General features: G+C 44.7%; 9 protein-coding genes and 2 long non-coding RNA genes across 29 annotated transcripts in view; 7 read left to right on the top strand and 4 right to left on the bottom strand.

Annotated features, from left to right (window-relative positions):
• Window positions 1-12116, top strand: part of COPZ2 (COPI coat complex subunit zeta 2) — a 15978-nt gene extending 3862 nt beyond the window's left edge. Inside the window, exons 3-11 of one of the 6 annotated variants that reach the window (XR_014150408.1) lie at window positions 731-812; window positions 2582-2673; window positions 3165-3220; window positions 4393-4470; window positions 5272-5323; window positions 5463-5514; window positions 8715-8753; window positions 9646-9756; window positions 12052-12116. Coding sequence is in view for 2 of the 6 variants with exons in the window: in XM_081836181.1 (XP_081692307.1) it covers window positions 731-812; window positions 2582-2673; window positions 3165-3220; window positions 4393-4470; window positions 5272-5323; window positions 8715-8753; window positions 12052-12099 (447 nt within the window). In the remaining 4 variants the exon portion in view is untranslated. Of the gene's footprint in view, window positions 1-730; window positions 813-2581; window positions 2674-3164; window positions 3221-4392; window positions 4471-5271; window positions 5324-5462; window positions 5591-8714; window positions 8754-9645; window positions 9757-12051 lie in introns of all 6 variants that reach the window. The other 5 variants (XR_014150409.1, XR_014150407.1, XR_014150410.1 and 2 more) reach the window with 5 other exon arrangements.
• Window positions 12117-12920: 804 nt separating this feature from the next.
• Window positions 12921-29644, bottom strand: LOC309327105. Its single transcript, XR_014150411.1, has 3 exons — window positions 28111-29644; window positions 15725-15787; window positions 12921-15198 (listed from the first exon to the last, which is right to left on the bottom strand). It is a non-coding gene; the product is annotated as an uncharacterized lncRNA (long non-coding RNA).
• A 34573-nt stretch (window positions 29645-64217) lies between these two features.
• CDK5RAP3 (CDK5 regulatory subunit associated protein 3) lies at window positions 64218-84807 on the bottom strand. 5 transcript variants are annotated; one of them, XM_081837941.1, is made up of 15 exons: window positions 83981-84021; window positions 83520-83550; window positions 83265-83310; window positions 82937-83068; window positions 82576-82676; window positions 81510-81558; window positions 80048-80226; window positions 77720-77856; window positions 74363-74507; window positions 73588-73719; window positions 72321-72402; window positions 69533-69621; window positions 67953-68158; window positions 66357-66528; window positions 64218-64511 (listed from the first exon to the last, which is right to left on the bottom strand). In XM_081837941.1, exons 1-15 carry the CDS (start codon window positions 84004-84006, stop codon window positions 64446-64448), a joined length of 1593 nt encoding a protein of 530 aa, XP_081694067.1. In that variant the 5' UTR covers window positions 84007-84021; the 3' UTR covers window positions 64218-64445. The 5 variants fall into 5 exon arrangements, with proteins under 5 accessions (XP_081694067.1, XP_081694068.1, XP_081694069.1 ...); XM_081837942.1 differs by lacking the exons at window positions 83520-83550; window positions 83981-84021 and adding an exon at window positions 84673-84807; XM_081837943.1 differs by lacking the exons at window positions 83520-83550; window positions 83981-84021 and adding an exon at window positions 84472-84627.
• A 133-nt stretch (window positions 84808-84940) lies between these two features.
• On the top strand, window positions 84941-87606 carry LOC309328347. The gene is made up of 2 exons (XR_014150802.1): window positions 84941-85040; window positions 87274-87606. It is a non-coding gene; the product is annotated as an uncharacterized lncRNA (long non-coding RNA).
• A 3626-nt stretch (window positions 87607-91232) lies between these two features.
• PRR15L (proline rich 15 like) lies at window positions 91233-100183 on the top strand. Its single transcript, XM_081836180.1, has 2 exons — window positions 91233-92245; window positions 99588-100183. The coding sequence occupies exon 2, from the start codon at window positions 99608-99610 to the stop codon at window positions 99929-99931; it is 324 nt and encodes a 107-aa protein (XP_081692306.1). The 5' UTR covers window positions 91233-92245; window positions 99588-99607; the 3' UTR covers window positions 99932-100183.
• Window positions 100184-109458: 9275 nt separating this feature from the next.
• On the bottom strand, window positions 109459-117667 carry PNPO (pyridoxamine 5'-phosphate oxidase). Its single transcript, XM_081836483.1, has 7 exons — window positions 117483-117667; window positions 116249-116373; window positions 116033-116132; window positions 115256-115309; window positions 113977-114105; window positions 112519-112589; window positions 109459-112159 (listed from the first exon to the last, which is right to left on the bottom strand). Exons 1-7 carry the CDS (start codon window positions 117606-117608, stop codon window positions 111994-111996), a joined length of 771 nt encoding a protein of 256 aa, XP_081692609.1. The 5' UTR covers window positions 117609-117667; the 3' UTR covers window positions 109459-111993.
• A 1708-nt stretch (window positions 117668-119375) lies between these two features.
• LOC309328209 (uncharacterized protein) lies at window positions 119376-129401 on the top strand. 2 transcript variants are annotated; one of them, XM_081838258.1, is made up of 5 exons: window positions 119376-119474; window positions 121316-121589; window positions 123611-123898; window positions 124420-124581; window positions 129185-129401. In XM_081838258.1, the coding sequence occupies exons 2-5, from the start codon at window positions 121478-121480 to the stop codon at window positions 129304-129306; spliced, it is 684 nt and encodes a 227-aa protein (XP_081694384.1). In that variant the 5' UTR covers window positions 119376-119474; window positions 121316-121477; the 3' UTR covers window positions 129307-129401. The 2 variants fall into 2 exon arrangements, with proteins under 2 accessions (XP_081694384.1, XP_081694385.1); XM_081838259.1 differs by lacking the exon at window positions 119376-119474 and adding an exon at window positions 120352-120431.
• A 2505-nt stretch (window positions 129402-131906) lies between these two features.
• On the top strand, window positions 131907-142537 carry LOC309328073 (uncharacterized protein). 2 transcript variants are annotated; one of them, XM_081837976.1, is made up of 7 exons: window positions 131907-132126; window positions 133965-134176; window positions 134763-135412; window positions 136889-136959; window positions 137885-138124; window positions 140177-140423; window positions 141661-142537. In XM_081837976.1, the coding sequence occupies exons 2-7, from the start codon at window positions 134061-134063 to the stop codon at window positions 141822-141824; spliced, it is 1488 nt and encodes a 495-aa protein (XP_081694102.1). In that variant the 5' UTR covers window positions 131907-132126; window positions 133965-134060; the 3' UTR covers window positions 141825-142537. The 2 variants fall into 2 exon arrangements, with proteins under 2 accessions (XP_081694102.1, XP_081694103.1); XM_081837977.1 differs by lacking the exon at window positions 131907-132126 and adding an exon at window positions 132159-132244.
• A 1-nt stretch (window position 142538) lies between these two features.
• Window positions 142539-158683, bottom strand: SP2 (Sp2 transcription factor). 2 transcript variants are annotated; one of them, XM_081837881.1, is made up of 7 exons: window positions 158553-158683; window positions 152667-152743; window positions 149460-150434; window positions 148070-148385; window positions 146850-147024; window positions 146360-146553; window positions 142539-145084 (listed from the first exon to the last, which is right to left on the bottom strand). In XM_081837881.1, the coding sequence occupies exons 2-7, from the start codon at window positions 152727-152729 to the stop codon at window positions 144984-144986; spliced, it is 1824 nt and encodes a 607-aa protein (XP_081694007.1). In that variant the 5' UTR covers window positions 152730-152743; window positions 158553-158683; the 3' UTR covers window positions 142539-144983. The 2 variants fall into 2 exon arrangements, with proteins under 2 accessions (XP_081694007.1, XP_081694008.1); XM_081837882.1 differs by lacking the exon at window positions 158553-158683 and adding an exon at window positions 157596-158326.
• A 441-nt stretch (window positions 158684-159124) lies between these two features.
• SP6 (Sp6 transcription factor) lies at window positions 159125-255666 on the top strand. 3 transcript variants are annotated; one of them, XM_081838136.1, is made up of 5 exons: window positions 159125-159487; window positions 160881-160959; window positions 223746-223896; window positions 224164-224294; window positions 251581-255666. In XM_081838136.1, exon 5 carries the CDS (start codon window positions 251617-251619, stop codon window positions 252718-252720), a length of 1104 nt encoding a protein of 367 aa, XP_081694262.1. In that variant the 5' UTR covers window positions 159125-159487; window positions 160881-160959; window positions 223746-223896; window positions 224164-224294; window positions 251581-251616; the 3' UTR covers window positions 252721-255666. The 3 variants fall into 3 exon arrangements, with proteins under 3 accessions (XP_081694262.1, XP_081694263.1, XP_081694261.1); XM_081838137.1 differs by having other exon boundaries at window positions 159125-159491; XM_081838135.1 differs by lacking the exons at window positions 159125-159487; window positions 160881-160959; window positions 223746-223896 and having other exon boundaries at window positions 224105-224294.
• Window positions 255667-262423: 6757 nt separating this feature from the next.
• SCRN2 (secernin 2) lies at window positions 262424-285555 on the top strand. 5 transcript variants are annotated; one of them, XM_081838019.1, is made up of 8 exons: window positions 262424-262469; window positions 276406-276584; window positions 277906-278087; window positions 279617-279816; window positions 280660-280875; window positions 282863-283028; window positions 284167-284347; window positions 285285-285555. In XM_081838019.1, the coding sequence occupies exons 1-8, from the start codon at window positions 262439-262441 to the stop codon at window positions 285444-285446; spliced, it is 1317 nt and encodes a 438-aa protein (XP_081694145.1). In that variant the 5' UTR covers window positions 262424-262438; the 3' UTR covers window positions 285447-285555. The 5 variants fall into 5 exon arrangements, with proteins under 5 accessions (XP_081694145.1, XP_081694144.1, XP_081694147.1 ...); XM_081838018.1 differs by lacking the exon at window positions 262424-262469 and adding an exon at window positions 275117-275268 and having other exon boundaries at window positions 276410-276584; XM_081838020.1 differs by lacking the exon at window positions 262424-262469 and adding an exon at window positions 275133-275268.
• The last annotated feature ends 622 nt before the right edge of the window (window positions 285556-286177 follow it).

Below are 286177 nucleotides of genomic sequence, written 5' to 3'. Positions count from 1 at the left end.
CACTAAGGGCCACATGTTCCCCATGCCTAATGTACACATTACTCATTCTTGAGAGAGAAACCATAGAGTGCAGGAGCGAGAGCATGAAAGACTGTTAAAACTGTTGAGAGAGAAAGCAGAGTATGAAGGCTAGAGTGGCAAGAGATCCATGACCAGTCTCTCTCTCGCTCTCTCTCACCTTCACTCCCTCTCCCTCCAACCCAGAGATAAAGGGAAGATTCCAGAGGTGGGAGCTTCCAAGAAATTTGAGGGCCCAACTCTGATGTAGTCCAACATTTTGTTTACACCAACAGCCAGCCAAGTGTTTCTGAGCGCTCACAGGTGGGCCAAGAAGTTAATAGCATCCCCTTGTTTATTCCTAGCATTTGGTGCTTGGAGACAGATTGTCTCTGAATATGGAAGTTCCATTTAGCTATCATGCCTGATAGCTATTGCTATATCTATTGCTCAGGAGCACTGTTCTCTAACAGGCTTTTACCAATTTTCACATTGAGGGGATTTTCATTTTCAGTGAACATGAATGTTGTGGGATCTCCAGCTCCCATCAATCCTAGCCAGCACATCCAGTGATCATGGATGTTGGAATTTGTACTCCAGTAACAGCTGGAAGACCACAGGTTCCCAATCCCTGCTCTAAAGTCTGGATAGAGGTGATTCTTATTTGTTAGCCATTCCCTACTCCTATGCTGCCTCATCCTTATTTTGAGCCTCTTGTTCTGGCTGTCCACAGTATTATGATGACACCTTTCCATCTATGAAGGAACAGAAGAGTTTCGAAAGGAATGTCTTCAACAAGACCCACAAGACTGACAGTGAGTATGTGGCCATTAAAGTATAGACAAACAACCAGCAGCTTCTAGTACCACCAAGTACTCAACCATAAATTTCCTTGGCTCTTCTCCTTCCCTTGAGAAACAGAGACCATATCTGCACTGTACATTTAACGCAGTATCATGTCACTTTAAACAGGCCCCCAAAAGAATTCTGGGAAGTGTAGTTTGTTAAATGGGCTGAGAGTTGTTATAAAGGTAAAGGGACCCCTGACCATTATGTCCAGTCGTGGCCGACTCTGGGGTTGCAGTGCTCATCTTCCTTTATTGGCCAAGGGAGCTGGCGTACAGCTTCCGGGTCATGTGGCCAGCATGACTAAGCCACTTCTGGCGAACCAGAGCAGTGCACGGAAACGCCATTTACCTTCCCGCTGGAGCGGTACCTATTTATCTACTTGCACTCTGACATGCTTTCAAACTGCTAGGTTGGCAGGAGCAGAGACCGAGCAACGGGAGCTCACCCCGCAGGGGATGCGGGGATTCGAACCGCCAACCTTCTGATCGGCAAGTCCTAGGCTCAGTGGTTTAACCAACAGCACCACCTGCGTCCCTGAGAGTTGTTAGAAGACTCCTATTCCCTTCATGGAGCTACAGTTCCCAAAGTGGTTTAACAATCAGTCTTTCTTATTAGGGAACTCTGGGAACTATAGCTCTGTGAGGGGAATAGGGGACTCTCCATACCCTTTAAAATATTACAGCTCCCAGGATATGTTGAGAAAAGCCATGACTGTTTAAAGTGGTATGATATTGCTTTAAATGTATACTGCAGGTGGGACCAGAAATATTTCCGTCAACCAATAGTGAAAAGAGACACTTGGAGTGACAAAGGGACAGGTGATGGCAATGTGGAGTGGTCCAGCAACTGGCCTAAGTGATGGAGAGAGATCAAGAGGAGGACACATTGCAGAAGGTTTTTTCTGCACCACGGAGGAGGAGGAGGAGGAGGAGGAGGAGGAGGAGGAGGAGGAGGAGTATGGGGTGAATTTGGCCTGCACACCTAAAGCAAATTTAGTTGCTGGTTAGGAGACATATTTACCCCAAGACAAATCCACTCCACTGGTTTGCATTTCACATAGGTACTCCTGTAGAAATGTTAGCCATTATCTGGAGAGGAATAAGCAGTCTTTAAAAAATAAAATAAAAACCTGCCACTTAGAAGATGTTATGCCAAGCACAGATCTTGTATGCTCTAACTGTTAGAAACCTGTGTGTGTTGGACAAGGTGTTTGCCTTATCTGCAGTCGGACGTTGGTGGGCCTCCTTTTGGTCCCTAACTCTGCCATGCCACACTGTTCTGGGTGCAGTCAAGAGAAAACCCCTTCAGCTCTGGGACAGCCTGGCACATGCTTTTAAAGGTAAACAAGCTCCATCTCAGTCAGATGGAGCCCATCACAAAAGACCTGGCTGACTCAGATTCCATCCATTTACAACTGCAGCATGGGTAGAATTAAGTTGTTAGAAATCATAAAAAATAAATCAGAAATAAGGTCACCAGTCCACAAGCAAATGAGGCAGGGCCTGATAGAGTTGTAAGGTTCTCGAAGGTGGGATAGCTCAGTTGGTAGAGCATTAGACTCTTAATCTCACGGTTGTGGGTTTGTGCCCCACACTGAGCGAAAGATTCCTGCATTTTAACATTGGGGGTTAGACTAGATGCCCCTCGTGGTCCCTTCCAACAATACAATTCTATGATTCTAAGAGCTTTCCCGCTTCTCTCTCTAAACATCATTTCTCTTTCTTGTTTTCCTCAGGTGAGATTGCTTTTTTGGAAGGTCTGACTATTGTCTATAAAAGCAGCATTGATCTTTTCTTTTATGTAGTGGGAAGCCCCCATGAGAATGAGGTAAATACTTTTTTTTTTAGCCAGCAGGTAAATGAGCTAAATAGTGACTTATGTAGCCTTAAGTGATATCCTGTACTTCTTATTTTGTGGTTTCATTGCCTTTCATTTCTGTTCCTCCCCCTCCCCAAATGTTGAACGGAAAACAGTTATAGGTAGAAACCACGAGGAGAAGGGTTCTAATTAAACTTACACATGACTTTACGAATGGACAGGACTCTGAGTAAAGATTGCACAAAGTCATCACATTGCCTAGTAATAGTGCTATGTTACATGTTGTGTAGAATCACCGTTTGCTTCTGTTCTCAGCTAATTTCAGAAAAACAAAGCTACTTCAAAGCTTTGGGGCCCCTATGTGGAAACAACCTATGTCCTGGCTGCTCTGTATGTTTCCTAGTAGATGGTCAGGGAGAAATACAGTACATGTTTAAAAGATCACTTGATTTTGTTTTTGTTGACGTGAGTCTTCCTTTCTTGGCCCCACTTTTTAATAGCTGATGTTGATGTCCGTTCTCACCTGTCTCTTTGAATCTCTCAACCATATGCTGCGGTGAGTATCATCATTAATCCCAGTGGAAATCATTGAGATTCTCACAAAGTGGAGGGGATGAAATAAATAATCGCTCTGACCTGTTGCCCAAAGATAGTATGTGTGGCCATGTGCTTGTAATCCAGATCATAGGTAAAGGTAAAGGGACCCCTGACCATTAGGTCCAGTCATGACCGACTCTGGGGTTGCGGCGCTCATCTCGCTTTATTGGCCGAGGGAGCCGGCATACAGCTTCCGGGTCATGTGGCCAGCATGACTAAGCCGCTTCTGGCGAACCAGAGCAGCGCACGGAAATGCCATTTACCTTCCCGCCGGAGTGGTACCTATTTATCTACTTGCACTTTGACATGCTTTCGAACTGCTAGGTTGGCAGGAGCAGGGACTGAGTAACAGGAGCTCACCCCATCGCGGGGATTCAAACCGCTGACCTTCTGATCGGCAAGTCCTAGGCTCTGTGTTTTAACCCACAGAGCCACCAGCGTCCCCAATCCAGATCATAGTTTGGTACAAAACAGAGGATGGGCGTATTGTAGAGAAGTGTAGGTGTAGAGCAAAGAACATAAGATGGCTCGAAGCAAGTGAAGCTGCATGCTACAGGGAATGGCAAAACACTGAGAATTTCTCAGTGGATTGTGTCTATTGCAATAGCAGATTAACAGTATCTCCAAGCCCAAAGTATCTTCTGCTATCCAGAAAAGCTTTTATTCCCCTTGAGTTATAGGGTATTTTAATGGACTGTCTCCTCAAATACCAAGAAACTGATAGCAAGAATCTGCATCTGTGACTGTTTTCTAGGTGCCCTGTTATCAAATGTGAAGTTAGTGACAATGAAGGAGAGAGCCTTTTCAGTAGTGGCACCCTGCCCATGGAATGCTGACCTTAAGGAGGCTTGCGTACCATCCATTTTGCTATCATTTGGGCAGCACTCCTTTTTATTGTCCGAATACAACAAGAAGCTCTGCCCCTTTGCAGAACTCTCACCATCCTGGTTGTTCTCCTTCTGGCACACTCCAGTTTGTCAAGGTCCTCCTTTAAAATATGGCACCCAAAACTGGACACAGTTCCCCAGATGTGGCTTGACCAGCACAGAAATGACTCCTAAACTAGTTTAAATCTAGTAGTGTAGATATGTTCCTGGTGCTCATAGTTGCCTTGTGTTGTCTTGTATCTAGAAAGAATGTGGAGAAGCGAACCCTGATGGAAAACATGGATGGGGTGTTCCTTGTGGTGGATGAGATCGTTGATGGCGGGTGAGATCATGTGGAAGGGGAGAAAAGGGAAATGAATTAATTTGGCAGATCTCAGCAAGCTGGCTCGTGTCACCTTGTTTTAAATCTGGAGTTAAAAGGATCTGCCATAGCTCATCCAACTCACTGAGATTCAAACACTAGCTGAGTACCTAAATCACATTAAGGAATCCAGTTAAAATGTAAACACAAGTAACAAAATGTGAGCTCAATTAATTCATGTTTTACAAACAACCCATTAGATGTGTTTTCTCCTACTTTTTGAACTAGTAAGAGACTCGCAATTAAAGGTAATTTCTCCTTTTCAAAAGGCAGAATTGCAGTTGATGCATTGCTCCATTGCTTGAGGGAAATGAAATGAAAAAGGTTTCACAAAATACCAGGAGGAAGGGAGGAACTTTGTGGGAGTTACTACTTTTGTTTTTAAAGGCTCTCATAAATGTTCTTATACTTCCATGGTGCAGCTTAGGGAGAGATCAGATATAAAATGAGAACAGGGCTTTAGAAAACAGCAGCACATAAAATAAATGTCGCCAAATGGCACAAGGAATGCCATGGTCCTGTTCATCACTGACAACAGCCAGTAAGCTGCAGCCACAATTGCACAAACTGTTTCTTAAAAGAAATGCAGTGTGTGGCAACAAAACGTTGCATTTGGATCAGTAGTGTAAAGTGCTTTAGAATCGCTTCCCCAAATTCTTCTGGATTCCTCGCAACAGCTGCATAACAACTGCATAGTTCTTGCCAGAGACACAGATCAAAATCTCCCTTCCCAAGATGTTTCATTTCTCTTCTCCATTTTAGTGTGATTTTGGAAAGTGATGCCCAGCAAGTCATCCAGAAGCTGAATTTTAGGGTAAGTGGTCCGGTCCTTCCTTCCTTCCTTCCTTCCTTCCTTCCTTCCTTCCTTCCTTCCTTCCTTCCTTCCTGTAAATATTCTCTCATCTCTGCACTTTATTCCCTTGCTCATCTCCCTGAACCTCTTTCCACCTCAGACGATCCCGGAACCTGCAGCTTATGGCTTTGTTCTCTTTGATTACATCACGGGTAACTCCGAATACAATGAAATTTTGCCCGAGAGGCTCTACAAATAGCGAACTGTTCTTGCAAACAGGATCCAGGAGTAAGACTTGACTTCCTTCTAAGCACGTCGCTCTAATGCAGCATGGCAGCTGGCTGGGTTAAAATCATCCTGCTTCCTTTATCCCCCATTCCAAATCGTCTGCAGAGATTTTCTCTCTCCTTTCTACCTGTCTGGCTTTTCCCACACCTCTAGACCCTTTTGGGGGCTGTGGCTAAAACTAGCTTGTGTGCATGTAGGAATGGAGGGGGGCACAATTTCAAGAAAGCAAAAAAAGCCCAGATACTGTAAAGCCCTAGACATTTTGATCTCATGGTACCATTTAGGCCAGAACCTGTGTAAAGCCAGCACTCGCGCATCTCTGGCCAGCTTGTATCGAGTGGCTGTTGTTATAAACACACACACACACAATGGTTCTATGAGATTGTATGTTGTTGGCAGAAAGGAGGTGGCTGGGTAAAGAAGCAGGAAGCAAAGGTAGCCAAGGAGATGCAAAAGAGACTGAATCTGCTATAGGGCACAAACAAAACCTTTGTATTACCAGTGGTTGGTTGCTTCCTTGCCTCCCAGGAATGCAACTTTTTATTATATTTATTTTACAAGAGGATTTCTGAACTGCCAATTCGTTAAAAAAAAAGAGTATACAGTAAAATCATTAAAACATAAAATTTCAAAGTAAATTAAGAAACGACCAACACTGCATCAAATTAATTCTCTAAAGAGGCTTGTGGAAAGAGAAATGTCTCCAGCAGGCAGCAGGACAATAGGATTGTGGGTGCCTTCCATTGCAGACATGGCAAACTTTTTGCAATTAAGGGAAGAGAAAATGGTACAATTTTATTGCATTTTATGTAAGTGTCCTGCTGCGAAGGGGTTGCTCCTGTCTTTCATCCCATGAGGATGCGGGTGGAGGGATGCTATAATTAAAGCTAAATAAATGATTTTTAATAAGTGGCCAGAGGGGTAGCCTATATTTGTATAGGATGAGTCAGCCGCAATACACATGCAGCATGTGTGTGCCTGGTATGATGTGGTATGTGTGAGCTTCTAAGCATGCTGTGTCAACAGCAGTATTAAACTATGTTCCCACTTCATCAGAATATGCACAAACTCCCCCCATATTTGGGTTTCCTTTTCAAGTGTGGTTTTTTTTTTTTTAAGGAGGACATGAGCTTGCTGCATGGACAACTCTTTGAGTGTAACAATGCTCTCGATGTTAAATATTGCTGCTATTCCTATGGTTTTGCTCCTGTGATGGGAAAGAGGATTGGGAGAGGAGATGTAATATCAGTAGCCTGGCTTCCAAGCCTTAAGGGCTCTTGCAGAACTATCTCTGCATGTGTTGTACCCACCTCCAGAAGCTATGGGGGTGATTCTGTTTACGGCCTGCTTCACACAGGAGCCTGGTGGTGAAAAGCTCCTGAGTGACTGTGGCTGGTAACAGACCCAAGAACAGCTAAAGGAATTAGGCACAGGAGGAGCCAAGTCAGAGGAATGGTCCATTTAGTTCAGCGTTGTCCACAGTGCGTGGTTGCATATCTCCCATGGTGTCAGACAGAATCTTTACCTAGGGATGCTGGGACAGTGAATAGGGTCTTGCACCGAGTTAAAAGCCACCTCTTCCTACCCTCTCTCAGTGCCACCATTGCCACCACTTGCCTGCTGGCTGAGGCATCGATGGAGGGAGAATAATCAAGCAGGAAGCAATGAGGTCCAATGTACACCGCTTTAGCTGCACATTGAATTTTATTTGCCATGTTACCCTATTGGCCCGAATATAAGCCACACCCGCAAATAAGCCACACCTTAAAAATTTGGCAGCTTGGGGGAGGATTGGGAGCCGTGGACAGGATGGGTGCCCGTGCTCTCGGGCTGCTTCCTCGGCGGGGGGAGGGGGGGTGAGCCACACTGCTTTGCCAGCAGCATAAGGTTGCAAATATAAGCCACACTTTAACGTTTCACGATTTGAACTTGGAAAAAAATGTGGCTTATATTCAGGCCAATACGGTATTGTCCATTTGGAAAAGACCTTTTGGGATTCTTCACGGTCTGTCTAATTGGAATTTTCCCATCTTGAATAATTTGAAGTTGTCTGAAAATTTTGCACTACCTCACGGCTTCCTTCCACCTCCAGATCATTTATGAGTGTTAAAACACCGCTATTCCCAATGCAATGTGAAGATTCCCTCCCATGTGAAAAGTAGCCATTTATTACTTCCACCTTCTCCTTGTTCTTTAATCCACTACTGACCTGTCAAAGGACCTGTCCTATTATCTGGTGACCACTAAGGACCAATCTAGACGAAGAAACCATTCACAGAATTATCAGCTGTGCGAATGGCTTTTAAAAAACAAACTGCAGGCTCATGAGGCCTGATCTAGATCAGGAATCTGGTGTGGGAATTTGGGAGGGGGGCTGCACTTGCTGTTGTTATGGAAGAAAAGCTCCCATTCATGCTCCCTTCCCATTCACTACAAAGAGCAGGCATTTGATCTGGATTGGGACTGCAGAAGGGGGGAAAGGGTTAAAGCCTACCTTAACACCCACCCCCACACCCCTGCCAGGAGCCTAATCCAGATTGTGGGGGAGTGGGCTTTTTTAAAAGTCATGCACACCATTGATAATTCTCTGAATTGTGTTGCATCCAGTTTGTCCGTAAATTTAGTTAGGATACAATCCCATGGTCCCTGCAAAGTCATCCTAGGGGCCGTAGGATAGAACAAAACAAATCCCTCTTTCTGCCTGCAAAGAAGGAGATCTGCCCTCACAAGCCTCCCAGTTACAGGTGCAGAAACTTTGCAGCCCTTGTTGCTCTGCTGTCAGAGGTAACAGCAAAGGGGGGCAGGTAGAGTGAAAAACACTATACTTTGCCCCCTCAAGCCATCACCTACCCACCTTTTGTCCTGGCCAGTGCAAGACCGGATGAGTTTTTCCCCATCTCGGTTTCTGAATTAGTTCTTCAAGAGATCTCCCTGAAAAAAGCTGCCTGGGTTGGCCTGGGTGTATCTCTCCCAACATTTTATTCTTAAATTTTGTCATAATGGTCTTTAGCTGCTCAATTTCTTGCATGTGGTATATTTAAAGGAAATGTCATTGTTTGTGTCTTCAGGATTTTGCTCTTCAGATCCCCTTAAATTTCCTCACCTTTCCCCTGCCTGTTTTTAGGTGGATGACAGCTCTTTATCTGAACACAGTGTCACTCAGGTGAGTCTACTCTGGAGTTTCTCTTACGTGCAGGTACCCTGCTCTCAGCTGGCGGTGTCGTCGTGCGGATTAGTTAGACAAGTGGGATCCGCAACAGAATGTTGCAGTGCAGAGTGCAGCGCTTCAGGATTCCAGCTACTCCCTGCTCCATCCCAACTTCCTCCTTGTTTTCCCTTCCTCCCCCAACAAAAACTTAAGTGTGCTCAGTGTCTAGAAATTGTTCTAAGATCGTTTTGTGGGGACCCCTCTTTGGTTCCAACCCCCAAGGTTTTTCTGTGTTTCTGAAAATATTTGGGTATCCCCAAGCCTGCCTATACCTATCCTCTCGTGCATGGGCAGTGTATTTTGACTATATAAGGATTTGCACTCAGATAATGAGTTTGTTAGTAGCATGTTAGATGTGTGCCATCTTACATGCTACTAACAGTTATGGATATTGTCTGTGTGGTACACAATATTTTCCCACAGACATGCATGCCCTCTCCCCCAGCGAAGCATATCCTTGCCTTTGCAAACATGCAATTAAAACTCTGCTGGGGAAATTTCTGCTGGGAGAGCTTCAGTACCCAGTCTGCCCGGAAGCAGCTTTTCTTTCTTAAAATTGGCATTGGGACTCTACCTCATGTGTTTGCACAGAGTGCTTGCATGACATCAGCATGTGGCCATAGAGGTGTGTATGTGAGAGAGGGAGGGGAGAGTGTGTACAGGATACAGAGCACAAAGTGAGAGACTGCGCTGTTTTCTCTTCCCACAAACCGGAAAGCAGCTTCCTGAAACCAGACCCTGTTCAGCCAAACAAGAGGCTGAAAAATGTTGGTAATATTGGCAGCGATTCTGCTCCACCTCCCCTAAGGTTTCTTATCCCCCCATCTCACTAGCTATCTCCTTACAGGCCGTCTTCTCCAAGTTAATCCTGATGGCATAGACCAAGAGGACAGGGGGTGGGTCCCTGGCAGGTCTTCTAACACCGTACTAACTGCCTCTTCTTATCTGCTGCCTTAGAGTAAGTAGTTGGCAACATAAACCCCTCGAGTCTGCGCTGCTGCTTTCGCCTGTGAAAATATATCCCATTTTAACCCAGTTGCTCCGATCCATAGAACAAGAACCATTGCCTAAAAAACGACCTGCGTAATCAATGCTCGAATATCCCAATGAGTTGACGTTCGCAGTTCTGCGGACCAGGAGACAGGTCCTCAAAACTGGGGTGGGAAGGGGGAGATAGAAGAGCGTGGTATAATGTTTGAGCCTACTCACTGTTTGAATGTTACTTTTTCGTGGCTGCTCTTGCCAATTCTAACTGATATGCGGCTATTTCCTTCAGCATTTTTTTACATCTCCCAATTCTCTGTGGCATATTAGGGGTATACTCAATTTTGTCAATTTAATTTTTTCACGGTGAAAGAGTCTTGGTGGGAATTTTCACTTGCTTAACTATTCCACACGCTGCTCATTGCCTGTTTGAACTTGCTTGTTTTCCTTGTCTGTAGCTTTTGACACCAGCCAACCAAGGATCGCATAGGTAGTGTGAGGCCATCAGGTTTCATGCAGGAATGGCTGCATGACAGCTTCACAAAGCCAAATCAGAATGAAGGCAGAGAGTTCTGCTTTCACTCTGAATAGGCTCCCTGATGATACTGTATAGGCCATCAGATTATGCTAAGTGATGATACTAAGCAAGAATGAACGGCGATGCTTTCTGCCTTCACTCCGAATGAGAGATCATTTTGGCTGTGTTTTGCAGTCCCTCCTGAAAAATTGTCGAAATGGGAGAATACAATTTGTAGCTTGACAACTTTTTTGTGTGAAATATGCCTCTACCATCTTACAACATACATGTACCCTACAGATCTATATGGGCTTTATCTAGTTTGACAATCGTGGGTTGTAGTTTGATTCGAATGCTAAGAATTCTTCATTAGAGATTTGCAGCTTTCTGCACAGGACTACATCCCCCAAGATTCCTTAGAACGAGGGAATGAATATTAAGACAGTTTAAATCTGTATTAGCCTATAGGGCACACTTGCAGTCAGCTGCACCATTTTGCATAACTAGCTCCGTGGGGCCACATGTTGCCTAGCAACTGCAAGCACACTTCTCATAGATCTAGCGTCATACCTGGGGAGAAAGTCGAGGAGGGGGTCAGGGGAGAGGGGCTGGCACTAAGGGACACATTACAGTGAGGGACAGAGGACATGCTGGGGCCCAATATCCCCTTTGTCCACAATGGGGAAACTAAAGGGCATCACACATAAATGCTTGGCATATCTCTATATGCACCAATGTTTGCTTAAACATTGTGATCAGATTACTGTGGACATGATAGTTCATCTTTTTTAAACAGAGGGAGAACTCAGATAGAGTTGGGAAGTCCTTAGCATCCAGTTGCCCGGGCCACCACAAACTTTTGTGTCTGTCCTAGAGCCTGATTTTGCATTCACTGATCACCCCTTCTTCATCTAAAAGACACACCTGCCCCCTGGTGTTCAGCTAGTTAGGTTGAGACCCTCCCCAAGATTTGATTCCTTTAGAATGTTCATCTGGATTTAGCTCCCAGAGCTGCTTTTTTTTTTTTTTAATGGCAGCGGCAGATGTGACACCAGACTAACAAACATCAGCATGCCTCTTGAGTACGTGAAGAGTGCCTTTTCCATGGCTTTGTATAACTGCAATTGGCAGCTGCATATTCAGGACTGGAGGAAGATCTTCCACGTCAAGAGAAATGACTCCCAGTAGGAATGGGGAATTGGACTCCAACTCCCACCAGCCCCAGCCAGTGTGGCCAACACAAAGCAAGTTGCAGTCCAACAACACCTGAAGGGCCACATGTTTTCCTGATTTACAGGGTGGTTTGAACCACAGCATCTGCTGGTTGTCTTGCATCTACATTGTGCATCTTGTTGACCGGGATTATTAGAACACATGTTCCACAATGCATGGCTTTCTGTTTGAGAGATGCTGTGTTTTGGGTGATTTGGGTAGGGGATGTGTTTTGAGGGTGGTAGTGCTGGGTGGTCCTGCCTCATAGGGTCACATTTGGTCCGGTGATCTTTTGGCTCCTGTGAATTTATTTCTGGGCTTGCTCTTTGTTAACCATCTCCCAAGATAAGCTTGTAAAGATGCAAAGAAATGCAAACAACAGATCCCTTTAGTTTCAACTTCAGAATGGCTAATTGTATTGCCCCAATGCAGGGCCTACAGATTCCCCATCCCTTTGGCCTAGCCTGTTTGGAAAACACTGGAGACAGAAGCAATTAATTGTTCTCATTTTCTCTCTCTTCCCCCCCAACTTGTTCATAGGTTCTGCAGTCTGCCAAAGAACAAATTAAGTGGTCCTTATTAAAATAAAGTCACCCACAGCAAAAGACACGGCGTTGGAGAGTTTTGTTTTTACACTTTCTCACATTGCTCTGTTCTTGTGAGCCCTTCCCATTTGCCCCAAAGGATGAGGATGGAACCTTTCAGTGGGTACAAGTTGGTTGGTGACTCTGACAAGTGGAGACAATGCTAATTTCCCAGGGACTCATCTGTGTAACTTTGGAGGGCTGGGGAAAGTGTGTGTATATATTAAAAGTGTTGTAAACAAAGTAATAGAATAATCTATTACGGCCCTTCCCATTTTTGGACTACAACTCCAATAATTCCTGCTAATTGGCAGTTCTGCCTAACAACTGCATTACTGGAATAAATGAAATGGCGTGGTAAGCCTGAAAAGTCAAATCAGGCTGATCCATCTAAGTAATATTTCAGAGGTGCAGTTTTAATTTAATTTTTTTGCTCTGGTTCCTTCACAATTGCTGCAAATAGCCCACTCTAAACTTCCCTTGCCTGACCTCTTCTGGGATATAATGACATTGCAGTCCCGAGATAATAATATCCTTTCTCAGTGTCTCCCATTTGTTAAACGTGACAGTAAAACCTTTGCTTGCAGTAAAGACTTGCTTATTGTTCTGAAGAAAATGGACAATTGGGCAATGGCAACTGTCCCTCCTCCTCGACCCCCCCAAGCACAGTTGCCAACTTGCATTCAATAGAGAAGTGTGATGCAGAAGCCATGGCAATGGGTCCTGGCACTAAGCTATTTTGTGGTAGAAGGTTGGCCATGGGACCTTGGTCTTCCAATTTACTACCTTGCTAAAGTGGTTTACTGACAAAACTGGTTGCTTTCCTACCTACCAGGTGCAGCCATTGCAGTATTGGTGGTGGTGGTTGTTTTATAATGAGCCTGTTTCTGTGCATCAAGAGCCAGCCCAAGCTCCCGGATCTGCTCAGAAACTTCCAGTTAAAATCCTCAAGGAGTCAGTCCAATGCAAATGGCACCCCAAACAGAAACACATGCTGTGCACAAAGGCATAATCCCACAGAAAGTTCTCTGCAAACCCCATTGAAATGAATTGTCCAGGAGGTTGGCACCTCTGTGGAGCTGCTCTAGGAGAACCTCCTGAAGGACTTGAGTCCCATGGAGTGACTCTTGTCTCTCCAACCCTTCTCACTCAGCGACAATCATTTGGGGTGGCCGCCTCACCTTGCCTATCAAAGTTGGGCTGCCTTTAGTACACAAACAGGCTCCATACTTCCTTCATGTCTGCTGCAAAGCGATATTCTTGCACTGCTCCTGTAGACTACAGTGGGGTTTGCAGAATTGTGCTTGTTCAGTCTCCTCTGCCTTTCCCAGCTCCGACACCCAAATCGCCAACCATTAAGACATAACAGTGTTCACATCCTGCCGACTCCACTTTGACTCTTCTCTGGATCTTGTCGCTTAGTACGACGAACCCAACTAGGCCTGCTCTCCACACCCAAGCCTATGCATGCTCCTTAATGGTCTGTGCACTGTGTGCCTTGCACAGCTCAGTGGAAGAACACAGGCTTCCTCCACGTTCATCTCAGGCATATACAGGTAGGGATGGGCGAGAATCCCGTCTGAAACCCTGCAAAGCCACTGCAGTGTAGATGGTAACAATATTGAGTTAAGCGGTCTGCTTCCAATTTTCATGTGTTTCACTCTACCAAAGCGCCAAAAACGCCATTCACAAGGGAACGTGGAACGCTGCCTTATGCTGAATGAGACAATTGTAGCTTCACTAACAATGACTGTCAACAGCTCTCCAGGGTTTCAATTAGGGGGTCTTTCTCAGCACCGCTGGAATACACCTGAGAAGGCCCTCTTCCTCACAGCCAGGCATAACACATCAGTCTCCAAATATTTATTGCACACACAGGTTGATGCAGCACTGAGAGCCAGTGTGGTTAACTGACCCTCGGCCTAGGGCCTCGGTTCGAATCCCCACTCAGCCGTGAAGCTCTCTAGATGACCTTGGGCCAATCGCTGCCTTATGGACAGGGTTTTGAGGATTTAATGAGGAGCAGGGGGAACCAAATGTATGCCGCTTTGGAGGAAAAAAGTGGGATGTAAATGCAATCAGTAAATGAATAAAATAAGGGTGGAGGTGATTCCTCCTTTGTTCAATTCCTATGTGTGTCAGGGCACTGGATCAGGGCCAGGTGACAGCCCTAACCTGGTCTTCCCATTGCTTTGCACATCAGACCATTGGATTGGGTTCTGAGGTTGAACAGAGCAGTAGTCTTCATTCTCCCCAAACAGCAGGGAATTGTAAGTGAAATCACTGTACCATCTCTCGCCCTGCCACGACAGAGCCTGGTTTGGGAAAGGTTAATAAGTCATCCATAAATGACTCCCCAGCTACAGGCCATATGATGCATTTTATTGTACTTAAATATTTTTCTTTCAGGGGCCGCCTTACGTGCAGCTTGCTGCGTGGAGCCAAAGTTTGTTGTTTTTGCAGCAAGATTTGGCCTTGCTCCTTTATTTATAGCATGGGTGGGCGAGGATGGGGTGGGGGAATGGGAGGACATAGCATTTGTTTCACATTAGGACCAAAGCGAGCGCTCGCAGCCTAGCAGATGAGGAAACTTCCTTCTGCATGACTACATGGCCAATGTATGTAAATACACCAGAAAAGGGAGGGGGGCGCGTGGGTCAACAGGCGCCAGAGAACTGTTTTGATTTGAAAATCACAGGGAACTGAAACACGTCCATTAAAAAGACACAGAGGGAGGAAAGGATGTAAAATTCTGAATCTGCATTTCTAACATCTGGAGATTGTAACAAAATCAGGTGCTAGGACAAAAACCTTTCTGGAAGGCACGTTCCCTCAGCCCAGGTGTGCAAAAATGATGGCGAAGCAATATGCTCTGAATCGGTGTTTCTCAAACAGCAGCCCAGGATGTGGGCTCATTTTCAGGTGGGCTTCACTATTATGGCCTGCCAGTTCATCCTGCCTTGCCTGTCCCAACCTTCTACCTGTGCTGTAGCCTTTGGGCCCAACCAAGGTTTGCATCTACAACTACTTAAATGCTGAGTAAAGTTTGCCGGAAGACAGCGATTGCAGGCTGGGGTGGCAGGTGGACAGGAGATCATCCCTCCTGTGATGGGAAAGGGCCAGAGGAGGTGTTGAAGGAAATCGCAAAGTGATTGATGTTAGATATTAGAAATATATTTATTATTGATAGTAAACAAACAGGGAATAGAAATGAATGGGTAAGAAAGAAAAGGTATTCTAGGAAAAGTAACTGAATGCAAAAGGACAGGAGAGGAAAGATGAAATAAACCAGTGGGTTTTTTGCGGTGCAGGGGGGATAGAGTACAATTTGCATGTGACAAGAGTGGGAGAAGAAATCACAGAAGACAGGTAAAATATTTTTAAGAGATGTGGGGATGGGAAGGGAAAAAATATAAAACAAAAAGGCTTTTCCACTTAAAGCAAATCAGCTTAAAATGGAGAGGCTGAGTCACAACACCTCAAGAGCAAATGCCTGTTTGAGGAAACTTGAGGAAAGCTGAGCTGTGGAACTCCTTGCCACAAGGGAAATTGTCCTGGCAAAAGAACAAAGCAATTTCCAAGGATGGATTAGATATCGGTAGAAAGAGAAGTCGGTAAAAGCCATCTACCTCCATCTAACACTATTTTGTGACTGACAGGCCCCAGCAAATTCCAGTCCTCTCAAGTGGATCCTGAGGGCAGAAAGTTTGAGAATCGCTGCTCTGATTTATATGCTCTTCTACAACTAAATTAAACTTTTGAAGCATTAAAAAAAAGAGGTGAATTTGATTACAGCTGCTTTCAAGAGGACTTGTGCATCATGCTAGAAAGCGGAGTTGCTTTCACCGGTAATTTTAGACAATGGACTTAATGGTCTTACAGGGCGGAGGCTCTTTTAATGTGTACTGTTTTGCTTGCTTAGAAAACATGGTCAGCCAGGCCTGTTTATTCTGTTTGGTGGGGCCCTGGGCTTCTGCTCCTACAGCAACAGCACCACTGCTAAGAAGGAAGAAAACAGGGTGGGAAGGATATACTGTATTAGGATTAAGAGAGGGCGAAAAAACAAAGTTGGGGTAAACAGCATCAAAAAAGGCAGGAAAGGAATGAACTGGTGCAACTGTGGATTGTGAAGCCATGGTGGTGCAAACCCTATTAGCAATAGGTGTATCTGAAGAAGTGTGCATGCACACGAAAGCTCATACCTAGAACTAACTTAGTTGGTCTTTAAGGTGCTACTGGAAGGAATTTTTTGTTTTGCCTATTAGCAATAGTTTGCTGGAGTCCAATCACGATCCTCCCCCATTGCCCTTGGTGTGCAATGGCATCCTGAGTGACAGACAAGGTTGCCTGATTCAGCTGTATGAAATTTATCCTATGGAAAGCAAAGGTCCTTAGCACCCTCTCCTGGCCTGCTGCTTCTTCCACCACCCTCTCCCTCTTTAGAAACACAAATATGTCCCTGGGATCAGGAAGCGTATTTGTGGTCCTGCATCGCCACCTACTGGCAAACATTGGTCATGTCGTTTCACATTTGATCCACACAAAATCCCAACAGTTTCTTTTTTTTCATGCATACCAACAGTTTCTCCTCAGATGGGTTCAGGCTGTGTTAAGCCCCTGGATTTGGGTTTTCACTGCCTAGTGTTTTATCTTTCCTGTTCTGAACTGGGATGCTTTTATGTTGCTATCTTAGGAGGTTGTGTGTTGCACACGTATTAATGGAGCATGTCAATAGCATAGTGTATCTGAGCATGTGCAGAGTGCATTCAGCTCACCTCCAAGAAACCTTAACTGGCTTCTGCACATCTGGGATGAAGGGCTTAGTGCTCCCATGTCAGAGATAATGGCATCCAAGCAGGTTTTGGCCTTCTCTTTCAGGGAATTAACCAAAGGGTTTTAAACACCAAGACACCTGTCACTGCTGCTTATAATATGATCATGCATGGTGCTATATGAGGAAGGAAAACACTGGGTAAACTGCTGAGCAGTGAGATGGGATTCCCGGTCTTTGGTACTGCCCTTAGAAAAAACGTATTGGTCAGGCTTTCTATGCCCTGTCCTGTTTTCTTCCACATAATTGGTAGCGGGGTGATTCCCTAGAAGACCAGAAAGCTGAAATTTATAGTGCAATACTCAGAGGCTCTTAATCTCAGGGTTGTGGGTTTGAGCCCTGTATTCCTGTATTGCAGGGGGTTGGATTAGATAACCCTCATGGTCCTTTCCAACTCTACACTTCCATGATTACCAGATACGAAATGCAGATGTTATCAGCCACTTTGTAAAGGCTTTTTTTTTTTTGCCATGAAGAGCTGGATACAACTCCCTAAATAAATAAAATAAAATCATAATAGCAGAGAGCAGCAGACAGCAAGCCCAAGCTCACTTTCCACAGACTGTAGCTGTGTGGGCTCCCCCTCCTCATCACTAGGGGGGCCAAATGCAGACGAGGACTGGGCTCCCTCACCTTGAAGAGGGGATTCCATTAGGTTTAGCTCATCAGGCCCGGAACAGAGCTGGAAGTTTGTCAAATTTGCAGCAGTAATCTATAGCTTGCTTGTAAGAAAACGTCAGAGAAAACACTTGGGCTCTGATCCAGCCAAGGTAGCAGGTATACCGAACAGGCCCAGCTAGGGCCTGGCATAAGAAATCTAAAAGGTCCCTCTTCTTCCTTGGGTACAATTACCAATTACCAAGATGTCCTCTGGTAGAAGCCTCATGGAAATGAAGAGAAGTCTTTTGCACAGCTCCCATCTATTTCAACAGGGCTTCCTGATGGAATTGTGCATTGTGGATCAGATCTCTTTGCTTCCATGGGCAGAGAGCATCCAAGCTGCATGCCTCATCTTCCCTCATAACTGTGCTGGCCTCTTGTGCAGCAACACTTTAGGATGGGCTGAAATTCAGCGGCAGAGCATGCAGAAAGGCCCAGGTACAACCCCCAGCATCTCCAGGTAGGGCTGGGAACGTCCCTTGCCTGAAACCCCCAAGAGCTGCTTCCAGTTCAGTGCAGGCAATATTCAGCTAGATATCGGTCTGACACAGAATAAGGCAGCTTCCTAACACTTCCCACTCCTTGGATCAGCAGCGATGGGTATGCAGACATCCGCTGCTGGCACAAGACGGGCAACACCCACCAGCGTACTGACACACACATAAATGCACCACTTTGGCATGTGCACCAAGTCTGGGCAATAGGCACACTGAGAGATGCAAATAGGCCCAATGTTATCCCGGTGAATTTCATGTCTGAGTGGGGATTTGTTTTTGTGTTGTATTGTATTGTTTTTATTCTTTGTAGTGTTTAAATTGTTAATAAATATTATTTTTTAAAAAATGAGTGGGGAATTTTTTAAAAAATGAGGAACGGCTAAGGGAGCTGGGCATGTTTAGCCTGGAGAAGAGGAGGTTAAGGGGTGATATGATAGCCATGTTCAAATATATAAAAGGATGTCACATAGAGGAGGGAGAAAGGTTGTTTTCTGCTGCTCCAGAGAAGCGGACATGGAGCAATGGTTCCAAACTACAAGAAAAAAGATTCCACCTAAACATTAGGAAGAACTTCCTGACAGTAAGAGCTGTTCGACAGTGGAATTTGCTGCCAAGGAGTGTGGTGGAGTCTCCTTCGTTGGAGGTCTTTAAGCAGAGGCTTGACAACCATATGTCAGGAGTGCTCTGATGGTGTTTCCTGCTTGGCAGGGGGTTGGACTCGATGGCCCTTGTGGTCTCTTCCAACTCTATGATTCTATGATTCTATCATTTGAACCCTGGTTTTCTTAGTCCAACATTCTTACCACTACACCACACTGGTTTCCATCAGATATCTAGGGAGACGGTCAGCACCCATGGGTGTAGCCAGGATTTTTGTTAGTGGGGACAGGCTTTTGTTAGGGGGGGGTCAGAACCGCAGATTTGTATTGATTTTGATTGATTTAGGGGGGCAGCTGCCCCCTGCCCACCCTGGCTATGCCCATGCCAGCACCCTAAGACACTTACAGAACACAAACCCAGCTCTGTCCCCCTCAGCCTCTTTCTCAGTTGTGGCTTTGCTTTAATATACAAACCTAGTTTACACTTCTCTCTGGCTGTGGGTGAGATAAGGATGAGTCAACCACCACTTAGCCTTCTTGGACCATCTTAGCTCCTGTGGAGGCACATCACCTGAACATTACTGGTTAACAAACCATGCTTAAACCAAAAACCACCAAGCCTAAGAAGTTTCCCCAGGTATTGCCTCAGGACAACCCACACTCAGACCCCCTTGCGGCAGAAATCTGATAGAAACTCCTCACAACAGTCTGCCTTTCTTCCATGGCATTCAAGGCACTATTTATGGTTCTCCAGGCAGTCTCTCATCCAGCCACATTGACCAGACTCAGAGACATAGCTGTCAATGTTTCCCTTTTTTTAAAAGGGAAATTCACTTATTCCAAATAGGATTTTCCCTTTTAAAAGGGTGAAAGTTGACAGCTATGCTCAGAGCAGCTTAGCTTCGCTGTGCATGTTATAATTCTCTTTTGAATATCTGAATCTACCGTAAAAGAAAAGCTGTTCTGCTTTAAAATAATAATTTTTAAAACCTCAGAATATTTCCCCTGCAGGTCACTTGCACGCATACTGCTTCTTATTATTCAGCTAGTGCAGAATGGTATGTCATAACACTCAAAACCAGTTCCTGATGTTGGAAAAATGAACCTTTGTGCTGGACACGTTGCTAGGGCATCTCATAGAAGACAATCTCCAGGTGGAGTCAGGTGGCCAAGGCTAAGTGCAAATGTCAGTTCATTATTTATCCTTTGCTTGTTACATTTCATGCACAGGACCTTGCACCTCTGTTTTGAATAAGAATCAATTCAGCCTTGAGGTCATTTGACACTCACCATTTCCCCTGTGGCTAGCAGATAGCATCCTGGTATGGAGCTTTTGAAATTGCAATCCTATACACTCGCTTACCTGGGAGTAAGTCCTTGCCCCACTGAACTTAATGGGCCTTACTTTTCACTAGCAATGTATAGGAGTACACTGAGAATTCCTCTAATTTTGCTCATTAGTAGCAATGTTCACGGGGGGAAAGAATGCAGAATGTTAGGTGCATGAGGACTGTTGATGCTTTGATAGTGAGTGTGAAACGATGGCTAAAGAAGGTTGTGGGGTAAACTATGTGAGTGAAGCTGGATTTGAGCTAGGGCCTCTTTCAGTGCCAGGATTAGGCCTTAGAATGTGCAAAGTAGTCATCATGAGTGCCTTTAAGCATGTGCAGAGTGCATTCTCGGCATTCAGTAGCAGCCACAAACAGCTACCACTCATATCTAGGAATAAAGATACCTGGGTGCTGCCACACAATACATCCTATGATTGTGCATCATTAGGCTACACACACACACTCCCACCAGTGTTGGATTTATGTATAAGCTAAACAAGCTATAGCTTAGGACACCACTCTCTTGGGGGCCCCCCAAAAAATTAAAGAAAAAAAATTTGGGTGTACATTTCCAAAATATAAGATAAAAAACAAATAAAATAAAAGTTACATACAGCAACAGTGTTTTGTGTTGTGTAAGCTCCTATGATGTAAGTAATGGGCCCTGTCTGCTAGCCTGCTCCCTAAAATATCACTGGTTTGCTCATTTCTATATATAGGGTGCCTATATATAGAAATATATATAGTCTCTCTCTCTCTCTCTCTCTCTCTCTCTCTCTCTCTCATAAAATGTTGTTGACAAAGGACAGCTGGACATATAAAGGGACCCATTACCTTCAGTAGCTTAGGACCTCATCAAACCTAAATCCGGCCCTGACTCCCACCCTCTTCTTTTAGACATTAAGCACTGGGAAGGGGATCCTAATGCTGTAGAGCAGGCATAGGCAAACTCAGCCTTCCAGATGTTTTGGGACTACAATTCCCATCATCCCTAATCACTGGTCCTGCTAGCTAGGGATCATGGGAGTTGTAGGCCCAAAAACATCTGGAGGGCTAAGTTTGCCTATGCCTGCTGTAGAGAGAACCAGATTGGTTATCCGAGTCCTGGGTCTTTTGTGCTGACCCTTCCCTTTTCAACAATTCAAGCCCCCTGCTTACAGGGCAGTTGGGCACATTGCAAAGCACACTATACCACATATTGGGCCCAGAAAATCCTGTTGGCACTCCATGGATCAGAATATGCCCTGGCAAGAGTCAGAGTTTGCTTCCCCCCAAAAAAAACACACACACCACCCTCTGCCTAAATCTATACATATAAATTAGCACATGCAAATGTTATGACTCAAGTCTTTTAAGTGTTTAGCAACACCCTAAGAACCTCTGACAGCCGATATGTACCTGCAATTAAAATGACCCTTGCCACTACCAGAGAAACAGGGTGGTAGTCAACGCTAGACCTACTCATTGAAGTTAATGGGCACAACTAATATAAGCTCATTAATTTAAGTGGGTCACCCACAGCCCCAGATTGCCTGCCCACTGCAAGGCCACCTCAATTTATTACAAATCTGAGATAAAAGAAATACAGTCGTACTTTGGAAGTCGAATGGAATCCGTTCTGGAAGTCTGTTCGACTTCCAAAACGTTCGGAAACCAAGGCACGGCTTCTGATTGGCTGCAGGAAGCTCCGTCGGACGTTTGGCTTCCAAAAATAGTTCGCAAACTGGAACAGTCACTTCTGGGTTTGTGGTGTTTGGGAACCAAAACATCTGAGAACTAAGCTGTTCGAAAACCAAGGTATGGCTGTACCTTCTGTGTACTTCTCAATAAGATTATTTGTGGCATCTATATGTCTTGTTCATGTATTTCCGCCCCAATAATTTTTTTAAAAAAAAAAATTCTCCCACTACACAAATTTAGGACTCCATAGTGTGTTGCAGTCATGAGTCTCAAAAGAGCATGTGGTAGTTAATTCCGGACTCTGCAGCAGATAGTGTATAATATGCAGTGAAAAACTCACAAAAATATATTTCAGTTCTGGACAAACTCTTTCGGAAACTCATGCCCACATAAGAGGTCAGAAGAATAAAGCATATTTCCATCAACCCAAAATTCCTACCTTAATCAAATAAACAGTTTTAATTACTCCCCCAGCCAGATACTGGAACAGCGACCTACAGTGGCTGATTGGGCAATTACAAGTTACTGCTGTCAAACATATTTAACTGTGTGAATGTAAAAAAAAAAAAAGGGGGGAGATTGTTGAGACTGTCAGAATTCAGTGGAAAAATAATTGCTAGACAATTACTAGAAGAGGCATTGACAGGATTCACTGAGGAATGCTGACAAGCTTCAATTTCTGACATTTATACTGTGATTTACAAAAACTACTGGTTCCTTACTACAACTTCAATCCAGTTTTTAAAAATCTGTACAATAGGCATGCACCCCACTCAAAATGCACAGCACCCTCACTAATTAAATCATCACATCACAACTACCAAATATTGGATGATAGATTGATTAATCTTTTTTTTTAAAAAAAATGAAGGCTCAATCAGTGCCATGTTTCTTCATTTCAGGAGTTCTGGGTACAACCTACAATCTATATAGCACCTAGTACAGCATCATTTGCATTTCTGCTACATTCTGCCATGTTAAGGCTACCTAAAAGCTGTCTGTATGGCTTCAATATCAGCCAACTCACACACACACGATTTACAATCTAACCTAATTATGAGTTCTGGAGAACTTGAATGCTTGCACACTATTTTGTGACATCTTGGATGGCCTAGTAAAGGTATGTGCATTTTGGAACTAAATAGTTAAATTCTCTTCCTCACCCGGAAGATAAGGAAAAGCATCACACATTTATTTCCTCTGCAACCTCTTTTGTATTAAGATAGAACTGAGCTGTGTTGGGGGGAGGGGCTCCTTCGCTCTCTGTTGAACCTTGTATCCGAAAACTTGGAATTATATTTGAAATCCATACCCCACCTAAATTTAATAAGCTGAAATCCCCAAGAACCATATTTTTCAAACTTTGAGTCAAACACCTGGCTTCTGAGATTATATTAAACTGTTTAATTGTATCAATGGAGATATTTTAAATTTTGCTTTTATCCTTTAGAAGGTTGTTTTGAATTTTGAAGCAGAAAATCCTTCATTTTTAATCAACTTTAAAAAATAAATAAATCCCTAAATATTAGGCTGTAGCAATTTTTAGGGGGGGGGAAATCTCATAAATGATTTCCCTATGCAACACAACACCACTCCCTCCTATTAAATTTGTTCCTATTAAAATTTGAATTGCAGATCATATCTAGTTTAGTTCTCTTTAAAATACATAACATTTGAGAATATAGACATATGTTTATATGTATATACTGCCCTTTTATCAAAAGATTCTCAAGACAAATCATCATCATCACGGCATAAAAATAAATAACAGCTAGGCACATATCTGACAAAATTTAAAATTCAGATTTTGAAGTCTTCTGATTTCCCAGTACCTACTTGCAGGCATGAAATCTCAAAATCTGAATGAGAAAGTGTATGTGTTTCTTGGTGGTTTTTTAAACAAACCAATAAATAAAATCTGAACATAAACTTTGTTCGTTTTAGCAGTTCCAGGAACAGAAGAATCAAATAACGGCGAATTAATTCTCATCAGCCTCTGTTTTTATAGTTTCTATCCTGAACACAAGCCTATGCCATTGGCTGACAGTCAACAGGGCACCTTCTCACGGATTGGTCCTTAGTATTGACAGTGATGGATGGACTTATCAAGGATTGGCTAGCATCACAGCTGGGCTGCTCCTGCTGAAGGAGGACTTTATGATTAATTAAGCAGTTCAGTCCCTTGAGGAAACCAAGAGCCTCATCAGTGGGTTTCCCTTCCTCCCTTCCCCCAGTTTCAAATGCTTGTTCACAAAACGAGGAAACATAAATGGTATTATATCAGTGGACTGAGTTCTCCAAAGAATACGGGGGGGGGGGGTTGCCCTCTTGCCCCCTTCTTGTCTCCTATATCTGTGCAAAGCAAATTAGCCTTCACCAGTTCTCATCCCCAGTGATCTCTTCCTATTTTCCCCTACCACTTCAAATCTCTTTTGTTTCCCAGCCATTGTTAAAATGCACACTCCAGTCCAGAAAACCCAGAAAACTTCTGCGGAAACAGGTTTCTGCAGTCAGATCTGCTATTCTAGGTGTGCGCAAAGCAAGGGATATGGTATTTCCTGCAGTCCACATGAGAGTGAAGCTCAGTTTAACACTGTAAGAAGTACTGATAACTGGGCCTGCTCAGAACTTTTAACCCTAATTACTGAGACGTAGACATCAGTTGCATTGCATGAAGGACTTTGAGCACTTCAACATCTATATAAAAGATGGTGATTGCTGATTAAGATGAGGTTTGTTTTTAGAGCATCAATGAAATCTTGAAAGGTGCTCCTTGTACTGTGTACATTCACTCCCTTTCTGCCTCCGGTAAAGAGGTTTGGCAGGTTTTTGTATTTCAAAAACCTAAACCCGATTGATCAAAGGGAACACTAAGTGAAATGTGTCTCAAATCACTTAAAACTATTGTCTAACTTCAGCTTAAGATAATTTCTTTAACTTCCAGTGGTGTGAGAAAAGCATTTCTTCGTTCCCATTGTCACCTCTGATCAAACAGGTTCAGCACATTTTTGAAACAATACGAAAACCTTCTCAGCAGATGAGAAAGTGAGATGAGAGTTGCTAGCTTTTTTGAGTCTGCAGGCTTGACACCTCCCCACACAACCAAACACGCAAAACAACCTATTATATTGCTTACAATAGAATGCTTCTTTCAGACCTAATTACAGCAGAGCAAGGGGACTCAGCAGTCACATGTGCCAAATCGGCAACAACGCAAACAACTTCCAGTTGCATCAAAAGAGCTCTGCTCTGCTTTCAGCTGGATTCTGCATATAGGGTTGCCCCATTCCCCCCAACCCCCAGCTGTGTTCCTAGCCTTTCCCTTAACAGTAGACTGTCATACAGAAATTACACAAGGGAAGTTTTGACTGGCATGGGAGGTAAGAGGTGGGAAATAGGTCTGCCTGCCAGGGACAAACTGACAGCCACATCTACAGCCACTTAATAGCACCTTCTTCTTCCATTTAAATCCACACATTCCAGAGTTGAGTCCTGGTTTATATTCCAAGTTTAGTGTTTCCCCAACGGGCGGGCTGGGGGATAAAATGCCCTTTACTTTGCCAAACATTTGCAGCCGCAACTCCAGGAGTTTGATGGTTTTCACCAGGAGAGGGAGCTCGAAGACAGCTGCTTTTGGACTGAGCTTCCCTATCCCCAAAACACTCACAATGAAAAGGAGGGGGGCATAGAAATATTGGAGCTTCTCTCCCAATATTCTCTTTGGAACTTTAGTATCTGCAAAGGGGGTGGGGGATTTCGATTCAGGTCATGACAGGAGCAAAGGGTTAAATCCATACCCAGTGTGGGACGGGGCTCTTCGTGGCTGCTGTTTACTTTAAACGAAAAAGGCAGGGAAGCACTTTGCACAATAATGACACATCTAGTTGGACATCTGCTGGAAAGTTCTCCTGTGCAATTCTGATTGAAATGAATGGGACCTGTGAAAGAGCCAAGTAACAGGCCCTGGCAGGCAAGGATGGTGAATGTGGGGGATTTGATTCTGTTTCCAGTTTAATGATAAGTTATCCAATTCACACTTCTTGAACCAATACACAGACCAAAACACAATTCTCCTTTGAAACTCATACTTCTGCTGATGTTGCAATGGGGTTCTCCAGCCATACAATGTGTATAAAATCCACATTTTAGAAGACAGTGAGCTTAAAAATACATATACTCCTGAAAGCAGCATACAATTATGCATTATATTAGGGATAAAGGTAAAGGGACCCCTGACCATTAGGTCCAGTCATGACCGACTCTGGGGGTGCTGTGCTCATCTCGCTTTATTGGCCAAGGGAGCTGGCGTACAGCTTCCGGGTCATGTGGCCAGCATGACTAAGCCGCTTCTGGCGAACCAGAGCAGTGCATGGAAACGCCGTTTACCTTCCCGCTGGAGTGGTACCTATTTATCTACTTGCCCCTTTGGTGTGCTTTCGAACTACTTTCCTGCTTGGCAGGGGGTTGGACTCGATGGCCCTTGTGGTCTCTTCCAACTCTATGATTCTATGATTCTACTAGGTTGACAGGAGCAGGGAGCAAGCAACGGGAGCTCACCCCGTCACGGGGATTCGAACCGCCGACCTTTCGATCAGCAAGTCCTAGGCTCTGTGGTTTAACCCACAGCGCCACCCGAACTGCTTACAAAACTCTGTGTATTGGCCCAAACTGCATACAAACATGTTTACATTAGGAGAAATTCGCACTAAAATGCTGATGAATTTTTCACAAGGATTTTTCTAAAAGTGCAGATTGCTGAGACAATGTAGAGAACTGAAGATTTGCACAATGAGAAACGGAGAGAACCCAAACTGACAGATGTGCCCATACCTACTGCCTGCTTTGTCAAAACAAAAGGTGGAGAAAAAGGGATTCTCAAGAACAACAATTTTTTTAAAAATAAATCATACTGCAGCAGGACGATTAATAATAATGGGTCTTATTATAAACACATATTGCTGGGTATCTTGCAGTAGGATGAACTGGCCAGTGGGTGGTAGTAGGTTTGGTCTTGCACTTGTGCTTTTAACAGCAACTTGATCTCCAGAAAACAGCCAGTGAACATTTTCAATGAACGGAGATAAACAGTGTCATGCAATGGCAGTTGCTAAAGAGACCAGAGAAGGGGCTGCCTAAAATAAGTTGGCAACTGTGTTGTACAGTGATACCAAATATATATAGATATTCCCAAGACCCACGCAGGTTCAAATATAAAAAATGTCATCTAGTAAACTGTATGATTGTAGGGGGTTGTGGCTGTGGCTGTGGCTGTAGTTTTTAAAAATTACCATCTCTTTGTTAAAAACTGGGGCAAGTTAAGAATGGTGGAGGATCTCAGCAGGTGCCACTGTTGAAATGCCAAGTTCTTATTGCTCAGGCAAACTGTTCCTTTTCTGCAATGATTCAGCTTAGAAGCTGTTATGCAAAGAAACCCCAACCAATTGTGTGTCAATGATAGGGGAACCTATCTGATGCTGTCATCTAATCTTGGTTCTCCCATAGTTCTTCTGTCTCTTTTCAAACTGCATAATATCTCAATTGTAATAGAATCATGTTTTAAAAATCTATCAGTAGTAGTCTTTCCCAGACATTTCCATAACTGCAACAGCGAAATTAGCATCTGGGGGGGGGGGTTTAAAACTCAGCAAAATGTCTGGGTTTTTGCAAACAGAACCAGGAAGCTCCACAATTTTTTTTGTTTGGATTTTTACTTCTTTAAATATAGCAACCCTAAACAGTAGCACAAGCTCTGCAAGTGTAGTTTGCCTTAGCACTAGTCTTCAGCTTTTTTGATGAGGTTGGTTTGCTCAATAATGCAATAGGTGGGTGAAGACACACACAGCTATTTCAGGACATGTCCACTGTCACCTTTTGGGTTGGCACCATTTTATCAGCATGGTTTTGTTTTTAGAGTGCATTGCAGCAACCCAGCCTTGACCACACAAACAACATGTGAAGGCTGTTGGCTTCATACCCTGAAGGGTCTTCTGAAAATGGCTGGTCAAACGCAATAGAAACATGATTCTGGACAAGATACACCATTTGTCAGATCCAGTAGGGCTTTTCTTAAGTTTTCAAGTTTGTAGATAGAAATGAAATATGCTACACTTTCTGCCTGTTTGCTCACGTGAGATTCCCAATGCATATGCTATTAAGTCCATTACAGTGGTACCTCGGGTTACCATACATACACTTCGGGTTACATACGCTTCAGGTTACAGACTCTGCTAACCCAGAAATAGTGCTTCAGGTTAAGAACTTTGCTTCAGGATGAGAACTGAAATCATGCTCTGGCGGCACAGCAGCAGCAGGAGGCCCCATTAGCTAAAGTGGTGCTTCAGGTTAAGAACAGTTTCAGGTTAAGTACGGACCTCCGGAACGAATTAAGTACTTAACCCGAGGTACCACTGTACTTACTGGAGGTGTTGTGCTGTTTTGGGACCCACAGTCTTGACTGGCTACTGATTTGGATGGCAGGTGCCGTCAGATGCTCTCTGAACAGAAAAGTGGTATACAGCAAATAAATAGTAAATTTGCAGAACTAGGCCAGTAGTGTAACTTGGGGTGGGGGGAGAGACTTAACCTGGGTGGAAAATGGTAATCAAGAATAATGCAAGATACACCATCAGGAAGAACTTTCTAGTGGTAAGAGCTGTTTGATGGTGGAACAAGCTACCTCAGAAGGTGGTGGACTCTCCTTCATTGGAAGTTTTAAAACAAAGCTTAAATGACCATCTGTCAGAGATTGTTTAGCTGTGACTCCTGCACTGTAGGAGATTGCACTAGATGACCATTAGGATCCATTTCTGATTCTACAGACAATTTTAAAATTAGCGGAGTGCTTTCTTTTTCATCCGTAAGGATTCAACCTTTTTTAAAAAACCAAACAAACAGTTATCAGTTTGCTCAGGGGTTTATTAAGAGCAGCAGCAAGTTGGGTGGATTGACTTGTTTCAGGTTTTCACTGCCTTGGTTCTCATGACCTAATATAGTAGAGAACATTCAAGTACTGAATTATGATGGTAGGAGAGGAGAAAAATGGAAGACTTGTGAGTTTGGCCAACTGTTGCTGCTTGGACAGTACAGGTGTCCCCACACGAGACTAGAATGCCTGTACATGCAAAAGCTGTACAAATATTAAAAAACAATAAATGGTAAATTGTAGAACTTTGAGGCATGCTAGGTCAACTCGTCTTGCAGCAACCAATTTTTCTGCACCACTGTATATTTCTAGGGCTGTACTGGGTCTTGTACCCCTCTAGAAACTAGAGTGAAAAAATATGCTTAACTAACAAGAGTATGGGGAAAAGCTTCTGTCATTGCTATCTGGAAGTTCCTTACGTGGGATACACAAAGGCCTTCTCTAAGCAGGGACTTCAAATGAGGCATCTGTCAGCAATGCTTAAGAGACTTCCCATATAAAAAGCATGCAAAGAACAAAGCCAGTAGAGGAGCAGGGGCCAGAAACCCGAGGGCAATCTCTGCATTGCTGAACCTTTCTGCTGCCAGCACTGTAACCCAATATGTGTGCCTCATCCTTGCATCTTATCCTGTCGTGCCCTGAGAGCAAGTCCCTCACTCTTTCCTCGACCTCCGTCTGACAAGCTGACAAAGACAGAGCTACAGTCAATGGACTCTGGAAAAGGCTGTACAAAAGGCCCATCAGGTCCGTGGGAGACCAAAGGGGGCCTTGGTGCGGCTACTCCTTCTGTCATGGATGGGGACATCACGTTGACAGGCCCCTTAAAACATAATATAGCAGCTTCCTGTGCCCGGCCTGGCTTCACTCTATATGCCACCTTGAGGTAACAGAATGTGTTCTCAGAGGAGGGTATCTTAGGACCTGAGAATAACAATGAAGGAAAAGCCTCTTACTGTATTCAGGAATCTGATTAATTTCATACCCTCAAACATTTCTCCAATGAAAATAGGGACATCCTATTCAATTATTCTTATTAGTGCTATTTTCGAGAAAAAGAGGTGTCGGAACTCACCATGAATGCCTCAATGTTCTCTTATAATGGCAATGGCACCCACCTGAGAGATGCCGGAACGGAGTTCTGGTGAGTTCCAGCTGAAAAAAAGTCGTTATTATTATTATTATTATTATTATTATTATTATTATTATTAATTCCCCCCCACCTGACTGGGTTACCCCAGCCACTCTGGGCAACTTCCAACATATGTAAAAACATAAGAAAGCATTAAACATTAAACAACTTCCCTATAAAGGGCTGCCTTCAGATGTCTTCTAAAGGTTGTTTAGGTACTTGTCTCCTTGGCTCAAGGGTTGCATAACTCTATACCCTCCAGCATTTCTCCAATGAAAATAGGTACGTCCTAAGGAAAGGCGGGACATTAAGGGATCAAATCAGAAACTGGGACAGCTTCTGTAAATCCGGGACTATCCCTGGAAAATAGGGATACATAGAGGGTCTGTAATTTCCAGCAGTAGTTAATAAGCAACAACAGGATGGAAGATGGTTCTTCCAAGTTGTCTAGAACTCAGGCATCGCTTGTAGTAATTCTGCAGTGTTTGTCTCCATTTATCTGAGGCAGGCTGTATCAGAGGTCCAGAGCGGACTAGGCCACTTTAGAGCCCCTAGCCATGATAAAAAAGAAAACATGGCTACGTAGAAAAACAAAACAAGGCACCAGAAAAAGAGCCAGCTGTTTGTTTATCTAAGCAGCTGATCTGTGAGGATGCGTTCATCATGGTCTAATCTTGTGCCTTCAGAATCAAATTACATTTTTGCTGAAACTCCATGGTAGGGGGTGGCCATGTACCCTATTTAACACAGCACAGTCCTCTATTTCAAGGGATATCAGAGAACTCTTCCCCATTTCCATGAGTCCTCTGGTTGAAGGTCTATCTGATCTAAGAACTAGGAATGGAGAGCAGGGGCCTCAAAGTTGCCAATCAGTAGAGCATAATTACAGCAATTATTTCTAAATTTGCATCAATACATGTGAATTAGCATATGCGAATAAGTGCTGCTTTTGCCCTATTTTTTAAAGGAGGGGAGGTGAGTGTTGATCCATTAAGTGACCTCCCCTAAAGGCCATACCAGCAGTAAACTGAGTGATGGACATTCTATGAAGTATTGATTTTAAAGCTAGGAAACAAAACCTCTGTGTAAAGAGGTAGTTTACCTTTGTATACCAGATGCTAAGGGCAAACAACATGAACAGACCATCATTTTTCTACCATGGCTATGAGCATCCAGAGGCACCCAGCTATCTTGTGGTGGAAACAGAAGGCAGAATTAGAGATCCTGACAGACCTAGCAAAACAATTTTCATGTACTTTGATTCTGTTGGATCAAAACTGGACGAAACGAGAAGTTAAAGTGGGGCTAAATGCATGGGCTTTATCTTCTACAGTTTGCTTCCCGCCCCTTTCAACTGCAAATGGAAACTCAAGAGAGGCCCTTAGCAATGTCTCCTAATGAATGCTTGCTCTACGTATATGCATTCTGATCATGGGGGCATGAGGGAGGCAGAGATGTTGGTGTGCGGCTCTCCGGAGGGGATGAACAGGGGGGATTTGATTATAGCCCAGACCGTATGGCGAGGGCTGCTGAGATGGAGATAATCACTGAGCCAGCGAGACGAGGCACAACGCTGACAACAGGCGGTCTCAGTAGTCGCTATGGCAACCGAGGCCTACTGGGCCACTCCAGCCTCAGCCTGGCTCTGTTTCTGCAGCCTAACATCTGCTTTCTCAAGGGCTGCTGGGAGTTGGCGGGGGTGGCAGCGAGGGGAAAAACGGGCAAGCATTTCACTTTCGGAAAGGGGGGGGGGGAGAGGAAATCCAGAGGAGAAACAAATTAGGACAAGCATCCAATAAAAGGAAGGGAAATGTATTTATTAACACTAGGGAGAGGTTGTTCCACCAGCTGCTTTGATTGATGGGCCGGACTCCATGTTGTCAGATTCCCCCTCCCCCCACTTTTTGTTTTTTGTCTGGTGGAGGGTTGGGGTTGGGGGGGGAGAGAGAGAGAGGAAAGAGAAAGCGTAGCAAAGCACTGGGTCTGTTTATGCAAGCAGAACGCTTCTTCCCACCCCACCCCTCCACATTTCCTCGAGCTGCCACACTTGATTGATAGTTTAGACAACAATTGGATGGCGCAAGAGACCGGTTGCCTTATCCGGAGCATCTTCAGCCAGCCCTCAACGCACTCAGACAGCAGAGAGTAAAAGAAATTATTATGGAGCACGGCGGCTGAGCAGGGAGGAGAAGCAATTAAAGAACAATTATTGTGCAGTGGTGCCGTGTCTACCTACTGCTTACCTGAGCAGCTTTGATGGGAAGGGAGGGAGTTGTGGGGAAAACACACTTGCTGTCCCAGGAAGAGTCAGTCTCTGGTCTTTGCTTGTGAGAGATCAGGGTCAAGGTGATAGAATGGGGGAAACTACACCACCACCCCTCTTGATATATAGAGTAATTTGGAATATGCTATCCCATCCCTCCCACCCGACAGCCATTAACGATATTTAACAAAAAATGCTTCCACACAGATGTACTGGATAACTAAGAATCTCATCTTTCTTTTTTAAAAAATAAAGTTTCTAGCCCTCAGCGCTGTGTAGATATGTAATTTCAGCAAGGCTCAAATTGATCCCCCCCACCAGGGAAAAGCAACTTCAGCATGAGCAGACATGGGGAGAGGGAGTGGTAAAAATAGGCGCTCAACTCTTTTCTACCCACCATGTATTTCCTCCAAATTGACTCCCTGCCACTTCCCCTTTGCAGGATTCCAAAACACATATTTTGAGAGGCCTTGTGTGAAATCTGTACAGGGGACGGCTGGTCTGAAATCTCTGGGAAAAAAGGATTGATGGTTACTGGAGTCTAATTAAGGGCAGGAGTTCAGGCTCTGAATTTATATTCATAGTCACAGCATAACCCCAGAAGATGAAGTTCTCATAGTGATCAGCCACATGCCAAGGGAAAGCCGGCAAGCAGGACATAAGCACAATAGTATTCTCCTCAAATACTATTGGTAAATGTATGCAGCTATCAAGACTAGCAGCCGTTGATTCTTATCTACCCCTCCCCTTTAAAGCCATCCAAGTTTATGTCCAATACTACTTCCTGTGGCATAATTTAACTATGTGCTATACCAGGGATGGGGGCAGTTTTGGTCAAGTGGGCCAGATCTTTATCTCCTTCATCAGATGATTGACAGGACAGTGGTTCCACTCATCTGTAAAAAGTTGGCCTGCATGGAGGGGGGAGGGGGAGGAGAGGGGGGAGGGGGATGGGGAGAGGGAGAGGGAGAGGGAGAGGGAGGGAAGGAGAGAGAGAGAGAGAGAGAGAGAGAGAGAGAGAGAGAGAGAGAGAGACCAAGTAGGATTGAACTCCTCATGCACCAGCTGATGTCTGGGGAGTTCAATCCTGCTTTCCTCAGAGTTTGGGTGCACAAGAGAGCTCCCTGCAGGGAACGTTGCACACCCAAACCAAGGAGGACTGAACTCCCCACAAGTTAAATCCTGCTTTCTGCCGCACTTCTATTGGCCCCACACCTGATGTTACAGATGATGTTGGATGTGAGGCACGTGGGCATGATTTGGAGAAAATGGCCTGGCTGGAAGTCCCACACCCCTGTGTGACATGAAGAAGTACTTACTTTTCTCTCTGCTGAACTTTTCATTTTTCAGCTTCATTGGAAAGCCCTGGGTTCTAGTATTATGATAGACAGACAGACAGACAGACAGACAGACAGACAGGATGACTTACCAGTCACTCTAAACATGTGACATGTCCTGGGTTTGGGGTGTAAAAATGGTGTCAGGGAGGAATTTTGCCAAAAAGCAGTGGAACCAGCTGCAAAAGCTTAAAATTACTATGGGGGGGAGGTCCCCCCTAAAAAAAGCTCAACAACTTTGTGAGTGTCAGGAATTTTACTTTTTAAATATGACAACTCTATGTTTCTTCTTTTTTACACTAGAAGTGTCACTTTTTACACTAGAAGAGAGTGATGCCCAGAGTATGAATCTTGCAATATTTATAGATGCTTAAGGAAATATACTATAGGCCTCACCACTCAGAGCTGCCAGTTCCCCTTTCTGCAAAATGGTACTAAAATTACCCACAATTCTCTGCAAAGCAGATTCTCAAACTTAGAAGAGGAAATGTTAGTGTTTAGTTTAGTTTAGTTTAGTTTAGTTTAGTTTAGTTTAGTTTAGTTTAGTTTAGTTTAGTTTAGTTTAGTTTAGTTTAGCAAGGCTGAAGTCACTAGCAAATGCAGGACTTTTGTAGGAACTGGCAACCATTCTCAAGTATGGCTGTCTATATACCATACATTTAGAGCCTATCCCTCCCACCTCCCAAAGAATCCTGGGAGATGTAGTTTATCTCTCATTGGGCTGCAGTTCCCAGCAAACTTAACAAACTGCAGTTCCCAGTACTCTTTTTTTTGCAGGGGATGTACTTAAAATGTGCTTTTAATGTATGGTGAGTACCTAGTCACTTCTGAAAACAATCTCAATGAAGATTGTGAGGAAGGAGACATACAGTGAAATAGCCCTGCTTCTGTAATGTGTGAACAATCTGCTTACGAGTAAAAGTTGTCATCCTTCATCAGGGCTGGCCTGAGACATTTTCGCATGTGAGGCAAACCACAAAATGCCTTCCTCCACCAGGGAGGAAGGAGTGAATGAAGATCAACACCAGGAACAAGGGGGAATAAAGATCTACAATAGGATCTGCCACTCCTGTGGCTCCTGCTGCCTGAGGTGGGTAGGCCGTCCCTATCCTTCACCAACAGAGGTATTTGTGCTCCTGCTAACTAACTTCTCTCTCAATGACAAAAATACAGGAGCTGAGGTGTGTTAATGTCTTGTTACATTTAATAATCTGTTTGTGTGAACATGAGTCTTAAGTTTACATATTGGTGGGACAACCTGCCTCTTCTCACTCCCTATCCACTTAAATAAGTAATTGGGAAGAGGGAAGAGCTAAATTTGCACCAGAAGATGCTCTCTAAAGTATTTGACTTCCCTTGTTTGTATACATCTTGTAATACATTTGTCCCAAGGTGCACAGGGGCATCTGTCATGCAGTTAAGATGGTTTAACAGAGATATTTAGAGACCTTTAAGCAGCTGCACTGTATATGCTTAAGAAAGCAAAGGCAAAGTAAATGTTATCAAGGGGGCAAGATGAGAGGCAATTGGAATAAACCAATGAAACGGGGTGGGAGAAAGCAAGTTTCCTCCCCATAAATAGAGACGCGGAGGAATCGTTGTGCCTGCTCTTCAGCTTTGGCAGCTAGATACTGGCAACTTGTTTCAAAGCAATAAAATAATACTTGGAAAATGAATAATATAATAGATGGAAACTATTTGTGAAATCTCTCCATTCTGATAGTTTTAAGTATTAAAATAACAGCCACATTATTTTTTAAACTTTATATTTATTGTTTACAACCATATATAATCATGGAATCATTAATAGACCAATCTCCAGTGTATTTGGTCTAGTTCAGGGGTCAGCAACCCACGGCTCCGGAGCCGCATGTGGCTCTTTTACACCTTTGCCGCGGCTCCGGGGCGGATACTAGCGAGGGGAGGAGGCGCGTTGTGCGCCCCAACACTCCCCACTGTGGCGGGCACTGTACTGGCTGTGACGTCGCATGGGGGCGGTGCGTGCATTAGTCACGCACTGTCCCGACGTCACCTTCCCGCCCGCCCGCTACATTGAAAGGGGGCATGTATGCTGGTCACTGTTTTGAAGGGGAGTGAAGAACACACACACCAAAAAAGGTAACTTGTTAATTTAATGTTTATTTCTATGAGGAGGAGTAATTCTGAGGGGTCAAACAAAGAAATAATAAAAAAGTGACAAAAAGGTTATTTTTATAATGACGAGTTTTGCGGCTCCCAGTTTTTTTTTCTTCGGAAACGGGTCCAAGTGGCTCTTTTTGTCTTAAAGGTTGCAGACCCCTGGTCTAGTTCATGGGTAGGCAAACTAAGACCCAGGGGCCAGATCTGGCCCATTTGCTTTCTGAATCTGGCCTGCAGACAGTCTGGGAATCAGCATGTTTTCACATGAGTAGAATGTGTCCTTTTATTTTAAATACATCTCTGGGTTACTTGTGGGGCCTGCCTGGTATTTTTACATGAGTAGAATGTGTGCTTTTTATTTAAAATGCATCTCTGGGTTATTTGTGGGGCATAGGAATTTGTTCATTCCCCCCCCCAAAAAAATATATAGTCTGGCCCCCCACAAGGTCTGAGGGACAGTGGACCAGCCCACTGCTGAAAAAGTTTGCTGACCCCTGGCTCTAGTTGGACACTGCTGTATTCTTGTCTCCCCCCTGTGTCTTCCATCAACATATTTCCCACAACTACAGGACTAAGAAGGAAGCATTGCCCTTCTCAACCTCTCCCCCCCCCCCCCGTTGTGGACATTTATGCAAAATTATTACTGTTATTGCACTCATGCTGTGTGTGTCTATGTAATAGATTGCTTGTTTTACCTACTTCAGAACTCTTTATGGCTCACCAGTATCTGGCAGAGGTCTTTCCAAACTGCCATATGTAAGATCTTTAAGTGGGAGGTGGAAGGAAATGCATAGGTGTAGCCAGGGTTTATGTTGGGGGGGGGGAGGAGGACAACACCCATTAGACACCCACCCTCTGTCTGGCAGATTCAGAATGAAATGTCTCAACAATAGTTGTTGTTCAGAAAAATCTGTACAATTTCTACTTTTAGTCAAGTATTTTTATTTATTTACAGCTGTCCCCCCCCCCCCGGTTGCCCCCTGGCTACACACATGTGCCTAGTCTTCAACCATTTCAGCACACCCACCTTTAACCCAATTAGGCATTTTGTGGACCCATTTATTAATTTTAACTATCTATTTGTATGGTGGTAGTGCTGCTGTTGCAATCTGTTTTAGATCAGACCTGAAGACCAGTGATGTAGAGCATAGTATTACCACACAGTTATGGCCACTTCCCCAAAGAAGGAAGGTTTGGTGGCCCACCTTGAACAGATTTCCATACATGGATCTATACAATATCCCCAAGCATTTCAAGCATGTGCAGTGCATAACATTCTGGTGATGTGCCAGACCTGTGGCTCAGACCTGAATGATGCAGCAGTGTAGCATTCTGAATACAGAAGCGTACAGAATGGTGTAAACATAGGGTGGGTGGAAATGTGCCATCATTGCTAATAACGTTACTAAAGGTAAAGGTAAAGGGACCCCTGACCATTAGGTCCAGTCGTGACCAACTCTGGGGTTGCGGCGCTCATCTCGCTTTATTGGCCAAGGGAGCTGGTGTACAGCTTCTTAGTCGTGTGGTCAGCATGACTAAGCCGCTTCTGGCAAACCAGAGCAGCACACGGAAACGCCGTTTACCTTCCCGCTGGAGCGGTACCTATTTATCTATTTGCACTTTGACGTGCTTTCGAACTGCTAGGTTGGCAGGAGCAGGGGACCGAGCAACAGGAACTCACCCCATTGCGGGGATTCGAACCGCCGACCTTCTGATCGGCAAGTCTTAGGCTCTGTGGCTTAACCCATAGCGCCACCCGCGTCCCTTTAGTTACTAGTACTGTGCAATAGGGTCCCATGACCCTGACACAATCACGTCCCATAGTTTATGCAATATCAGTGAAACTTTATAAGAAAACATCTGGATTTGTTGCAGCAAGCCAGCACTGAATGCATTTTTAAAAGATCATATGAAAAGTCATTGAGGTCCCATATATCATACCCTCCAACAGCTCTCCAATGAAAATAGGGACGTCCCATTCCATAATGATAACTTTACTATTTATACCCCACACATCTTATTGGGTTTGCCCCAGCCACTCCGGGCAGCTTCCAACATATATAAAAACATAATAAAACATTAAATATTTTTAAAAATCCCTAGAGAGGATTCAGGTGGCTCAGGGGTTGGATAACTCCATACCCTCCAACATTTCTCCAGTGAAAATAGGGACATCCTAAGGAAAAGTAAAACATTATGGGATCAAATCAGAAACTATGATGGCTTCTCTAAATCAGGGACGTCCCTGGGAAATAGGGACACTTGGAGGGTCTGATATATCACTTTTTTATTGGAAGTAGAATCAAGTTTCCAACTTGGCAGCAACATAACAGTCTATAAGGTTTGGCCATGATCATTTAATAGCTCATCTGCTCATGCGTTAAATGCAAAGCTAAACATTGGCCTTAAAAAAACCAGCTAGTAATTATGAAAGGTCACAACCAAGCAATACCCATTATTAGGAACTAAATAATCCAAGACAAAATATACTTGCGTAGAACACACGTCCTTAGACAAAGATGGAGAAGCAATATACACCTTTCAGTCACCCATACCATGTCAGAGGGAGGGACAAAAGTGGATACTACTTTTGTGGACTATTGAATTGAACACCCAGATGGCTAGAATGAAGGTGGACCCTGAGCCCATTGTGCTCTGCTCTGTTTAGGCAGCTAATTGTGTGAAATTGTTGTCGGGAATGCAATTAGAGGGCAGTGCATGTTCCTTGGCAGGCCTCAACCAAATGGAAGGCCTTAATTGGTAATTTAATTGCTTCCTAGCAGGTGAAGTTTTCCTCTCCTCTGGGGCTGGCATTGTGTATAGCAACCCCTCTAAATAATCAAAGCAGAGCCCATTCTTGTTAGCACTGAAAGGAAGAGAAAGTGCTTAATTGTATTTTCCTTTTACACTGTGTACACATCAGGATGTTAATATGCACATGGGGTGCACAGATTTGATTTAAGGATTTGGGGGGAATTATTTGGACACAGCATTTTCCTTTTCCTTTTTCCTTTTATCCTGTACCTGCAAGGGCCAATCTGATTTTGGTTTTTACTACTGCTGTTTTGTGCAAAAGCAGTTACTACGGAAGTGTATTCAGCAGCAACTGGTAGAGACAGGCAGACTGCATCCTTTCCTTGGAGCTGATGGCTAGATTGTGTTCTGGCAATGAGCAGGTGGAAGTAAGGGTTTCAGTGTCTCCACACTTGGTTAACGTGTGATTCTATTTTGGATGTTTCCCGCTTACAGCATCATCTGCAGATCAGGAAAATCAAAATTAAATAGGGGGGGGGGGAGTGTGGGCTGCCACTTGGATTAGGATGGACAGTGTGAAAAACTTGCACACATGGGATGCATCAAATCAACTTTGAACTATGTGCGCACACAATTTTTCCAGTTCCTTAAGATTGTTTGAAAACAGTTGTAAGAAGCTTCAGATCTACTATCAGAGCAAACATTGTAAACTTTACAAAAACACTGTAAAGTAAATCAGTCTTATTCTCGTCACCAGAAGGGGTTGAGAGATAGTGGTTTAATTAAGGTCAAGAGAGACAGACAAGATCTGATCTGAGAGACAATAATATCTGGACTGTGCTTTGACCATGTCTAGTGAGAGTGACAGACCCTATATTTACTGTTGAATTCCCTGCACTTTTGCAATCTGGTAACATGCTTGTTCATCACCAGATGATCACAAGAAGCTCTCACAGATTTGGAAGAAGAGTATCCATTGAGGTCCTCCTGACATATACCCACACTCCTTTCTTGCTGTTAAATAAATTAAGTACTACTGGCATCTACACCCCTTCAACCAATATTGCCAAGAACAAACCTTTGGATCCTGAGAAATTACTCTTCCCTGCTGAGCTATACTCAGCAACCAACTTTGGAGAGGCCTTGATCTGAACCAGAGGGACTTGCTAGGATTTAGGCTTGGAAGCTGCTTCCAGTTGACAGTATACAACCCTGAAAAATCCTAAAAGTATTTAAAGAGTGCTTCTTTACATGTGAAAAGTACCTTCCCCCCACTATTTAATAACCACCATCACTGTTCAGACTTCTAGGATTGTAAAGAAGGACTTCCAGGGCAGAGGGCACAATTTCCAGACACTCTTGATTCCTAGGCATATTCTAGTTTTAAAAGACAGGTTGGCACAGCAGGACACCAAGTAAGACACTGTCTGGGCAGGAACAAACTCCCTACCACTATCAGGTGCCTAGCTTCTTTCATTCCCCCCACCCCAATCCAATGCAGGGCATTCTTCCCATCCATCATCTGTCACTGCGAGTCGGATGTCCCGAGATCGATCAGCCATCCGTCCCTGCTGCCCTTTAACGAGATCTCTGTTCACGAGGGTCAGATATTTTGGTTTATCAGGAAGCCACAGCAGCGGCTTGCTGATAACAGGCTGTTGTTGAGCACACAACTACACAATTCAGCTCCTCCAGGACAAAAAAAAAAAAAGCAAAGGGAGGGTTACAGAGAGGAACGGCAGGGTGTCTTAGGGTAGGGAGAGAGCCAGAGAAGCAGCTTCCATTTATTGCACAGGCCGCTGTCCATTCAATGATGTTTTTGTGCAGGAGGAGACCTTTCTAGGGGATTAGGCTGAGAGCTGCCTCCCACTCTGCTGCCCCTAACGGTGCCTCATGAGAGGGCACCTCTTTATGATAGGAACAACTGAATAATAACCACGGTTTTGGCAGAGTACAGAGTTTGTGATGGGCCAGAGGAGAAGAGAGAAGCAGCCTCTTTAAGGCAGGGGTTGCAAATGTCTACATTATTGTTCAGACAGTGGTCTGTGTATCAACTGTAATGTGATGTGATGCTTGTAGACATAAGCTAAGAGCTAGGAATCCATGGTTCTAATCTCAGTCAGGGGTGACACCACTGGGTGTCAGCAAGCCACTCTCTCACTGCCACCTTTTGGGCGCAAGAGTGTTCGCTCACATCTGGATGACTCAGTTAAGTCATGTGAGGTGATACTATTATTTATGAAACTTCATAGTCACTTGTTACCTAAAATGTCTCCAAGGGACTTACATTTAAAAGCAAAAATGCATTACTGTGGTACCTCAGAAGTTGAGTGGAATCCGTTCCGGAAGTCCGTTCGACTTCCAAAACGTTTGGAAACTAAAGCCTGGCTTCCAATTGGCTGCAGGAAACTCCTGCAGCCAATCGGAAGCCGCATCTGATGTTTGGGTTCCAAAGAACTTTTGCAAACCGGAACACTCACTTCTGGGTTTGCGGCATTTGGGAGCCAAAATGTTCGATTCCCAAGGCGTTCGGGATCCAAGGTACGACTGTACATCATAGGGGGTAAGAAAAAAATCATATAAAGCATTTAATGTTTTCATACCACATACCCCAAACAGCCCCCCGTATAAGCTTCCAAGAGCAAAAGCAGAGGAGGAGGCGGGCAACTGCGAAAGAGACGGGCATGGCAGGGGGCAATGGCAAAGGGAGCATTCAATCATGGAGGAGGAGGTGGGTGGGTGAGGAGGAGGCAAATGGGGGCAGAAAAAGCCACATCTGCTGCCTGAAGGCAACTGCCTCTCCTCGCCTCTGCACAGAGGGCCTGTAGGGAAGGAGAAAGTCTATCAGATATTTGGGGCCTGAGTAAAGCAAGGAACGTGGCCATCCTAGAAAGGACACCAGCTATATCACAGTATCTGTAGCTCAGTGGCACAACATGTACTTTGCATGCAGAAGGTTCCAGGTTTAATCCCCAGCATCTCAAGGTATGTTGGGGAATGTCCTCTGCCTGGGGAGCTGCTGCCAGACAGTGCAATGATCTGACTCACCTATGTTAGCTTCCTATATTGTTCCAATGGAGCCTCGTGTAAACAGAGTGGCAAAAGAGGAGATTGATCCCTTTGGGAGGGGGCCAGTGCCAAGTGGTGAGAAATGTTGCCTCCGCTTCCTAGGCTATTCCCGCTGAAGAAGACCCCAAGACACATTGAGGGTTTGGACTGTTCATCATCCAGCTAAGGGACCAAAAACCTACTCCTTGTAAGGGAAGGGGGGGGATACCCATTCCCAAGAGGGGATGCAGACAGCTCAACCTCTCCCAGCTCGTCCGAGGGGGAGTTTTTGCTTTGCTGGGCGGCGATCTTCTCCATTAGCTCCTCAATCTTGCGAAGATAATGCATTGCCGGCATGCGGCTGTGCGGTTCATTTGGGAAAAGAACCGGGGGGGGGGGCACACGGGGGGGGGAGAGAAGCTGAGAAATGAGGATGAAATGCTGGGTGCATAGCCGAATGCAAATGAAGAGCACCAAGAGAGCATCAGACCCAGCTGTGGAGAAGCGGAAGAGCAAGACGAGTTTCCTCGTCGTGAGGCCTGCAAAAAGAAGGCTGAGTGCGTATGGAAGCAAAACCAGCGGGCTCAGCCCCAAAGAGTCTACAAAACCCTCTCCCCTGTTGGCCATACCTTTTCAGATTTGTCTTGAGAGCCTTTTGCATTGCCAAATTCTGGGCTTCTTCCTTGCACTGAAAAGCAGTTAAAAAGTATGGTATTGGGTAGCAATGGTGACAGAGCAACAGATAGGGAGGTAGATTATTTAAACTCAACTTTTCTTTACAATGCAATTGCAATTTATAAATGATTTATTATTTATTGCGTTGCTACCCCCATCATTTTCTCCAAGGAGCTCAAGGTAGTGTACAGTGGGCCTCCACTTCTAATCCCCACAACAACCCTATGAGGTAGGTTAGGCTGAGAGGCAGTGACAGGCCCAAAGTAGCTTTGTGACCAAGTGTGGATTTGAACTGGTCCTAGTCCAACACTCAAACCACTACACCACACTGGTTCTCATATATATATATATATGTAATTGGACTTAATTACTCTTACAGTTCTTAGCAACCCTACCCTCCGTTTTACCCTGCAGGATACCCTTGAGAAACTCACAAGTAAGTGAGCATGATGGAGATAAACATCCATTGTCTGCCCCAAGAACTGTTAATCAAAGGTAGTCTGTCTCTGAACATGGAGGTTCTGTTCTTAGTTATCTGGACTAGCAGCCAGTCTCTTATGAAATTATCTAATGCTTAAAGGGGGGGGGGATCCATCTATGACAATGGCCGCAACTTGTTTACAATGGCCATGTTGTTTACTGAATGGGCAAGTCTTCTATGCAAACAGCCATTTCTCTTTCCCAGAGCCTTGTCCCTGAGCCCAGAACGGATGTCTGATTAGAGCAAGCTGGGGGAGGTGCTTATTTTATTGTTCTGTCATTATGACCCTGTAACATCTGAAATTATGCTAATAGCGATTGGCATTAGAGGTTGATATTTCATGAGCTATCAGATCTCATGGATGCAGCTCAGACAGTTATATTAATAACAGAACCAAACAGCATTCTAATAAAATACTTCTCTCCTCGCCTCCAAGTCCCCAGTTACAATTTTGATGAATAGAGGATATATATAGTCAGGTTTGTGCCTGTAGAGTATATTATGCAAGTAGATAATAATTAGCATTAATTAGGTGAGGTGGGGGAAGGGAGAGAGAGAGAGAGAGAGAGAGAGAGAGAGAGAGAGAGAGAGAACAAAACTGCCATCATTATAGATGGATGGATGGACAAACACACAGATACACTCTCACACAGTGTGAGAATAGACATATATGAGAATGGGCGGAAGGATGGCTAGAAAGAAGGAAAAGAACAGAAAGAGAAATAAGGATGGGTGAATGACGAGCATGACAAATGGACAGATGTAGATAAGGATAAATGAAGGATCGAGAGATACGAAGGCAGAATGATGAGGAGCATATAGATAGCAGTAACATAAGGAAAAGAAGAAATAGGCAGATAGATAAGAGGGAGAGATAAAGCGGCTGTGAGATGGAATAGATAGAAGCGTAGGAAGAACAGGAATTAAGAAGAGAGAAGGAGAAGGAGGGACCACAAATCAGGATTAGTCACGCACAGATTCCTTTTATACATAAAGGGAAATAAAGAATGAATGGACAAAGATGATGGGTTGCCCACTGTGAGACTGTTAGATGAAGGGCAGGATAAAAGTATATGCTAAGTAATTAAGTGGGTAGATAAGGGGAGGGGGAAATAGCAGATTTCATGCGTATTTTGATGTACACACGACAAAAGGAAAAGAGGCAGGCTATGAATGGCAAGGAAGGATAGGAAATGAGGAAAGAAGGAAGGAACCTTTTCAGAAAATATGAAGAGAGGAAAAGATAGGCAGATAGATAGAGAATGAGATACGAATGGAAAGTTAGCTAAGATTGGACGTCAGGCAGAGGCCCTGAGCTGTCACCCAGCGATCTTCTCAACCTACGCCAATGTACAAAGAGCCTTTTAATTCCCTATTACCACACAACACACACAACTCCACCCCCACCCCCGTTCCTTTTCTGATTGTCATTTTTCTCCCTGTCAGTCGCAGGGCTGGCTGACCCTTGTCGGGAAAAGCCCTGACCCTTTGCCCCCCCCCTCCTCAGAGGTCGCCGCCTGACCTCAGGACTCAAGGAAGAGGCCCAGGTGGAGCAGCTGCAGCACCTCAGGGGCTGGCAGTGGCGGCGCAGGGTCACTGGGGGTGGCACGCGGGGCTGTGTGAAATTTCCTCTTCCCTGTCCCTTTCGCAAGCCCAGCAGCTGGGGCTGCATTAGTTCCACTGCATGTGAGGAGAAAGGGCCTATTATAGATAGGGATGAAATAGTCTTCTAGATTCATGCCCCCTTGGGGTTGCCATGGAGACCAGGAGGCTCTCTCCGGGCTCCGCGAAAGGGATTGGGAAGGGGGATGAGAAGCTAACAATGAAGGCCGCTCTGTTCTTTGCCCTTTCCAGCACCTTCCAAGGCACAATCCAAGCTAGATGCATTGGTCAGCCTTTACTATCTGTTAGAAGCAGCAAAGTCCTGGGCTGGGATTTGTATCCCGTCTTCTGATATTTGACAAAACTTGCCATGTGGCCGAGCGAGATACTTCCATGAGGTCTAGCAGCATGTACCATCATCGATCCCTAACTACACTATAGTGCCCTGAATTTGCAAATGACCACTGACTTACCCTGGGATTTAACATTGGTGGTAGTCATTTGGTGTTACATCTCTAATTGTTTATAGTTTTTTCCCCTGGGGGAAGGACTGAGAGAGAACGTTTGGGTGGCTTGGGGAGTAAAGCAGCTATATCGCCACATCTGTCTTTCAGGGCAGAAATAGTTATTATCATTTAACTTGCTATTTCCCCCTTCTTCCGATGAACTCAAGGCAGTGGGCATGGTTACCTCATTCCAAACTGATCCTCACTAACGTCTTTGTGAGGTAAATTAAGATGAGATTAGGGCTGGGGAAGAAATTTGATTCAGGTCACATTTAAAGGTGAACTTATCGAATTAATATTTTCCAAAGCAATATGTAACCCATCACACAGCTATCATTTGAAAGCTGCACTTACCTAATTTTTCCAGTACAGTTCTCCAGCCAAGTGATGGGTTGCAAAAATGCACATACTACGGTAAAGTGTACATATAAATGCATATGTTAGTGAAAATAACACACAAGAATACATTCCGTTAGGGAATGTTCCTTTGCAGAAATCTGTATGTTAGGCAAAAATGCATATAAAAATGTATATATAGTGGTACCTTGGGTTACATACGCTTCAGGTTACAGACTCCGCTAACCCAGAAATAATACCTCGAGTTAAGAACTTTGCTTCAGGATGAGAACAGAAATTGTGCTCCGGAGGCATGGCAGCAGCAGGAGGCCCCATTAGCTAAAGTGGTGCTTCAGGTTAAGAACAGTTTCAGGTTAAGAACGGACCTCCGGAACGAATTAAGTACGTAACCAGAGGTACCACTGTAGTAGGAGAAAGTCACCCAAAGATGTTCATGAATTTTCAGTAAAAATAATAATAATTGCAAACTGATGTAGAAAGTGATGCGGAGAGCTGAACTTAAAACTGGAAAAATGAGAAATGGACACATTCATCCACCCATCACTAGCTGAGATATACAGTGGTACCTCAGGTTAAGTACTTATTTCGTTCCAGAGGTCTGTACTTAACCTAAAACTGTTGTTAACCTGAAGCACTATTTCTGGGTTAGCGGAGTCTGTAACCTGAAGCATATGTAACCTGAAGCGTATGTAACCCGAGGTACCACTGTAACGGCTTCCTCAAGGACACCCAGAGACCATCATGGCTAAGTGGGAATTTGAACCCAGGCCTCCCCAGTTCTAGCCCTGCATGCTACCCACTGAACTATAGTGGTTCTCAAATAGTTTTTTTGGGGGGGCCTTTCAAATGTGGTACTTTTCTTTCCCAGTACAGTGGTACCTCAGGTTAAGAACTTAATTCGTTCTGGAGGTCCGTTCTTAACCTGGAACTGTTCTTAACCTGAGGTACCACTTTAGCTAATGGGGCCTCCCGCTGCCACGCGATTTCTGTTCTCATCCTGAAGCAAAGTTCTTAACCCGAGGTACTATTTCTGGTTAGCGGAGTCTGTAACCTGAAGCGTCTGTAACCCAAGGTACCACTGTATATCCTTACTTTTCAACAGTTTGTGGTGGTGGTAAAGGAGAAAGGAACTGTGGTAGTTTACTCCCTGATAAAGGAAAATATGAAAATTTCAGACATGGACCGCTATGCCACTAAACTTTGTAAGGGATATGAATGCTTCAGTTTGAAAAGGTTGCTGTGAATGCACGCCAGACGCAGAGGCGAAGTTAGCTGCTCTGGCACCTGGAGTGGTGCACATGCTGTACACCCAGGCACGGGGCTAGTCGCCCCATAGGGGCGGGGCGAGCGTCTCAGGGGGGCGCCACCCACAGTAAGCGGCAAGCGTCCCAGGGCGGCGGGGCGGTGATGTCAGCCCTCCTCAGGGATGACACCTGAGGTGGGCCGCACCCACAGCACCCCCTTCCTCCGCCATTGCCCAGACGTTGGCCATCTATCCATTTTTATCTCCCACACCCAGTACTAACATTTCAGACCGTCTTTAACCAGCCAAAATAGCATCAGTTTATAGGAAACTCCAAGTTCAGGTAAAAATGGCAGAAACACAACAAGCAATCTCTTTCTGTAAGGCAAACTAGGAGAACAGTCTTCTTAAACTATCTTGATATCTGTTTGTGTCGTGTGTGTGTATCTCAACATTCTACACCAAGGTAACCCTGATTCTGAAACAAGAAAAGCTGGATTTTATTAACTGTATCGATTATGCAAATTAAGCAAATCTGTTTAATTTATTTGGCAGGCTTACTATTCTTCACAATTGATTCCGTTTTTGTGAATTTCAGGAAGACTAGATGCTATGCAAGACATTGTAGCACTGGAAATATTATTCATCAACTCCACTGGTTTATGGGATTTAATTTCACCAGGCATTGCCCATCCACATCCAGAGCTTATCACGACAGCCATAAGGACTAGAAAGTTGCTCAGTAAAATAAAATAAAATAAAAATTCTTAGGTCGCTGAATATTGTATACAATACAACATTCTGTGGCTTGTCTGTGCTCTCGCAGGATCACAGAAGAAAGCTCTGCAGACCTCACATATGCAGCTGTTTTTCAGAGCATGGAATGGGGAATGTATCATTTCAGCCTGCAGGTGAGGGGTTGCATATCTGAATATTAGAAAATAAAATATATTATCCGTGCAGGCTCATTCTTATTAAGGAAGTGAACCTGTGCCTGGGCATCTGAAGGCTTACATAATCACATTCAAACAACAGCAACAGCGTAATAATTCAGTGCATATAAAGTAGTGTGGAAACTGCCATGCTAGAATGCTTCTCCCTGAAATGCTCATTTTCCATGTTCTCTAACCCCAATTGTTTTGTAACCACATAGTGCCAAGGAAAACATACACTACAGTGGTACCTTGGGTTAAGTACTTAATTCGTTCCGGAGGTCCGTTCTTAACCTGAAACTGTTCTTAACCTGAAGCACCATTTTAGCTAATGGGGCCTCCCACTGCTGCTGCGCCGCCAGAGCATAATTCCTGTTCTCATCCTGAAGCAAAGTTCTTAACCCGAGGTAACTATTTCTGGGTCGGCGGAGTCTGTAACCTGAAGCATATGTAACCCGAGGTACCACTGTATGGGGAAGCCTTTTTCAGGCTGAGGTTCTCATTATAATGAATTTTTATTTGTAAAAAAAGTGGAGGTGTATAAAGTCTTTGAAATAGATCATGTTGGTGGAAAGCTGCCTGGGGCTGCATTTCAACAATGGGTGTGAGCAAACCCCAAAGTGGGTGGGGCCACACCCTTAAGGGTAAAGGGACCCCTGACCATTAGGTCCAGTCGTGGCCGACTCTGGGATTGCGGTGCTCATCTCACTTTATTGGCCGAGGGAGCCGGCGTACAGCTTCCGGGTCATGTGGCCTGCATGACTAAGCCGCTTCTGGCGAACCAGAACAGCACACGGAAACGCCGTTTACCTTCCCACTGAAGTGGTACCTATTTATCTACTTGCACTATGACGTGCTTTCAAACTGCTAGGTTGGCAGGAGTAGGGACCGAACAACGGGAGCTCACCCCGTCACGAGGATTCGAACCACCAACCTTCCGATCAGCAAGTCCTAGGCTCTGTGGTTTAACCCACAGCGCCACCCGCGTCCCGGCCAGACCCTTAACACACGCTTAATACACAAATGTAACCACACCACGCCCTTAACACACGCTCCTTACATAGGCAGAAACCATTAACACGCATACACACAACTTTCCACGTTCCAGCAAGTGAATCTGACCCTGGAAACAGCTCCTGTGGTCTCATTTGCTTCCACCTTACCTAAATTCGCAAGTTAAAGCGACAAGAGATTATGCACTGCTCAAATGTTATTTTCAAGGACCAAAAAGCATCGCTAATGGCACTTTTTGTGCAAGGAAACCTTAGCCCCGGCTAGAGAAACCGGAGGCGGCACTGAGCCATCATCCAGATTTGGCACTTGCCCATTTGGCGACAAACTATATCCCTGGCAGCAGGCCAAGACTGGCAGCGGCACCTGCAGCCTCACTCCCCTGCCCCCTGCCAAAATCGCTCGGTATCCAATAGGTATTTATGAGTGTTTTAAGGAGGAGTGACAAGGCCTTTTAATATCCCTGACAGGCTTGGTTGTTTTAATAGATTGGGGAGATGGAGGAGAGGGAGAAGCTGAACTGTCACAGCCGGCTTTCTCTTACAGTTCCCCCAATCGACAATATGACACAATATAAAAGATGGGACACGATCCTTTCTTTTCCTCTTCAGTTTGATGCACTGTCCATCATCTCTCACTGCCACCTCACGTTACCTATCTCCTCTGGGCCAATGAGGGATCCCTAATGTGTTTCCCGCACATGGGTTTTTTCCCCCTAACCACAGCTGAAAATCCTATTACAGAGGGCCGGCGTGTATAGTTGACGAATGGGACATTGGGGATTAATATTTATATCTGTACCTTTCATGTGTTTTACATAATGCAGTGTCAAAAGTTCCCTCAGTGGAACAGTTCGTTTCTGCCTCGTGCCAAAGCTGTCATAGATTCCCCACTCACTTTTCACTCCCCTTGGTGTCAGAAATGTTGGCAGGTTTTGAAAGCGCTGCCAACCATTACGGAGTGACATAACCGTGCTATGCACCATTGCACAGCATAACTCTGGACATCTAACTCGTGTCGATAGTCTGACGGCACTTATGGAAGAAGGGGAAAATCCACTCAGAAGACCTTCTGCGCAAGCCCCGTTGAAACTGATGGGAGCACTTAAAACAAACAAACACAGGTTTGAGGTATTTGTGCAAGAAAACATTTGGTTTGCCCTCAAAGGCCACATCTACATCATCATCACCATCATCATTATTATTGTTATTGTTATTATTTTATTATTTATACCCCACCCATTTGGCTGGGTTTCCACAGCCACTCTGGGCAGCTCACAGCATACCTCAAAACATTTATGATACCACTTTAAACAGCCATGGCTTCCCCCAATGAATTCTGGGAGTTGTGGTTTATGATTGGTTTGAGAGTTGTTCTGCTCCCCTCCCAGAGCTACGATTCCCAGAGCTCTGGGCCTTGTAGTTCTGAGATGGGAACAGGGGGATTCCTAAGAACTCACAGCACCCTTTCACAAACTACAGCTCCCAGGATTCTTTGGGAGAAGTCACGACTGTTTAAAGCAGTATCATAGTACTTTCAAAACAAAACAAATTCCTTCCAGTAGCACCTTAAAGACCAACTAAGTCAGTTCTTGGTATGAGCTTTCGTGTGCATGCACACTTCTTCAGATACACAGATAAGTGTGCATGCACACGAAAGCTCATACCAAGAACTGACTTAGTTGGTCTTTAAGGTGCTACTGGAAGGAATTTGTTTTGTTTTGACTATGGCAGACCAACACGGCTACCTATCTGTAAATAGTACTTTCAGTTTGCATGGTGTGAATGTAGCCAGAGTCCCCAAGGTTTAATTATGATAATAAAACTGGTAAGGCCTGTGACAAGGCTGTACCACTTCGTACGGCAAATGGAGACTCTCTACTCAAAATTTAAATGAAGCAGAAATCAACAAATAAAGAAAATTAACAAAGCTATTTTCCCCCATGTTAATAACAGCAGTGTACTTATTAGTGGTTCAACACACTTTGGGTACGGTAAGTCTTAGCTTTAACCTGTAAGGTAGGTCACTACCATTATCTCCCTATTGCTGATGGAGTTCTGAAACTCAGGCTGTTTTTTGACAGGTGGCTCCTAGTACGTACTAGCCCGTCTTTGCTCTGCTGTTGCAAGCTACAAGTGGAATTGCAATTGACTGTCCACACTACTGGGATAATTAGTGTGGTTTGTGTGAACCCATGTTTAAAGTTTTTGGCTGAGAGCTTAATGTAAGCCAGGGCTCACCTAGCCTCAGCTCTCAAATTTGCTAGAGTTGAAATAAACTTGCTTTCCCCTAAAATATCATCAGAATTACCCTCTGTGCAGCACTGGGCACTGACAACCCACGCTATGCCACTGGATTTGCCTTCCACTGACAACTCTGCATGCTGGAAGTTCACAGGTCCTTGTCAGGATGGGTGCGCATGTTTAAATAAATATACATACTTCTGAATAGTTAGGGACACCCCACCACCACCACCAGTGTAGTAAAATGACAACCTTATTTTTAAGCAGCCTGTTCTGCTTCCAGGCAGGCACTAACCCATCCAGGTTCCTTATTAGAAGTAACAAGTGAGATCTGCAGCTACAGATGCTTTAGGGATTTATTTGGGAATTCTGAAGCAGTTCAGCCAGCTCCACACATCCCAGACTATAATGCAGACAGGAACTCATTACCTTTCAGATGCTGAAGCTCTCTAGATTTTGTGTTTCAGTTTTAAACTTAAAAGGAAGATGCCAAATGTGTGTAAAAAAATGTATTTTAAGATAAAATATGTTTAGAAATTAATATTTTGAATGACAGTGCATACAGATGCACACATAGTATTTAATTACAAATATTGCTACAGATTTAAATAATAATAATAATGTGGAAAATGGAAAGGATTTATAAATGAATGCATGTGAAACTGACAAAGATCAGATACAGAGTCCCTCCAGAAGGGTGGGTGTTTTCAGCAGCATGTAATTGATGCAAAAGCACTGCATTAGTAGTGGTTTTATACTGGACCGTCCACACATCATATGTCTTTATTAATTGTATTCTGACAGTTCCCCAAATGTTATTGCATTATTGTTGTCTGGAGTCGCACCCTTGCAGTGTAGGATGACAACAGTGAGAACAAAAAAAATCTCTTTTTGGTATAAAATGTTACAAAGTATCAGCAGGAAGCAGCGGGACATACAGTGGTACCTCAGGTTACATACGCTTCAGGTTACAGACTCCGCTAATCTAGAAATAGTGCTTCAGGTTAAGAACTTTGCTTCAGGATGAGAACAGAAATCGTGCTCCGGCGGTGCGGCAGCAGCATTAGCTAAAGTGGTGCTTCAGGTTAAGAACAGTTTCAGGTTAAGTACGGACCTCCGGAACGAATTAAGTGTACCACTGTACACTGATCGGAAACAAATCTTCATGTCCACACCGAAACTTTTGCAGGTGTTCACATTATTGAAAGTGGGATTGCATATAAGCGCCACAATACTGTCAGGAGCACAAATCATCATGAATGTGCAATAAAAAGGATGTCTGGATGGGCCTGTAGACTGATCTGTATATCCTTCTGGCAGGAGTGTTCCTGTTCAGGGTTCCTGCCATTCAGTTATGTCCTCTTACAGGACAGAGTGCTCAAGCAGGGCATCCCAATCGCCCACATTTCCTTTTTCCAACTGGCAGTCAACAATCTGTGCTTACTGAGCATGGTCAGTCCTCTTTGGGCTGTTGCTCCCTTGGGGCTGTCGTTGTTGTCAGATTCCTTTTGCACTTCTACAAATCTTGAGGTTCCAAACATGAAGTCTTGAGTATCAGGCGGTGACTTGAATGCAAGGATGGGCATCAGAGGGGCCTCTCACATCTCCTTAAGGACCCTGTTTTTCAAGGGAATCACTTCTCACATTAGGTCACAAGAGAACATTGCCCTTCAAGCTATGTGAAAGCTTGTGAAGCCCTTTCACACATTCAAGTTGCCACTTGAGGACGAAGCCCTCTGTTATGTACTGAAGTTCTCACCCTGGGCCAGCAGGGGGATACTGTAGATAGTTATGCAAATAAGGGATCGAAAGTGACGTTCAGTGATTGGATAGTTTTAGAAATTTGTTACAGTTACGTTGTACTGGAGCTCTATATAAGCAGGCTGACTGAACCCTTCAGTTAGTTCTGTTCTGGCCTGTGAATAAACAAGAGCTGTTTGAAGAATCGCTGTGTCGTCTGATATGTTCACCCACAACTTAACACCCTCAAGAGAGGAACATGCAGGAACCAACGAGCCCATAGCTCCTTCACCACATTGACCCTTGGTGAAAGACCAAATTCTCCACCAGCCAGCGGATCCATACAGCTGGCTTTCCACATTTGGGAGCCAGAAGAGGCAGGCTCTGCCCGTGATCCCCTCACGCCAGACGGTTGTGTGAACACAGGCTCTCGCCAATGGCTGCAAGGTGTTCTGTGTGGTGTGGCATTTGCGGCCTGTGAAGAAAGCGTTAAAGGTGGTGCTTAATTCATCCGTTAATCACAGTTAAGAGGAGTGATGAGTAGCTCTCTGGAGCCTGGGTGTTTCTCCGCAGATTAAACACCAATTTACATAGCGCCTTTATTCATGTTCACCTTCCCCTGCAGTGGCACTGTGTCCTTTCAGACACAGCCAAGCAGAGCTCGCGGGAATGTTTGACAAATGGCTTTGCAGCGCTGGAGTGTGTGGTTTTTTTTCTTCTCCGGGAAGTGGGGGGAGGATGCAGAGGTGTGGACAGTGTACTTGGGAGAAATGGGACGTTTCGGAGACATTTTAATGGATAGCCGAGGTTGGTAAATTGCAGGAGCTCTCCCCCCACCCATGACACGGCTAAGTTATTCTGTATTCAAACAAATTAGTGCTTCATCTCCCATTACAATATAAATAGCATAGGAAACAGAGCCCGCCAACCACTCCCTTGTTTAACAACATTAATGCATAAATGACACGTATGCACAGCTAGAGTTTGGCTCAGGAACTATGAGACAGCAGGAGTGATGGCAATAATACTTTGCATTAGGGCTGGACTTTTACGTGTTCAAAATGCTTTACATACATTATCCAGCTGCAAGCCTTACAACAATCCTGCAAGGCGCATCAACATTGTTGTTCCCCATATTGCAGATGGAGAAGATTGAGGCTGAGGGTGCGTGGCTTGCCTAAGATTGCTAATGGCAGAGGTGAGATTTGAACCAGGGAATTCCTGGTTTGTTGCCGTGAAATCGAAACCCATCCCCCCGTGTTCTCTAACGGCAGAAAAGTACCAGTTTTAATGTATGCGGATGATGCTGTTCTTCTCTCTCAAACCAAAGTGGGCTTGAAACGTGCCTTAGGAAAGTTTAGTGACCAATGTAACACTGAGCTGTTAACAATTAATTTTGCCAAAACCAAAATTGTACATTTTAACCGCTCCTTCAGGAAAGATAATTGGAGCGTAAAGGGAAACGCCATTGAACAGACTAAGATCTTCCAATACCTAGGCATTACCTTCTCTTATAATGCCAACACACCTGACCACATCAGCTATAGCAGCAGGAAGAAGTGCAAATGCCATCCTTAGATTATTCAGAAGGAAAGGAGCTGGCTTCCTCCCGATGGCCCTTAAAGTTTTCCAGGCAAAATCGTTAGCCCAACTCCTGTATGGCTCTCAAATTAGCCCTTCTACCAACCTTAAGACCCTTGAAACAGTACAATCAAAATTCTTAAGATCATTATTTGCTACCCCAAAGTGTACACCTAATGCAGTCTTAAGGCAAGAGGCAGGACTGCCCAGAGTGGAATTAAAAGTCTGGGAGCAAGCAATATCCCTCTGGCTGAAAATCCATTACAATCCTAAGGGACTGTTACCTTACTTCCTGGCCGCAGTTCCCTATCCTCCTTGGCTTATGCAAATAACTAACAAGATCAAACAAATTGGCCTAAACCCTGAAAATCTTCTTATTGGAACTCTGAACAAGGCAAAAGTAATTATCACTCAGAGACTCTACGATGTCAAATTACAACAAGAAGACGCCCTACTCCCGGAGACGTATAGATGTTTAAAAGCTTGGTCTAATTTTGCAGCTGCCCCTTACTTAACTAACATCACTAACGAAGCTTATAGATGGGCTTTCTCCAGAGCCCGCTTTGAGACAATGCCCTCAGCAGTGCTGTACGGCAAATTTACGCGGGTACCAATGCATGCGCGTCTCTGCCCCTGTATGTCTAATAAGGTAGAATCTGTCACTCACATCCTTCTATTTTGCGAATTCTATAGTGAAGAACGAGTTCAACTTATTTTGCCGCTTTTATCAAAATTTATACCCCTTCAACATTATTTGGAATCCTCCCCCGAAATTCTACGAAAATACCTTCTGGAAGATTCCTCAAGCTCAATATCATATGAGGTGGCCAAATTTTGCACTTTAGCAATCAGGAAGCCTAAATCTCTTTTGTTGAATGGCACACTGCGAAGTTCCCTTGTGTAATAATTTTTTTTTCCCTTGATGCTGTTGTTGATTTCCTTTTGTTTGATCTTGTGGTGTTCTGTGTCACTGGCTTTTGCCGCAATAAAACTTGACTTGGTTTGTTGCTGACTCTCTCGCCATTACCCCATGCCAGCAATGCAGTCTGTATTGGCTCTGGGTTCTGAGGGCCCCTGAACGGACAGCTGTCCTTGAATGTGCTCAGCTCCTTCTCAGCACTGCATCTTCACTCCCATTCATTTGCCCTCTCCCTTTGGGACTAAACCACCCAAACAGTAAGAGGGAGAATGGGGCAAGTAGAGGAGGAGATGTTCCTCCTTGCGCTTGTCACTGCCCACATGCTCAGAGAGGATAGGTGAACAGGCAATGAGGAGGTGGAGCAGCAGCAGCAGGGCCAGGGAGCTCCAGGGTTCAACGGTGGACCCTGTATTGGGAGGAGGTGATTGCAGACATGGAGAACTTGATATATTGTTGAACATGACATAGGTTATGGTCTGAGTTGCAGGTCAGGACCATTTCACACATTATGCTGAGGTTCCCCACCTTTACATGCCACATTTTGGAGTATGTACTTAAAAGGTATTGAATAGATAGAAAAAAATATGTTCCAAAGTTACTGTGTTCAGTGGCGGAGCAAGCTGATTGGAGGTCTGGGGTGGCGTGTGTGTCCAGGGGCAGGGCCAGCCACCCTCCTCCCATTCAGCCACCCTACAGCTGGGGGGGGAGGTGTTGGACAGACAATTTGGGGCAGTGTGGAGCCTGCGGGCGCCCAAGCCACCGCATCACTCGCAGGAGAGACATGTGGCTTGGGCACGCTGCAGGCCCCACGGTGAGTGCCGCCTGGCATTTTGTCACCCCCTTCAGTGGTGACACCCAGGGCGGCCTGCCTCCACCACCACACCCCACTTCCTCCGCTCCTGTGTGTGGTAAAAGGTAAAGGGACCCCTGACCATTAGGTCTAGTTGTGACTGACTCTGGGGTTGCGGCGCTCATCTCGCTTTATTGGCCGAGGGAGCCGGCGTACAGCTTCCGGGTCATGTGGCCAGCATGACTAAGCCACTTCTGGCGAAACCAGAGCAGCGCACGGAAACGCCGTTTACCTTCCTGCTGGAGCGGTACCCATTTATCTACTTGCACTGGTTTGCTTTCGAACTGCTAGGTTGGCAGGAGCAGGGACAGAGCAACGGAAGCTCACCCTGTTACGGGGATTCGAACCGCCGACTTTCTGATCGGCAAGTCCTAGGCTCTGTGGTTTAACCCACAGCGCCACCCGCGTCCCCCTGTGTGTGGTAGTCCCCTTTTATTGGGACCAGCCAAAATATCCCAGTCACGAGCAAGCTTTTGACACCTCTGGAGGTCTTCCTCAGCCTGGATATGGAGCAAAACTTTTGTGGAGGTCGGGGGAAGTTTGGGAAAAGCTTGACAAGGTCCAATGCCATCATTTACAAAGGGTGAGGATTCTCTTCCAAGGTTTGTTATACATGTATCTCTGAACCCACATGTGTGTCTACCCAACATAAGAACCTCAGCATACCTTTCTATGAGAAATGGAACCTTTTACATGGAGACAGAAAATGTGTCAGGAAGATTGGTTTATTACAAGGAAAAAGTAAAGAGTGTATCTGCTGCTTAAGTAACAGAGCTGTTATATGTGTGCTGGGCAACAAATAATTACTGATACGTTCATACACTCACCCTAAAGATTTAAAGATCTTAACTTCCCAGAAGCATGGAGTGTGAGAACAACTTGCCTTATGAGACCAACAGAAAATAGGGATAGGAACAAAATTTAAACCTTATCCTGAAGTCTCTAGACTCAAGTCATGATTAAGATCTCTGTGCCTGTGTGAGTTAAGCTTTCCACCCCAAAACTGCCACCTTTTGGTTCTCCAAGTCTTGTGTGATGTGACATCAAATGTTTTATCTGTAGTGGCTAACCTGCAAAGTAGCCCTTTCAACAAAATATGTATAAATCTGAAGACTCAGAAATTGGACAGTAAATAAAAGACCAGCTTTTTTGTTCTGCGAAAATATAAGGCTTTAGGTAGTGCTGTTAGACCAGATTGATGGGTTGGGGGTATCTTTGAGTCCTAGCAGAAGGGTGTCCCAAGGCACATAGGGAAGATTAGTTAATACAAATGAGTCTCCTTTTAATGTACGCAAACTATTTGATTGTACTAAAAGTCAAGGAGTTAAATGAAAGTTGTACGGCAGATGTCTACTCACTGTGTGCATGTTTATAAGCAGACTGGGGGTTCTAATTCATATTAGTGATTCTGAGTACTAGACCAGGGGTACTAATTACTCTAGATTAATTAGTTCAAGAAAAAGAGTGTAATTATTAATAGAATGTAGGGCACAGTGGCTAAGCTGCTGAACGATGTAGCTTACCAACAGCATGTGTCACTTCTATGCTGAAGGAACTGCACTGGCTGCCAGAATGCTACCAGGTCAAGTTTACTGTGAGCATATATAGTCCTAAACATATTGGGACCGGGTTGTGTGAGGGATCACATAACTCCTTACGTAGCTGCCCCATCTCTGTGATAGTCGGTAGTCCCTCCTAACGATACCACATGCTCCTCCATGAAACTGCATGGTCATTAAGAGCTGGGCTTTTAGTGTTGCAGCATTAGCCCTCTGGAACTCTTCTCCTTTTGACATCAGAGGTGCTCTGACAATAATACTAGGTTCCTGACACTTGCTCAATACTCTTTTGTTCAAGCAGGTGTGATTCCAATCATTCATAGTGTTGTTTTCTGTTCCCTGATTATTATTATTTTAAAAATCTTCATTATATTTATGTTTTACCCTTTTATACCTTTGTTGTGAAACAATAAACAGTTTATAAATACACCAAATAAATAAATATCCCCCATTTGCTGAACATATAGATGTGAGAATGCAGTGTGAGATTGCTTGGATACTCAGAAGGCACCACAACTTCTACTCATTCTCTAAATTTTTCCTCTAATCAGTACAGTGGTTAGACCAAGTGCAGTTGACAGCAGTATATACACAGGCATGCCCAGTGGCTTCTTTGTGAAGCTGCCTTTCAAAGGGAGGTTCTCCAAATCCTAAATTGAATAATCTTTCAAAAAGGACGGTCTTGCCTTTATTTATTTACTTACAGTAGTCACAAGTCACTCTGCAGCCTGACAACTTCCAGGTTAACTCCCAACAGTCCCAAAGACAATCTCCAGCTACAAACAAGATAATGGCAAAATAAATCAGGGAGAAGAAACACAAACCAACCACAATGTAAAAACAGTGGAGTCAGGAAAAATGTATGCTAGTTTTGGGTGTCTGGCGTTATGCAGGTGTAATTTGAGCCAGAGGATCAGAAGTTCCATTATGGTGTCATCCACAATGCGTGTGAAACCCAAACAATGGGAGGAGGAGGAGGAGGAGGAGGAGGAGGAGGAGGAGAAGAAGAAGAAGAAGAAGAAGAAGAAGAAGAAGAAGAAGAAGAAGAAGAAGAAGAAGAAGAAGAAGAAGAAGAAATAATAATTATTTATATCCCGCCCATCTGGCTGGGTTTCCCCAGCCACTCTGGGCGGCTCCCAACAAAATATTAAAATACAATAGTCTGTTAAACATTAAAAGCTTCCCTAAGTAGCAAAATTGTGATAATTTGTGACACAGAAGGGGATGTTTGATTCCTTTTCTCTGTAGCAGCTCCCACTCATTACACTGAGACTGTCAGCTCCTAGGGAACAGCAGCCTGTCTTTCCCCCCTTATGAAACACTGTCAAACGTCATGTTCACTGGTAACTGTATAAATAGCATCTGAAATGTGATGCCACACTTTTGAGGGTTGGCTTAGCATAGTGACTAAAATATACACTTTGTAAATAGGTTAGGTCACAGTAGGCTTTAGAGTTTTGTAGTATCACAATTGAGACCCACCTGAGGAAGTTTATCGAATGACCACCCAAAATAGCTCAGTACAAGAAGGTTCTGTAGATACAGTGGTACCTCAGGTCAAGTACTTAATTTGTTCCACAGGTCTGTTCTTAACCTGAAACTGTTCTTAACCTGAAGCACCACTTTAGCTAATGGGACCTCCTGCTGCTGCTGCACCGCTGGAGCACGATTTGTGTTCTCATCCTGAAGCAAAGTTCTTAACCTGAAGCACTATTTCCAGGTTAGCAGAGTCTGTAACCTGAAGCGTATGTAACCTGAAGCGTATGTAACCCGAGATACCACTGTAATTGAATGAGCTGCTCCCAGAGATTGACATTTTAACTGTCATCACCTCAAGTCCTTCTGTACTCCACAGTTCAGAAGAGTCTGCCATACATGCCTCAAGTATACCTATCAGATCTTTGCTTGTTTGTTTTTCAAATTGATTTTTATTAAAGTTTTCACAATACAATAAAGTAATCTCTAGAACAAATAGAATTGAAAAGGCAAGAAAGAGATAACAAGGAAAGAAAGAATGAAAAAGGGAGAAAGGGGAGAGAACAAAGATATAAAGATAAAGAAGAATAAAAAAACTTCCGGTTCTCCCGTCTGTAGGATACATTAGAAAATGACTATTTATGGCACTCAGTCCATGTTAGTATCTATCTCCTCCACTTTCTGTTAAACCATATATATTTTTACTCAAAAGTCTCATTCATTTCTTCTTCCCACAAAACTGTATGCATTTGTAGGCCACTTTTGAAGGTATGTCTGTGTGTACTGTATATAAACCTGCAGGCAGAGCATGTGTCGCTTCCTTAATCTTTGTGCAGAACTCAGAAAACTGTTAGGTACTTTATGGTGACTATATCTGGTTCAAGACTTCCTCTACTAAAAATTTAGCCACTTAATCACCTCCACTTTCTGGGTATAGCAGTGACCCCCACGGGCTCTATTCAGTTGGAGAGGGCACTTAGGAGCAATTCTGTTTACAACCTGGAAAGCAGTTTCTGAACGCCATAAAGGGAACAGGCACGTCAACAGGAACTCCTGCTATATGGGCAGGAAACTTGACCCTTAGGAATCCATCAGTTTCTGTGGGTCTTGCCACCTTAATTGCTCCACCCCCTCTGCAGAAAGATGCCGCTGTAAGAGATGATAATGGTTACTTGCCTATTGTAAGAATTCCAAGACAATGTACGTGAAGCACTAAAGGTAAAGGGACCCCTGACCATTGGGTCCAGTCGTGGTCGACTCTGGGGTTGCAGCGCTCATCTCGCTTTACTGGCCGAGAGAGCCAGCATACAGCTTCTGGGTCATGTGGCCAGCATGACTAAGCCACTTCTGGTGAACCAGAGCAGCACATGGAAATGCCGTTTACCTTCCCGCCAGAGCGGTACCTATTTATCTACTTGCACTTTGATGTGCTCTCAAACTGCTAGGTTGGCAGGAGCAGGGACCGAACAACGGGAGATCACCCTGTTGCGGGGATTTGAACTGCCGACCTTCTGATCAGCAAATCCTAGGCTCTGTGGTTAAACAGCGCCACCCGCGTCCTTACGTGAAGCACTATGAACATTCTAAAAACACCATGTAAGTGTTAAGCATTTATTATTGCCATATATACTAATAAGTGAACTCAACTATGCACCAGTCCATATGCAGCCAAAACAGCACCATCCACACTCCAGAGGGAGGCAGCAGCAGGTCTGAAGATATCCCAAATTTTGCAAAAGTACTAACAAGTTTTGTGGGCGGGGGAACCTAAGGGGCAGGGAAGTGGAACACTGAAAGAGGATGGAGCATGCTCAGTGGGTGCAGAATGCTTTTTGGGAGCAAAACAGAAAACTGCAAGGGAGGGGATATGGAGTTTCCTGAACAACAGGACTCGACCCTGAACATTTTGTTGCAGACCCTACGTAATAATGATCATTATATGCACCTGCTTCTCCTGCACTCATTTATCACATTGTTACTTAATACTTTCCCTTTACTTTCCCTCTGTTGTAGTTCATTTCTCATTTGACTGTCATAATAAATAAATAGAGTTATAGAGGCATTCCGTTACACTCAAAGGGTATAGAGAGTAGCTAGGCAGCTTCTTGTTGTTGGGGAAACTGGATGTGCACCTAGCCCTGCACACATGGGCCAGAAAATCCTGGTTGTTGTTTTTCCTTTTCCAAAACTGTGAATCTCGCATAGGCTCTAACCTCAAATCTGTACCATGATTTGCTTTCAGAGCCATGCCCGCTTCCTCAGAGAACCCCAAGAACTGTTGTTCTATGACGGTGGAGCTGGAGAATCTCTTAAGAGGTCATAGTCACCAAATAAAATCCACAGGATTATGTGGAGCGTGGGCTGAATCCCAAAGAGATTATGGGGCATGGGTGGGAATACAAAAACAACCAAGGCAATAAATAAACTAACCAGGAGGTGAATCATGAATCATTAAGGGATGGAATATGTCAGCAAGTGCTCCATGGATTTAGAGAGAGGGGATGTCAAAACAGAGTAAGAGAGTAAGAGAATCCCATCATAAGCTTTGGCTCAAAATCTCTCCCAGCCCAGAAGGCACTTGGGTTTGGATGGAAGAAGCCAGACATTCTGAAGATTCCAACTAATGGTCCATGGGAGAAGAGCCCCCATTTGCTCCTTCTCTCTCCACACCCACCCACCCCAGAGATGTCCACCTCTGTAGCCACAAGAGGAAGGAGGGGCAGGAGAGTCCCGCTTGACGTTAATTGATTGGAGCGCCTGTTGGTGCCTTATCTCTCTCCCCTTCTCTGCCGGGTAGCGTGTGTCCGCCAGAGTCCGCGGGGTCGGTGATTAATAGGGCCCATCACTCACTGTCCAGGATGGCTGAAAGGCGGCGTGGGGGGGAGGGGGCGGCCCTCCCCCCGCCGCTGAGATAACAAGCAGCAGGAATAATGAACGCTGTCATTCCACTTTTCATTTTGATGGAAAGTCATTACGAGAGTCAACACCACCGACAAAGAGCAATGAATCAACTGCTCTCCTATGAAATTAAAATCGAATCACCTCCCCCCCCAATCCCAAACCGATCACCCACTCTTTGCTTCCCCCCTCCCCCAAATAAGAGGGATAGAAGGGGTGGTATCCTCTGCCAGGCTAAAAGACAATGGGGGCAGATCCAAGGCCAGACGAGAAACTATCCATTGGCACAACTGCCCACCTCGTCTTTCATCCTTACCTTAGGAATGACTTGATCCAGCCACTTCCTGGATGCCAGCTGTGGGTGGGTGGGTAAGTGGGAGGGACTGGTTTATATTACATATATGTTACTATGCTCTTGTTGTTCAAAGCTGGGTTGCTGGTGGGACCAAATGGAAAAGGGATGCTTACAAAACAAGTTTTGTCCTACTCCTTGTCTGGAGGATATGTCAGGGAAGCATGCAAGGACAGGAGGCATCTCAACAGAAACCTCTTGCCCCAAGGTTGTGGGCAGGCTCTGACTTCCAAAAACATACAGTATGCTGGGTTACCCGAGAGGCGAGGTCCAAGTCCGGTCCGTGGTCAAGGTGCAATGTGGAGGCAGTCCGTAGTGGCTGAAGCTGGGTGCAGGGCAGGGTGAAGTCAGGAACAGGGTGAAGTCAGGAACAGGCATGCAAGCAGGGAGCCAGGGCGGGTCAGGAGCTCAGGCAGGAAAGCAGGACAGGGTTTGGGCAGGAACTAGCAACCAACAATGTTGCTCCCACAACTTGGGACTGGGGCTGGCCGGCTTTTATCTGCCCTGAAGCATAGGGTGGCCCCGATTCTCAGGTGACTCGCCTCTCCTGGCCTGGAGACGAGCACTCCTCCTGAGGGAACTTAGTTCCCTCCGCCTCTCTGCCCTGAGCCTCTACAGCTCAGGAGAGGCTGGAGGATTACCAGACCCAGAGGCAACCTCAGCTTCCTCTGACGGGGCTGAGAGTGGAGCACCTGCAGGCAATGGGTCCTCCATCACCTCAGGAGCCAGAGCAGACTCAGCTGATGCCTGCTCCTGAGAATCCAGCACAGGTGAGGACTCTTCAGGCTCAAGCCCCAGCCCCGGCTCAGCTGGTTCTGGAGGCGGGGAATCCTGTGCAGGCTGGGATCCCTCAGGTTCAGAATCCGAGTCCGAATCCCAGGCCATCACATACAGCAGCCATTCACACATTACATGTTTAGGCGTGCAAACTTTGTAAACGTGTGCTAATGCAACAAACTCAGCAGCCCCACAGAGTGATCTAAGGGGCAGAGCCAGCTGAGTGGCAGATAAGGAGGAACAACTTTCTCGCAGCCGAGGTTGGAGCTACAGTATCAGAAACTACAATACGAAGTGAAATCAGTATCTGTCTGGAGACAAATAGGTCTGTATCATAGCAGGTTTCTTCCCCAAAGAAAGTTTGGAGAGAAGTATCCTAATAAAGCAGACCCTGGGGGGAAACACGGCCCTCCAAGCCTCTCTGGCTGGCCCTCAGGACTCACTCCAGGCCACACACCCTACTGGACCTACTCTGAATCCTCCTCGAGTGTTTTTGCCTGGGTAGAATCTTCCCCCTAACTTTGGTTGTGCCTCTTGCTTTGCTGGACGGAGGGTAAAGAGGCTTGTGTAAGTGGGGAACTGGCCTGCCATGCGCAGGTAAAACTTGTGGGATGTGATCCATGAGAGGCAGTCAAGTACAACATTCCTTGTAATGCTAGAGAAGACATGCAGGGAAATGTTTGGTCCAGCCAGTCGAAACTTCCTGTTCCTCCTGGCTGGATCATCCTTCCTTTTGCATGTGATAGAAGGTGGGCGCGATCTTACCTGTCCAGGTAACAAAAGAATGAGTCACGCAGCACACCTCTCTTTCTTTCACTTCCTTCTTCGTTTGACCAGGTTTTAGCTAGGACTGCTCTGCTAGCTCTCAGCTAGGAGGAGCACTGGAATTAATCCCCCATATGGGGTAGATCCACATGTACATATTTGTAACTAAGTCTGCCTTCAGGAATCCAACTGTGAACTGATGTGAGTAAACTTCTTTTATCATCTTTAAGTAATTTTATGGCGTCTTTATTCTTTTTAAGGGGGATTCAAGGGAACTTACCAGGAACATACAATTCAGTCTGACACAGATTGAATTGTACAATAGTGAGAGGCTCACACGAGCCTGCAACCAGTTATCTGCTGTGTGTGATAAGGAGAATGTAAACTCTGGTAAGTAAAGGAACTTGCTAGCGCAAGTTAGGAAGGATATTAATAAACAATATATCCTCTCCTGCCACCCTGAACGTTCCCACAAAACTTACATCCCCTGCTCCATCTACTCTTGCTAATGCACTGCCTCACCACTGTCATGTCACCCCTGGAAAGTTGCCCAGAAGGGAATGAGGCCCTCAAGCTGAAGGGGGAAAAAAAGGTTCCTCAGCTTTTGTCAGTAGAGCATGAGATTCTTAATCTCAGAGTTGTGGGTTCGAGTGAAAGATTTCTGCACTGCAGGAAGTTGGAATAGATGACTCTCGCGGTCCCTTCCAACTCTACAGTTCAATGAATCCTGTGAAAGGGGCTTGCATCCCAGCAGTGCTGTTTGAGGGACAGTGTGTGCAACTCACCAGCTGCAGTGTCTATCCCAAGGCCAAGCAAAGATCCACAACCGCAGTGCCATGCCCGGGGTTACTGTTACCAGATTAGTGGGTGCAGTTGGTTTCCTTGGGGTGTATGGAAAGGTTTAAGATAGGGTGTGTCTCTGGGGAATCTTGTACCTTCCTTGGCCACCGGAATTACCACCGGAATTGGAATGGAGACAGCAGCTTTATTTATCCATCAGGGATCTGCTAATAAGCATGAAAAGCTCTATGCGGGACAAGTCCAGGAAGCCATCCCAACCAGCCGCCCCTTGCTCCCGGAATCTGAAGACCAATTGGCCTCCCTTCCCTTTGGTTGTGGGTGTGTGGTTGACGCCATCTGCTGCAACCACACAAGGGACATCCAAGGTGTATTTTGCGTGTGGGGAGAAGGAGTCAGACGAAGGCACCCATCAGGTTCACAGGTCGCTCGTTGTACCGTTTAGAGATGTCTGCTTCAATCTGAAAGACAGAATACCCATTGTCAGTGGCCCCCCGAAGCCAAACTGCAGAAAATTATACCAAAAGGAAACACAGCTTTTGTGTGACTGTCCTGTTATTGGAAAATATTAATAAATTGCTGGTGGTGGGAGGTGAGGGTGGGAATCAGTGTGGTGTAGTAGTTAAGAGCGGTAGACTCATAATCTGGTGAACTGGGTTCGCTTCCCTGCTCCTCCACATGCAGCTGCTGGGTGACCTTGGGCCAATCACACTTCTCTGAAGTCTCTCAGCCTCACTCGCCTCACAGAGTGTTTGTTGTGGGGGAGGAAGGGAAAAAGAGATTGTTAGCTGCTTTGAGACTCCTCAGGGTAGTGATAAAGTGGGATATCAAATCCAAGCTACTACTTCTCCTCAGCTTCTGGGATAATCCCAGATATCACCCTTATTAGTTTCAAGTTTATAGCGTAGCTGCAAGTTCTAGAAACTCGTTTTATGTTTTTATCAAAAAAGAAAGAGCAAGAGAGATTTTTAAGAACTGTGCATTGAATGCTGTAATTCCATGCCAGTACTGCAGTTGCACACAGCCATAGAGGGAACGTGGAAGCTATTCCTTGGGCACCTTCACACCTGAGAAAACTGAAGTTGTAGTTTGCACAGATCTTCAAACCCACCAACCCTTCCTGCTTTGATCTATAGAGGGTACGCAGGTACCCAGGCTGGGAGTTACTGATTTACATCTATAGTGGTCCATTTGCCACATTAGACCACATGCTTGTTCCCAGGTGAATGTTCAGGAACCACAAGTCTTTAAAAGCAAGCCGTTAAGTGGGTTGTCCTTCAGCTGAACGTGGCTCCCAGCTTTGGTTGTACTATAGCTGTGTCCCGAAGGGATAATTTGTGCAAAATAAATAAATAAATACATTTTCAGATTTAAAAAAACAGCATGAGAGCTTAAAAGATGTTATCACAGACAGTGATCAAGAGGCGGTAACCAGTTTGATTTGTGCAGCAAAAATAATAGTAGCCAAGAACTGGGGGCGGGGGGGGGGGAGCATGAAAAGATTTAGACTTCGGTGCAAATGAACCACCCTGAGACCTGCGAGTATAGGGCAGTATACAAATTTAAATAGTGGTAGTAATAATGATGATGATGATGATGATGATGATATTAATAATAATACCAACCCATTATAGGAGAATATGAGCAAATCAACCAGATAAATTTATGGAGAAATTTGTATTTTTTCTCAGATCTAACAGTATAGTAAATACAATGGAAATGTACAGTTGTATGTTGATATCCGTTTAGTGCACTTTGTTTAAGTTGGTTATTTTCTTACAACATTGTAAACCTATTGGTTATTGCAGATTTATTGTGAACTTCAATAAAATAATAATACTTTTATATATATATATATATATATATATATATATATATATATATATATTAAAAAACCAGCAGAAGCCTTGCTCCCTCCACCCCCCGTCTTTTGATTCAAACTGAAACCACGTTTTCCTAAGAAAAAGAAACGAACCCTGCGGCTTACATACATGGAGAATGGCATGGATGGAGAAGAGCCTTGTAGACCACTTAAGCCCAACTCCCAGACCACACAAAATCCTACCTGCAGTTCTTCCCTGCAAACTCTGGGTGATATTTGCTCATATTTACCCCACCCTCCACATGCAATCCACTGTGGGTTTGATCTAAGGCAATTTACAACAGCATTGGATCGCACTCGGTCAGCAGGCACCCTGTGTTCTGGTGCCTCTGAAATGGAAGTGGCCTACAGGACTTAGCGCAGCTGGACTTGGAGGTGGGAACCGCCCCGCCCCCCCGCTCTTTGTGCCCTCCATTGCACTCACCAGCTTCTGCAACTCTCTGGTTTTCTCCACAAGAATGTCAAGTTTTGGCTCCAGGCTGGCCTGCTCTTCCAGTGCCTCCTGCCGCTTCTGAACCATCAGATCCTTCTTCAGGAGGAGGAGGTCGGCCTGCTTCAACTTCTGGCGGAGGAGCTCGGTCACGCGGTCCACATATCTGAAGCCCAAGAGAATCCCATGAAAAGCCTTCAAGCAAACTCTTGTCCACTGCAGTCCTCAAGCACTGCACATGTTTTTGTTTTGTTTTAATTGGAATTTTATTTACAACAAAACATAAACCCTCCCACCCACCCCAATACAGAAATCCACCCTCATTAAACGTGAACATAACATGCAGTGAGCATAACATACAACAATACAAACAACCAAATAAAAGACTTCCTTTATCATGTATCTGGCCTCCTTTTTTACTTCTTATAAACTGTTTCCTTTATGCATTATTATTAAGATTTTTCTAATTATAACTTAAGTATCCACAAAGTCTCCTGCAGACATTAATCAAAACAAGTCCAGGTATGTATATATTTTTGGGCACTGTTTTGTGAAGTATTCTCTGCATTTCCCCCATGCTTTTTGAAACTCTTGTCCAGTGTGATCTCTAATTGCCTCTGTTAATCTAGCCAGTTCAATATACTCTAACAGTTTGTCTTGCCATTCCCTTTTTGTTGGCACAGTTTCTTTTTTCCAGTTTTTACCAATTAGGACATGTTGCACATGTTGATCCTACTCAGAGATTCTGGTATCACAGGATTGGCATCGGACTGAAAAGAACATCTGGCTCAACCTCCAACACCAAGCAAGTACATTTACATGAACACTGAGCCCCACTTGACCGAATGGAACTTATTTCCCTTCTAGCATGTTTTCCTCTTTAAAAAGGAGACTCGGGCAAAGTACTGCCTCCAGACTGTGCTTTAGCAGATGAGCAGAAGTGTAAGAAGCCGATTCAAAGGGAAGAGGGTGTGCCACAGTGCAAAGATTCTCACACAAATATAGCGTCTTCTGTTGTCTAAGGTGCGGCACACAGCAAACGCACACAGATAGGAGTGGATCAAGACAGGCTGTTATGCATTTTAGATGCACCAAATCAAAACAATGAAACCTCCCCTCTCCCACCAAAAACGTACAATGAAACCTTCCCCATGAAGGACTTTTAAAAAGACCCACGAGACCATGCAGGTCACAGAAACTCCCGAATGGTTTTTCCCAACAATGTCCAATTCCAACTTTCAACCGTACTACAAAATTGTGCTTTCCCTAAGGCAAGCCCCATACCACTGAAATCCCTGTTCCATGTCTTCCAACCTATCTTTTCCTTGTCGCTCCTCCATTTCAACCCAAGGGGGATTAATCTTGGGCCCTGAACTGGTTTTTCCTTTTTTCCTTTTTTATTTATTGGGTCTTATAAACAAGAATGACGTTATACAAATAACTGGTACAGTTACGGTGAGGACCGGAGACAAAAAGAAATCTGTCTGCTTTACAGCCCGTCAAGGGTAAGAAAGGGTTCCTTGTGTGTGCTACGAAAGGGAGGGTTTGACCCAAGGGGAGGAGTTATGTAGGAAGGAGAAGTTCACCTACCTCGGGGAGGCAAGGATCATGAAAAGATGTTGCATTCTCAAGCTGGTCAACCGGCCAAGAAGACTGTGGATGACTGCAACCATGGCCTCCAATTTCTCTTTGGTCTGGTCTTGCAGAATGGCTGGCGCTAGTTGGAACTGGCTCACAGCTAGGATGTCCGCCTCTTCGCTTGTCTCAGCAATGCGCTGGGAAAGGAATATCTCCAGCTTTTGGTGGGTGAGGGAGGGACAGGAGGAGACATAGGGCAGTGAGAAAGCAGAGCACAAACACTTGCCTGTCAAAAAGCCTTCAATTTCAAAACAAAGACGAAGGCAGTGGGGGTCACAACGGCCGACAGTTCTCAGGGATTCATCTGAACCAAATCCTACTAGGTATCAAAGCTCTTTACAGAGCCAAGGCTCGATTCTGGAATATGTATAGCAATAAAGAAGAACACCTTTGTACATCTACATGACCAATGGATTCAAGTTACAAGAAAGGAGATTCCGACTAAACATCAGGAAGAAACATCAGGAAATAAGAGCTGTTGGACAGTGGAACAAACTCCCTCAGAAGGTGGTGGACTCCTCCTCACTGAAGATTTTTAAGCAGAGATTGGATGGCTTCCTGTCATGGATGCTTTAATCTAAAATTCTACAATCCTATGTGCAGAAAACTACCTTTGTCTTTGAAGGCCAGCTAGCTCCCATTCATTTCCCAGTTTCCAGCTCAGATGGCACCACCCAAGCTTGAGCTCCATGACATCTCATTTTAGAAATTAACCACTTGTGTTTCTTGGGTCTTGTTATCTCTACCCTGCTCCCACCGTGCCAGACAAGTCTTAGAAGTGATGTGCCAGAGGACTGAGATGCACAGTCGTACCTTGGAAGCCAAACGGAATCCTTCCAGGAAGTCTGTCCGACTTCCAAAATGTTCGATAACTAAGGTGTGGCTTCCGATTGGCTGCAGGAGCTTCCTGCACACAATCGTAATCCGCGGAAGCTGTGGTCGGATGTTCGGCTTCCAAAGGACATTCACAAACCGAAACACTCACTTCCGGGTTTGTGGCGCTTGGGAGCCAAAACGTTTTGACTCGCAAGGCATTCGGCTTCCAAAGTACGACTGTATTCAAAATCATATGAGATCGGATGCAGCTGTCCTGCCCTGAACATGGGGCACAACTGATGCCTGAGAGTCACTTGGCAGATAGAGACAGGCTTAAATTTCAGGACCATGGATAACTCCACACAGGCAAATTACCGTATTTGGCCAAACTATCCTTCCTAAGCTTTTCATCTTTCCTGCAGAATGGAGAGCCTTAAAGGGGGAGTCCCATGGCCTGCAACCTAGCTCTGCATCCTCTCTCAGCCAGTCCTGCCTTGTCCATTGCCTGTGCTGGAGAGGGCAAGGTCTCTGGTGTAAAGAGGGCCACTTCTTCAGAGCAATCTGTCTCTAGGCATCCCAGCTTAGGGGGCATCTCCCAGCTGACAGGCCTTTGGCTCAGCACTGGGGTTCAGCACCTCTGGAAGTTGGAGTCAAACAACATCTAAGGTGACAGAGTCTCCCTGGTTTGAGCTTAGCACTGCATAAGCTCTTGTTACCTCCATGAGCTCATCAATGAACTGATTCCTGGTCTCTGGGGTCTCCAGGACGGTGAGAGCATCAGGTCCTTGTGCAATTCCCTCTGGGGCTGGATGCAGAGAACAGAGGGGGAAGAAAAAGAGATTTCATTTATAAATAAATTTCATAGACTTCATTTACAAATGAATATCAAGTTCTAAAGTAACAATTCAGCTTCTCCTTTCCTTTTCTACTCCCACCCTATAGAAATAGAATGGAAAGACCCCATTCTGAAAGTCGGGGCCAAACTTGTTGGGAAACAAGGCTAAAAATCAGATGATGTTACAATTTAATACTGTTCCACACCATCAACAGGATTTGCAAATGGGAAATGCTGCATAGGGAGGGGACCTGGTGCTGGATGCAGAATCCTCCATCCTGAGAATTGCAGCCTTCATCTCAAAACAAAAACACAACCAGCCAGCCAGCCCTTATAGCTACAAAACCCAACTGGAAATTTTGCGAAATGCCTGGTATATCTCAGAAACCACAAGACCAGTGAGATGAGCTAGACTTCAGTAGACCACAGAGTTCTTTCCACTCTCAACAGCTGGGGGGGAAACCAAGAGGAAATGATGCAAGATTAAGCAAATAATACATGCAAATATGCTTAATTCTGCACCATTTGTATAGGTTGCAGAATCTAGCTTTCCTTGGCACAAGAACTAGGTTTAAAATGCAGAACTTTGATTTTGTTAGTTCTTTTGTAACAGGCAATCCCAGGTTGTCATAGGGAAGATGCTCTCCTAAGGGTCCAATTCTTAAGTAACAACGGGGCAGCATTTTATACAGCAGCAAGGATTTCTTCATGTATCAGGGTGAGGCAGCACACCAGTCCTTACTTGCAACAACTGCCATGAACCATCCTCACACCCATGTTCCACAAGTCAGGGGTGCATCTGAAAATTCTGGGCCTGGAAGCATAGGATGTGGAGACTTTTGTCAGCTATCTCCCTTGTTCCCTGCCCCTGCACATCCCAGGACCTACTGGAAAGAGCTGGTGCAGTCTTTACCCGGTCCTGGATAGTGCCCTTAACTCAGACTCAACTTCCAGACTTTGTCCTGAGAAAGTCAGTGCCCTATTTGAAAAGTATTAACTTCCTGGCAAAGTCCTTCGTGATTGCTGCACCAACGCAGAAGGTGAACTGACTTGCCAGTCTTGCCTTTGATTTCCCACCTACAACGGCAGGCAGGAGTGCCAAATGCCAAGCCAACCCAGGCTGCCGTTTCAAGAGGCAAACTATGCAATAGATGCACTTGCAAGTGGGCCTCTGCACTGATTCTTCCTCCCTTGCTATGAGGAATTGCCTCATATAAAACAGAATCCAGCAGCCAGCAGCCAGCAGCCTCCAAGCCTTTCAGCTTTCTCGTTTTAAAATGTCAACTTTTTCTTTTTTCCAATTACTCTTTATTAGTTTTATTTATAACATCCAAACAACACTATACAAAACAAACAAACAAAAACAAAAAAAGAAACAAAACTTCCAACACACACAAAAATTGTTACATATACATAAGATCACTTTCTTCTTTATGTTGTGACTTCCACAACCTCAACATAGGTCCTCTGATTCCTTAGTAACTGCCTATTATATAATGTTTGACTTAGCATGAACTATTTTTTTAAGTGTATATTTCTAACATAAGATATTATATTTCAAGAGTTAATCGAAGCATGTTAAAGATTTCATGCGGGAACAATGTCCTTTCAAATACATTCTGCAAACATCCCATTCCTTGTTAAACTTTCGGTTTGGCTGATTCCTAATTTTCGCTGTCATCTTCGCCAATTCCACATATTCAAATAATTCCATCTGCCATTCTCTTTAGATGGTCAACTTCAATATGCTTGCAAAAGAAAACCTAGTTGCAAACAGTGATGCTGCTGCAGTCCACTATTTGGAGCTAGGACAATGGCCTGCCTGAGAGTATAACGGGTACCAACTAGTAGGTGTCAGGACCGCTAATGCACAGGGAGGGGAACTACTAAGACAAAAAAAGAACAACTGGGAAAAAAGAAATCAAACAAATACAATGAGGAAAGAGTATATTGGGTGAACACAGGCTGGCTTGTGTGCAAGAATCCCACTGCAAGGAGCAGAAAACACATATCCAACAGCGCCCTCTTGTGTATGCTTTGTTCCCCTTTTCCCCCACTCCCTCTGACTCCGGACAAAACAACCTGTTATATTTATTCGCCAAGGAGGAACTGCAGAAGGGAGAGAAACTTAACCCCTCCCACAGCTGCCCTCATGGTTTGCTGTTTTCCCCCTTGCTCACACTTGCTTCCACTTTAGAGAGCAGTTTGGAGGTGGAGGTAGAAACACTTAATATGGACTAGATCAGGCTTCCTCAAACTTGGCCCTCCAGATGTTTTGAGACTACAATTCCCATCATCCCTGACCACTGGTGCTGCTAGCTAGGGATCATGGGAGTTGTAGGCCAAAAACCTCTGGAGTGCCAAGTTTGAGGAAGCCAGGACTAGAGGGTATTTCTAGAGGAGAATCAGTGGGTCAAAGAGCAGGGACTCTGTGCCAAGAGGTGTGGCTTCCAGACAGACCTGATCCCCGGAAACTCTCTTTTTACAAATCAACAAGTGGTACTCGCCACATCCTGCAGGAGTCCTGAGATGGAGTCCACTTTTCCAATTGCCTTATGCAGCTTGTTATCAGACTTTTAGCCTTGTTTCCTGACAAATTTCACCCCAGCCCTTTTTAGCGTGTGTGCATATTCACCTCCTTCCAGAAAGGGGGCGCTAGAGGTGCTTACCCTCACTGCCAGCCTCCAACACCACGATCTGAGCTGCATCATCACTCCCATCTCCCCAGTCTATGGCTGCAGTGCTGCTCTCCTGTAGAAGGGGAATAATTCAGTGACTAGTATCTGCATGGATGCCTGAAGTCAGGACAGTTGTGATCACGATATATGACACTATGTCAAACAGGCAGGCCAAAGTCTTCATCTCTTTCTTTCTCTCTCTCTTTTCCTTTTCCTGTGTGTGTGTGTGTGTGTGTGTGTGTGTGTGTCAGTCAAGTTTCTGGTCCATACATTTGCAAAGGAACACCTTAAAAATATGTTATTGACTTATACAGTAGAACCTCTACTTACAACCGCCTCTACTTGGCCCGATCCAAGTTGCGACCATGGCAAACCCGGAAGTAAATACCAGGTTTGCTGTGATTCATGCACACGCAGAAGCAGCTTCTGCCATTTGTGTATGTGCAGAAGCGGCTGCCGCCGTCTGCACATGCGCAAACGCATGCCATCGCCGAATGCGCCTGCACACAACGGCACTTCTACCAGTGACCCGGATCGACTTACAGACGGACTTCTGGAACTGATTACGTCCATAAGTAGACGTTCCACTGTAATGGTTATAAACTATTGTTGTGAGAGGTCAGTCTGGACGATACCCCGAGTCCCTTCCAGTTTTGGGGACCCTGTATCTGTGAGGGTAGAATGCATAAGAGGAAGATTGCCAAACCAATTCCTCTGTCAAGGAAATGGCTTCGGCTGGCTAGTTAAGTACCACAATTTAGCATATCCAAAGAAGTTGCTCTGTGCCATAGGACAAATGGGTGAGACTTCCCCAACATCCCTCACCTAGTTGCCACTTACGTAGATGAACAATAGTTGTTTTGTGCATGAGTCGAAGCTGGATGCTAGAAAGTTGCAGAGACGGATATATGCCCTGCTCTGTGCTGGACTTTGGGACTCCCACCTTCAAAACCTAAGTTCTATGGGAATGTTAACCCTGCGAGCCCCTCTGTCCTATGCTCAGGTTGTAGAAATGTGTCAATTAAACCATATACCCTAAAGACACCACAGTCTCCACTGACCTTCATTCCAAGGAAACTGAGCCCTGGGTAAAGCGCAGGCACCCGTGAAACCTCTTACCGCTCAAGAGATTGGGGTGACACGTAACAGTATCATAGCGCTGTAGCTGCTCGTCTCCACAGTGCCCTGCACACGTACAATCAAACTGCATGCAAGCGCTGCCTGCATATAGAGGCAGGCAGATATGGTAGACACTCACTTGGGCATCTGACTCCAGAGAAATACCCCAGTCTATCTCCTCACTTCCTTCTCCAACGGAGATCCCATAATCAACCACTTCAGGGGCAGGCGCCGACTCTGCTCCGTCTCCAAAGTCGCCCCAGTCAATCTGCTGACAGAAAACACAATCCTGACTAGGCGGCATTTTGCCTGATCCAACAAAGCAATTCTTGCATTCGTATGCTTCGTCCCAAATTCGTGGGGATAGGCTGACACTATTCCGTAGTCAGAATGCTCCCTACCTAGGCATGTTAGCACTGTATTTTTGCCGTCCTAAGCAAGCAATGGGACGCGGGTGGCGCTGTGGGTTAAACCACAGAGTCTAGAACTTGCCGATCAGAAGGTTGGCAGTTTGAATCCCTGTGACAGGGTGAGCTCCCGTTGCTCGGTCCCTGCTCCTGCCAACCTAGCAGTTCAAAAGCACATCAAAGTCCAAGTAGATAAATAGGTACCGCTCCGGCGGGAAGGTAAACGGCGTTTCCGTGCGCTGCTCTGGTTTGCCAGAAGCGGCTTAGTCATGCTGGCCACATGACCTCGGAAGCTGTACGCTGGCTCCCTTGGCCAATAAAGCGAGATGAGCGCCACAACCCCAGAGTCGGTCACGACTGGACCTAATGGTCAGGGGTCCCTTTACCTTTAAGCAAGCAATGGGTTGGACAAGCCCTCCGTCAATTACCTTTACCCGCTAGCAGAGGGGTACAAATTGTTTACATCCCACTGCATCCACTTTGACTCCCCTCCCCAAATGGACATACCGCATCCTCCTCGACGGCTTCCTTCACTTCCACAGCCTTTGGCCGCTCCACTGCAGTTGGCTTCACCCCTCGCCTCCACTCATACACGGTGGTGTTGCCCAGAGCCTGCACATGTCTCAGTAAGGGGACAACCTGCTCTGCGGAACTGGAAGGCAAGAGATCAGCAAGCAAATGCAGGCAGTCAAGACATCTGTCCCTGGGCTCAAGACTGCCTTATAGTGACTGCAACTTGCTGCAGTTAGCAAATTAAAGAATATCTCTTGATAGAGGTAATTCTCATTTTGCATGGGGGTTATGTTCCAGACCCCTGCGTCCGTCGGCGGAGCACTCGTAAGCCTGCTCCGCCTCTTGTTTGTGACGTCTTTATTATTATTTCTTCCATAATTTTTATTAAATTTTCTGTTTTACGTTTTTGAATACTCATTCAAACAACCTTAAAATATCAATGCCTTCCTTTCTTCTCTTCCCACAGTTCATTTTGCAAAACATAAATCCCTGCATATTTTATATAAACGAAACCACACAGTATTCCATTATTACACCCATCAAAATTTATTTACACTGTTGAATTTATCTTAATGCTGCCCACAGTTTCAAATACACATGTCAGGGAACTGCCATCAGGGCCGGAGGGAGAGAGCAGGCTCCGGAGGGGTTCCAGAGAGCGTCCCGGGATGGGACTTCCGGGTTGGCGCCATCGCCGAATGGCGGACTCCCTCCGAGCTCCGGAGGGAGTCTGCTCGGCAGGGGCTGGGTCCTACCGCACCGGCGATGCGGGGACCCTTAAAAACCACGGCCAGAGGAGGCCGTGGACATGGAGACTCGGCTGGCACCGTTAGCGCCCTCCCGACTCGTGAAGGAGCCTTTTTAAAGGCTCCGGATCGGGTGCCGGGGAGAAGCGTGGTGCTTGAGTTCTCTGCTATCCCTGCCGAGCGCAGCCGCATGCCATCCGGCGGAGAGCGCTGACTTCTTCTATTGAAAATTTGGATCTAAAAGAAGAACCCGTGAGTAATTGGAATATGGACTAAAAAAAGGGGACAAATTTTTAAAATTTGGAGCGAACGGGGGAGGTGGAAAAAAGGAAGTCAGCCCCCCCCCCCGAAATTGTAGAAGAGCCAAAACAAAGGAATGGATAACTAAGATCGAGAGTAACCTTATTTCACCGAATTAGCAACTTCGCGAGGGAAATTTATAAGATTGAGCCGGAGGAGAAAAGTGGAATTTGTATTAAAAAGCAACACCCCCCCCCCCCGGAATCCCTGGAGCGATTCGTGAAAATGCCTGGAGAAGAGTAACGGAGGTTTTGACAGGTTTCGACAGCTGTCAAGGAGCTGTCAAAACGGAAGAATGTAACAGAGACTTGGTTATGGACTTTGCCGGTTACATTTGATATAAGTTGGGTATAAATTGTTTCAAATTGTTCAAATAAGGATAAACAAGCTATTTGCACTGGTGGATGGGCTTTGGAAGGGAACTTTGTTACGGGAATCCATCTAGAGGAGCTGAGGGATATTGCATGTGTTTTTGACAGGAAACTTGTGCAGTTGAATAGAACTTTTAATCTCCTGGGAAACTGCAGAGATGGAACACTATTTTGTCTACAGAGGTCTACACACTACAGGAAACAATGGAACTATCTGTTGGAAAATGAAAGGATCATGATGTAATGTTTTGTTCCTGAACAACAAGCCTCTGCAGGGATATTAGAAACTTTTGGAGAAAGAACATTTCTGTGGGAGAACAGAGAAACAAAAAGGAGGAGAATGGCCGACAAGAATAAGGAAATAACAAGAACTGGACAGAAATGGGAAAGGGGATATTTGGGATATCCAGATTTGACAAGCTTATGGATTTAAAATTGGAGTTTCTACTCCTGGATATAAAAATCTGGATAGAAGAAATGGACCCTCTTCTCGTTAGACTTCTTTTAGGATTGGACATTCGTAATTTAATGATTGGACATTCGCAATTAATAAGACTGGCAAAGAATCAGAGGGATGTGGGTTTAACGCAATGTGGGAACTCCAGGAAGATATTAGAGATGGAGGGCTAGGAGGAACGTAACAGGGAAAAAGGGGAGGGAAAGTTGGAATCCAAAGGTTGTAAAATTATTATTTAATTCTATGATGTTGTCTTTTTTTTTTTTGTATTATGTTTGAAAGGGGGAAACTCGTGGAAGGGAATAGATCGATCTTAGGGGGATGGGAATTATGCTAAACTGGGTAATGGAGGATGATTGCAATTTGGGGATAAGAATTTGTTGAACCTAATTGTTTATTTGCAAGATTTGGAATACATGAGGGGGTGGGGAGGGGAAGTCCTAGTTATTGGAAAAAGTTTATAAATTGGATTTAATTTGTTTTAATTTGGAAAACCTTAATAAAAATTATTTAAAAAAAAAAAAAACAGAGAGCGTCCCGGGATGGGGAGAGGCAGCCCATCTTCTGGGGAAGAGAATCAGCGTAGCACCAGTGGAGAAGGGGGGCAGATGGGGGAATCGGCGAGGCGGTCCTATGACTCCTTGCCAGGGACCAGCGGGGAGAGTAAGGGTCCTCCGCTGCCTACACCCTCCTTGCGCAGAAGGCTTCCGCGCAGGGAGAGTAGGAGGAGACTAGGCGTCAAAGAGCTTCTTTGCTGGAAGAAGTTGAAGAAACGCCCACTGACGGATTCTGCCAGCGATTGAGACAGCCACGGGCGAGTGGCTGTCCGGACAGAAAAGGTTCACTCAGGCAACCCAGCCAGGCGTTGCACCGGTTTACGCACGAGCAACACCTAGAACCATTACAACACACAATCGTTTTTGTGATGTCTTTGTGGCATTTGAGGGCTACTTCCAGGTTCGGTGCCGTGTGCACAATCGTGAGTCATTTGGTTACGCCTAAATCGGTGGCTGCCTATGCTTGCAAACTGAAAGCAGCCCTATATAGAAGATGGTGGCAGAGATCAATTGCTATGGAATCCAGCAAGGTTGCAGATCCCACCCACCTTTGGCTCTGGGCTCTGCCCACTTTGGGCTTTGACCCCACCCACCACAGCCATGTGGCCCATGACCCCTGAGGGAATGCAGCCAGAAGAAAAGTTCTCCCCCACCCCTGCCTGTTACATGTCCTAGATGCTTTGATGTTGCCCTAGTGAGTCACCCCAGTTGGTCCACAGAGCCCAGTGCTGTCTACTGCAACCAGCAGCTGCAATTCAAGGGTTCAGGCAGCACTCCTTCACAATGCTGCATTCTCAGATCCTTCTAAACCAGAGATTCTGGGGACTGCACACCCGTCACACCTACAGGTCCTTTGGCATGCAAAGCAAAGCAAAGCAAAAAAAGGAATTCTAGAACCTTCTCAGCTTACTAGCCCCTACCTGTCGCACACAAACTGCACACAGGCCTGGTATAGGTTGATGGCTTCCAAAAGCCCCTTGGCACCAGCCCCAGTCTCATCAAGCTGTGATGGCAGGTCTTTCACCAAAGCCAGAAGCTCCTGGCGTACGTCGTCCCCCTGAAAACAACAGAGATATAAGACCAGTCAGACACTGTTCAATATGATGGTGTTCTCACAAATCACTGCTGCTGTGAAGGATTGTTTTGCATACATTTAAGCTCCAATTGAATTGACACAGACTATATTTCTATATTTAGGGATGCGGGTGGCGCTGTGGGTTAAACCACAAAAGCCTAGGGCTTGCTGATCAGAAGGTCGGCGGTTCGAATCCCCGCAACGGGGTGAGCTCCTGTTGCTCGGTCCCTGCTCCTGCCAACCTAGCAGTTCAAAAGCACCTCAAAGTGCAAGTAGATAAATAGGTAGCACTCTGGCGGGAAGGTAAACGGCGTTTCCGTGCACTGCTCTGGTTCGCCAGAAGCGGCTTAGTCATGCTGGCCACATGACCCGGAAGCCGTACGCCAGCTCCCTCGGCCAATAAAGTGAGATGAGCACCGCAACTCCAGAGTCAGTCACAACTGGACCTAATGGTCAGGCGTCCCTTTACCTTTACCTATATTTTTGCATCTCATTGCCACTTAAAGTCCAGCCTTTACATTCACCCTTTTCCCTGCCCCACTTTAAACCACTGTGTATCTATAACTGACAACTGAGTATTGCATTCCATTCATCAGATGTAATTTTTTTTAAAAGGGAAAGGACCCCTGGATGGTTAAGTCCAATCAAAGGCGATTATGGGGTGTGGCGCCCATCTCGCTTTCAGGCCAAGGGAGCCGACGTTTGTCCACAGACAGCTTTCCGGGTCATGTGGCCAGCATGAATAAATCACTTCTGGTGCAATGGGACACCGTGATGGAAGTCAGAGTGCATGGAATTGCCTTTAACTTCCTGCCGCAGTGGTACCTATTTATCTACTTGCACCGGGATGCTTTCGAACCACTAGGTTGGCAGGAGCTGGAACAGAACAATGGGAGCTCACTCTGTTGCAGGGATTCGAACCACCGACCTTCTGATCGGCAAGCCCAAGAGGCTTGTATCAGACGTAGTGGGCTCTGGTTCACAAGAGCTTACACCATAATACATTTCTTAGTCTCTATGGTACTACAAGACTTTTTGTTACTCAAGAGAAAGTCTGTCCAAGCCCCCGGAAGGTTTCAGAGCTTTCATCTGAATCTGCCCGCACATTTCCAAATTTTTATCCAAAAAGTATAGAAACTTGCTTTAAAAAAAAAAAGAACTGGAAGTCCAGAATCTCGATAATATGAAGCAAAATAAGGTGAACAACCAGCAGACCAATAAGGCAGGACAATGCAGAGAGGAAAATATATGCTAGATAAGCTGACCATGGCAGTGCTGGGAGAAATTGAAAGACGGTGCTGTTAATCCTTTGAGATTCTGTGCACAGCATAATTCTGCTTGGCCTGGATTGCTGAAAAACAATTTCCTAGCCACCATGGTGGCAAAATATATTTGAAAACAGGCAATGTCTACATGATGCTTCAGCATTTGAGAGCTAGAATTTATATTCCTATATATTACCTATGAATCCCCTCTATTCCTTCTCAATAGGAGTAGAGATACTCAAAGGTTTCTGGAAGTAATGCTCTGTAACCTAGAAGTCATTCTCCTTAAACCTAGATCTGCAGGGTCTTGCAATGGCCACCAAGCAATGAGAAACAGGCACTCAGAAACATAGCCTTCTTTATATCCTTCCATTCTCTGCTAGGGCTGAGAATGGGTTTCAGGCCTAAGGCCTGGTTCAGGTTAAGCCCAGCCTCCCTCTTGCCATCATTTCTCTTCTAACATCTCCAGTTAAAATAGTTTAGGCACTACTAAATCTGAATGAATGAGGCAAATTGAGGAAAGTATCACGGAACAATCACACCTGCACTGATTTTGTTTAGTACTGTTCATTTTCAGTGCAGTATTTGAAGCTCCAAGGCACAGAACGAGTTATTTTGACAGAACGCCTGGACAGCGCTGGCTGCAAAACAGGGCTGGGTTTAACCACAAGCCATTCAGATTGCCAGCCAGGAAATGGCTTGGGGCCACATGTCCACATGTTGAGCTGTGCACCTTAGCAAGGTACTCATCCATGCTGACTCCTGAGGCTGGTCCTGACGACTATCGTTCAGGCAGCAAAAAAGGTTTGAGGGGCACTTCCGTGGCTCTGACCAGGACTGGCATTCTGCCATTAATCACAAAAGCGATTAAGAGTGGTGGGACTTGAGGGGAGAGGCGCGCTCTGTACCGTAATGCCATACTGCTTGCAGGAGCTGTAGAAGCGCTCCCTCGTCTCGGCAGCCGCCAGCTGGCACTCCTCCTCCTTGCGGCTATATTCCTGCTGCAGTTGTTGGCACTTGCTGATCTGCTTCTTGAGCGATGGGATCTCGTAGTTGACATTCCGCACCAGGAGGCTGGCCAGTTCTACTGCAGAAGAAGAAAAGACACCGCAGGTTGAGTGTTACGTGTACATTTTAGCAGATCTAGGGTAGCTCACCACAGCTTAACTCGCACCCTATAAAATCCTGCACCCCATTTGTAACGGACAAGCTTTATCCAGTACATCAGGCTTCAGCAGAGAAGCAGAGCCACTTTCATTTCTGCTGAGATGTCAGCTCCGTCAGGCTTCTCCTGCCATCAAATGCCACCTCACTGCAATCATTACACCAGGCTGTAGCAGGAGGAGGAGGAGAAGGGAATCAGGGCCACTGAGCTAAGAGATCAGCAAGTTTTGGCTCCTCCTCTCCTTGAATGCTTGAAAACCCCTGTGTTGCAACACGATGACCATGTACATACGCAACAAACAATCTTTAAATGAAGCGAGGTACCAGACTTTGTACGATGAAAGACAGCTTGTCTTTCATTGTACAAAATCTGGTTCCTTGCTTCATTTAAAGAGACTAAAGATTTCATTTTGTACTTATTATGGTTTGAAGGGATTCTGTAAAGATTGTCTATTGCGTATGTACGTGGTCATTGTGCTGCCTTTCCATTCCAGCTGGTCATTATTAGAACTAGAGCCCGAGTTTGCTGTTTTCCAAGTCTTCCGAATCTTTTTCATTTCTGTGCTGTGACAAAGAAGGAATGACTCTCCGCATTGTACTTGGCTTGTGAGCCTTCTACGGCCATCTGGCTGTGACACTGTGGAAGGCAGAGTGCTAGGCTAAACGGATCCTTGGTCTGATCCAGGAAGGCAAAGAGGGGGTTCCTGCAGCCTTTCAGAAGTTGCTGGACTACAACTCCTATCATTGCTAACCATTGGCCATGTTGGCTGAGGCTGATGGGAGTTGGAGTCCAGTAACACCTGGAAGGTGCAGGTTCCCCGCACTTGTTATAAAGAGAAGTGGCTACTGGTACTTGCTACTTTCCCGGCAGGAAGACGAAAATAGTAGCACCTCTTAGTGGTGCAGCAATAAAACTGCTAGCATATTTGTAAAGCTAAGCAGGGTCCAATATGGTTTCAAGTTGGATGGGGAACCACATGCTGAGATTCCTGCATTGTAGGGAGTTGGAGTAGAGGACAACTCTACAATTTTATGGTTCTACTTTGAGGATATTTAGTGGTATGAAGAGTTCAAGCACAAAACTGACAAGGACCCTGATCACAGAAAACTGCTCACAGAAATGAGTTATTGCTATTTCTCACACTATGGACACACACTATATCCAGATGGTGTGTGTCTCTGTATCACACATGGAGGTTGTCTTACCCAGGTAGGTGTTATCCTTTTCATACAGCGATATTATTTCTTGCCAGTCCTGGGAAAATGAGACAGAATAAGAGAGGGGGGATGAGTAGGAACTAGGGAATATGTTAATTCTCCATTCTCTCTTTTTTTAATCGTAAATTCAGTTTTCTACATTTCCACATCAGTTTGTGATTCCCACCCCCCAAAAAAGAGGTCCCCATGAAAATTCATCAGCATTTTAGTGTCAATTTCTTCTAATATGCACATTTTTGTAAGCAGACTTATCTAATATGCCCATTTTTACAATGCAGCTTCTCCTAATTCAATGCATTTTGTGTGTTGCTTCCATTAATACATGCATTTATACGCACACTTTACCTGTCAACTCTCATCAGCTCCAGCCAGCATGGTAAAGATCCGTAAACAGACCCCTGTGTCGCAATATAGATTAGCTGAACAATATAACACAACACGATGGCCAATAACAATGGCACTAAACACTATAGACTAATACAAATGATCAGAATTTACAAGCAAAGTCTCTAAATCTTCTTCACCAGTCACGGTAGAATAATTCAAAAGTTCGATATATATAATCTGCCACCAAATTGCCAGAACAGAGTTTCCGGATAACCAATGTGTTTCATTCAATGCTTCATCCGCCAATCTTGATCAATTCTTCATCAGCCAGACTTGTAAGAACAAAACAGATTGGTTATCCAGAAACTCTGTTCCGGCGATTTGGTGACAGATTGTATATACCAAACTTTTGAATTATTCTACTGTGACTGGTGAAGAAGATTCAGAGACTTTGGTTGTAATTTCTGATCATTTGTATCAGAATTTAGTGTTTAGTGCCATTGTTATTGGCCATTGTGTTGTGTTATATTGTTCAGCATGGTAGAGATGACAGGAACTGTAGTCCACCAACATCTGGAGGGTAGCACTAACCCTGGGTCTAGGCTTTCTATCCCCCCCCCTTTCTCCACAGATATCCACACTGCAGAGATTGCCTAGACCCCATAGGAACGGTCCTTGGAAGAGGGGCTAATCAGAGATGTAACTCTTTCCCTCCATGCTCACTCGCCTTCATACGCTGAGAAGAGTAACGGCCAAAGATGTTTTTCGTGGAGGCTTCTGTCCGCTTAAGGATTTCCACAATCTGCTGGCAGTGAAAATAGTGAATATCTGCATTCAGAGAGAGAGAGAGAGGACTGTGAGATTTTGATGAATTATGTCTCTTTTTGTGAGTCTCATCTTCTCCCCCCCCCCCAAAGGCTAGGAAAATCCCAGGCACTTGATGTGCTCAGGGCTGAGAAATCTAAATGAAGAAGAACAACATATCCAGATAGGGCTTGGAATGTTCCCTGTCTAAAACTCTTACTGAGCATATGGTTTTTTCCTATGTTCTGAATTTTTCCCCATGGCTAGCTATCACAAACACTCACAGGAACCAGAGAGAAGCTGCTTGATCTCTTCATTTTCAGGCATGTCTTGCATGGCCAAGACAATCTTCTCTCGGACGGTGCGGACCTGGCCTTGCCATTTCAGGCTACAGTGTCTTCTGTCCACTAGCCAATCTACAGAAGGGAAGCAGCCGCATTAAACACATGAGAGGGCCACTTCCTATCCCAAGAAATCTACTTCACTGTAACGGGCAGGGTTTTAAAATAAATATCCGCCCTTTTAAAAAGTGATCGCCCAGCAACTTTAAGATAGAGCTGCCCTCCATTTCCCCTCCTCTTTTCTTTTTGATATGACTGAGAAGAGACATACCAAGCAGCTTGCTAGTCTGTATGTCAATTGGCAAGTTCTGATAGTCCTGTTGAAAAACAAAGAGAGAGTGAGAAGTCCCAAGGAAAACGAAAGACCAATGAAGTCATCTACTTTATTGACTTGCTGAATTTCTACATAAACACACACACCATCTAGAGACCTGGTTGAAGGTAACAATATAAAAACCAGAGTCCAAAAGCACCAGTATGCAATTAACTTACTAAAACATTATATTGATCTAAAATAAGCATATACCTGCTTAACCCTGGCTCCAGTTATGAAAGAACTTTAAAAAGACAACGGTTGCAATGGTCTACATTATGCATAGGAAGACTGCAATAATTCCTAACTACTTTTAGTAGACTAAGAGACGACAGTGGAACACAGGAATGGATGTGGAACTCCAGGTATGTCATGTACTAATAGTTTAGGGCATAACTGGTCAAAACCAGCAGCTTGAATTGGATCTTCTCCTAACTTTCAGACAAGCAAAGATGCTTCAGACTTTATACAGCCAATGCATTCATAGTGTGTGATTCACATGGAGAACTCTTTAACATTTAGAAAATACTGCCTCAAACACACATGGGACATGTGTGTCCACTGGGAGAACACATCTTGAGACTCTGTCCTGCCATGTGATGTCCAAAATCTTCCTGGCATGTGGAATTCGTTGAGGAATAGCTCCTGGCAGGTGTAAGTTACCCACAACTCACTTCCACAAAGCAGCATGGACCTTCATCTTGGTATGGGGTCATTAGCATCACATTCTCTGATATGCACATGGAATGTTATCATATTGCTGTGGAGGGATAATTAAATTGGGGTGCAGAATGGAATAACGTACAATATAAATAGGGTTAGTACAACAAAACTAAGAAAGCTTTTGATAACTTGTTGGGGTGGTGGTAGGAATGTCTCCCTAATTAGTGACGTCTTTTTTTAAAAAAATGTATTTTTATTAAAGATTTTCTTAGTTTACAAATTAGTGAGGTCTTTTAAATCAGTGGCAGGGGCATAATTTGAGGTAGAGCTCAACTCTGGAGTTGTTTTTAAAGAAGGGGATGCCTCTAAACATGTGTAGAGTCCGGCAGTCTGCACGCACCCAGGGACACTCTTATTTTCCCCAAATGCTAAGAAATTGCACCCAAGATTCCTTGCACGCCTGGGATGAGGAGAAAGGGCTGCTAGGGGAAAGAGATTGTGCCTTTCATATTGGAGACAAGCACCGGGGTGTGGTGGCTGGGTCTGGGAAAAGGGAATTTTCTAAGGATCAAGGAGTCGGGGATACTCTCGCGCGGGAAGGAACCACGGGAGGATCCTGGCAACCACGCGAAGTCGTTGGTCGCTTAGCAACGCCTCCCCCTCCCCTCTCCCCCCGCTTTATTTATGAAATGGTCTTTCCCACCTGCATGGTCTCTACTGCGTCCGACGTGAAAGAGCTACCGGCCCCCCTCTTCGTAACGCCGGCCTTCCGCGCCACCGGCAGCCAATCGGCACGGACGCGGGATTAGGGCTGCCCCGCCGCAGCCAATCAACGACCACCCGTTTTGCGAAACCAAATGAGGGAGCTGTAACAAGGCCACGCACCCGTCTTCCTGATTGGCTGGCGGGAATTTACTAATAAGGAAGAAGGGGAAGTCCGGGAGAGAAAAGGGTCAGTGGCAGCGGCTTGCCAGCAGGTGGCGCTCGAAAGCCGCAGGCTGAGCATCGTGTGTCGGTTTCTGCAGGCGTGCTAAATTAGTACTGACGTGTTCATCCGCGTGGCATATAGAGGTGAATTAAGATCAACCAGATCCCTTCAGCGGAGAGCAAGATCAGCCTTGAAAGGGTTGGATATGGGGTGAAGATTTAAGCCAAACCACAATTAATCCAATTAATAATACTTTTATTCTAGTATCGGCCCTTGAAGCTTAGCAGGCAGAAATTCAGAAGCCAGAGCTTCTCATTCTCCCCGTCCCTTTGCATAAAAATGCAATGATAGGGAAAGATGGTTGCATTTTTGCTTTTTCTTATGCGCTAAAGCCCACCAAGGCTGCCCAGTTCCGTTGTGACATCAGACCAGAACGGCTGTTTGCTACCGATTAACACTGATAGCTGTGAACATGTTAGTGCAAAGTATGGGGAAAATACTGTGCTCTGTTTAAAGTTAAACCATGTGCTTAAAGGTGTGCAAAACACAAAGGGCTCCCTGGATCACATGTACTGCGCGCCATATAAAAGTATTCTTTACAAACAGTTGATAGCACACAGGAGAGTTAAAATAATCGAAAAGTACCAAGTACCAATCCAAATATCACATTCTCACCATTTTTTCCAAATCAGGTGATCACCCTGAAAAACATGGCAGTTGTCTGAATATATTTAAGCCTTAAGTTCTGAAAGGCTACTGCAAATAACACTGTCCTATAAGTGAGTCCTGGAAAAAAATGTTGCAGCGTGTAGTACACCCTGTTCAAAATCCCACTCAGTCCATCATGTCCCCCGCCTCCCTGCCTTCAACAGTCAGTCAGCATTCCTGGACCAGCAGGCATATTCAGTTCTCTTTGGGCCGGTTTACCCCTAGCTTCCCCCAAGCCTGCTGATATCTTCCTCTTTTGGAGGGTGGTGGCATTTGACTACACCAGGCATAGGCAAACTCGGCCGTCCAGATGTTTTGGGACTACAATTCCCATCATCCCTGACCACTAGTCCTGTTAGCTAGGGATCATGGGAGTTGTAGTCCCAAAACATCTGGAGGGCCGAGTTTGCCTATGCCTGGACTACACACACAGCATCACTCACAACATGATCAGAATCAGAAGGAATCTGTAGTCTAAAAAGAAGGTAGCAGACTTTTTCAAAACAGGGCATTACAGTGTGCCTATTAGAACTTGCCAAATCCATTACATATGCTTATTGGCTTAAACCCAGAGAACATTAGTCATGCTTTTGATTAAGCCCCACGTATCAATGGCGCTTAATTGCGACTACATTTCTTTGGAATAAAGGCGGCTTTGTAAGATTCAGGCTGCACTGCTAGTTAGGAATCCCAACCTATTCCTAACCTTAGGCACCTTACCGGTTTTGACAGCCCTCTTAGATACTATTTTTGAAGGCTACAGGGGGGCATGATTTCGATAAAATTGGGAAGGAGATCAAGGGAACTTGTAGCTTTCATTAGGCACCCCACATTTCCTCCCACCACATAATTTGAGCACTGATATAAATTTGATTATTTGCAAGTAGATTCAATTTAGAAGAATTTGCATGAGCATCTACCATTGCTTGGGAGAAAAGCAATGACAAACCTAGACAGCATCTTAAAAAGCAGAGACATCACCTTGCCAACAAAGCTATGGTTTTCCCAGTAGTGATGTACGGAAGTGAGAGCTGGACCATAAAGAAGGCTGATCGCCAAAGAATGGATGCTTTTGAATTCTGGTGCTGGAGGAGACTCTTGAGAGTCCCATGGACTGCAAGAAGATCAAACATGTCCGTTCTTAAGGAAATCGGCCCTGAGTGCTCACTGGAAGGACAGATCCTGAAGCTGAGACTCCAGTACTTTGGCCACCTCATGAGAAGAGAAGACTCCCTGGAAAAGACCCTGATGTTGGGAAAGATGGAGGACACAAGGAGAAGGGGATGACAGAGGACGAGATGGTTGGATAGTGTTCTCGAAGCTACCAGCATGAGTTTGACTAAACTGCGAGAGGCAGTGGAAGACAGAAGTGCCTGGCGTGCTCTGGTCCATGGGGTCACGAAGAGTTGGACACAACTAAATGACTAAACAACAACAACTACCATTGCTAGCACGCATGCACATGCACATGCAGACACGCACACACACACATCCCAGTTTGTTTCTGCTCTACATAGGGTGTCTTCCATTTGTTGGAAGACACCCTATGCCAGTGAGGGTGTTTCCAGATGACCTGTTTACTGAGAATTCACCTTGATTTGTTTGCAGGAAGATTTGACTACACTGGCTTTTTAATGAGCATTCATTCTGATTGTTTGCATTTTGCAGGGAAGTCAAGAGGTCAAAGCAAGTGTTGTCTCGCCTGTTCTAGTGCATCTTCCAGTCACTTTCCTTGTTGCAAAAAGCCCAATCCTTTGGAGAAGCAGATTAGTTGTGCATGACCTCCCAATCAACTCTGCAGTTTGAATTTGCCTGTCTTGTCACTAAATCCCACCCTAAAAATAGTGACAGTCTTGGAGAGAGAATAATTATTTATTCCAATATTGAAATGAAGATTCCTGCTAAGCTGGAGAGGAAATTAGTACCCTCAAAACAAAGACTAGGTTACAGAAATACAGAAGAAAGAAAGAAAGAAAGAAAGAAAGAAAGAAAGAAAGAAAGGTGAAGAACCGGTCTGGCAAGTGGCTGAGCCAAAGCCTAGTTTCACTAATCCTTCAGAAGGAAATAATAGATTCAAAAGGACAATAGTCCAAGCAGGCAAGCAAGAGCTGGAAGCCTTAACTCTTTACTGGCAAAGAAGAGCAGAAAAATGGATGTAAAGAGAAATGTCCACTCCAGTAGCAGCAACTTAGCCCAAGAATATCTACCAGTCAGGAGGACCAAACCCATGTAAAGAGAGTTTTTTAAGAGCTATTTTATTTATCTATTGCATTTATAGCCTGCCTTTCCTTCAAGGGGCCCAAGGTGGTATACATGCATCACCCCATCCCTATTTTGCATCTACAAGCAACCCTGTAAGGTATAGTAGATCAGGCTGAGAAGAGATCCTGACTAGCCCAAAGTCACCTAGTGAGCTTTATGGCCAATTTGAACCCTGCTCTGCTTGTCCTAGTCTGACACTCCTAACCACTACACTTCCTTGGCTCTTTCTATCCTCCACTACCTTTGTTTTATTTCTAACTGGTGATAGGAAAGGACTTGAGCCTGTTTGGAAGTAATACCCTGTTTGGAAGTAATACCTTTTGGGCTGGCTGGTGGGTCTTCCATGGTACACCATAAAGTCACAGAGTCTTAGGTTTACAGGATGGAGACAAAACAATACAAAATTGACCACAAATGTCCCAAACACAATCTGATTGCCAAAATCAGTCCTTGGCATTCTGGAGAGCCCTGGCTCAAATTATTCCAAGGCCACATGCAGTGCTTTTTTCGGGGGGATGGGACACAGGGGTACCCATACCCCTAAACATTTTGTGGATATTAAGTTTGGCCTCATTGAGGGGCAGTATTTCAATATGTCAGAAAATGAGAGTAAACAATTTTTTTAGGGGGAAAAGCACTGGCCATGTGTGTCTGTGTGATGGTAGAAAGAACATTAACTTTGCCTGAAGCCCTTGTGACCCTAAGGAACTGTACTTGCCATGAGAAATGAATGAGGTGAGAGTCATAGACAGCTGTCAATATTCTGTGCTGCCAAGAAGATGCTGGAATTCTATGCCAATTTGCAACCAGAAATGGTGAATTAGACAGGGTGTATTATGCGAGTGTGTATGTGTGTGCACATAATTTATTCTGGTGCTGGAAGTCATGGGGAGAGGTTGCTGAGAGCATGTGGGGGGGGGGTGCACCCACCCATCCACTAGCAATCCCATGAATATTTTTTGAAACGTACATCAAGATGAGCCCTGGGCCTGGCAGATGTTCTCTCTGTGTTGGGGAGACCACTGGGGAGGGCCGTTGTCTTCCCTACAATCAAAAGTTGATGGTGCAATTTTTAGAGACTTAGTGGATCTGATTCTTTTAATCCCCTTATGATATGCGTTTGGTCTAGTTAGGTAATTTTAGGCTCTGGACTAAGTGATCTCTTTCTCTCCCCCACACTCCATACAATTCTTTTGAAACTGAAGTATATTGTTTTGCTTACCGTACTTTGAAATGTATTAAGCCAGCCCTGCTTCATTTGTGGGTCCTCCTTCTCATCATCATCAGGAGTGGGGCCCTGGAAGATATGTTTTGTTTGGGCAAGGCTACACAGATCTGAAGGGACGCGGGTGGCGCCGTGGGTTAAACCACAGAGCCTAGGACTTGCCGATCAGAAGGTCGGTGGTTCGAATCCCCATGACGGGGTGAGCTCCCGTTGCTCGGTCCCTGCTTCTGCCAACCTAGCAGTTCAAAAGCACCTCAAAGTGCAAGTAGATCAATAGGTAAGGTAAACGGCGGGAAGGTAAACGGCGTTTCCATGCGCTGTCCAGGTTCGCCAGAAGCGGCTTAGTCATGCTGGCCACATGACCCAGAAGCTATACGCCGGCTCCCTCGGCCAATAAAGCGAGATGAGCGCCGCAACCCCAGAGTCGACCACAACTGGACCTAATGGTCAGGGGTCCCTTTACCTTTACTTTTTTACACAGATCTGTAATTTTCTGACACATATCTGCATTTAAATTCTGTTGATTTCTTATCTTATATTTTTTATCATCTTAGGGTGCTTCCAGATGACTTGTTTTATTGAGCATTCATCACAATCTGTTTGCCAGGGAGATTAGACGATGCTGGCTGTTTAATGAGCATTCGCTCTGATTTAATTGCAGGGAGGTTAGATGACATTGTGTCAGATGAAGTGTTAATCTCACACTTTCCAGTGCATTTTCCAGTCACTTTCCTTATCGCAAAAAGCCTGATCTTTTGGGGTGGGGGAGCAGGGAGGGAAATGGATTTGTTGTACAGGAGCTCCCAATCATTTCCAATTGCACAACCTGAATTTCCCAGTGTGTTCTTGAATTTCACCTGAAAACAGTGAGTCTGGAAGTGCCTTCCTTATGCCTACTTGTTTTTGAAGTTTATTGATTTTTTTATTATAAAAATTATATTGTGCTATTTTATGTAAACTGATAAAAGAGATTATTATTATGATTACATGGTCTTTACATTTTGTTAGATACATATAATAAATTTTAAAATGATGAAGTCCTGCCCTAACAGTACAACTGATATTTGTATTTATCTAATATAAATATATATTATATGCATTGAAGACATTATATAAATAATAGTTAAGGAGGATTCAAGTTTTGGAAACATGTCATCCTTGCTGGTATGGGTAAGCAGGTTTGTTGTCCTAAAAACAAAACAAAAAACCCCTTCAGCTTGCATTATCTTATGTCACAGAGGCAAAGGGATGAATTGGGGAATGTGGTTCTTTGCCATTCCGGGGTGCCTCTGGTTGGAGACGTTGTCTGGAGGCCAAGAGATGTGGTCTTGAAAGCAACGTAGTAACATGGTGATATTACCCATCCAGTCTTAAAAATGCTGTCGCCTGCTGCAATGCCCTGCGGCCTTTTACATAGGCAAATCAAGTTGGTTTCTATTGAAGGAAAGGGATAGACACAAACAAACCTGACACTGAAAATGGAAAGGGCAGAAATACCTGTGGCAGAGGATTCCAAACTTCCTAGACATTCTACATTTACTCTGGCCAAATTCCACACAAATAGGTTCACAAATAGATTCCCACATTCATGATGTTCACACCCCCCCATCCTTCAGCTTGGACACTGAGGTCCAACGCCGAGGGCCTTCTGGCGGTTCCCTCACTGCGAGAGGTGAGGTTACAGGGAACCAGGCAGAGGGCCTTCTCGCTAGTGGCGCCTGCCCTGTGGCACGCCCTCCAAGCAGATGTCAAGGCAATAAGCAACTATTTTACTTTTAAAAGACATCTGAAGGTGGCCCTGTTTAGGGAAGGTTTTAGTGTTTGATGCTGTACTGTGTTTTTAATATTCAGTTGGAAGCCACCCAGATGGGCGGGGTAAAATAAATAAATAAATAAATAAATAAATAAATAAATAAATAAATAAATAAATGTTATCAGTATCTCTTGGGTGCAGTTTTTTTCAGTGATGTTGGTTCACACATTTGACGGCCAGCAATCAAGTGTCAATATATGAAATTCACAGAATCACAGATTTGTAGAGTTGGAAGAGACCACCGGGGGGGGGGATCTATTTCAACCCCCTGCAATGCAGGAATCTTTGCACCCAACGTGATACTCAAATCCATGACCCCGAAATTAAGAGTCTCATGCTCTACCGACTGAACTATCCCTCAGATGTGCTGGTATATGCACAGGTGAAACAATCCTAATAACTTGGGCACTGTGTCATGAATAAGTAGGGATGGAGAACCTGTAACTCTCAAGATGTTGCTGAACTCCAGCTAGTACGGCCAAAGTCAGGGATAATGGGAGCTATACATCTGACAACACTTGGAAGAACATTGGTTCCTCATCCCTGTGAATGAAGATACTCACAGGTGGTTCCCTTGCTGCAAAATATAATTGTTAGGCACACCTTGATGTTCCAGCCAACATCTCCATTTTACACCCCAGTTATCAGGGTGTGATCTTTGCAAACCCAGTGCCTTACATTCCACTGCATCTCAGCCCCTGTATGTGTATGTATATTATCTATATTGCCTCTGGCCTTTTCAGTCAACAGCATACACCTGAGGAAGTAAGGTGTTTACCTATGAAAGTCTTGCCCCAATAAACTAATCTCTAAAGTGCCACAGGCCTCGTCCTTCTCTCTCTCTCTCTCTCTCTCTCTCTCTCTCTCTCTCTCTCTCCCCTCTTCTTCTCTGCAACAGGCTATCATAATTGCCATTCTGGAATCGAAAGGCCCTGGTGCTCCCCTGGTCTCCTCAGGTGACATCAACAAAGCGGCAGCAAAATGTCTTAGCTTAGATTTCTCTCATCATGAATATTCAGAACTCTCTCAGCTCGGCCTCTCTGTTAGTTCCTGTTTACTTTAGACAGGAGTGGCTGAGTCTCCGGTTAACCTTGACATAGAGAGAGAGAAGGAGAGAGAGAGAAAGGGGCGCAGCACAAACAGGTATGTTGCACCTCAGCACACCTGAGATGTGAGAGCCACTTTGCTACTGGCTGCCAGAGCCAAGGCTGCTTGTTTTGCCACGGAGACCTGCCTCACTGTCAGGACCTCGTCTCATCCCTTCTTCATGTTGGTCTTTTCCCATAACGGCTGAACTTGCTACTCGGTGAGAGACGAAGTTCAGAAGTCCAAGAGAGCAGGTATGTTTGTAATGGCACTGGGGGATGGGGGGGTGAAGGCAGAGGGAAACTTGAATGGCTCGCTGGGACATTGTGCCTCCACAAATGTTTAATTGATTGCCGCAACAGATGGAAAACCAGTGGACTGCAGTGGACGGAGTGCCGAGTCTTGATCTGGGAGACACAGGTTTCTCATCATTGCTAGTTCCTCAACTTTGCTAGGTGATATTGGATGATACAGTTTTTTCAGCCTAATCTACTATGCAGGGTTGTTGTAAAGAAAGCCTGAGATAAGAACAACATAACACCTGTATCTTGCCTTTGAGATAAGACGGGGAAACAAAATATATGACAAAAATGTACACACACAAACATGCAACATTAAACACTACTCATCACCGTGTACATAATTTAAACATAACAGCGAATCGCCTATGATTTAATTAATTTCACATCCAGAAACACCTCTTAGCATTTCCATCTTTCTAAAAGTTCATCTGCACACTGGCCAGTGACTCCTTTCCCCATGTTGCTTTTATATACTAATTTCACATTGACACGATGTTTATCCCTGTTCCTTTAAACTCTTGGGGGAAAAATTAAAAATCACTCAAAATAGCTTTCAGAAGAGGAACTGACAATTTAATAATCTACCATGCAAGGTTGTTGTGAGGGTGGGACCTTTAAGGTGCGTTTGAGATAAAATGGGAAAACAAAAATCAACTACGTAATGGCCTTTTGAATATATTCCACATCAGCAAACCCGGATTAACCCCTGAAGGTACACTTGATAAGAAGGTTCTGTACGGCCAGTCCTGACTCCTTAATATGTATATCAGATGTGCTGGCATACACAATTCCCCTCCCCACTTGTACTCACTCTATGCTTTGCAGTATAGTTATCTTAGGTATACATCTTTAAAATGTGAAGAGGTAAATGGCCCTAAGATCCTTCCCATGCAGTGTTTTTTTTTGGGGGGGGGGGAAGGGTTGTACATTAAAAGCACAGTTGCTGCCCATATGATTTGTGATAGAAATAGCACATTTCTTCACCATTCAAAGTGCCCTCTTTACTGGGGGAAACGCAATTTCCCCTACAGCTCATGCATCCCTTGCTACTGCAACAATTGTGTGAGTCCTGCAGGGTCCAGTAGGACGTTGTTACCTGTGACATAAATGGCAATGAGCACTTCAGCTGCTTCTCTGCTGTCCCAAATGCATGTACTAAGTCGTGAATGTTTTTAGAAAAACACTGGCTGGATCTAGACACATGGAAGAAGTGTTGCAGTTAAACGTGTTGCAAACTTTGTATGAGAAATTGGGTTAGCAAAAACAGGACTCCACAGCACAATCTGGTGTCACAGTGTTAGAATGCTTAACAACACGTATAAAGCACTTTTTCTTTGCCAATGAAGCTGAGTCTACTGTTTCATATGGGGTTGTTGTTTTTTTAATGTATGCAATGTTTTAAAGTTGAATACGCTCTTATAAACCCTTGGCACAGTAGTATACAAGCAAAAGGAAAGCTGGCATTTCTTATGCCTGCAAGTTTTTATTTTATTTTATTACAATATTGTCCACGTCAAAACACCCCTCCCTTGTTACTGTTTCCATGAGATTTTTTTATGTACTGGGTTTTCCACAGAAATCATAAGGTTCTCTCTCCCCTCCTGTCATTTTATCTTCACAACAACCCTGCAAACTAGGTTAGGCAGAGATATTGTGACAGGCCTAAGATCATCCAGTGAGCTTCATGGCTGAATGAGAATTTGAAGCCTGGTCTCTCCAGGTCCTAGTCCAAGTACTCTAACCAGTGCACCATGTTTCTCTCATTTATGAGGTTGGCATTTTGATGCAGGTGACACAGTGAAAGACGTACGTGTCTGTGCAGTACCAATCCCACAATAAACCGACACGTGGAACTACCCAAAGGGCAATTCCAAGGCTGTCTAACTGTCAAACCTCTCCTTACCAAAGAATCGTAGGAACTGTATTTTTGCAAGAAATACTAGGGCTTATAAACAGCAAATTCATGCCATATGGCATGCATAAAACTACAATTTGCATACTACAGGGAAGGCGAAGGCAGTTATGCCGCTAAACCCATTTCAAACAAGTTTCGAGCCACTTTGAAATTTGTAATGTAAATCTGCCCGAAGACAGGTGGTGTGTGCAAAAGATGGACCCCTCCCACTCACTCCTACGCAGCAAGCCATTTCTGGGAGAGCTGGGGTGGTGGTGGAGGGGATGCTTGACCCTCCAGCCCAGCCTTCTCCCGCCTGATAGCTTCTAAATGTTGTTTGACTCCAAATCCCAGGAGCCCCATTCAGCATGGCCAATGGCCAAGGATGATGGGAGTGTTAGTCCAGCAACTTCTGGAGGGCACCTGGTTGAAAAAAACTGTGCTAGCCCCTTTCTCCTCTTCAGAGGGATCTGCCAGTAAACATAGTTGCTCATAAGAGCAAAATGTGGATTTGCACCAACCTGTCTCCCCATTAATTTAGAGGTATTCACATTATGTCCTCCCCATTCCTGCATTGCCCAGCACCTTGCTCCCTTTAAATGTGGGGTTTTTCAACCCTTAGAAAGTCCGAAAAGGCCAGGATCGAAAAACCCCGCATTTACAGGCGGAAAGGTTAGGGACAGCTCTTCGATGGAGAGGAGGCCATTTTCCAATGTGGACAAACCATAAGCTCTTCAGGCATGGGAAAGTCTATGGTTGGTGTTTCAACAGGGAAGCATTTCCCAGATTACCTCAGATATAGCTGCAGAAGACCTTATGCCAACGTGACGTAGTGGAACATGTGGACATTGTTGGGGCTTACTTTGAGAAAGTAGGAAGAGCATAACTTTTCCAGCATGGTGGATCAGTGTGCGTTTACATGTGTGAAGAGCATCATGGGCTGACGAGAGTGCCTGCAGTGGTAACAGAGGTCAGAGATGCCACAAAAATGGCACATCCAATATACTGTCCCCCTTCAAGAGTCCTGTCTGCTTTCAAGGTAGAGCGAGGTAGTAGCAACCATATTAGAAAGCATTGGGTACTCCTATAGGGATTGTTCAGGAGCACTAGCGGAGGAAGAGGAATGTGGGGGGAGCGCACCACCCCCGGCAGCGCAATTCCGGTGGGGTGCCATCACGGCTGCCTCCCCACCTGCCCTGGTACCTCCTTGGGTTGCCTTGGGCAAGATCAAGTGACCAACAAACAAATAAATAATAACATTAATGATTTCAAGCCAACGATGGTCGGTCACTCACTCCTGCAGACCCTTTAAATACTGGGTGTTTGGACTCACACCCTCTGACATGCCTGGGGGGAAACCAGGATGCAAGTCTTTTGGGGCTGTGCTCCCAGGCGAGTCCCGTGACTTGCATGAGAGCATGGCATCCAAAAGCACATGTCTTTCAGAGTTGTGTTCTTGCACAAGCCAAAATGGGGTATACTAGGAGCCAATCAGAAGCAAGGATGGCTTCTGTAATTTCCAAGGTGTCTTGGGAGAGTTGAGGAGTGTGCATCACTGTCTTTAAACTTTCTAGATTCAGAAACGTTCTAGAACCACTTCCGTATGAATATGTCTACTGAGAAAGAGCTGCATGGAAACATTATGTGCCACAGAGAATTCTGGGAGGTTTTCTATGTCTAAGGATGTTTCCAGATTGTCACTGTTTTTTGAATGGGATTCAATCACATACTGGTAAACTCAGGTTGTGCAGTTATAGTTGATTTGGAGGTTTTGCGCAACAAACCTCTTTGCGTTAGCGCAATGTCACATCTAAACTCATCACAAACAAATCAGAATAAATGCTCATCAAGTAGCCACTGCTGTCGAATCTCTCTGCAAACAAATCAGGATGAATGCTCAGCAAACAGATCATCTGGAAGTGCCCTCAGTTCAGGGAGAGTGCTTGTCAGGGTTACTGGGTCCCACCATTGTTTCACATGAATTGAGATTGCACCCCAGAATAGAGGGTTCCCAAAGTGTAGCTTACAGTCCACCATAATTCTACAGCATCTAGCACAGCACCTTATAATTACTAAACAACAGACAGAAAAATCATTAAATGGTTCTCCAGCACCCTCAACCATTTTCTCAAGGCCCGGAGCATTGGGGAGATTTGTGAACCACTGCGTTAGAATAACTCCATACTCCCAGTTATCTATGCTTTGCTGGGGAAATGTAACAACGGAGGGAAAGCTGTATTTCAGGTACTGATCAGTTCAGTATTCCAATTTTTACATCAGTTTGCAAACTTAATAATAATAATTCATCAGTACTTCAATGCAAATATCTCTTAATACACTGTACACACATTTTTATTTGCATTTTTGTCTATTACAGTATACCCATTTGTGAAAAGCATTTTGTGTATTATTTTTACGAATATGTGCATTTATACGCACACTTTACTCTAGTGTGTACATTTTTGTATATGTAACTTGTCTAGAGAACTGCACTGCAAAATTCTGAGAGGTACGATTTTTTGAAAGATGGCTATGTTTTGATTTATGTATTGGTTTGGAAGGTGCAAATTAGGTAAAATTGCCTTTAAATGTGAGCCAAATAGAATTTCTCCCCTGTCCCTACACACACAGACATTGTGTTTGTGTGTGTGTGTGTGTGTGTGTATCTAAGCCCTCATATATTACCCAACCCTTTCTGAAGTGCTCAGAACAGGTTACATTCTACCCTTGAGCTCATTTTGTTCTCATAGCAACAAGGTTAGGTTCGGGGGCTGACTCAAGGCTGGGCCTATTATTAGGCAAAGTGAGGTGGCTATCTCAGGCAGCTGGTTTTAGATGTACTGAAAAGGCAGGAAAATGTTAGCTATTTCATTTATTATTATACTGCCAGTAAGGGGGAGAGGCACCTGTGAAATTTTCTGCCTGATCTAGTCACCAGCATGGAGTACCATCACTTCTCTCTTTTTTGCAGCCATTTTGTGCTGGCACCCACAGCACTTTTATCGGCATATGAGAAGCAGCACCTCCTTTTTATTTATTTACCAAGACATTTATGTAGATGGGGAGAGAAGCAGAGGCACCTTTTGTAACTCTGCGTCAGACAACAGAGGTCACATCCATACACCATATATTTAAAGCACATGGCTTCCCTGAAAGGATCCTGGGAGCTGTAATTTGTTAAGCGTGCTAGGAACTGCAACTCTGTGAGGAGTAAAGTACAGTTCCCAGGATACTTTGTGGGAAGCCATATACTTTAAACGTTTTATATACATTGTGTGGATATGACCATGTACTGTATCTTCTTGGGGCAACCCAGGCAGCTGTGTAGTATAGTGTTTGTAGTTCATAACTCACAACTGGACCATAAGAATCTAGAGTGGGTTACCACTGTGTCAAACCATGTTCTTTCTTCTTTCTTTATAAGGAAATAGATGTCAAGAGAAAAACAGAGTGAGAGAAGATGGGGAAGTGGGTCACAAGGATTAAGATATTAAAGTAAAGGTCAAACCTCGATTTGGACAGGCAGAAGATGAGTTAGAGCACATGCCTTGTGTCCTAGGTCCAATGCACAACATCTCTTTCTCTTTTTTTAAAGGAACAGGTTAACAGGTGATGAGGAAGACCTCTACCTGAGGCCCAGGCAAGCTTGTGACTGTAGCTAATACTGGGATAGATGGACAAACCTGGTAAAAGGTAGCTTCCTATCTACCTATGGCAATGAAGCTTAAGTCACATAGTAGTTGCAGTCCTAGCACAAGAGTGTGGGACCTGCAGTCTTCCAGATGTTGTTGAACTTCAACTCATCAGACCCCGCCAACAACATCTGGAGAGCTACATGTTTCCCAACCCTGGCACTGCTCATCCTTTGTTCCTGCCCAGGGAGGCCCTGCCCCTCAGAGCCAGTGTGTCACACGGGGCTGGGCCTCAGCGGCTGCAGCCTATCCTCCTCTTTGCCCGCTCTCCAGCAGCCGCTATGAGCTGCCCAATGGAGGAGGCTGGCTGTGGCAGCCATGGATAGGCCACTCCCCTCGCAGCTGCTGAAGCCACACCCACCATTGCTCGGAATAAGCGCCAGTTCATCCCTGTCCCCTAGTTCAGCAACGGCAAAACTGGCGGAGGAAATAAGGACATTCTGGGATCAATTCAGAAGCCAGGATGGCTTTCATTATTCTGGGACTGTCCCTGGAAAATCGGGACACTTGGAGGGTATGAGACTGAGCAGGCACACAGATGTCCCCTAGTCTTCACCATGGCAAGATGTACTGTATTTCCAGTCAAACTACAGTTATTCTTTCTAAATTTGCACCTATGGATATAAATTAGCACAATGTAAATTGCATGCAGCTCTGTGCCTTTTTTTATTATTAAAGTAATGGGTTTCCTCCTTTTCAGCTATATGTAAGTGCCCATCCTGCTGAGATGCGGGTGGCGCTGTGGGTTAAACCATAGAGCCTAAGGCTTGCAGATCAGAAGGTCGGCGGTTCAAATCCCCGTGACGGGGCGAGCTCCCGTTGTTCGGTCCCTGCTGCTGGCCACCTAGCAGTTCGAAAGCACATCAAAGTGCAAGTAGATAAATAGGTACCGCTCTGGCGGGAAGGTAAACGGTGTTTCTGTGCGCTGCTCTTGTTTCGCCAGAAGCGGCTTAGTCATGCTGGCCACATGACCCGGAAGCTGTCTGCGGACAAACGCCTGCTCCCTCGGCCTATAGAGCAAGATGAGCGTGCAACCCCAGTCATCTGCGACTGGACCTAACGGTCAGGGGTACCTTTACCGTTAAGTGCCCATTCTGCTGAGCTCACAGGCCAAGGCTCTTGCTGTTAGTGCCTAAGGCCTCGAGGCTTCAGGATAACTATTTGCCTTGTGTAATCTGTTACTAGAAATTGGGATTTTTTTCTGGGGTGCGGCGAACAAAACAAGATTTGGAATTCTAAGGAATTAATCCCTGGCCAGCCTCAGAGGAAAGAACCAGCCCAAGCCACAAAATCCTGCAGATGACCTGTTTTTTGAACATTCATCCTGATTTCTCTGCATAAAGCTTGCCTGGAGGTTAGGCTACATCCAGCCTTCACTGAGCATTTGTTCTGATTTGTTTATGGGGTGGTTATAAAACAAAGAACAATTCACATTCATCCTATTTGCCTGCGGGATGTTTATACATATTCCTGTCAATTGCTCATTCATTTCAAGCTTTTCCTTGCATTTCTCTGTCACTTTCCTAGAAGTGTGTTTCTTTTTTTTTTATGTGGGTTTGTTGCACTAGTGCAACAGAGTACTTTAATCCCCTTCAGTTGTGCAAACCTACATTTTTTTCAGTACACGCTTGAAACTTGCAGGCAAAATGGCTAGCAGTCTGGAGGCACCTCCTGATAATAATAGATCTGCTTTCCCCCCACATTCAAGGGTGTCGATTCCTGGCCACCATGGCGGAAAACAATTATAGCTGGTGGAAGCTGACTTTTCTCCGGAAAAAAAAATCCACCCCCAAAGTATTGTATGAAAGCCCAGATATCTACGATGTCACCAACAATGAGAACCAACAGGAGGGTGTGCTTGCTGACGGGGGAAACAGCGGGAGCAGCGAGCACGAATTCAACGCCCGGCTAGAGAAGATTGTGGACAAGAGCACCAAAGGGAAACACGTCAAAGTCTCTCATTCAGGGCGCTTCAAGGAAAAGAAGAAAGTAAGGGCCACGTTGTCAGAAAACCCCAATTTTTTTGCTGATAGCGAACGGGACGAGAAATAAGGAGGTGGATGAAAGAGAAATGTTCTCTTCACATGCCCTCATTTGAGGATGTTTCTCTGGTCTGAGAGAAGCGTACGACACATGCATTTCAACTCATTTGCAAATGAAGTTTAACGAAGGACCACCTGGGCTTTCGAGATTGGGTCCTGATTTTCACTTGAAAAGAAAAGTTTCAGAAGAAGATGAACTTTATTAATGTTACTAGTCTTTTTTTTAATTTAAGGAATAAAGCTAATAGTATTTAAAATGCAAGACAGGAGAAGCCAGAGGCACAGCAGAGAATGTGTGGTGCAAGTATCATATTCAGAATTGCTTAACCAGTTACCCCTGGATACCATTAGGAACCCTATCATCCCAGTGGTGCTATGAGGGCAAGACTAGGGCTAAGGTTCAGGGCTCCAGTCAGCAAAATTACACACACACACACACACACACACACACACACACACACACACACATTCAGTAGGGCTAGCTTACCATATTTTGAAGTTAAGAGAATACATATTTACTACCTATGGAGGAGAAGTACCATTAAACCATAATGTTTCAAAAATTTCCATAGTGTACCACCATGTGACCCTCATAATTGGGGTGCAAGTCGAGCCAACATGTTTGCCACCCAAGATTAGCATCAACACATGGCATCCTCAGGCAACAGCTGGGACTCCAGCACTCCAGCTGTGCCAATCAGCACTGATGGCTGCCTCAGCCACAGTTTCCTTGGAGGTAGGTTTATCTGGTTGCAGTGGCTCAGTCTGAGAAGCTGCCCACCACTGAAAATTTCCCACAATGCCCCAGAACACTCAGTGTAGTAGAATTTTTTGGGGGGGATCACCAATCTTTTTTGGCCAGCAGACACATTTGGAATTTTGAGGAAGTATCATGGAAACAAGTCACAAAACTAGTGCTATGAGCTATGAGAGCATGGCATGCCCTCCAACATTTCTCCGATGAAAATACGGACGTCCCATTCCATAATGATAATTTTGCTATTTATACTGTGAGGCCTAAAAAAAATTCCCTACGCAAGGAAGCGCTGACTGGACAGCAGGATTTAATCAGCAAATATACCCCCATACATCTTACTGGGTTGCCCCAACCACTATGGGCAGCTTCCAACATACAGTGGTACCTCGGTTTACAAACTTAATCCATTCCTGAAGTCCGTTCTGAAACCAAATCTGTTCTTAAACCGAGGCACGCTTTCCCAAATGAGGCCTCCCGCAGCCAGTGCCCTTCCACTCTTCGGCTTCTGTTTATAGACCGAGGTAAAGTTCACAAACCGTTCGTAAACCGAATAGTTCGTAAACAGGACTGTTCTTAAACCTAAGTACCACTATATATAAAAAGCATAATAAAACATTAAAGAAACTTCCCTTTACAGCATTGCCTTTGGACGGCTCAGGGGTCGGATAACTCCACTGCTTTTTTTCTGGGGGTACGCATACCCCTAAAAATTTGTAAATCTAAGTTTTGCCTCATTTAAGGGCAGTATTTCAATATGAGTAGGAAAATGAGAGTACCCCTAAACATTTTTTTTAAAGGAAAAAAGCACTAGATAACTCCATACCCTCCAACATTTCTCCAATGAAAATAGGGACATTCTAAGGGAAAGTGGGACATTCCAGAATCAAATCAGAAACCAGGACGGCTTCTCTAAATCAGGGACATCCCTGGAAACTAGGGACACTTGGAGGGCCTGGCATGGCATAACATAAAATGGCTGCTGTGGGGGCATGGCATAACAAAATGGCTACCACATCTAAACGAAAGAGACAGGAACACAGAATAGTGTCAGTGTGCCACCACTTCGACTCCCCCTCCCAAATCAAAGAGGGAAAGGGAATGTGCAATTTATGCAGAGAACAAGCAAGTGCAAACAGGAACTGAGTTGCAAGAGCAGTCTTTTTTGCATTGTGGATATGGGGGGTGGGCTCAAATTACTAAGACCTTTCACGGGCACCATAGAAAGTATTGGTGGCCACACTAGAACCTCCAGGCATTGTGGGAAATTTAAATGGTAGGTGGGTTCCTAGGTTAAGCTACTGGTACAATGTAATTTCATTGCTGAGGGGTGGGGAGGTACCTTGCTCAGGGGCTGCTCAGCAATGAAACCAGCCTTGTTGTCACCTCTTGAGGCCAGTGTGCCCTGCTAAAGCTGGAGATTCTAATCTGTCCTTGTATGGTGCCAGCCTCCACAATTGTGACCCACCAAGCTCAACAGACCCACGGGAATGCATTCTGGCGTGTCAGGCATGTGATGAACATCCCACTACGCCTATTTTGCAGTCAGGGGAATGCTGCAAAAACAGGTTTATCGAGGACCACCAGATAAGGCTGGAGGGCTGTGTATTCAGTGATGGGCCACAATTTGTGCAGGTTTGATCCAAGGGATATTCTGGAGTCAGCAATCGATGATGATGGTAATAATAATAATAATAATAATAATAATAATAATAATAGAAACTGAACATGCCCTTGCTCAGAAGCCTTAACTTTCCTCCAAGGGATGAAATATCCAGCTACAATGCGTCACATAAGCCCTACATGAAACCTTTCCCTTTTCCATCTACTCGGACTGCAAAACGGGCATTTCTCTCACCATCATCTGTGACTTTATGTTTTTCCTCCCTCCACTGTGCAGCATTAGGGATGTTTATAGAGAAAAGCGTGCTTTAGCATGGAATTGCAACCCTAGTAACATGCATTTTGTTTTATGACTGATCTATGCAGGGATCAAAAGGTCATTTCTCTCCAGCTCAAACTGAACAGTAAACCTCATGGCAGGGGTGGGGATCCCTCAGGCTTGGGTGCAAAATGTCACCCTCCGGGCCTCTTTATCTCACATTTTGAACTCTCCCCACGTCACACCCCTCTCTGCCCTGGTGACACCCAGCACACCAGCCCTCCTGCTCCACACCCTCTCTGAGTGCCTTTGCCTAACTGGAACGTATCTCCGAACTGTAATAACACCTCTTGCTTGCCTTGATGAAAGAAGAGGAAATGTTTGTGTATATGTGAGTGGAAACCTTTGATCTTTGTGTTGCTGGAATGTAACCTAGAGTACAAAGTGGCCCACCCACTTTTGCCTAAGGCCCCACCCACAAGGTTCTCCTAGCAGTGGTTCTCAACCTGTGGGTCCCCAGATGTTGATGGACTATAACTCTCATCATCCCTGAGCTCTGGCTTTGCTAGCTAGGGGTGATGGGAGTTGTAGTTCAACAACATCTGGGGATCCACAGGTTGAGAAAGGCTGTAAGAGGGAATGTGTCCCTCAGAGCAAAGTAAATTCCTTATCCCTGCCCTCGAGGAATGTCTCACTAGCTTGAGTCGTCAGAAGCTGTTTTTCTTATTTTCTTATTTGTCCACCTGCTTTATATACCACTTTTGGGGGCGCAACTGCTCCTTCAAGGCAGGGTACAAAATTTCAAAAAGTGCATTCATGATAAAAAAATTTTTTAAAAAATGTCCAATTAAAACGACACACTCCTTAAAATTGAACAATAGGAGGTCAAAATGTCAACGGCGATCAATAAAAAAATGAAGTGATTAATAAAAAGTAGATTGGAATAAAAATGGGTTTGTTTCTTAAAAGTTTCCAAAGATGGGATTCTAAGGGAGAGAGTTCCAGAAGAGCAAAGCCTATGACAAAAAGATCCTGCCTCTGGTACCAGCCACTTCTCTGTGCATGTATGTGCAGGACTTGTTTGGGGGATCACAGGGAGAGACTGTTTGGTTCATATTTACTCCATAGCCTGATATCCAAGTTCAAGGGTCCTTGCTCAAAGTGTCACCTAAATGCCAGCAAACATCCAATTCAGTCCAAACCATATTAACTCAGATCCATTACAGTGGAGGGAAGGACTTCTGAAAATGATGGCAACATACATTGAATTCAAGGTTGTCCTTTTCCCACATTCAGTTCAGTTGCCTCCAGTCAGTCCCTGCCAAGGCTGTCTGGCAAGTCAGGTGAACACTTGCTGTGAAGAACTGTATTAATAACTCACCTATCAACCTCAGTTTATACTCATAAAAACCTACTGTTCTGCTGAACTTTGCACACCAGTTTCATTGAACTTCATCACAGTTTGTCTTCCTAATTGGCAAGAATTGCTTGCTGCAAAAAACTTGTCCCCAACCGTTGCCCCAAATATATTGGGTTTCAAAAGGCGAAACTTCCCCCACCCTCACCCATCTCAATAGAAAGCATTAGGCCACATTTGCAACATACATTTAAAGCACTCTGAAACCACTTTAAATAGTCATGGATTCGCCCAAATAATTCTGGGGGCTATCATTTGTTAAAAGTTTTGAGAGTTGTTAGGAAACGCTTAATTACCTTCTAGATCTACAATTCCCAGAGTTCCCTGTGAAGAGGGATTGACTGTTAAACCACACTGGGAATTGTAGTTAATTATAGTGATGAGATTATCTCTGAGCTTACACAGAGTGTCTCCCTAGTAAGTCGTTGCATGCAAACACGGGCCCAGACAGGGTTGTGATCATAACATGAGAAGGAAACAATGTTATGTGATTTAAGGGAAGGGCTGATTTTACATGATTAAGACCTACAGCTAGGTTTTGACTACCTGTTTTGAGCCAATATGTTAGCTGCCTTCTCTCCCCGGCCACCTTTCATATCATCAGCCCCCAGACCTATCTATCCTTAGGAATCCCCATTGCCCCCCAGTTCCTCTTTGTCTTCTTTCTCCCACTGATCTTTCATATTATTTAAAGTGGCCAGACTGTTTTCCACCATTCTATGATATAGCCTTCTCTTTAATTAATTTGTGGTTATTGTGTGACATCACAGGAGCACACCCAATGGCAGGAGTGAGAGATGAGTTGTTTCTATGGTCATCTCATCCTTATACCTTGATCTCCAGAGTGTAGTAGGTCAGTTCATCCTGGGACAAAAGAACTTACTGTGTTCTGTTTTGATAATAGATTCTAAGGACAGTGTCAGCTGCAGGAAATACAATCCCCTTTGGGCAGATTGGAGCATGGTTGTACATCCAAGAATTCAATACAGAGCACGTCCATACAATATAGCCTTTCTTTACGCTGAAATGTCCCCGTTTTATTTCTGTTTAGTTTCAAATATGACCCCACCCAGCTGTGTGTGTGTGTGTGTGCTTCAAACAGGTTCTTTATGAAGCTATTTCTGCTTTAGATGCTACAAAAAGGTCTATTCAGTTGCGTCCAGATGCATCTTCAACCCCCTCCATCTACCTTTATTTCCTCTTTGTGTTAGGGGCACAAAAAATATGAGGAGAAATGAACAGAGAGGTTTTGTCTTATTTACAGCCTTTGTTTATAGGAGAAAGATATTCAACTAACGTATAAGGAAAACTCCCTCAGACCTCCACAGCCAATCAGAGTAGGAGTTACCTCAGCAAATATCATGCTATTCAGACTGGTTGCTAGGCAACACCACCCCAACCAACACCCTCTTGGTTGGCTGGCTAACTGTAAACAGAATTAACCATTCGGTTACTAAATGAATGATCCCTGATGCACTTCCAACAAGAGGTGTGCATGGATACTGCTCTCCCGACAACAGGAATAGCAGCATCAGGGGTACAAGGCACAACTCTGACTGATAAACTCTTCTAGCCCCATATCTCTTTAAGTGGCCATCTCGAAGTGAAAGGCACTCACCTTGTGCTGAGACACACACATCCATCCTTTTTAGAACTGTACATATCTCAGGGAGAAATCCTAACAAGTGAAAATAAGCGCCAGGGCAAGGTCTTGGATTCAAATGAATACTTGAGTCAGTTTAGCTTGGAGTGCAGATCTTCACTGGAGTGTTAACATAATGCTTCATAGCTGAGCACTTGGTAACTACTACAAAATAAGAAACAACTCCTAGGCCAGTCTTCCACAACCTGGCATGCCCTCCTGCCTGGACCTTTTGGACTGCAACTGTATATACTCCATACATTTTCCTCCCAAAGGATCCTGGGAACTGTAATTAAGGATGCTGGGAATCATAGCCCTGTGAGGGATAAACTCCCATTCTCAGGACTCTTTCGAGGTGGGAATGTGCTTTAAAAGTATGTATGCAGCTAAAAACTCCCATCATCCCTTCACATTGGCCATGTTGGCTGGGGCTGATGGGAGTTGTAGGCCAAATTATCTGGAGGTTACCAGTTTGGGGAAGGCAGGACAGTACCTATACATTGGTGCAAACTGAAAATTCTTTACAGAAGGATTTCTTCAAACGTTTTTGACCTCAGAAGCATCCTGAAGCCCTCAAAAACATTAAAAATACAACCCTGCAAACAGAAAGTCAGCAGAGCAGGAAGACAGATCCAGCCCTTTGCCTGCTGTGGTGGATTTCTGTTTAAAGGAAGTTTTAACAGATCACCTACCAGCAATCCAAAGTGTCTTCAGACCATTCTCTCTCTCCTGCACCACTGTTTGCATGTACAGACTAGGGCTTAATAATCAGGCATTTGTGTGTGTTGTGGTATACATCACACTATTGTACACAAGAATATGAGGATCAGGGAAACATTGAAAGTGAGTGTGTTAGCCTGTGCCCTCAACATGACACTGTCTTGCCTAGCAAATGGGTCTACAGTGGTACCTCGTGTTACATATGCTTCAGGTTACAGCGTCCGCTAACCCAGAAATACTGCTTCAGGTTAAGAACTTTGCTTCAGGATGAGAACAGAAATTGTGCTCTGGTGGCGCGGCAGCAGCAGGAGGCCCCATTAGCTAAAGTAGTGCTTCAGGTTAAGAACAGTTTCAGGTTAAGTACAGACCTCCGGAACGAATTAAGTACTTAACCTGAGGTACCACTGTACAGTACTTGGGTGCTCACTCAGTACAGAACCAATACGTTTGTTACTCCATTTGTTTCTTATGCAGTTTGTATTTGGTGTCTGGGGAGAGACAGGGCCCCTTGCTACTGCTTGTCTTCCAGAAGCAGCAGAGAAAGCTTTCTTCCTGGCTCTGAACCACTAGCAGATATTCCCAGACCAAAACGAAGGTATAGTCACAAAGCTTAACAGCTCTTTTTGAATGCAGGCATGAGATGCAAATCCTGGTGGAGAATTAAAATACCCTCTCCTCTGATATTAAGAGGCCCAGCATTTCCTCTTTGCAAATATCTCACTGTGTAGGTTGAAGGAGAGGCCAAGAGTCCTGCAGTTCTGCTCCAGGGTCCCAGCTAAGCAGGAAGCAAAATTAAGAGGCCTCCTCGAAGGCCCACAGGCAAAGGATAATCATCTTTGTGGCACATTTTTACAGTGTACCAGGAACTTTTACAGTGTTCGCCTCAGTTCAACCCTGGGAGGTAGAGGTTAGGCCCAAGGTTGTCTGGCTCAGCAGTAATGTGATGTGGAGTCTCCTACAATCACACCCAGGATAGATTTGAGCATCACATCACTACCCCTTTGCGATTTAATTGGATTCTATAGAGCTCAAGTATTAGCAATGTACTTCAGAGACCACTGACTTTGGCTACATCTCTGTTCACAAAGTGGGCACATGTTTATAATATATTTAACTGGGGGGGGGATCCAGGCACTACATTTTTTCAGGAAGGAGAAAGCAAGACATACATATCAGTGTCCCTTGTAGGTTTACTCAAGAGCAAACCTCATGTAGTTCAATGGGATTTACACCTAAATAAATGTTCCAATAGATGCAACACAATCCTGTCAGAAATATGCAGGATGGCCTGATTGGTCTCTTAAGAGACCAGTTATTACATTTATATCCCACCTTTCCTGCAAAGATCTCAATGGTTCTCCTCTCTCCCAATTTTATCTTTAGAGCAACCTTGTGAGGTAGGCTAGCCCAAGAAATGGTGACTGGCTGAAGGCCATCCAGTGAGCGTCAAGGCTGGGAGGGGATTTGAAGCCTAGTTCTCCAGGCCATAGTTAACAATGTTAAGTACAACAGTACAGTGGTACCTCGGGTTAAGTACTTAATTTGTTCCAGAGGTCTGTTCTTAACCTGAAACTTTTCTTAACCTGAAGCACCACTTTAGCTAATGGGGCCTCCTGCTACCGCCGGAGCACGATTTCTGTTCTCATCCTGAAGCAAAGTTCTTAACCTGAAGCACTATTTCTGGGTTAACGGAGTCTGTTACCTGACACGTATGTAACCTGAAGCGTATGTAACCTGAGGTACCACTGTACATCAATTCTTTTTAAGATGTCACATCACTTTTTAGTAATAAAATACCCTACGTTTCTAAAACTTGATGCACTAAGGTTCAGATTTACTGGAACTCACACCTTCCAACTTGGGACCTCTTCCTTAATTCACAAATGCACAGGCGATCTCTGTGTGTGTGTGTGCACATGGTTTCACACATGATCAGGGACGATGTTCTCGTGTTTATTGCTTTGCATGGTTCAGGATATGCTTCTGATCTCCAGGCACCACAGTGACAACGTGAAGCCTCAGGCTAAAACAAGGAAAGCGAAAGTTGAGGAGCATTCCAGAAACAGGTGTTTCCAGAGGCAAGGCAGAAGGGGGCTCTCCCAGGCTTTAGGGAATCCCATCATCAACCGTGAACTGCTCTGGCAGATCTTAGCCCTCGATTAGCAAGCGAAGGAGCAATGACTGAAAAGGCAAATATGCGCCGGGAGCTGAGAGAGGGCAAAAGGTTATCAGGGATGCAGTTTCACTGGGAGGCAACCCAAGAATGAACAGAGAGCAAACCGATACCTGACTTGGGCTGCACACCAGAGAAAAGCCCACGCTAACTCCCCCTGGTGGAATGTAGAAGAACAGCATGCTTTGGGGAGGGGGGTAGATGACAAGGTAAAACCAGAAGAGAAATCCAGTATTTCCACTTTTCACCGGTTGTGCCTTATGTAATAAGGCCACAAACTCTCACAGGGGTTTCCCTCTGGGATTCCCTCCTTTCAGGCATTCGTCAGCTGAATCCAAACCTCTTTTACCAGTGCTCATAAGAGTTTCTTTGGAGAAGTTTTTAAAGTTGCCAAGATTAAATTGCTTGCTTTTAGCCTGGGGTTAGTTTCAGCATATGATTTTCACCAACCGTAGGCAGTCATCACTTCAGAGTTGTGAAGCATTTACTCCTTAGTGCTTTTTCTTCTCCTAAAGATGTACTGCAAGACAACGGATACAGATTTTCCCTCTGCGTTTATACCTGAAGTCTTTCTCATGAATAAGTATCGGTTTAGGATCAGTTTTCCTTCTCCTACAGTAGATGGGCTAATTTTCCAGCTTGATGAGCCACTTCTGCCCCTCACTAACTCAGCAAGGGCTTGAGACCCAATGGCTACCCTCACCTGGTTTAGCCAGCCAGCCAGTCAACACAATTTCCCAGGGTGTGGCCACTGCCGCACGCTGACAGTTCTAGGAGCCACAGGTGAGAGATGAGGGCAGGGTGGAGACCAAAAATGGGGAAGCTACCCCAGAAGGAGCATGACATGTCCCCCACCAGAGCACGTCTGGAGGCAGGAAAGAAGACACACACACTTTTTGTGGGAGGGAAACAGGACAGAAGTTAATATTAATCCACATTCACCTTCAACTATCATTCACTAGGCTGAACTTTTACTGTCCAGATGTACATAGGCACAGACTCAAAAGTTGGTACACAGCAGCACTTACAGACGCCGGACTGCCCAGACAGAGCAACAACAGGAATTATCAGGACTATATCCAGTACTTTTAAGACTTTCACAAAGAACATTAACAGAGCCACACACACACACACACACACACACCCCAAAGCACATCTCTGACCCATTAGGATCAGTGACTAATGTATTTACTGTTGCACTTTCAGTTTCGTCTATGGAAGAACCACAAAGCGCATGTAAGGTGTCACACTGGGAAATAACACCTCAAGGCAGGAACAGGAGTTCCTCAAAATGAATGTTAGTGAAACGGGGATTTCCTGCCTCTTTCCCACCGTACAGCCCTCTGCTATGGATTAGGGAGGCCTGGCAAAGGGATGTGGAAGGGCTGCAGTTGCAAAAGCTTGCTGGAAATCACCTCCCTCTTTAAATGGAAGATCAACTTTGGACTCAAACTCTTTGATTGTCCTAGGGACCGTCAGGAAAGCATGAAATCTGATATCCAGGTCAGATTTCCACATCCCAAGTATCTCAGGCCTTTTTTGTTTTAAATAGTTCCTAGCTTTTATAGATTGAAGGTCAGAAAATGTGGGGGGGGGCAGTGAAATCAGAAGCAAAAAGGAAGGGAAGACAGAGCAGAACATCCACCTGTCTTCCCCCCCATTAAGCCTTTCTAGTTCATGGGGACATAGGAAACTGCCTTATACAAAGTCAGATCATTAGCCCATCTTCCTCAGTACTGTCCACACTGACTGACAGCAGCTCTCTGCAATTTCAGCCAGACTGAATCTAGAATCTGCATGCAAAGTATATGTGCTACCACAGCCACAGCCCATGGAGCTCCTGAACTTATAGTCCTTGTACACCCTTGGTTGTAATTTTACAAGCACCTAATAAGTGCTGCTCTGTCCCCCTTCCACCACTCCCAGTCCTTGCACCAGAATCCACATATGTGTGCCAATGTTGTTTTACTGCATTTTCTGCACTGGGCACACTGGACTGGATGACCTGGGAGGTCTCTTCCAACTCCATCTTGGTTGCCCATTTAACAGACCTCCCAATTTTCATTTTTGTTGGTTTCAGAATCTGGGTCCTCTTCAACACAGAGCACAAGCCTCTTCTAATCATGCCTGATATAGTGAATTTATAGAAACTGAACTAAGCCTATCTGCTCCATTGTAATGCAGAACCACACAGATATATTTGCTAGCCACAGCATTAAGCCAGTCTGAAAAAGAAGTTGTTTTAAGCTGCTTTTAATATTGTGTTCTAATGTTGTAACTTGCCCGGCGACCTTAGGCTGAAGGGCAGGTAATTAATAATCTCCCACCGGCACCTCTAACTCTGGAAAGTATAGCTTTAGGGGATTGAAAATCCCCAAGGTTTTATGCTTTGGGAGAAATATTAGCTAAATGTGTGAATAGTTTAAAAATATGTAGCGCAGTCATACCCTGAACATAAATATTGTTACCTCCAGGGCCCAAATACATGAGATAAGCAAAAGGAGATTAAACTTTTAGAAGACATCTGAAGGCAGCCCTGTACTGGGAAGTTTTGAATGTTTGATGCTTTATTTATATGTGTTGGAAGTAGCCCAGAATGGTTGTGGCAACCCAGCCAGATGGGCGGTGTGTAAATAATAAAATTATATTATTATTATTATTATTATTATTATTATTATTATTATTATTTGGCAGGTACCTTTTAACAGGGCTCAGAGATCCATGAGGGCCTCGCCCAGGTTCCAACCCAATTACAAGGAAAATTACTGAGGCTAAATAAAGTGCAGACCATGCTTGAGGATATATGTATGCCAACTTATTTCCCTGTTTCCTATGCATCTGTTGTCCAGATCTCATGAGATTGCTAGTCAAACAGGCAACATCCTGAAACAGTGGCTTGCTGGCTCAGGTCCTTCTCTAGATCAGAATGAATGCTTGCACAGTTCAAGTAGAACATGCAGTTTGAGAGACGGAGAGATTTGTGCTTCCTTAATGTGACATAGTCTCAAAAATGACCATGCTTAGTGCATATGCAAGAGCGAGATTGCTGGTGGAATGGACAAACACACAAAATAATCAGGGAGACTGATCTCGGGGATTGTAGGAACCAGTGCTGCTAGCGGGCCCCAAAATAAAAAAGAACAATTTCAAAATTAAAACAGAACGGTCGGGATTGTGCTTTCTGTGTAGGAGGAAGCCCGTGCTACAAGTTTGCACTGCCCTTCTCCGCAAGAATGTTTAGGCTGCTTCAACCTGCCTTTCTTCCAATGGTTTACAGAGATTATCACCACTTTATCCTCACCAGTACCTTGTAAGGTAGGCTAGGCTGAGTGTTAGCAGCTGACTGAACAGCACTGCAAGGATTTCAGTTCCAGGTCTCCCTAGTCTATGACTTTGTCCAGCGGTTCTTTGGGTGCTCTGTCTGAGAGGCAAGTGGGGGAACAAAGAATTTGGCACTTAAAAAAAAAGAGGGCGAACAAGCTTCTCAAGGAGACAGCCTCTCGTAGATCCAGTTGTCCTCTCCTCTGTGGGTCATAGGTTTCAAGGGTGCACTGCTGTCTTGGAGGTACCGGAAAACAATGCGGTCATGCAAACGGTTTGTCTGGCCCTGCCAGAATTCTATGACTTTTGGTTTCAAGATGTAGCCTCCCCTGGAGGGGATAAAAGAGAGAGAGAGAGAGAGATAAAGAGACTGAAAGAAAGAACCCTAAAACAACAAAGCACCAACTCGCCAATTGGTAATAGGGCTGTGTAAGCTATATAAACAAACCTCAGGGGGTGCGGAAATAAATCAAGAGGTTTAGCTACTCTCTAATCCCTGCTGTGGTGTTTGCCACAACCTACGTTCCTCAACTTCCTTTGGCTTGAGTTTATCCCAACCAGCCCAATCCACCACTGTAAAAAAAGATCACAAGTTTCTGAAACCAACGTCCTGGATCTATGGCTGATCACAATCGAGACAACATTCAGAAAACCAAACGGCCAGAATGCACACTGAGGCCTGACTCACCAATATGCTGGTTTAGGCACCTTAGCCTCTCGGTACACCTCTTCCAGCTCTGCATTTTTCTTCCTTAAATACTAACAAAAAGAGGGAAAGGGCTGTGAAGCTTTTCGTCAAAAGGACACTACCTGGGAGCTTGGTAACAACTCCAATCTGCTAGCCGATTTGGGGATATAGAGAGGCTTGCGGATAATCTGCACTCTGTAAGAATGGCTAACGAGCATGTCATGTTGTTTGCTGAGAACTGGAGGGAGGGGATACCAAAGGACAAGCTCAGTTGATAATGGGTGGTGTTAGGACTAGATTATTAATTTATTTAAAGGTTTTAATAGAAAAAGTATAATGAGAATGATTGGAAGCTTTTCACAGAAGACATTATTGGGTAAGAAATGATGTTGCATAAATATCTGATACTTTTAATTGTTATTTTCTTCTTCTTTTCTTGTTACTTTTAAACTTTTTGTACTTTTTGATGTGGAGAATTCTTTTTCTTTCTTTTTCTTTTCCTATTTTTCTTTCCTGTGCTTAACTTTGTTGTGCTTAACTTTATTGTAAGATTGTATTTTAAACCAATAAAGATGTATTTATTACAAATTTATTTAAAAGTTTTATATCCCACCTTCCAGCCAAATGATCTGCAAGGTAAACTGTAATGATATATGCCAGGAATCCACAACATTCTGGGACCCAGGGACACAGATGGAAATCTAAGGAACTGCCATAGCCACACAAAAAAACCCATTTCACAGAAGAGAGGCTGGTGATGCTCAGACATTCCCCCCCCCCCCAAAAAAAGAAACTCAAACACCTATACCCCCATACCTATTACAGAGAAATCTAAAAGTTATTTGTGTTAAAAATGGCTGTTAAGAACTCAAGCTCAACTACAATAAGTCTTGACACACTGGATATCTACTGTAGCAGAGTTGGGGAACCTTTCTAGCCCATCTCCCGCACCATATTTGAGCTGCCCGCTTGTCAATTGCCTGAGCTTTTTTGACTGCAGGGGTCTTTGGAAGCTGCTCTTAAAGCACGGCTTGCACAGCGCTTTGAACAGGGGGTATAGAGGCACTGCCATCAGAGAGCCTTCTGGCCAAGCCAGATGTTATCCAACATCATATGAAATCATATCAGCTGAAATGGCCTGGCAAGTCAAATGATGAAGCCCAGGGGCCAGACATTCCCCACCCCTGTACTACAGGATGCCTATGTTTTGGAGGAGCTTTCAACTTTTGTGCAGAACCATGTCTGAAATTGTTCTTCAATATCCCTGATGAGGAGCAGTCCACCTTGAGAACCTTCTGTGTTAAGGAAGTTTTGATACCTGTTTATCATTTTTGTTACCGTGTCTGACCATGTACACCCAAGCTCTCCAGCTTATCATGAAAAGGCATATTTCAACACTGTTTCCCCACCCCCAACGCAGGTTCAAGAAAGGGCAGCCCCAACACTGCAGCTCCTCACCTCTCTGTCCGCAATCACCGTGCTTTGATGACTCACTACAGCCCCGATCTGGCTGCTCTTTGGACGCGTGTAGAAGTACTTCTCTGATTCCTCCTCAGAAAGCTTCTCTACGGGGCCCTCAATCCGTACCTGCAAGCAATTCAGTTCAAAGCATGTGAAGCACAAGACCAGAGTGAGGATGTGCTAGTAAGGGGGCTTTGCTGTGTAGTTCAAATCATGGTTACCCCAAGCTCCTCTCCAATATGAGAAAAGAGAAGGGGGGTGGAGATGGAAAACTTAATTTTTAAAACTTAATTGGACAATTCCAACTCTTCTGATTTGCGTGTTTTCTGTGAAGCACTGCTCAAAAAAAGTCTCTTCTCCTTCCACCTACTTAATCTTGCATGGGCAAACATTCCCTCTTACTTCTTAAACCCATCAAACTGCCAAGTTAAAAACAGGCTCATTCCAAACTTTCCTGTTCCACGTCATTTTTTTGTCTATTGTCCATGAAACCAAATATGATGAATTAAAAGTTCTTTTCTCCCACCCTACACCTCCAAATGCCTGTGGTCCAGATGTGGCCCATGGCCTTGTTCCATCTAGCATGTTGCTTCTTGCCTTGCAGTGGCGGGAACAGCTGTCTATCATTAGATCTTGAGGGAGGAGGAATAGCAAACTCACACCCCACAGACTCTATGGCCTCTCTATGGCAGAGAGATGGCCAGAGAGGGAAAGCACATGACTTCTAGTTGCTATGGGAGTCTTTCCCATGGCCACATTTTAAGGTGCCCTGCTCGTGGCTCTCTGAGCTGGGAAAGGGAGCTGAAAGACAGTAGGGAGGAGGTTGCTGAAAGAACAAGACACACCGCAATGAATAGCAGTTTCTGGTTCCAAAATGCAAACTTGCTACAAACCAGAGAGGATAACTACAGTACTCCCTCCGAGCTGTTCCAAAGGGATGATTTCATTTTCACGAGATACAAGAAGAGCTGAAGCAAAGTACTGACACTTCAGTCCCTTCCATACTTGAGATCAGAGTTCAGCATCTTCCACAGAACAGGCCAAAGAGGAAGAGCCTCCAGCTGCAGCAAGATCATGCCCTTGTCCATCTGCTCAAGACCTGGCTACATACAGTAAGACTCAGCACATATAAGCAGCAACTGGGAAAATGAAAAGGAGCAGCCAGGACAAAAGTTCACCAAAGCTCCTCTTACCATGTCACCCACCCCATGTATTACAGAGGTTTCCAGTTTGACTACAGGACTTCTTTTCAGTAGATGCAGAGAAGACAGTTTACCTGACGATTGAGGGGCTCCCAGTAGAAGACCATTGAAGCAAATGGGTTTGAATCCTGCAAATGGTGAGAAAAGCAACAGTGAAAAGAAAGTTGCCGTGTCCGCTGACTAAGGCTGTGTACATATAATATATTCAGAGCATGTGACTTCCCACAAAGAATCATGGGAACTGTAGTTTGTGGGGAATTGTAGCTGTGTGAGAGGTAGTGTTCCCTGCATTCTTTGGGGGTGGCGGAAAGTGCTTTAAACATATGGTGTCTACACAGAGACACCTGGATTCCCTAAGCTAGAAGGCAAGGATGATATGGAAGGAGGTTCTTAGACTGAAGAGTTTTTTGTCGTACTTTTTTTTCAGTCAGCCTCTCTCTCTGCTCCTTGCTGCTTGAATTGTCTATTTGCAGAAGGAAGAGGAATTTGTACTCATAACCCTTTGGCTGGCCCAGTTTAGCTCAGGGTCACCTGTTGCTGAGCCGGCAAAAACTGAGACGCCATAGATAGCTTCTATGAGACTTCCAGTTCCCCCTCAGTAGCTTGCATAGGTGCTTATGTATGTTCCCACAGCAAAATGGAAGCCGAATAGGCAAATATTTGCAACTTTCCTAACTTTGCATAATTGATATTGGTCACAAAATGTAGATATCCTAAAGGATTGTTGCTGTTTCACTTAAAAAATAAGAAGCCTGGATTCAAAGTGTCAGCTCCACAGAAGTAAATCTGAGGTGCCAGTTTACAAAGGTTCAACTTTTCTCCGATAATCTTTCTGTACAAGTAGCACTCACCAGCTCTCTTCCTTTCCGGCTCTCATGGTTAGTGAAGAAGCGAAAGCCTTCCTGGCTAAACCCCTTCAAAAGCAGCATCCGAGCAGAAGGCCGTCCATCTCTGGGAAGGGATAAACACAGCTTGTAGATAGGCAAATATTTCTTCTTTACTTTGGCCCCGGGTCTCCCAAACCCATAAAGCAACAAGAATACAAGCCATCAGGCAACGATTCCTACCTAGTACAGGTGGCTAAGCACATGGCATTGACTTCCCCAATAGATGGGCACTTCATAGCTTCTTCAAACCATACAGAGAACTGCTTAATAGGGTTAAGGGAGGTCAGATGTTTCTCCTCAAAGGCCTGGGATGGGAACAAAAAAACACCCACATTTTTAGCAGGTGGCTACACCGTTTGACGCCAGTTCTTCTCCCCTTTCAGTCACACATCTATCACTTCTCATTTCCAAAATGTGGTCAGTGTGTCATATCCTACTGCTTCTACACCACCTATTGTGTTCTTGTAAACTCACCAACCCTTTCCATTTCCCCTTCCCTCCTTTTGATATTCCCCAATTGTTCCATCATCCTCCCAGCCTTCATGGTTCCATAATCATCACCTGACCCTTTCCTCCAAACCTGCCTGCATCTATCAATTGACACACCCACCCAAGCTTTTGGACCCAGTCTCATAGTGCTCAGTTTGAAGCAAAAGCTCTCTACCTTGTCTCTTAATATATGCTTTGGATGCCTTGGGTGGGTTCCAGCCTAAATTAGATGTGAAGCCATGACTAATGTAAGCCCCAGTGATTTCAAAGGGATTCTAAATGCAATTTCAATTTGATCTAATCCCTTGTTCACAGCTTCAAACATCAAGGAGATTCTATTATTAGTTTACTTGCAAATTTAGTGAGAAGGAAAAGGAAAGATGAAAGAAAATTGAAAAAATAAAGAGAGAGAAGAGGAAAAAATAGAAACGGCAAATAATATGCCAATAATGATAGACTACAATGCAGGTAGGTACAGTAACCATCAGTATACAAATTTTAACATAAGCCCTTTAGATGTCCACAGACATCCACCTAAAACTGATGCCTATATGAAATATGTTAGATCTATATGAAATAGGTTAGATCAAATACAAACTGGGTAGTGAGGCCCTCAGACCATTATGTAATAGATAGTGGGCATTTATTTTTCCACAACTCTCTTATACCTTCGGCATCTGTTTGTGTTAAGTCGAGTGAGCGTCTCTATATATGCTCAGCCACTCTGTATATGCTCAGAAACAACACCTTTATTATTACGCCACGATTCTTTTCGGAGCGAAAGTCAAACTGCGAGGCTAAGCGCTGGCCTGAGAAACGCCGCGCACTCTGCACAAGCTCAGAGGCACTCTGTCCTTCAACATTTCCCGGCCCTGAAACGCTGCAGTGCAAAAACATGTTCTGGGGTTTAATGCTGCTCCCTCACCTCATCGTCCCCCCTGTAGTCTTTCCGAAGGTGCGTCAGATCCATGGCACGAGACGATTTCCCCGCTTGGCTTGAACCACGAAACCCCAAAGGACGCGACCCCAGGCGAACCGCGCGGCTCAACATCAAAGGATCCCTTTTGCCCCCTTGCAGTGCGCACGCGCGGAAAAGAGCGACGCGGGCGGAAGCAGCTCGTGTCTTCTCCGCTAACCTCAGAGGCCGGGAGGAAACGAGGTCTCAAGCGCCCAATCAGAAACGAAGCAAGAGCCCACCTTTTCCTCTACCCCCGCCCTTCTTCGACCACAGCAAATCAAGAGCGCGAAACGACAGTCACCACCAATCAGAAGGTAGAAGGCGGTCCCTCGTAAACCAATGGAAAGCGACTTGCCTCTAGCATCGCGAAGGGTCTGTGTACCGGGGAAAGGCGCCCGTAAGCTCGGGTGTGTAGAATCATAGAATCATGTGTACACAGTTCTTCGCTCCCACCTTCTGCTTATGAAGTTGTTTCGGCTGAGAAATAAGTGACTGGCCTATGCTTTGAAAGCACATTCCAAATGCATTTTGTCTCTCAAAGTATTCTGGACCCTGTAGTTTACACTTCACAGAATTACAGTTCCCAGCAACCCTTAAACTACAGTTCACATAATTCTTTGAGGGGGAAAATCTGCTTCGAATGTGCTTAAAAGGCACAGCGCATAGTGTACGCAGTTTCAAGCCCCTACTGAACAGTGTGTTCTCCCCCGACTATTCACAAATGATGGCAACAAAGACAAGGGCTTCTTACTCTTCCTGAGATCTTATTTATTTCCCAAATTTTCTTCAAGCAGCTCTGCCGTAGATCCCTCGCCTCCACTTTTAGCACATTAATTAACCTCTTAGGCTAGGCTAAGAGACAATGGGCTTCATGGCCAAGTGATTGATTGATCATCAAAAAACTTAGATGCCAGTAAAGTCCAATGACAGCAGAAATGTCACATCAAGGGTAGTAGATTCATACATGCACCCACAATCCACAAATACATGGGTTTTTGCACAAAGAGTGTGATGAGCTCACCCCAAGTTGCATAACTGAAAGATCATTTTCTATATTTTTCAATAACACATATAGATTTGTGGGCAACTAACAGCTGCCAGGAGCAATGCCTCAACGCCTTCCACATGCGATGCAGCAGGAAGATTTTGGGCATCACATGGCAGGGCAGAATCCCAAGCCCCATTCCCTGTATGTTGACATTTGTGTCTCAGCAAGGTCTATGCTTGGTCATGTGCACAGAATGGAAGATTGCAGGATCTCCAGGGGTGTGTTGCATGGGGAGCTTGCTTCTGTCTGCAGATGTGATACGAATGCTGGCAACGTTAACTCTGCCGTGTGGGAATCCCTTGCAGGCAATTGCAGTGCCTGGAGACAGTCAGGTCCTGTATCCACATTGGCCAGAGGAGGAATGACAGCTGGGAGAAGCACAGAGAGAAGAAATGCCATGGTGCTTCTGCAACAGCACAACCAGACACCTTTATCTGCCCCAACTGCGACAAAACATGTCTCTCTACAGACATAGCAGGCACTGTAACTCTGCAATGGTTTGACTTCAGTCCTGAAGGCGCACTCTTCCATTTTCTCCTGAGACAGACGGATGCCAGCCAACACAGCACAGCAGCTGCTTTTGGACTGTTCTAAATCCCTATGTGCATTGCCAGAAGTTACACTTTAAAATGGCATTTGCAGGATGTGTGGTGGTGACATCCTGCATAAGCCCCATATACACAAACAAACTCTGCTATGTATAGCAGGCACATGGGCAAATTTTGCCTGAATGAAAAGCAAAAATATGCATAACGAACTGAATGAATTAGAAACCATAGCACCTGTGTTCATATTAAGAGTAACAATGCCCCTGGCTGACCCAGGTTGCTAAGGTAACAGTGACATGACCTTCATTGTGACACCTCCCTCTGCTGGCCCACCTATTAGATGACCAGAGGTCCTCTATGAGAGTAAGTGTTTGATGCTTTTCTCTTTCATTTTGTTAACATTTCCATAATTGTTATATTTTTAGTCTGACTTGATTATAAACCAATAGGACTGGAAACCTGCTTTTGGTGTATGAGACCTAGATGAGACGAGACTTCCTAATTGCATAGAGGGACTTGTCACCAGCTGCTGTTACTAAACTCTCCAAAGATTGGAACTCCTATTTCTGTTCTTAACCAAGTGCCGGACATGAGTGGAACTGCTGGGAGAGGGAGGGTGAAATATAGAAAACACAGAATCCTCTAGAAATTGCAGGCAATGTGAAATGATAGGTTATTTGGGTGTGCTTAGAATCATCTGCACAGTTCAGTAAGAAGCAATGTTCATGAATACCTAACATATCAATGTTAGGTCGTGTGTGCTCCCAATTTGGTAAGATGCTGGAAAGTAAATTTGTTAAATCTTAAAATACTTTTCTTTTCTAGACTTCGCTCTTGTGACAATGAAGCATTCTGTAAACTCTTCCTGGAGAAAGCGAGGGAGGGAGGGACAGACAGACAGAAACACACACACATTTGAGGTGTAGCTAGGATTTGTTAGTGATTTCTGGTTCTATTGCTCTTTATGGCTTGTTCAAAGCTATTCTAGGGGGGACCTTCCTCAGCACTGAAAGGATTAATTTCAAAAGATTACCACTGGAACCAGTTTAAATGCTTCAACTAAAATGGCTTGCCTTTTCCTTTGTGGGGACCTTCAAAGCTCCAGCAGGCGATATTGAGGAAAAAGGATTTTGATTGCATATTATACAATTCCATAAACTGCTCCCACCTGTGCTTAGAAATATAATTCCAAAGGAAAAGAAATAAATATAATCCCCTCTATTTCCAATGTTCAGGCTGTGAGTGCAGTTCCTCATGTAACCAAAATGGCACCATCTGCGCACAAGAGAAATGTATCAGCAGGCTTGGGACAACTCCAAGGTTTGCCAAAATATAAAAAAAAATTTAGGAAAAAACCCATTGTGTAGGAAAACTTGGGGGGGGGGGTAATGAGGACTGATGCCCAGAGGCCATGAAATGCTGACTAGAAATGGGTGGGTGGGGAAAAAACTATGGGGAAGGGGAATAGAATGGAGTGGAATGATTGGAATCCTGTTGATTTGTCAAGCTCTGATGCAGCCCAGCAGGAGTTAGGATGGTGCCCTAATACATGAATCACCCCAAGCCCTGAGATCAGCAGGGGGCGCCTGTTTGTGGTCCCACCAAAGGATGTGGCCTGTCAAATGGGCATCCAGGGCAGGGCCTTCTCTGTGGTGGCTCTGCAGTTATGATCTTCCCTCCCTTGGAGGCAAAAATGGTTAAGACACTGATGGGTTTCCAGTACATGCTGAAGGCTCCGTTGTTTTCCCAAGCCTTTGGAAGCCATGTTGAGATTTATTTTTCATCCTCTAGTCTTTTTTTAGCATTTTTCACCAATTATCTTTGTTTTACTCTGGGTTTTCTTTTTTTAGAAAGGGTTTCTGTAAATCTTATTATGTTTGCTTTACGTAAGCTGCTTTGAGCTCATAGGCTGATGCAAAGCAGCTTAGAAAAACTCTTAAGGGTTGCATTCAACTAAGCTGTTCACAGACTAGATTAGACTAGACCTAGACTAGACTAGACCCACTGACATAAACCAACGTTAGTCACCTTCATGAACTTCAATGGGTCTAAGATGATTAGGACTAGGGCTGGAGACAGACCTAAATAAATAGAGAAGTAAATATCTAGAAACACTACATACTACAAAGGTTCCACGTGGGCAGATAGGGAAAGAAGACTGCAAACCCTCATTTCTCACTTTCTTCTCCCACTCTGTTCTCTAGGCTGGAAAAGCTGCAGATCCCCATTCAAAAGAGGAATGCCAACATTGACGCAGCAGAAGAGGGATACCAGGCAATAGCCTCTGAACCAGAGGGCCTGGGAGGTTTCCTTTCTGCCAAGAGAAAAAGGAGGATGTTTCTACGGAGGATGGGGAAGAGCTAAAAATGGCCTGGAGCTGCTGCAAAGATAATGTCCCGGCCCCCAAACCTAGCTCCACGCCTATGCGGCTGGAAGTACCAACGGCAGTCCCCAGAAACAAGAACCGAGAAGTCCTAAGTACAAACAACTATCCCCTTCCTCATTGCTGTAGAAGTGAAACCCCTGTGTTTCCAGCACACTCAACCCAGAATGCTCTGATAGCCCAGCACAATTCACATGTCAGTTGTTTGCCCCATGGGACTCTGGCAGTAGCGGTTAGTGGGGTGACAGCATTTACCTGACCTCCCACCACTGATATCACTGCAGCTTACCAGGAGAGGGAAAGGGTTGTGAGGTCAGTGAGCTGCAAACGTACTGGCTGGAGCACTGGATTGGCTCCACCAATGTGCTTATGTTGTGCTCTCTCCCTCCCAGCAAGTCACCTCTCTCCCTCCCAGTGAGCTGCAGTGGCTGCTTGTGGAGCATATACAACACAGGACTGTCCAGGTGACATGGCTCAGAAGTCAGAACCCTGGGGGCTGGGGAAGACTTGGACACAGGGCCCATCCTCTGAAAGACCTCCAAAAGCCACTACCCCACTGGAAATTTTCAGCAGAGGGGTTCCCCAGGAGTAAATGAAGCCTTCACCTCCACAACCTGACGAGATAGCCTTGACCTGTCCTCCAAGCCTCAGGATATGTCCTCAGAACCCTCAGCAGTACAGAAAGACACCACTCTGTGGCCTAGGGAAAGCAGAAAGTTCCTCAGCTCTGTCAGAGCCAGGACCTGAGGAACAAAGCATAGCTCCCTTAAGCACCAACATTTTCCTGTGGAGTTGGGAGCATCCAAGTCTTTAGCAGCCTTTCTCAACCTGTGGGTCCCCAGATGTTGTTGGACTACAACTCCCATCACCCCTAGCTAGCAAGGCCAGAGCTCAGGGATGATGGGAGTTGTAGTCCAACAACATCTGGGGACCCACAGGTTGAGAACCGCTGCTTTAAAGCCTCCAGCCCATTTACCCTGCATCCAGTGTGCTGCTGGTTTGTGAAGCAGCGTGCACACGTCACATTAGCCACAACCTCCCCTATCGTTTCTTATGAAACACGGTTTTTTGAAGCGGTTCCCCCTCAAACCAGCTTTTCTCCAAATTTAGAAAAAGAACCACCCATTTGCATTGTAAACAGGAAATGTGTCCACAGCCTCAGTTAGCTTGCTACCACTTGGCGTCTTGCATACAGCCTGGCTCAATCCGGCTCCACTGTGAGCTGACCATGGTCCTATTTCCCCCCTGGAGGTCCTAGCCTGGAACAGCAGTTTGCTCCAGGCAGTCTGTGCAGGAGTTTATTATTGGGATGATGATGATGATGATACCCCGCCTATCTGGCTGGGTTTCCCCAGCCACTCTGAGCAGCTTCCAGCACATATAAAAATGTAATAAAACATAATAGAACATGGTGGAGACAGTAATGTGGAACAACATTCTCTCCTCCTCATCTGTTTTTGTAGGTGTGCGAAGAGGCCTGTCTGTAGAGGCCTGTCTGTAGCTTGCTCTACAGAGGCCTGTCTGTAGCAGAGGCCTGTCTGAAGCTTGCTCTAAATTTGGAAGAATCAAGGCTGATTATTTTTTTATATTGTGGAACAATAGTAGCAGGGATACTCGTTCTGGCTGTGCACACGCTATACCTTTAAAGAGCAATCAGATAATTATGAGCACCATAATTTACAAACTACAATCCCCATAATTCTTTGAAGGAGGGAGAATGCACTTGAAGGGTACTTGAAATATATAGTGTGCATCCAGACTATGTCTGGGAGTAGCCATCTTACTGTGTCCACATGATTTACTTGTGGGAAGTGGCTGAGAAGCCCAGTTGGCTGGATCAGATGTGTCATGTGGAACAAGATGCAAAATAAAGCTCTTGCCTTAGATAGCTACTTAGCCAGCATAGCACTTTTGCACATTGCAAACTTCTTTGATAATACAGATGCCCTCCCTTTGCCACCCATGGCTCTGTGGTGATGCATTGGGTTGAGTAATGGAGAAGCAATTTTCCTCCAAACCCTTCTATGCACGTGGGGTGGTTTAACCGAGGGCAGCTTCTTACAGTCGTACCTTGTCAGGTGGGCAATTTATTCAGGCATGTTTGCTGTTTTGGTAGTTGCTTATATACTGGAGCACGAGGAGGATGACGACGATGAAGAGGAAGAGCAAAATCAAAAGCAAAAGAAAGAATCAGAAAAAGAGCGAGAACAAGAACAAAGAAAAGTACAAGAACAAGAACAACGAAGGGTACAAGAACTAGAAGCAAAAAGAGTACAAGAACAAGAAGCAAAAAAGGTACAAGAACAAGAAGCAAAAAAAGTACAAGAACCACAAAAAATACAAGTACAAGAACAAGTACAAGTACAAGAACAAGACAAAACACGGCGGCCATCAAAAGGTCAAGGTTGGTGCATAAAACCAAGAAAATATTTATCAGTTTAAGAAAAGTATATTATAACCTTCCAACTTCTGTCCGCCCAACACTTGTTCCAAGTGTAGAATAACACTTGTTCCAAGTGTAGAATGCACAGTGTCTTGTGTCAATATGTACATTAAAGATTCCCTTAGAACTATACAGGGTACACTGTATATAGGAAGCCACTCCCAGCTTGCAACAAAAAGGGCAACCCAGCTAGTCTTGTCTCTCTCCCAGTACATACAGTATTGTCCACAGTGAGTCAGTGAATATGTTCCAATCAGTGTGTCCTTTACGCATTAGAGCTTTTCTTTGGGCTACAGCACACACCTCCTCTTGCAATAAACAACTGCTACTCAGCTAGCCTTGTACCCCACTTAAATATTATCCACAATGATCGGATAGATTCCAAGCTCTCTGTTGATACATATCAAGAGATTTCAACAAAGCAAGGAGACTATCATGTTACTAACGCCCCCCCTTTCCTTCCCCCACCCCACCCCTGGAAGATGATGATATTGAAAGGCCCTGCACCTCCAAAGATGCATCTGATGGGATGGAGGCAGAGACACAAACCAATCCACGCTATTTCCCAAAATCACCAAAAAAGATCACATTGGATGAGATCCTGCTTGGAATGCAGAAGATCGAGTACACCATCAGTAACACAAGTAAGTCAGGAGGACCTCTCATTTTTATGGATTGAGTAATAATGGTATTTGATCAAGCAGTAGAGGATGTGTGACTGTCAAGAGTATATTGATATTGAAGTTGCAAAGGGAGATTGGGGTGGGCTTTGGCTACACCCAGTGCTGTCTCTGCCCTTCCCCACTGCTGGTGTGCCCCCAAGGTTACCCCCAAGGGAATGCAATGCTCAACAGAAGAAAAGCTTCCTCGCTTCTTTGCACCCTGCTATACTTCCTGTTTTTTTACTTCTGTATCATTCTTGCCACTATAGGCAACAAAACAGCCACCCTGCGAGATTTCTTTATCTTGCAGGGGGTCGACCTGGCTTGTGTGATGGAGACCTGGGTGCGCGAAGGGGCAACAGTTACCTTACGAGAGATGGCGCCCCCCGGGTTTCTCCGTCCTCCACCAGTCGCGGACTGTGGGCCGGGGGGGAGGGGTGGCATTATTAATCTGGGAAGATTGTCCTTTCAGGGCTCTATCATCACCATCGATCCCCGGCATTGAATGTGTTGGCCTAGTGTGGGGCTCCGAGGAGAGCTTGGCTGTCTGGCTGGTGTACCGGCCACCTAGCGCACCAGCAGCCACCCTGTCAGGCCTATTGGAGGCGGTGGCCGGCTGGGCCTTGGAGTTCCCTAACCTATTGGTATTGGGGGACTTCAACATCCATGCCGATGCCACTCCCTCCTCACAGGCTCTGGACCTGGTGTCTTCCATGGCGACACTAGGGCTCTCCCAGTTTGTTTCGGGCCCCACACATCAAGCAGGTCACAGGCTGGATTTGATCTTTGGTGTAGGTATAGATGTGAAGGTGCCATGGTCTGATCACTACGCTCTGAAAGCCAGGATTGACTTTCCACCCCCACCCTGCTTAGGTGGCGAGCCGATTTGGGCTCACCCGCAGAGGCTGATGGACCCTGATAGATTCCGCCAAGCCTTGCGGGACCTTGCTCCCCCTGGCGACTCATTGACTGAGCTTGTTGAGGACTGGAATATCCAGCTCCTGGCAGCCATCGATGAGATCGCACCCAAGCGCCCTCTGCGACCCCGCAGAAACCGGGCTCCCTGGTTTACTGAGGAGCTCCGGAAAATGAAGCGGGACCTCAGACAGCTAGAGCGAGTATGGCGGGGTGCCCATGACGGAGCCTCAAGAACATCTTATAGGGCTTTTATGAAAACCTATGAGATGGCGGTGAAGGCTGCTAAGAAGTCTTACTTCTCGGCCTCCATTGCATCCGCTAGCTCTCGCCCGGCGCAATTATTTAGTATAATCAGGTCTTTAACGTCCCTTGAGGGACAGCCAAATTTAAATAACAATTTGACACACAGCTGTGAGGCATTTGCGAGCTTTTTTGCGGAGAAGGTCCTGTTGCTCCGCCATGACCTCCCTGCCAATTTGGATACAATAAAGGAACTGGAGGCCCCTCGACTGTCCTCGGGTCCAGTATTGGACCACTTCGACCGGATATCCCCAGCCGATGTGGACAGACTCCTCCGAGCTGGAAAGCCCACCACCTGTCCTCTCGACCCGTGCCCGTCTTGGCTGATTAGAGCGTGTCCTGGGGGATATCATCAATTTGTCCCTTGGCATGGGGACATTCCCAGGGGAACTGAAGGAGGCAGTGGTGCGCCCGCTCTTAAAGAAAACATCATTAGATCCTTTAGATCTATCAAATTACCGCCCGGTTTCGAATCTTCCATTCCTGGGTAAGGTGATTGAGAGAGCGGTTGCTGAACAGCTTGGTGGGTTTCGGTATGAAACATCGGCTCTGGATCCATTCCAGTCCGGCTTCCACGCTGATCATGGGACCGAGACGGCTCTGGTTGCCCTAACAGATGATCTTTGTAGACAGCTGGATTGAGGTGGGTCGGGGCTGCTGATTCTTCTAGATCTGTCAGCAGCTTTCGACATGGTCGATCACGAACTTCTGGACCACCGCCTTGCCGACGTGGGAATCCAGGACACAGTCCTTCAATGGCTGCGCTCGTTTCTCTCTGGTCGGGGACAGAGGGTGGCGCTTGGGGGGAAATTGTCATAGCGCCACTCCTTGGTGTGTGGAGTACCTCAGGGTGTGATACTCTCCCCGATGCTTTTCAACATCTTTATGCGCCCCCTCGCCCAGCTTGTCCGGAGTTTTGGGCTGGGTTGCCATCAGTATGCTGATGACACCCAACTTTATCTGTTGATGGATGGCCATCCTGACTCAGCCCCAGACACACTGACCAGATCTTTGGAAGCTGTGGCTGGATGGTTACGTGGGAGCCGGTTGAAGCTAAATCCTTCGAAGACAGAGGTCCTGTAGCTGGGATGGGATGATATGGGATTGGGGGGGCAACTCCCATCTCTTGCGGGGGCGCAATTAGTGCCAGCACCGTCCGTTAAGAGTTTGGGTGTAATCTTCAACACCTCCCTTTCCATGGAGGCGCAGATTGCAGCTACAACAAAGGCGGCATTTTTCCATCTCCGCCAAGCTAAGCAGTTGGCTCCTTACCTCTCTCGCCCTGATCTAGCCACTGTGATCCACACAACGGTCACCTCCAGACTGGATTATAGTAACTCGCTCTACGTGGGGCTGCCCTTGAGACTGACCCAGAAACTCCAGTGGGTGCAGAATGCTGCAGCAAGACTCCTTACGGGGTCTTCGCTGCGAGATCACATTCATCCGGTGCTATACCAGCTGCACTGGCTCCTGGTGGAGTACAGGATCAGGTTTAAGGTGCTGGTTTTAACCTTTAAAGCCCTATACGGCCTAGGACCCTCGTACCTACGTGAACACCTCTCCTGGTATGCCCCACAGAGAAACTTACGGTCTTCAGATAAAAACATCTTGAAGGTCCCAGGCCACAGAGAAGTTAGGCTGGCTTCAACTAGAGCCAGGGCTTTTTCGGCCGTGGCTCCGATCTGGTGGAACACTTTGTCACAAGAGACCAGGGCCATGGGGATTTGACATCTTTCCGCAGGGCCTGCAAGACAGAGCTGTTCCACCAGGCCTTTGGCCAGGGCACAGCCTGACTCCCTCCCTCGGCAGTCTTCGCGGAGCTCTGGCCCAATGGTTGCCAGTGGCTTGAATTAATTAATTTTATAATGAATGATTTTAGAGTGTTCTTTGTGCTGTACTTTTGTACTGTTTTATTGTTGTTAGCCGCCCTGAGCCCGGCTTCAGCTGGGGAGGGCGGGATATAAATAAAAATTATTATTATTATTATTATTATTATTATTATTATTATTATTATTACAGGTAACTCGCATTTGACACTTATTTTACTTACGTGATTGCATGTAATAAAAAATTTAAAGTCTTATACAGTGGTACCTCGGGTTACGTACGCTTCAGGTTACATATGCTTCAGGTTACAGACTCCGCTAACTCAGAAATAGTACCTCGGGTTAAGAACTTTGCTTCAGGATGAGAAAAGAAATTGTGCTCCGGCAGTGTGGCAGCAGCAGGCGGCCCCATTAGCTAAAGTGGTGCTTCAGGTTAAGAACAGTTTCAGGTTAAGAACGGACCTCCGGAACGTATTAAGTACTGTCTTTTTTGCTCTATAAGCCTCACTTTTTCCCTCCCAAAAAGTAAGGGGAAATGTGTGTGTGTCTTATGGAGCAAATACAGGCTGCACAGCCATCCCAGAAGCCATAACAGCAAGAGGGATCGCTATTTTTTCTTATTTCCCTCCTCCAAAAACTAGGTGCGTCTTATGGTCTGGTGCGTCTTATAGAGTGGAAAATACGGCACTTATCCTGAGGTACCACTGTATATATAATAAATGTTCATAAATGTACCAACCAAGCACGTACATAGATCAGCACAGGAAGACCGACCTGAAACCATTCTGACTCCCAAACTGACCAAATGTTTTCTCTGCAAGGAGGGAGGGGGTGAGGGAACCTTCCCATTGTCTCAGGAATTGGGTAATCACCATCTCAAAGGAATGGCCAGACTACCAGGAAAGGCAATCAGATAAGGCAGACAGGAAAAACAACAACATTCAAATTTCTGCTGTAGACCGCCTTTTTTGTGATGTAGGTATGATGTTTGTGGGGGGTGGTCTTGGGTTACACCCCTTCTTTGATATATGTATGATGTATGGCGGGGTGGTCTTGAGCTCCAGAGAAGGCAATTTAAAATGTCTATATGAGGGCAGGCACACCTTTGTTCTGGGTCCTCCTCCTTTATCCTACATGTGAGGGAAACACCCTGTTGCAACAGTTTAATAAAGATCAGGCTTACTAGCTGCTTTGCTTCTCAATATTCTCTGGTTGGCTTCATTTTCTCCTACCAATAGGGAACCTACGTAAGGACTCTATATGGGCTCTTGGATACCCCATAAGGGAATAAGGGCACATTTTGTTTACAACAGCAGATTTGCAATTTGTGGGGGAGATAAATAGATGGAGAGTGAAGGAAACCCAGGGGTGTAGATTCAGGAGTTATGGCTTTTACACATATTTGTGTATACACATGGACCCCCATAACCTAACCTTCGCATAAGATGTGAGTTACCTGTATTTGAAACCTGTTGTCACAGAGTGTGTGTTGAAGCAATAGTTGTTCTGCCCGAGTCAAAAATCATGCTTTTTCATTGCAGTGAGAGACTTTGAGCAGCGCCTTTCCCGCTTGGAGCAGATCGTTTTGAAAATGAGGAATGCGTGGATCCACCACAGAACTTGCCATCTAGAGGGTCTGGAATATGACGATGAACAGGATTAATATTTTTTTCCTCTCCTGATTTTATTGATTTTGTAGATTTGCAAATCGACATCCTTCCCCCATCCAATAAAAAATATTTATGTGGGAATCAATAAGTTGTTTAATCTTCTAATCAAGACATGGGTAATTAAGACATATCTATGGTTTCTGGTTACGTTTTAACACTTTGTGTTAAACAACCTTTACAATTATTTTTCAAAATGGAGACTTGATTATAATAAAAAGTTGACCATTATGGACTATCATTGGCAGGGTGGATAAAAATCAATGATTTTTAAATAATAAAATAAATAAGATTTTTTTAAAAAACCACCATATTTTTAAAAAAATTAAATTGGATTTTTAAAATAAAATGCTTTTGGAGGAAAAAAAATTCTAAAGTTATTTTTCTATTTAAGTTACATTATAGTCCAAAGGCTATTCATCAGGAAATAAGGATTTGTTTTAAGTTTTTAATGTGTGCTAAAACTCAGTCTAAGTTGTTTTCTTTTAAACTGTTTAATCACATCAGCTAACAAACATGGATAGATATAATGCTATTGTTTTAGTTAAATAAATTGTTTAAATTGTTATTAAGGAAATTATTATTTTTCTCCTTCCAATACAGTACAGCAGAAAAGTCGTCCAAATACGAACAGTTAACTTATAAAACCTCACAATAATTTCATAATGTATTTCTAATAGTATAACCAAATCAGTAATTTTTGATATAACTGTGAAAACTACTCTGAAAATTTATTATTCCAAAAATGAAACCTTCATCTGGTTGTAAATATTAAGATTATACCAGCAAGAATGAGTCTTTCTGTAAACAAAATGATTTAAATCAAGTCGTACTGACTAGTGATTTAAATCAAGTTGTACTGACTAGTGATATAAATTGTGATTTAAATCAATTTGATTTAAATCAAATCCACCCTGATCATTGGTAATAATAATAAGCAAAACACCACCCTGTTATGGGCTATCATTGGTCTGTACCTTTGCCCACATGGTTTGACTTCAAACCACACAGGTAAAGGAAAACATTTAGGACAGCAACCTTGTTTTAATTCAAGGCTTGTCCCCATGGGTGGGCATCTGTGGAGGACCCTAGCAGGGGCTGACTGACCTGATCTCCCTGGATGTGCTTCTCTTCTTCGCCAAGCATCCTACTTGTTCACTGAGGAGCACAGGAATCTGCCTTATAGCGAGTTGGACCATAGGTCCATCAAGCTCAGTATTGTCTCCCCACAGTGACAGACAGCGGCTGTGCAGGATTTCAGGCAGAGGAGTTCTCTCCCAGCCCTACCGGGAGAAGCCACTAGACCCGGCATAGGCAAACTCCGGTCCTCAGATGTTTGGGACTACAATACCCATCATCCCTGACCACTGGTCCTGTCAGCTAGAGGTAATGGGAATTGTAGTCCCAAACATCTGGAGGGCCGGAGTTTGCCTATGCCTGCACTAGAGATTGAACCTGCGACCTTCTGCATGCAGAGCACATGCTGTACCCCTGAGCTACAGCCGCAATGGGTCAGTGTGTCTGGCTGTTGACCAAAGGTTTGGTGGTTCGAGCCCACCCAGCGATGGCTGTGGGCAGGATTCCTGCATTGGATTAGATGACTCTCAGGATCCCTTCCAACTTTATAGTGGTACCTCAGGTTACAGACGCTTCAGGTTATAGACTCCACTAACTCAGAAATAGTACCTCGGGTTAAGAACTTTGCTTCAGGATGAGAACAGAAATTGGGTGGCAGCGGCGCAGCGGCAGCGGGAGGCTCCATTAGCTAAAGTGGTGCTTCAGGTTAAGAACAGTTTAGGTTAAGAACAGATCTCTGGAACGAATTAAGTTCTTAACCCGAGATACCACTTCTAGGATTCCCTGAGAGACAGAACCTGCCTCTTGGTCTAGTCCAGAAGGGATGAGCTTTTCTCAACCTCTGGGTCCCCCCCAGCATAGCTATCAACCTTCCCTTTTTGGGCGGGAAATTCCCTTATTCCAGCGCTGTTTCCCGCTGCTATCTCGGATTGTTAGATATTCCGTAGACTGTCCCCGATACAGGTGACAGTCTGACATCAGGAATCACAAGACAGAGAAACCAGTAGGAGAACACTTCAATCTCCCAGGACATTCTATACAAGATCTCAAAGTAGCTGTTCTATTACAAAGGAATTTCAGAAATAGACTGGAAAGAGAAGCTGCTGAATTGCAACTTATTACCAAACTTAAAACCATGGAGAGACCTGGTCTGAACAAAGACATTGGATTCTTATCTCATTATACATGACAAAGCCATTTTTCCCCTTCTCACCCCTTGCTTTTTCCTGTAAGACCTATTGCAGTCGTTAAGAGTCGTCAACAGGCTCATCACAGCTATCTGCCAATCACCCATTCCCACCACCCTTCTGAGTAATACCCCTCCCCACCTTCTCACTATATAGAAGGGTCTGGAAACTTCTGTTTCAGTGTATCTGAAGAAGTGTGCATGCACACGAAAGCTCATACCTAGAACTAACTCAGTTGGTCTTTAAGGTGCTACTGGAAGGAATTTTTTTATTTTGTTTTGACCGATACAGGTAATGAACTTTCCAACTCGGCCCGGAAGCTGGGCGGCGCGTCACTAGTCTACCTTCTGAAAAGTCTATAGGGAAGGCGAGAAGGCGCCTCCCCTCAGCAGCCAATGGGAAGGCGGTGGAAGGCGGCCCAATGAGGAGGCAGAAGGAAAGAGCTCCGCTGCCAGTAGGAGAAGGGCAGAAGGAGGCGCGGACAGCCGAGCGTGACGTCCGGGGGACGCTGCGCCAAGCTTGTAAACAGACCCTATGGAGGTGCTCTTAAAGGTACAGGGGACCCTTCTCTCTTTGGGGTGGGAAGGCAGAACCCGGCAGTTGGGGTGAGAAGGGGCTGCTCAGGGAAGCTCGTGGGGCCTCGACGCAGTGCTGCTTCTAGAAATGAGAGGTGTAGTCTGCACATGCCCAGTGGCACTCTTTTTTCTTCAATATATGTTCCAGGTGTCAACCCTGCGTTTGGAAACAGGTCCCAGAGCTGTGATTTTGAAAGAAACGGAATAGTACCTTCGGGTATAGGGCGGCATATAAAGTCTATTATTATTATTATTAATAATAATAATAATAATACTGCAGTTCTTGCGATTGGATTGATTGATTGAATTCTAAAATTGTGTGTGTGTGTGTGTGTGTGTGTGTGTGTGTGCGTGCACCACCTTGGGTACAATTTTAGACATATATATTATATATAATTGCATACAAAATGCAGTAAAAAAAATTATAGTGGTTAGAGCAGTGGTTCCCAACCTTTTTTTGTCCATGCCTCACTTAAGCATCTCTAAAATCCTGATACCCTACCCCCCCCCCCCCGCCGGTGACATATAATTCTTTTTATGCAAAAAGTGAACTCCTATTCATGTGGAGGAGGCCTAAAAGGCAATTAACTGTTAATAACTCATTCTCGAATTGCTCCCTTATGGGGTGTGTGCCCCGTATTGGGAACCACGGGATTAGAGTGTTGGGCAAGAACCAGAAACCAGAGTTCAAAGCCCCACTCAGCCATGAAGCTCATTTGGATCAGTCAGTGGCTCTCAACCTAACCTACCTCACAGGGTTGTTAGGAGGATAAAAATGGGGGGGGCACATGACCACCTTGGGGGCAAGGGGGAACGTAAATGTAATAAAGAAAGAAATAAACTCTGCTGAAGCAACATTAACAGCATTTAAGTTTTGTAAAATGGTATGTCTTAGAGATCCCGCTTACTTCTAAGTTATGCCCTCTTGACTGAGAAGACATTGATCCTAATGCCAGGTTGTGCAGATTGGTTTTGGTTACCCTGTTGTGAAGATGCTTGATGGCATCTTAGTGTGGCATCAGAAAGAGTGTCCTAGACCTCAAAGCCCTAAGGCCTAGCTGAAGGATGGCAATGAAGAGGAAGAGGAGGAGGGGAGGGGAACAAGAAGGCAAAAAAGAACAGGGGATCTATGAGTGTGTGGGGGGGGGGGGGAGAAATGGAAGCAAGGTATGGTAAAACAATATATGAATAATGGGGAAGGATAGGGAAGTCCTGTACTGCAAACCCTTTTTTCTTCCACACCATACACTTGAAGTGCATTACTTCCACCAAAGAATTATGGGAAGTATCAAAATTCAAGTCCACAATGTTCATAGCAGCCCCAAAATTTTGTAAGTTACTGCGAGACATCTTTGTATTTCATCATTGCCTTTGTTTGCATAAATGAACAATAAAACCTGATGGACTATATTGGCAGATATTATTATTATTGTTATTATTATTATTATACTTTAGATTCTCCTTGTCTCCTCTACAAGATGAGGAGCAGATTGTTTTGTATTATTAAAATTTTATTAATTTTTTTTTAAAAAAAATGTAGAAACTTTGGTGTGTTATGGGTGCTGGGAACTGTAGCTCTGTGAGGGGGTAAACTACAGTCCCCAGGAATCTTTGGTTGAAATAATATGTTGAAAATGGATGGTATATATGTAGCCTTAAACTCAGACTCGTGGGAGAAGGCTTTTGGTGACCAGGGCAGGCACCCTTGCAGAAGCTTTGAAACACTTCATTCTGGATTTATTTACATGCTCCCATGTCTTCGCTGACAACAAATTCTATCAAACTCTGGCTCAAACTAAGGGTTGGTCTTGACAGTTTCTGATGCAGGTGCTGGCCTCTTCAAAGATGGGGACCAATAGCTGAAGGTGTACGGACCCAGCCAGCTCCTAATCCTAGGCTGTGCAGCAACGTATGGATGATAATCTTCAGGAGGAAGCAAGAATGAAAGGCAACACTCTGGAGAGTTCCACTTTTCATCAGCCCCACAGGCTGACCTCTCAGCGACGAGTGGCTGAAGAATGTGTCAGGTATGGAGAAAGTCCAGGCACAATACTGTCACCAGGTATTTTCTAGTGGGATGTGCTTGTAAAGGGCCATCAGAAGAATGAAAAATGACATTCCAGTGGTAATGTTGAGTTGCAGTAGGAATTCATATTGCAAAAATGACAGGATGGGGGGGGGGGGGAGTTGTAGGAGAGCCATGCAGCATAGAAGGTGGGGTACAATTTAGGCGAGATAACAAGACTTTGAGCAGTTTGGAGGGATAGTGTCCTCACTAGCAAGTGTTGCGTTGGGACCATGCAGGTTACTAATGAGTTCAAATGGGCCGTCTGCAATTAAGGAATACTCAGACTCAAGTCTTTGTTCTAGAAAGGACACTATTTTCCCCTGTGTCAAGATTTCCTTTGCAATGAGTGCTAGTCATTTTCATGTTACTGTTTTTAATGAAAAGAAAGTTCTCCCCCCCCCCCCCTGCAAGAACGGACAGGGAAGATTCTGGGGAACCTAAAAGCAGCACAGCCGATTCATAAGAGTCATTCTGTGGTAGTTGCTTCCAGGCTTTGCAAGATCTTTTTCTCTTGAAACTTCCTCCTTCTTTTTGTCTGCTTCCAGCACCCAACCACTAAGGAGCGCTGGAAAAGCCTGCCCTCCCCTAACATGCTCATTCAAAGAAGGCATAAACCGGAAAAAAACCAAGCTTGCTGGTAGAAGACACATGAGTCCAAGCCTTGCCCCTCCAGTCCCTCCAGTCCCGGAACTACAGGGGATGTCTTACGGACAAGTCTTCCAGAATTTGGATCTCCATAACCAGTGTCCTTTCAGTATGCCACAGTGCAGGAGGACTCCAGAAAATCCTGAGGCTGCCCATGCAGCCCCTTACATGTCCATCTCTGCCCCTGCCAGACCAGGAGTGGATTTGTCACAACCCCTGTCACTGAGTCACCAGCTGATGGGTTGCTGTCATCAAAACACTCACGAATGCACGCCGGTCACGGACAACAGCAGAGTGACGAGTCTGTACGCTGAACTGATCAGAGAACTGGAGTGGCAGGTGGCAGAGTTGAGGAGAGTGTTGGCGTCTCGGGAGGAGGCTGCTGTGCGGCAGGAGAAGAGGATCCAGGAGCTGGAGCTGGAGAACCGTGAGCTGAAAGCTCTCACCCAGAACTTAGAGGAGCAGAACGACTTCCTGTCCATCAGGAACAGTGCAGGAGGAGGAGGAGCACCAGCCAGGGTGGTGCTGGGAACGGGACACCCTCTCTTTGGTAAAAAAACCAAAAATAACACCTAAATGCTGCTTGTAATGGGGGGATTAGAGCTCTACACCAGCGCTCTCTTGTGTCTGTACTGGAATTTTCAAAAGGAGGCAGTCCATGAGGACGTCTCAACAAGGGATGTGGTGTGAGAGGAACAGAGGAAAGGATGATCTTGCATACTAGGGGTAGTATCCAATATGGCTAGGGATGCAGGTGGCACTGTGGGTTAAACCACTGAGCCTAGGACTTGCTGACCAGAAGGTCAGCGACGGTTCGAATCCCCGCGACGGGGTGAGTTCCCGTTGCTCAGTCCCTGCTCCTGCCAACCTAGCAGTTCGAAAGCACATCAAAGTGCAAGTAGATAAATAGGTACCGCTCTTGCGGGAAGGTAAACAGCATTTCCGTGCACTGCTCTGGTTCGCCAGAAGCGGCTTATTCATGCTGGCCACATGACCCGGAAGCTGTACTCCGGCTCCCTTGGCCAATAAAGCGAGATGAGCTCCGCAACCCCAGAGTCGGCCACGACTGGACCTAATGGTCAGGGGTCCCTTTACCTTTACCTTACCAATATGGCTATGGGAACAGGGCCTCCACAAGTTATATAAAGTGTAAACTGCAACCCAGGAGGTGGTGTCAAGCCCGCAGCGCTGGGGAATTTAACCCTTCCCCCTGGGCCTTTTTGTCACTTCATATAGCCACCTCCTGCTCTGAGTTGCCATGTGCCTTGCAGTGGGAAACATACATGTACCGTACCTCTGTTGTCTTCCCCACTGGGCAAAATGAAGTCGTCTATTGTTTTCCACGGCTTCCTGATTATTTACAATGTAATCCACACGGTTGAAAATTCCGCTTCCAATCACTTGCTTGTTGTGTCTATTAAGTGCATGCAGACAAGAGAGGTCTGCCATAGCTGTGCTTAGATAATAACTGCAAGCATCGGGCATGTTGCACTTTTCTTCTTTGCTGAACTTTACCACTGAGGTGACCCTACAGCACTGCTGGTTGTCTCTTCATATATGTTGAAGCTAAAGGAAAAGCAGACAGCGCTGCCGAGAAAAGGGAAGGGTAGGAAAAAAACATCCATGTGATCCCATCCAGATAGGAAGTACAGTAAGCCTGCAACTTATGTACATTTAATTTGCACACATTCTGTTTTATAAGCTTGGCAAAGGAGGAGGAGGAGGAGAAGAAGAAGAAAGAGGTTGGATGTTCAGGAAAAAGGGCTTTGGCAATCTCACTTATCATTGAACCCAATGTGTTTTGACTATACACAATTTTGGCTTTAAACACGATCCCTGCAATGTAACTGCCACATAAGTTGTGGGTTTACCATGCTTTTAAAAACAGCAGCCACAGGTGTCTGCTCTCAAATCCAGGTAGCACATCATGGGAAGATAACTACACACACTCCTTTTCTGAGAGATTTTCCAGAAATCCTGTCTGATGTACAGTTCTTGTTGTCTGTATGTGCTTTTCTTTCCCCAGATGTCAATGAAAACAATATTCAGTTCCTCAAAAGCCTGGTGGCAGTGCTGGAGAATGTCACACCTTCACAGGTAAAGGTGCCATGTAAAGGGGATAAAAAATAATCACTTGGTTGTTTTTTTCTTTGAAGAGTAAAGTGGAATTGTGAATGAGAGCTGTTATGGTTTAGTATTCCACTACAATTGTCATCTTTATGACAATTCTCTGGTATAAAGCCAAGAGTCTCAGGCTTATAGTTCAGGACCAGCCTGTAGGTAGTTGACAAAATTATTGCCTCTATACCCAAGGATAGAAAGTACCCAAGAATAGAAAGTTTTCTTTCCAGGTCAACAGCTGACATTGATTGTGTGAATACAGGTTTCAATTTCCAACTTCTCTAGTTTTTATTTTAAAAGGATCGGGTAGCAAGTAGTGTGAAGGACCCTGGAGAGCCCTTGCTGGTTAGAGTAGATAATGTCAGGCTTGGAAGTACGCAAGAATACAAGAGAATATTACAATACAAATAGAAAAACAAATTTAATAGCTGTCAACACAACAAGAAATAACAGTATGAAGAGAAGATTGCACATGGGTGAAGGGAAGTAATGGTTAAAGAGGGTGGGAGGTATAAGGCAATATTGGAAAATTACAGAGGACAAATATGCGATTTAGGTTAAGAACAAGGAATTAAAAGAAGATGATTTAAGTTAAAGAATAGTAAAATAAGGAAATCTGAGAAGAATTTAGTACAAATGAAAACATGAGAGTCATGTTACTGCTTCTATCTTGGTTTATTTTGGTTGTAAAGTCTTCTGTTGTGAAGGTTTATTTTGGTTGTAAAGTTCTCTGTTGTAAAGATTGTACATAAAATCAATAAAACATTATTATTTTTAAAAAAGATAATGTCAGGCTTGGTAGACGAATGATCCGATTTGTTACGAGGCAGCTTCCTATGTAAGTCTATATACCACACTCTTTCTCTTCTTCTTTACTCCCAGGTATCTGTATCTCTTTCAGGTCAGTAGTCTGCAGCCACCACATTCTCTGGAAGATCAGAGGTACGCGCCAGCCACTGTGCCACATATCTCACCAGGTTGGAGGACACTGAACACAGAACCAGGTGGCTTGTCACCCTGGATAAATGCAGGAGATGGTTCAGGAAGTCCTATTGGGCTCAGTGATGCCACCAGCACATGGGACAACCATGTACAAGAGACACTGTCTGATGAGTCACCTGTATGGGCATTGCCAGTGGAGGTAGGTGATGGGGGAAGAAGTCTCTCTCTGACCGGACGCTGCAATGATGTTAAACATATTGTAAGGCGTTCATTCAGAGGGAACATTGGGTGGCATGAAGCAAGACCTGTCTCTGTTTGATTCAGGAGGAAAACGGTTCGCACACGTGCACCACAACTCAGGCAGAACTGTGCCACTGAGCTGTTGCTTTGTGGCAGAGTGCAACCAGTTACTTGCATTTCCAGTTAAGGCCCCCAGAGAGCCAGGGACCTGATGCCTTATGAATTAGCTTCCTGTGTCTGGCCATTAAATGAGGCCTTTTGTTTAACTTGGCTGATTGGTATGCCACATTCTCAGTGCCTGTCTGGGAACAACTCCTTGGGACATTAAGATAACAGAATAAAACAGCCATGCAGGCCACAATTTTATATTCTATGTTTTAATAGCAGCTTCAACCCATTTTCAAACCGAAGGAGGGAAGTGCAAAATACAATGCAATGTTGTACCAGCCTTGAAGGTTAAGTGGAGTGAGAGTCACTGTGCTTATTCATAAGGAAAGCAGAAGAGCCCGGCAGATTCAGACCTAAAGCATATATAGTCCAGCATCCCATTTCCCACAATGGTGAAACGGACGCCACTGAGAAGCACACCATGAGGATGTGAGGGCAGTAGCACTCTCCCACTGTTGCTGCACAGCAAGAGATATTCAGCGACATTCTCCCTCTGGTCCTGGGGACATCATGATTCTTGGTAGCCCACCCTATCATCCACAAATTTGTTTAATCTCCTTGTAAAGCCATCTGAATCAGTGACTGTCACTACATCTTGTGGCACTGAATTCCACCATTTAACTAGGCCCTGGACACCATCCCTGAAATGTAGAATCTAGCTTGATGCTCCTGCCCTTTTCAAAAAGCGAGCAGGAAACACATACAAAGCAATGCAATGTTGCATCAGCTCTGAAGGTATCGGAAAGAAAATGGGTGCACGTGTTCAGGGTGTCATTCTGGATGTCAAGTTCAAAACTGTATTCACCACCTGTTTTCAAGAGGGTAGGAGTCAAGGATTCCATTCAGACACTTGGACTTTACTAGTCTGAGTCAAGTAGTGGCAGTTGCTTGCCTTTCCACATCAGGAGAGACATGCACAGGCCATGGCTGATGCTGCCGCCGAGTTGCATCTCCTTTCACCTCCTCATGACTCTGGTAAACAGAATCAAACAATGAAGCACCTATGTTTTGAGAAGCTTTCCTCCTGGACCTTTGGGAAACAGGTGTACAGACTGAGCTTTAAAATACAGAATATAGAATTGTATTGATAGTAGTGTATACCAACTAATATTCAAATATCTCAATCGCCAAGGTAGACACCATATAATATTCTGAAATTTTCCTCTTTGTCCCCTAACTGCCCTGCTGCTTTTGAAAATGGACCTGTAGTGTCAAGCATGTTTGCTCTCCGAAGAGAGAAATATATCAAGATATGTGCACAACATGCTTCACTTCAATCTCTCAAAGTGTGACCCATGTTGTCTTTCTTTAATGGAGGCAGGAGTTGGGCCGGGATTTGTCCTTAAAGCAGAGAATGTTGTCCTGAACATGCACACCAACCTACATCTCTGTTATCAAGAGAGATACTGGCGGTGTGCTAGATTTTACATTTTCCTCTCCCTGTTCTTCTTCTAAAAATGAGTATGAGCTGTTATTGAATTTCAGTTAGATTTGAGTGCCTAGTATTCTCAGCCCTGATTATACAACTACTAAACATTACAATTTCCTGCCAGGTAGGTTTCAACACAATCAAATCCACACAGAATACCAAAAAGGTAAACCCAACTGTGGCTTTGCTTGTGTGAACTGGACTGACTACAGCTAACGTTTTGTAGAGCATAGCTTTGCTGCTGTTGCATGTCAGTGAATGTTTGAGCCGGTTGAATACTCCTCAGCTTGGTTCTGAATGGATCTGCTGCATCACAGTCTAGCCTCCTTAGATGCAAGAGTGGGAGAAAGGGGGTGGGGCTTCAACATCATAGCGCAGCTTTATAGAGTAACATAACCTCCTCCCATTGGACAGGAGAATGGGAGGACGAAGCTGGAACTGGTCCCCAACTCGCAAGTCTACGTTTCCCACCACCAGCTGGAGGACCTATCCCAAGTCTCCACCGACAAGCCTGAGCTGATGACCAGACGCTTGTTGGATTACTTCTTCTCTCGTGAAACTCTTGCCCGGTCTTCGGCCACTGGACAGCGCATCGCCCACAACAACATAACCATGGAGAAGCCCACCCCATTGCCGGTTGCTGTTGTAAATGCTATCAAAGGTAGGGGATGTGGTGAGATCTTAAATAGTGCTGATAGGGAAAAGCAAAGTGTGAGGTTTACAGTATTTCCTCTTCGGTAAAGACTGGGGCAGTGCCTTTTTATCCTAGCTGTTAAACCTAATTTGCTTTACACTCAGATTAGAAATTCTGCTATAAACTTCCTCCTCATTCTCAACCTCAATGGTGATCTAAAACCACTGTGTATCCCCTAAGCACAGTCAGTATGCTTTTAAAAGGCCTTTTGGCTGTATACAACTGTTATTTTTTTATTAAATTTATATGCCACCCTTCATCTGAAGATCTCAGGGAGGTCCGCAAGATAAAAATGCAGGAATCGAAGCACAAAATAGTTAAAACAAAAATAAAACAATAACCCCCCACCTCCCCCATAAACACATTTAGAAGGCCATAGACCAAGGCTTGGTTGAAGAGATACGTTTTCACCTGGCACCTAAAGATGTAAAATGAACAAACCTCCCTGGGGAGAGCATTCCACAAACAGGGAGCCGCTGCAGAAAAGGCCTGACTCAAACTAAGTTGTGTCCATTAATTTCAGTGGGTTTACTTTGTGACTTGCATGGAATACAACTTAGTTTAGTTTATATTTTAAAATAATGTTTCCTACAAAACTGGAGTCTGCACACACTGTGCTTTGAACTTACGCTGTATGATCAAGGGGTTTGTGAAACTGCAATTATTATTAGGATGAGGGAAGTCAAGAAAATAGGAGCTATGTTGAGAAAAGATATTTTTGTCATGTTTTGGTCCAAGATAATGTGTAGCCACGGAAACCGTTGGGACGTTTGTGAACTTGGCTTATATTATTATTGAATCATCATCAGGTGTTTATAGGCTTTTATAGGGTGACAAAAGGTTGTAAGCTTATGTCGTAATATTTGGTGCAAAGCTATGACCTCTCAACTTTTTCTTTAAATATACATGATTTTTTTAAAAAGGTCACAGAAAAAAAGCTTTACAAATAAACTGGCTGCACTAAAACAAACAAAACCCTCCTAACTGTTGGCTTTTGCAGAAAATTCCTAATTCTTTGAAAATTTGGATCATGAAAACACGTTAAGATCTGTGTGCTTCACTTGCATTCATTCTTCTTGGAAAAGAATTTGGACTGGTTTGGAAACATACAAGCTGAACTGATGTTTCCTGTGTGTCACCAGGAATAACACTGAACTAAGCCTCTGCTTCTGTTCTCTCACTGTGCTTGCACCCCCACCTACAGAGTACGTCACCAAAACGTGTGGCAGAGGCTGCAATTTCAATGCGGTGATCAACAGTAAATGTGGGACCTCCCGAAGGGCAGTTAAGAAAATGATTGACCCGGACTGTCAAAGTGGACCGAATGGCGTTACAACCACTATTTTCCAAGAAGCCCTCAAAGGGTAGCACAGTAACCCATTTTGAGACCAGGATGACACAGATTTGGGTTCCTTCTTGTGCAGCAATAGTGGCAGATGGAGATCATGAAGAGACCAGGTTCCTATGGATTGAGTCTTAACTTGCCAGTGCAGGGGACAGGGAAGAGAGGATGGAATTTGTAATGTCTCTCTTGGAAATTTCAGCAAGTGGGATGACCCCAGAACTCTTCATTTCAGGAATCCTTGAATAGATGGGCCTGTCTGGATGAGAACTTGACTCCCAAGTATTTTCTGAGCTACGTGTTTGCCTAGAACAGTAAAGCAGTCTGAAAACAGATTTCCCTATTCTGTTACCTGAGAACCATAATTCTAATTTCTTATCCACTAGCATCTCCCAAAATGGGACCACCTCACTCCTACTTGTTTTTTAAGTTTACTAGCTCACACTCAGTTTTACCTTCAGCTGCAAACTGTTTGGTGCTACTAGCTTTGTAACTTGCCCACGGTCCTCTCAATCACTATTATTTCATGAAGGTGGGAAGGTAAGTCACATATCCATTTAAAAAGTCACCCACTGGTGGATATGAGCTCTCACCCATTTCCTCTGCAACCCTCATCTCCTGCAAACTGGTCTAGACAGTCAACCGTGGAAGCCACTTGTTACTGAAGCAAAAACATGGCAAGACACTAGCTTCTAATCAATGTTATATTTCTTGTAAATAAGACAAGTTTCAAACTGGAGTGTAACAGCATGGGTTCATTTATTTCTCTTTCCTGCCCACCTCTCAAAACGGTTGTTTTCCCAAGTTGGTGGAAAGGCCTTGATGTGCAAGACTTTGAGGGCAACAGGATGGAGATTGGTGGGAAGAATTATGTATATTCTGAGCCCACACACTGGAAGATTAGTTGGCTTCCTGTCAGCTAACCAGAGCATACAATCCATTGGGAAGTTCTTCTGTACAAGCCCCACTGAAATATACCTTCTGTTCATTTCAGTGAGACGTATGCCGTAGAACTTCCTGCTGGCTTGAGCCTCTGAAAGAATCCACAAAGTATAAGCAAGTTTGCCTTGCCTGCCCTGCAGTCTAAGGCTTGTTTTATAGGCAGGGGATAGCCTGAAATGGGAGTCCCATGATGACTTACCCTGCCGCTATTGTGTGCAAAGTCCAACAACAACATGCTCAACATTTTGAATACATCAGCACTGTGTGTTCCTGTGGAACGTATACACCAGCCACAGGCCATATCAATACATGAAATTAATAAAGCGTACCTGTGAATGTTGTTAATGCTGTACACAAAAGGATGGTAGGATAGAGAGAAAACTTAAAATCAAAATGTACATCCTGGCCAACTAAGCTTTGCTTTTGCATTGTAAACTAAACTGACAACAAATTCTGGAGCCGCCCTTGCGATCACTTGCATATAGTCTCAAAACCTCTTTATACCTCAACAAGCCACCTAAATGTGCTTGCTCTTTCATTCTTTAAAATGCAGCAAAGCAAAACGATCCTTTGTTCCCAAACTGTGGCTGGATTTGCTTCCAATGATTGGATTTATCAAGAAATGTGATTTTTCTCTCCCCCCCCCCCCCGCACTCCTCCCCTTCTGGGCTGGCGTCACACTGGCCAGCCAAATTTCATAGCATTGATTAAAAACAACAGCAAGGAATTGCCACTTAAAGAAAAACATACTTCAAGCCATTACAACTAAAAAATAAATTGGATTTTTTTTTTAATTTAAAAGCTCAAAAATAACAAGCCGTATGCTTCTGAAACATGTAGGAAACACATAACGCAATATATAGTCTATGATACAATATACACTATAATACACAAAAGGGGCTGTATCGGACTTCTGTTTTAGAAAAAAAAGCGGGAGGAAATACTAGTTTTCTGGAAAGAAATATGATGGAACATAAGGTGAATGGGAGGGAGAGAGGAGAGAGAACACCCTTCAGTTCTGGAAAAACAATGCTTGCATTTCGGCACACAAATAATTAGCTAACTTCAATAGGGCTCGGCAGTCTGCAACCTCCCACTGGGTTGCAGCCCATCACTCCAATGCATTAAAAACAATCTGTTTCCACACATGGAGCTGCATCTTTTGTTCAGTGCTGAATTGCATGCTATACACCACAGGGTTTGCCAAATGCCTTGCATGTGTTAAGAGCAGATTTCTCTGGCCCTCCTGGCTGTCTGCATCAGGGCACATGGCTCTGACCCATCAGTTCTACTACAAACGAACAAGGGATCCCGTTCACACATAAGATTTTCTCCACTCTCCTGAGCAAAGTGCTGCTGCTTGCACACCGTAGAAAGCTCTGTGTGTACACACAAGAGCACCCCACTCCCTTAGTTCACAGGCCTGGGTGCAGAGCTCTTGCCTTAGCACAACAGCTTGGGACTGTGCCTGCATCTTTCCTTGGAGTGAGACTTTCTTTTAAAAAAGGAGGAATCATTAAATTAAAAAAAACAAAAAACTCACAATACATAATTTGGAGGAAAATATAAGGCAACCTTCTCCGTAGAAAAAACAGGGGGCTTCCTAAGGAGGTTTTGTTTTTTTAATATAGATATAGATATATATTTATAGATATTTATAATTTTAAATATAAAGTAGGAATGTGCTGGGGGTGCAGAGAGAGTCCCATTTTGGGCGGCTTCCCTGCCCACCATTCAAAAGTTTCACAAGCACATAGAGGTGGGCGGGAAGAGGGAATCAAGATTACAAGTGGGGTATAGTTTCGCTGGTGCTACTATCAAACACACAAGGAGGCCCTTTGGTGCGGCGGAGCAGGGCATTCGCTTGGTGGGCTCCTCAGGCCACTGGGTGGATGCGCTTTGCCTTGCTAACTCCTTCCCCACCCCCATTTTTCCCCTGCCCGCTATTGGGCTTTGTGCTGATTTTTAGCCAATTTGCTTGGAAGCGACGTTGTTTCTCCTTCATCCCAGACTGAAACCACAGCGTCTGATGCACCTTCCAAGAGGTTCTGACAGAGTGTGCAAGGAGGCGGAGGTCATCCGATGGAAAGAACAGCGGCTGTTACTCCCTTCTTTGTGCAGATGTTGTCCCAGTCAGGAGGGTTGCTTGGGCATGTCGCTGTCCTTTCGCAGAGACCATCCTTCATGGCAAAAGGTCGCCGGCACCCACACTGCTCCCTTTCCTTTTCCGATTGCACCCAGCCCTACAAGTTCTTGGTGACCAGGTGAGTTTTATAGTGCTTTGTCAGGTGGTCGCTTCTAATGAAGCGCTTTTGGCACTGGGCACACTCAAAACGCTTGTCGCCTGCCGAAAGGAAGGAAACGAGAGCGACATCGGCATGCGCGATACAAGTTCACACAAACGTGTAAATTAACTGGTGGGGTTTACTGACACAAGATGTGGTGATAGGCACTTGGCTTGGATGGACTGATTTTTTAAAAGGTTTCAGAAAAATGAATGAAGCCATTAGCTTTTGTAAGTAAATGAAAACCACATATACAGACATTCATAACAAGAATGGCTTATCACCTTCCGCATGTCCTGCGTGCTACAGGGAGCATACAGGAGTCTCAGCCTGCTGTTTGGGGTGCCTTCTTTAAGCAAAGCTTATAACAGATATTTACATTAGGGTTCTGGGGAGCCTGTGGTTCTCCTTGCTGGACTCCATCTCCCCGCAGCTCCAACCAGCATGGCTAACAGTCAGGGATGATGGGAGTTTTAATCTAACAACATATTGAGCCCCAAATCTCCACCACACTTCTAGCAGCCACCGTACGGCCACAGTAGCTGTGCAATACTTATGGTGCCAGCAGCTATGCTTGAACAGCAACATGCTTAAGGCTTGGGTGAACGCAGAGGCAGTTGCTTTAGAGAAGAATTGGTGTAGGGTAGTTATAACTATGACCTGTGAGCCCAGGAGTCTCTCACTGGGTGGCCTCAAGCAAGAATCTAACTTAGTCCTTTCCAAGGTAGTAAACTCTCATCTCTGAGCTACACCACTCAAGCCTGCGGGTGGGGACACATATAACTCAACACTTTTCCATATAAAGTTCCAGCACACAGAAAACATGTGGGTTTGGGGAAAGCTGGACTAGAACACTTCTCCCTTAGATCTAATTTTCTATACGGAGGAATTAATTTCTGTATGAGGAAGCATTTAATCAGGTGAGGAACCCCCCAACCTGAAATAGTACAGCCCAAATACAGGCTCACCTTCAAAGCAGGAGCTAGGCCACCGCCTCTCAAGCCTTAGCTCTCCATCTGTGAAAAGACAGCAGCCTCATAGGCTTGCCTTACATCAGGCATGGCCAAACTTGGCCCTCCAGATGTTTCGGGACTACAACTCCCATCATCCCTAGCTAACAGGACCAGTGGTCAGGGGTGATGGGAATTGTAGTCCCAAAGCATCTGGAGAGCCAAGTTTGGCCATGCCTGCCTTACATGGTTGTCATACAGATGACTCAGAGAAGATGCCAGAGTAATTAGGATTTATAAAATGCTTTTCCTATCCATTAGCGTTATACGACTCAAAGAGCAGGGGTGCAGGTGGGAGAGAGAAGCAGAGAGGAGACGACCCACCTGTATGCGTCCGGGCATGCCGCTGTAGCTCATCACTTCGCGTGAATCGCTTCCCGCAAAAGACCCAGTTGCAGACGAAAGGGCGCTCGCCTGTGTGCAGGCGCACGTGGGCCCGGAGCAGGGAGGTCTTGCGGAAGGTCTTGCCACATTCAGGCACGTGGCAGATGTGCCTCTTCTTCCCCTGATCCCCCAGCCTGGAGGGAAATAAAAGGGGTGAGAAACTGTGCATGGTCTAACTTTTGTGCAAAGACCTGGGAACACTTGACTTCAAAGCAGAGTGCCCTGGTGAAACCTCACAGATCAGATTACTAGCTCTCCAAGGATGACTTAAGTAGCAGCAACACTGCTAACTGGTACCAAGTAGTAACCCAGCTGCTCCTCTGGAAATAATCTCCACCCTGCTGCTGCCACCCAAATCCTAACGCAGGAACAGAAGCATTTGTTGCCAGAGCAGCAATTTGTTGAGAGGCCTAGGGGCTTCTTCCCTTACCTTTTTTCCCCATCCTTGCAATTGGGGCAAGTGCAAGCCATCCGCCGTCTCTTCTCCCCGGGCTGTAGGTCCCCCAGGAGTGCTTGCTCCATCTGCAGCTGAATCTGGGTGGGGCTCAGTCCACTGATGGTTAGGTTGTTGCCAGAGACATTTTGCACCGTCAGCTGTTGCTGGCCTGCAGGAAAAGGGATGGATGAAACTTAGATATGCCCAGATTCAGTGGGGGAGGTACAGTTACTCCACTAAAGCTCCATAGAAAGTTAGGCCAAGATATCACAGACCCCTCATTGAAACTTTTCTCCCTTGCCTTTCTACATGTCAGTACTGCACTGGGCTTGAAGAACGATCCAGGGTTCTGAATGCCAGGATTTCGTTCCTGCCTGGGACCAGGCACCAAGGTTCTCCCCAGCCTTATCAGCTCTATCGACCCTGGTTTTAGTTCTCGCTAGAGTTCTCCTTCACAGCCCTACCTGCTCCCCACATCCCACTGCTTCCTCTGACATCTTGCTGTATTATGAACACCAAGCTTCTCATAACCTGCCTCAGAGAAGCAGAAGTAATAAGTGTTGCCTGACTCCTTATTTCCCCAGTCAGCAAGTGTACAAAAGCAGAAAGGGTGCTGTGGTGCTATTATAGCTGTATGTGCAAGGACACACCACACATGCAGTTGAGATAGCATAAGGATGCCTTACAAAAGCCAGAAGATCCTCCGGCACTCTTGAGCATAACAGCACTGCCACTATATTTTGGGGCTGCTTTGGCCATCAGAAGTAGCCATTCTCCAGCATCCATTTGGCAACTTGTCCTCATTCCAGGTAAGTAGGTCAATACATTCCCAAGCTTGCACCTCCTACCCAGGAAGATAATTATGAAAAGCAGCTTGAAACAGGGACCTCAAGCAGTAAGGGTTTCATTGCCTACCATATCAACTTTTATATGTGCCGTAAACTATGTGCAACAAGATCTGCAGGGCACAAGAGAGACATCCTTTAGGCAGCCCAACCCTAAAGCAAGTGTACTCAGAAATTAATTCCACTTAAATTCAGTTTTGTTCTATGGCTGTCCTAGTCTCCCTTGTCTCTATGCCGTTTCTCTCCATGTTTCCCTGGTGTTGTCCCAAACCTTTTAAAAAAACACACACAACACATATCCCTCCAGGAAAGATATATCCATCTGGATATGCTGCTCATCGCAGGATCATTACATATCACATACACTACCTCCTGTGTTGGTGATGGTGACAGGAACACCTTGAACTTGCACCCCATTGATGCTGATGGTCTGCATTGCCTGAGCAGCAGCAGCAAGCTGAGCAGCATTGAGACTGATGATGCCTCCGGCAGGGGCGATCTTTGGCAGGGCGCGTTCTTTGCGAGCCCCGGTCTTTTTGGTACTTCCTCCTGTCTGGGAGCTGCGGGGTGCAGGACTGCTGCAGGAAGTGGCAGAGGAGGCAGTGGAAGAAGGTGCCACAGTTACACCTGGGGCTTCCTGCAGAAGCACTGTCTGCAGCTCACCGGAAGGCGTCTTGAAATAGACCTAAACAAATGACACAAAAAGGAAAAAGCGTGCAGTCTGCAGCTTCCCATTTTGGTGGTCTCCCATTACCCTTTTATAGCTTTATTGTAGATTATATAACACTTTCTTAATACAGACACATTTTCTATCCCTGCATTAGTGTAGATACCTTCATCATAATGAACATGGGCTCCCCACCTCCCTATATTATACCTTATCCCTATCACTGTGATAATTCCTTATGGCAAGCGTACTCTCTTATACACTTGTCACCATTCCACTTTTGGCAATTTCAAAAAAAAAATGTAGTTATTTCACTTTAATGCAATATAGACATTAATATCACCAGATAACTTAATTGTTTTTTAATCCTGAACAACAAGTCTGGCTCCAAAACTACCACTACTACTACTAAAAGGTTTAACATGGTATATGGCACGACAGAAATGCAACCCTCACTAATTTTCTTGGCCCCCTGACTGCAGTAAAAAAATGTTTGGGATGCTTTATAAAAAATATATATTAATTATTTGTAAGCTACACTGGGTGCAAAAAGAAATTCTATAAATAAGTAAAATAAAATAAATCAAAACATATTAAATGTGATTTAAGAGGTTTGGTGAAAGTAGACATCTTATTTTCATGTTGTCAGGAACTTTAGAGATGGGGCAGTTTAGAAGTGAAAAAATAACCAACAGAACTAAATCCGAATAAAGCTATTGGGGTGAGGTGGGGGAACCAGAGCTTAGTACCCATGTCTGGGGATGTTGGGGGGCGGGGGACAGCAATCACCTCCAAGCACTGCAGGCTCCACTACAGAAATATGTTTTTTCACGCCGACTGAAAATTACTGGATCAGACTGCTTGCTAAATAATTTGCACATAACCTTAGCATTTTTTATATTTTGGTTGAGAAAATGGACTCCCTAAATTTTATATGCATGTGCACATGCATACAGACACACTCAAATGAACAAACAATCCATTGGGTATGTACTTTACTACACTTAGAAGATTGGAATTCCTCCCACCCCAGCCCCAATTCTACCCCATAATTCCAGGCATTCTTGACCTGCAACTGAAACCCCCAAATACCTGAGTGGGAATTGGCTCAGTTGTCTGGATCTGGAAGTTCTGTGGGGATTTCTGAGGAACGGTTGGAAGAGTGGCCGAGGCTGCCTGGACCACGCGCAGAGCCTGCTGTGGAATCTGAACCACCTGCTGCTCCTGTTTGGGTTGGACCACTTGCACCTGTTGGACCATCGCTGGCTGCCCAGATCCCGGGCTCTGCACAATCAACAGGTTGTTCCCTGCTTGGATGATGTTGTCGGCCGTCGTTTCTATCAAGACCGTCTCCACTTGCTCTGTCACAGCCATCGCAGCTGCCTGGGGTGAGGACACCACCTTCTTCCGGGCCTTTTTGCTCGGTTTGGAGGGGCTGTCTGGGACGATCTGAGTTTGAGCACTGGTGTCCCCGGCACTCACCAGGTTGCTCACTGGCAGGGTAAGCGTGACGTTGCCACCAGTGCCAGTTAACTTGACCACGTTGCTTGCGTTATGGACAGCTGTTGGTGGGGTCTTATGAGCGGGCGCAGGTTTGATTGGCACAGGCTTATGAGTTGAGGAGGAGGAAGAGGATGCTGACGAGGAAGAGGAAGAAGGGGTGATGGTACTGGGAATAATCTGTATCTGGTTGCCCAAGTTCTGCTGTACTTGAATGGTCTGCCCTGATGTCGTCTGGATCTGCGGAACCGCCTGGTACTGGATGTTGGCAGGTGAGCGGGCCCCTTTGTTGATCACAGTTGGGTTCTGGATAGTGAACACCAATTGCCCACCGGGATAGGATGTCCCGAGCTGAGACCCCTGGATTTGGAAGAGGTTCCCTTTGGATGACAAAATCCCAATGCTGTTCTTGCTGGAGCTCAGCGGGAGGGGAGCAGGCTTGATGGGCACCAGTTTCCGAGGAGCAGGCTGAGGAGGCGCAGGAGAGGCAACTGCTGCTTCTACAGCTGGAGGACCGATTTTGCTACATGTGGCTGCAAGCAGGGCTAGTGGAGATGGCTGAGAATCCTACAGGAACAGAAGAGTTGTGTTACAGGTAGGCTGGAAACAAACAGGTTGTTTCAGATTCAGCACAGCATAGCTGGAAAGGAAGGAAGCCCAATGTGTGGGCAGTATCTTAATTTCCACAACTAAGATATGGGGCTTTGTTCTAAGGGTGCACAGTACCACATTCTCAAATAAGATCTCACCACTGAATTTGACTTCAACAAACTAGTGTAGTTTCTAAGAATAACAATATATTGCACTCTTGAGTGCCTAAGGTGCTCCACCTACATAGTCTCGAAATCCAACAGTCCTATAAAGTTAAGTCAGTGTCATCTCCACATTGCAGGCAGACTTCCCCTGTCTCTTGATTGCAGGCATTTTCCTGTCCTCTGCTTTCCATTAAGGCTCTATGAGGCCCAAATGGAAGCTAAGATATAGCCATGCCTTGCTCCTCATTATAATGTTTCCAAAAAAAGAACAAAGTTTTCATTTCCTGCTGTATATGAATAACACCAGAAGCTTTTGTGGGGTTTTTGAGGAGCATTGGCCTCAATACTGCTCTCACACACGTTTGAAGAACAAGAGCATATAAATGCTGATTTCTCTCCGTCGCCAAGAGAGCACATGAAAACAGGTCAGGGGATATTCATTCTGGAGTTTTCAGAGACCTCTGCTTCCTATAGTGCAAACAGAGATGCTCTTTGATGACAGCGAGGAAACAAAAGAGATTCCTGAAACATTCACACAAAGGAAGAGGGCTGGAATCAGAACATTAACTGTGCTTCAAAGAGAGTATCTATGCTCCTGTTCATTCTGCACCTAAAATGCTTCTCTCAGGCCAACTTTACACAAACGTCAAGCAAGAAAGAAGTCACCCGAAACTGAAATTACATGGCAGATGCCCCCCCGTTGTACTTATACAGTAGCTTGCCACCATAGGAGCCAACTCCTAAGGGTCAAGGTCCCTTCAGTGCCCCCCATAAAATATTTGATGGGGCTGCCCCCCCAGTTGATGGGCATTGCCATGCAATGGTGTGTGTGTGTGTGTGTGTGTGTGTGTGTGTGTGTGTGTGTTTTGTGTCTTGTGATTAATTATTTGGGGCGGGCCTTACTTGCCCCCTCAATATTTTATTCAAGTTGGTACTCCTGTTTGCCACATGGGTTAGAAAGTGGCATGAGGTCTCCTCCAGGCCACTGCTAACAGTGGAGAAAAGCCACATGGCAATGATGGATCTGTATGATCGGTAGCACCCCACAAGGAGTAATCACGGCAGCTGCCAGAAGCTTGCCGTCTCTCTCAGAGCCATGCCTGTGCCATTGCCACAGCTGCTAGAAAGACTTCTTAAACTTGGGTTTGTAAAAAAACCAAAAACCAAAAACACTAAAAAAAATAGTTCCAAGTTTAAAAGGCCTTTCTAACTTCTACAGCAAATCACAGCAGCGCACGCTTTTTTCAGGCCACCTCCTTTGTGTGTTTTGAGTGGGTGGTTCTGGGCTCTTTCACATAGGATTCTGAATCCCTGTGGTGTACATGCCCTCTCGTTTCTTTGATCAGGGCCAGGAGACGTATAGAATGCAAATACCTTTCTCTGCCTCATTTTTTTGCTAAAGCAGATGCTATCATCTGGGAAAGAAAGGGTTGTCAGGAGCAAAGGCTTTGGGGAAAGCGCCTCCGTTAGTTAATAGCTCATCAACCAAATGTTCAGGAATGGTGCTTACTTGACCCAAGGAATATTTATATAGGGCATCCGACCCAACCTGAAGGGTGGGTATGCATTAAACATGTATTGGGACCAATTACACATTTAGAAAGGAAAACATGGAATAGCCAAATTGGGACTGTACCACTTCAGAATGGCAGGAGGTGGGGGAATTCCTGCTTCTACAAAGAGGAGAGCATTCTGACATAGCCTTCTCTCTGACATGTTTTCTACACAGAAACCACTTTCACATGGGAGAGCATTAAAACATAGCATTTGCCACCTGAATTCTGAAGCAGTAATATCCCACATGCTTTTTTGAACATGCAAGATCAAGGAAACCTGGGAGGACTTGACTGTCAGCTAGGCTTTCTTTGCAGAGTGAATCATCTGCCTTTGAGCTTCAGTTCTACAAAAGCTGATCAGTCAATGCTTTCTTTACTTACAGCCCAGGACCCTACCACACAAGCACTGCTATCCTGTAACTGGAACCAGCTTTCATTGTCTCCTCATGCAGTGACGCTACTAAGCCACAAACATTTTAAAGACCTACCTGAGCTGTAGAAGCAGCAGGTTGCAAGTATTCGCTGGGACTGACAGCAGCAGTGGCAGCCATGCTGTCCTCTGTATCTGCAAGAAGGAAAGATGTCTAACTGTTTACTGAGGCCTGCATCCACAATGGCAATATCCACAAAAATCAGAGAGCCTTAGGATTATTTTCATTTTTTAAAGCATATTTAAATCTCTTGATCACAGGTCTAAGGTATGGTCTGAAGGCACACAAATGCGCTACCTTGCAGAAACTAAGCAGGGTCTGCCTCTGGTCTGTGTCTGGGTGGGAGACCTCCTGGGAACCAACCCATATGCAGCGTTGGGTTCCATGATGGAATAAAATGTGCGAAAGAAGTCCCAAGAAAAAAATGTTATCCATAGCCTAAATCTGGAGAACCGTGTTCTTGATTTATTTAACAAATTTGTATCCTGCCCATCCAACTCTCAAGGCATATCCATCATCCCAGGGCTGCCTGCTGCTGAGAACCAGGAAAATGAGGCTTGGCAGTACAAATGAAGTTCGCCACTCTTATCCTCATCTAATGGAACATACTAATCACCACAGGCGACTAGAGGCAGTCTGAACTAGGTGCTTCATATTTCTTATCTCATGTACACTCACAACAATCTTGTCATGTAGGTTAGGCTGAGAAACACCAATTTGCCCAAGACCTTTGGAAAGCTAATAGTTTTCCCACATTCAAATGCATGCGGGGAGAAAAAATGGGCAGCAATTCACTTCCCAGATAGCTAAGCAAGTCTCTCCCGGTAAAGGAAAAGTTCAGCCATATTGGCCCATGCTTGCTCAGTGGAGAGTACTAAGGTCCCTTTACATGTACCCTAACTTGTGTCTTTGCAGCTGTCTCTAGGACTGGATCCCACATCAAAGAGTCCATGTAAAGCATAGGTGGGCAATTGGTGGTCCTCCATATATTGTTGGGATTCCAAGTCCTGCCTGCCTCAAGCAGCATGATTTGATAGTGAAGGATGATGGGAGTTGTAGTCCAGCAACATCTGTAGGGGCTTAGGTTCCCTATCCTTGGTGTAATGACTTCCTCTAAATCATGGGTAGGCAAACTAAGGCCTGGGGGACGGATCCGGCCCAATCGCCTTCTCAATCCGGCCCGCGGACAGTCGAGGAATCAGCGTGTTTTTACATGAGTAGAATGTGTCCTTTTATTTAAAATGTATCTCTGGGTTATTTGTGGGGCATAGGAATTCGTTCATTTTTATGTTTTTCCAAAATATAGTCCGCCCCCCCCAAGGTCTGAGGGACAGTGGACCGGCCCCCTGCTGAAAAAGTTTGCTGACCCCTGCTCTAAATGCATGTTTAGCATTTCAAAAAGTGACCAATGCCCAAGAGACCAGACATCTCTTACAGGGTACACTGAATCAAAAGTCTTGGTGGAAGTCTTGATATGGTTTCCAATTGGCATAGGAGCCAACTCCTAGGTCCATGGGGGCTTTGGCCCCCACAATAATATATTTGAGGGGGCCAGGCCCCCACAAAGTTGATGGACATTTCCATTCAAATGGGGTGTGTGCACTGTGTCATGTGATCAATTATGTGGGATGGGGCTTACCTGGGCCCCCCACAATATTTTATTCAAGTTGGCACCTCTGCCAACTGGCATGGTAGCCATGGATAAAGTAGCATCCACCCTAGTCTCAAACACAAATAAACAAGAGCAGAGCAAGCTGACATGGACTAGACTCCCAGTGCATGGTTAAAATAACCACATCCCCTTCTTTTTTCTGCAGGAGGTGGTTGCTCTCTTGCCTGCTTTAAACTTCTGCTGTTTAGTTTGCACCATGTGGGGCTATGAGTAGCTAGCAGCTGCCTAGGAAAGTATATTGCGAGTCTTGCTGGTGGGGAGGTGGGATTTTGTTTGCATCATACTGAGCGAAAGTGAACAGATTTTGATATAGGAAAGCACGATGGTGGTGATGAAAGTGTAATCTTAACCATGCCTATTCAGAATCATAGAATCATAGAATCATAGAGTTGGAAGAGACCACAAGGGCCATCGAGTCCAACCCCCTGCCAAGCAGAAAACACCATCAGAGCACTCCTGACATATGGTTGTCAAGCCTCTGCTTAAAGACCTCCAAAGAAGGAGACTCCACCACACTCCTTGGCAGCAAATTCCACTGTCGAACAGTTCTTACTGTCAGGAAGTTCTTCCTAATGTTTAGGTGGAATCTTTTTTCTTGTAGTTTGGAACCATTGCTCCGTGTCCGCTTCTCTGGAGCAGCAGAAAACAACCTTTCTCCCTCCTCTATGTGACATCCTTTTATATATTTGAACATGGCTATCATATCACCCCTTAACCTCCTCTTCTCCAGGCTAAACATGCCCAGCTCCCTTAGCCGTTCCTCATAAGGCATCGTTTCCAGGCCTTTGACCATTTTGGTTGCCCTCCTCTGGACACATTCCAGTTTGTCAGTGTCCTTCTTGAACTGTGGTCCTACTGAATTCAATGGGGCTTACTTCCAGGCAAGTGAGGTTAGGATTTCAACCTGAATTCTGATTTAAATGATACATGGCCAGGATTAACATGTCTGCTACTTACCTATGAGCAAAAGCTACCAAGCCCAAGTCAGAGCCTAAGAAATCACTGAAGTTAGTGGAGAACAAACACAAAAAGTGTTTGATGGACTGAAATAGGGCACACAACATTATATTTCAATGCAAGATCATGGCAACAGTCCTCTTTTACTCTTTGTTCTGACTAGGCTATGGAAATAGCACGGGTCAGCAGATGTAAAAAGCTCCTCTTTGAGTGCCACAAAGATCTGGATGCCCCCCTCCCACTTTCAGACAGAAAAAGCAATAAAAAATTTGAACTAGCCAAGTCACCACTGAATCCACTTCCTAAGTGCAGAAGGGGCCCATGCTTATGGGAGATACCCCCAAATATTCAATAGCTAATTTTGAGCTCCTCCAGAGGAAAGACTGGCATCCCCCGGAAAGTCTAGTGTGTATACTGCATAAAGCACTTATATTGGGGGTGCATGGGAAATGACAGATCTTTGAGATGGTTTCCCTCATTCCATTAGAATAACTAACAAGTGTGTGAAATCAGTATTTGTACATAGTAACTAGTGCTCAGACTCTTTTAAAAAAAACACCCAGTTACCAGAGACCCACAAAACCACTTATTTCAATTGGTAGGATCCTCAAGATTCTCCTTGCACCATCCCACATCAGACAGCAAGGAGTACAATTTTAGAGAATGTTGCGCCAGCAGACACAAGAGTGGGAAAGGGACTCTAAAAAGGCACAAGGAAAGGATTGAGGATCTGGGAATGCTTAGTCTAAAGTGGTTGGGGAGGGGGATCCTAACTGGTGGCACAGAAGCAAGTCCCAGTGAATTCAATAGGGACAAATTCCAAATGGGTAGTTCTGTATCAAACACAAGTCCTATAGCATCATAGAGACTAACCAATTTATTACAGTGTACTTTTTATGTGTCTCAACTGACTAAATAAAAAATGAACAGTGAGGATAGATACTATATATGGAACCAGAGGGAAAAGGGAGAAGGCATACCTTCAGTATACCTAGGGGCCTCTATAAGTTAGCATGTCTGAGTGTATCATGGGATTGTATCCAACTAAATTCTACTTCGAGTAAACCCATTGAAAATAATAATTAGTCATGTCCATTCATTTCAGTGGCTCTAGTCTGACTAACCGCGGGTGGCACTGTGGGTTAAACCGCAGAGCCTAGGACTTGCCGATCAGAAGGTCGGCGGTTCAAATCCGCGCGATGGGGTGAGCTCTCGTTGCTCGGTCCCTGCTTCTGCCAACCTAGCAGTTCGAAAGCACGTCAAAGTGCAAGTAGATAAATAGGCACCGCTCCTATGGGAAGGTAAACAGCGTTTCGTGTGCTACTCTGGTTCGCCAGAAGCGGCTTAGTCGTGCTGGCCACATGACCTGGAAGCTGTACACTGGCTCCCTTGGCCAATAGAGCGAGATGAGCACCGCAACCCCAGAGTAGGCCATGACTGGACCGAATGGTCAGGGGTCCCTTTACCTTAGTCTGACTAGCACTGGATACAATCCATGGATTCTATTTTATAATGTATTACTTTATCTATATAATGTACATCTTGCATTTATGTCGATGACTGGTGACCAACAGTAAGAAACACCACATCTAGTAATAAATAAATAAATCATATAGCAGCAATTGCTCATTCAAATAAACAGCAAAATCTAACGGTTCTAAATTAAAAATGCTTAAATCAGCAGTTCTTAAAAGTCTGGGGAAACAAACACCTTTGCCTGGTGCCTAATCAAGTCTCCAGGGCAGGAGGAGCCCTCCTTTGGGAGAATGCTCCAAAAGTCAGGAAACACCATGGAAAAGGCTCTCTCCAGTCATCACCCACCACAGTTTAGATAGAGAGGAGCACCAGAATAAAGGTCTCGAGTGACAATCATAATGGACTTGTGGGTTGCTATGGGAGAAGATGGTCCAGCAGATACCTGGGTCCTAAGTAATGTATGGCATTAGAAGTTAGTGTAGACTTTAAAATGGTTGCTTATGTTAGAATTTGTTTCATTTAAAGCTGCACTGTTGTTTTGAAAAAGACACATTATAATTCTCACAACAAATTAAAAATACAATCTTTTATTGAAAAAAATCAATGGACTTTTTAATCTATGCTGGTTTATGCCTGTTGCTTCCCCACTATTATTTAAGTATGTGCCCACCCTCTTATAACCACTGACTGTCCCACATGTATGTCATTCCCACCTCTCTCCATACCTTCCTGGATCCATGACCACATGTTCTCTCTTGCTCTTGGGCCACCCACACTTTCTCCTGTACACTATACCCCTGTATGCTATAACCACATGCCCATACGTGCACCCAGTAGTCAACCACCAACACATCAACCCTCAAGCACCCTCTCATACCTACCTTTTACTTGTGCTACTTGACTTAACAGCCATCAACCTCCTTCTTTCGAATGCACAACCTAGGCCCTTCCAAACATATGGAACCCATCCTTCTCCATGCCACCAAATTATCTTTGCACCTTTCCACTGGTTGCTGCACTTCCTTCGTCACATTCAAATTCTGTTTTCTACTACATGACTATCCAATGCCTCCCAACTCAATTCACCCACCTATTTTTCCCTTGGTATGAGGACCCCCCCATCACTTACACCCAATAACCACGTGTCTCCCTGTACACTTTGTCCCCCCAGTTCAATGCCTGCCTTTGAACCACTTATCCCTGCCCTGCTCCTCTTTCCCTTGTTAGCTACCTTTGCATCCAGTGCTTATCTTCTTCTGCCCCCTGCTCAGTCCCTGCCCATCTCCTGCACACCTTCTAAATACCCTTGGCTGTGGCCCCCTTTTCTGTCCATTGTTAAGGCTAGTAAACCTACCACTACTACCACTCATGTACCTTCAAGAGCAGCCTAACATACAGAAGCTTATCAAGAGACAGGCACCTTTTTTGCTAACATGAAAGCAGAGGACCTGCAGACAGCTTCACCTGCTTGATATCAGGTTGCTATTAAAAGTCCGAGCCCAGGGGGAAAGCAAACAAACCCCCTCTGCTCCCACTCCCCACATGCCCTCTGACCCCAGGAACCAGTTGACGACCCCAAGCCCCATCTCCCTCTCCCACTCCTTGCATTCCCCCCTCTCTCTTATGGGTCCCCCGAGGAGGCGGGCTCTCGTCTTAGCCCCGCCCCCTTCCGGTCCCAGTTGCTTCAGTCCCGCTCGCGCGCTCGGCCCCCTCCCTCGAAGGCCCCCCTCCCACTGCACAGACCCCTCCTCTTCCTCCGCACGCCCCCGCGTTCCCATCCCTTGGTTTCTCCTCCCACTTCTTCACGACCCCGGGCCCGCCCCGCTGGGCTCACTCACCGGATAGAAAAAAGAGGCGGCAGCGGCTGGGACCCCCCTCACGGCGCCATCTTCCTCCTCCTCAGCAACCCGGGCACCGCCCTATGAGGCCCGCCCACTCCGCTGTCGAGCGACCAATCCCTGCGCGGTCCACACGCCGTTTGACCAATCAGAGCGCGGGTGGTCCGCCTGCGTAGCTGCCTCCGTCCCGATCGGCACGGCGTCTGGCCAATCGCCGCCCTCCCCCTGCTGCGTCGGGCTCACCCAATGGGAAAGAGCGGCTTTGACAAGGATGGACGTCATTTCAGAGCCCAATCGCAGGCGTGAAATCACGAATTGACTAGCCCAATCGCCAATTGGGGCTGAGGGCAGTATTGCGCTTATCCTTGATTGATTGACAGGCAAAGGACCCGCGAGGAAGAAGAGAGAAGAGAAACACATCCACACAGAGGCCTTAATCAAGGAGGGGTGGGCTTTATTTTTTGGGAAGTCTGATTGGTCAAGGGATGGAAGAGTGGCTTCACAGGAGGCCAATAGGAAAACTGGAGTGATTCCTCCGCTACATCTTTTTACCAGCGTTTGGGTACTATACCTGAACTGGCTCCTCACCAGAGGCGGCTGCATTTGGGGCACCTGCAGAAGCTGCGGCGGCCCTAGAAGAGAGGCGGCGACTGAAGACCAAGACCCAGTTTTTTCTGTTACTTAAAGCAGTTGCAAACAAAACGGTTTCCAAGCTCATCTTTGCCATCTTGGAAGCTGGAGACATTTTGATTTATGTTTTGATTCATGAAAATGGGAGGCCGGGGGACTCCTCGGTCTTTGGTAGCGCACAGCGTCCGCCACGACAGCAGCGGCTTGTCTTCCAAATCATGTAAATGGCATCAGCATTTATGGATTAGGCAGGCAGCCAGGCAGGCAGGCAGAGAGCCCGACAGCAGGTGGAGCCAGAACCAAAGGCAGGTAGAAATAGCTGAAGTCCAGTTTTGTCCCCATCCCTCCTGCCTGCTAAGTTGAGGGTCGAATTCAAAAATTTCCACTGGAAAAACCGTTATGTCCCTGTGGAGATGGCAGTACAGTGGTACCTCGGCTTACATACGCTTCAGGTTACATACGCTTCAGGTTACAGACTCCACTAACCCAGAAATAGTACCTCTGGTTAACAACTTTACCTCAGGATGAGAACAGAAATCGTGCTCCGGTGGCGCGGTGGCAACAGGAGGCCCCATTAACTAAAGTGGTGCTTCAGGTTAAGAACAGTTTCAGGTTAAGAACGGACCTCTGGAACGAATTAAGTACTTAACCCGAGGTACCACTGTATTGAGTCAGTGGCTCATGTGCTTCTGGCTTGCACTCTTTATAAAAAAAGTTTTGAGCAGTGAGGTTATCACCCCTCTACTATTGTCCATGTGGGTCGCTCAATCATTCCTGCAATTATCTCCTTTGTTTTAGAAGATCAAGGTGATCAGGTGACAGCCAAAACAGCAAGGTTTTTAGCGGGGGGCAATTAGAATAAGATCTCTTATTTGGTTATTGATGTAAACCCCCCAAATGTATTTTCTATAGTTAAGTTTTTACCTCTTATCTTCAGCACATTTTATTTTATTGGTATGGCTAGTGGCTGATGCAAATACAGATTCTTTTGATTCTGCTAAGTTTTCCAAGGACAACACGGAGTTGAGGAGGAAGAACCTGACAGGCAGGGTCTCCCCCCCACACCAACCCTGGACTGGATGTAAGGCAGGCAGGTAGAGGCAGCCTGAAGTTGGTGGGGCAGTGCCCCCACTTGCCCTAATACAGTGGTGGCCAAACTCAGCCCTCCAAATGCTTTGGGACTACAACTCCCACCATCCCTAGCTAACAGAACCAATGGTCAGGGATGATGGGAATTGTAGTCCCAAAACGTCTGGAGGTCTGAGTTTGGCCACCACTGCCGTAATGGATTACCCTGTACTGCCTACACGAGGGCATTTCAATCTACTAGGCCACTCTACTCAGTATTTTTAGGTGGCGACATTCATTCATTCAGTTTATATCCCGACCTTTCTCCGAAGCCCACTTTAAACTCTTACTTGTTCCTTTGAAGCTCCACCCTTACCCACTCCCCACCTGAAAGCTACTGAGAGATCAAGGAAAACCAAAGGATCATCATGTTTCCCTCCCCTTATGGTTTTGATCTATGGGCTACTTTTAAAATGAGGCTGCATTTTAAATTGCATTTTAACCTGTATTTTAAATTGGTCCCCCCCCCATTATGTTTTTACTGTAATTTTACTGGTGTTAGCCACCCTGAGCCCGGCTCTGGCCGGGGAGGGCGGAGTATAAATATTTATTATTATTATTATTATACAGGACCAGCAAGGCTGTTTCGTTTCCAAAGCCAGGCCTGAAGCCCACTTGAAATAGATCTACAGAATGGTTTTATCCAACAGTGAGTATGCCTCACCTGATATCCCCACATCAAAAACACAACCTGTACAGCAAAGGCAAGCATTTATTTCGCACCAATTTGCCTTGCCACTTCAGGCATTCAGAAACTTCTAGGCTTCAATATGCTTTACAACTCTAGGGGGCACCAAATGCTTTTGATTACAATGCAGGCCAGCATCTGCTCAGATGTCCTACAACATATTCTAGATTTAGCAATTGGTAGCATTTGGTAGCGATTGCAACCAGGACCTATCGTAGCATGGTTCAGGCTTCCAGCTTCTCCATTCCACCCATCCTCCAGCTTTCTGCTCCCTCCTCAGTAGCCACTTAGCACTGTGGCCAGTCTTTGCTCGTCTGTTGTGGGTTGGGTCCCTGGCTCCAAATACACTACCTTTTCCTCCAAGGAGCTCAAGATGGTGTACATGGTTCTCCCCTCTCCATTTTATCCTCACAATAACCCTGTGAGGTAGGTTAGGCTGAGAGGCAGTGCCTGGGAGCACCCAGTGAGCTTCATGGCTGAGTGAGGATTCAAACACTGGTCTTCCAGGTTGTAGCCTTAACACTCTAACAATTGCTCCATGCTGGCACTCGTCTGCTGACATTTCCCTCTTATGTGTGGGTGGTGCTGTTTTGGCAACATAAGCGACGACAATAAACACCTGGCATCAGAAACGGAGGGAATGCTTATCAACACTGGACAGCTCAAAAAGCAAAATCTGGAAAGTCAAAGAAGGCTGTAGTGCTGAGTCTTCAATTTTCTCCCCCCCCCCCACTACAATTCCCATCATCCCTGACCGCTGGTCTTGCTAGCTAGGGATGATGGGATTTGTAGTCCAAAAACAGCTGGAGACCCAAGTTTGGGGAACACTGCTAGAGTAAACCAGAGGGAGTTCAACCTGTGGAAAATACTCTACAAATGACTTAGCATTTGTAGACAACAGCCAGCCCTGTGCCTCGTGGGTGTTCATGCCTCATTTAAAGCACATGACTTCACTCAAAGAAGCCTGAGAACTATTCTTTACCCCTCACAGAGCTATGATTCCCAGCAGCCTTCAGTTCCCATGCTTCTTTGCAGGAAGCCATGTGTTTTAAATGCATGGTATGTACACAGCTAGTTCTCAAGAGGGTTTGAAAATCGAGGCTCTTGCAATGCATCGTGAACAGCAGCAGTTATGGTCTCTTAGTATAAAGCCTATGCATTCAGTTTGGTCTTTAAAGGAGACTCTTGAAGCAATACGATAGTCATCGTCAAATATGTGATGGGCTGCCTGTCGCAAAGAAGACTGGGCAAATTGGTTTTCTGTTGGTACGTTTCATTCTTAAACCCCTCTTTAGTCTGTTGTATGAGTAGAAGGGCCTTAAATGGCTTTTTAAATACAGTGGTACCTTGGTTCTCAAACTTAATCTGTTCTGGGATTCTGTAAGACTCCCAAAACCATTCGAAAACCAAGGCACGGCTTCCGATTGGCTGCAGGAGTTTCCTGTACTCAAGCGGAAGCAGCATCGGATGTTCGTTTTCTGAAAAACGTTCACAATCCGGAACACTTACTTCCAGGTTTGCGGCATTCAGGAGCCAGTTTGTTTGACAACTAAGCCGTTCGGGAACCAAGGTACCACTGTAATGATTAAAAGTTATCAGCAGTTATAGGTGTACCTCTGACTATCTGGAGACAGACTGCAAAAGCACACCATCATCTCTATGCCCAGCTTCCAGAGCCCCCTGGCTGGCGACTGTTGGAAACAGGGCTAGATTAGATGGGCCTTGATATCACTCCCTCTAATACCAGACTCAGATGATGAGTGCCAATAGCACAAGTACCAAATGGAATGAATGGGAAATTAGAGGGATATATAAGCAAGCCATAAAATGCTGAGTGTCCGTTGAAAAATAATGGATTTGTTTTTTTTTGGGGGGGGTGAGTCCGGAATCTAGACGTGTGTGGCAGGTGAGCTGAGGATTCACTGCAGCATTTTGTTGCAGGTCGCAGTTGTGATTCAGAAAAGCAATTGTGCGTTCTCACACAGGCAGATTATACATTTGAAGGGAGACTGTAAATTCATTTGAACATCAAAACCCAAATGTAATCTTTGAACCATTGGGATTTTGAGAGTCTATGTGCAAATATTGATGAGAATTTTCCTCCTCTCGTTTGCTTCCCCTTTACGTTAGGGGTGTGTATGTGAAACCAGGGCATCATCAAACCCGGAAAGGGCACTGACAAGCGTGGCTTCACTGAGAATCTTTTTCCCTTTTATAGTCTCTGAGATGCTTCAGTTGCTCTTTCATGTAGACCACAGAGCGTTGCTGAGAGTTTACTAAGAATCTTTGATCTGCCTTTAAACAAAAAGAGGAGTCAATGGTTGGGTGCCTTTTCTTTTTTTACAAACCTACCGCTCTCCCTCTCCTCCCCGCTTCACAATCTGTATTAGAAAACACTAAGCGAGTTGTGGCTTGCTCCGAAGCTATGAGGTTGAGAGATAGGTTGCATTGCGGAGATGACAAAGACCCTGTTGTGGGGCCAGCCAGGTACAAGGGTTTAAAGTACAGGTGGAAAGGTCTGTCAGTTTCCATTTCCCTCAGTCCCTCATTTCTCCAATCTTAAATTCAGTTCACCACATTTATTTACATGTTGCCTTTATATATACCATCATTTCATGGTGGCTTAAATTTTTTTGATTTTTTTAAAAGTCATCATTAAAAATCCATCCTAATTTTTTTAAAAGTCATCATTAAAAATCCATCCTAATATTTCTCCTTATATGCAGTTTTGCAGCCTAATGAACACATTTCGGCAAGCAATTTCCTTTAATTAATGCACTTCTGTACCCTTTTTTAAAACCTGCATTGCATGCAAAATTCTAAGTGTGCATTTCAAAGGATAGCTAGATTTCAGTTCATATCTTGTTGCATGCCGTGCAATTTAGGACTGAATTTCTTCCCATCCCCGAAGTTGTTTACATATTTTGTGTCAGGGTAGACACGTATTCTTTGGAAAGCTCAAGAGTTTTCAAAAGAATACTCTCCATGCACTTACCTGAAATTGCTAGATTTGGAAAATATACTAATAAGGCTGCATGTACATTTCACGTTTAAAGCATATTCAAAGCACATTCTTTCCCTCAAAGTATTCTGAGCACTGTCATTTACACTTCACGGAGTTACAGTTTCCAGCAACCCTTGACAAACCACAGTGCCCAGAATTTGCTGGTGGGGAGTGTATGTATGTATGATTCGAATGTACTTTACAGGTACTCAGCCTACTGCAAAGAGACAAGGCAAAATAAAGCGGAGGCTTCAGGCCTAGTTCCACAGTATGGGGTTGGCAGAATGCATCGACTCCCGCATTTCTCTCCCTGGAAATATTTGGCGAAAGAAAGAGGAGATGTGGTAGCATCATCGCCTCCCCTGTTTCACCAGCCCAGCTTCACTTTATTAGCTGCAGTTTGCAGGAGGTGGGGGAATGACGATGTCCTGTTGCCACATGTTCCTTCTACCCAAACATTTTCAGACAGGCGTCTTTACCTTTTGTGTGCAAACCATGTGACCTGCCACTGAATTTCAGCTCTTTCATGAGGGTCTATGGCAATTTACACCCTTGCAATAGATAATGGGAGCTGAGGTTGAGTGCCCTCCCAGTTTCTGTATCTGTCCCTTGCAGTGTTGTTTTTTTCAGCTGGAGCTCAGTTCCGGCACCTCTCACATGGGCGCCATTGCAGGCTGACACTCCCCATACCCGTTTCTTGCCTTTGCGTACTTCTGAGAAGCCTAAAACGAACATTTCAAGTCAAAATGGAAGCTATCCAGCGTTTGTGTGTCTACACTTTTTTAAGATCTATGACTGAAATATACTCGGAGTTGAGGGTGGATTTCATGCTCTTTATTCAGCTCATAGTGGTGAGGAAGAATGGAAGTTCCCTCACAATATCTGCTTAATATACATTATTTACACAATGGGCTGCATGTGATTGGCTAATTCCGGGATTCTCCTGTAGGCCAATCAGGTTGTGGATTCACTTCCACCTGGAGCTGGATTGGGTGGCTCCTGCAGACCAATCATACTGCTGTATTGTTCTAGGACCAATCAGACTGCTGCATTTTGGATCCTATTCAACTCAGTGCATAACAATGAATCTACTTTGCTCCTACCCACGATTGGTTAAGCTAAGCTAAGCTACGGTAATTCATATTTCCTTTTCTTCCATCCATCTCCCGTGTAGTGGTGGCAGGATTTAAGCTTTCCTACCAGGCCTCTACCGTTGCACACATGCACATTTGCACAAGAGCCCTTCCAGGCTGCCCATGCCATCTGCCTGAATGTCAGAGAACAAGGGAGGAGAGAACATTGATTTGACCTGCACCAGAACCAGGGGTGACCCCCAAACCAGCTAGGCAGACAGCTTGCCATAATGTTTAGTACCTCCGCAGGCAGTGAACATGGCTGCTGTGAAACCGGCATCTGTTCAGGGTTGCCCCGAGTCATAGAATCATAAAATTGTAGAGTTGGAAGGGACCCCAAGGGCAATCTAGTCTAACCCCCCTGCAATGCAGGAATCTCAGCTAAAGCATCCATGACAGATGGCCATCCAGCCTCTGCTTAATAACCTCCAAGGAGGGAGAGTCCACAAACTCCCTGAGGGAGTCCATTCCACTGTTAAACAGCGATTACTTTCAGAAAGCTTTTCCTGATGTTTAGTCGGAATTTCCTTTCTTGTCACTTGAAGCCATTAATTCGAGTCCTACCCTCCAGAGCAGGAGAAAACAAGCTTGTTCCCTCTTCCATGTGACAGCCCTTGAGATATTTGAAGAGGGTGGCTTACTCTAACAACGTCATGGTGAGTTCCAGCACCTATTTTTCCTGGAGGAAAAAGCACAGCTGGAATGTATTCTTGAACTCTGACAATGGCTCTAGCTTGCTTGGGTAGAAGAGGGGTGTGTGAGTACGTGTAGAAACTAGCCTACTGTAGAAAGGCAAAATTTACACTCATTGCTGCCCCGGCCCCACCCACCACTGGCATAAGGGAATGTGGCCCTTGCATTGACAAAAATTCCCCCCTCTGCTCAGCAGAGTTCTGCAAAGTCCCCGTGAAATTACTGGGTGCAAGAGCATCAAGACCACTTCACACTACATGGGGATGTTCTTCATAGAAATATGGTCGCATCCATCCTATACCTTTAATCACTCTTCTCCCACTTTCATTATCATGGCTCCCCCCCACAAAATCCTGGGAGCCAGGGCCGGATCAAGACATTTTGGTGCCTGAGGTAAATCACAAAATTCCACCCCCTGCCAGGGAAGAAGGGGTGAGTGAGGTTCTGCATCAGGAACAAGGGGGTAATAAAAATTAACATCTGGAGGGAGGAGGGTAGGAGGAAACCAGAGGCGGCCCCCTCACCTTGCCTCATGGAGCTGTAGTTTGTTAAGGGCCTTGTAGCTCTGTGAGGTGTCTCCCCTCACAACTCTCAGCGCCCTTCACAAACCACATTGGCCCCCAGAGTTCCTTGGGAGCAGCAATGACTGCTAAAGAGATGTAAAAGTGCTTTAAATTGTATACTGTGGATGCCACCTGAGTAAAGGAACATCGCTTGAGAAGAGCGTTGTCTGTTTTGCAAGGTGTACAGGAGTCAGGAAAATGTGTCACAGTGGAAATACTAACATTCATGCCACACTGGTGAACTTGCACTTTCTTTAAAAAAAACACAGGTGCTTGAATAGGAAAACAGTTCAAATGTGGCACCGTATTGTGGGCTGAACAGGGGCAGATTAAGGTTTCTCCCCCTCCCCAAGCTGGGGAAATACCTGGATTCAAAGGTTCCTGAGCCACAGCACCTGGAGGAGGGTTAAGCAAAAGGGGCCTTTGAAATAGTTACATCTCCCACCACCACCTGCCCACATCCTTCCTCTTCTGCATTTAAGAACAACATGGGAGGGCTATTATATATGGGCCTAGAAAACAGAGGGGAGTTCCACTGCTGACGGTTCGTTGTAGGGTGGGATTGGACATGCACCAAAAGTGAAATATCTCCTAAAGACCCTTTTGGCCCCCGAATACTTTCGGAGAAGTCCAGGAGGGATACATTCCTCATCCTCTGCTTGTTGCACAAGGGGCTATAAATTTGACCCCACCCACAGAGCTGCCAACCCTTTGCCTCTCCCTTTCTCCTTCCCGAGGGGGAGGAAGTCGCATGGGCAATAAATCTTCTCCAGTGCCCCGAAGGCAAGGCAGAGGTTCGTTGGAATCGCAGAGCAGAGAATATGCTACAGGCTGAAGCCAGTTTAACTGTCTCCCCTTCTTTCTGGGGAATTCGGGGGCTGTATATCCTTTAAGGCGGGGCCCAACAGATATCCGAAACGAGGTTCAGAACTTTCACAATATACAGTTCCCAATAAGTTTGTGGTGTATATATTATATGCCTTGAGATGAGCAGCATAGAAAGTGTGTAGACCTAAATTCAGGTCTTGCACCTTAAATTTCTTGTTTGTTTATTAAAATTTATATACCATCCTTCATCACGAGATTAAAAACACAATATAAAAAAGCACAAATAAATACTTAAAACAGAAACAACAAAACACATTAAAACAAGGCTTCCACCCAAAGAATCGTGGGAACTGTAGTTTGCTGGAAATTGTAACTGTGATGGATAAACTAGAGTTCCCAGGGTTCTTTTGGGGTGGGGGGAGAAGCCATGCACTTTAAATGTACTCTAAATATATGATGCGCACATTGCCTTGATCTGAGACAGGAGGCTCACCAGAGCTTAGCTCCAGAACTTGTTTTATATACAGTACTGTACATGTTTTATATACATGTGAAACTGTCTTATATCTGCGGGCATTATTAGAGGCTTGCCCAGGGGACCCAAGCCTCAGATCTTTGGGAACCGGCCCTGGCTCTCCTGCCCCTTTCCCTCTCCTAAAAAAAATAATTATTATTTTTTTAATTAGTTCGCTTACAGGACAGATGGGTGAACTGCAAAACGCAGTGCTGGCGAAACCCCAGCTACCCATCATTTAATTAGCCAAGAGGCTAATACATATGAAAAAGCATTTGCAAATTGTGTGCAGATTTGTCTCAAGACCTTAAGTAATTAGCAAAGCCTGCTTATACCATCAGATCATTTGGTCAATCTACATTTAAAGCATATTCCCCACCCCCACACAAGAACCCCGGGAACTGTAGTTTGGTATGGGTGAATGGAATTTTAGCTCTGTGAGGAGCAAACTACAGTTCCCGACATACACATATTAGCTCAGTATTGTATCCAGGATTTCAGACTGGAGTGTTGATGGTCATTTTCTAAACATAAAGAGTTATGCAAGTTTAATTTGTCCTGGATTGCTGAACAGGGATTCATATTAAATATTGAATCTGGCCTTCCCAGCATCCAGTGCTTACTTTTCTGGCAGAAGGGCTGCAATCCTAATCCCATTTACCTTGGAGTGAACCTCATTGTATTCAATGGGACTTACTTCTTAGTAAACATGGTCAGGATTATGCTGTTTTAAGTAGATATATGATTATATTGTTAATTCCCTCTCCCTCTCTCCCCCCAATCCTGATTTTAAAAACAATTAGGTAGGGCTTACTTAGATGTTACTGCTGTTATTTGGAAGGAAACTAATATTTATTTTTTAAAAAATAGTTCTGCACTAACCAACTGGTTTTGATAATGAATTATTATACAGAGTGTTAGATAGCTTTTCGTTTTCTTTTGCTATTTTGCTGTAAATTATCAGAATAGAGGGAGCTACATTTCTAGCTTGTGCACTTTTACTTTTCTTTACATGAGTGGCACTGCAGTATATATTTGTATCTTGCCTCTCCCACCGGGACCTGAAGGCTGTGCAAATGGGTTTCCCTTCTCCCAACGACAGCCCAGTGAAGTGTGCTCGGCTGAGAGATGATAGAGCAAATACTAAATCTGTAAAACTGCACATATTTTGTTGTTGTTTGTTTTCATTTATCAGGGTTGTCAAACCCTTTTTTGGGTGGTGGTGGTATTTTGCTGTAAGAATCGGGGCTAAAAAATGTTGCAGTTAAACCAAGAGGAGCTGATTGTCTGGCATTCTTTAGAAGGGCGGCATTATAGATTTGCATTCTGTTTTTCCTCCAGAGAGATCAAGGCTGTGTATGTTACCCTCCCCCTTTTTATATTTGCAACAGCCCTGTAAGGTAGGCTCGGCTAAATTAATATATGCAGAAGTTCTTGCCAATAGATTGCAGGGCAGCGGGTGTCAATCCTCACACATTGTACATAGCCCAGGAAATCCTGTCACCATCCCTGCACAGACTGCATTTCTCTTACCATTGAGTAACTGGCCATAGCATCTAGCGTTAAAGGTGTCCCTCTCCTCTCGAAGGCGCAAGTTGCCCAAGCAAATAGCCAGAGATGGCCATCATTTCGGATACATATAATTCTGAAGGGGGCAGGGGGGAGGGGGGAGGGAAATCAACACACAAAATACACCATTCAGTACAGTGCTGTTGTTAAAAGCTGGGTATTCCTTCAAACAACAGAACGAGAAAGTTTCAAGAAGAACTAGGATTGCGTACAAAGTCTTGGAGAGAACAGATCCCTGGCCATTTGGGGGCTCTTAATTTTGCCTGCAAAAGAGAACAAAGAACAGCCAGCAGAGGCCGCTGTTAGCCCTTCTGGGTACTGGTGGTCTCTTAGATGGTCACCAGTTGTACATATGGTTTAAGAGTAATTTCAGTGTGACATGATCAAACCCTCTTGCCAGCTCATTCTTCCCGTGATTAAGCACAGATTAGCCACTGAGCCGTCACAGGAAATTGAAATCTCACCCCTTTAGAGCCAATAGGGCCAGCCTGGGATTCCCACCCCCACTTTTCTTTGCACTGAAAACTATTGAGAGATTAGTTTTCCTGCCTCAAGGAGAACAATTTTAAAGCCTTAGTTTGCTTCATTGAATCTAAGACTTTTCACACACTCATTTAAAGCATGTTCCCCACCCCCAAATAATTTATTAAGGGTGCTGAGAATTGTAGTTCAGTGAGGTTCAAACTGCAGTTCCCAGGATTTGGGTGGGTGTGCTTTGAACGTACGATGTGCATGCAGGCCTACTTTGCGTTATTGAAACTAAGCTTGAGAGATTCACTATACTCAAGCTGTCCCCTTGAGTCCATAATGAACCCAGTCCCATACCATCAGTTGAGTATCTTTGGAACCAAACTGCTGCTGTTCTGTCATCTCTCCCCACCCTGCTTTCCATGGGCTCACCCATAAAAAGCCAGGCAACCTCATGCACCCTGCCCGTTTGCGTTTTGTACATGGCGTCTCTTATTAATAAGCTCTCTCCTTACCGGGCAGTGCGGTGTGTGCTTGGCTGAACAGGGCTGGCCCTGCAAATCTCGGGCTGGCTATAAATATTTCCCGAGTCTTTAATTGCAGTAAATTATCAAATTACATGGGAGACTCAGCTGGCTCTCAGGCCAGACGAGAGTCATTGCATCTCTGAAATAATTGTCGGGGAGTGGGACACGCAGCCTACTGTGTGGCTGCGTACACACCTGAAATGGTGATATTTTTGCTCTATCCAAGGTGTACCCCAGGCAGAAATGTTGCGAGGGAGAAGCCCAGTGTTCACTGCAGGGAGAGAATTGTATCGCCAGTGCAAAATGTGAAAATTGTAAGTGCTGCTAACTAGCGGAAGCTGGTCTATTAGAGCAAATGGAACACTGCTCCATCAACCTCAGTCTGCCCTCAGCCAGACCCCACCTGCCTTCCTACAGTATGGTTGCCAGATGTCCCCATTTCCCAGGGACAGTCCCTGGATTTACAAATCTGTCCCCAGACAAAATCCGTCCCCGGAATGTCCCCGGATTTCATTTAATGTCCCCAGATTTATATTTTAAGTGTTGTAGATTTATTAGTAGGGAATGAATGTTGTGTGATTGGTTTAACAGCACAAGACACATCATATGGGGACTTCCGGCAACGCAAAATGGCAGGCGCCACGGCAGTGAGCAGCTCCTGAAGCCAGCCAGGATCAACTGCGATACCAGGCTGGCTTCGGGGTGCTGAGACTGCCGCTGCTGCAGCCACTGCCAAGGGGGATGCGGGGACGCCTGGCGCGTCAACTGGGGGAACCGCTGACCCCCCCAACCCAAATCGAGCTGGGAGCAAGAGTGCCTGGCCAACTGCCCAGCGGTGCTCCGGGGCCAGGAAAACCCCAGAGCTGACGCAGAGAGAAGGAGGAGAGGTGAAGGAGAAGGAAGGGAAAGAAAGAGGAAGGAGAAAAAAGAGGGGAGCTCTGATCTTGCTGCACTGCTGCCGCTGCCGCCACTGAGGAAGAGAAGTAGGAGAGCACCGGGAGGGCAAGGACACATAGCCGAGCCCAGGCCCAACCCGAGCCTACTCCACAGCAGCTAGTGCTCCAAGAGAGCAGGCCGGGGCCCAGAGGAAGGCCATGCGGCAGAGGAAACCACAGAAGAGAATATATTACTTCTTTTTAAAAAAACACACACACCCCCCAACGTTTTAAAATAACTTTTTTTCCCTCTGTCCCCGGATTCTTTGAAAAAGGCCTGGTAACCTTATCCTACAGGTCGTTCTGGCTGTCAGGTCCTTCTGGCTCCTTTTGGCTTCTTAGCCTCAGTTTTGCCTTTAGAGAACTCACCATACAGGAGGATGGGACGAAAACGGAAATTAGTTAGCTCCAACTGTCTTTGGTTTTGGCTGTAGCTACTCCAGGATTCCAGTCTCTGTCTCTCTTTCTTTTTAATTTTTTTTTTTTTAAAGTTTTCAACATAACACAAATTAAGAGCTAATTAGTTATTTATCCCTTCTGGACTCTCCCCACCCCTGGATTCCAATTTCTCGCCTTTGTTTCCTTACACATCTTAACTTTTCCATTCAAATTCAAGTTCATTTATAACCTTCATTCACATTACTTCATAAATGTTATATCAATCCTGCTAATGTTTTTAAATCTTTACAGTGAACCTTAAGGTACTCTATAAATTTTGTCCAGTCTTGTATAAACTTTTTTTCATCTTGATCCTGGATCTTCCTGGTCATCTTTGCCATTTCGGCATAGTTTATCGTCTTAGTTATCCATTCCTCCTTCGGTGGAACTTTCTCTTCTTTCCATTTCTGGGCAAGTAGCATCCTTGCTGCTGTACAGTAGTTGCATACATAAATAGTCTTCACCTGTTACTCCTAATAAAAAGGCCTCCGGTTTTATAACATTTTAAAACATTTTCTTCAATTCATTCTAAATCATTTCCCAGAAGCCGATAGTATTTATCTCCAGTAAAGCTAGCAAAAATGTGTAAGAGTTTATCTAATGTGTGCTGGAAGTGTAAAGATAAAATGGGTACATTTTATCATATGTGGTGGTCATGCAAAAAGGTAGTAGGCTTCCAGAATTCCAGTCTCAATTGGCATAACCTATTATAGCCTAAGATTCCCGTCCTGTTACATGAGAGAAGGCTTCAGATAACACAAGGGCACTTACTTCCAGGTGGCTATGTATAGGGCTGGGTTGTTAACTTATCCCAAGTTATTTTAATGAATGAAAATGTACTTGTCGTTCTTTCCCAAGTGCTTGTCAGGTATTGCAGTGCCTTCACACTCATCCTTCATAGCACAGGAAGGTGGGAGCTGTTTAATTTGAATAAATGGATGTAATTAAGGTGGTCAGATGCAAGAGAGGGTGGGGCTACTGAACCTTTTATTGTTGTGTAGAAAAGAGAATTTCAGCAGGTGTAGCTTGCTGAACCAACTGGAATTCTGGGCACCTTCAGACTGGCGTTGTACTGTTGTGTGTATTCCGTAACATCTTCTTGACACGATAACAGTGCATTAGTGGCAGACTTGTTCTGCTTTAGTTTGCTCTGTGGTACTCCCCCAATGCTACCTCATTCTTGCTGTCCGGAGGAGCTGTGGCGCAACAAATCGCAGAACAAAAGCAAACCAGAAGACAGAATCATAGAGTTGGAAGGGATCACGAGGGTTATCTAGTTCAAGCCACTGCAATGCAGGAATCTCAACTAAAACATCTGTGGCAGATGGCCATCCAACCTCTGCTTAAAAACCTTCAAAGAAGGAGAGTCCACAACCTACCAAGAGAGTCCGTTCCACTGTCGAACAGCTCTTACTGTCAGAAAGTTATTCCCAATGTTTAGTCGGAATCTCATTTCTTGTGACTTGAAGCCACTGGCTTGAGTCCTACCCTCCAGAGCAAGAGGAAACAAGCTTGCTCCAATCTCCACGGGACAGCCCTTGAGATATTTGAAGATGGTATTGTATCTCCTCTCAGTCTCCTCATTTCCAGGCTAAATGTACCCAGCTCCTTCAACTGTTCCTCATAAGGCTTTGTTTCCAGACCCTTGATCATCTTGGTTGGCCTCTTCTGCACATTTATGGTGTAAAAAGTTACGGGGTTTCAACAGGAGTCTACAAGGTATGCACTGGTTAGAAATTAAGCAGTGCAACCACCTCGAAAACTTTGCAGGCACAAACCATGTGGCCATCCTGATACTTTCATAAGCACAACACATCATGAATGCACAATAAAAAGGACAACTGGAAGGATCCTTCATCTTCTTCTCACATGTTAAAAGATGCAGTAGCTCTGTCCTTTCTTGCATCTGGCCATCCTAGGAAAAATACTGCCTGCAGGACTCAGTTGTTTAACAATAGCACCAACAAATTTTGGCTACTGAAAGAAAGCTAGAAGGAAAATCAGGAGTGGATTCTTGGATGATGGGACTGTGAACTCAGGTCTGGCACTAACAAAAAATTCCTAGGCTGCTATATTCTCAGAAGTGCCCTGCTCCTTCAATATCTGCCCTTCAAAGCAACAATTTCGCATTGGCTCCAGCTAGTTGGAATTGGAGTTCTAGGGAGTGGGGGAATTATTCCTTGCAAGTATGAAGTCTTCCCACCCCTAGCTTAAATCCCACCCCACCCTCATGCAGCAGATCCCGGTTGCTATTTTGATATTCAAGAGATTGCATCTGTTGCGTTTAACCCTTGAAACTAGGGTGGTGGTTGTTCTAGGGAAAACAACTAAAGACAGCGCATACACAGCTGCATTTGGAAATGGGCGGCAGAATGTGGAACTTCACCGGGATCTTCCAAGGCCTAGAGCTAGCTCCCTTGCTAACCACTAAAATAAAAGGATTGGGTAAGGAGCAATCTTGGAATAATTCGCTTAATATTCCAGGGAAATGATGATTTGGCAGTGGATTAAACCTTCCAGACCAAGCAACTGCCGGCAGGGGACGCTTGTGGTTTCTCGGCTTTCTGTTCAAATTGCTCACATGGTTTTGGGGTTTCCTCTCCCACCCTAAGGGCTAGAAACTTGTTCAGGAAAAGAGAGGATCAGAGAATGAAAAGCAGGAAGGAATTCTCAGACTTCTCCTGACTAGGTTCCATGTAGATCGGAGCCTTAGTTCTTAGCAGCTGTGTTTATCTTACAGAGCAAGTAAGATTATACTTTTATTAAAGCAACTAATCATATGCATAAGCAACAAGTGTTGTCTCTCGGTGTTTATTGAAACAGTAAATCATACGCATAAGCAGTAAGCATTGTCTGTTGGTGTTTGTCTAAATTTTAAGACACCCAGAGTTCCCTTTAGTATTCCGCTGCCTTGTCTCCACTTCCCTTTGCCATGTAAAACAAAGCGATTGAGTCATCTCTTCTTGCATAGGCACACTGTCATGCTCAAGCCCAGTAACCATTGGAAAGAGACAAAGCAAGCAGAGGCCAGAAGACACGGAGGAGATTGGACGAAGCCAAGGTGGTTGCAGGACTGGCATTTTCTTTTTCTTTTTTAAATAATTTTTATTAATTTTCATAAAACCAAAAAACACACAAATAAACAACACATGACTTCCCCACGCCTCCCCTTCACTGCACCCCTGTTTCAGAAATTTTTAGCAATCCTTCATTCCTTTTCAATATTTCGTTTCCCTCAAAATTTTCTTAACTTAACTATTTACAGCTATAGTTCTTTATTTCTTGACCCTTAACATTTTATCAGTCCGAAATTTTGCAACAGTTCTTAAGATATAGTTTAAATTTTTTCCAGTCTTCTTCCACCGTCTCTCTCCTTTGATCACGGATTCTGCTGGTCATCTCTGCCAGTCCCATAAATTCAGTCACCTTCGTCTGCCATTCTTCCAGAGTAGGTAATTCTTGCATCTTCCAATACTTTGCCAGGAGAATTCTTGCTGCTGTGGTTGCGTACATAAAAAAGGTTTTATCTTTCTTTGGTACCAATTGGCCGACCATGCCCAAGAGAAAAGCCTCCGGTTTCTTTGCAAATGTCCACTTAAGGACTTTCTTAATTTCATTATAGATCATTTCCCAGTAGGCTTTAACCTTTGGGCAGGTCCACCAAAGATGATAGAAAGTTCCTTCGCATTCATTACATTTCCAGCATTTATTATTGGGCAAATGATATATCTTTGCAAGCTTGACTGGAGTCATGTACCACCTATAGATCATTTTCATTATGTTTTCTTTCAAGGCACTACATGCCGTAAATTTAAGGCCTGTGGTCCATAACTGCTCCCAGTCAGCAAACATAATATCATGACCAACATCTTGTGCCCACTTAATCATAGCTGATTTAACTGTTTCATCCTGTGTATTCCATTTCAGCAACAAGTTATACATTTTAGACAAATTCTTAATATTGGTCTCTAACAGTTCTGTTTCCAATTTTGACCTCTCTTTCTGAAATCCTAATTTCTTGTCCTGCTTAAAAGTCTCATTTATCTGATAATAATGTAACCAGTCTCGAACTTTGGATTTTAATTTCTCAAGCAGGACTGGCATTTTCAAAGCATTTCACACCAGTTATCTCAGTGAACCTTACAACAGTCCTGTTAGGTAGATCTATAATATTATAACCTACCTGTGGATGGGGCCGTGGAGTGCTAAGGCTGATCAAATAGAGACATACCTTTAAACCACATTCAAAACACATTGTTTCCCTCAAAGAATTCTGGGCACTGTAGTTTCTTAAGGGTTGTTGGGAATAGTAACTCTGTGAGGGATAAACTACAGAGCCCAGAATTCTTTGAGGGAAAGAATGTGCTTTGAATGCCCTTTGAAGGTATAGTGTGTACAGAGCCCTGGCTTCTAGGATTCAGTGATGTAGGCCATGTTTTGCCACGAATGGCTCCATCACAGCTGCAACCATTTCTAGAACACATAGAATCCATAGACCAGTGGAGCCAGGTGATAACAGAATTTATTCTGTTTTATGCTTCAGGCAATAAATTCTAAATCGGACACCCTTTCTCTGACCCTCTTTCCTGTATATGTGTGCCAAACCCCACACACCTTCTGGTTTTTGTTTTTGTTTTAATTGATTTGGGAATCTTGTATCCTACTTTTTAACCACATGGTGTTCAAGGCAGATGACAACAATAATACAAATCAATTTAATTAAATGCTATAAAGCAATAAAATAAAACAAACAAAAATCAACACAGATAAAACAATAAAAGTAGCTAGCTAAACCCAATTCTCACCTGTAGGGTGTTGTAGGACATGAGCAACACTTTGAACTGTGAAAACATAACCAGTCTGGAAATGGACTGGTAGCTAGTGAAGCAGTTGGCTAACCCCTGAGAGTGAGTCCCACTGAATTCAGTTGGGCTTTTGTCTGAGTATGCATGGTTAGAATTGCACTGTTGTTGGGGGGGGGGTTCCTCACATTCTCCCGTACCAGCAGTAGCCATTACTTTGGTTGCAGCACTCTAAACTAGCATTTCACGCAGTTTTTAAAGATGCAGAGGCCCTGTCAGAAGAAAAGTAGCAACTACCCCCTAATTCTGACCTTGCATGTTGGGGAGTTGACCCATAAGATCAAGCTAGGCGTGAGTCCTTTCAAAGGATATTGCTGTGTCTTCCTCCAGGCATGCCTTAAGTCTGGCTTGGTTTTGCAAAGGACTAGAGTAGCCCCATAATGCGCCATAATGAAAAGCCAGTGGCAAATTTATAATTAAGAATCTGTACCTCCTGTTTACCTTGATTAGAAAAAGTAACTCAAGGTTGAAAATTACCAGCAGGGGGCAATGGTTGGTCCTCTGACAGTAGACCGCGGATGGGTAGGGGAAGAGGTTGCACACGTAGCTCCTGTGACTTCTTCCCTGGCCAACACACTTTTATTTCTCAAACTGGGAACGATTTAAGCATGCCTAAAAGTCTTCTAACCAAGTATTTGAGCTCAGCTTCACTGCAAGAGCTCAGCCTCAGAACCTCCAAGTAACCAGCCAGGCACATGCGAGTGACTTTGTGCAGATGCCAAGTATTAAGCCTTATTACATACTAACTGTCATAAGCTCCGTTATGCACCCACATTTGAGTTTTAGGCAGGATTGGCCCAAGACATTTGGCACCTGAAGCAAACCACATAACAGCCCACGTTCCTGCCATAGAAGAAGGGGTGGGTGAAGATCTACCTCAGGAACAAAGCGGGGAATAAAGAGCTCAATTGGGAACAAGGTAGGGCCTCCTATTTGCCAAAAGGCCACTGTAGAGACAGAATGGGGGGGGGGCGCTGCTGAAGGCAACAGTTCTTCAGTGTGCAATGCAGAAAGGATGCTGCTCCTTCATGCTGATGGGAAGGCTACCTGAGCTTCACCTTTTCCCCTCAGGTACAACCTGTTTTGTACCTTTATGAGTTGCTTGCCTGTAGGAGGACAAGCAAGGTGTGAAGTACAGGTGGGGAAACCTTTAAAGCCTGTGGACCACCTTCCCTTGTGGGCAACTTTCCAAGGGATGCATACCATTAGTGGGCAGAGCCAGAGGCTAGAGTGGACAGGGCCAAGGAATGATGCACCTGTACAGTCAGGTGCAAAAACATCAGAGGCTTCATCACACCCACACATCTCTCTGTCATCCATTCATGTAAGCAAGAGGCATTGTCCCATCTCTGGGACACATTCCAGCCTGTCCAAAGTGCTCAAGGTGGTGGGGCATACATACCCTCCAACGTTTCTCCGATTAAAATAGGGAGTTGGGTGGGCGAGGAGTATGGCTTGGGAGAGAGCAGAGAAGCAGACAGAGAGGCTTGAAGGGCCACATTTGGCTCCGAGGGTCTGATGTTACCCACTTCTGGAGTGAAGTGGGGGCCTTTGGTCCCAAAAGCAGTACAGTGGTACCTTGGTTTTCGAATGTAATCTGTTCCAGAAGACCGTTTGACCTAAAACGTTCTAAAACTGAGGCGCAAAGGGCGGTCTGCAAATTCAGTAGAGAAAATTGGGGGAAAAAACTCAGCAAAAGCCGTTCAACTTCCGAGGCGCGTTCAAAAACGGAAGCATTTACTTCCGGGTTTTGGGTGTTCAAAAACCAAAACGTTTGACTTCCGAGATGTTCAAAAACCGAGGTACCACTGTATAGAAATTAACCAATGAATGAGAGAGAGAGTTATTGGCTTGGCCTCAGCCTCCTCGGGTGGAAGCACTGTGTTTCTGTGCACTGTTTCCACACATAGTTTTTAATCATATGAGCACCTTTGGGCAGAGGATTTGTTTAGATGCCTTTTAACCCATTCTCTCCAACTCAACAGAATAACATTGGAGGAAGGGTTATAGCAAAGTGATAGAGCAACTGCTTTTAATACAGAAGTTCCTAGGTTCAGTCCCCGCCTTTGTCTGAAACACTGAAGAGTGGCTGCCAGACTAGTAGTCTGCCTCGGTTCAAAGTAGCTTTTTATATTCTTAACTTCTACAAAGCCACACAAGGGAGTGTGGGGATGTCCTCATGGTGTCCTATTGCAAGTGCCCTTGTTGTCAATGACATTAATAAACATTTGACACATTTACCTATTTAGGAATTTCAATTCTGCCTTTCAAAACAGAGTTCTTTGCAAACAGAGTTCCATGTTTCCAAATGTCTTATACATAAATAGTCCGCACAGACAAGAAGAGGTTTGCTGGGGAGAGATTTAGAAGAGGAAGAAACCCATCAGTTGTGTTGGGGGTGGCAGAGGATGCTGCTGTCCCTCCTCTTTGTCCTGTTTGGCTCAAAAGTTAAGATGGAATGAAGGGATACTTGGCTTCCGACTGGACAGATTAGGGACTGTAATGTAGGAATCCCGTCGCCATGGGTGGATTCCATACCATAAATAAACCAGTGCTCACTCTGTCCCGCACCTGTGTTTATCTGTCTGTGTCTCGGCTTCCGTTCAGCCGGGAGGGAGAAGGAGGGGTTATGGAGGGAGGAAAGGGAATATATTCAATTGCTTGAGCAGACTTGTGCAGGGCTGGGGGGGGGGGGGGAACCAGGGGGGCAAACTGACAGAGAAATAAGGAGTAACCAAGTGAGGTGGGAGTTAAGGGGAGGACAGTATAAACTATAACACGGTACCATTTCCTATGGTTTGCTATAACAAACAATGGAAGGAGCTTAAGGCTGCTGATGGGAGTAATGAAGGCAAGCCTTTTAAGGAGCAGAGGTAAGACTAGGCCAAGTTGCTATGGCAACAAGTGTAGCCTATCTTGGTGGTGTGTTTTTTTTAGGAATAATTTTTTATTAACCGACCAATCACATCAAATCAAACCAAATTACATAAATTCCAAATTACACAGCCGAATTTTAAATTTTTGTTGGGGGTACCCATATTTCAAGTTCCGAAGGTATCCAATCAACTCCTTGCTTCTTACTGCTGTTTTAATGTCCACAAATCTAACCTTATGATGTTCACAGTACTATCCAGTCCTTTCTTATTATTTTTCCACATCTCTTGTTGTTATTTTCATATATTTTTCCTTTCTCTTTGTGACCTCTGATAGTCTCCGCAAGCTGGTTAGAACAGTTTGTAATCCTGCGTGGATATTATTTTTTTTATCCAGTAGCCATATCCAGACGTTTTCCATATAACATCACTTCCATACATCAAAACAGTCTTAGCGTCATTAATCTTCACCAACCTGCCTCCTTTCTCAAAACCTCTGAGGAGATTCACTAGGAATGCAGTCTGAAAACAAATCCGTTCTTCCTCCCGGCTATAAATCCTTTGGCAAGATGGCGACTCCGAATTAATTGCTGCGCCATTCCCAAAAGCTCTTATTGCTTCTCGGTCTCCATAAAGCATACTTTTGGTTAAAGTTTATCTCCACACAGACCTTAATCATCCTGCTTGGGTCTGTTCAACCGACGGTTCTAATGAGGAGGGGTTCTTGTAAATCACATAGAAGGAAAGTAAAAAAGGTCCCCCCCCCCCATTCAGCCCTGTTGTCAACATACCCCGCCTTTGGTGTATCTTCATCGTAAAATATTACTGTTTCTCCAGCCCGTCGTCTTCTTTCACAGAGGTCACTTAAATTAGCAGACTTCACTCCCCTTCTTCACTTGAAATATGTGCATTTGCTTCTTTTGTAATTAATTATACCAAATTGCTGCAACTAGTGCGTGATCAGAGACAGCGTCCAGGAGAGCCGAGGTCCACACGGGGGCATTCTGCCTGGGCCCTCACCCCCTTCTTTTGAATTAGGGGGGTGATTTATGGGCACAGCAGGCAAGGGCAGTGTTCCCCATTTCCTTGGGGCAACAAGGGAGGCTGCCTACTCCCATAGCAGCCTCTTAATTACCCCGTGTGGGTCGGAGAGATGGTATTGTCAGCCATCTTCCAATGCGCCCCCTAGTGCCCCCCCTAGCCTATCTTGGTTAGGCCATTAGCACTTGAGGCTGTTGTGAGGGCAGTTGAACTACGGTATATGGTGGCTATAGGGATAATTTCTATAGCATGTTTGCCGTGACAGATATTGGAAAGATTGGGAAATTTATTTGTAATAGGTTTACTTGCAGGATCGCTTTACCCCATACACACACACACACACACACCGCTTTGATTTGCGGAACTGGTGCAGGTGGCGTGTGATACTTATTCCTCATTTGTAATAAATTAATCTTTTTTATGTGGCATCATCTACACTTTGGAACTCGCAGCCTGTTGACCTGCTTAAAACCACTTTTGTTTAGGCAAGCCTGTCCAGGCATGTAGAAGTTACATGTTTTATCTCATTTTAGCTACTGTTCATTTGAATAATTTTTGAATTTTTTTAAAAACTGAGTTTTTTTAATGCTTTGTTTCATATTTTTGTAAAAACCTTAAGAGGTTACTTTGCAGTCAAGCACTGGCCTCAGCCAGGTTGCTCAGCTGTGGTGAGGGTATCTAGGGTTATATCTACAGTACAGGGCCACCCCTACCATTAGGCAAAATGAAGCAATCATCTCAGGTGACAGATGCCAGAGGCTAGTGGTGGCAGCAACCCTGTCCCCCCCACCTGCAGCCACTTCTTCTGAGCCCCCTCTCTTTTGGGGAGTATTCCTCACTTTAGGGGAGCAAAGCTGTGTGTGCCACACATCTCTGGCACCCTATAAACTCGGCTGCATCCCTCTGGTGCACGGTAGGACACTATCTCATTGCCAGTGTTGGAAGTAAAATTTGACTGTCAGGCCAGTCAGCTTCCGTACATGGAATGGGGAAGGGGTGTCCAGTGCCGGATTTATGTATAGGCTAAGTAGGCTGAAGCCTAGGGCCTCTAAATCTAGGGGGGCTCGCCAGCCTGCCATCTCACCAGTGCCACAGTCTCCCCTCTCCCAAAATTGCAAACCCAAGACTTCATGCAAGGGCAGGGCAACTCAGGCCCAGCAACTATGAGACTCAGGGCTAGCTAGTGGGGCCCAATTTGAATAAGTGGGGCCCAACTTTAGGTGTTTTTTTTTGTAAGGCCCCAGTTCACAGTCAAAGTCTGCAAAATCTTAGAGATATAAATAAAATCCATCTAGATTGCCCTGGTGCAGAGGGTCCCTTAGGAGCAGCCCACGGGGCCCAATTTGGCCCAATTGCTCCAGTTGCCTTAAGGTCAGCCCTGATGAGACTGTGCAGGGGTTGGACTGACAAGCCCTGCACCTTCTAGGTCCCTGGTGTCACTATTCAGACTACAGATTCAAGGACTTGTTATGGAAATAAAGGAGGGGCACTTATTAGGAATCAGTTTTGTCACCTCCCCCCCCAAACCCTGGGACGATGAGCCCAGCCACCTTTTATTCACAGTCGCATAAGCACTACACTACAGCATGGCCATAAACCTGTACGTTCAACAGCTGAAATACAGATCCAATATGTAGCAATGAAGATTTATGTTACTGCTTTATGAATGAACACTGTATTTTATTAATGTACTTTGTATTTTTGGAATTACCTAAGAGCCACCAACAGGGAGCTCTAGAATCTGACAGCTAACCAATCGGGTACTACCCCGATATTGCTGAAATAGCGACCCCTATTGCTGAAAGCAGGTAACCAGCAGGAAATGCTTCAGCTCAGCCTTTGCACTGTTGACTGAACACCCCCTGCTGTGCAGATAATGGAGAAAGCTTGTAAATTGTATCCCTTCTGGTGTCCTGGCCAACTCTATTATGCCGGTGTAAACCCTGGTGCACCAGGAGCCCAGAATAGCAGCAAATAAAATCTGCTCATATGTCAGCGGCTGATAAGACTTGTCAACTAGTTCTTCCAAAGTCTTCCTAAATTATAAAACTTTGAAATACAGACCAAAAGAGAGCAGGTTTGGGAAGAGCGAGCCATACAATGGGCACCACCAGTGAAAAGGCCCTGCTCCGTGTAGCTCCTGTCCTGTCATTTGATAGGATGCCCACTTGCCCTCCTTCTTAACATGGAATGCTCTCTATTGGAGTCTCCAGGTCCAATATAAAGACCATAAGAAGGGAGAGCAGGGACCTTGAAGTTCCCAACAGCTGTTAAGCAAGCAAGCAAGCAAGCAAGCAAGCAAGCGCACAGGTCACTTTTGTCACAGGATGCCTATGTCCTGGCCAGGCCTGCACCCAATCTTGTTTTTTTGTACAATCTTGTTTGTTCCCAGTAATCAAAATTATATTATCAACATATACAAGCAGAAAAGTTGTTTTCCTTCATTTGCAAGGAATGGTACAAAACAAAGTGGCACTAATAAAGAAAAGTTCCAGGGTGGCAACAGAAAGCAAACTAAAAATGCCTTTGCAGTTTATCAGAACTATCCAGCAATATCAAGTTATAGGAAAACTGGTGCTATAAACAGTAACCCTTCTAGTTGGTTAATTGATTTGGCAACTTCCATGCACATGACGTCTGATGCTAATTCCCCCGCAAAGAGTTAAATAACAACTCATCAGAGGCAGCGACAGTTGCAAATGGAAACAAAATATCTGTGAAAGGAAGAGGAGCAGGTTTTCTTAAGTGTGTTGCAGGTAGAAATACTGTTTGTAATGAAGTGAGAGTAGTAGTTGCTCGAATTAACAAATTAGAAAGTTTTGAGAATTTACATGCTAGATTAGAATTGATTAATTCATTGAGAAGGGGATTGTAAGAAAAACACTGGGGCCTAATTTGAATAATAGAGAGCAGACCAAATCACCTGTCAGGAGAGCTATGAGATTCAGGTCAGGGTCATATGCCTTGTCAATCCCAGCAGGTATATAACAGGAAGACCAGCCTCACCCAAGAGGGATTTGACCACAAGCACGTGATCTCCTCCTGCAATTTCCAGCAACTGACTAGCAGCCATCAATAGCCCTCTCTTCCTCCATGAATCTGTCCAGTCCTCTTTAAAAGCTGTCTAAGTTGGTGGCCATCACTGTCTCTTGTGTGAGGGAGTTCCACAGTTCAACGATGAGCTGCATAAAGAAACATTTCCTTCCATCCATCCTGAATCTCCCGCCACCAAATACCCACGAGTTCCTTGGAGGAAGCCATTATCAAATCAAATCTTTATTATTATGGTCAATGACCAGCATTAAGGAAGCCATTATAATTAAGTCAGGTTCAAATCTATCGCATATGAAAAGCTACAATAATTTTATGAATAACAATATCACAGGCATGCTGCTATCATGGCCTAGCTGTGTTTAGGGCTTCATTTGTACTATACATTTGAAACATTTCAGTCAGTCATTTCTTTGCCCAAGGAATCCTGGGAACTGTAGTTTGTTAAGGGTTGTTAGAGGAGACGCCTATTCCCCTCACAGAGCTGCAATTCTCAGAGTTTCCTGGGGAAAGGGATTGCTCGTCAAACCATTCTGCTTTATATGTATAGTGTAGATGGATCCTAGGAACGGTTGCTCTGCCTGAAGGCTTTGGGGGTAAAAACAGTTTGCTATGAACATGTGGAGAATTGAGGCAGTGTTGCAGTTGTGGCGTTACATAACCTCTGTGCCAGTAGCTATTGGAGAGAGTTTACCCACACACCAGCAATTAAGGGTGGGGGATGACACAGGGTTTTCCAACTTGTACTGAGATTTCTCATTTTATGCACCTGCCCATTTGTACTATCATACATCACTGCTTCCATGTTATATTTTTCTAGGCCTATATAAATATTTGTGTGTGTGTGTGTGTGTGTGTGTGTGTGTGTGGCCAAAAAAACCTGCAGAAAAATGAGACTTGGTTCTAAGAATTAATTTTTGGAATGTATCATCCAAACAGGCCCCCGTTTTGCTGCTAAGGATTAAACGTCTCAATATGAAAATTAATACAATTCTTCATCATCAAACCGCAGAAGCCTGGGTAAATAAAAAACATCCTAAATTGACATCTGAAAACCAGTAACACGTGAGGCAGATGTAACTCCAGATGGAGATCATTCCAAAGTCAGGGCCCTATGAAGAGAATAATCTTCTATATATCCCCTCATCAGGATTCCTCGCCAGTACTATGGGCAGATTTCCCCCCCCCCCCCATCAAAATGGCTGGTATTGGAGAAGGTGCTCCTTGCGTATATTTACAGCAGGTGGGGGGCTAATTAGTCCTGCCAGGTCTCCCCATATTGCCCATTAGGCCACTTAGGCCAAGCTACATGCATTTGGCAGAAGGGTTTTAAGTATATGGTGATGCAGATAATTTAAAATATAGGGTGAGATCTAAGGTAAAAACAGAACGTGTATAAAACAGGTTGCTAAAGTTGCTGTCCCGTCCCCATCCCATCCCCCCGAGGTACCGCTGCCGCACGCAAGTTTGTACAATTAAAAAGGCCAAATCTATTTGACTGGGAGCTTGCAGTGGATTTGCAAACACCCTGGAGGCCTTCAGAATGCCCTTCGTATGGTGTGGAGTTTGGGGCACCTCCTTCCTCTAATTGGGTTGCTGCTGCAGAGGGACCCACAGTAGACAGGGTACTTGTGTACGGCCCTGCTGCATAGCCAAGAACGCACATACACACACACACCGCCAAACCTCAGGATTGCCCCAGGGTGGCCAGCTAAAACCAGCTCCTCGCTGGGACCAGCACCTTCCACTGGAGCCAAATAATTGCTTGGTCCTTTGTTGTTTGGTGTCTACAGCCCCGGGGCCTTCATTTGTGGGAACTTGCTGTGGCTAGTGCCTCCCTCTTTAATTACCTTCTCCTCCTGCTCATGCACCCGCTCCCTTGGCTTACTCACTCCCCGGCAGCCGGGCGCGACTCTCCAAAAACGTTGGTCCTTTAAATTGGGCCTTGGCAGCTGTCCCTCCTCCCTTCCCTGCATACTCTCCCTCCATCCACCCCACAGCAGCCACAAGGATTTTGTATCAAAGCACTTAACAGAAGTGGCGTGCGAGAACCTTGCAGTTACATCCTCCGAGTAGGTTTCAGTTGTGGCTTTGCAACAACATAAGCAGAGCTCTGCTGGATTAGAACAGGGATGAGACAGTTCAGCATCCTGTTATCAACAGAGACCAACCTCAAGGAATCCTATGAAAAGGGCAACAGCCATTACTGTTGTATCTCTTGAGCCCCTTGTTATTTAGTGGTACATGAGCTTTGAACATGAAGGCTCCATTTTGCTACTATGACTAATAGGTAAAGGTAAAGGGACCCCTGACCATTAGGTCTAGTCGTGGCCGACTCTGGGGTTACGGCGCTTATCTCGCTGTATTAGCCAAGGGAGCTGGCGTACGGCTTCCGAGTCATGTGGCCAGCATGACTAAGCTGCTTCTGGCGAACCAGAGCAGTGCCGTTTACCTTCCTGCCGGAGCGGTACCTATTTATCTACTTGCACTTTGACGTGCTTTCAAACTGCTAGGTTGGCAGGAGCAGGGACCGAGCAATGGAAGCTCACCCCGTTGTGGGGATTCGAATCACCGACCTTCTGATCGGCAAGTCCTAGGCTCTGTGGTTTAATTCACAGCACCACCCGCGTTCCTACTATGACTAATAGCTGCTGATAGACCTATATTTCATGCGTCTCTCTCTTTAAAAAGTGATAGAATTCACTATCAGAGAATGTGGTGATGGCCACTAATTTCTATCTATTATTATGTGTAACATAGAAATTCTTTTTCTCTGTTCTGAACTTAGGGCCACTCCAGGCAATTTGTTTATTGAGCATGCATATTGATTTGCTTGAAAAGCACTTGTCCTGCAGTCACCCCTATTTACTTGTAGGTTCTTTATATAAATTCCTGTTAGTACTTCACCCCACTTTTTTTCAATGCATTTTCCAAACTGCAAAAAAAACTCGTATTCTTTTTTAAACTAGATTTGTAGTGCTAGAGCAGCAGAACCCTTTAATCCACTTCAATTATAAAAACCTAAAGTGATGGTGTGGGACGCGGGTGGCGCTGTGGGTAAAAGCCTCAGCGCCTAGGGCTTGCCGATCGAAAGGTCGGCGGTTCGAATCCCCGAGGCGGGGTGCGCTCCCGCTGCTCGGTCCCAGCGCCTGCCAACCTAGCAGTTCGAAAGCACCCCTGGGTGCAAGTAGATAAATAGGGACCGCTTACTGGCGGGAAGGTAAACGGCGTTTCTGTGTGCTGCGCTGGCTCGCCAGATGTAGCTTTGTCACACTGGCCACGTGACCCGGAAGTGTCTCCGGACAGCGCTGGCCCCCAGCCTCTTGAGTGAGATGGGCGCACCAACCCCAGAGTCTGTCAAGACTGGCCCGTACGGGCAGGGGTACCTTTACCTTTACCTTTAAAGTGATGGTATGTGCTTGAATCCCTCCTGAAAAATAGTGACAGTCTGACGGCATCCCTATTGTGTCTCAATTTCATTGCATGAGCCCAAGTTTTAGCATTACAAGAAGAGAGGGGATCTCATATTCCATAAAGTGCCTGTTAATAATAATAATAATAATAATAATAATAATAATAATAATAATAATTTATTTATACCCCGCCCATCTGGCTGAGTTTCTCCAGCCACTCTGGGAGGCTCCCAATCAAGTGTTAAAAACAGTACAGCGTTAAATATTAAAAACTTCCCTGAACAGGGCTGACTTCAGATGTCTTTTAAAGATAGGATAGCTGCTTATTTCCTTCACATCTGAAGGGAGGGTGTTCCACAGGGCGGGCGCCACAACCGAGAAGGCCCTCTGTCTGGTTCCCTGTAACCTCACTTCTTGCAATGAGGGAACCACCAGAAGGCCCTCGGCGCTGGACCTCAGTGTCCGGGCTGAATGATGGGGGTGGAGACGCTCCTTCAGGTATACAGGACCGAGGCTGTTTAGGGCTTTAAAGGTTAGCACCAACACTTTGAATTGTGCTCGGAAATGTACTGGGAGCCAATGCAGATCTCTCAGAACTGGTGTTATGTAGTCCCGGCGGCCTTTCTATATCCTTATATACTTTCCCCCTTCTGTTTCTTCTTAAGCTTTAAAGGGGAGGTATTGCGACCCCTTGATTATTCTGGTTGCTCTTTTCTGTGTCTGTCACATTAATTTGATTTGATTAATATTTATATCCCGCTTTTCCAACAACAAATGTTGAGCTCAAAGTGGCTCATAAAAATCACAATAGCATTTTAAAAAAAACAACAAGAAACATTGCAAACACTATAATAGCAATCACAGTGGCATATAAACAAAGCAAACAACAGTTGACAGCACATTGAATAGGAGTTTCAAAGCAAGTGTAGGCAAACAAATCAGATAATGTGCATCAGGTGAAGACATCCCCACCCTCTCTGTGGTGTGTACAGCAACATAAAAATGCAACTTGGGAGCTCATCCAAACTTCCATTTCTACTGCAATTTAATCTGTCCTATGATTTCTAGGCACAGGTCTGATAGGTTTTTCTTTTGAATTGGAAGAAACATAAATCTGCAGAAATGTTTCAGCTTTTTAAATTTGATACCACTTGCAAACTTGGCTACCTCAGTGCTCATCCCCTGAATCCATATCCTTTATGAACAGTTTAAAGTGGTAGTGCCTAGTGGTTAAGACGGGAATGGGGGAGGGGCCTCTGAAATCATAGGACAGACGTTCAAGGTTATAAAATATGAGTTACCCTCTTAACTTTTTTTTCACCAAACCTCTTACAATCACTATCAGGGTAGTACAACAGTGGCTTTTCAGAATGTGCATGTACATGAATTTGAACACGATTTGTGTTAGTTATGGTTCATGTGCAACAAGGAGTGCTGAGATGTTTTAGAAAAAATTAACACCGAATACAAGGGTACAATCTTGTGTGTACAGTCGCCCCACCCTTGGGTTTGACTTGCCAGATCTAAGATAGAACCCCAGTGAGAAAGTTGTAAGTCAAAAATAGCTTATCTCCTGAGTTTAAGCCAATAAAAACTCAGAAACGTGAGTCCAAGTTGTTTGTTGCAAAGCAATATGTTACAGTCAGATCATTCTGCAAAACTGCAACCCCGCCCAGTGGTCCAGGCAGTGGTATTTATAAAGTTTCAAACAAAGCATTTCAATTTTCACCAAACATATACATCATTACCTCATTTCATTTTAATACACATGCGCAATAAGCACTGGCAATTTCTGCTGATTAAGTTTTGATTCCCACCGTGTTCTGTTACATTGTGTTAGTGTGTGTGTTGGGAACCTGTGTTACGTGTAGCCATTTGCAACATGTAGCAACTTATGTTCTAGCTTTGAGCTGTATCTTTGTGATTCACATATTAGCTGTATTTCTGACCCAATGGGGGCGGCAACTTGCAAAACCATCAGTTTCATAAAGGAACAGGTTACCATAACTTCCGCATTAGAAGCACATTCAAGGATTTACAGGGGTACACATTACCACATTTATTGTGGCCCTTTGGGCCGCCACCACCACAAGACCAAAGGGACATGGTTGTTATGACCTTTGCTTCCTGATTTAGGAACTGGGACTAGATGGAAAAAGAAATGCCACATGAAGGCTGATTTCTTTTCTTTTAAAGTTTTATTTATTGCATTGTGGAGCGATTCCAATCCTTTATATTCTGGATTTGCTAACACATACATAAATATTAATATACGTGCACTTGAAGAGCTGTGGGGTGGGGACGGATGGACATTTTTTTAAAAGTGTATGTATGTGCACAAAAGGACTAGTTAAAGGGTGTTTTTCAGCAGCTATCCTCATTAAATGAATTAGGTTTTGGTTATATTCCCACTAGGATTGTCAGGGTCCAGAATGGCAGAGCCAGGGAAGATTGGATCTAAAGTACTTGGTCAACAGACTTTGGTTCCCAGCCTCTGTTAGTGATTGCTGAGACAAATTTGCCTAATTCCTTTAATCCTTTTCTAGCTCAGATAATTCTTATTGCTTCTAAAACTTGCACTGAGTTCCATGAATGATTCCCAAACGCTCTTGCATTGCTTTGGCAAAATCCCATTTCCAGCTTCACCTAGCCTTTGACCAACAGCTAAAAGATTATACCCTTCCATCAGGGAGATGCTAAAGCCCTTATGAAATCTGTTATTAAAACCCACAAACAGGTACCGGAAATGCCAATAAAAATATTGGAAGATGCATTAAGTTTGACTTCAAAAGTGTGAATAAAAAATCTAAAACCGCAACTCCAAAGTTACTCATGGGATCTAAGCAGATACTTTCTTGGGATACAGAGAGCTAGGGACAGAACATATAATAACTGAGGATTTGAATGATTCACAAAATTTAAGTTTGTTTGCTTGTTCAGTGATCTGATATTAGATCTAGTGTCATTTTAAAGCACAGATGAGGACTATCCAGTGGCGTAGCGTGGGTTGTCAGCACCCGGGGCAAGGCAAGTAATTTGCGCCCCCTAACCCGTGAGAGAGAGTGAGTGAGCCAGGTAGGGGCAGAGAGCTGCAAGTGCGAGCGCCCCCGCCAGATGTTGTGCCCGGTGCGGCCGGCCCCCCTGCACCCCCCACGCTACACCACTGGGACTATCATATGATTTTCAGTGGTGGTTGCCAATCCACACCAAGATTTTGTGGCACCCAATCCCTCTTTCCAATGTAGGCAACACAAATGATTTGAGTATTCTGTCTTCTCCCTGCACTCCCCGCTGCAGCGGACAGGCTTCAAATATGCTTTGTGACAGTGTCTTGCAGTTCTCATTGTCAGTGCAGGCTTGCCAGACAACAGAGGGTGATTCTGGATGACCTGTTTACTGAGCATTCATCCTCATTTGTTAGCACACAATTTGGGCGCAGGTTATACCTGCCAGCTGACTCCATTGAAAAACATTGTGTGCAGAGTGAGAAGATCACCATGTACTGAACATTTGTTCTGATTTATCTGCATGGAGGTTATTTGATGTTATCACTTGTAGCCATTTTCTGTGGCTTGTCTTTTGGGGAGGCAGCCAAGAGCATTAAATCCGCTTTAATCATGCTGTCCGAATGTGCTGGTATAGTATTGAAGCATATCCACCAAACAGTAGAAGTCTGGAAGCAGTCATAGAAGCTCTCTGCACCAGTACTTGTGCTCAGTGGTGATTACTGGGCCACAGTGGTGCTCTGATGTGCATGCTGTGCCATGTTTACTTGTGGTTGCAACACAGGCAACACAATATTGGAGCTCTCTCTCATTTAGTGCCTTTTCTGGTAAGTAATACAGAAGCCACAGGCCTAGTTCACACAATGGTATGCATGTTCAGGACTTGATAACTGCCACATTTGGTGATAACTTTTATGTGCAAATGTGCTGTCAAGAACAACCTTTTCACCTGCTGCACGGTTTTTCAGTGGAGTCAGCTGGCACAGTTATCTAATGTAAGGAAATCATGCATGTGTGCAGCAGGCCATACTGTAGTGGTAGTCTGGTCCATCCCCATCCCCCAACCCATTTTTGGTGCTTGCTAGGCAACTTTAAGGGACGTGGGTGGCGCTGTGGTCTAAACTACTGAGCCTCTTGGGCTTGCCGATCAGAAGATTGGTGGTTCGAATCCCCACAATGGGGTGAGCTCCTGTAGCTCAGTCCCAGCTCCTGCCAGCCTATCAGTTCGAAAGCACGTCAAAAAGTACAAGTAGATAAATAGGTACCACTCCGGCGGGATGTTAAACAGCATTTCCGTGTGCTTCTCTGGTTTCGGTGTTCTGTTGCGCCAGAGGCAGCTTAGTCATGCTGGCCACGTGACCCACAAAAACTGTCTGGGGACAAACGCCTGCTCCCTCGGCCTGTAAAGCGAGATGAGCGGCACAAACCTAGAGTCGTCTGCAACTGTCAGGGATCCTTTACCTTTACCTTTTAAGACAACTTTAAGAACACTCATCCCGTAATTGTGACCTCTGGGCAAAACGTAAGTTAGTGCTCTCTCTGTTCCCCATCTTTTTCCAAAAGTGCATGCTAGATAGCACAGAAGTCAAGTTGCTAAATCACACCGAGGATTTGTGGCTTTCATTCAGCATACTTTTGAGCAGGGGTCAGCAACCTTTTTCACCATGTGGGGGGCCGAACTATATTTTTTGGGGGGGAAGAACGAATTCCTATGCCCCACAAATAACCTAGAGATGCATTTTAAATAAAAGCACAAATTCTACTCATGTAAAAACACCAGGCAGGCCTCACAAATAACCCAGAGATGCATTTTAAATAAAAGCACACATTCTACCCATGTAAAAACACGTTGATTCCCGGACCGTCCGCGGGCTGGATTGAGAAGGCGATCGGGCCGCATCCAGCCCCTGGGCCTTAGGTTGCCTACCCCTGCTTTAGAGGGTGTTTTTTGGCATTAGCATACAGGTTGAGACATTTAGTCACCCTACTACCCCTGCTGCCCAGTGGTGACACTGGTCTGCGCAGAGTACCATCTCAAGCCCTTTGCAGCAAGCAGTGTTTATCATTTGACATGCTGCTGGTTCCTCTGCCTTCCATAACATTCTTCACAACTGAGAGCTAACTATGAGATATATTGAAGGCAAATGTATTTTTTATATGCACATGAAACAGGAAAGACAAGGGGCTTCTGCTTACTCTGTGGTTATACTAAGAACTAAAGACGGTGCTTTCTATTAATGCTTTTTGTATAAATGCCACCTGGCATGGGAGGAGTCCAAAGGACTCTAAAGCTATTTTAATTTAGTACAATGGGCCTTCATAGATGACGAAACTGTGTTATAGGGGGGCAGTAAGTGAGTTGCCTAAAGAGCCATCTTAGTATCTCAAGACTCTTCGTCTTCCCTGCTGCAACAATTAAACTGGAATCCTAAACATGGTTACCCATAGAGCTAACTTCTGAGTAGATAAGCATGTAGGTATTCATTCACTGTCAGACTTACAGTAATCTCCCAGATGTGGGAATGGAAACCCGGTGTCCAGCTTCTCAGCTCAGTATTTCTGTTTCTGCCTACTTCCTGCGGGAGTGTATTTCATAGTTTAACAGCGTTCTGAGTGGCATATATGTGTATGTTGCCTTTCCACCAAATCTGTGTACATTTAGCCACCTTCCCCCTTTTATATGTACAACAGTCCTGTGAGGTTGACTTGGCTAAGTTAATATATGTACTAAAGTTGCAGTTCTTGTCAACAGATTGCAGGGGCAAGTGGATGCACGGGGTCCAATCCACACAGTGTATCAGGCCCAGGAAATCCCTGCACTCCAGTCTCAATAGTTTTTTCCTTTTCTCCAAGGATATTTTAAAGCACTGCTGTTAAGGGTCCAGTGATGTCAATATGCAGTATTACCAATTCCCTTGAACCACTGTTGCATTTCAGCCATATACAGAAGCCATTTTCAGCCACCTGCTGCTGAGGCAATGTGATGCACATGAGTTTCTTTCTTCTGACGCTTTATGAATAATCTTTGTCTTCACTGCATTACCTACCATCTTTCATCCCTTCAGGCAGTAAACTACTGTAGATTAGAGCTGAGGTTGCTCCTTGAAGCTTTTGAATTCCATTCACTACCACCTCCTCCATCTGTAATTTACATTTCTTTTCACTGGTTTCATCTAATGGACTACAAATTATTTATTCCCTTGCTAAGGTTTTCTAAAGGATGCTCCTAACAATTAAGATGCACAAGACACGCTTGCAAGAATTGTGCTAACAGTCAAAACAAAATAAAAAAATTCCTTCCAGTAGCACCTGGAAAAATTCCAGTAGGAATTTTTTTATTTTGTTTTGACCATGGCAGACCAACACGGCTACCTATCTGTAACTGTGCTAACAGTGACACTGGTATCGTAGGGTTCTTTGTAAGAGAGCTTTACAGCTGGAATAATGCAAAAAAAATGTAAGATGGTTTATGTTTTGTCTTTTAAAAATGGAAATGGCAGAGTCTCTTGACTCCTCTTAAATCCGGCATACGTTTTGCAAAAGCTAAGTATCAAAGGTAATCAGCAAGTTTTTAAGAGTTGAGCTGCTAGATCAAACTCTTTACTAAGTTAGGGCTGCCATAAATCTAGATTTTTTCAGACATTATCAGGATTTCAAAGGCGGAATTGACGTTGAGGAGAAATTTCTGAAAGGAGGCACTTTGTCCTGGATCATAGGCAAATCAATTGAAAAATCACGTTTTTTAAGCATTTTGTTTTAAAAAGCAGCTTAATAATTTCAGTGGTTTCCTTTAAAAAAGCTCAAAATTGTTGAGAACCTATTGGGGAAAATTAGCTGCTTTATTGCTGCTCAGCATTTAACAGCAGTTCATCCTGCTACTTTTATATTTCTGCCACTCAGGAAGTAAACAGCAAATGTTAGAACTGACAAACTGAGCGGACATAAATACATCTCAAACTATTTTTCAGCCTTAAAATATGATAATGAAGGAAGTCTTTTTTACTTTGCCTTTACATGATTCAGGGATTAAATCTGAGTAAATGCAAATACTGGGGTCAGCAAACTTTTTCAGCAGGGGGCTGGTCCACTGTCCCTCAGACCTTGGGGGGGGGGGCAGACTATATTTTGAAAAAGAAAGAAAGAACGAATTCCTATGCCCTGCAAATAACCCAGAGATGCATTTTAAATAAAAGGACACATTCTACTCATGTAAAAACACGCTGGTTCCAGGACCGTCTGCGGGCTGGATTGAGAAGGCGATTCGGCCAGATCTGGCCCCCGGGCCTTAGTTTGCCTTCCCATGGTTTACAACATGGTTCATAGGGTAGAATCTCCTGGGTTAGCAAAAGTAGGTCCAGCCCTACCTCTCTTAGAATTTTTAACATTGGCAGGTATGGCGTTGATTCTGCTGACTGGAGTTTCACTGCTGAGCTAAACAGAATACAAGTGAAGAAAGATCTTCGGTATCAACTGGTCCTATGAACACAGGCAGCTGCTTGAGAACCATTTCTCATGGTGTGTTTGCATGTGAAAGTCAGTTCCTGTGTGTGTGTTATACTATAATACTAGAAGTCTACCTAACAGTTGATCTCGTATGTGTATCCAAATTAGCAAGATGGCATAGCATCCATCTGGAACAGGGGTCTGCAAACTTTTTCAGCAGGGAGCCAGTCCAATGCCCCTCAGACCTTGGGGGGCAGTGGCAGACTATATTTTGGAAAAAATATATGAACGAATTCCTATGCCCTACAAATAACCCAGAGATGCATTTTAAATAAAAGCACACATTCTACTTGTTAAGTTGTGGGTGAACATATCCAACAACACAGCGATTCTTCAAACAGCTCTTGTTTATTCACAGGCCAGAACAGAACTGAACTGAAGGGTTCAACCAGCCTGCTTAGATAGAGCTCCAGTACAACGCAACTGTAACAACTTTCTGTAACTATCCAATCACTGAACGTCACTTTCAATCCCTTATTTGCATATGTGGATCTGAGTGAAAACTACCTACAGTATCCCCCTGCTGGCCCAGGGTGAGAACTTCAGTACATAACACTACACATGTAAAAACACGCTGATTCCCGGACTGTCCACGGGCCGGATTTAGAAGGCGATTGGGCCGCATCCAGCCCCCGGGTCTTAGTTTGCCTACCCATAATCTGGAAGCATCCTAAAATTAGACTCTGGATTAAATGGTCTTACAGTATGTGCTAGAAGAGGTGGTTTTAGGGTTGTGCGACTGGTTCGGTCACACTGGGCGCCATGCTGCAGGGGGCACCACAACAGTGTTGTTGTAGAATGGAGTTCAGGAGGCAAGGGGGTGCTGGATGTTAGCATCACACAGGGCGCTGCTGAAATTTGAGAGTGTAAAGTCTGCCACTGGGGCAAACAGGAGCCTCTTCAGATGGTAATGCTATTTACCTCACCTACTTCAAAAAGTGGTAAAACCCCTGTTGCATTTGGGAGCCCTCCTGCTCATTCTGCTGAGCGGGGCTCTGAACATCTACCCCAAAGTCCTGGCCTGGTGATGGCACCACTACCCTCATCTCTATCATTATTATTCTTACTTGTGATCCTCCATTTTTCAATATGAGATATATAAATCTATTTTTGCACAAATGGGTCTACAGCTTAATAGAAAACCTACCTTAGACTGTATACTCACCCTAAAACATAACATCTCCATACTCTTAATAAACAGTACCCACATGTGGCACAAATGACTTGAGAGAAGCTCAGAAGGGCTTGAACAAAGGACTTGTCCACATTTGAGCATTATTTAGCAATTAATCCATATTTTCCCCACCCACAATTTGAATTAGATTGGAGGAGTTCACACCCTCACAAATTCGATATTTGTATCTGAGTAGTGACTTTGGTCTTTCCCATTTTGCATTTATGCCCGCCTGCTATTCTGCCAATAGCAGTACTGACAGGGCATGCCTGCAGATAGCTGACTATGCACCCTTAAAAAAAAAAAAAAAAAACCTCCCCAAAAGTGTGCAAAACAGCTTCTGCAGTTTTTGCAAATCTAAGAGATCAAAAGAAAAATAAACAAAAGGCTGAACTTGCCTATCTTTACTAGCACGGTGGAAAAGATGAAGTCTATGCATGTGTAACAGTTACCTTGCATGTACACACCTCAGCTTTCCTGTGGCTTAAGTTTTCAAATCAGATGGAAGCAACAGTATTTCTCAGTAAATGTTCCTCCCCTGCCATAAGAGTGACAAAAATTGTACCCCTCCTTGCTGCAATTACTGGCAAAAAATAAAAAGCTCCCACTGGTGCCTAACCCCTACCACAGCACTGATGGAAATCTAAAAAGGGACAAGTCTCATGTATGTTCCCCTAAGCTCATTGGAGGAGTGGTGAGATACATCTAGTAGTTTGTGTAGGACTAGCAACCAGGGTTCAGTCCCCACTCTATCATTAAGGTGACCTAGGGATGCCATATTGCAAAAAGTGAAAATCTGGCCAAAATAGCTGTTGAACCAAAGTAAAACCGTAAAAAATGGCACTACCGATGTGGGTTGCCATGCGTCTGGGTTTTGCTGGATGCCGTGTGTGTCCAGGAAATTCCAGACGTATGGCAACCCCACATTGGGCCAGTCATTCCACCTATTCTACCAAACAAGCTTGTTGTGAGGATAAGATGGGGACTGGGAGAACTATGTATGCCGTTCCTTGGGGAAAAGGTAGGGTATAAATGTAGTAATAAATGAGTGTGATAAGTAGGATTCCTAAAGGATGAATGGACATCACATGGTTTCCATGCTTTTCTTTGGTCCTCCCTAACCCTTTTGTGAATTTGGGATTCTCTTCATGTACTTCTTTGCTTCCAGCATTCTTTTTCACCCTCCCAAAACATTCCCTGGTTACCTCTGTCACCAAGAGAGCTAGAAGTTTATCCTTAAAAATAAAAAAGAGGAACTGAGATTCTTAAATGTTGACTAAAAGTTTGCATATTTTATTTTGTTTTATTTTTTGTTCCTTCATTTGTTCCAAGGAGGAACCCTGGCACAGACAATAGATTTGGGAGCTCCACTCTGGCGCAAACAAAGGCTCCCACCTGGGACACAGTGCAATTCATTTTTTTATATGACTTTGGTTTGTGGGATCACTCTCTTTGTCTCTGTTAAATATTGTTGTATCTTCATTAGAAAGGAGGAATGTCTCCGCTCCTGTGAAACGGAAGGCAGTGCAACAGCCATCTTGCTTGGGGTTAGCTTTGCTTTGAAAATGAAGGGGATGGCTGGCTTTGAGTTTTATTTCATATTCTCTCTCTCTCTCTCTCTCTCTCTCTCTGGTGGGTGACACATACATTCAAGCACTGGAGAAGGCGAGTGCAAAATGGCAAAAGAACAAACAAAAATACGTAATTGGTGGGGATTTTAGTGATATTCCTTTCAGTGAAGCTTGCCTTGGCTCTCTGCTCATCTTATTTTACAGCCTATTTTACTGTCCAGTTCTTGGCAAAGTACATATTGCATGTAATTACATGTGAGAAAAGATGAAAAGTCATTTATGGAGGGAATGATGTTCAACAGAAAAATGGCTACAGGCTGGTACTTAACCCTTTCCTTGCCCATCACTTCTCTGCTTCAGTTCCCCCACACATGCCTCCCCTTCCTCCTTTATGATGTCCAGATGTAAATTAATCCCTAGATGGATTGAGTGAGCAAGTGTGCAAGTTTTTTGTAGGAGAGAGCCAAGTGGCTGGCTGCCCTATGCAAGGCATAGCAGAGAATTCTGTCGAAATAGGAAACAGTCCCAGAAACTGCATGAGTTTGTATGTTCATTCACAAGCCTCATTGGAATTCAGGCAGGCAAATATTATCAGTATTCGCTGGTGCCATTCCCCCGCATCCCAAGCCTCAATTCATTGTCATTATTTTTTCTCAGTACATGATTGATGACCGCCTCCCTCCATTGAAATGAATGGTGTGGAATCACATCACCCAACAACAAGGTCATTAATTACATTGTTAAATTAGGCCACAGCAAACAGCAATCCAAATAACATTGCTTTTGGAGAACCTGAATTGTAGCAGAATGGAAATGGTGCTGCATGCGACGGGAGGCAAAATGGAAAAGTATGCCTTTTTAGATCCCTTGGAATAACATACTGGAGGTCTCCTGCTATCTGTCTCCAAAAGTGTGGAACCAGCTCAGTGCTCTCTAATACTTTACATTGTCAGATGTGGCTGTGTCTTGCATCAGGAATTGATGCTAGCTTTGTCTGAACTAAACTTCAGTTTATTGTCTCTCATTGTATAAATCAGGGGTCAGCAACCTTTTTCAGCTGTGGGCCGGTCCACCGTCCCTCAGACCATGTGGTGGGCCGGACTATATAGTTTTTTTTTGGGGGGGGAGGAATGAATTCCTATGCCCCATAAATAACCCAGAGATGCATTTTAAATAAAAGCACACATTCTACTCATGTAAAAACACCAGGCACGCCCCACAAATAACCCAGAGATGCATTTTAAATAAAAGGACACATTGTACTCATGTAAAAACATGCTGATTCCTGGACTGTCCGCGGGCCAGATTGAGAAGGCAATTGGATTGTATCTGGCCCCTGGGCCAGAGGTTGCCTACCCCTGGTATAAATGCATTCTAAAGGTTTTATGGGTTTGTTTGTTGGCTTTAGTGTTTCTACAGCGTTGTAAGTCTTTGTATCACTTTTGTAAGTAAAGCAACTTAAAATCACCATCAGCATCATAGTAGCAAAGGGGACACCTTCCTGTCTCGTTTATAGAGCTCTTCCTTCCACTCTGAGTAAATGATGACTTCAAGTGTTGCAGCTGTTAGGCGGCCTGGCAAGTTCTGGAGGAAGGACAGCAGGCCTGACAGGTTTGGGGAGAAAGGAGAGTTGGGAATAGAACAGACTGTGTAGAGTGAATCTGATCTGAGTATGTGTGTGTTTCTCACTGTCTGACTCCACTGGGAGGGGAAATGTGGAGGGGGGTGGTAGAATGCAAGCACTGTATGTCATCAGAATGATTCATTGACCTAGCCCTGGCCAGAGAGTCCAAGGCAGGCCCATACAGAACTTGTCTGAGGCCCAGGGCGGGAGTCCCCAGTCAGCTGGGAGCCACAGAGTGTACTTGGCACGACAGCGTAAGTCCGGCAGCCCCCTGACAGACCCACCCCCCAGCCAGCTTAGACCTCCAGGGCCCACAACATGTGCAGTGTGTGTTTGCCTGGCCACCAAGAGGCCAAAGCCACATACCTGCAGAGTGGAATACTATTTTAGCTTATAAGGCTTAGCACTCGAAGCTAGGAACTGGCCATGGAATAGGTGTGATATCGGTAAGAGAGAATGTCAGGAACTCTAGGACTTGAATCAAGAACCTTGTGGAATTAGATTGGGACCTAGCCTAGTGAGGTGTCTGTGCTCAAGCCTTTAAGCCTCCTTAGGAATAGGTCTGTGCAATATTAGCCCTTGTGATTGGTGAGCTATTTCTGGTATAAACACTGGGAATCTGGACCTGTGTTTAGAGTGGCCACATGAATATTGCACCCGCCCCCCAGGACCATCTTCTGTAAAGTAGGATCGGTGGCTTTGCTTTGTGCGTCACTTTAGCTCTCAGCAAGTGATTCCAAGGACTTGGGGCTGGACAACTCATTCACTCAGCTTAGATTCAGCCACAGCTACCCAGAGCCAAAACTTGGACCTAACAGTGAGCATCACTGCAGCTGATGTAAAAAATAGAAAGAAAGAAGATGTCCTGGCTAAATTTCAGCACTATCATATAGCACAGGGGTGAGCTTCTAAGTGGAAATGAGCTAGCCATCCTTACATTAACTCTGCCCAGTTGAAAAATATAACTGTGGGAGGAGCAAATAAATGTGCTCAAAGCCCACTTTTAATGGGTCTCATTACACTGCCATTCTAAGGGGAAAGCTGATCTCCTTATCTGAGTTGTAAAAAAAACCACATCAGGCACTGCTAATGGTTTCTTCGAAGAATTAGAAAGTGGCTTGCAAGCCTCATTTTTAAGGCCTCATAACCTACTGGAGGTGTAATTTTCGGAGCGCTAATCCTACTCTGGTGGTGTCATTCTCGCCCCAGGTGGTTGTGACGTTGCTTCAGTTGGCTCATTCACAAATTCTGCTCCCTTTGATCCTGCCCATGAAACAAACCTGTTTTGCCATTTATTTTTAGGAGGGCAAGGCCCCGTGTTTCCCTTTGCATCTTACATACATAAATATGTAAGAGGCCAGTGCACCCAGGCAAACCAGGATGGATGTGCAGAAGATTTGTTTTAAATATCTCTGTATCATACCCTTCAAACTCTTAAGATGGGAGAGCACTGGTACATTGATTTTTGTGTTCAGTGAACGACATATTTGTGTGTGTTCTGTGTGTGTGTGTGTGTGTGTGTGTGTGTGTGTGTGTGTTCAGATAGGAAAAAAGCCAGCCACATCCCTGTGGCCAGTGGCTAGCTCAGTTAAAGAGCTTTTGCTTTAATACAGGAAGAGGAACTTTTTCTGTCAAGGGGCATGATCCTTAACGAGTAATGGCAATGGTGGGGGGGGCTGCATGCCAACAGTGGGTGGGAACATTCTCTATCTGCCTTCCCCCCCCTTACATCTTCATTTTCTCTCTTTCTCTCTCTTGCCACCCCCTTCTCCCTGCTCTCTTTCTGCCATCCCCATACTCGTTCCCTCTCTTTCTCACTTCCTCTGTGTGTGTTAGCGAGTTTAATGGAAGAGACCATGGGTCTGGTTGCGCACACACTGCTACTGGCACAACAGAAGATAGTTATCAAATAGCAATGGAGGACACTAGGAGCAATCACCTGGGGGAAAAGTACAAATTTACACTGGAGAGTCAGTCACCTGTGCCAAATCTGCCAGCCTGGTCCAAGACCTTCGGAAAATACAAACATCACCCTCTCCCACCAGTTAACCTGTGGGATAATCCACTATGAAATTCTCCTGCACAAGCCTCATTGAAATAAAAGAGAGCAACATGAAGGTTTGACTGTACAATTGTGTGGCATCCGTTGATTTCGGTGGGGCCTCTGTAGAAGTTGCAGGTGACTTGTGTCCCAAAGGTCAGATCTCTCACTCTGCTACCTACCTTCAATGGTTTCCAAATATCTCTTAACCTTTTCTGATGAAATATAATCACATTTGCACCTTGAGTCATGTGTGCACAAAGCAGTCCTTGTTGATCCCACTTTCTTCCACATTTGCCAGCTAGATAAGTGACAGACCAGGACAAACTGCAGGGCTTGGGCATACTAAACATGCCCCTCTCAAAAGTCAAGTTCAGGAGTGGCCTTACATGACGCATTTTTGGACATGAAGGCTTTGTTTGCAAAATATTGTGTGACTGTTTCATGTTAGTGCACTGAAATAACGTCCCACAAAAGATGAAACTTAGGGCATGTGCTAGCTAGAAACTCACATTTCTGTTAAACTATCACATTTTTTTATTATTTGTCTTCAAAATCATGGAAATTTCCCCTCAATAGGTTCTAAATTTGGTCAAACAGGTTCTCCCCTCCCTAGATGACAATACATGCTTTCTGATTAAGATAGGGAGGGAAAGGAAGCGGGTATAATTAAAAATCAGACATGAATTATTCAGGGCTGTCAACTACTTTAAAAAATGTTAGGAGAGGCTGGGTTTTTCTTAAAGGTCAGATCCCAGAGCCTTTTCGGAGCCTCAGCGATTAGAAATGCTATACAATTTTAGCAGAGATGAACTGGCAAAAGCCATAATAAAACAGGGCAGGATGGAATGGGAAAGCGCACAAACCAACTCTGAAGTTATTAAAGAATAGGATACAAAATCATATGTAGGCTTCAGTTAAAGACCATGGCAGCTTAACAACAAGGGCAAATGAGGAGGGATGTTTGCTACATTGGCAACCCCTGGTATAGGCCTTTTTTATTTTTAATGCCCTTGATGATTGAAATGCCACCTGTGTCACAAATTCACTGTGTGACCTTAGGCAAGACACCACCCTCCCCAATCCAATCTGCAACATGGGTCTAAAAATAATAATAATACCTTACAGAGTTGTAAGGATTACTGAGACAATAAGTGTGAAGTGATATGAATGTTAGATAAATACCTGATGTTATTATTGAAGCTTAGCTTACATTTTGTTGCCTCACTTTGTCTTCACAGCAGTCTGGCTGGGTGTTGTGGCTTTTTTTGGAATGAAGATAAGGCTGGGAGAGCTGGGCACAGACAAATGGAATATAACGAAAGAGAATGTTCACCTGCCCAATGGTTTGTCTTCCTATGGTGATGCTCTTGCACAGCTTCCATTTATTTAAAAGAAGCTTGTGCAGAAGGGGTGTGTGTGTGTGTGTGTGTGTGTGTGTGTGTGTGTGTGTGTGTGTAACTACATGTTCATGTGCTAGAAATATATTTTCCTCCTCAGGCACCAAAATTGCTTTGACTTAAGTCTTAGACTACCATTAAAGCACATCTGTTCCTTCAAAGAATTCTGGGCACTGTAGTTTGTTAAGGATTGCTGAGAATTGTAACTCTGTGAGGGATAAACTACAGTGCCCAGAATTATTTGAGAAAAATAATGTGCTTCAAATGTACCTTAAATGTGTAGCGTATACACAGCCTCAGCAGGGTTCTCTAGGCCCCCAAACCAACCTGGCTGTTTTAGCATACCCAAAAGTGCTCATAATGGACAATTGAACCAAACGGCGAGAGACAGACCCTTTTAGCTTCTGTCGAGCCTTTGCTGGTCAACCTCCATGTCTCCCTCCTGCATGGAGCCCCTTCACAATACATCCAGGCTGCAGGGCAAACACACACACATGGCGCTCCATGGCTGACCTGCTTTCCTGACAAACAACAATTTGTTTTATGACAGAAGAGGAAATTGCCGTCAGTTTCACAAGAGCCAGCTCGAGTTTGTTTGATGTGCTCTGCCCTGCGGGAATAGGAGATCTCCCTCTCCCTCTCCCTCTCTCTTTCCCTCCCTTTCCTTCTTCTCTGCCCCCTTTTTTTCCTAATTACTGTTCGAGAAGCAGCTGCATGGAAGCAGTCCTGGGAGAGGAGGAGCAGTGGCTGAAGAAGGGGAAGCAAGCCAGACTGGCACCCATGATCGCTGAGGAGTTTCACTTACAGACCTTAAACTATTTCCATGCAGGCAGCAAAAAAAGCTGTGGTGGCTCCGGTTGGCAGTGCGTGTGCACATGCGTGCGTTGAGGAAGAATTAGATTTCAAGAGCAAGTCTGACTCCATCAACTGCTTTGTGTGGCAGATCTGTTCTCTTTAGGGATGATCTGCTTCCTCATTGTTTTGGCTGCTACTGGTTTTTAAGCTTACCAGTTTTGCTGATGGCCTTTCTTGTCAGTGTTCGCAAGAAACACCGCCAGGGAATATCCTGCTGTCAGCATTGCCATCTGAACTCTTAAGTGGGGAAAATGCTGGGAGTTTGGCAGTTAAAAGGCTCAAGCTGAGCTGATAAGTTCAAATTATTATGTGCATTTGGACATCCATCTTTTCTTCTGTGGTTTGTTGCTGTGCCTCGTTGGTCCAAAGTCCTGCAAGTCATAACATGTGGCCTCTCCTGTTCCTGGGTCCCGTTGTGGGTTTGCCCCAAGCTTCTTCGCCTCAGATTCTTGATTCCTTTACCCTGTTTCTCATGCACCTGCTTTTCAGCCGATTACCCAACACGGTTTCTTCCTTCGCCTGTGATGTCATGACAGGAAGCCTTCCACCCACCCACTTTACATTCATCTTGCTTGCTTAGAACTACTTTTACTGTCCTCTTTTTTCCCTACAGCGTAGAGCTGCTTTTGTCTCTAGGCCCCCGCCCCTGCTCTGCACCCACCTTAAAGCCTTCCAGTCACCTAGATGAAACTGCAATGTTTGTCAGTGTTCCGTTAATACAGCTAACCATTTCCCGCTGGGTAGTTTGACTGTTCAGGATCATTCCAAAACAGCCACTGCAGCCAATGATAGGATGGGAGGCCTCAACAGCGACATGCATTCTGGGCTGTTTTAAATTTATTTTGAATAGATGGGTGGTTAAGGTACATTGCCTTTTGTTCTAGGCACTGGGATCCATTGTCTTCCACCGCTCTTAGCTCAGTGACTCTTTGCTCAAACCCCTTTAGTCAGAGTGGTGCTGTAGACAAGGTATCACGTTTAAATATATGAGACCCTGGTTTAAATCCTCGCTGAGTCAGGAAACCCACCGTACTGCTCAACCAAGTCTAATTCATAGCATTTTGGGGAGGGTAAACATGAGGGAAAGAAGGATATCCAGACTTTGAATTCCAATGAAACAGGGCAAAGGGTGGATCTAAATAAACCAACACATATGTTATATTTCATCCCATTAACAAAGTGGCCAATCCAGGACCCCTAGAATTTAATCTTTTCAAGCCCACTAGTCCTTGGCTGTATACATACTGTATTACCAGCTTTAAAACACAGGGTATTATTTTTCTCAATTCAGATCGAAGCTGGTTTTAGGAGAAGTGCATCTAAACCCAGTAATTCATAAGAAACAACAGGATGGATTATGGCTAATGTTGCTTCCCAAACTAGCAGTGGGAGCGCATTGGATGCAGAGTGTAAATATACACAGCCTCTATGCTCTGCTGGAGCAGCTTACTGTGAAAGTATATTTCTGCAGTGTATTGGCATGAGCTGGATAGCAGAGGCTGAAATCTGTGTGTCTGTGTCTTGTGGTTGGATAATCTTGCTTCTGCAGTAGGTGGTATTAGGAACTAGATTGAATACATTTACTTGTGACCTATATCTCAGGGTGGAATTACATGTTACACAAGAAACATGGTGTTCCCAGCCATGTGTTCTCCTTGTAACCAGAGGTGCTGCTGTCAGATTTGAAGTGCAGGAGATCATAATGACAGTCACAATAGCCATGCCCCCAAGGAGATTCAGATATACACATCTACAGTACACAGCAGAATACCTGCTTTATTAGGACCAGCTGATGGTCATAGAACAGCAAGCATGCTGGACTCTGGTTGGGGAAACCTGGGTTCAGATCTCCTGATCAGCCATGCAATTCATAGGGTGACTTCAGGCCAGTCACTTCCCGAGCCTAACCTATCTGTCAAAGGGATTGTGAGCCAGACCAGACCTGTCCTCTACCCCCACCCCAAGCTTACAATGCTGCCATAAACCAGCTTCAGCAGATGTTGTAATCGCTCCTTGCTGTGAAAAAAGCCCCAGAGCTTTGCTCTCCCAGTCTTCCTGCCCCACTATAGCACAGCTTCTAACATAAAGAAGATGTTTGCAGAGGAGCAGCCACAAGCCCACGAGATGGGATGCCTAATGGTTTGCCAGCCCGCTACTTCTGTCCTGCAGATTTTCTCCTGCTTGGTCAGTTTTTCTTTGATGCATCATCAATGGTAGTAGCAGGGGACAGGTGAGAACAGGGTGATGCTGAAGAGGATATGATGCTGGTGTGGTGTGGGAGAGCTGTTTAAGTCGGAGGGAGGACTTAAGAGACCATCCACAAAGGATTCTTTTTTTTTAAAAAAAAAAAGGAATCAGTGCATTACTGTACTCTTCTGCTGGCACACACTCATTTCCTTTCAGAGGAAAGGCTACCTCTCTTTCCTTTTGAAGAAGCACTAGGACTTTTGGAGAAGCAGTAGTGTTACTGTGGGTGCATGGTTTGGGGGGCAGATGTCCAGGGTGCCACTTATCAGAATGAGCTGGAGGGTCCTAAAATTGCAGCAGGGCTGTCTAGCTGCATTTGGAAGTACCGTATTTTTCGCCCTATAGGATGCACTTTTTCCGCAGGGCTCCCTAGGCTGCGGATAGCAGCCTGCCGCCCGGCGCGCAAGGCGCCCTGAAGCAGAGCGCCCCTCGCACCGGGCAGACATCCACAGCGCGGGGAGCCCTGTGGGAGTTCCTATGGGGCTCCCCGCGCTGCGGATAGCAGCCTGCCGCCCAGCGCGCTAGGCATCCTGAAGCAGAGCGCCCCTCGCGCCAGACAGCCATCGGCCAGCCCCACAAGTTCGGGGGACAGCGGGGAGGCGCAGCGCCATCATCCCGCTGTTCCCCGACCTGGTTTTGGGGGGGAAATAAAGGAAAAACTTTTTCCTTAAATGGGCAAGGGGCGGATCCGAGGGAAGCCTACCTGCTCCGTTGGCTCTGCCCCCTGGCACAGCCCAAGTCCCCAGCCTGCACCCCCATTAGCCAAAGCTGGGTGCAGGCCAGGATCCAGTTCCTATCAGGAAGAGGACCACTGTTCCTCGTCAGGGCCCCGGTGAAGCCTTTGCCATTCTGCAATACTGCGGCACCAAAAGGGGTGAGCGGACTTGCAGTAATCTAACCTACAGGTTACCAGAGCATGGACAACAGAAGTTAGGCTATCCCTGTCCAGATAGTGATAATTTAACCATGAATTAAAGCATTGTCTGATTTATTTGCTGATTAAGTTTATTAAAGTTTATTAATAAAGTTTATTAATGCCTTTTGTCAAGGGTTAATGGCTCTACTGGGGACATGGGTGGCGCTGTGGGTTAAACCACAGAGCCTAGGACTTGCCAATTAGAAGGTCAGCGGTTTGAATCCCCGCGACGGGGTGAGCTGCTGTTGCTCGGTCCCTGCTCCTGTCAACCTAGCAGTTCAAAAGCACGTCAAAGTGCAAGTAGATAAATAGGTATTACTCCGGTGGGAAGGTAAACAGCGTTTCCGTGCGCTGCTCTGGTTCGTCAGAAGCGGCTTAGTCATGCTGGCCACATGACCCGGAAGTTGTACGCCAGTTCCCTCAGCCAATAAAGCAAAATGAGCGCCGCAACCCCAGAGTCGGCCACGACTGGACCTAATGGTCAGGGGTCCCTTTACCTTTACCTTTTTAATGGCTCTACTTCACCTTTGCACACTGTGTGGCAGTGCAGAAGGGCCAAATGGAAGCATCTCTCAGTTTCTACACTGTATTTTGTGACGTAGCCTTTCTGCCTTGCTGGGTGAAGCATACAGGGCTATGCAGGATCACTGAAACAGGTCCTTTGTTTGGAGAGAGAAATTGCTATGGCAACAAAACCCTTTGCAGAACCATCTCATTCTGGAATCCCTTTGACCTTGACCTGAACTCACTGCCATTTTTGCTCTGTCACACAAGCGTGCCCGGCTCCAAAAGGAACAAGGCATGAGCAAACCAGCTCGTCTCTGCAGCCATCTCTTTTACACCGCTCCACCCTGTTCTGTGGGTGAGGAACTCCATAACTGAGTGATTTATAGATGGGCTTGGCTTAACTAAAATATACACACATACAAGCAAAAAGCAATTAATTGAGCCCTGCTTGGTATCTAACAGCTAGACACCCATATTCGAGCTAGTAGTGGTGGCCTCACCGTTGAATTTCAGTCAGCAAGCTGTGCATTTTCCACACTAAAATAATTAAAATTCTGAATCCAGGTGATCTAAGTCTAGTACCAAGGAAAGCTAAGCTCGGCTATCTTTCTGAGATGAAAATAATTTCTTGTATTTTATTTGCTAATTTATAGCAGATATTTTCAAACCGCCGACTCAAACAAAATATCAAGGCTGTGTGTAGCAATGTATACAAACAGACTGAGACATGAAAATGTCATCGAAATAATCATTAAAATGGCCAGCTTTTCTTGCAGGGGCAGGGGGAATTACACAACTGAATAGGCCTATGGCATGACGTTAAAAGCTCTTCAAGAGACAAATGAAAGTTAGCTGCAAGCAGTGCTTTTTTTCTGGAGGGACGCAGGGATACACATACCCCTAAATATTTTGTGAATCTCAGTTTGGCCTAATTGAGAGGCAGTATTTCAATATGAGTAGGAAAATGAGAGTACCCCTAAACATTTTTTTAGGGGGGAAAAGCACTGGCCACTAGGATATATGCCAAATGTCTGCTGGAAGAGAATTCCGCAGGATCTGACCAGCAACATTAAGTCTCCTTCTAGTTAAGGCCTGCCAGGTCTCTGTCACACAGGGGACAGCTAACAGCACTCCTCTGGATAACCTAAACATTGATATGGGTAAGCCAGAGTTGTTCAGAGCTTTGCATATTAATACAAGAACCTTGAAACTAGTCAGGTAGCTTATAGGCATCTGGTGCTGAAGTTTTGGCAGAACTTTCACATGCTGTCGGCCGTCTACATACTTTATTCAACAACTTAAACTCTTTTGCATAAGTAATTCTCCATTTAATAGTCATGGCGGCAAGGATCAAAGAGCTATGTGGGACACTGAAGCTCCACCCCCAACCACACCTCTGAGCTCACTTTCAATCATTTATCTGCAGCCATAAGGCCTAGAAACTTGCTTTTAATTGTTTTCAAACCAAAATGGAGACGGCTAGAAAGCAGAATTCTGCACTCAGTGCCACAAGTTCGTCTGTACACCTTCAGAATTGTGACGTACACAGAGCTCTGATTAATTCACCTATCACTACCACCAAAGGAAAAGCTATGATCCACCCATTAGCTCCTCACAGACCAGGGCAAGGTAATCTGTGGGTCTACAGACATAGCTGGATTCCCACCAACCCCAGGCAGCAGAGATTAGGGATGATGGGAGATGTGGTCAACAACATCTGGAGGGTTACAGGTTACCCACCACGGCCACAGACCAACCACAACATATGCCACAAGCGGAGCACCAGATCTGACTCTTCCCTTTGTTCGGAAGGCTGCATTCCAGCCTACTTTGAAGTCTACCCTCCTTCCAGGCAAGTAAGAGGCATTATCAGAGTTCAATAACACTTTCCAGTCTGACACAAGCTCTTGAAGAGGGAGAGAGCAGGGCTAGTGAGGGGTGTGGCCTAAGAAAAGAGTGTGTGGCCTGGGCAGGATGTGTGATCCCAGGAGAGTGCCAAGGACCAAACAGAGCCACATTCACCCCCTGGCCCAAATAATAATAATAATAATAATAATAATAATAATAATAATAATAATAATAACAACAATAATAATAATAATAATAATAATTTATTATTATTTATACCCCGCCCATCTGGATGGGTTTCCCCAGCCACTCTGGGCGGCTTCCAACAAAGATTAAAAATACATCAAAATGTCACACATTAAAAACTTCCCTGAACAGGGCTGCCTTCAGATGTTTTCTAGTTGCTTATCTCTTTGGCATCTGATGGGAGGGCGTTCCACAGGGCGGGCACCACAACTGAGAAGGCCCTTGGCCTGGTTCCCTGTAGCTTTGCATCTCGCAGTGAGGGAACCGCCAGAAGGCCCTCAGTGCTGGACCTCAGCGTCTGGGCAGAGTTCCCCCCCTCCTGGTTTAAACCCTTCATGCCGTCAGGAGCCGGCGCAGCTGCTGTTCAGTTTTAAGAAACATTCAGGCAATTCCAAATTGTGTGAATCACCTCATGTCTGATTTGTCAGCTCAGTTTTGGCCTGGGTCCACTCACGATAAAGAGACCAGCCAAGTTTGCATGGGGGATATAATGTGGGAAAGATTCTTGCACCCTCTCAATCAGTCTATAAAATGGAACCATCTGGACCTCCCTGCCTCTGGCCAGACAGACACCTGTGTGAGAGTGTGGGCCTGGGCTTACTAGCTCCTAACTGGCCAGGTTTAATGGACTACTGTTCGCTGGGCTGGAAACTGAAGAGAGATGGAGGCAGTGCTTATTATTTTTTAATCAAAACCACATGCAGGTTTAAACACTTTTAAAATCCAGATATTAATCTACAGTGATTGTTTCACAATTTCCCGTGATTCATGAATCCCTGCTATTTCCCTCTTCAGATGTGTGGAGTTGCGGGAAATGTTTTTGAAAGAGCACCTGCGATTCCTGACACCATCCTTCAGCTAATGTTAATTAGCTAGGAGAAGAGTTGAAGTATTGCCAGAAGCTCTGGACCTTGCCTAGCTTGTATTAAGAAAGGCTCAGAGACCTGTGGTGAGATCTAGCAGCTCAGTTCCCACAAGGAATTTGCAATCAAGCTACAGCAGTGGTGGGGAGCCTATGCCCCCCCCATAGGACTCCAGCTCCCATCAACCCCATTCAGCATGATCAATGGTCAGGAATTGTGGGAGCTGTAGTTCAGCAACATTCAAAGGGCCACAGGTTCCCTGTTCCTGAGCTACAGCATTGCAAGAAGCTTTCTGCTTTGTAGCTCAGCTGTTGCAAAGGCTATCTGAATGTCTGCCTCCAAGGTCAGAGGCGGTATCCTTCAGAATGCCAATTGCTGGAAACTGCTTTTGTGCTCAGATCCTGCTTGACAGATTCATCTGGTTGGCCTCAGCGAGAACAGGATGCTTGACTAGGTGGGCCGTTGGCCTGGTTCTTATGTTCTTATGAATCATCAGTAGCAGTGTTTTGGCAGGGCTGGCCCAAGACATTTTGCTGCCTGAGGCAAAGGACAAGATGGTGCCTCTCGCATTCCACACCTAAAGCCGACCAGGAAGGCAGCTGAATACTAGCAATGAAACTGTGTCCCCTGCAAGCTAGATTGGGGACACAGGGCAGGCTGCATGGTGCACCCTGCTTACTGGGCAGCTGCCTCACCTTCCTTAATGGCAGATCCGGTCCTTTGTTTAAGCAACCTCAGTTAACACAGCAACCATTTCAGTTTGTTTTTTTTAAGTAAGTAGAGCAGAAGGAAGCTAGATGATAGAAAGTAGGAACCAAGGGTGACAGAGAAGTAGATCTGGATTTATAAACTGGTGATTTAACGATTTGGCAGATTTGCCTTTTGCTGCACTGTTACCTAGTGAAGGAAAAAAAGAGGGCGGGAGGGGGGAGGGAAGAGAGAACAAATTACAGATCCCTGGGAGGAAGGAAGCAAAGTCTTAAGGCAGCGGAGGAGGAGGAGGAAGAAGGGATTTGAGGTAGGGGTGGGAGATACAGACGCGAGTCTATGTGTCTGAGCCACAGAGATGCTTTTGAGCCACCTGGAAGGGCGGCTTCTGAACTGCAGACATCAAAAACCCACCGACGGACACGCTGTCTCCGGGACCGAAAGCCTTAGCCGGGTGCTGAGCGTAGGTCTTTCCTGCCGTCAGGCAAAAAAGCTTGCAGGGGGAGGGAGTTTGGATATTTTATTTTATTTTGAAACAAGGCCTGCAGAGATCAAGGAAAATAAGGAAGTGAGTGGACCAGAAAGTCCAGGCCTCACACGGCATTTCTTTAAACATGCTACGAAAATTAGATGAAAAACTTACTCAGAGGAGATGGGGGAGGCAAGGTGGAGTCAGAATCAAAGTGGAGGATTTGTTTCAAGCGAGTGATGGTGACTTTCCTAGCTGAGGAACAATTTTTGTTGTAAGAAAAGTGAACTGTCCCTGATAGCAGATACCCTGACCCCCCCCCCCCAAAAAAAAAAAACGGAGAGAGGAAAGACCTCTGCGCTTTTTTCTGGCCTGTTCTGACCTACAGAAAAGTTTTTTTTTTCTTTCTTTAAAGACTCATAACATGGATGTATTTATTTAAGTGACTTCTGGGGGTGTACACAACACCAGTTTAAGGTGGATTTGATGCATCTTCAAGTGAGCATGTTGTCCGCACAACATCGTCCAAGTGGCAGCGCACACTTTATTCCCATTTAATTCTGATTCGCACAATCCACAGATAACACAGTATTGGGGGGGGGGAATGTGACCTAAAATCACACATTACCTAGGTGTGGAGGCACTAGAGTGCATTGGGTGGGGGGGCTATTTCCCCCCAATGTGCTTGGTGGCGCTTTCCTGGGTGCTCTCCATCACAACACACCCTACTTCCATTTGCTCATCACCTGAATGCAAACTAACAATTTTGTTCCCATAGGGAAAGATACAGATTGCCTATTTCCACCAGTGGTTGCTGAAGGAACATTTGTATGGTTTTTGTAATTTTTTAAAACAGCTGTTTGGTGCGGAACTTCTGTTGCACACAATGGCTGTATTAAAGATAAATATTAAATAGGCCAAAGCAGGTATGGGGGTAGTGGGGGGAACCAAAAGAAGACAAACTGTCTCCACACCCCTCTCCTCCAAATTGCTCTCCCCATCCTGCCTTGGCCATGTGTGCTTGTGTGTGCGCATTTGAAATGTACTGTTTAGGTCCTTCTCCAAAATCACTGTGGCTTTCTGTGTTGGGCGGATGCGTGGAGATCAGAGGAGCCTGTGTCTCCACCTGCCCAGCTGTTCTTTGCTCTGGCAAGGCACTCCTTTGTGGGCTGCTAGCTGTTTAGCTGATGGGGCCAGGCACAACGCACAAATACGTTTTTGGTTTTGAAACTGCTGTTTTGTGCAAATTTGGTAAAAAAGAAAATCTATTGCAAAAAGTAAAAACTGGCCATTTTGCCCACTGTGAAACATGCCTGAAGCTTGGGCTTTGGTAAAGTTTCATTATTGCACTAATGCATTGATTTTTTGAAAAAAAGGTGTATGTGGATAGGTAGACACCTGGGCACAAGCCCACAGTGGATCTCAGGTGTCTGGAATGTCAGACAGATGGGGAAGTATTAATGGAGGAGACAACGCCACATAGTGCAAATACATTCCATCAAGCACTGCTTGCTGGCATAGACAGGAAACACTGAGATATAGTTTTAAATTGAAAGCACTTTCAGTTGGTTAAAGCATGAGGCTGATAATGCCAAGGTTGTAGGTTTAATCCCCGTATGGTTCAGCTGCATATTCCTTCATTGAAGGGGGTCGGACTAGATGATTCTCTGGGTCCCTTCCAACTCTGCAATTCTATGATTCTATGTGTGGACAAAAGTTGTACAGGAAAATTGGGCCTATAAAACCCACTTGCACACAGCCTCTATTTACTCATACACATCCAGGTTAAAATACTGCAGAATGGCTAATGGGTAAAAATAAATAACTGGACATGAACCCCACATAAAACAGAAGCAGCAGGAGAAAACAACACTAGGTTTAAAACTGTATAAAAAGTCAGCATTTAGAAAGCTTTGGCAAGTAATAAGGCCTTACCTTGGTATGAAAAAGACTCCAGCACCCTTGGGTAGGACCCAGTGGTACTAACACCTGCCCTGGTATCTGGATCTGTAGGCCGCCATTTTAATTCCTCACAATACTGCTGATAACAGGGCATTGTGTGAAACTCAAGTGGCCAACGGCTGCTCTCACCATCACTGCCAAGTAGACCCACCAACGTAATAAGGGGACTACTAAAGGGCATTTATGCCTAGGGTTCCCTCTGCCAGTGGAGCCCTCCATAATCCCCTGTCTCCATGGAAGACATTTTAGAATTGGGATACCACAACTGGAAAAGCCCTGTTTTATAGGCGGTGGTGGTGGGGACCCAAAGAAGGACTTGTGAGAATCATTTTAGTGTCCCAGCAGATTCATGTGAGAGAAGGTGGTCTTTAAGGTCCTATAATTAGAAGAGCATAAACTGATGTTATTGTTGTTTAATTTCAGTTTACAGTGGTACCTCGGGTTACATACGCTTCAGGTTACAGACTCCGCTAACCCAGAAATAGTGCTTCGGTTTAAGAACTGTGCTTCAGGATAAGAACAGAAATCGTGCTCCGGCGGCGCGGCGGCAGCAGGAGGCCCCATTAGCTAAAGTGGTGCTTCAGGTTAAGAACAGTTTCAGGTTAAGAACGGACCTCCGGAACGAATTAAGTACTTAACCCGAGGTACCACTGTATTGCCTGCCCTTCACCTCAAGATCCCATGGCAGCTTACAACAATTTGAAACCATCTGACCACCAGCACCCATCCACTAGCCCGCCAAATCACCTGGGCTCACCTCCAAGCATGTGTTCCAGGGACAAATGAAATAAATAATTCTTTCGTGTGTAGATTCCCCACCCCCCACCCATAAGTAACTACAGAGAGCCCTCACAAATAGCGCATTAGGGGAAAGGGCTTCAAGGACAGTCAGTTGCCTTATGAGGGGTTTCTCTGCAGATGTGAGCCCTGGCATCACTCTTCCTTAATAAATTAAGAACTGCTCTGCCCAGATTTGCCCATGCAATCCAGGCCGCTCTGCGCCACAAGCAGAGAGAACAGGTGCTCTGTAAGAAAAGTGCCTGCAGAACAGAATAGCTCCAGGTGACTCGGGAAAGTGAGTGAACCAAATCACGCACTTCATGAGTCAGGTAGGAAACATTAGAGTGTTATGAAGTGATATTATACTGCATCGCACTACTGGTTTTCCTAGTCCAAAACTGTCTACTTGACGGGTAGCAGTTGAGTCTCTTCAAGATCTACGCCTTTAAACTGGGTATGCCAGGAACAAAACTGGAGACGACTTTGGTTATTCATAGTTCGCGCCGTGTCACTCAGCTGTGGTCCCATTTGCCTGACTAATCGTCGGAGGAGGAAATTCCCTCCCAAATTTAGGCATCACGCAAACTCTGAGGTACAAATTGCACCAGGTTATCCTAAAAGAATATTTGCTATGGGCTGTTTCCAAGTTCATGCCACCATGAATACTATTTCTAACGATGGCATTCCCTCCTATAGCCTAGAGAGAGGGGAAGCCCATAAAGTCTTATGTGAGGTACCCTTTCTGAACACAATTCCCATGTTAATAAGAGGGAAGTGAAAGCTGTTGTGAGGATTTTCCACTTTGGGTGTCAAAATAACTTGGACCAGCCTTGTTTAGGGGCCGAACGGTACAGATTATATAACTATAGACCCAGTAGGTCTTTTTCAGATTGTAAATTTTTAATAGACAACAGAGAATGCGGAAGTAATTGGGGTGAGTGGATGCCCTTACTCCTTTCCCCACATGCCACTGTTCTGTTACAAATAACCCCATGGCAGTTTTCCTCATGTAGCATTTTTGAGACAAAGAATAATTGGGCCAACATTTACTTACTTGCTTGCTTATTTATTTATTTATAAAACCTTACATACTACTTGGAACAATAAAAACATACATACAATAAAACCAAACCCACTAAATACATTAAACAGCTACCAAAAATACCAGCCTCATAAATAATAATCCAGAATCAACAAAAATAGCAACTCATAAAACTCCTGAAGCCAGGTGAAGAAAAAGGAAATCACCTTAACATATCTGCAATGATAACATTTCTTTAGCTGTAGTTAGAGGATATCCCCCTGGGATGTTGTGAGGTATGTCCCAGGGGCCAGGGGCCTCTTCCTAAAATCTTTTGGACCAGGCCCCAGATCTGCCCTTTCCCCACTTTTAAAACTAAGCAACAACAACTTTGCCTATAGGGTAAATGGTCATACTACAAAGTGCAGTGCTGGTGAAACCCCAGCTAGCCACCATTTTAATTAATTCTCCCAGAGGCATTTGTTTTAGTTTTATTATGTACATAAGCAAATGTAAAGTGAGACCTCAGCTCACTCAGAGGCTTAGTGAGGGCAGCAGGCCAGGCAGAGTGGCATCATTATTTCCTCGCCACAGCCTCACTCAGGAAAACACACAATATCTGAATACTGTTGACGGAGAACAGAACTGGAGAAGGGAAGCTAGACTGCAGCAGCCAGAAGAATTGTTGCACAGTAGTTTCTGAGCAGGGGCAGTCTATTTGAGCAGTGAGAACATGGAATTACAGCCAATTCAAGAGCCACCACCAATTTTAACCTGCTCTTGGGCAGTGCAGGTCCCGTGGTGAAAAGGAGCATAAAAGAGGGAGCTGTCTCTGAGCATAAGAATTTCTAGTTGTCACAACTGCTCACAGCCTCCTGTGTGCATTCGCTTAGGAATGCTTTCAACATTTCCGTAAGGTAGGCCACTGTCATTTGAGCATTCACAGGCAAAACTGTACACACAGCAACAGAAATCCACCCCCCCATCCTGCTCCTTGAAAAGCTGGCTCTTAATTTAAAACTCATATTTCAGATTATGAAAATCCAACTTTTGGATGCACAAAGTGGGGTTTCCCCAGCTAATTCTGCAAAATGTCAGGCCTCTTTCCAACATCTATTTAGCCTCTAGTGCAAATCTAGGATCTTTCATCTCTCTAACATCTCTCTCTCCCCCCGCCCCCCCTCTCCCCTCTTCCTCCCGAATCCATCCTCCTCATCAGGCTATCTTCCTTTCCACCCCACCGCCCTTTCCCTCTTTGTCGCCGTCCAACAAGCGGAACTCTCTTCCTAAGTGCATGGAAAGGATTGGCGGCAACTGCCTCTCTCCTTGTAATTTATGCAAATGGCCTCTATAATTAGCAGTAATTTCAAGGCACAGCTCGGTGCTTCAGACGCTCCTCAGCGAGGAAATGCCCCAACGGTAATTCTACGGCATTAACTTTATTTACTCCACCTGTGTGGTCTCGGCACTAGCTAGGCCTGTGAGCAAAGATACGATACCCGTTCTCTTCCGGGAGATGATCCTGAGCTGGGGGCAAGCCCCTACCTGTCCCCAGGGAACCATGGCCTTGGGAAAGGGGGGGTACTGCAGGCAGATGCTCCTGATAAAAAAAGTTCCATGAGTTTCACGGTAAGGCCTCAGGGCGAAAAAATAATATTTGGGATGGGATCTGTAGATTTACGGGATAAAGCGTCATCCTCGCTTCCCCCCACCCTGAAAGATGCTTCCTGTGGAACCTACTTTTCAATCTGTAGCTATTTAATATTGATCATACTCTCAGGGATTGATCCTGTATACTCGCTATATCCCTGGCCATTCGACATGCTGGCTGGGGCTAATACAGGGTTGCTATACGTCTGGGAATTCCCGGACAGATCTGGAATACAGCAGTCTGCAGCAGTGTCCGGGTGAAAATCAGTTTTAGGAAATGTCCAGGAAAATCCAGACATACGGTAGCCCACTCATGTCGGCAGTGCAGTTTTTGCCGATTTTCCTTAAAAATAGCTCAAAAATGGCATGTTTTTGCGATTCCCCCCCCCCCCAAAGAAGCTCAACAACTTTGGGCAGAACTAAAAAAAAAAAAGAGCTAAACAACTTTAGCCAAAAAAAACTCAACAATTTTCACTGTTTGAAATATGGCAACCCCAGCAGCTGGTGACTGGTCCATTGGAATAAGGAAGTGTAGAAGTTTTCAAGTGACTTTTATTGAAGCAAGACCATGGATAAGCATAACAGATGTCTTGTGGATAATAATGGTATTGAAATTAATTGGGCAGCCAGGGGAAGTTTAATTCCAAAAGTTAAAAAATGGTGCACAAGTTTATAATTCTAGCTCTGCATTCTGAAGTTTTGACCGATTTTGAATGGGTGCAATATTTTGTTTCAACTGCACATATGTAATCCAAACCTGAAATGAAAGCAAGAGCCATATATATTTGCAACAACAAGGCAGTTCATTAACATAACAGCCGCCATCTGTGGAAGCACTAATGGCCCTCAGTCAAATGGAGAGTATCCTCACATTCACTGTGCAAAGCAAGAGAGAGAGACACTGGGCACACACTCCTGTTTACTCTGCATCCAGTGTTCTCCCATGGCTGGTTTGGGAAGTGGTGTACAGTGGTACCTTGGGTTAAGAACTTAATTCGTTCTGAAGGTCCATTCTTAACCTCAAACTGTTCTTAACCTGAGGTACCACTTTAGCTAATGGGGCCTCCCACTGCCACCGCACCGCCGGAGCACAATTTCTATTCTCATCCTGAAGCAAAGTTCTTAACCTGAGGTACTATTTCTGGGTTAGTGGAGTCTGTAAACTGAAGCGTCTGTAACCTGAAGTGTCTGTAACCTGAGGTACCACTGTACTCATGTTGTAAACCTCAGTCCATATATGTCCTGTCACTTATTATGAAATACTGCATTTTTATGTGTTTTCCCTCAAATGGGCTTTGAACCAAACTGAGAAAAGAACAGCTTGTAATGCGTACACAGCCTGCGTACACAGCCTGCGCACACAGCCACCGACTCCCATCAAGTACAGCTGTTTTTTCAGCACCAGTTCTTAAAATCTCTGGCTGTACTCGACTTAAAGAATGTAAATCTGCAGCCTAAAGAGTTAATCAGGTTATATCCACACCATATCTTCAAAACACTCTTATACCACTTCAACAGTTGTAGTGAATTCTGGGAACTGCCCCATGATCCTTTGGGGGATGTCATAAAGTGCTTCCATGTATGGTATGAACATGACCTCAATCTCAGTGTGGTGCAGTTTTGTTTCAAGACCCAGGGAGACCCAGATGAGTTATGAAGCTTACTGTCTGACCATTTAGAACACAAACCCACAGCACAAGATGATTGTAAGGATAAAATTTTGTCCGTATGTGTAAGAACCATGTATGCGACTTTGAAGTATTTGGACAAAAGGTGTGGTAAAAATGCAATACATATAAATAATAATATTTTCTTGTGTGCACTTATAAGCACTGGAATGCTGCAGCCTGAAAGGACAGAATGCACTCTTTGTGAGTGGTTCTCCAATGCGAAGGACAAACCTAGCCATGGTGGGGTTTTGGTGCAGTCTTGTATCCAGCTAGGGTGCTTCTATGCAGAGGTTTTCCCAGTAGTGATGTATGGAAGTGAGAGCTGGACCATAAAGACAGCTGATCGCCGAAGAAGTGATGCTTTTGAATTCTGGTGCTGGAGGAGACTCTTGAGAGTCCCAATGACTGCAAGAAGATCAAACCTATTCATTCTGAAGAAAATCAGCCCCGAGTGCTCACTGGAAGGACAGATCCTGAAGTTGAGGCTCCAATACTTTGGCCACCTCATGTGAAGAGAAGACTCCCTGGAAAAGACCCTGATGTTGGGAAAGATGGAGGGCATAAGGAGAAGGGGACGACAGAGGACGAGATGGTTGGACAGTGTTCTCGAAGCTACCAGCATGAGTTTGACCAAACTGCGGGAGGCAGTGGAAGACAGGGGTGCCTGGTGTGCTTTGGTCCATGGGGTCACGAGGAGTCAGACATGACTAAACGACTAAACAACAACAACACTGCTGCCAGTCAGTGCAGACCTGGAGTGGAGAACCCATGGCCCTCCAGAAATTGCTGGACTACAGTTCCCATCATCCTTGGCCACTGGACATACTGGCTGGAGCTGGGGGGAGTTGGATTCCAACAACATCTGGAGGCTGCAGGTTCACTATCCCTGGTGTAGACAATGCTGAACTGGTTTGTCCAATGGTCTGACTCAATATAAGGCAACTTTCTCTGTTCCTGTTTAATCCATTGAAAGTTGGGCCCTTCAGGCAACCAAAGACCAGTTGGATGTGTGCGTGTAGCTCTTGTGCTGACAGTCCAACTTCCCCAATTAAAGGAAAAACTGGTTGTACTCCGAGAAGACCTTTGGGTGTGCATCAAATGTCCATAGTTTTTGTATGTGTGATGTTCCCTCTGGCTACTGTTAAGAGGCATACTGCTTTAGAATGTGTTTCAAGAAACCAAAAGTGTTCTTTCTGGTATGGATGCCAAAGCCCAGAGATTTCAGCACGGAGAACACACAAAGCCAACCTGAAATCTCCTCAACCTCACCGTCTTTGCAGCAAGGGGTGTTGGTGGTCACCAGGTGGCGCTCTTGCCAACGCAACTAAGAGCAGTTTCACAAGTTACGCAAAAGGCCAAAACAGTGCTGTGCACATTCAGGCAATCTTGCTACACAAGGAAGACACATTTGGAATTAGGTTTAATCCAATATTTTCAGCTTCCATTGTGAAAAAAGTTTCTAGTGAACGTAATCATGGGGGCAATGCCTTTGAAGTGGGAAAGGGCTGACCACAAGTTGCATAACTCTTTAGCCATAATAAAATGAAGCAGAATAACAGACACACAGTGGATGTGGATGCAAATATAGTTAATTTGTCTATAGGATTCTTTTAGGATTCTGTTTTCTTGGTGCAGCATGTGTACGTGGAATCCACATCCCTGACTAAAGGCACTTTTTCCTCACTTCAGCTATTTGTGTGCAGGGGTGAATACAGTGCTGAAGGTGTGGAGATTTTTTTTTAAAAAAAAACTGAAGTTCATGCAGGAAGAGAGATTTACAGTGGTACCTCGGGTTACAGACACTTCAGGTTACAGACGCTTCAGGTTACAGACTCCACTAACCCGGAAGTAGTACCTCAGGTTAAGAACTTTACCTCAGGATGAGAACACAAATTGTGCGGCAGCGGCACAGCGGCAGCAGGAGGCCCCATTAGCTAAAGTGGTACCTCAGCTTAAGAACAGTTTCAGGTTAAGAATGGACCTCCAGAATGAATTAAGTACGTAACCAGAGGTGCCACTGTACATTAATATCTGAACCATCATTCACTCTTTATGTCACCTGTGAGCATTAAGTGCGCGACTGGTCTTCCAGTTTCCACTGTTAACCACATGTCCCTATATATTCCAGACAAAGGGGTTTGTGGCTATCATTTATTTGCTACAGGAAGCACCTTGCAAACAGAGATCATGTGACCCAGGTGGCGCGGCAGTGGCAGCATCAAAGCTTCACAGGTGGTAATTAGAATGATTTTTCAACTCGCTGATGAAAAACACCCATCATTTAAATTAAATATATAATATGGGATAATGTAAGCTTTGGGCGAGGGTCTGAAATTTGCAGCCCTGTCCTGTGCATGCTTATTCAGGAGGAAATCCTGCTTGGTTCTGCGAGACTTACTTCCATGAAAGTGTACATAGGATTGCAGCCTTGGTGTATATTCTCCTGGGTTGGTGTGTGTGTGTGTGTGTTTAAATCTAAGTTTATTGGTCTATAACATGGTTGGGGTACTGTGATACAAATCAGCATGGTCAAAAGTCAAGATGGTGAAAGTTATACATTCAGCAACACCTGCCACTCCAAAGATTTCCCTGGTATAAAATATATTAACATGTCATTTCAAAATAGTAATCTGCCCCAAATTAGGAGACTGGGTATGAATTGGAATAAACAAATGCATAAATATGCAACTGAAGGAACAGGAAGGCCATCAGAGCAAAACCAGACCACCTACCACCAGATTCCCCCACAGATTAAATTGCAAAATTCAGATTACAGCGTGACATTGGCAGAACAAAGAAGTGAAGCAAATGCTTGACCTCAAAAATGCTCTCTTCACTCACACCTCCTTGCTGCTCACATTATATTTCATTTTTAATTTGCGTGCCACCTTTCCACTTTACCGTTCTTAGGTCAAAATATGCAGCGAAGTAACATGGTCATCCTCAAACAATTTGAGCAATATTCAAATTCAAAATACAACTAAAATCCAGAATATAACTAATAATATGTGACACAATTAAATAATGAATTTCACATATAACATTATGAAATAATATAATATCGGCAAATGACAATAGAATAAAATCACCCCATCAGTTATGATAAACCTTGGGAGTGCATTAGAAACAACCAAGAAAAATGGGTTATCCAGACTAGGAATGGGGGAAGAATTTCATTCAGTTTGCTTTTACAGGCAAATCTGTCAAATGCCCACTTTCTAAAACAATCTGAGAACTGAAACACAGCCAGGCTTTGAAATTTGCAATTATGCAACCAACAAAAATGTTTACAAAAATGCATATGTTATGAGAAAGTGTGCATAAAATGATGCATTTATTAATGAGAATAGCATACAAAATGCCTTAGATTAAGTTGTACATCAGTCACAGCTGTGTACAAAAATATGTTTTATTAGGGGAAAATCACACTAACATGCTGGTGATTTTGTTTTTAATTGCAAATTGCTGTAAACTAAATTTAAGATTGAAAAATGAGAAACAGAGAACCAACGTTGATAGATCATTTGATCCCTAATCCAGACCAAATTAGCTACATTTGTGGCCCTTTTAAATCTATGTAAAAAGATTAGTCAAACTAACTCCCATCTGGATCCAACCCAGGAGTAGCAAAATGATTTATTGGGCTAACTTCCAGCCAGGCGGGCAATACTATCCTTAAAAAATAAATATATAAAAATAAATAAAAACGAATGCCTACACCCAAAGATGAACTCTGTGTAACCTAAAAGCTTACACTCCCAGCATTCTCCATTGTAAACCAATAAAGTAGCATCCATTTCTTGCTCAGCACAGCCGACAATACCATTTAATGCACATGAATGAGCAAAACCCTGGGTTGAGAGGAGAAGGGGGAAAACATTCCTTCACCATGAGTTGATTCCCATGTAACCTTTTTGTGACCTCCAGCAGAGGGTCAGTTGGTTGGGTGGCTTTTTAAATGTTTATTTTGCTTCAGGGTTTTTTTTTCTCTTTGGTCATTGCGGAATGCTGATTGCTCTCTAATCCTTTTAATGTAACCAGCCAACCTGTCTTCAATAGAAACTGCCTGAATTAATGTCGCCATTTCTTTCTACTTCAGCTTCAGCCTCTCCAAGACTTATTTTGTTCAGTCCCCAATGCCTGAAATAAAGAGCAAAAATCCATATATAATTGGGTATTGTTGCTATTATTACTATTTATCATTTATCTAATTCCCATCAGTGCACGACATACAGTACGAGAAAGGTTGCTGGGTTAAGTTTGTGTGTTGTGGGGAAAACAACAAAGAGTCTTGTGGTGCCTGGAAGACGAACGTATTTATTACGGCATAAGCTTTCATGGAAACACGAAGTGTAATCCTCAATTGCAGGTACATGCACACGGGAGGGGGAATTTGTTAGTGCGGACATCAGAGGGAAATGAAATGCAAGAAATAAGAGTCAGTTACAATTCAGTTACAGCAAGATGTATGCAGCATAAGTACAGTGGCCCTTTGCAAGAGCAGTGATAGGTGATAAATCTATCAGCTTGGCAACATGAGTTAATGAAGGTCTGTAATGGTACATGAAACAGTAGCAGCCCATATTGGGGGGAGCAGAAGTGGCATGAGGCTTGGTTAGGGCAAAGTTGTAGTGAGCTGAGAGGCAGTGTCAGGAGGGAAGCTTAATAGCTCCCCCTCTCAATGGGCTGGAGCAGTCAGGAAGCCATTGTCTTTATCCAGCCCTAAATGATTAGAACTGAACTTTTTTCATGAATTGAAATTCTGGCACTGTGGTCTAAACCACAGAGCCTAGGGCTTGTCGATCAGAAGGTTGGCGTTTCGAATCCCCACGACGGGGTGAGCTCCCGTTGCTCGGTCCCTGCTCCTGCCAACCTAGCAGTTCGAAAGCACGTCAAAGTGCAAGTAGATAAATAGGTACCACTCTGGCAGGAAGGTAAACAGCGTTTCCATGCGCTGCTCTGGTTCGCCAGAAGCAGCTTAGTCATGCTGGCCACATGACCCGGAAGCTGCACGCCAGCTCCCTCGGCCAATAAAGCGAGATGAGCGCCACAACCCCAGAGTCGTCCGTGACTGGACCTAACGGTCAGGGGTCCCTTTACGCTTTACCTTGACCTTACTTTCCTGTTAAGAGCCTCCCTTTGATGTTTGTTTGTGCAAATATAGCCACAGTAAATCAGTAGCAGTGTGCTGCTGATAGACTGAAACGGTCTCCTATTAGGAATCAGGGCTCAAAACTTGGTTTCTTTATATCCAGTCCTAATCTGTTAGCTATTGTGTTTCAGCCCCTGTTTTGGAGGCAAGGACTTGAACCAATTGATTCAAGCCACAAGAAAAGAGATTTTGACTAAACATCAGGAAGAACTTTCTGGCCGTAAGAGCTGTTCAACAGTGGAACACACTTCCACAAGGAGCAGTGGACTCTCCTTCCTTGGGGATTTTTATTAAGAGGTTAGATGGCCATCTGTCATGTATTTTAGCTGAGATTCCAGTATTGCAAGGGATTGGACTAGAAGACTCTCAGGGTCCCAACTTTAAAATTCTTTGATTCTGTAAGAGAGAGCCATTAATCACGTGCAGAGTGCAAGCTCTAGATAGTCCATACATATCTAGATCCAGTCCATACATATCTGAAGTTTGGGAGCACAGCTGTGGAAAGCAGTTGGCTTCTAGGTACGCAGCATTATTCTCAGTATCTCTGGTTTTTTAACCACCGTTTTAAAGAAAATGGAGCAAATCCAAGCACTCCAGTGTGAACTTCTCATTCTGTACCGCAGAACGAAAACAACAGCAACCAAACATGTCACCGCAGTTAATGAACCGAAGTTTCGGAGGAAGCAGAGGAAAGAGACCACAGCTTTCTGCCTCTAATTATCCTGTTTGTGCATCTGAAAAAAAGTGGGCTCTAGCCCACTCAAGTTGCAACAGGTAAGATGTTGATGTGTATATTCCCATCTTACATATGTAATACATATCTATTTATGTGTGTACGTACTGTCTTTTACAAAGGAGACCCACTGCCAAGGCACTTGTCCGTGACTGAAAGGGTTAAAATCAGCAGGTAGTGGGTGGGGCTGAGAGGTGGGGTTTGGCTCTATCCTGGCTCCTTCCCTGCTTTGAGTGCTTGAACCAGTCACTCCTGGAGTGGCACTTGCATATACCTGCCTAACTTGCCTCTGACACATTCCCTCTCAGTGCTCTACCGGGACTGCCTCACTTCACTGGATTCTGGATTTTGCTTTGGAGACAGCAACACAATTTGCCTGACAAACCAATGTGGAAAGACCTGCTGGAGGATCGCTGCTCCTACCAGTCACTCTAAACAAGTATGTAACTAAACTTTTTTTTTATCCTCTCTCTGTCTCTTCTTTCTCTCTGTGTGTGTGTTTTGTTTTGGTAGACAGCTCTTCCCAGGCATGCTAAAGTCACAGGTGGACCAAGGCTGCCATAAAGTGACCCAAAACTTGGGTCATCTTCTACCGATAATGACAGGTGGATAAAATAGTAAAGAAATGTTCTCAAACCACCGCCACCTACCCCATAAAAAGGTGAAGGTTAAGGACCCCTGGATGGTTAAGTCCAGTCAAAGGCTGGGAGACATAATTCATTGAAGCATTGTAATAAGATCTGCCACATACTTAAACGTCCAACTTGGTGGTCCATATCCTGTCATTTAATTCTGTATTAAGGAAGCCCTCCTGCTAGCACTGCTCTGAATTATGCAAACCTTTGAAACCATTTTTTAAAGCAGTTTATAATTTAGTTAGCTGTACTTTTTGTTTAGTGAGGCATTCAAAGCAATGTAGCTGAGCTTGCGACCCTGTGCGCACTTAGGGCACTGTGCGCACTGTGCGCACTTAGGTCCAGTTGAACTCAGGGAGAACATATTTCCAAGTAAGCATGCAAAACATCAAGTTGCAAAAATACCTATTTAAAATAATGAACCGAAAGACTGATGAAAAGCTGGTTTAGCGCAATTACACAAGTTTAGGAAATGAATAAAATATGATTACATTTTTGACACATTTCAAAATGAGAGTTTTTTTTTTAAAAAAAAGCATGCCAGTTTAAAGAAATTATAAGGGGGGTATGTTTGTGTATCTATATGAATACAATCAATGCAGATAAAAACAAGGATATATAAATGTTATAGGAAGCTGGTTTTTATTTTTAAAAATCATCATTTTATAAAAAGTTAGATTTCTCACACTTCAAACCCAGAAAAGGTCTGGGTGGTATGTCTCATTTGTGTTGGTTTGATCTGGATATCAAAAGATGCAGCTCTCGTATTTTGAAATTAATCCCATTAAGAAGTATCTTTAATGTGGAAAAACAGGATCAACCCAACTAGGTGTCTCCTGGAGAAACAAAACAAAAACCATAGCCTTGAAAGAGAATGATCACATTTCAAAATTAATTTTCTCATTATATTGTGGGGAAGTGGAATGCATATCTGCAAAGACATTAGGAAGTCAGTCCAAGATGAGCACAGCCTCTCCCCCCCACCCCCGCCGCCCAGAAGTGCATTTTAAATACTTTGTAAAAATATTATAAATGAAAGGACTGAATGCAGTCTTACTGAGAGTGGCTTCTTTCCTTGCAATCAGGAGTCAACATTTAAAATAAGATAGGAATTTGGGGTTTTACTGAAGTTTTGATTTAAGTCCATGGCATGGTTAAATCATTTCAAGATGTTTCATAGGAAGCAACCTATAAATGGAATTAAGTGATAGATAGATAGATAGATAGATAGATAGATAGATAGATAGATAGATAGATAGATAGTAATGTCATGGTTTACCCCAGCCTTTAGCCACCCATATATTGTCGCCTACAACTTGTATGGAGTTTTCTGCTGCTGCCCTGATCATAAACACATTTCTTTGGGAACAAGCACCAGTTTGTTGCACCAATGGGTTAATAAAATTTTAAAGTAAAAACAAAAAAATGGGCATCGGTAACCATGTACATCCACAGCCATCTGTCCCCCGGCTATAATTTAAAAGGAAGAAGATGAAAGGGTGCTGCCTCTGGAACGGTTTGCCACTATTGCCTTCATCTACCATTCTCTGAGTAGTCATGTGGGCTGTTTGTGTGCTGGGCTTCAGGGCCCTAGACTTCGGCCTTGGGGTCCAGCAAGTGTGGTGGCTGGTGCTGATGAGAGTGGTAATCCAAAACATCTGAAGGGCACCTGGTCAGTAAAGGCTGGTTTATCTTAAAAGAATCTCAGGGCCTCTTTACACGCTACATTTTTAGGTATATGTATTAAAGGGTATACCAAAAAATGTGAACGTGACATATTTCTGAAAACACATGTCTCATACAGGTACATTCAGAGTGTGGGGATTGGCTGCAGTGCTCTGTTGTGTATGTGCACAGTGGCAAACCTGGGTTGACTATTGTGTCCTCTGTGAAAAGCTCCTCAAGCATGGGCACCAAATGCCTTGTCTTGAGCACAGCAGTGTATGCACAGAGTTCTCCTGATCCCACAATTCCCAACGTAACTTGTGGCAGCTCCATGCTTTTCTTGTGGGACCCCGTCACTGTAGAGAAGAAGACGTGCAGGTGAGAATTGGGAGAGAGATGAGAAACACAAAGGTGTATCCTACCATTGAGGGTTCGGTCTCAGGGGCCAGCCCAACTCAGTCATAGATCTTGTGTTCTCAGTGATGGCTGGATCAAGGTGGTGCCAGCAGTCTGTTGATTGAATGCCTTCGCGTTGCCCATGAACCAAATTAGGCACAGTTAACTTTTGCTCGTTCTTACTCCTGTGCTCGTGTGCAGCTCTCATTTATCTCAACGATGCTGGCACTGGAGAACCTTTTTTCCCATAGCTAATATCAGATCTGTCTATGTTCACCCTGCTGCCCTTAATGGAGAACATCATCTGCCGCCTGAAGCACTCACATCACTCTGACCTGTGTGAACCAGGACTGCTGTGTTGTAACCAGAGAGTTGTTTCAATTTTTAGGTTACAAAAGAATGCCTGTAAAATATGTTTTGTGCTTCATGAACATGACCAATGCGCATCTACAATTCTCTAGTCAGCTATTTCTGGGGAGGTGAGACTGGCTATGGCTACCTAATTCCTGGATACCTGACTGGTAGCCACAAGCACAGAATTGCTCCCATGTGATAGGGGAAGACATAACTCCCGAGGTAGATTTGTTGGATGTATCTTGAATGATGGCCGCCTTCTTTTTGTTTTTCTCCTCTCCCTCTTTTTAATTTACTCCAGTTCTCACACACAGAACCAATACATGTGCTAATTTTGTCCTACTTACACAGAGGTAAATTTCCATGCATGGGAAAGGCTACCATTTGTAATAAGCTTTAATAAGAATTAATAAATTACAGTAGGGTTCAAGGTGCATTGTTCACATCAACCCCAATAGACTGTATAACATAACCTGTAAAGGAGGCCAGAAGTGTTCACCACTATTGCAGTTGGTGTGTGTGTGTGTGTGTGTGTGTGTGTGTGTGTGTGTCTTCACAAATGTGATGCGGGAGAAATTCAGTTTGGATTGCCTTTTAATGTGAATCTACCTTATTTGTGCTTTCTGAAATAATATGCAATCTAAAACACAGTTTTTCTTAGACATTTGCGCTTCTTGGGATTTTGTAGTGCACCACATCAACCAAAAACATTTGTACAAAATAGTGTGCATTAAGGGAAAGTATGCAAAAAAGCATATATTTTTTGCATACTTTCCCCTAATACAATGAAAATAACATGAATGCACTTTAGGTTATGGTAAATTGCTTGCAAGAATGTGTCTATTTTGCAAAATGGCATACAAAAAGAATTCATTAGGAGAAGTGGGCACTAAAATGCTGTCAAATTTTCGTGGGGACTTTAAAACCCCACCTCAAATTGATGCAGAAATATGGCGACCTGAATTCTGGACTGGAAAAATTAGAAACGGAGAGAAACAAAAATGGCCAGATTCCTCTATCCCTTGCAAGAGGCTGAGGGAACAGTGACTTGTGAAAGGCCACCTAAGTTCCATCTGAACTAGATTTTTGGACCACACCAACTCCAAAATGTATGAATGTGTTTCTTGAAACATATACTTATAACAAGTTTAGAGGTGTTGAGTGTGTCAGCTACTCAGACTGCCCACTGCACTGACGGCAAAAAGCACATCCATGTTGCCCCCCCTGTGTAACAGAAAAGACCTGCATTTTCCAGAAGACGTACTATAGGAAGCAATATAATACAGAGGGACCAAATATCTGTAGGTTTGTCATCTGCCAAGCTGCCGTCTCGGGTCCTAACAAAATGTGGTCTTTGTGCAATGGGCTACCTTTGCGCCATGCAGAAGTAAAAAGATTTCTTTGACATAACACCCATACATTCCCACACACGTATGTCTCCATACAGGCAAACAAGAGGCAGTATCGCAGTTGAAAGGACATATTCCAGCAAGGCAAAAACACTGAAGGCCTTCACTTAGGTAGGCCAGTGAGCAGTGAGCCTGGGGAGACAGTCCTGACCCGAGAGCTGGATAAAGAGGCCTGTGGGTAGGTGCAATAGGATTCATTCAGGACCAGTTCAAAGCCAAACAAACACACTGGGAAGGCAGGACATGGAAAGCTTGGCCCATACAGTGTGTGATCCACCATGCAACTGCTTTGCTGTACAGTACGCAGAACTAAGCCTAAAACTGCTTGAGCACTGATGTAATGAATGTGGGTTCAGCTTAGGTTGTTCCCCATGATTCTATAAGGACATAAAATCATAGATTTGTAAAGTTGGAAGGGACCTTGGCAGTCATCTAATCCAACCATCTGCAATGCAGCGACTTTAGCTAAAGCAGATGGCCGTCCAACCTCTGCTTATAAACCTCCAAGGAAGGAGAGCCAGCACCATCCACAATTCGCCGTCAAAGAGCTCTTGCTGCCAGAAAGTTTTTCCTGAGGTTGAGTCAGAATCTCCTTTCTTATAACTTGAAGCCATTGCTTCAGGTCCTACCCTCTGGAGCAGGAGAAAACAAGCTACAAATCATCCTAAAAGTGGACAGCACAGATTTCCACAATATATTTCCACACGTTTAGCAATATTTATATTTCTCATCATAATGAGGAGACTGTAGCCTGGTGACCTGTGTGCCTGCCTGCTCAGTCTGCTGCCCTGGTTGGTACTAACCAATGATAAGCAACTATCGAGGCAACTACTCTCCCTTCTTAGGGGAATTTAGTTTCAGCTGGGCAAACCCTTCAAATACAGGACTGGTAAGTAGGGCACATCACTACCGTATTTCAGTACAGTGGTACCTCAGGTTACAGACGCTTCAGGTTACAGATGCTTCAAGTTACAGATTCTGCTAACCCAGAAGTACAGTAATACCTTGGGTTAAGAACTTAATTCGTTCTGGAGGTCTGTTCTTAACCTGAAAGTGTTCTTTAACCTGAAGCACCACTTTAGCTAATGGGGCCTCCTGCTGCCGCTGCGCCGCTGCACGATTTCTGTTCTCATCCTGAAGCAAAGTTCTTAACCTGAGGTAATATTTCTGGGTTAGCGGAGTCTGTAACCTGAAGCGTATGTAACCCAAGGTACCACTGTAGTACCTTGGGTTAAGAACTTTACCTCAGGATGAGAACAGAAATTGTGCGGCAGTGGCGTGGCGGCAGTGGGAAGCCCCATTAGCTAAAGTGGTACCTCAGGTTAAGAACAGTTCCAGGTTAAGAACGGACCTCCACAACAAGTTAAGTTCTTAACCTGAGGTACCACTGTAGTATGAAAGACTCAGTGAAAGACTCAGGGTGAAAGACTCAGTGTGCAGAGTCATATGTTGAGTTCTGCACAGGTCCTTTCAGGGCGTAACCTCAATGTGCTACGGTGATAATGTAACTGGTTCCTTGGATGCCCATTACCAACCATCGGTGCAGGTGGTGTTTTGAGCAACGTGAGAACATAAGGTGAGCCTGCTGAACCAGGCCAATAGCCCGTCTAGTCCAGCATCCTGTTCTCGCAGTGGCCAGCCAGATGCCTGTGGAAAGCCCACAAGCGGGACATGAGCGCAACACCTGCGTTTCCCAGAAACTGACATTCGGAGGCATGCTGCCTTTAACTGTGGAGGTAAAACATAGTAGCTGTTGTAGAAAAAGTAGAAGAAAATGGTTCCTGCCCCCGAAAAGCTTACAGTCTGGTGCAGGGTGACAACAGCAGGAGAAACATGGAGGCAGAGGCAAGAGTAAACAAGTAGAAGCTGGATGGCGCAGGACCACTATGCTAGCTTCCCAGGAGGTGGGGCAGTGTTGCTTGCTCGGAGAGATTCCTGCATTGGAGGGGGCTGGACTTGATGAGCCTTGGGGTCCCTTCCAACTCTACAATTCTATGATTCTAGATTGTGGGGTGCTTGGCACTTAATAATAATAATAATAATAATAATAATAATAATAATTTATTTATACCCCGCCCATCTGTCTGGGTCCCCCCAGCCACTCTGGGCGGCTTCCAACAAAACACTAAAATACAATAACCTAACTTTACAAAATAACTTTACAAAAGCTTGTGCATTTGCAGCACACTGACGTAACTGCTGGGAAGCTAGCATTGTGGCTCTGCCTCACTTGTTGAGCCACTTCCTTTGCCATTTTTATCCCCCTTCCTCTAATATACCTTTTCCTCCCACAATGCCATGGCTCACACACAAAAAAAGCAAAACACAGCTGAGCACACACAGGCTTTGCTTCAGTTGAAGATATTACAGTTTGAAACCGGATTACATTCCCACTGTGGGATTACATTCCCACTGAAGCTAAAGACTCTTCCTGGTTGCTGCTAATTTTGGGTGGGATTCACCAAATTCAGGTTATGCCATTGCAGGTGATTGCAAAATATTGCACGACAATCCAGCTTCCACAAAAGATTGGACTTTTTGAGATAAAGAGAGAGATAGGGAAATGCATCGGAAAGAGTGAGATAACACTTGCCTTGACACAACATCATCTGTCCTCTCCATAAACTCGTCAATAAATAGCCAATGTTGTCTAACCGCTCTGCAAACCAACATGGATGAATGTTTAGTAAGCAGGTCATCTGGAAGTGACCTAAGTGAAGGCAGTGCCTACCTTGATTTCAATATCAAGAAGCTTTTTCTAGATCCAATCCATTATTATTATGGCGATGCTGGTTGTGGTGAGACGTGGGGAAGCTAATGGAAGACTGTAACTACCCCTCCTGTGGGCACATGGTGAAGGGACTTGGTGTTTCTTTGCCGGGCAGAATTAAATGTGGCCATCCAATGAGCGGAAAGGAACTAGGTATATGCTGAAGCAATCACATATATAGTTTGCCACGCGGCCAGAGTAGGAGTGTGTGGGAAGGACATAAAAGCATTATCACTCAACCCATATTTCCCCAATTAAAAATGGTTGAGCAATCTAATGATCTGTGTTGGATGATCATAAGAACAGACTCTACATAGCTCTACTTTCTCTACTAGAAACCTAATCTAGTTCCCAAGATTGGTCTAAGACACTTTGGTGCAGGGCCAGGTTTAGGTTTGATGAGGCCCTAAGCTACTGAAGGTAATGGGGCCCTTTCTTTATATGTCCAGCTGTCCTTTGTCAATAACAAATTGTCGCTGTTTTTTGTGTTGAATATATGCTATACAGTAATTTATGGACCTAATAGATCCATACACAACACAAAACACTGTTGCTGTATATAGGTTTTATTTCTTTGTTTATTATCTTATATTTTGGAAATGTACATCCAGGTTTTTCCCTTTAAATTTTTTTGGGGGGCCCAAGAGAGTAGGGCCCTAAGCTATAGCTTGTTTAGCTTATACGTAAATCTGGCAGTGCTTTGGTGCCAGAGCTACAAAATCCAAATGGCATCAACCTTTCTCTAACACAGGGCACAGATTCTATTCCCATTAGTACCCAAACCCTGATTTGTTTGGGTTTTTTTTAATGGTTGCCATGTTTTCTCTGGCTAGTCACTAATTTTGGATGGGATGAAATCATATGCCAGCAATTTCATGTTGCACAATTATAGTTAATTGGGTTAGTCTTGCAAATGCACTTCCTCAAAAGATCAGAACGTTTGTAGTTAGGAAAGTGATAGGGAAATGCACTAGAAAGTGTAGGATAACGCTTGCTTTGATGCAACATCATCAAACCTCTCAATGAGTGCTTAGTAAACAAGTCGTCCGGAAGCACCCTTGGTCACCATTGTCAAATGATATGGTAGGTGCATGTTAGATGTGCTTCTGGCAGTGTCTACGGACAATTTATCTTTCAGTTAGAGACTGTGGCTCAGTTTCAAAATTCAAGCACATTTTTTCAATTAGCGTTGTGAACAGATTTAGACTGAGGTTTGTTTTAACAGACTACTAGAACAAGACTTTCATGTACTTAATTAATTGTTGAAATATACATGAAAGTTGCAAAACCACAGGTGCAGTCTTAAAGGATCCTGATGATGGGACACTTTCTCTTTTAAATATGCTACTGTAACAACTTAATGAGCAAAACCTACCACTATTTACTTATTGTCATCCCTACTAATTAATTGAGAGTGCAAAATTTAACCTGCCATTAAAGCTTTCAGACAGTCGCACTGATCAGTTTGATTCTAGCCCTGACTGAAAAAATAAAACAAAGCCTGTTTTGTGTAATAATATATATTAGTCCCATAGAAGTTTGACAGTGGTGAGGTATCAGAGAGGCTAGGTAACAAATAATGATGAATGGGAGCAAAATAAGTTAAAAGAACTTAAATTCTGTTGTTGTTGGGTATGAAGATGGGAGAGGAAGGAAGCTTAAGTAAAGCTTTTGCTTAAGAGATTGACTTTGAGGGGTAATGTGAAAGAAGGAGAGAGGTGTCACCATTCTACTCAGGGACAGAGAGCGCTCCAGAGGTCATTGGACTCTAACTGCCGTCAGCCCCAGCCAGCATGGCCCCTGTTCAGGGATGATGGGAGTTGTAGTTGAGCAAATACTTGAGGTCCACAGTTCCCAAGCCCTGATATAAGTGTTCCGGGAGAAAATTCTTGGACTGAAGGGCAGGAATAGTGAATGGGCAGAGCTACTAAAGAGAGCACATGACAGCTGAAGGTGGTAGATCTGGAGTAATGGAGGTCATGAGCAGGGATATATTGGGAATAAGGTTAGAAAGACAGGGCAGGCCATAAACACCTTTAGAGGTAAGGATATGGATTTGTGCTAAAGGCAAGAGGGGGTGGGAAGCCCATAGCAGGGATTTGAAGAGGCCATCATGCAGGTGCCTATAAAAGGCCTATAAAAGGCCCTGTGCTTGCATTAATATAAAGGAAGAGGTAGATAGTGATATTCTGTCAGTAGAAAAATAAAGAGAAGTGGAAGGCTTGGGAAGAAAGATGAGAACTTCATATTGGGTTGGACCCAGGCTAAGTTGGTTGTATTTCGTTTCCATCAAAATCCATGGGATTTGTAAAGTTTGTAAAGACAAATTGCTCTCATTGATTTTAGTGGAAATGAATGCAGTTAGTGTAGGGTCCTTCCCAATGAGTGTTTCTTGTAGGGTTGGTGCTCCTAACGAATGCAAGTTTCCCACCCGTAAGAGTCCACATAATGTCATTGTCATCGAAATGCCGGCCCCTATCCCTGCCCCCAATTTAATTCAGATTTATCTCATCTGGAGGAAATCCACTAAGTTAAAACAAAACAAAACACCTATGGCCAGGTACCCATTTGCACTATCTCAATAACCCATTTATGATATTCAGCCTTAATCTGGAAGCACCCTAAGTCTGGATCATTGCAATTCGTTAAGGACCATGCCTAAACCACTTACATATGAATGTGTTTCATGCCACTCCTTGTTTAAATGTGCTTTCATGCCTGCCATGTGCACAGTGTCAGCAAGCACACCAGATGCACGTCCACCCAGGCCACAAATGTCTGGCATGCCAACACTGAATGCATATGGACTAGCGCAAGTGAGAGATGCATGCTAAGGAGATGGGAGTGGCGTGAAATGCTTACACAGGTGAATATTTTAGCTGTAAACATGTTTAATTTGAGCCTGAGGTTGTGGGGAAGGCCCGTAGCTCAGCGGTAGACTATCTGATTCACATGCAGAAGATCCCATGTTCAGTCCTTGGCATCTCTGGGTTGGGGTTGGGAGAGAACCGTGTCTGAAACCATTGTCAGTGAGAAAAGACCGTACTGAGTACTGACCTAGATGGGCCAACAGTCTGTCTTGGTCTAAGGCAGCTTCCTGTTTTCATATGATAAGACATCAAGGATAAAATATCAGAAAGGAAGATGGAGGGGAGAGAGGGAGGAAGTTACACCTGGGTAGACAGACATAGCTGAGGACCAACAGGAAGCAGCAGCTGCAAGGGGTGGGATCTGGGATCAGAACCATGGTGTACAAGAAGGGTGTTAACCCTTTCCTTCCATACTGTGTTTCCAATGAAACACACACACACACACACACACACACACACACACAGCTGTTATTTGCATTGGACCTATTGGTACCAATGGAAGCTTCTCTCCCAATGGAAATAGCAACTTTGATGGTTTCGGTGTGTCAGAACTGTGGTGAGGGAAAAGTGAAATTCCCTCCATCCTCAGCCTGATCCGGTCACCCCTAGTTGCTATTTACTTTTTTAGTAACAGACACATAAGTAAATCACATGTTTACCATTAAATATACTTTGGCTCTGTTAGACTATAAATGGTATTGCAAACCTAGTACAGCCTTTCCTGGGCTGATGCTCTCCAGATATGGTCAACTTCAACTCCCAGTAGCCCCAGCCAGATGACGAATTGTTAGGGATGCTGGGAGCTGTAGTCCATGTATGGCTTAGGACATAAGTGTCCAACCGTTGGCCCCTCAGATGTTGTTGGACTACATCTCCCATCAGTCCCAGGCAGCACAGCCAAGGATCACGGATGATGGAAGTAGAAGTCCATTAACATCTAGAGGGCCACAGGTTCCGTATCACTGGCTTGCCCTGTTATACTCAAGCATGTACCTATTTAACGAGAGTAAAAGAAGAATACCAAGAAAGTGGAGTACAAATGTGACAGAAAATGTGTAGATTCAAGCCATAAACTTTTACAATGGACTGTGCTTGTAAAACGCAATGATCCAAATAACCAAAACCAAAACATAAAACCTGTTAGTCACATTAGCTATGTGACTATTTAGAACAAATAGTCTTTCTTTGCAAATATGTGTTCCTGTATGAACCTCACTTTATATTTCAGAGGTTAAACACTTGTGTCCTTCAGGTGTACCCTGAGCAACTCATTTTAAAATTTAATAGAGCTGAGCCACAATAATCATTTAAAATTGTTATTACAGTTCAAGAACCCTTTTAAGATGCTGAGAAACCTCACCTGCACTCTCTTTTTTTGCACTTAATAAAAGCATAAATAACCAAAGATGCAAAATGATTCATGACATTTGTTGATCTTTAAATTTTGTGCTTCTATACCAATTTAATTATCATGACTTCCACCCAAGAATTCTGGGAATTGTAGTTTGGTGAAGATGATTAAAATTCTGTGTTAAGTGACCCCTAGCCTCCATTGCAAAACAACAGTCTCCAGAGTTCATTGGGGAGAAGGATAATTGTTAATCGCGTTCCAGTCTGTGCTATCCATATGCCTTAATTAGACATCTCAATTTCTGCTACTTCACACTTCTGGCAACGTAAAGTGGCCATTTGAAAATGAGTTGTTGGTTTTTTTGCTGCCACGCATTTCGTTCTTTAAGAAATGCACAAATGTATTAATTAGTGTCATAAATGTTATTTGCTTCTTTGGGTCCATGTGGGTCCCTCTGGAGAAAGGCGGTGCTTCTGTTTTGAGAACATTGCTGGATTAGAGTGCTATGTGGTTGTGCAAGAGTTACGGGCACCCATTGCCTTGTAATATGAAAGGAGGCAAATGACGTCCCTTCCTCTCTCTTTGGACTTTCAAAATGTGTAAATCTTCAAGTGGAAGCCGTGAATCCAAAGCATGTACATGTCACCACAAAATAATTTAATCCAATTAAAGATACCATCAAGACTACACTTTAATCTCTGCTGTGGAGCTCAAATTGAACTGAGCGTTTTGTGGCCTGCACATGAGGTTTAGCTACATTTAGGATGAATGTGCTTTTTAGATTTTTATCGTCTCTTCATCCTGAATGCTCAGAGCAAGTAATCACACTGTTAAAGTGCAACCAATTACTATGCAAGACAATTAAATAATACTTGCGTTTTTACCTTTCTAGTGTTTTAGGAATATAAGAAACACCCTAGAACATTGGTCCATCTAACTCAATATTGTCTATACTGACCAGCACCTGCTTGGTAAGATTTCAGGCAAGGAATGTTGAACCTAGGTAACATCTGCACCCATACATTTAAAGTGCACAGCTTCCCCTAAAGAATTCTGGGAGCTGTGCTACAATTCCCGGCACCCTTAACAAACTACAGTTCCCAGGATTCTCTGGTGGAAGCCAGGTGCTTCAAATGAATGGTGTGGATATGTCCCTGGAATCTCTTATGGAGTGTGTCAGAGACCTGGAGAAACTTGGCTTCCCTTTGCTGGAGAATGGTCAGAAAGTCTGCTTTACAGAGGACAGCCATCACATCTCTGCGTGAAGGCATTTGAATAGATGTCCAGTCCAAATCCAGTTTAAGAACAAAGAACCCCAAGTTCTGAGACCTGCAGGCTTTTGAAGTCGCTTGCCAGCAGTTAGAACTCAAACAGCAGACTAAACAGGCATATAGAGTGTGTTACACATGGGGTCAGACTTTGGTAATATGGCCCCCTGAGCAAGGACAACATTTGGTGCCGCCCTCAAATATTTATTATTTTCACAAAAATTCCTTTCAGTCGGTACCTTATAAACATAGGTGTTGTTGTTGTTTGCTCCCTGCCCCCCAAGTTTGGCGTCCTGTGGGGGGAAACGGCCAAAATCTCCGAAATCCAGCGCTTGTATATGCTAAACCTTTAACGCAGCACATTTGAATAGCATTATTTTCCTCAAATAATTCTGGGCACAGTAGTTTGTTAAGGGATACTGGGAATTGTAATTTTGTGAGGAGTAAACAATCTTTTGTTTTTTGATCAGAGGCTGGGAAGCCTGTGGTCCTTCAGATATTGCTGGACTCCAGTTTCCATCAGGAACCACCAGCATGGTCTATGGACAGGGATGATGGGAGTTGTAGTCCAATAAAATCTGGAGGGCCATGGATTCCCCATCTTTTTTTAGAAGGCGTGTTCATATTTCAAATCAAGATTCAGCTTTGAAAGGGAAACATTCTAGTGTGAATAGAAAAATCTGGATACCTGCCTTCTGATGATGCTCGCCATCTGCACTTTTTATGCATACTTATATTTCTTTTTTAAAAGCTACTACCCTGATTAATTGGGTCACATTTTTAATTGACTAAAATTGTTGGGCGGTTTGTTAGTTTTCAAAATATTACTCTTATCTGGGTAATAGTTTAGCGATGCAATCTTGAAGAGTAAGTCCCGTTGAGTTAAGTGGGGCTTACTTGCAGATAAATGTGAATGGGATTGCAGCCTAAATCTTGCATGCTGCCTGGAATACCTTGATGGTCCTATGTTGCTGATGGTAGGTATTTTATGCTAATGAAGCAGCCACCAAGAAAGCCTCTCCAGAGGTCTTCATCATTTTAGACTCACCTTAAGGTCGCAACAGGATTATAGACGAGGATTTGGGGAATTTTATCGCACCCTGGCTTGGAGGCTCTGGGCAGGTTGCAACATAGATTTGAAACAAACATAAACTCCCAAAATAGAACACATGAAACACGGCAATAAAAGCCTACAAAATACAAGATTTAAATAGCCCAACAAGCCAGCCCTAATCATGTCTTATGTAGAATCTCTTTGATCTTAAACAAAAAGGAAAGAAAAATAAAGTACATTATAACCCATGCTAAACTTTAGGGTTTTGATGGGTAATATATTTTAACTATATGATGTGACTACAGCAATTTAAAATTTATTTAATGATCACAGCGGGGTAAGACTCATATACATCTTGAGTGAAACTCAGTTTATACATCAGTGGATTGCATTTTCCCACCAGCCAGGCACTGCAGTTTTGCAAATGGCAAATCAGTCATGTGTACATTTATCTGCTGCTAGTGATCAGTCTGCTCTGTACTTGTTTTAAAGCAGTATTTTATACCCCACTTTTCTCCTTCAAATGAAGATGCCCAAAGTGCCTATCTGTAAATAAAAGAGCTTAGAAACAAAAATACACACACAAAAAAAACTTTATAAGAAAAGCCCACATCAAACAGAATCAAGGCAGCTGTAAAACTGAAAAAAATTAATAAAAGCAACCAAGAACCAGCCCAACATAAAAATCAAAGCTCCGACTTTCGGAAGTTTGCAGCTGCAAATTCAACTGTCACAGGAGACAGAGGTGGAGAACTTGCAGACTGCAATCCTTCTGGTCTAGAGCACTCACTCCTGGTGTATCTGTCATATATAATGGCTGAGATCACAACTGTCCCACATTTGGGATGTGTACCAGTTCACATTCATAGCCTTTTCACACAAGACTTAAAGCCTAGCAACATCTACATTGGTCAGAGTTCTTGTCTGCATCTCCAATACCTTCCTCATACTTTCTCTCCCGCTTCAACATCAATCAGACATTTGCAGAAACAGCATGAAAGGTGATCAGAGGCCGTGTAAACCTCAGCTATGAAACGCCCTTGCATATTGCCTAATAGCAATTCCCAGTTGACTCACTTGTGGAAGCTGAGAAGAATGGCTAAGCGCTCTTTATAGTGCTATTGGAAGATCAAAGATGAGTTATGCTATCCCTTCACTGGCTTGTGCGTGTGAATCAAAGGGAATTGCCTACAAGATGAGAGATGAAGGCTCTTTGTGGTTGCACCGAACATTCTTCTGCACAACAATTAAAAGAAAAGATCATAGTCTAATTTGAGGGTGATCTCACAAATGACTAAAAACTATAAATCCTGGTAGTTAAAGATATTGGGGGGGGGGGAGAGATACCTTAAAACAAAGAAGGTGTTTCTCTAAATATAAACCATCCTATATCTGATGAAGGAGGGTGTATGCTTCTTTTGGAACAAGCCAAATGAAAATGTCGCTTCTTAGAATCTGAGGCAAAGAATCCCCTAATAATTATTGGCATATCTAGGGTTGCCACATTTCCGGGAATTCCCAGACATGTCCTCTTTTGGCAGTCCCACATGCACATCCAGGGGGAATTTTACATTTTAAAGCACATGTCCTGGATTTTGGGTTTTAAAAAATTGTGTATGCGCGGGTAGTTTTGGTTCAGGCTTGGGCTCTGGCATGGGCAGTTTAGGCTCGGCAGTGGCAAAAGCTCAACAGTTTTTTGTGTCCAGACTTTTACCTCTTGAAATATGGCAGCCCTAATATGAGCTTCAAACTATTACTAAGATTATTTGAATCCTCTGTTCAGATTATAGCATAAACAGGTCTAACCCCACAAAAGCATTTTGCCATTACATGTGATTGCACAACATCATGCATATATTCTAGCTGTCCAGCTGTTCCACTAGGAACAATCTCTTACATCCCCTGATCAAATAAATACTGATAGTAGATGTTACCGGTACTGAACACGTTTCAACCGCAGCTAGTAGAACCAGATCCATTATGGAATTAAGCATTTACTTAAACATTCCTTATTTCTTATCACAGTGCACTGATAAGGTCCACTTACGAATTCACATCTTCAAAAATCAAGAATGGGAAGGCAAGCTGTTGCACGACAGATGAAAAGGGCAGGCAAGGAGCAGTCTTTGTTGCTTCTAGATGGGAAACGTGTACTGTAAATGGTTCCATTTACACATCTAGCAAGTTAACTTCTACCCATTCTCATTTTTCGGTCATAATATTAATTGCTACTCTGTGATTTATTGTGCACGCTAGGGATGTGCAAATTGGTCCATTTCAGTTTTTCACAGTTTCTCACTTGACCAATGAGTTTTTATTTATTTGTCAGATTTTCCATGGTAAGGCTGGCATTTTGATGATGCCACATGGTGTGGATGCTGCAAAAAACCCACAATCCAACGAAACAAAACCCTATGGCTTTGAGCAGCAAAAATTCCAGAGTAAACTCTCATCTGGAAGTACCCATAATGTGTAATATTTGTATGAACATGGGTATACATGTGGTAGAGGGAATGCGCCATTGTTTCAGGATAAACCATTGAATAAGTGGGGTTCAAAATGCCTACTGTGGCCTACTCATTTAGTTTATGCAGAAATACGAGCTACTACTTCTCCTTTGTCAAAATGTTGGATGACCTGGTTTTAAATAGAACCCCCTTTTGTTTTAAGAGGCTTTTTGCCCATGCCCCTAAAAGTATTTCTGTCCAAGAACTTGGATGGTTTCTACAGTTGGTCTGGCTCTGAGCATAAAGACAGGGAGTTTATTTTTATGTATTTATTTTATGTTGTTTAATATATTCTTTTAAAGGTAAAAACCGTTCTTTAGGTAAAAACCGTAAAGGTAAAGGACCCCTGGATGGTTAGGTCCAGTCAAAGGCGACTATGGGGTTGTGGCGCTCATCTCGCTTTATTGGCTGAGGGAGCTGGCGCTTGTCCACAGACAGCTTTCCGGGTCATGTGGCCAGCAGGACTAAACCGCTTCTGGCGCAACAGAACACCGTGACGGAAACCTGAGCGCACAGAAACGCCGTTAACTTTTCCCCCACAGCGGTACCTATTTATCTACTTGCACTGGCGTGCTTTCGAACTGCTAGGTTGACAGGAGCTGGGGCAGAGTAACAGGAGCTCACCCCGTTGTGTAGATTCGAACCGCCAACCTTCTGATCGGCAAGCCCAAGAGGCTCAGTGGTTTAGACCACAGCTGCACTATAAATGAGAATGGACCCATAGAGTCACAAATGGGACTGAGAACTCCATGTAGTTAGTAGAACAACCTAACCTCTCCTGTTGATCCTGGCTTTCTGGCCCACACTCCCCATTTTGGTATTAGTCCCTGTTCCAGTGCCTCAAGCCATACTCTACCAGCACAGGCGCTACCACCAAAATGCCACCACTACCACCGTCTCAGGCTGTGTATACATTGCCATGTACTCTGGCTCCAGCATGCTCCCACTGCTGGTGTTTGAAGCCAAGTACGCATGACATCAGCCACAATTCGTAGGTGTCCTGTAGGCTGTAGCTTATTGAGAAATACTCCTGTTTGATTCCTCAAACCAGCTTGCATCCCATTAGAAAACGGGAGCTTAGGGTAAAGTTGAGGTGTGTACATTTCAGGTAGCCATTCTGGATGCACAGATGACCACTTCAGCAAAGCAGAGTTTGGAAACAAATCGGGTAATGGGTTTACTCTACATCCCAACTCCCTCTCTGGTGTGTGCAGTGACTTCAAATGCAGCGGGGGGGGGGGGAAACCTTCCTGTATTTCAAGCTGCTAATGTGTACATAACCTTAGACACAGTGCAGCATATTTTCAGGAGCTCTGAGTCCTGTGAAAACAGGGCAAGAGAGCCCTAGAGGAACAGGGGCCATCAGCCAAAGGGCGTGTGTATCTGAATCTAAAGGAGATGGCAATCACAGATGGTTCACATGATTTTAATACTTCGCAGCCATACCTGCTTAATAGGTTTAGCATTTGCCCGTCATCTTTCTTCATTACTGAGGTGTCCTAACGTGATAGCAGTTTAAAGCATGCCTTGTATGTGAGGAATGAGGAGGGAGGGAGAGGGAAGTGTCAAGGTTTCGATGGTTATGCTGTCAGAGGCAGTATGAAAAAATTGCACTAAAAGGCTGTGAATTTACGAGGATTTTGTAGAGGTGTGTGTGTGTGTGTTTTGGCAAGTTGCTGTCAAAAAGGGAGAACTTAATTTTAGATTGGAAAAATGAAAGTCTGGGAGAAGCTAAATTGGTAGATCCATCCATTCCTACCTACCGGGCTCCTGCCAACTCTATGGTACTACTGATTATCCCCCAGAGATCTGCCATTGGATCTCGATCTACCTTCTGTCAGCCTCTGTTGTGGTTATGCTTCTTGAGTAGGCTTTTGAATTTGGGTATTATGCATAGATCCTGTATGTCTCTTGCTAGCAAGAGGTACTGAGCCAGATAATTGCTACTGTGTGGCTTCCAAACTTCAGTACCATAGTCATGTCTGCAGTAGGAAGATTAAGCAGTGGATACGCTTTCAAGTTTTGTTTTGTTTTTTAAAAAACTTCCATTCTGTATATGTGAGAAACAGTGTGCATTCTTAGGGAAGTTGTGCCGCTGTAATATCAGTCACATAAGTTTTGATGCCAAGTGTACTTTCTTACGAATGGGAAGTACATTCCACAGATCCAGTAATTGCCACCAGCTGGGCTTAATCCTGCGATTTCCGTGCACCTCAACACACCAATCAAAAGCTGTTTAGAGGGGTAAGTGAGGCAATTCAGAGCATGCACCAGATCACTACAGAAACCCAATATAAGTAGTTTATTAAGTAAATAAGAGAGAGAAACGATATGTTGCATTATTTATTTTATTTATTAAAGCATTAAAACGGCAAATCCTAGACCAAAGGAGCCTTTTAAAAGGATTGTGTGATCTGCATGTGACCCATGAGGTTCCCCAAGTGAACAAAGGCAAATACCAGTGTTGCTTCCAGATGATCTCTTTCCAAACATTGTGCAAACAAATCATTCTTCCTGACTTGATTTGCTCAAACCTTTTTCAGGGAGGTTATGTGGCTATATGTTCAATTGGTCTTACTCCTGTGTAAGTGTGTTTTGGATCATGGCCTAAGGCTAACCAAACGGCTGCTTTCATCATGACTAGGAATTTGTTTCGGCAATCTTCCCTGCATCTCCAGTTCAGATGTTACACCGCTTGCAGAACTTGCACAAGCCGTTATTTAGTGGGAGGCAGGGTGTTACCTGAGCCAACTGTGATAACATCTGCAGTGCCTCAAAGTGAGAGAGAGTGAAGAGGGACTTGAATGATTTCTCCTTTTGTTTGACTGGGAACTTGATGCATCCAGTTGTATAGATGAGTAATTGGCTGGGGCTTAAAGATCTAGGATGGATCATTATTTCTGTCTCACAGGCTTGAGCCACGCTCCGCATTTGTCGCAATAGACTGAGCAGGGCACCATATGACCTTGGAAGGGTGGCTAAGGCCACCAATTGTGTACATTTGTGTACATGTGTGTCTAGTGGGTGCATGGCTCAAGGTTCACAGGGTGACCTTGGGCCACTCACAGCCTCTCAGCCTAACCCACTTGACAGGGTTGTTGTGAGGATAAAATGGAAAGGGTAGAACTACGTATACCACTTTGAGCTCCTTGGAGGAACGGTGGGATATAAATGTCATCGTCAACATCATCATTTAAAGGTGCTGACCTTTAAAGCCCTGAACGACCTCTGTCCAGTATATCTGAAGGAGCATCTCCACCCCCATCGTTCTACCTGGACACTGAGGTCCAGCGCCGAGGGCCTTCTGGCGGTTTCCTCACTGCGAGAAGCCAAGTTACAGGGAACCAGGCATAAGGCCTTCTCGGTAGTGGTGCCCTCCCTGTGGAACGCCCTCCCACCAGATGTCAAAGAGAACAACAACTACCAGACTTTTAGAAGACATCTGAAGGCAGCCCTGTTTAGGGAAGCTTTTAATGTTTGATGTATTACAGTATTTTAATATTTTTTGGGAAGCCGCCCAGAGTGGCTGGGGAAGCCCAGCCAGATGGGTGGGGTATAAATAATAAATTATTATTATTATTATTATTATTATTATTATTATTATTATTATATTCAGATATCTTCTAAATGTCATATACCGTATATACTTGAGTATAAGCTGACCTGAATATAAGCCGAGGCACCTAATTTCAGCACAAAAAACTGGGAAAACTTATTGACTCGAGTATAAGCCAGTTCACCACACCACAAACCTGGTGGTGGCGGCCATGGCGGAGGAAGAACAAGCAGCCCCAAAGGGCTGCTTTCGGGCTGCTCGTTCCTCCACCGCTGCCACCCATAGCGGCAAAGGTGGAGGAGGAGGAAGGAGCAGCCCGAAAGGACCCTCACTCAAGTATAAGCCGAGGGAGGCTTTTTCAGCATAAAAAATGTGCTGGAAAAGTCGGCTTATACTCCAGTATATACAGTAGCTGTATATCTCCTTGGCATCTGATGGGAGCGCATTCCACAGGGCGGATGCCACTACCGAGAAGGCCCTTTGCCTGGTTCCCTGTAACTTCATGTCTTTCAGTGAGGAAAACCGCCAGAACTGGCCCTCGGAGCTGGACCTCAGTATCCAGGCTGAACGATGGGGGTGGAAACGCTCCTTTGGGTATACAGGGGGCTGAGACAGGTTAGTTTCACAGCCCAGGGCAGAAGCACATTTAGGGCAGTGTGACCAGTTCCCCTGCACTAGGCACCAAGCTGCGGAGGGCACCTCAGGGCACCACAACTTTGATGTTGTGCACATGCAGAACAGAAGTTGAGTGCCAGGGAGTTGAGTGCCAAATTTAGGCCTTGCGCAGGGTGCTGCCGCAATTTGAAAGACCAAAGTCCGCCCCTGCCCAGGGTGGGGTTTTCCCTTCTCCCATTGCACCATTTCCATAGAACTGGGGAATGAGTCACACCGCCACACAGCACAACATGGAATTCTGGGATACTCCATCAACTTTGATGCTATCTGTCTCTTCGAAGCCATGCAGCAGCAGGGGTGATTAAAATCTACAACTGTGAGCCCACTACTTTCCTCATCACCTCCTTTTATTTTTATTTTCCCCGACTGCATCCTTGCCCTCTTTAAACTTCTTCCTCTAGAGAAGCTTCGACCCAAACTGGGGAAGGGGGAATTCTAATTGATATTTGCAGATTGACAGTCTCTCATTTTTTGACTCTACCACATTTCCCATTATGTATGCAGATACAGTGGTACCTCAGGTTACATACACTTCAGGTTACATACGCTTCAGGTTACAGACTCTGCTAACCCAGAAATAGTATCTCGGGTTAAAAACTTTGCTTCAGGATGAGAACAGAAATTGCACGGCGGCAGTAGGAGGCCCCATTAGCTAAAGTGGTGCTTCAGGTTAAGAACAGTTTCAGGTTAAGTATGAACCTCCGGAATGAATTAAGTACTTAACCTGAGGTACCACTGTACATTTAACTGCACAGGATGCAAAAGGACTGAACTTGGCAGGTTTATGTGTAGTAGGATCCCCTCAAGATCTTGCACATTTCAGTGGGAATTTTGCAGAAGGGGACATCTTGGGGGAAGTTGCCCAGTGAACCAGGCCCCCTTTCTATACATCCCGCCTCCCATTAATGGCTCTTAAAATCTTCTGCCTAAGTTAGCTGTGATGTGCTGGTAAGCGATGCAAATGTGGTTAGCCTCTTAGACCTCTAGCTAGCATGTGTTGTTGGTGCTCTATGTTAAGTGCAATTGCAGATTTGGCACAGGGAATTCCTCAAACACGACCCACTTAGCTGCAAATGGTAGTCACCTTTAGTATGGTGGTGTTCATGTTACTTGACTGGTTACTCCTAAACGTCATAAAGTGTTATTTATATGAGTTGTATTTCCTCGTCCTTCCTCCCCAAGCAGCCCAAGGCATCAGACACAGCAATGATGAAACATTTTAATGATGAAACATTAAAAACACAGCAACTAAAAGCATTTTTAAAGGTTGTTGTTTTAAAAGTTTTATTCCACCTGTAAAACAATTAAAAACATTTTCAACCAGTGATTTCAGGGTTGCCAGGAGCAGTGTCTTTCAGCCATCAAATGGCTGGGGAAACAGGAATATTTTTTAATTTCTCCTGAAAATGAGCAATGAGGGAGACAGATATACCTCATTAGAGACAGCAGACCACAAATGGGGAGAAGCCGCTGAAAATATAACCAGCAACCAGGCAGCCCCCAGTGGCTGATGATTAACAAGACTTCACTTGCCTATCATAGGGTCCAAGATGGTTGTTACTGGGGAAGGTGCTATTTTAAGTGTCATTTAGAGTTAATATGCTAGTACTGTTGTCTTTGTCCATGGAGTTTTCTTGGCAGGGATACTGGAGTGGCTTGCCGGTTCCTACTCCAGGTAGATCACGTTTGGTCAGAACTCTCCACTATGACCTGTCCGTCTTGGGTGGCCCTGCATGGCATAGCTCATAGCGTGCTCTGGTCCTTGGGGTCACGAAGAGTCGGACATGACTAAACAACAACATGCTAGTACTAACACCTTGAGTTGGGCCTGATAGCTCACTGGCTGCCAGTGGAGTGTTTTCAAGACCAGTGACACATGGTCCAATCTGACGGACCGCACTGGCAGCTACAAGGGCAGCCCCACATACAGTGCATTGCAGTAGTCCAGATGGGAGGTCACCAAAGCATGGGCAGCTGAAGCCAGGCTATCCCAATAGGGGTGTGGCCATTGCTAGTGAACCGGCCTAAGCTGGGCATAAGCACTTACTGTATAGCACACATAAGCCACCAGAGTATACTCCCAGAACATGAACCTGTCCTTCAAAAGGAACGTAAGCTCTCCCAGGGCAGGTAATACACCTAATTACCAGAAATGGAAACGACTGTGGCCTTCTCCTTGTTCACCACAAGTAATGGCCTGAACAGATGTACAGTGGTACCTCGGGTTAAGAACTTTGCTTCAGGATGAGAACAGAAATCGTGCAGCAGTGGCAGCAGGAGGCCCCATTAGCTAAAGTGGTGCAGGAGGCCCCATTAGCTAAAGTGGTGCTTCAGGTTAAGAACAGTTTCAGGTTAAGAACAGACGTCCAGAACGAATTAAGTTCTTAACCTGAGGTACCACTGTATCTGCAAAGCAAAATGGTCCTCGTGTGAGAGAGCCCAGGCAATCTCCTAGCTTTCCCCACTTCGAATTGTAGTTTCCCCGTCACTCCTCTTTTTAATTTAGGTTTGTTACCATTCACATGGCAGTACAATTCACTCTGGCTCAAGTACACTCTCGCTGCTGGTATTTGAAATCATGTGCGGAGGATAACCTTGGCCACGATCCATATCTATCCTGCAGTTTCTTGAGAAATGCTGCTCTTCGATGCAGTTCTCCTCAAAGCAGCTTCTCTCCGGTTTGAAAACATAAGCCACGCTCACTTTGCGGTTAAGCCGAGGTGTGTGCATCTGAGGCAGCCGTTGCGCATGTGCCAATGGCAGCCCATCGGCAGATGACAGCTTCATGAACAGGAATCTGAGTGGGGCTGCAGGCACAGGGAACCCAAACAGGCAATTAGTACCTGGTGAAGACATTTCCACCTCCTCTCTGGTGTGTACATAGGGTTGCAAATATGACTTGAAACACAGCATGCGGGTGATGGAATGACCTCCTTGTGATTTATGCTGCTAATGCGTCCATAGCCTCGAAGTGACTTTTAAGAAATGATTTAAGAATGCACTTAGACTAGAAGCATTATTTCTTTATAAAAAGCAGCCCTGAGCTCCTAGCCTGTATCAGGAAGGGCTTTAACCCTTTCCATTTTGTTTTTCCACTGAAAATCTCCCCAGAATTTACTCTTTGTCCCTATTCCCCCCCCCCCACTTGAGCCCATTCAGAGGAGCAGTTGCAGTGGGAAATGGCAGAGGGGGATTATTAAAGCTCCCCCTCCAGCATGCTATGGTCCCAATCCGTGCTAGAATCCAGCTGCTTTTTGCAGATCAAGGTATATGGTCAGTCTAAATGTGCTTAATAGTCTTGTCTAGTTTGACACTACTGAGATAGTGATTTGAGCAAGCCTACATAGTGAAGGTGTCACAGTCCAGTCTACAGGCGATCGAAGTCCCAGCTGAGGACATTGGGACCGGGGGCAAGATGGTGGGGTGGGAGTAGGAACGAGAGTCCAGAAGCCAGGGATCCGAGGGTCAGGAAGCAGGGAGTCATGAAGTCAAGGGTCTGAGGGTCGAGAAGCAAGGAGGCACAAAGCCAAGGGTCGTGAAGCAAGGAGTCAAGAAGCCGAGGTCCGAGGATCAGGAAGCAAGAAGCCAAACGCAGCAAGGCAGGAAATGTGTTGCTGTGGCAAAAAGCCAAAGGAAAATGCTGACCTTATATGCCTTCCAGCTCTAGCCACCAGGTGCAGTGAGTTACCAAGCAGCCTCACCTGTGCGGCCGCGCCTTGCCTCTCCAGAACAAAGGAAGGCCCCAGTCCTGCAAAACCCTACTGGTCACAGGTCCCGGCTCCTGCACACACTCCTGACATAAGATGCTCTTTGTTTACATTTTACATTACATTAAAAAAATATTTTGGAACACTAATGTGAATATGGCAAACACTGCTTGGGAAAACATTCTTAGTCGGGATCTGGAACTGACTGGGCTTCCCTGCTGAAATTACACTTGGTGGCAAATATGGATTTGTTGCTATATAATAAACAAATGAAGCCTGCAGCGTGGAGCATTTCATCCAGGATTGTAGCCAGCCATGACCACTTCCAGGATGTTCTATTTAATATCCCCTGCCCTGATTTTTTGGGGGTATTCCTTCCAACTGTTGGATAGCATTCTGTGGCTGCTGAGTCATTGGACTGTTTTGGAAGCTATTTTCCCTGAATATTTGTTTGTTTTTTCACAAACCTTGGGGTTTCCCTACACCAGCTGATACCTTTCTCTTGTGCATAGAAAGAAATTGGACGTTGAGCTATTTTTGAGTGAGGAGAATAGGCAAAAATGACACTGCCGACAAGGGCTGCCATGCGGCTGGATTTCCCCAGATATTTCGCTGATTTCTGCCCAGACACAGCTTGCTGAAGTTGTAGTTAAGAAATATTAGGTTCCTCACTCCTGGAATACAAAGTGGTCTAGCTATAAGGGAAGGTGAACTTGGACCTCCTCTACTTATGATTGCACTGTTAGGATTGTTATTTTCTGGCAGGGCTGCTTTATGCCACACAGAAATTCAGCAACTGAAGCTTTTCCCAGCATGACAATGCAGTGATGGCAAAACCTTCACTTGTGAAAACCTGAGGAACGGGCAATAAATATGAAATAAAGTTCTGTTTTATGGATAGCTGCTGATCTCAAAATGGGAATGGGTGGAGGGCCTCTGGAAGAAATGGGGAGGGGGTAAACAAATGTTCCATGATTCTTTATAGAACTAAGAATCTCTATTCTACGGAGAAAAAATGTTCAGAAACAATATGTATTTCCTGACATCCATAAACACCCATAAATAAAAAGATAGCTTGGCTTGTCTGTAGCTGTTTCACCCTTAGTGTGTTGGGTATCACAATGGTTTGTGGACTCTTCAAGCACCTCTTAGTTTTTCTTAGCTTTGCTTGGCAGGCCTCAAATCTTTATTTTCTTCCCCATCAGAGTGGGAGGAAACAGACGGTGCGTTTTTATGCTTTGTAAAGTACTCAGCAAACCCTCTTCCCTTCGATGGGACAAGGCAAGAGTTGTGCCATCACAGCTAAGTCGGCTGAAGATCAGATGGTATAATTACTGTTATCTGCCTTACAGAAGCCGACGATTAGAGGGTCTGTCTCTAAGAAAGGCTTTTGAAGAAAAAGAGAATAAGCTATATTTAAATCTCTTCCCCACCCCATACCCTCACCACAACAACCTCTACCACAGTGTTGTTTTTTAAAAAAGAACCTAACGTGTCTACGCTACGCTCCAGACGTCCTTTTTATTGTGCATTCATGATGATTTGCACTCATGATGGTAGCAGTTATATACTATCCAGTTTTCAATAGTGTTTGCGCATGCACATGTTTCAGGGCAGATACGACACTTTGTTTCCGATTGATGCCATGCCCCATAGCTTTCTGCTGAAATCCTATAACTTTTCAAACCACAAATGTTCCCAGGTTGCATTGAGGGGTAGGTTGTCCCACTTTTGTTGCAAGAGTGTCCCCTCCAGGCAGCAAGAACGTGGGGCAGCGTCACATAACAACTAATAAAGCAGGATGGTGTGTGGAAGGTGTAGTATTAATCCACCACAAATACACTATTATTGTGTCAATGACATGTTGCAAAACAAACAGAAACCAGTCAGGAAGGGCCAGCAAACAGTGGCTTTCAAACTAGGCTTCTGGGATCTCTGAGGTTTCTCAGAAAAGGGTCAGGGGGTTCTCAGTGAAAGGATCATGTGATCCATTTGGGATCCCACTTGCAGGGAACAATGTTCTAAAGCATTTTAGAGAAGTCATCTTTCACAAGAAATTCTGCCATAGCTTTGTTGTAAAAAAATTGTTCCCCTGGGATTTTGGGGGGATTTCCCAATAAATACTGGTTTGCATCCCGCCTCCTTGGTTTTACCCAGCACCAGCTAACCAGTATGAAATGGGGGGAGTTGGGGCTTATCTACACTTAACTTTCCTACACTCTTTCTTGGCACGGTCTGTGATTTAAAGCTCTGTGTCCGAGCACCTGCACAATTTTCTTTTGTTCCAGAGCTTTCCCTGTAAAAACTCACTCTTGAACGCTCATTCGGAGCAAATGTCAATCCACCAAAAACCTGAATTGATGTTTGCTCCGATTCAGCTTTAAAGAGCATGTTTCTGCTGGGGAAACTTGGGGGTGGGGACACACATGGACACAGCATCAAAGCACAGACCTCTGCCTGGAAGGAGCAGGCCGAAGCTTAAGTGTGGATAAAGTCCTCAGAAGGAGTAGGCGTTGGGGAGAATTTCGATTCAGTTTGCATGTAAATGTGAACCTTCCTAACTCAGACTTTTTTTGGAAACAATGTGCAAACACAGCGTACACTTGGGTAAAGTGAAGACACCTATATTAGTGAAGATAGCCTACAAAAATGCACTGTATTGGGGGAAACCAGTTTGCAAAAAAATGTGTATGTGCCAGCAATAAATCACATGGAGTAAAAGAAGTTAACTTTTTGTTAGATGAAACAGGATCTGCTCAGGAATGCCAGGCCTAGTGTGCAGCTCTTCATCGCTAGGTCTTGCCCCTATGAGGCAGTTACAGAGACTGATGGCCCCTGCCTTCCCATAGCTGCCAAAGTCTCCTTCTCCCCTGGGTCCTTCCTAAGCAATCTGAGACTATGCTGCTGCATCCGTTTTCTTGTTCCTCTTGCTTCATACTTCTGGTCCTGGGAGACGTGGGGGGAGGGGAGCATGCCACAGCCAGCAGCTTCCCCCGCCTGACTCATCTCTGCCTCTTGGCCTCCCTCATCCCACTTTCCTGCTTCAGCTTCTGCCTCCAGTTCTGGACTTCTCTCTGCCACAGACTCTCCCTGCTCACTAAACCCTGTTACCTCTTCAACTTCTGACACCTCCTCCTCCCAGTCTTCTCCCTCTTACCGCTCGTTGTCATCCCCGAGCTTTGAGCCTTCTTCCTTCCCTTGGTGGTTCTCCCGCTTGTGCTTCCCACCATTCTTCTGCATCCAGCCAGTCCACGACAGTACGTTAGGCAGAACTGCATAGAAAAATGAGTATATTGGGATAAATCCACACTAAAATGCAGGCGAATTCTCATAAGAACTTGGAAAACCAGCAAACTGGTGTGGAAATGCGGAGAACTGAAGATGGGGAAAATGAGAAACCAAGAAACCAAAATTGCCTGTCCCTTAGAGGGAGGGTTACGATTTCTGTGCTGTCGTTTGCTGTTGTCTCACAACCATTTCTTTCTCTTCCTCCTTCTTTCCTGTCCAGGTGTGTCTGAGAACTTACCCACCGAGGAGTTCTGCAATGCTCACAGCCGTCTGTGGTTCTCTTGGCAACCAGTGTTCAGAGACACCCCGTTCCTCTCCAACCCACGTAGAGCTGCAGCCTCTGCAGACCTTCCAGCCCCACACCAGCCCGGATAGCGGGGGAGATTTCCCGTCCCCTCTGCAACCCACGGAGCTCCAGCACCTGCCTTTGGCTGGGCCCGACACGGAGTATTCGGGCAATGCTGGTTACGAGCTGCATGGGGCTTCAAGGTTAGACCTGGACGGCGAAAGCCAGCTGGCCCCTGGCCCGTACTCTAAGCTCCTACAGGCAGCACCAGATATGGCTCACCACTATGAACCTTGGTTCAGGCCTACCCATCCTAGTAGTGGCGCTGACGATGGTGGCATCAATCCATGGTGGGATCTCCATGCCGGATCCAGCTGGATGGAGCTTCAGAGTGGTCTCCAGCCGCCGGGCCACACAGGTGGACTTCAGCCAGGGCTGGGTGGCTATGGCACTGCAGAACATCAGCTCTGTGGCCCGCCTCACCACCTGTTGCCTTCAGGGCCACACCTCATGGGCCAGGAAGTGATCAAGTCCCTGGATTCTACTCAGGAGCCCCACCCAATGGAGCAGGCTGGAGATGGTAGCGGTAGGCCAAAGAGCTCAAGGCGCTCTGTGACCCGGAGTTCTGGCCAAACCGCCTGCCGGTGCCCTAATTGCCAGGAGGCCGAAAGGGTGGGCCAGTGCCCTGACAACTCCAAGAAGAAGCACCTCCACAACTGCCACATCCCTGGCTGTGGCAAGGCCTATGCCAAGACATCCCACCTGAAGGCCCACCTGAGGTGGCACAGCGGCGACCGCCCCTTTGTCTGCAATTGGCTGTTTTGTGGGAAGCGCTTCACCCGCTCTGATGAGCTGCAGAGGCACCTTCAGACCCACACGGGAACCAAAAAGTTCACCTGCCCTGTTTGCAACCGGGTCTTCATGAGAAGTGACCACTTGAGCAAGCACATGAAGACACATGAAGGTGCTAAGGAGGAAGGAGAAGGAGAGGCCAAAGCTGGGACAGAGCCTCCTGCAAAAGTCAAACGGGAACCTGACGGAAGCTCTTCGAGTGCGGCTTCCCAACCCAACTGAGCCTTTCTTCCTCGCCATCTCTCCATCATGGTGCCTCCTGGCCTACTGACTTGTCCTCCTTGCTCAAGGCTCTGGGATGACACGACACCCTCTAAGCCTGAACCTTATCCTGTCCTTGGAAGGAGAAGTTATTTATTCCCTAGGAGGAAAGGACGATGTTGTTGGGACACACTGGGAAGGGCCACACCCTTGAGCAGCTTTCGGCTGGGTGTGTTGAGTGTGTGTTTGGGGAGTATGGGAGGGATATTTTTGAAGGATGGTCTTTGAGGTGGGTTGGGCTAAGTGGAATCTTCTGGGCAGATACAAATGGAGGGATATGGGCCTTACCTGTCTCCATCTTGAATGATGGGTTTCTTGTCGCTATTATACACAGAGAACACACAAGTGTGTTAACAGTTATGGTGGAACGACATTCTTCAGTTTAAGCTTGTAGAGATTTAGGGGGTTGGATCTGCTATTCAACTCCTGCCAACCCCAGGTCTCTGATTTAGTAGGTAACGAGGCTACCCTAGTTTTGTAGGCAAAATAGCTACCACACCTCCATTGGATTTTATTTTATTTTATTTTTTTGGAAGGATAATGGGCAGAATTGTTGGCTTATGTCTTAGATTGCTACCTTGCTCTGTCCCCGAAGCCTCTAAGGCCCTCAACCTTATCCTTAACTATGGATGTTTTCACAAGTGGCTCTGAAAGTACATTTTAGTTCCCCTTGTGGTACTTTATAGCCCTTGTAACCTAAATCATGCACTACAGATTTATTTTAAAATTTTCTTAAGGACCAGGCTGAAATGTGAGTTTATACACATATTCAGCACTTTCTTTAAGTCACCTGTGAAAGGATACAATCTCCAAAACTGTGTTTATACCCTTAACTAGCTTCCAGGCTCTCTCCCAATAGACATTCCTGATCTTAAAACGATAGGAGCAGGAGACTGCTCCTGTAATGTGAATCTTCGTAACGTGTTTGTAACATCACAGGAGTGTGACAAATATTTAAAAATCATCGATGATTTTCAACTCTTAAGGAGTTGCAAAATCCAAATTGAACGCAGACATATCAGCTGCTTCCGTACTAGGTGTTTAGTGTGGAATAATGCCCTGTTCATTCACATTTGGGGGGGGGTGTGTATGTGTGTCCAATACAGCATTGTTATCCATTTATAATCTTCCCTGTGTTTCTTCTGTCTTTTCTTACCATAGAAAATCTATCATTTTCTTAGGACAGAAGACTGTAGATGCCCTTAGCATAACCCTTCCATCTTTTTTAGAAGTGTTTGTGTCAACATGGACAGTGATGTATCCAGCAGGTGAACGAGTCTGGGTTTTATAACCCTTTTTAATTGAGCTGTTAATTAGTGAAAATACACTTTTCTGGCTATATATATATTTTATTTAACTTTTAAAACATGAGCCAAATGCTGCTTAAATTAAAGTGCCATAGCACTATAAGACTCTCATGCTAATAAAAAATACTAAGAAGAAAGCTGTTTCAAGTCACTGCCATTTTAGAAGTGCACATCCTCCCTCCTAATTAAATGCTTCCAAGCTACATTTCTGATCCAGTTTTTTAAAAATATTAAAATATTAGTGAAATACTGCTTAAATTAGTGTACTGCAGTGCTATAACACTATAATGCAAATTTTTAAAAAGAGGGGGAAAACCTTTCTGGTTATTGCCATTTTAGAAAAGTGGCTTCCGTGATGAGCATACAGAAAAAGTTCAATGTCCTCAGGACCATGGAAAATCTATTGCAATTCTGCTTGTAGCTTACAGTGGAAGAGCAAGGACTTATTAGTGCTAGGCAGTCACACAGTTAATTCTATGGAGTTACATTGCTGTCCTGTTCAACAATAAGGAAGTTTCTAGCCCTCATTGTTATAAAGCAGAGCTTAAAAGCATCTCAGTGGCGCATACAAAAAGCACTATGGGAGTACTGAAAAGCTAAACTATACCCACATTGTTGTTTGTGCAGAGAAATCGTCCTTAGGTGGGAGGGAAGGTGTAGGGAGAACACACATAATGGCCTTGTTTACATGTAATGCTAAGCTAAACAAGGGCTAAGAACAGATGAGCAGTTGTGCTGGTACACAGTTAGAAAATCACAAGTGTTGTGTTCCTCCCCTGCTTCTGCTGTGCTACTGAGAGTTAAGCCATGGTTTGGCTAGTTGTTACATGCAAACACAAATACATGGTTTGTCTCTCTAAACAAACCACACACAGTAAACATTGGTTACAGCTTGTGATTTGTTTGGAGGGGAGAAAAGCTCATTCATGCTAAGCCATAGTTTGTCTTACTGTGATGTGAAAACCAGGCCAATGAGCATATTACTACACTGATATTATGTACTTGCTGTACGCACATGGATTGCATTGGGTGGATTGGTGGCATGGATCTTTCCCTTCACTCAGCCCAAAATTCTCAAGTGGTTTGAAAACAGAAATTTTGGGTAAGAAATTATGCCTCAATCACTGATGCACAGAACTTACCTGTGATAAAAACCCATGTCTTAAAATTATCCCTGTACTGAAGCAAATGGATCTGACTATAGGTGAGCTCTCTCTGTTGATGTTTCAGACACAACATTTTTAGCTGTATTTCAAGAGTTCATCATATTATTGCATTTGTAATCCCTGTTAAAAAAAAAAACCACACACACCAGACCTAAAATGTTGCACAGTGAAGCAATTGTATGCATTTCCACTTTGTTTGTTAAATTTGAAGGAAAGAGTTCAGATTCAAAATACACAATTAACTGTATTTCTATTTGTACCAAATGGGAGGTGTCCCGATATTCTTTTTTCTGCAGCACAAAATGTATTGTGTTCTTTGTCTACATCCTTAGCCCACTGAGCCACCTGCTACACTAATCTCTCAGTCACCACACAAATTTCAATGAAACACAGTTTTGCGAAAACGTTAAATTTGATGGGTGGGATTTTTGAAACCCAATTTCGAAAGGGTGGTCTTTAAAAACACACACACACAAAGCTCCGTATAGAGTTTTCTTGATATATATTTGGAGACAGTAATGTAAACTATCGCATTGCCAAAATCCAGTCTTTTGGTTGTATCTTAGTCATAGAGTAGACCCATTGAAGTCAATCGGTTTAATGTCAATGTGTCTACTTTGAGTACAACTTATCTGGCTACAACCCTTTGTATGCCCCCCCACAAGTCCAACAGCATCCCAATATAATAATACAGTATTCTGCTAACTATATTCCAAATAGCAGAATTCAGACTTGAAGTTTTGCAGGCCAATCAGATTTAGGAGAATGGACTGGAGACTCTTTCCCCCTCAATCCCCAATTTGTTCCAGCTCTTCAAAGCCTCTTCCCACACCCCACAATCTTAGCATTTTTCTTCCTCATTAATGACCCCACCTGGAAAGTTCAACCATGTTGCCTCCTGCCCAGTAGGGGTTTCTCCCTTGCTCTTTTTGTCTTGTGGCAATATCCTTGGCTCCACCTGCCCTTTTCCCCAACACGCAGCATGAACGTTGCTCTAGAATGGCATGAGGGAGGATGTTTGGAGAGAGAGAAATTGTGTGGGATCTCGTGCAGCCTCCCAGCAAGAAGGTGTCCAGACATGTCCAGGCCAGAAAAGGAGAGAGGAAAAGAATATATAACAACAATTGCTTGGGAAACGCTTGTTAAAATCATAACTCTGCCCGAAGGAAGAATCCTTTTTACACACACACACAAACACTAAGGGGAAGGGAATAACTAATGGCTCTGCTCTCTTAATGTGCTCTCCCTGCCCCCTAGCAGAGCAACAAAGGCCCTTCCAGTGATTATGTCTTTTTACAAGCTTGGATTGGCTTCAGTTTTAAACTAAATCTGGGCATGGTATGGACTAGGCTATGGATCCTGATTTTTTGTTTTTATTTTTGGCATTGGGTTCTTCTTCTGAAAACCCTTATTCTTCTCATTAGTTAGGCCTGGGTTTCCCAAACTTGGGTCTTCAGCTGCTTTTGAACTGCAACTCCCATCATCCCTAGGTAGCAGGACCAGTGGTCAGGGATGATGGGAATTGTAGTAAAAAAAACTGCTGGCGTCTCAAGTTTGGGAAACTCGGAGGTGGCAACAGATCCCCAAATTCAGGGGGCTGGGTGCAGGGGCTGGGCTGTAGTTACGGTAAGTACAGTGTTTCTGTACTTATTCAAAGCTTTATTTTCATTCTAAAAACAGAGTGAACAACTAGGGGTTAAAATCTATCTGGAACCTATCATGCTTTCACCTGGAAATCCTTCCCTCGGATCATGTATATTTGCGGAGGTTGTCTAGTGAGGGAAAGGCTCATGTTCAGAGGCATCCCTCAGGTAGCATAGAAGAATGCATGATTTGAGAATCAGTGAGTTGGCTGAAAACAAGTTTGAGGACTTTACAGTCCCTGCTGCTCCCTGTTCTAAATGCTGGTAACCAGACTGTGGTAACTCAGTGGTGATAAAAATGTTTTTAGGCAGGTTATGCTTAGTCATGGTGAGAAGGGGGGAAAACACTATGAGTGTTGTTATCTTTCCTATCACCTTTTACATTCTGAGGCATTTGAAGAAAGCGAAGCCCTGGTGAGCTGAGCCATGACTTGAGTTCGCAGCATGATTTCTAGGACAATTTACCCAGATATTATTAAGTCCAGTTCTTGGTGCTTTCCTGCCCATGAGGGTGGCCGAATGTCCTGTTTTATAGGGGAAAGTCCTCTTTTTGAAGGGCTGTCCATCCCAAGTACAGTTTAAAGATAAAGAACCCTAAGAAAAGAGGAATAGCTCAGTCAGTAGAGCATGAGACTCTTAATCTCAGGGTTGTGGGTTCGAGCCCCATGTTGGGCAAAATAGTCCCGCACTGCAGGGTGTGGGACTAGATTATCCTTGTGGTCCCTTCCAGGCACACACACAAGGCATGTAATCACAGGATCCTCCACTATGGTGAGAAGTATTGTATTTCTATTCACCGTATTTTTCACTCTATAAGACGGACCTTTTCCTTCCTAAAAAGTAAAATGTGTGTGCGTCTTATGGAGCAAATGCAGGCTGCACAGCTATCCCAGAAACCAGAACAGCGAGAGGGATCGCTGCGCAGCACTCCCTCTTGCTGTTCTAGCTTCTGGCTTAGCCGCGCTCTGTCCCTTCCCCCACCTCTCACAAAAGCCAGCAAGAGCCACATTCCCTTTAAAGAGCCGCGTGGAACGTGTGTGCAGCTCTTGGGGGCTTTTCCCCGAGGAGGGAGAAGGGCAACCCCTCAGTGATGGGCTGCCCTTCTCCTTCCTTGGGGAAAAGCCTGCAAGCGCCGCACACACGCTCCACGCAGCTCGTGAAAGGGAGCACTGAGCAGAGCCTGGGATGCATACAGGCTCTGCTCAACGCTCCCTTTAAAGAATTTTCCCCCCTTGCGTTCCCCCTCTAAAAACTAGGTGCGTCTTATGGAGCGAAAAATACGGTAAATTATAGTTGTCATTTCTAAATTTGTGTGTATACACATAAAGGAGCATGAGTCATTTTAATGCAAATCTGCACCCTTTCTTGTCCTCTTTTTTGTTTTTTGGGCGATGCTCATGCAGTCACTCTCCTGCCCATGGGTTTTCAGCATGCCTTCGAAACTGAACTAGTGCACTGGACACTCGCAATCCACATGGAAACAGCAGCATCCAGAGTCACCGCTGGCTAACAACAGTAGCCAGTCCCCATGTGCAGACTCCCTTTCTCTCCTTTTCCTATTACTTGTGACCTTTGCTGAGGAACTGCTTTTGCTGTAGGAGAACAGCACAAGGCCAAAAGTGTGGTGTCAAAATAGCCTCGGGCCCCAGAAAACAGCCCTGACCCAAATTGTCCAAGACGAGGTACGTTTGTGTGTGCAAGTAAATCTCGACAAACTTAGCGATGTGGATAAGCTCGGTAGCCCAAACCTTCCGGAAAAGCTGAGGATTAAATGTGAACGCGGGTGGCGTCGGCGTACCCGAGCAGGAGAAGGCAACTTAGCCAGCCCCAAATTAGTAGGCCGTCATTTCCCTTCTGGGCGCGAAGGAGGCGATCCCACAAAGCAGCTGGCTCGTGGCTGGATCTGCCGTGTGCGTTTCGTGCAACATGCTGTCCATTGAGCGATTGCCAAATGCCGAAGACACCTGCTGCTTTCCCACACCCACTTCTCTCTCTCTCTCTCGCCCGCCACTCTCTTCGCCTCGGGGGAAAGCTCAGGCAGGGGGAGGCGGGAGCAGTTCCCAGAAGCCAGAGAAGCAGGCCGAGCCAGGATTCCAAAGAGATGGCCCAATTGTGTGGGGCAGAGAAGAGGGTGTGTTGTACACCTGTCTCCTTTGCAACCCGGGCCTTATACATTTCAATTTGATTGGATTTGCACTTCTCTCGTGTTGTGCATTCCAGCTGCTGTTGCCTGTGATTTTAACCGAAATCGTAACATTTTTTTTTTAAATACAGAACTGTCATCGCTTGTCAGGAAAATCCCCTCTCAATTTCTCCCCATGGTATTTTTAGGGTGTTAATCAGAGTTGGAAGGGAACACAACCTAGTCGAATCCCCTGCAATGCAGGAATCTTTTGCCCAACATGGGGCTCAAACTCACAACCCTAAGATTAAGCATCTCATTCCCTACTTACTGAACTTTCCCAGCTGTCTCTCCTCTGGTGGAGGAGGCAGATCTGAATGTATGGAGCCAAGTGTTTGGTGGCCGAGGAAGCAGGTTGTTTTCTTGCTGTCTCCACCCTCCCCCATCCGAAAACCCTATTTTAAAAATGAAACGGCTTGTGTTTTGTATTAAGGATTATTGCAATTACTTTCCTACCCCACCCTAGCCCGAGATCGGTGAAGCCCTTGAGCAAATAATAACAAGAACTGGATTTCCCCGCTAGCTGAAGTATAATGAAATTAAAAGGAAGGGATTTTTAGGGAGGGAAGTAAATACGAAACAAGCAGGGTGAAAGGGTTATATATCTCAGCCTGGAGTCTTGAAACCTCAAAACTCAGGTTTCTGTTCATAGCTGGAGGTACTGGTGGTCCTGTTGCCAACTTTTGCTGACTTTTGCTGACTGCTCGAGACCCTCAGTCGCTTCTGGGCTCCCTCCGGGATTAGGGACCCTGAAGTGTAAACTTCATTCGTTTCATAGCAGATCCGCCCCTGCTTCTAGCCCAGATTACTGAGCTGCTGCTATTGCCTTGGCATAGTATGTGGTTACAGCCAAGGGCATTCAAGGTGCCCTCCCTGGCTTTATTGGACAGAAACAGACAGCTGGGTTAAATTTCCTCACATGCTTCAGTTCCTTATGCTAGGACTTTTTAAAAAGGAAAATCCACCTTGTCTGCCTCACAAATCCTGTTTCTTAATCCTAAATGTGTAAGGTCAGTATGTGGTTACTTGGTGATGAAAGGAAAGGTACTTTGTGCATGCTCAGAGGTGTTTTTCTTATAACTGGCATTCCTCATTTTGGGTACTGGTGCTGAAAGTAGATTCCAGGGCTCAGCCTTGGCACAAGTGAAGCCCTTTCTATTCCCCAAGAAGAACTCCACACCGGCCAACCCATCAGCTATATTAGGGTTTTCTGCCTTCCACCTCCTCCTGCTTTTTCATTCAGGATTTTGCCAGTGAGACAAGGAGACAATCCGTCAGCTGCTTTTGCTTGCAGAGAGACTCAAAGCCTGACACTTTAAATTTTACAAAGTTCTGTTTCCTTTGCTTTTTCCATTTGACAAACAAACAAAAATCAGCCAAGCCATGTGAAAATCTTGTGACTCTGGGAAGCTTACCCTCTGACATCATTTCCCACAGTTTGTGGGAAGAGCAGAGGTCTGGAAATTCTACAATAAAATATTTTTCAGGAGCCGGCCTAGTACCTTTTCCTCGAACCCCCTGCCAGGAGCGGTACTAAAGATCTGCAAAAGGAAGCAATAAATCTCACTCTGCTTTTTTGCTGGTCAATTTCCTTTAGTAGAAACATTCCCATGCCGTTTTCACATTTTTCTTCACAGCCATAAGGACTGGAAACTTGTTTCAATTTAAAAGGTGGGGAAAACAGAAAGATTAACAAATTCAGACGGCAATCCCTGCTAGGAAGTCATTCCCTGTGAAATAAATAACAGTTGTTACAATGATACAGTGCTTACAATGATTGAGCTATCTGTCTCAAATCAGTTAGAATTACAGATAGGTAGCCGTGTTGGTCTGCCATAGTCAAAACAAAACAAATTCCTTCCAGTAGCACCTTAAAGACCAACTAAGTCAGTTCTTGGTATGAGCTTTCGTGTGCATGTGTATCTGAAGAAGTGTGCATGCACACGAAAGCTCATACCAAGAACTGACTTAGTTGGTCTTTAAGGTGCTACTGGAAGGAATTTGTTTTGTTTTGAAATCAGTTAGAAGTTTACATGACAATTCGAGACTCCTTGGTGGCTTCTTATCCTTATGATCCCAGAAGGGAACATATAGAATGGCTCATTTCCAAAGGCTATTGAGTAACTTTTGTATTGAGTTTTGTAGGTAGCCACAGAACCCTTCAATCTCCCCCTTCCACCATGACTCTGTGAGAAATTGTAGCTGAGGGGCAAAAGGAAGCTGCTGGGGAGATCTCAAAACCCCTCTATTGACTGAGGAGAACGAATGGCTTTGTTAGAAAAATCCTGAAATCTCCCTTCACCTAGACCAGGGGTCAGCAAACTTTTTCAGCAGTGGGCTGGTCCACTGTCCCTCAGACCTTGTGGGGGGCCAGACTATATTTTTTGGGGGGGAGGACATGAACAAATTATTATGGCCCACAAATCACCCAGAGATGCATTTTAAATAAAAGCACACATTCTACTCATGTAAAAAAAAAACCAGGCAGGCCCCACAAATAACCCGGAGATGCATTTTAAATAAAAGGGCACATTCTACTCATGTAAAAACATGCTAATTCCTGGACCGTCCGCGGGCCGGATTTAGAAGGCAATTGGGCCGGATCCGGCCCCCGGGCCTTAGTTTGCCTACCCATGACCTAGACTGTTAATGTGGGGCTAAGTACGGTACATATTACAGTTGATTGGTTTGAGATGTGTGTGGCAATTATTTATCAATGGGGAAAACGCAGGGACAAGAAACAAACAAACAGACACAAAAGGAAGTCTGGATGAGAGCCCTAGGTAGACAAGAATGCCCCAAATTTGATCTAATGCCTTTTGCCACACTCTGCGTCGAGTGGGCAAGTTACTAGAGAGCTGAGCAGCTTAGAAGCACCCGATATGACCTGCTACATTATGGGATCAGTAGTGGAGCAAACTGTTTTGTAGGACCTCGTTCTCTTCCCCTCATCCCCAAGTGTGCTAAAGTAGAGCAGTTCTAGGGATGCAGAAAAAAGCTATGGCATCAGAATATTCTGTTTTTACGTCTGGAAATATTATTGAGGGTTAGTTGCTGTTTCAAATGAAAAATAAAGGCTGGGCACACACCGAACATTGAAAACGCATGACTGCGCCCTGTCTCACCCCGCAAAGAACATTGGGAAATGCAGTTTGTTAAGGGTGCTGGGGGGGCATTGCAGCTTTTTGAGGGATAAGCTACAGTTCCCAGGATTCTTTGGGGTGGAGAGTTGTGTGCTTTAACTAAATGGTGTGTACATGGCCTAAAAGTCTCTGGGTTAGCAGAAAACTACAGCCGTTGCTTTGGTAACAACGATCCCCTCCCTGACCTGTTCCAGCCCAGCTTTTGTTTCTTTCTTGACTTGGCCAGGAGGCAGAAGGCATGTGTTTGTGGGGAGGCAGAAGAGAGAGAGGTATGTAACATCAGGTAATCAAGCTGTGCCATTAAGTCATAATTAGAGGATGTCTTTTTAATGAGGGCTAGTGATTGCCTTTAAAAAAAAATATCAAAAGCTGTAAAATCTCAGGATGTACAGCTCTGGGACGGTTGCTACAGCAACCACCAAATCCTCCCTCACCTGTCCCAGGCATCCCAGTCCTCTTGTATGTCTTGACTTGACTGAACCAGGAAGAGGAGTGCAGCAGAAAAATGTAATATTAATAAATCTTCCTTGGCAAATGTGTGTGTGGATGCGTGTTAGAACTGCATAGAGCTGCTTCTTTTCTCGTTAATGGGATATCCCCAGTAAATCAGGAGCCTTTCAGCTGGTTCCTGTGAGTTTAATAATGGACTTGGAATTCATGATGGGGAGTACTTTAAAAAATGGGACTTATTACTTTTTAGGGGTTCGTAGCTGGGGAGGGGAGGTGGGATGTGCTGCTTAAAGACCGAGAGGAAAAGTTGGAAGTGAATTACATTGTTTTTTTAGGAATAGGTTTGGAGTGCTGGAGACCATCCACGAAATATTCCATACTTTTAAAGGCCTTTTTAGACACCTAGTCCCTCCCAAACATCTCTGTAGCTTGTAACTCAGGTGAAGAGTAGGGGGGCAGGGGACATCTCCCCCCTCCATTAATCCATCCTTAGCTTAACAACCTTAATTATTTTCACATTATGTAGGCTGATAGAGTATTAATTTAAACAGGGGGGAAAAAAATATTCTGTTGCAGACTGGGTGGGAGTGTGTTGTAGTTGTGCATCTTAGAGCAAGGGAGCTGAAAACCAGAGTGAGAGGTGTTCCTGTCATGAAGCTAGCACAGTTGGTAGATTCTGGATGCCATTAAGGGTAGCAGAGAGAAAATACAGACAGAACTGACCTTTGGTAGCGTATCTCATTCATTTCAATTAGGTTTCTGCAGGAGAACTTTCTGGTAGATTGTGCTTCCTATTCATTAACGGGTACAGAATGCTGGATTGTGGTGGCTTTGTCTCAGGCACCAATATGACTTGGGATAGTTGATCTTCCTCCTCTCAGTAGCAAATACATGTAGAATTTAAATGGAGTTTCACACCAGTTCAATACTTTGCATATATTTCTAAATGCAGGTTCCTGTTTGGGTGATGGAAGTTTCTGTATACCGCAAGTTCAAAATCTGAGCATTGGAATGGACATTTTGGCCCCGTCCTATGCAGATAATGGAATACATTACTAGTGTTGCTTAACAAATCACTCACACTCTCTCACACACACACCCAATCATCAGCATATCTGTATTTTCCATGAAGGGAAAACTAGCAAAGCTTGTTCTTATAATATTTTGCTATTTGGGAAACCAAATGTTATATCTGAGTTTCAAAAAACGTATCTTTCTCAGGTTTTGGCCACAAGTTCAAATCACCAAAAAGTGGGCATTGGCTCTTTCAACTAGACACTTGGAAAATACAGATAATTTCCCAAGAGGTAACTTACCATGGTAAGCATGCCGCTAACTGGGGGAGAAATCAGAAATTTAGGAACCAGAGAGAGAAGGGGGCTTGCTAACTTGCTGTGTGTGCAATGGGGTAATGTGCTTGCTTTTGGAAAGCTGAAAGCAGAAAAGGCATTCCTGGCAGGCACGTGTGTGCGTGTGCTCACGCACACACACACACTAAGTCCCACTATGCTCAGTGAGGCTTCTTTTTGGGTAGGTGCATAGAATTGCAGCCTTGAAACTCAAATACCCCATTTTTAAAACTTTGGACTCGCAATATCCTTACTGTGTGTGTGCATGTGTGTTTTGCTATGAATACTGTGACATACAGAGATGGATTTATTTGGAAGAATTACCCCCAAAAAGCTACAGGAAGCAAGGACCTCTCTGTCTTGATGGAGTTCATTGGTTTGTTATCTGGTACAGCAAAAGTAATGTTCTGCAGCTTTAATAGTAATAATAATGAAAAATGACTAATTTCAGTATCGATGGTTGCCTGATGCTGGGGTTGAAAGATGTGAGATGTTGGCTTACTTTCACCTAGGTGTACTATTGTTCCTGGTAATGGCAAAAAGCAACACATGATCTGCCCCTCTGTTTGATTCCTCTCTTCTCCTCACCCCGCTCCCATTCCCTCCATTCCTCTTCCAGTACGGTTTTTTACACATTGGGGGATATGCACTAGGATTTGCCTAGCTGTGAAGTAAATTGGGGTGAAGACTTGTGGGGTTCTGCATTTTGTACCCTAATAAAAGAGTGTGTTTTCTACCCTGCTTCTGTCTGTCTGCTTCAGCAGAAGGGCAGCAAACTGAGAGTATGTGGGCAAAGGGGGAACAGGCAGCGGTGAGTTTAGCCTTTTCCAAGGCAAATGTTTCATGCCTAAAAAGAGGTACTGGGAGGCAAGCAAGCTAAGCTCAATATCACGCCCTCTGAATTGGTAGTGTTACTTTCCTAATACCCAATGTGAATGGTCTGTCTAGGGTTACTCTGTGGAAAAGAGTACCTAACACACCTGCCTTTTTATCAGTCCTTTAGATGGAAATCACAGGGCTCAAACAACGATGGATAACAGCTCCCTAAAACTTTGATACTTAAAACCATCACCACTTATTGCTACCCTGAAACCATCTCCAAAGTAATATATCTCTAAAATATAACATAGGGATACAGGTGGCGCTGTGGGTTAAACCACAGAGCCTAGGGCTTGCCGATCAGAAGGTCAGTGGTTCGAATCCCCGCGATGGGGTGAGCTCCCGTTGCTCGGTTCCGGCTCCTGCCATCCTAGTAGTTCAAAAGCACATCAAAGTTCAAGTAGATAAATAGGTACCGCTCCGGCGGGAAGGTAAACGGCGTTTCTGTGCGCTGCTCTTATTTGCCAGAAGCGGCTTAGTCATGCTGGCCTCATGACCCGGAAGCTGTAAGCTGGCTCCCTCGGCCAATAAAGCAAAATGAGCGCTGCAACCCCAGAGTCGGTCATGACTGGACCTAATGGTCGGGGGTCCCTTTACCTTTACCTTTAAAATATAACATATAAAACCAAAAAGGTGTAGAAACCTTGAAACCCAGTGCATGCGTTGTAAACTGCTGAAACCATTGCTGCTTGCTGACATTATTAACAAACATAAGTTAATTTACTTGCACAAGAGTAGAGTACATGCAAGGAGCTCTGCTTGGAAACTTTGGTTCTTACAAAACCTTGCTTGATTTTTATCCTAATTTGCTAATAACGTTGTTAAAGAAACCACAATGAAGACATACAGTGCTTTTACAACACGCTGCATTAAAAGGCAACCCACAAGGTATTAGGCACTTGAGAGAAGGGAAGCAGTGCTTGGTGAATTAAAAAGGGAAGCCAGGATTAGGGAGCGGGGGGGGGGGGGCAATGGGAGGCCCCATTAGCTAAAGAACAGTTTCAGGTTAAGAGCGGACCTCCAGAACGAATTAAGTTCTTAACCTGAGGCACCACTGTATATAAAAAAGAAAAGCAAATTGATGTGAATAAAATATTGGAAAAATCAAAAACTGGGGCGGGGGGGGGGCGGAGAAACAGGTTCGCCCATCCCTAATAAGGATGCAGAAGACATATGCCAGGAACTGATTGTCGCCCAGATATTGTTGGGTGACAATTCCCATCATCCCTCAATCATCTGTCATGCTGGCTGGGGCTGTTGGGAGTTGGAGTCCAACCACATTGGAAGGGCCACAGATTCTTCGGCCCTAACGCATGTCCCATGACACTAAGTCTCAGGTGTCTAGTGACCAGTACCAGTTTACTCCTAATATAGTACATAACTAATTCATGGAAGTGCTGCCACAAATGGCGATAGCGGCCTCTAGCTTATACGGCTTTAAAGTGGGGTTTGGTCAAATTTATAGCAGCCTCCTCCAACCTGGTGCCTTCCAGATGTTCTTTGACTCCAACTCCCATGAGCCCCAGCCATCCTGGCCAATGGTCAAAGGATGATGGGAGTTGTAGTCAGGAAGGCATCAGGCCAGGGAAGGCTGTCATAGAGAATATTATAGCCATCTCCTGGTTTTAGAGGCACCTTGCATTGGAATATCAGTTACTAGGAGACAATGGCGGCTGTCATTTATTGCTGTCATTGTGGGCTTCCCACGGCCATCTGGTTGACCACTGTGGGGATCATAGAATTGTAGAGTCGGAAGGGACCACGAGGGTCATCTAGTCTAACCCCCTACAATTCAGGAATATTTTGCCCAACGTGGGGCTCAAACCCACAACCCTGAGATTAAGAGTCTCATGCTCTACCAACTGAGCTACCCTTTGGACAGAGGATGCTGGACTAGATGGGCCTTTGGACAGATCCAGCAGAGCTGTTATTCAGTGGGTGGGGTGGGGTAAACAGAGAGCATTCTGCACATGAGAAAAATGTTCTCATCTGGATTCAGTGGGGAAATAGAAGGGTTGTTTCTGCGTCACTCTGCTGCCTCCCTCAAAAGCTGCTTGTTTGCCTGCCTTCTTATTGCTTTGAGGATCTCGGGAGCTACGGGCCACTCCAAGATCTGCTGCCTCGCATCCCTTTGCAAGAGCAGACATGGCAGAACAGCTCCCGGCCATTTTCCCGTGGCCACCTTTTACGTGATTTATCATCCATGTTGACAGGAGGGAGGGAGGGAATCGCTCAGCCATGTGGAACTGGTCTGGTTTCATACCACCGTGGCAGCACATGACAAGGCAGAGCTTCTGATGTATGGGATGCTCTGAATCAAAAACTTTTTTAAAAAAAGTTAATTGATACACAATAAAACTCTTTCATAGCTGGAAGGAGAATCAGTGCTGGGAAAACTGAATCTAGCTCAGACCCCCACCCCCTGCCCCTGGAGACTGATGGTGGATGGTGCTTGGGGTCTAGCAAGAAAAGTTCTGGGATTGACCCTGACCCTCTATTAATCTTGAAATGGTGGGGGGGGGGTGGCCCTAGGAATCCTGCTTCCTTCACAGATTTTTTTTTAAATATTTGTGCGGGTGTCTTTTTTTTGGGGGGGGGTGCTTATAAATTCTTCTTCTTCTTCTTCTTCTTCTTCTTCTTCTTCTTCTATTTCTTCTTCTTCTTCTTCTTCTTCTTCTTCTTCTTCTTCTTCTTCTTCTATTTCTCCTTCTCCTTCTTCTTCTTCTTCTTCTTCTTCTTCTTCTTCTTCTTCTATTTCTTCTTCTTCTTCTTCTTCTATTTCTTCTTCTTCTTCTATTTCTTCTTCTTCTTCTTCTTCTTCTATTTCTTCTTCTTCTTCTTCTATTTCTTCTTCTTCTTCTTCTTCTATTTCTTCTTCTTCTTCTATTTCTTCTTCTTCTTCTATTTCTTCTTCTTCTTCTTCTTCTTCTTCTTCTTCTTCTATTCTTCTTCTTCTTCTTCTATTTCTTCTTCTATTTCTTCTTCTTCTTCTTCTTCTTCTTCTTCTTCTTCTTCTTCTTCTATTTCTTCTTCTTCTTCTTCTTCTATTTCTTCTTCTTCTTCTTCTTCTTCTTCTATTTCTTCTTCTTCTTCTATTTCTTCTTCTTCTTCTTCTTCTTCTTCTTCTTCTTCTTCTTCTTCTTCTATTTCTTCCTCTTCTTCTTCTTCTTCTTCTTCTTCTTCTTCTTCTTCTTCTTCTTCGTATACCACTGTTCATTTGTAGATCCCAGGGCAGTTCACAGCATAAAAATACAATATAAAAGCACAAAATACATAATAAAAACAAGAACAAAAATGGAAAGATAACCCTGCATGACATTGCTGTCACTTGCAAGGATTTCTTTTCTTTCTTTCTTTTTCAGTTTTTTCTATTAATTTCCCACAAAATTTTTAAGACGAACAATCTTAATATCATTGTTAAGTGACTTCCTCAAATCCCCCTGGTTGAATTTCATTGTATATCATTTTAACAGTTTTCCAAAATCAATTTTCTCAAAAGAAATTAACTTGACCACGCTTGCAAGGACTTCTTGGCTATAGCTCAGAACTGCCAGCCTTGTTGGGCTTCACCAGTAGTGGATCAGGGCGATGGATCGTCTCGTTTGGCACCCTGTTCTCACAAGGGCCAGCCAGACCTCTGTGGGAAGCCCGCAAGCAGGCCTCAACCTCAACAGCCCTCTCCCCTCCTGCGGCCCATGATGCTCCTAGTTCTGATCCCAGACCCCAGTGACTGCCTTGAAGACCAAACTAAGGGTGATGTTCAGTCCCGCTCAGAATAGACCCACTGAAGTCAATGAATGTGACTAACTTTGCTCCATTCATTTCAGTGGGTCTACTTATAAGCCTCTTGGGCTTGCCAATGAGAAGGCCGGCGGTTCGGATCCCTGTGACGGGGTGAGCTCCCATTGCTCTGTCCCAGCTCCTGCCAACCTAACAGTTCGAAAGCACGCCAGTGCAAGTACAGTGGTACCTCAGGTTAAATACTTAATTCGTTCCAGAGATCCGTTCTTAACCTGAAACTGTTCTTAACCTGAAGCACCACGTTAGCTAATGGGGCCTCCTGCTGCCGCCACACCGCCGGAGCACAATTTCTGTTCTCATCCTGAAGCAAAGTTCATAACCTGAAGCACTATTTCTGGGTTAGTGGAGTCTGTAACCTGAAAAGTATGTAACCTGAGGTACCACTGTAGATAAATAGGTACTGCTGTGGCAGGAAGATAAACGGCATTTCTTTGCGCTCTGGTTTCCATCACGGTGTCCCGTTGTACCAGAAGCCATTTAGTTCTGCTGGCCACATGACCCGGAATGCTGTCTGTGGACAAATGCCGGCTCCCTCAGCCTGAAAGTGAGATGAGCGCCGCAACCCCATAGTCGCCTTTGGCTGGACTTAACCATCCTGGAGTCCCTTACCTTTTTACCTACTTAGTTGAATACAACCCTAAATTTGAAAACAGTGTGATTTGGTCCATGCTGTTTCAACTTCTAGTTCTCCCCCCCCCCCCATGATATTTTGAACTGGTTATTTGTCAGGCAGCAGCCTCTTACGGGTTAATTGGTAGTGGAATTAGGCTTTGGAGAGACTTTTGAGTTCACATCCCCACTCATTTTACTGGGTGATCTCAGGCCATTGTCTAATGTGCTTCTCAGTGCTGTGGTGAGGATTAAGCAAGAGGTAGCTAAGCCTGACCTGAACTCCTTGGAAGAAGGATGGGATAAACATTGGGTAGAATAGCAGGACATTCTGGGGTCAAATCAGAAACTGGGACGGACAGCTTCTGTAAATCCGGGACTGTCTTTGGAAAATAGCGGCACTTGGGGGGGGGGTGCTCTGTTAAGGCCCCAGGATCCTTTGGGGGAAGTCATGGGCTTTAAATGTGTGCTGAATATCCTTTAAATGTCTAGTGTGGATCTGCCCATTAAAAGCCGCTTTGTAACACATTTCAGGCATAACATTACCACATGGGGAGACTTGTTGCTAACCTCCCTTGGGAATTATCCACTCCCAGTCCCTTTCCGAGCAATGTGTCACACACACTGTTTGAAGAGCACCTGGAGATAGAATCTCCATTACCCAATATATTTGTGGAAGATATTCTCTTCTCCCTCCCTCCCTCCCTCCCCCCCACCTCACCTCAGCTTATTATTTCAAAACATAAGCGGGGAGGGATGGGAGTTACTCCCTTGAACAGCCGGTCGGACAAGACCAAAGCACTTCCGACCAATCCAGAACCTACGGTCGGCCTTCATTTTTCATCTCAGGTTTTCTGTCACCTCCGTGGTGGGAAAGGGGGTGCAGGGCGGGGGAGAGAGAGAGAGTGTTTTAAAAAAAAAAGTCTCTAAAATTGAAATGAAAAGGATCTCCCATCCCCACCCAAAATTCTTTGAAACACCCACTCCCAAATCAAACCGTTCTCCTCCAGAATAAACGATGCAAACTTTGCAAACTTTAATGCGTGTAAAGCTTGACTGCATTAAAAATGTGCGCTTTAAAAAATAAAATAATTGATCCACACAGTGCTTAAATTATGGAGTGAAAGGTAGAGTGGACCTTAATAAAATCTACAAGCTCGATTCCCCACAAATTTTAGCTAAATGATGCCAAATGAAGGCTCATCTACACCTGTTTGCAGTCAATCCCTCTTCCTATGCAACTCTGAAAATTATAACTCTGTGGCTGGGGTGGGTGGGAGAAATAGGAGTCTCCTAACAACTCTCAGTACCATTTAACGAACTACAGCTCCCACGGTCATGTGTCCAAGAGGTGTTTATTGTTTGTCCCACCGCTTTTCCCAGGAAAACCCCTCTTAATCTTAATACAAGATCTGGATAGAGAGATAAAAGCAGACCCTCCATGTGTCCCTATTTTCCAGGGACATCCCTGATTTAGAGAACCCGTCATGGTTTCTGATTTGATCCCAGAATGTCCCACTTTTCCTTAGTGTGTCCCTATTTTCATTGGAGAAATGTTGGAGGGTATGGAGTTATCTCCCCCCGCCGAGCTGTCTGAAGGCAATCCTGTGTAGGGAAGTGATTGGTTTTTTAAAAAAAGGGGGGGAGTTTAATGTTTTATTGTGTTTTTATCTACGTTGGAAGATGCCCAGAGTAATTGGGGAAACTCAGTCAGATGTGTAGGGTATAAATAGCAAATGATCATTATGAAATAGGACGTCCCTATTTGTACCAGAGAAATGTTGGTGGGTATGTAAAAAGGCCTTTCCAAAGTATCACACATCACTTTGGAATTCAACATGAAGGGCAGAACTTTCTTGAAGGGTGAGGTTCCAACTCCTGAAGGTGGAGTCTCTGGGGCATAGCTCAGAAAGCTCAGACTGGATTGAGATCCAGCCTGAACCAACCGGTTGCAGAGGAGGAAAACCTATGGGTGACGCAACAGGGTGTAACATCCATATAAATAATGCCTGGGGTACAAATCGGAGGAGGCCACCGGACCAGCAACTCCAACTCTGTAAGGGAGCGTGTCTTGTTATCTGTATCTTACTTTCTCCACCCTTGTCCTCTTTTTTGTTGTTGTTGTTGATTGTTTGTTTTTAAATCAAGTGGACACTTTCGCTTACTCCAAAGAACTTGCTCAGGCTTGATTGAAGTGGGTGCAAAAATTGGAGCCGGATCTTAAAGAGGGTGTCACAGTCACAGGCCAATTGGGAAATGGGTGTGCACCCGAAAAGAGAGAATCACTTGCAGTGCTCAGAGAGTGTGTGGAGCGTAAACATGGGACTTAAGATGCCCAGCAGCAAGGCAGGCCTTGGAACCAAAGGCCTGGTTATCATCCCTGAGTACCGTACTTGCACTCTTAATGGTTTTTACAAGACATCTGTCAAATCATCTTCTTCCTGGGTTTTACCTGGGCTTCTTGCAACTTTTTTCTTTAAGGCTACAGTAAATCCATATTCTTTTTAAAGAATAGAACAGTAGTTCAGTCTCCCCAATTGTAGATTGCCGTAGCGCTTCTCTTCCATCTTTTTTAAAAAAGGCATAGTTTTCAGGTGTGCAAAGATGTTTTGGGTCAGTTGGCCTATTGCCACGCATGTACAGTTTGGCACAACCTCACTACTGCCTTTCTTGACAATAACATTTTAAAAATCTGTCTTTTAATTGCCCCATTTGCCTATTTTTTTAAAGAAAAATAAAATATTTATGCAGTAGTACTTAAATGAAAAAGTGCTTCATGCAAATTTTTTAATTGATTTTAAAATGCTACATATCCAGTCTTTCCAAACACCTCCATTTTTCAAATAACCCCACCCCAACATTCTGCTTTTTAAAAAGTAATTGCAGAATGTCACTGACTTTTTTAGTCTTTTAGTGTGACTTTTATAAAATGATTTTAATGGTAGTATTAATTTGAGAATTACTCAGTAATCCCCATTTGTATGAAAGCTGGTAAGACTGCTTGATAAAATTGCTCTATCTGTGAGTTGCTGTTACTGATGGCATATTTCTGTTGTTGTTCTTTGTAATGCTTTGAAAAAACATAACAAAACATTAAATAACAGCCACAGACTTGGGGGAGGGGGCGGGTTAGAAAAGTCACAAGGAAATCCACTGAATATTTTGGGATGAATTAAAAATGAATGGGAAAGTGCATAAATACCACACAGGCAAATCAGGATGAATGCACTTTGTTGTAGAACTGCCCTGTAAACAAACCAGAACAAATGCTGAATAAGGACTGGACCTAGTCTAACCACTGCATAAGCTCTGTGCAAGCAAATCAGGATAAACATGGAATAAACAGGCACCCTTGGATTTTGCACCTAGAGCATCAAAAGGTCTTGTTGCTGCCCTGTTGAAGAGGCCTAGGGATGGAACAGCGGAGATTTGGGAGGGTCAAGGACAGATTAGAAAGGAGAAGCAAGCCTCAAGAGTTTAGAGAAGCATGTCATGAACTAAAATGACCTGTTTATTCAGCACTCATCCTGATTTTTTGCACAAAGTTTGTGGGGAGCTTAGATGGTGCTGACTATTAACTGAGTGTCCAGTCTTATTTGCTTGTGTTGTGTATACGACATGGTGTCAAGCAATTGTGATCCCACACACTTTCCAGTTCATCACTCTTCTTATCACAAAAAGCCAGCAACTTTAGTTCTGCGGTCCAAATTTGTTGGTATGTGATTGAATCCCACCCAAAAACAGCAAGAAACTGGAAGGGGCCTGAGGCAGAGCTTGGGCCGAGATATTTTCCTGTCTGATGCACATAACAACAACAATAATAAGTTATTATTTGTAGCCCGCCCATCTGGCTGGGTTTCCCCAGCCACTCTGGGCGGCTTCCACAAAAACAAAAAATACACTAAGATGTCACACATTAAAAACTTCCCTGAACAGGGCTGCCTTCAGATGCCTTCTGAATGTCAGGTAGTTGTTTATCTCAAGATGGCATCCCCCTTCCATTCTGGAAGTTGACCAAACTCCAACACTGGCGACGGGCTGGCACACTTCACGACAGCAGACAAGCCATGTGGCAAACACAAAAACTCATGCCACTGTACTCTATCCTCTGCTGGCTGAGGCAGCCACCTCCCTCTGCCTAATGGTAGTGCCAACCCTCAATGAAGTGTGTGGGCTTGCCGGACATGGAGCACAATCCGCTGGGAAATTCTGCCCCATCAAAATGAATGGGAAGGCACAAGAGGGCGGACAGAGGCTAAAGACAGGAAAGCAGTAGTAGACAAGAAGGAACTCTGAACACTTGACCAGCTGGATTAGGTCCCTTCTCCCTACTAAAACAGACATTCGGCAGATGCAGCTTCCCCAAGGCACCAATCTGAAAGACCAAAGTCTGCCAGTGAATTTAGAACCAACAGCCTGGAGATGAAGAGCCACCAAAGACCATCGTATGTGGGCTTGATGGTATCTGAAGCTGGCAGACTCCAGTTTCCAGAAGGGTGAGGCCCCCGACCTCCAAGGTCAACAACTTCTGGCTGCATTATAGTCAGAGCTATGAAAGCTGGATTGCCAGGCAATTTCTCAGGGGCTCACCAAGGCCTGTTTCTCAACTGTGAGCAGCCTGTTTTCATCCAAGTTGCTCATATTATGTACCTTGTAATGTAAAGGATGTGGTTTCTGTTTGCTTCTTTTCCTCTACCCTTCCCATCCCTTTTTTCTTTTGTGCCCTGACCTTCTGGACTGTAAGCCTGAAGGAAGAGATGGTGGTGTTTTTATTTATCTCTGTGAGCGAATAGTTTTTTTTTTTGGGGGGGGATATTTAAATAAAATAAAAATGATAGTAAGGCCGGCCTCCTGTATATTTAGTAGTTGTGGAAAAGAGGGCCTCCCAGCAGGGGAATTTCAGCAGATGTAGCTTGCATGAGCAGCTGTCAGATGCCTTCCTGGCCTGGCTCCAGGGATGGCAAGCTACACCTGCTGAAACTCCCTCTTGTACACAACGATTAAAGGCCCAGGAGCCTTATCCTTCTTGAAGCTGGGCGTCTTTGGTGTGCAAGACCACAATGGGTTCAGCACCGGATTACTTAATACATAGGCAGAATAGGCACTAGCCTTTTAGGGTCTCTGTGACAATGGATCAAACCAAAATAATATGGATTTGATCTTGAAATGAAATTACAATCAAGCTGTGTTTGTGGGAGGGGGTGTGTGCTTTTGGGTTTTTTGTTTTTGGTTTTTTTTAATGTATTTTGCATTCTCATTTTGTGTTTTCCTGTTGCGAACCACCCTGGGCTCTTCCGATGAAGAGTAGTAGACACATTTAACAAAACAACAACAATGGGGGTTCATTGGGAGAATTTCCTGCCTCGTGAGAAAGCCTTTTTTCTTTTGTGCCCTAACCTTCTAGACTGTAAGCCTGAGGGAAAAGATTGTGTTGTTTTTATTTATCTCTGCCAGCGAAGAATTGGGGGGGGGATGTTTAAATAAAATAAAAATGATAGTAAGGCCGACTTCCTGTATTTGGATTTTCCAAACGAACTATTTGGACTTTCCACCTCGGGGCCCCCAAACACCTTAAGTTAGGCCAGGTTTGCGTTTGCAGACACTTGAGTAACTTTTTTTTTTTTTTTACTGCAGTACTGTACTTCGCTTTGTCCACTCTTAAGAGAAACCTGCGTTTCACGTCCTGGGCTCGGTACGTGATCGAAGGGCGTCCTCTAGTGTCCCTCTGGGGCAACGACAGCATCACACACACACACACACAAACACACACCCCCCAAGCCCCGCACACGTTTTCTTAATAAATCATCCACGCATAAGCCGGCCCTAGCGCCGCCGGTTCTCCGATGCCGTCTTCAGCCTTGCAAAGTTTGACCCCGGTTCGCTGCAGACGGCGGACTCGTCTCCTCCCTGAGCGCGACAGATCCGGAAGACGCGGTGGGGAAAGGCTAGTCGCGGCTCCTGCCTCCTGCATCGGAAGCCTGTAAGAGCCCTGGGGGATTGGGGGCTGGTGGGAGGGAGTGCAAGCGCGAGGAAAGTATTTTATCAAGGGAGATCATTATATAGAATTTAACTCTGCAGGCCCTGGGCAAAGCAGAAGGGGGAACAGCTGCAAGCGTTATAGCAAATAGTAAACTGACCATCATGGTGAATCGGCTCGATTGTAGCAGAAGGAAGAGGAGGAGCGAGCGAGCGAGCGAGCCGTTTCAAAAAGGGATATATTGCGAAGGGCCTGCGAGAGTTAGGAAAAACTGCAATAGTCACCTCTAAGCCCTGGCTGCTACAGGGGTTGGGGGAGGTAGGGCGATCTTTGTAAAGTATCCTTGAGCAGGGACCCCACCCCGCAAAACCTGCTAGGATAGACGTGGGTGAGTCGGTGAGTGCATAATAATAATATTATAATAATAATAATTTTATTATTTGCACCCCACCCATCTGGCTGGGTTGCCCCAGCCACTCTGGGAGGCTTCTAACATACATAGAAGCATAATAAAACATCAAACATTAAAAACTGCACCGTGGCACATGCCCTCTTATTGTGCATGCCATGAAAAAGTTACAGGGTGCAAGGTTCTCTGCCATGCATAGCAGGCACTGGAGAGGGAGCTGGGCTTTAAATGTTGCCAAAAAAAGGCTTGTGAAAAGTTTGGGCCCTGCAAAGGGGTTGGGGGAGGTAGAACATTAGGAAGCAGGGGCGGCCAGGGCTTTTTTCAGCCCGAACTCGCTGGAACTGAGTTCCAGTGCATTTCAGGTGGGTGCCTTGCCATTATAAGAGAACAAGAGAGGCATTTGTGGTGAGTTCCAGCACCTCTTCATACAGGTGTTTGTAGGAGTGGCATATAAGCATTTAAAGGAGCTTGCTGTCCCTGTTTGTGACTGCTATCTTTGTATACCTTGAGCTGATAAAGCTACCATCCTAACCGGGCTTGTTAGTGAGTAGGTCACACCGAATTCAACAGGGCTTCGTTTTGAGTAGGCATGCTTAGCACTGCATTGCACACTAGCTTCAAATAAAGTGGGAGAGACTTTCCCGCCAGGTCAGAAAGCAGAGAGAATCTCATACAACACTTAGGAGTGGAAGCTACAATCTCCAGCTGTTGTCTTGTGGTCTTGCCTGTAGATAGAATGGCTGACCCTTGTCCCTGTGGACCCTCCTCCTGCGACTGCTTCGTCTCTCTTCCCCCGGCCTCTGCGGCCAGAGAGGTCATATTTGGCAAGAATTCTGACCGGCCGAGGGATGAAGTCCAAGAGGTAGTCTATTTCCCAGCCAGAAGCCATGCCAAGGGGGCAAAGGTCCAGGTGAGCTAAAATCCAGCATGCAGTATAGGAGCATGGAGCTGCATTTGTGGGAGAGGGTTATGTTCTAGAAAGTAATGAGAAGTCACATCTCCAACGTATCCATTGCTGCGGTCCATCCTAAATCAGGGCACACAAACCATCCCCAATTACTGGCATATACATTCTCCATGAACAAAACACTTTCCAAACAGTGATCAGGTTTGCAGGTAGTGCTAAGCCAAACTATGCTTTATCAAACTCTGGTTTAGCACACTGGTCCTCAAACATTTTTTTCTGGGCCACACTTACACAATAAACATTTTGCTCCTGCCACACCAAAATTTCGTTGATAATTGGAAAACAAAAAGATCACAACTAGGATTGTCATCAGTGTGACCTGATGCTTTTTGTTCTCATTTTGAAATTATATCTATCCATATTCTGCAAATAAAAACAATTGCTTTATACTACACTGAAATGTTTAAATGCTTGATTGTCCTTAAATCTTCCTACCACATTTGTTGTTATCTTCTGGCACATCAGTGTGGCTTGCCATACTTGTTGAGAACTGCCGGTTTAGCATGAACATATGAAGTCCATAGTGAATTTGCTTCTACTGCTTTGCTGTGCGCTAGCCTATGGTTTGGCCTAACATGCCGTCTGAACCTGGGCTCATGGTTTCTCTTGCTCCAGCCAACCATGAACTGCAGCCAAGGCTTGTTCTTGTTTGCATCCCATGGTCTGTGCAGGAGACAAACCATAAGCTCAGGTTTGGGCAGTGTGCTAAGCCAAACCATGGATTAGCTCCCTGCAAAACAGCAGGACCAGAGAAGGAGCAAAGCAGCTGTGATCTTCCCTTGAGTAGCCTGCACACTCGGCATTATGTGTGAATTGAGCCACTCTCAGAAAAGAGGTGGCAGAATCTGTCCTTAATGCACTGCCAGACCTGCCGTTCCGGAGTCCTGTGTACGATTCTGGATACTAACGTTTTAAGAAAGACGTCAGGAAATTAGAGTATGTATAGAGGATGGCAAGTTATGTTCAGGTTAGCACCTTGGAGCACAGCGAAGTTGTGTGTGTCCGTCCCTGTCCCCCCCCCCCCATTGAAAAGCTCTTTTCCCCATAGCTGTTCACATCAGCACAGCTTCATTAGTGTCAGATTCATTTCAGTAGGGTGCTGATGGAGAAGGGATATCTTTACCCTATGCAAAGATGCGTTAGGAATGGCTTGAGAAACAACACATTGAACAGGGAAGCGTATCACTCTGTTTGTGAGCAAAACAACAAAAATAATGAAAGTGCCAGCGTGGACTTTCGTTTCAAAGGCTGCTTTTCTTCCCAGTGCACATATATTGAAGTGGACCAGGTTGAGAAGACCCATGCGGTCATTCTCAGCCGACCAGCCTGGCTCTGGGGAGCTGAGATGGGGGCCAACGAGCACGGGGTCTGCATCGGCAATGAAGGGGTGTGGACCAAGGAGCCTGTGGCAGAGGAGGAAGCCTTGCTGGGCATGGATCTGGTCAGGTAAGAGGCGACATGTTGGGTGGCTGTGAATCATCAACTTGTACTCAAGCTGTATTCTCTGCTCCTCTGTAATCGCATGGCTGGCCATGGGCATAGCCAAGATTTTTGTTAGGGGGCAAGCTTTCATTAGGAGGTCAGAATTTCAGATTTGTATTGATTTTTATTCACTTAGGGGGTGCAGCTGCCCCCTACCCCCCCTGGCTGCGCCCATGCTGCTGGCCCACATGGAGGCTGAGATACTGTCATTGCACCTGGACAAAGATGGTCTGGCCTCAGTTCTTGCATCTGTATAATGGGAATGACAGTGAACACCCTCTCAATAATTGTTCTGAGAATTGGTGAGCTAAGAAGAGTTACAGCACTATAGGTAAAGAGTTACAGCACTATTAGGTCCAGTTGTGACCGACTCGGGTTGCGGTGCTCATCTCGCTTTATTGGCTGAGGGAGCCGGCGTTCAGCTTCTGGGTCATGTGGCCAGCATGACTAAGCCGCTTCTGGTGAACCAGAGCAGCGCACGGAAACGCCATTTACCTTCCCACCGGAGCGGTACCTATTTATCTACTTGCCCTTTGACGTGCTTTTGAACTGCTAGGTTGGCAGGAGCAGGGACCGAGCAATGGGAGCTCACCCAGTCACGGGGATTTGAACTGCCAACCTTCTGATCGGCAAGTCCTGGGCTCTGTGGTTTAACCCACAGTGCCACCCGCGTCCGTTTTTACAGCACTATAGTTGTTCATAATAGGAAAAGATCATCCCTGGTAGGTTTGAACACCTCCAGCGAAGGAGAGTTCACATTCCAAGGCAGTCTGTTACACGATTAAACAGCTGGAATCATCGGGAAGTTCTCCCTAATATTTAATAATAAAGCTTTTTCTTGTAATTTAATCCATTGGTTTAGGGTCTTCCTTGTTGAACTGCAGAAAACAAATTGCTTCATCATCTATATGACAGCCCATCAAATATTTGAAGGTGGCTATCATGTGTGTGTCCCCCTCTTTAATCTTTCCCCCCAGACTAAATAAGAATCGCAATAGCAAACGGTTGTAATTGGTGTCCTTTAAACCTGGGTCTCCCACAGTATTGGCGGTTATTGGAAACTTGTTTATTTCTGAAACCTTTTAATCCTGTTCAGTTACTGCAAAATTCTTGACTGGATGAATGAAAGAGCGTCAAACACTGTCTGATTTTTTAATAGCGATCAGTCACGGTTTGCAAATGATCTTACTTAAAAATCCCTGGTTCGCCTAAAAGCCTCTTTTTTAAAAAAATCTACATTGAGAAAATATATTGCTTTTTAAAGAATACTGTAATAAGTTCGGTGCATCAGTTAGGGCAGAGGTGGTTAATCTGAGGGCTTTGAGCTGTTGCTGGACTACAGCTCCCATCATCCCTGACCAGTCACTATGTTGGCTGGGGCTCATGGGAAGTGGAGTCAGCAAAGACTAGAGAGCCACTGGTCATCCATCCCTGAGTAAATTGGTTCACAGCCAGGTTTGCAGAGGCAGTAATGGCTAAATAATGTATTCCAGGCTCGGTTTGGAGCGGAGCAGCAGTGCCCAGGAAGCAGTCCAGGTTATAACAACCCTCCTGGAACATTACGGCCAAGGAGGCAGTTGCAAGGAGGAGCCAACCCCCTTCATTTACCACAACACCTTCCTCCTTGCGGATCGCACTGAAGCCTGGGTTGTAGAAACAGCCGGGCGGTTTTGGGCGGCTCAAAGGATTCGAGGTGAGTGCATTGCAGAAAGAGATGACAGGACACCTTAGATCTTAACAGATACACAGAACTATCTGGCGTTGCTCTTTTGCGAACGGTCTGGGCTTTTGTTTGCTTACTTTGCCGAGATTCCTGGTTCAGATTCTGCTCTGAGAAAAGTTCAGTTCAGAACCCTGTATGTGGTTAGAAAGGGCGTCTCCACCCCCATCGTTCAGCCCAGACAAGGAGGTCCAGCTCTGAGGGCCTTCTGGCGGTTCCCTCACTGTGAGAAAAGTGAAGTTACAGGGAACCAGGCAGAGGGCCTTCTTGGTAGTGGCACCTGCTCTGTGGAACGTCCTTCCATCCAATGTCAAGGAAATAAACAACTATCTGACTTTTAGAAGACATCTGAAGGCAGTCCTGTTCAGGGAAGTTTTTAATGTTTGATGTTTTATTGTGTTTTTAATATTCTGTTGGGAGCCACCCAGCCAGATGGGCGGAGTATAAATAATATTTATTTATTTATTTATTTATTTATTTAGTTAGTTAGTTAGTTAGTTAGTTAGTTAGTTAGTCAGTCAGTCAGTCAGTCAGTCAGTCAGTCAGTCAGTCAGTCAGTCTCTCAGTCAGTCAGTCAGTCTCAGTCAGTCAGTCAGTCTCAGTCAGTCAGTCAGTCAGTCAGACAGACAGACAGACAGACAGACAGACAAGGACCTCGGATCTCCTTCAAGGAAAAAGGAAGTATATAAATGTAATAAATAAATAAAACCTCGGGCAGCTGAGATGTATTATAGAATTGTATTCCAGATCAGCTAAGCCTTTTCAAACTTCCCGCTGGTTGAGCAGGATCTCCTTGTCTCTCCTCTCACCCTGCAGAAGGTGCCCGTAACATTTCCAACCAGCTGAGCATTGGTACCGACATTACCTCTGAGCATGCAGGCCTCAGGCAACATGCCCGGGAGCAGGGATGGTGGAGTGGCCAAGGGGCGTTCAGCTTCCTGGAGGTGTTCTCTCTCACCCACCAGCCTGTGCGCATGGAGGCGGCCAAAGCTCGCTATTGTGCTGGCCAGCAGCTGCTGCACCAACATTCAGGTGTGTATCCAAAATACGTAGAGCTGTAGGGTTTTGGAAGCTTGTTTTTTGTTTTGTTTTGTTTTGAAATGATTTTTATTTGATTTTACAAATGCAAAGTTTTATAAAAGAATCCAAATACAGTGGTACCTCGGGTTACAGACCCTTCAGGTTACAGACTCCATTAACCCAGTGATAGTACCTCAGCTTAAGAACTTTGCTTCAGGATGAGAACAGAAATCGCATGGCAACGGGAGGCTCCATTAGCTAAAGTGATACCTCAGGTTAAGAATGGACCTCCAGAAGGAATTAAGTTCTTAACCCGAGGAACCACAGTATATATCCATATACAGAGTTTCCTCTGAATCTTGGAACTCCCATCCCCTCCATGGGGTCCCATTTTAAACATTTAATACTACATATTCTTCAACATGCAGCCCTCCAGATGTTTTTGGCCTACAACTCCCATGATCCCTAGCTAACAGGACCAGTGGTCAGGGATGATGGGAATTGTAGTCCAAAACATCTGGAGGGCCAAAGGTTGGGGTGCCTGTTTTATATCAATCCATGGTAATTGTTACGCTACAAGTGAAATAGAAATCCTGCTAATGTTTCCATCTGCTTACAGTGGTCTCCTAAATAACTTAGTTTTTCCCCGTTCTTTTATAAAGTTTTTGTCCTCTTGGTTTCTGGGTTTTCCAGTCAGTTTTGCCATCTTGGCATAGTCCATCAACTTGGTTTGCCACTCCTCTCTGGTAGGGACTTTGTCTTCTTTTCAACTCTGGGCCAATAACATCTGAGCGGTTGTTATTCCATACATGAAGAGTCTTCTCTGCTCCTTTGGTATATCGGTACCTGTAATTCCTAATACAAAAGCTTCTGGTTTCTTAACAAAGGTTATTTTAAGCATTTTTTTTTCATTTCATTATTTCTTATCTCCCAGAAAGCTGCTATTATTATTATTATTATTATTATTATTATTATTATTATTATTGGCTTTGTTTGTGGAGGGAAGCGTGTCCCATAGAGCCGCTTAATGTTGGTTCAGATAGTCAGAAGCACAGCCCAGCTGGTCATGTGACCCCACTGGGGTGGCAGCTGGAAATGCCAACATCCTCCTGGTTGCCTAGCAAGCATCACTCAAGGAAGACTCAGAGAACTTAGCATTTGGTTTGCAGTCCCATATTGTAATGTAACAGATCTATTTAAAGTTCTGGTTTTAGATGTAGGCCAGAAGATCTATGTGGTAGTACAGTCGTACCTTCGTTTACGTAAACCTCTGGTTACATAAACTTCGGGATGAGTGCGCGGCAAACCCAGAAGTATTTTACCGGGTTTTGCCATGCGTGCATATGCAAAAGCAGTCTGCGCATGTGCAGAAGAGGTCCTCGGGTTGTGGAAACCTCGGGATCTGACCAGACCTCCGGAACAGATCCTGTCTGCAACCGCTTTAATGGATAGATCTCTCTTTAATGCTGGCATCAGATTGCGAGATTGCGAGTTTGCCTTGAGACTCCTGGCTCTCACGTTTCTGCCCATTCTGTTTGGTGCTGTGGTTAGGCGTTGCATTTGGGCATAGGGGAACCCACCTATCATCTGATGCAGAGAGAGTGCTTATGAGGACATGGAGAATGCCTCCCTTTGCCCTTAACACTCAGGAACCTCACCTAGTCCTTCTGCATGTCGGTTTGGGTGGGGCAGAAATTAGTCAAGAGGAAGTGACGCTTACACAAGTAATAAGGCCCAGCCCAGGACATTTTGGCCCCCGATTCAGAAAGTCCAAATGGGTGACCATTTTCCAACAGGGCTCATGCGGGAAACTTTCCCAGTGGATTGTGCCCAGTTGGTCCGCCTGCCTCCCACTTCGCCATGCTTGACGGTTCCCCAAGTCTGTTCCCTTGCCTTGGCTCCATAGTAGAGCAAGCCTCCATCAGGTATTTGTGAATTCTGACACCCTCTTCTTCTGGTATCCGTACAGTTTCCCATCTTCCTCTTTACTGATGTGTAGGGCAGATCACCGCAGAGACCATTATGACCATCTTGAGTGACAAGGCCAGCGGGATCTGCGTCGATTCGGAAGGTTTCTGCACCACGGGAAGCATGGTGTCCGTCCTGCCGCAGGATCCTCACCTGCCTTGCATCCACTTCTTCACGGCCACGCCAGACCCTTCCAGGTAAGCCGAAAGCTCCTGCTTTGTTAAAATTGGTGAGTGCACCTGCTAAGTTAGAGGAGCCCTGCTGGCCAACCAGAATAGCTATTGGAAGTGCATTTGCTATTTCAGGTGAGTTCCTTATTCCCCAATAATTTATTGGAACAGAAAAGAGTTTTATGTGAACAAAATAAATGCGCCTTTTACAGTTACTGAAGACCAGTCTCCAAACAATACATAATCTATTGAACGGGATAAGCATGACATAATCTGAAATTATCATTCTTGTAAAACATTGTTTTCTCCCACCAGCCTTGAGATACTTATAATGATATGGTTGTGTGAAAGTTCATCCTGTCAGTATTTTATGCTTCATTTAATAAGTTCCCTTTTCTGCAGGACTTTCCGAAATATGCTTTTTTCCAGAAAGCTGTTTTTTTTTGCCCCCTAACAAAGGTATAGGACAGGTGATGCTGAAATTAAACAATGAATAAAAGGAGTACAGTTGTACTCCTTTGGCTTCCAAACGCCTTGGGAGTTGAACATTCCGGCTCCCAAACGATCGAAAACTGGAAGTGTTTTCCAGTTTTCGAACATTCTTTCGGAAGCTGAACATCCAATGGGGCTTCTGATTGGCTGCAGGAGCTTCCTGCAGCCATTCAGAAGCTGTGCTTTGGAAGCCGAACTTTTCGGAAGTCGAACGGACTTTGGGAACGGATTCTGTTCGACTTCCGAGGTACGACTGTATTCAAAAATCTTTACATCTCAAATTAAGTAAAATGGCAGTAAATCAGTGCGGACTGTTCTCAGGACATGAGTGCGATAACCCTCTCCATCAGGTGCTCCCCAGCAACTGTGAATCAGCAACCATGTTGCCTCTAAAACTTGGAGGTTTGCATGCAGCCATCCTGACTAGTAGCCACTGGCAGCCTAAACCTGCATGACATTGTCTCACTGTATTTTAAAATTTGTCCAAGTTGGTGGTCACCGCTTTGAGCATCAGAAAAGCAGCACATTGCATTTTTGTTTTAATTGTTTTTAGTTTTTTTAATATATAAATCATGTTGTCATGTTCATATTATCCCTCTGTGTTTTAGGGGAACCGTTTGATTAAGAGTGTCAGGTACATTGTCCAAATCCTCTCCTCTCTCCTGCTCGGCAGGTCGATCTTCAAACCCTTCATCTTTGTTCCCAACGTCACTTTCTTTCACCAAGTGCAATCGCCGACCTTTGGTGACAAAGACCCCGTCAGGGAGACGCCCAGATTTCAGAGACGGGTGGACCGACGGCACAATCTCTACAGGGAACACCAGTTAGTCCTGGACACCATGGACCGCAATGAGGTGAAGCCCTGAAGAACCATTTGCAGTTACTGTAGATTGGGGCTGGGGGACTTATACCACCTCCAGATATTGTCGGACTACAACTCCACTAATCTCTGGCCCTTTCCCCCATGTTCTCATTCTGAACTCTTTCCTCTAGCCCAGCTCCTTGTCACCTGATATTTCCCAAACTGACTTGGTTCCACTTTCCATGTTCTCTGAACTCTGCTCGTTGGCTGCCTTATTTCTAGCTCTCTCTTTCCGTCCTCCTTTCTGTCTCCAATCACTTCCTTTCTCATTGTTTTTATTAAAGATTTTTGGGTTACAAAAGTACATAACAGTCGTACCTTGGATCCCGAATGCCTTGGTACTCGGACGTTTTGGCTCCTGAACACCACAAACCCGGAAGTGACTGCTCCAGTTTGTGAACGTTCTTTGGAACCTGAATGTCTGATTGTGCTTCTCTGGCTTCCGATTGGCTGCAGGAGCTTCCTGCAGGCCAATCGGAAGCCACGCTTTGGATTCTGAACCCTTTGGAAGTTGAATGGACTTCCGGAACGGATTCCGTTCGACTTCTGAGGTACGACTGTACATCATCTCTGCTTTCAGATCATAAAGTCCTTTCTACAGAACACCTCTAATCACTTTCCACCTGCTATTCTCCATTTCTTGTTGCTCTTTGTCTTCCCTTCTCTTTACCACCCAGCCAGGGTTTGAACAGCCCTGACTCGGGATGTGGTCCCACCCAGTTGTAGCTCCAATGCATTGCCCCAGCTTTTCATGAAACCTTGCGGGTGAGCGAATTAGCTTCCAAGTCCGCCTTTCCACCCCCCAGATGACATCAACCATGGGTATTGAGGGGCGGCATCCGCCATGCCAGGGATACATGACAAATGAGTTATGGCAACACCCTAAGGTCCCCATAATTAATGCCCCGTTCTTTCTCTCCCCCCCCCAGCATGAGCGCCAGAGACTCCAAGAGATTATGCGGAAATTTCAGCGACAAGCCCTGGAGGCCATGAAGAACCTGCTGGCGGGCTCCTTCACTCTGAAACCCCAGGAGCTGGCTGACCTCTTCTATGACTGTGTGGTCACAGAAATCAAGTTATATAAACAGTAAGATCCCTATCAGGGCAGAGAGATTGAGGTTCGTTCCCGAGACCACGGAGAGTTCCATGTGTGAAACAAAACCCTACTTGGATTATATGATATGATAATGCTGCACCTTTTTTAAAAAACAAAACCTTAAAATTGTGGAGTTGGCATAGGCAGCCTTCAGAATTCATTGTTGCTGCAAGAGTGAAGACCACGGGCATGGTTGTGGCTTTGAAAAGTTCGTGAAGGCTGGTGGTTCTGAAATGTGGAGCAGCCTCTGCGTCTTAAGGGCTACAGACAAACAAGGGAAGTGGGTAGCACTTTAGTGCACTTCTGGAACCTCCAACTGGCTACTGTCAGAAGCAATGAAGTAGAGCGAGATAAGACATTTGGAATTGTTTGGCCTGAGCTGTTGGGGACACGCTAGATAGATCTCAGTCTGCAAGATAGATGGGGCTCCATTTTAGTTTTGTCACTGCGTTTTTGGTTTGGAGGGACCGAGAAAAATAATCTGGGAGAATGTCTGTTTTTTTCCTTCTAAAAACAGAGAAACGGTCCTCTGAATTTTAACATCTGTCTGAGATATGCCAAACATTTTTTCCCCTAGAATGACAGAGATTCCAGCAAATGCTACCAGTGTATTATTGTAGACACAGCACTACAGAATAACCTGTGAGATGTATATTCCTTTCTTCTGTTATGGATGCTGCAAGCCTGATTTTTTTTTCCCAAGCTCTGTATCCTCAACCTTACCAC

This window comes from Podarcis erhardii (genome assembly GCF_964252035.2).
Source record: "Podarcis erhardii genome assembly, chromosome: 13".
Lineage (NCBI taxonomy): Eukaryota > Metazoa > Chordata > Lepidosauria > Squamata > Lacertidae > Podarcis > Podarcis erhardii.
This window is presented reverse-complemented; position numbering and strand designations above follow the sequence as displayed.

Excerpts from the sequence above, each read along its gene's own strand:
- SP6 (XM_081838136.1), top strand. The coding sequence starts at position 251,617 with ATGCTCACAGCCGTCTGTGGTTCTCTTGGCAACCAGTGTTCAGAGACA.
- SCRN2 (XM_081838018.1), top strand. The coding sequence starts at position 275,132 with ATGCCGTCTTCAGCCTTGCAAAGTTTGACCCCGGTTCGCTGCAGACGG. Across the intron at positions 275,269-276,409 it reads GCCTCCTGCATCGGAAGCCT|AATGGCTGACCCTTGTCCCT; the intron begins GTAAGAGCCCTG and ends GCCTGTAGATAG. Across the intron at positions 284,348-285,284 it reads ACACCATGGACCGCAATGAG|CATGAGCGCCAGAGACTCCA; the intron begins GTGAAGCCCTGA and ends TCCCCCCCCCAG.
- LOC309328209 (XM_081838258.1), top strand. The coding sequence starts at position 121,478 with ATGGCCTGGAGCTGCTGCAAAGATAATGTCCCGGCCCCCAAACCTAGC. Across the intron at positions 123,899-124,419 it reads GCGGCCATCAAAAGGTCAAG|ATGATGATATTGAAAGGCCC; the intron begins GTTGGTGCATAA and ends CACCCCTGGAAG. Across the intron at positions 124,582-129,184 it reads GTACACCATCAGTAACACAA|TGAGAGACTTTGAGCAGCGC; the intron begins GTAAGTCAGGAG and ends TTTTCATTGCAG.
- PNPO (XM_081836483.1), bottom strand. The coding sequence starts at position 117,608 with ATGTTGAGCCGCGCGGTTCGCCTGGGGTCGCGTCCTTTGGGGTTTCGT. Across the intron at positions 116,374-117,482 it reads ACTACAGGGGGGACGATGAG|GCCTTTGAGGAGAAACATCT; the intron begins GTGAGGGAGCAG and ends TTCCCATCCCAG. Across the intron at positions 116,133-116,248 it reads TGCTTAGCCACCTGTACTAG|AGATGGACGGCCTTCTGCTC; the intron begins GTAGGAATCGTT and ends ATCCCTTCCCAG.
- PRR15L (XM_081836180.1), top strand. The coding sequence starts at position 99,608 with ATGGCGGAAAACAATTATAGCTGGTGGAAGCTGACTTTTCTCCGGAAA.
- SP2 (XM_081837881.1), bottom strand. The coding sequence starts at position 152,729 with ATGGCTGCCACTGCTGCTGTCAGTCCCAGCGAATACTTGCAACCTGCT. Across the intron at positions 147,025-148,069 it reads CACCATCACCAACACAGGAG|GCCAGCAACAGCTGACGGTG; the intron begins GTAGTGTATGTG and ends CTTTTCCTGCAG. Across the intron at positions 146,554-146,849 it reads TGCAAGGATGGGGAAAAAAG|GCTGGGGGATCAGGGGAAGA; the intron begins GTAAGGGAAGAA and ends ATTTCCCTCCAG.
- CDK5RAP3 (XM_081837941.1), bottom strand. The coding sequence starts at position 84,006 with ATGAAGGTCCATGCTGCTTTGTGGAA. Across the intron at positions 83,069-83,264 it reads ACAGACTAGCAAGCTGCTTG|ATTGGCTAGTGGACAGAAGA; the intron begins GTATGTCTCTTC and ends TCCCTTCTGTAG. Across the intron at positions 81,559-82,575 it reads ACTCTTCTCAGCGTATGAAG|GACTGGCAAGAAATAATATC; the intron begins GCGAGTGAGCAT and ends TCATTTTCCCAG.
- LOC309328073 (XM_081837976.1), top strand. The coding sequence starts at position 134,061 with ATGGATGATAATCTTCAGGAGGAAGCAAGAATGAAAGGCAACACTCTG. Across the intron at positions 136,960-137,884 it reads AGAATGTCACACCTTCACAG|GTCAGTAGTCTGCAGCCACC; the intron begins GTAAAGGTGCCA and ends TATCTCTTTCAG. Across the intron at positions 140,424-141,660 it reads TGTTGTAAATGCTATCAAAG|AGTACGTCACCAAAACGTGT; the intron begins GTAGGGGATGTG and ends CCCCACCTACAG.